General features: G+C 44.3%; 8 protein-coding genes, 2 non-coding genes and 7 pseudogenes across 16 annotated transcripts; 11 read left to right on the forward strand and 6 right to left on the reverse strand.

Moving 5' to 3' along the window:
• Window positions 1-1,073: 1,073 nt before the first annotated feature.
• Window positions 1,074-15,709, reverse strand: LOC138795588 (amine sulfotransferase-like). Of its 2 annotated transcripts, XM_069974882.1 has the most exons (7): window positions 15,602-15,709; window positions 15,339-15,514; window positions 7,623-7,831; window positions 6,999-7,125; window positions 4,792-4,886; window positions 2,722-2,902; window positions 1,074-1,383 (listed from the first exon to the last, which is right to left on the reverse strand). In XM_069974882.1, exons 2-7 carry the CDS (start codon window positions 15,496-15,498, stop codon window positions 1,265-1,267), a joined length of 891 nt encoding a protein of 296 aa, XP_069830983.1. In that variant the 5' UTR covers window positions 15,499-15,514; window positions 15,602-15,709; the 3' UTR covers window positions 1,074-1,264. The 2 variants fall into 2 exon arrangements, with proteins under 2 accessions (XP_069830983.1, XP_069830984.1); XM_069974883.1 differs by lacking the exons at window positions 15,339-15,514; window positions 15,602-15,709 and adding an exon at window positions 12,547-12,646.
• Window positions 15,710-22,332: 6,623 nt separating this feature from the next.
• On the reverse strand, window positions 22,333-35,247 carry LOC138795589 (amine sulfotransferase-like). The gene is made up of 7 exons (XM_069974884.1): window positions 35,145-35,247; window positions 34,893-35,068; window positions 31,743-31,951; window positions 28,757-28,883; window positions 26,231-26,325; window positions 24,445-24,625; window positions 22,333-23,346 (listed from the first exon to the last, which is right to left on the reverse strand). Exons 2-7 carry the CDS (start codon window positions 35,050-35,052, stop codon window positions 23,216-23,218), a joined length of 903 nt encoding a protein of 300 aa, XP_069830985.1. The 5' UTR covers window positions 35,053-35,068; window positions 35,145-35,247; the 3' UTR covers window positions 22,333-23,215.
• Window positions 35,248-40,778: 5,531 nt separating this feature from the next.
• On the reverse strand, window positions 40,779-54,068 carry ZUP1 (zinc finger containing ubiquitin peptidase 1). The gene is made up of 10 exons (XM_069973650.1): window positions 53,925-54,068; window positions 50,945-51,594; window positions 50,749-50,856; window positions 48,660-48,769; window positions 47,790-47,958; window positions 46,633-46,821; window positions 45,996-46,164; window positions 44,203-44,357; window positions 42,477-42,697; window positions 40,779-41,045 (listed from the first exon to the last, which is right to left on the reverse strand). The coding sequence occupies exons 2-10, from the start codon at window positions 51,528-51,530 to the stop codon at window positions 40,998-41,000; spliced, it is 1,755 nt and encodes a 584-aa protein (XP_069829751.1). The 5' UTR covers window positions 51,531-51,594; window positions 53,925-54,068; the 3' UTR covers window positions 40,779-40,997.
• Window positions 54,069-57,551: 3,483 nt separating this feature from the next.
• On the reverse strand, window positions 57,552-71,670 carry FAM162B (family with sequence similarity 162 member B). Its single transcript, XM_069974189.1, has 4 exons — window positions 71,421-71,670; window positions 69,567-69,675; window positions 58,937-59,045; window positions 57,552-57,635 (listed from the first exon to the last, which is right to left on the reverse strand). The coding sequence occupies exons 1-4, from the start codon at window positions 71,557-71,559 to the stop codon at window positions 57,552-57,554; spliced, it is 441 nt and encodes a 146-aa protein (XP_069830290.1). The 5' UTR covers window positions 71,560-71,670.
• A 24,368-nt stretch (window positions 71,671-96,038) lies between these two features.
• Window positions 96,039-108,918, reverse strand: LOC138794785 (G-protein coupled receptor family C group 6 member A-like). 2 transcript variants are annotated; one of them, XM_069973651.1, is made up of 6 exons: window positions 108,836-108,918; window positions 107,300-107,603; window positions 102,599-103,420; window positions 100,198-100,413; window positions 99,208-99,331; window positions 96,039-98,305 (listed from the first exon to the last, which is right to left on the reverse strand). In XM_069973651.1, the coding sequence occupies exons 1-6, from the start codon at window positions 108,889-108,891 to the stop codon at window positions 97,185-97,187; spliced, it is 2,643 nt and encodes an 880-aa protein (XP_069829752.1). In that variant the 5' UTR covers window positions 108,892-108,918; the 3' UTR covers window positions 96,039-97,184. The 2 variants fall into 2 exon arrangements, with proteins under 2 accessions (XP_069829752.1, XP_069829753.1); XM_069973652.1 differs by lacking the exons at window positions 107,300-107,603; window positions 108,836-108,918 and adding an exon at window positions 104,160-104,227.
• Window positions 108,919-113,598: 4,680 nt separating this feature from the next.
• Window positions 113,599-120,204, forward strand: LOC138795195 (G-protein coupled receptor family C group 6 member A-like). The gene is made up of 4 exons (XM_069974190.1): window positions 113,599-113,789; window positions 117,061-117,364; window positions 118,576-119,334; window positions 120,064-120,204. Exons 1-4 carry the CDS (start codon window positions 113,599-113,601, stop codon window positions 120,202-120,204), a joined length of 1,395 nt encoding a protein of 464 aa, XP_069830291.1.
• A 4,929-nt stretch (window positions 120,205-125,133) lies between these two features.
• On the forward strand, window positions 125,134-209,453 carry ECHDC1 (ethylmalonyl-CoA decarboxylase 1). 4 transcript variants are annotated; one of them, XM_069973656.1, is made up of 8 exons: window positions 125,134-125,344; window positions 126,908-127,025; window positions 129,260-129,385; window positions 200,630-200,845; window positions 203,270-203,412; window positions 203,680-203,732; window positions 206,213-206,293; window positions 208,797-209,453. In XM_069973656.1, the coding sequence occupies exons 1-8, from the start codon at window positions 125,321-125,323 to the stop codon at window positions 209,197-209,199; spliced, it is 1,164 nt and encodes a 387-aa protein (XP_069829757.1). In that variant the 5' UTR covers window positions 125,134-125,320; the 3' UTR covers window positions 209,200-209,453. The 4 variants fall into 4 exon arrangements, with proteins under 4 accessions (XP_069829757.1, XP_069829754.1, XP_069829756.1 ...); XM_069973653.1 differs by lacking the exon at window positions 129,260-129,385 and having other exon boundaries at window positions 125,150-125,344; XM_069973655.1 differs by lacking the exons at window positions 125,134-125,344; window positions 126,908-127,025; window positions 129,260-129,385 and adding an exon at window positions 156,130-156,311.
• On the forward strand, window positions 138,541-138,719 carry LOC138796172 (U2 spliceosomal RNA; annotated as a pseudogene).
• Window positions 143,503-143,687, forward strand: LOC138796174 (U2 spliceosomal RNA). Its single transcript, XR_011363765.1, has one exon. It is a non-coding gene; the product is annotated as a U2 spliceosomal RNA (small nuclear RNA).
• Window positions 149,976-150,149, forward strand: LOC138796077 (U2 spliceosomal RNA; annotated as a pseudogene).
• On the forward strand, window positions 161,324-161,442 carry LOC138796096 (U2 spliceosomal RNA; annotated as a pseudogene).
• LOC138796094 (U2 spliceosomal RNA) lies at window positions 164,403-164,500 on the forward strand (annotated as a pseudogene).
• On the forward strand, window positions 165,147-165,326 carry LOC138796162 (U2 spliceosomal RNA; annotated as a pseudogene).
• Window positions 166,418-166,600, forward strand: LOC138796165 (U2 spliceosomal RNA). The gene has a single exon (XR_011363763.1). It is a non-coding gene; the product is annotated as a U2 spliceosomal RNA (small nuclear RNA).
• Window positions 176,083-176,254, forward strand: LOC138796161 (U2 spliceosomal RNA; annotated as a pseudogene).
• LOC138796087 (U2 spliceosomal RNA) lies at window positions 176,485-176,665 on the forward strand (annotated as a pseudogene).
• Window positions 209,454-212,321: 2,868 nt separating the features above from the next.
• Window positions 212,322-226,166, reverse strand: RNF146 (ring finger protein 146). 2 transcript variants are annotated; one of them, XM_069974886.1, is made up of 3 exons: window positions 226,027-226,166; window positions 219,879-219,930; window positions 212,322-216,115 (listed from the first exon to the last, which is right to left on the reverse strand). In XM_069974886.1, the coding sequence occupies exon 3, from the start codon at window positions 216,112-216,114 to the stop codon at window positions 215,068-215,070; it is 1,047 nt and encodes a 348-aa protein (XP_069830987.1). In that variant the 5' UTR covers window position 216,115; window positions 219,879-219,930; window positions 226,027-226,166; the 3' UTR covers window positions 212,322-215,067. The 2 variants fall into 2 exon arrangements, with proteins under 2 accessions (XP_069830987.1, XP_069830986.1); XM_069974885.1 differs by lacking the exon at window positions 219,879-219,930 and having other exon boundaries at window positions 226,027-226,165.
• Between the last annotated feature and the right edge of the window lie 31,399 nt (window positions 226,167-257,565).

The following is a 257,565-nucleotide window of genomic DNA, read 5'->3' on the forward strand; positions in this document are numbered from 1 at the left end:
TCTGTTTGTGACTGCATCTTATTGAGGCTATGTTCACACTATCTATCGGACCGGCCATTCTGTGACCCGGCAGAGTCACGGCACGGCCGGTCTCTGCACAGATGATCTTTATGGCCGTAGTGTTCTGATGCGGGCGCGCATCAGAACTCCCCATAGCACACAATGAAGCAAGCGGCCGGAGCCGCTCGCTTCATTGTGTAAACTGACAGGGTTTCCTGCGGCCGCAGAAAACTGTTCCTTGCGGCCCGGTGTGAGATCCCGGCCGGAGCGTATACGATGTGTATACGCTCCGGCCTGGATCCCATAGAACAAAAGGCAATGTTCCACACTGCATAAAGTACGGCCATTGTTGCCGATGGCAACAACGGCCGTACTTTTGCGTTGTGTGAACATAGCCTGAAACTGTAACCTCCTGAATAGACTGCATTAGCACTCTGCAGACCTACTACTTAGTCGCTGTATGGAAGTATTTCTGGTTATATTGGTGGTAGTGTACAATTATGTATAAACAGCGTGTTGTGTGATATATTGGCAGTGTGTGAGCTGTGTGAGTATGGTATGTATCCTTTTAGTCTACCAGAATATGTGATTCTTCTAATCGGTGGGGGTCACATAAATGAGGGTTCTGCCCCTTCCATTTGAATAAGTCGCAGTTTTCAGGTATAACACTAAAGCACTTTCAGATATAACATACTGACGCTCCATTCACAGTCTCGAGACAAGAGTGACAGCCCACTCAGCCGATTACTGGCTGCTACGCTGTCCCTTCTCTGTTAGTCAGTGACTGGCTGAGCAGAGCAGTGAGTGACAGCCCATTCAGCCAATCACTGCCTGATAACGGACTGAGAATGGAGTTATTGGCCGAGTGGCAGCCCACTCAGTCAATCACTGGCCACGGTACTGTCCCTCAGCCAGTGAACAGGTACATGAAACTTTTTTTAATGCAAATTTTGTAAATGAATTTAGCAAAAATTTGCTTCGTCAATGTGGATTTGCTTCTCTCATCTCAAATCACCCCTAATCAGATGTGTGAATGCCGTATGAGCATGATAAAAATATATACGGAGGAGGAATTCAGTTTTTCTTTCTTTTATTAATGTGTGTATATCTGTATATATACTGTATATCTTTCTGTAGCCTTGTTGCTCTTGCAGGCAAGGAGAGATAAGGCACATTTCCTGTACAACGGCCCTTTTATTTGCCCAACCTTGGACATTTATTTTAAGGTTATTATAAAGAAGAAAAAAGAACTCTAGAATGCATTTTATTCATTAAGATCCCTCAAAAACTTGATTGGCAGATCTCTCATCTTCTCTTTGTAAACTTTATCAAACATCTCACTTTGTGCCACTGTCATGTGGTTTTTCCAGTCGCCAACAATCCCTGGTAAAGAATATAGAGATTGTATTGTATTGTATTTATGTTCACTGAACAGTGCGGTTAAGAATATGGAAAGAAAATCAGATTAGCATGTACATCATTGTCAACATTTCACAAAATTGTTTCCATTGTGCATTTACATTGCTATGCTATGGCATAGCAATGATCAGTATATTAAATTCAGTGTAAAAATGTTAAAGTCCCCTATAAGGACATAAAAAGTGTTTATTTAAATTTCTTTAAGGTTTTTAAAAACACACCATAGCCCCTCCCCCAATAAAAAATTACTCTCCTTTCCCACTTTATAAATAAAACACATAAAAATAAAAAAAATAAACAAACATATTATATACCGTAGACTGCGTAAGCATCCAATCATCATCAGGAAAAAAGCCACCAAGGTTGATGATTTTTATTACATTTTATTTAAGAAATTGTTTTATAAAAATTGATCAATATGTCTCATCTACACAAATATGGTGTTATTAAAAACTAGAGATCATGGCGCAAAAAAATGACACCCCATACAGCCCTGTAGGTGAAAAAATAAAAGCGCTATAAGAGTCACAATAGGGCCATTGTAATCACACCTATTTACAATAAAATGTTTTACTATTAATAAAAATAGTAAAACATTCGAAAAGCTATATAAACCTGCATATCACTGTACTCAGACTGACCTATAGAGTATATATATCATGTAAGTTTTACCGTAAAACACACTAAGTAAACACGGACCCCCCACACACACACACACACACACACACACACATTTACAGAATTTTTTTTCCCCCACTTTCACCCTATAAATAATATTTTAGGGTTCTGTCATACATTGATTGAATTGCAAAGTACACCTGTTCCTGAAAAAAACAAGCCTTGTAAATGGAAAAATAAAAAAGTTATAGCTATTAGAAGGTGAGGAGAAAAAAAAGAAAATGCGAAACTGAAAAATGGCCCGGTCCTTAAGGGGATTGAGAGGAGAAAAGGCAGCCCTGCAAAACACTACATCAGGTAATCTTCTCTCACCAAGATCCCAGACTAACAGTGACCTTTCTGACCTCTGAATCCAGCATTTTATGTTCTCAGAGAGTTTCCAAACTGTACAGCTGCTTGCCTGCTCTTCTTGCTCACTCATCCCCCTCGGCCCCTCCCCCCACCAAAGGTTATAATGAACTCAGCAGAACACACACTTTGCTTGTCTGCAATGAAGACAATTTTGCCTGATAATAAACAGAGAAGTCAGGGGGAGGCTGCAAAACAGCTTTTTGAGTACAGAAAGAACCTTCTTTAGCTTAATAAAACCTTTCACAGAGTTTCTTGTACTATTGATTACTTTACCTTTACGTAGGAAATTTCCTTTACTTTGATCTAAAACGTCATTTGAAATAAATTTATAATTAGCAACTGGATCGTGTTTCATGTTCTTAAAAGTTGCTTTTTCCACCACGGTGTCTATTGCTTCCTCATCCAGGTTTATGGCCACAAATTTACATATTTTCTTCACAGCAGATCGAAGGTCCTAAAACAGGAATAAAATAATAACAAGGCAAAAGGTAAAAGCTGATTGGCACCACTACAGACCCACAGCGGAGATGAATCCCGGTAAACCACCAACCACGATCAGTCCAGGTGGTGCTCAATCAGAAACCAGATACACACAAAGTCCAACTGTATAAGAAATACAATGGCACTCACCAGCTACATGCAAAATTAAAGTAATAACTACAAAACCCACAAGGATGGGAATAGGAAATGTGGTTTATTATTGTATAATAACGTACACCTTTCTTACGTCTCAGAAGTATCACATTTTTCGCTTTATAAGACACATTTGATGATATGACGCACTAAGGTTTTAGAGGGGGGGAAATGGGAAAAGTGATCATATTTAACTACAGCTCAGCTCCCATTCAGGAGTATAGGAGCTGAGCTGCAGTTACAGTTGTAGTGCTATGGACAAAATGTATCAGGTTTTTCTGAGAGAAGTGGGGCAAGGGAATTAATCCTCAATAACGCACAGATATGGGAGAAGACAAGTGTCATCGGAAGCAGCAGATGCTGACAGATCACCGCAGCTCCTACAAGACAGTCCTCAGCCACTGAGGAGATCTGTCCACGGCTGTGGTTTCAGCTGACACTTGTCTTCTCCCATATCTGTGCGCTGCTGTGCTCTCTTCTCTGACCTGCTGGAAGAGCCTGGTTCTCAGCCGTGCAGCAGGCGGGAGCTAAGGCTTTTCAAATGTGGCACTTGCTGCTGTTGGATTAGCAGGTGGCGGTGGTGGACAATGCAGGCCAATTAGTGGCCGCCTGTGGAAGGCTCCTAGGGGCTCTGGCAGGTCAGTGTCCTCATGTGGCAGGGACAAACAGGAGCGGCATCAGCTAAATCTTTGCACCGGTGGCTGCTGGATCAGCGGGCAGCGACAGCAGCTGGTGCTAGAGGCTGTGGCCTGGAGAAGGCACTCTGGAGCTCAGGCAGGCCGGTTGCAGTGTCCCTCATGGTGGGGAGAGGCAAGAGCGGCATACCAGTATTTGGTATTGGCTCGTTCACACTATAAGATGCACTTTGGAAGGAAAAAAAATGTGTCTTATAAAGCATAACTTAAAGCATAAAATACAGCATAACTTCTTAGATGGGGGGGGGGGGCAAGTGGAAGTCATGATCATTGTGTATGACATCTTGTGGCTATTGGACATTGCATTGGACCTGGTTTTGCCTACTCGCCATGAATTTAATAGACACCGACCCCTCTTGTTTTAGAGGGTATACTTCTCAGACATGCAGAGTAGGCCTAAGTTCACACAAGGTACATTTTCAATAAATAGCGGCCATTGCAAGACCGCTATTTATTGAAAATTAAAATAACTTTGTGTCCTATGGAGTATACACTCCGGCCTGGATACGGAGGCATAGAAAACCGACAGTGCAGACAATGTAAATAGCAGCTCCGGACGCATTTTACATTGTCTACTATAATGATTTGAAATGCGAGCACACCCAAATGCGCCTGCCGGCATGAACTTCACTGACAGCAGTCCTTATCATACACTGTGTGAACCTGGCCTTGAAGTGTGTGACAGGGAGCAGAATGGGTAAGACATGCTCTGCTCTCCAGTCAACCCCCCAGACAAGTGTGGGTGGATTCATGGAAAATGGGTGGACCCTACACAGGCCACCATAATTACTATAGCAGAAATCTAGATTTCTACATGTAGTGCAGAGTCTGCAGCTGCTCCGCCAGATTCAATAACAGCCATACGAATCTCAAGGAATCAGCAGAATCCAATGACTGTAAAAATTTTACTGAAAACTGGTCTTAGTAAATTCCCCCAATATGAAAATCTGTACAAATATATAAATTACAACTGGATGCCATACGTGTCAGCTACTACTACATTGTGCACAATTACCTTTATCATTTCCTCATATGTCACAAAAAGTATGTTGAAGTCTTCTTTGTGCGTGTCCCAGCCAATCACATGATCAAACCACGAGCCGCCCAGGACTGTCAAATATAATGAAATTTATCTTTGTACAATTTTTAAATATATAGATGTTATACAGTTGAAGTAGAAATTTTAATAAAATGATCAATGTAATTCTAACAATATCTTCAATCAGTAACACTTGGGAGCCATTCACACGTCCGCAATATAAGTTCTGTGCACACTGTGTCAGAAATCTCCTGGCAGCATAATGAATCATGATGTCGGGTATTCCGAGGTCCGGTCCGCAGTATAGAGTCCGGGCTCGGGCTGTAAAATGCGGATGTGTGAATGGCCCCTGACTCTGAGATTCCAATGGAGAAATACTAGCAGCCCTTTAGTTTATCATAAAGCCCTGTCGATTATGACAAATTCTGGAGACAACCACCCAATTAAATTCATTCTGCTCAGGCATTTGATTCACATAAAACAAAAGACATGAATCCATTTCATTCCTCATTCATACATCAGTATTTCTTTTAAGAAACCAGGATCAGTGATGTCCTGGAGAAGCCATCAGTGTGACATTAGTTATGCATTCATTTTGCATCTATAAAATATGCTGCAAAATGAGAAAATAAAATGGTGGATGGTGAAAAAAAGCTATTTTTTAAATTCCAGGGATTTGTCTTTACACCATATGGTAAAAATGACATGTTATCTATATATCCAGCACGATTTCAACGATACCCAATTTATATAACTTTTATTTTATTTTACTTCTTTAAAAAAAGTTAACTTGATAAATAAATAAAGGTGTTTAAAATTGATCTATTCTGATCCTTATAATGTCTTTATTTTTTGGTCTATGTGCTATTGGAGGCTCCAGTTTTTGCGCCATACAGTATCTTACTTGCGTATATGTTACATTTTAATTACTTTATATTCAATTTTTTATGGGTGTTAAGTGACTAAAAATCTTTTGTTGAGTTTAGTGATTTTTTTGTGATTACATTGATTACCGTGCGAGATCAGGAATGTGATAAATTAACAGTTCAGGCAATTCTAGATGCAGTGATATTATTATTATTAGTGGTTATTATTCTTTTTGTTTAAACTTTTTAATTAAAAAAAAAAAAAGGAAAAGGGGGTGATTATTTTATTATGGAATCTATTATATGTTGATAAATAGCCAGCAAGGATGGATCTGTCTGTGCTGGCTATGATCCACGGTGGCCCCCTACTGGTAGCAGCGGCAAGGTATGGAGAGGGGTCACTTCATGAGCCCTTTCTGTACCCTCTTAGCGCCACTATGATGTACTGGTAAGTTATGGGGCATCACAGCAGGCACTAAAAAGATTGCGCTGTACAGTGCACTAGTACAGAAGGCATGTGGAAAAAAGGGGTTACTGATGCACTGGCTTTGCACTGTGTTGTCTGAGTAAAAAAAATTCTCTGGGTCTTATGTAAAAAAAAAGAAAATCACAATCATCTTTTTAATACTTACCATCACCGTTTGTGGACCCCCGGTGAAAGCTTTCATATACCTTCATATATCTTTGAATACATTAGGTGACGACATCGACACAAAATGGTGCTGGCTAAAGAACCTGTGGTCACCAGTGATCAGGTAAGTAGAGATTTACAATACTTAGGGGAAGGGGTTAATAAGGAAGGGGGACAGAAAGGTAATTGAAACTTGCCCTTTAAACAAACAGCAGCAGTAAAGCAAGCAAATATTTATAAAATAAGCTATGTTGCTGGTGGGATGACAGGGAAGCCTTTACCTCGTATGGACAGTGCACATTGCCTGGGCACTCAGAGCTTTAAAGTACACAGCCAAAGCTCTCTGGCTTTCTCTCTTATGATCCCCCCTCTCCTGCACAGGGCATATGCATGCCCTACACCCACTGTTCCACTTTGCAGAGGTTCTTACTAGATACAAATTTTCCCTAACAGGGGACAGCAGCATGCAAGAGATACCTGGTGGACAAAATACTTTAGATCTGTTTTTCTGAGCTAAGAAGTAGTTTTCAGTAAATAACGTGATTTGTAAATATGTTAGGAATTAGAGATCACATGGAGGATGTTTGAAATCACAGTAAAGCGTTTAAAACTAAAAAAAAAAAAAACTATAGCTGTGTTGCTTATAGTCAGATCAAACAATCATTGTAAACTAATTACTATATTACCTTTCCCTGATAAGAAAAGCTCTATGAATGCTTCCCAACTTATTGTACATTTTATGTTTGGCTTTATCTTGTAGAAGTGGTAAAAGGATACCAAGACATCTTTAGGGTTTCGACTCACATATATCATCTGGAAGAAAAAAAAAGAAAATTAGCACTTTACCAAGGTCACTAGCAGCATAGCTAGACTAGGGACTTTTAAGTGAGATAGTCAGCCTCCTTATGGTAGTCAGCCTCCTTATGGTAGGGTGTTCATAGAAAAAGGGGGGTAGGTTCCGGTGAGGGACGGTTCTTTTAAGGATGTCTACTCTGCTTAGAGCATGATAGAGAAGGAAACCAGACATAGGGCATTTAGGTACGTCCACCTTAGCTGCCCAACCACCAGCCCCCACCTGTCTGCTCCCTCTTTCCCTTCCCCCACCCGTACCCTGATCCTTTAACTAAGTAAGGGACCCCCATTGATAGCGTCTCTGTGGTTATACCATCTTTGCACAGCGACTGGATTTTTAAGACCATATGGTCAATCACAGTGATTTGTTTATCAAAAATTACACACAGACCAATATTAAGCATACATTACAAAAAATTACACAAGAAACAGTGTAAGAAAATACTTATATGATTTACTTTTCCCGTCCTGAACCTCAGATCTCTCGGCATTAGATAATAAGGCAAGTGAGTTGTGAAGAGACGAGGAGATGGGCGGCTTTTGAAGTCCATATTGTTAATGTTATATTCAATCCATGGCACCCTATTTATATTCTCTATTTGTTCTGTTCCATTTCGATGGCCTTCATTGAATATTAGGCTTAGAATTTGCTGTGTCCAAATTGTGCCTGTAAAAGAGTTTATAAATTTTATTATCTGTATATTTTTATCGAGAAGTTGTACATGTTTTTAGTTAATGAATTTTAAGGCTATGTTCACACATTGTAAAATAAAGGTAAAATACTGCCATATTTTCAACACTGACTTGTCAATGTTGAAGTCAGTGGGAAATTGGCCAGCAGAGCACACACTATATAGAGTAATGGCCGTAATTGATCCCAACCACCCAAATAATGAACATGGTCATTATTTACGACCTGCTTTTGCAAAATACATTAGTTTCTTTTCTCATCTGTTCACACATTGTTTTAACTTTACTCAACAGTATGGCCATATTTAGCTTTTATTTTACTGTGTGAAGCCAGTATAAAGGCTTACGGAGGAGAGTTTGGGTATGTCCACACTAAGGAAAACCCGACACAACGGATTCCGCTGCTCGCCCCCGCTCGTGGGCGCACGCATCTCTTCTGGTCCCGTAGGCTTCAGTCTATGGCTTGGCAGATTCCGCAGTTTGCCCGAAGAATGAACCCGCTCATTCTTCAGGCGGACGGCAGAATCTGCCAAACCATAGACTGAAGCCTGTGGCACCAGCGGAGATGCATGTGACCGGAATCAGAGGCGGGTGATTTGCCGGTGTAGCAGGCCAGATTAACCTCTGTCCAGATTATACCCGGCTATAGTTTGACCTAGGATAGGGTATACCCCAGGGTATAAAATAGCCTAGGCCAGACTATACCTTGGAGTATAAAATGGCCTAGGCCAAACTATATCCCTCCATTCCAGAATATACTCTGAGGTATAAAATAGCCTAGGTCAGAATATACACCAGGGTATAAAATAGCTTAGGCCAAATTATTCCCGGTGTGTAAAATAGCCTAGACCAAACTATACCCTGGTGTTTAACCTAGGCGAGAGTATACCCATCCAGGCCAGAACATATCCATCTAATGTCAAACCAGGCCACAGTACACCCCGGGGGATAAACTATATACCTGGGGATGTAAAACAGCCTAGGACATGCTATAACCCTTCGGGCCATAATGTTATTACTTCACTGGTTTTCTCACCCCTGACCTAGGCCACAGTATACCCCAGGAGATATATTTTCATACCCAGGGGGGTAATATAGCCTTGGCCATGTTTTTGTGTGTATACACCTGGGTATAGTCTATCCCAGACCACAATATACCCTGGGGAATAAACTCTATATTTGGGGGTGTAAAAGAGTCTAGGCCAGACTATATCCCTCCAAGTTACCATGTCACTGTCTTTCTGTTCTACCCCAGGCTACAATATACCCCAGGGAATATATTCTATATTGGGGGGGTGTAAAATAGCCTAGGCCAGAATATATCTTCCCAGGTCATAAAGTTATCACTTCACTGGTTTTCTTACTTTATCTCTAATTTGTTATAAAGTGCGCACATCTTTTTTTTTTTTTTTTTTTTTTATCATACTCGGACACACAGCTGCTTTCTCTTGGTGGGACATACAGCACAGTGCTTACATAAAATTGACAGTAGGTGGCACTGTCCCATCAGTGCATCATCTGCACTATTCTTCTTCTGAGGAGGAGGTTTTTATAGGCAGCGCAAAGTTTTACGGTTGTTACGCAAAAATCATCATTAGACGCAAGTGTCTTGATACATCTTGCACAATTTATGGCTAAGGCTGGGTTTACACTGCATTTTTTGCAGTCGTGTTTTTTCATCCTTTTTTGCAAACAAAAAAACGCAGTCAACCATGTTTTTTGTATATGCTAAAAAACATACATTTTTATCAGTTTTTTGATCCGTTTTTTATTATGGAAGTTGATGGATAAACTGAACAAAATTTAGGCACACAAACGCTTCCTGATTTTCATCCAGTTTGCAAAAAACGGATGGAAAAAAAGAAAACAGACTGCAAAAACACAGTGTGAACCCAGCCTAAAACAGCTTGGCTACAAAGCTACGCTAGGGTAGGATTTTGCGCAAAACACGTAAACACGTAAGTGCTTGAGCACCGGCCAGTAACTCTGGAAAGAACGGCGCCGTACCGGCTTCCCTGTGACGGCGCTGTTCTTTCCCTGTGTCAGGTTAAAGAGGACGTTGTACATTGAAAAAAGAGAAAATGCCAGCTTACCGCCGTTCCTGTAGCCTCACTGCCCGGACTCTCACTTCAACCAGTGCGTCGTAACATAGTGAATAAGGAAAATGAGTCCAGCTCCCGGCCAGGATTCGATGAATTGAGCTTTATTAACACCCTAGCACCGTGCACACACTGCGGCAACCCCCCCCCCCCCCAAAGAAAAGCCTACGCGTTTCAATTGCAGACCGCCATAATTAAGATTGCGGTCTGCAATTGAAACGCGTAGGCTTTTCTTTGGGGGGGTTGCCGCAGTGTGTGCACGGTGCTAGGGTGTTAATAAAGCTCAATTCATCGAATCCTGGCCGGGAGCTGGACTCATTTTCCTTATTCACTATGTTAAAGAGGACGTACCTGGTGGTACATCCTCTTTAATTGCAAACCACACCTGAACTGGAGACAAGATTGGGGCAAAATTGGCCATGTTTTGTAGCGCTGGATAAGCCGTTTAAGGTCCCCAGACACCTTCAATAACTGACAGTTGAAAGTTCATCCGTTAGTTATCTCTCCCTTTCTCTGCATACAATGTTCAAAATGGCCATGGCCCACAGGACCAAGAGAAGCAGTGGTCTGAATTAGTGCTCCATTCCGGGAGATGTGCACCACCGGCGGACTAAGAGTTTACACAGACTAGCACAGTGAGACAGGACTAGGCGGCAAGCGTCACTTGTGACTTTCAACGCTGACAAGGGACAACCATCCTGGCACTTACTAGCAGTAGGAAGCTGGAGCGAGCTGCCGGAACTGCGCTCCAATGACTGGAGGTGACTGGAGCTGAGATGCGGCTAGAGCAGGGAGTGGGAGAGGGGGAGAGGAGGCCCCCATTCTGCAGACACCAGTCAGTGACTAAAGACACACCAGAGAACTACATAAAGAGTGTATTTATATACACTGTTTAAAGTGTATAGTAAGAACAGAGAATCCAATTTATCTGCACTATATAAACTCTCCAGCTATAGCAAATTCACTGAGGATTGAATATATATTACAAAATAAGTCTCCTCCAATCCTCCTAAATCCTTTACTTGTCAGGTAAATTCTCCATCCTCCTTTGTTATTACTTTACCTAGGATGTGTACGGCTGTCAACCACCACAAACTTTCAGGCACGGGACAAGGAGTTTTGGTGCCCTAGGCAGAGAAGGCAAATTGCGCCCCCCCCCCCCCCCCCCCGAACCCAGCGTTATCAGAATCGGCGGTCAGTTTCCCTAAAGGCCCTATTCCAAGGAACGATTGTCGGGCCATATTCGGCTGATATTCGTCCTGTGGAATAGTAGGCAACGATCAGCCGACATCGTTCATGTCGGCTGATCGTTGCGTCGTTTGTCTTTCAAGCATGTTGAAAAACAAACGACTGATTCTATCATTTTACTGCAACACATACTGTACATGCCTTCACCACTGCAGTGGGATCCGGTGCCTTGCTAAAAAACATTTTTATCACAGGTTGAGAATGTCAGGGAGGTGGGTCTGTGACAATGTCTGTGCACGCCCTGCTCTATGGCTGCTGCATCTTCAGGTCGTCTCCCCTCCTCCAGCTTTCACTTATTCTGGAGGACGTGGCAGCTTGAAGATACAGCAGTGGCCAGAGAGCAGGGCGTGCACAGACATCGTCACAGACCCACCTCCCTGGGATAAAAATGTTTTTTAGCAAGACACGGGATCACACAGCAGCGGGGAAGGTTTGAGACAGCAACTGTATTGCTTCCCACTGTGCCAGTGCTCCCCCTGTGCCCCCATGTAGTAGACAAGCCCCCAAAGCACCCCATATAAATTGGTTTGCCAAATATGTGCCCCCATACAGTATAGGAGATCTTCTTTGTGCCTCCATTTAGGTAGGGTTTAGTAGTGGAGGTATTGTGGATAAGGGGTGTAGTAGTACAGGTATAGATGAGAGGTGTAGTAGTGGAGGTATAGTGGATAAGGGGTGTAGTAGTTCAGGTACAGATAAGGGGTGTAGTAGTTCAGGTATAGATAAGGGGTGTAGTAGTGGAGGTAGAGTGGATAAGGGGTGTAGTAGTTCAGGTATAGATAAGGGGTGTAGTAGTGGAGGTAGAGTGGATAAGGGGTGTAGTAGTTCAGGTATAGATACGGGGTGTAGTAGTTCAGGTATAGATAAGGGGTGTAGTAGTACCGGTATGGATGAGTGTTGTGTCAGTACATGCAGGGAGTTGCAGTGTTGTCACAGGCTGACAGCTAACCTGTGACAACACTACAACTCCTTGCATGCACTGACAGCCTATGACATCACTACAACTCCCAGCATGTACTGGCAACCTGTGGCAACACTACAAACCTGTGGCAACACTACAAATCCCAGCATGCACTGGGATCCTGGGAGTCAGTACATGCTGGGAGTTGTAGTGTTGTCACAGGCTAGCTGTCAGTACATGCTGGGAGTTGTAGTGTTGTCACAGGCAAGCTGTCAGTACATGCTGGGAGTTGTAGTGTTGTCACAGGCTGACAGCTAACCTGTGACAACACTACAACTGCCAGCAAGTACTGGGAGGGATACACACACATACACTCACTCACTCACTCTCACACATACATGCATACATCCACTCTCACACACACATTCCCATGCAGGCACTTACATTTCATGAGGGATCTCCTTCTATCTTCCCAGCACCTGCAGCTCCTCTGTCGTCCTCCTCACCGGCACTATGCTCTCCCGCCCCTCCCCCTCCTGTCCTGCACAGACAGGAGACTGAAGCCATGAGGTGAGAGCCGGTGAGACCTACAGACTGCTGACAGGGGAGGGAGCACGACCCCAGACTGCATCCTAGTGAGAAGGACAGCTCTGTAAAAGTCTGTTCTTCTCACTAAGCAATGCAGTATACAGCCAGCAGCACCGTCCCCTCTCTGTGAGTCACCTGGCCCCTACAGCACTCCCGTCAATGCGGCCCTGGTTACAGTGCAGGGTGGGCTGGCGGGCGAGCGGGGGACAGGATGGATGGGTAAGAAAATTAATTACCCATCCAGACTGCGCCCCCTGTAGTTTTGTGCCCTAGGCCATCGCCTACCCCTGCCTACTCTTTGTCCCGGCCCTGCAAACTTTGTATATCATTCCCTCTCAGCTTGGCAGCTGAGTGTATTTATCTACTTATATGAGGTATATATTCTTTATTATTTAAATAAAAAAGTAGGATCACCTAACTCTTTCCTTAATATTTCTAACTGGCTTATTAATAAGACAAAAAAAGCTAAATAATAAAAAACAAACAAATAAAAACAACCTAGGCAAGATTCCCACATTGATTTCCCTACTAATAATATGTCCACTTTACAAAGGAAGAAAACAGGAGTATTGATTGCTTTCAAATTTCCTACAGCACTACAGACTCACAGAGAGATCATACAACAAGAAAGTAGATTTATTAATATAAACTGCATAATAAACAATAGTATACTATGGCTAACACATATGCTCTAAATTCCAACCAACAAGCCTTTCATAACAAACTCAAGGTCATTAATAAAAAATAATTTGGAAATCTTATATAATGTGATGACTTCAATATAATCAACGACCCTTCTTTATATACCTTTTCCACCTCCAATACAAGAAATGTTACCCTTAGTGAGCTCCTATGGCACAGTAATCTTTTTGAAGTATGGCTCATCCAGCGTGTGATAGGGACGCAATTATACCTTCTTTTCTCCAAGGCATAACTTGTATTCACACATAAATTATATGATCAGGGACCAACAATTAATTGGTAGAGGTTTAAAAACAACCATAAAAGACATCCACTGGCCTGACCACTTACCAATGACTGATTTTTAAAGAGTTATAGTATATACCCAGAGAACGAAATTGTATGGAAAGGCAACCCATTTATAATTTCACATGATACCCATACTAAAATGTAAGTAAACAACATTAAAGTCAAAGAGCACTTTGACTATGATAAATCAACCAATATAAACCCATTTGTTTTGCGGAACACCAATAACATTGTAATTAGAGTATCCTTTATCTGATAAAGACCTCTGCAAATTTTCAGCCGTCTGTCCCCTTCATTTGGCACAGAGATCCCTCCAAACTTGTGTCCTCTCTAACCCCATAGCATACTACTAGTCTTTCTACCATTCTCCACTCCTCATAAGAGAACCCCTTACATTCTAGGTTCTTTAGGCTAATCCGTGGTGTTTCCTTTAGACAGTGGAGCAACTTGGGGCAGCTTCTACTCTGAACTGCAGATTGCAAATCCTGTCTGTGGCAGCAGACAAACATCTAGCTTGGGGATGCCTCTCACAGCTGGAGAAGCTATTTTCTTTTTTCCCAAAAAATATTCATGGGGGATCACCACCAGATTTTACCAGGGGCCTCCACCAATCTTAATCCGCCCCTGGGTTGTGGACAGATAGGTGCACTCCTTCCCATTTTGAGGGAATGTCCATATCAGCTCTGACCTCAAAATTATAGAGACTGCCAGAGATTACATCAAGAGACAGTAGGACCATAAGACTGGAGAAAGCCGCGTACAAGCACTGAAGGTTTGGGGTTATTTCTCCAAGATGTTTGGAACAACTTCTGTGCTTAATATTCAAATGAGCCAAAATACTGATACAGTGATGCCTCAACTTACAATGGCCTCAAGATACAATATTTTCAACATACAATGGTCCCTTCTGGACCATTGTAACATGACACCAGACTCAACATACAATGCTACAGACAGTCAGGATCTGTGGCACATGTAATAAAACTAGCTGATCGACCAATGAAACTGGCCATTTTACTGGTATTAGTGAAATGCATGCACTGGTTGGCTGTCTAGTAGTGATTCTCTATTGTGTGATACTACATGTCCTATGCTGCTCTTTACCTGTGCATTATGAGCTGCTACTTTGGGCACCAGGTGAGGGCGGCTTCATTTCTGGCACCCTGTGTGATCTCTACAGGACCCTGAAGATGCTCCCATCTTCTGCTTAGAAAGTAATTGACAGTCTCCAGTAGCTCTTTCTGACTGTTGTATATAAGGATTTGCTTTACCTTTATTAGTTATCTGCTTATTTTCCTTTAAATCTTTTTTTTTTCTCATTTTGGGGGGACATTTTAGGGCATTCAGAACCAATTACCAGTTTTCCATAGAATTTTGGTCTCAACATACAATATACGATGGTCACCCAGGAACCAATTAAAATTGTATGTTGAGGGACCACAGTACTTAGCCACCTATCACATCTGCCAGTATATATATATATATATATATATATATATTTTACCAATAATTAAATTGGTTTACTTCAAAGAGCAAAAATGCAGTTATTTTCTATAATAATGTATATATTAATATTCATGTAATTCTTTTTTCTTTAATTACTCTTTGCTTTTATGAATATACAGCTATTTAATACAAATCGAAATCTATGTACTTACCTGATTTTGGGTAGGTGACAAGAAACACATCACTGTCCCTAATTTCCATGTGTTCTATAGCGTCTATGACTTCAGGTGATGTTAAGTCAGCCTCAAAGTGTATGCCTTTATGTTTGAAAAATATAGCATTTAAGTCTTTCTCAAATGTATCCTGTTCCATTATTGCTTCTTTAAACCTAAAAATGCATCATTTGTATATATTTGTTAGTAAAGGTCATAACAGGACTAGGAATAACAGCAATAAAAACATTGTTTTGTATTACCTTTTAGAGATAACGCAGTGTCTGTGATTGGATTAGGTGGGAATAATGAGCAGAAAAGTTCAGATCATGTGTGTTTATATGAAACTGATTTAACCTTTATACTTGCAGTTCTTGGAACAATGTGATGGTGTTCTGTTCTTGTCATATCAGTTTGCAGGTTTGTTAAGCAGAAGGAGAAATCTGTTAATTATTTATCACTTTTAAACTGAAATGGACTATTGTACTAAAAAAAAAAAAAAATTTAGAACCTTCTGATGTGGCAGAGAAGCCTTTATCCCCCATCAGATGGCAGGGCACAAGTACAATTACTACCAAAACTGACAGTGGCATTTAAATGGTGCTGGCAAACCTTCATTGGTGTTTAGTGGTGCAAATCGGCTCCCCGCAGCAAGATCACAAAGTTCCAATCTGTTCTTCAAGCAGCCCAGGGCCTTTGTAAAGTCTCCTGGGCTGCCTGATTTTAGTATTTCTTCAGCCTGTCTGCAGCAGGCTGAAGCAATAAAGTGCCAACACGATGAATCAATGCAGTACATATGTACTGCAATGATAGCTATAAGCAATCATGGTATTGCACATAGAAGTCCCCAAGGGGGACTACACACTTTTGTAAAAGAAAAAAAATACATTAATAAAAAATGCCATCCCAAAATAAAAGTTTTATTCATCTTTTTCCTGTGTTATAAATTAAGAAATAATAAATATATTTTCTATAGGAATTACCCAAACAATTAAATTATGACATTCCTGATCTTGGAAGCACAAAAAAAGCTATTGTATAAAATTGCAGATTTTTTTGTCGCATCACAACCAATGTGAATAAAAAGTGATCAAGTGCAGATCATGGTTCAAAATATGACAGCCCCATAGACCAAAAAATCAAAGCGTTATGAGGATCATTATACAGTAATATAAACACATTTAGTTTTTTTTTTTTTTTTAAATAAGATTTTAATTTTTTAAGAGCATTAAAATAAAATTAAAGTTATATAAGTTGCCATTGTAGTCGTACTGACTTAAGGAACATAGATAATGTAAATTTTATGACAGGGCGAATAATCAGTGCACAAATAGGGGGGATATTTATTAAACGTCCGCCCGAGGCGTACGCCAGGGAGAATGTGCAGATTCGCCCCTTCTCCCTGGCGTACGCCTGCCATATACCCCGCTCGCCTCATGGGCGGGCTGGGGGAGCTTGGGGGGTGTGACAAGGCGGTGAGGAGGCGTGGCCTCCTCCCTCGCAGGTGTAAAGCATGATCCAAATCTACACCTGTTGGAAGCAGGTGTAGATTTAGTATGCAGGCGCCCGGCCGGATTCACTAAGAGGCGTGCGGGGCCTAATATAAGACCGGCATACTTGTATGCTGGTCTTCTTAAATCCCCCCCCATAATTTTTTTTTCTGTTTTGCAGCATATTTTAATGGTAACTTAAATGTGGGCTGATTCATGCAATGTACCTGACTCATGTGAGCAACCTTAGGCTATGTTCACACTACATAAGTTCCGCAGAAATCACGGCTGTTGTAACAACTGCAGGCTGAGGGAATCCAGGCCAGAGTGTATACACACAGTACATGTGGTGCTCACCCCTGGTGTGGAGGTGCGGCCGGCCACTTGACGGATGGTTAGGTGTGACGCCAGTTCTATCTATGGTGGTTGGCCGAGATATAGCCCTGCCCAATGGTAATGTGTCGTGATGCCTGTGCTGATTGGGCACACAGGCACACCTGCTTTTTCTTTTAGTGGGCTGGCTATACCTTGTTTCCCTGTGTACAGTGACCTGCTGGGTTGTTGCGGGTCCCTTGGGTACTGATCATGGTGGTCCAGAGTGGAGTAAAGACCCACCCGGACTATTGACACTGCCACCCACAGAAAGGGGAGATGACCCAAGGAAGGTGTGTGTGCTGTGTCTGTACTGGACAAGGAATCACAGAGTCTCTTTAGCATAAATATAATCTTGTTTACTCTGAAGATACTTGAGGTAGGCAGCAGAGAATACAGCTTTGCCTTGATACAATATTTTACACTTGGTAAGTCACTTATTACTGTACAGTTCAGATCTTTACTCAGAGTAGAAGGAGTGATACAGTCATGCTGACTGGGTTGCATGAGAGGTGAAATAGAGCATCAGAAGAGTAGAGAGGGTGATGTCGAGAGAGTCCCAACCCAATGTAGCACTGTGCTCTGCCAGAACTTCAGCGGTAGAAATAGAAGAATACTTGAAAGTAGAGAGAATACTTGTGCCTGTGTTTTGACTCTTTGGTGTTTGCACCACCTATTGGCCACCAGTGTCGAGTGACGCATCCTAGAGGGTGACACAAGCCCCAGACCTTGTTACCTGTGATGAGCGGAATTCTGAGGGTTCCATGCTTACATGAGTTCATAGGCTTCTGCCTATCTGACAGGATACTGTATCTGACAGGATACTGTCCTGCACTGTGTTCCTCCTTGTCCACGGCGTGGGTTAGGATGATATCTGACTTGTCCTTTCTAGTGGAAGCTTAACACTGCATAGTGTGTCGTGAGGTTGCTTGAGAGAAAACTGTATCTAGCTGCATGTGCTCAGGTCTGCGTCTAGACTGCACACTGAACTGGGGACCAGGCAGAAGCCAGGGCCCAACTTGGCTGCTGCAGGAAGCGTTCTAGCTTGCGTCCTTCCCCTACAGAATCCAAAGGTAAAAGACCCTACACTTCCTCTACCCATGTGACTTCCTTCCTACAGCACATACAAGGTGAGGGTGAGGAGAAGAAAGAACTCTCATTGGTGTACAGACCCATGTGGTACATAAGCAAAACAATAACCCTTTGAGTACTACAGCTGTGCAATATCTAGGCATACTGTCACGGCCGCGGCGGCTTCCCGCGTTCCGGGTTGCCGCCGCGACCGCCTCCTGTCCCGTGCAGCCGCCGGGGTCCTTGTGTAGGGACCCGGCGCTGCTGCTGCTTCGGCCCCTGGGGCGCCTCACCTCTCCTCCGTGCATGTCGCGGTCTGTGCCGGCCGGCGCGCGCGTCGGCTGTCTCAGATTTAAAGGGGCAGTGCGCTCCTAATTGGTTAGTGTCACCAATCACTCCCCTATAAATCCCAGCATGCCCTGTCCTTAGTGTTGGAGCCTCTACATGCTTCCCATAGCGTTTGGCCCAGCTCCCTGTTGTTCCTGTGTCCTGTCCGTTACCTGGTCCCAAGTCCCCGTTCCTGGTTCCTGTTCCTCTGTCACACCACCTGTTCCCGTGTCCAGCCTGTCACGTGCTCTCTCATCTGCAGACTATTGCCTGTGCCATCTCCTGCCACGCCTCGCCTGCCGACACCAGCAACCAAGCCAGGGGTAGCGACCTGGGGGTCGCCTGCCGCAGCAAGTCCATCCCGCCTTGCGGCGGGCTCTGGTGAAAACCAGCGGCCCCTTAGACTCCGCTCCCTGGTGAGGTTTGTGCCATCGCTGGTGCCGGTCCAGTGGATCCACTACTCCGGGCGTTACACATACATACTTGCAATAACGACATCTTGTGGCAAAACTCTGGTTCTACTACATTACCACTTAATCTTAAAAGTACATGCTTTTACGAAGGGTGTAACCAACAGCAACACCCGTGGTGGGATACCACGTATACACTCCAGCCGGGATCCCTAGCTGCGCATAGCAAATCAAAAGTTTGCTATAGGGCCCAGTCATTTCTAGTTACGCATAGATATACTCACCCACACAGAAGTAGCAGTGGAGGATGTCTCTGCCCATGAGGACGAGAAGGAGGTGGAGCAGAGGATCACACTGCTCATCTGTCTCCGTCAGGAGGGGGGGGTTGGGGCATCTGTGGGCTGGGAGATACTGGGGGGGTGAGCATTCGGCCCTCCACATTTGGACCTGCTGTATGAGATCGGCAGTGATGGACTTCCTCATGGGCCATCATGTTTCACGCCACACTGCAACTTCCAAGTCAACCACTGGCAGATGATGCATGATGCCTACCAATTGCTCATTCCATTCAAGGATGCCAAATTGTTCAGCAGCAGACGGGTCTATGGTATATGAACAGTGTGTTTTGGCAGCTTTAAATCTCAAAGTGTCGTGGGACCAAAACCAGTGCTTATCTTTCTAATGTCAACCTAAGCTTAGAGATTGATGGATGGGTGGTGGAGGAGGAGGAGAATATAGGCACTGAGTCTTTTCAGACACCACCGGGTAGCTTTATAGATCCTCAACAGTGGGAGGAGATGGAGAAAGAGGTGGTCGATGAAGAGGAACCCAGCACCCCTTGGCAGTATACTGAGGACAGGGAGGAGAAGTGCCCATTGACCCTGGTGCACATGGCAACACAAACAGTCGCATTTCAGCCATTTGCAGGAGGGGTGAGTACTAGCTGGCCACCCTGGTGGACCCTTGGTTCATCACAAAATGCAAGATATTTTTCCACCAGCAGAGAGGGAGGGCAAAATGAGATACTTTTGCGAGTTACTGTGCAGTCACTTGGTCACGGCCTACCATCAAGACCAGCCTTTGTCTCTACTGACAACTCCTCAAGGGCACTCTATGCAGTCCACTCCCAAGACTGCTAGTGGAGATATGAGGTCCAACAGTAGCTGCTTCTGGCTGTAATAACTCATGAGCGACTTTATGAACCCACTGGCAGTACTTACAGCAGCTGAAACACCAGGTGGTGTCTCATTTGGATTCACCACAGACCCTAAATTGAAGCAACCTTTTGCAGTTCTGGGCAGAGAAGCTTGACACCAACAGTTGTTTTGCCTAAAAAAGATGTTTTGTGACCAAAGACAGGGAGGGAAACCCATTGGGACTTTTCCCTTCTCACTTCAAACCTGCTGGTGACAGATGGAAAACACCACAAGCCATACATGTTATAGGTTGGAGGCTACACTTGGTTAGAACATCAAACTAGTGGCCCTGTATATGCCATAGGCCCTGATTGAACAGGGTTCACACATGAATACGTCTGGCAATTATTAAGCTAAGCACCAGTAAAGTGGCAAATTCTTCTCTTAACTTGAAAAAACTGAAAAATCTGCCACTTTATAGATCAGAAAACAGTTTTTTTTAGGTAGTTCTATGCGCTACTGGGTCGCAAAGAGTGCTGCTACTGCTACTGCTTTCACCTTAAAACCTTTATCTTTCATATTGACTGGTGTCAGAAAGTGCCGGAGATTTTTAATTTACTACTATGAAAAAAATCTTAAGTCTTCTAGTACTTATTAGCTGCTGTATGCCCTGCGGGGAGTGGTATTTTTTCCAGTCTGGAGAGCAGGAAAGGTTTTCTATGGGGATTTGCTACTGCTATGGACAGTTCCTGACATGGACAGAGGTGGCAGCATTGTGCATTGTGAATTGTGTCTGACTAGAAAGAATACGACACTTTCTACAGGACATACAGCAGCTGAAAAGTACTGGAAGCCAATCACAGTTAGTTTTTTTTTTTTTAAAGTCCTGCCTATTCCTAGTGCCTGTCCCTACCCCCTGCATGTTTATTGACTGGAAAAAAGCGCAAGGGGATGTGGGAGCGACTCGAATTTTTACTGCGTTTTAGCACAAACATTCAACCGTGGTCAGATACCTCGAATAGCGTACTATTCGATGGAATAGCTGTTCGATCGAATAGTATTTGCTCATCTCTACCAAGCACCATCTGGGCATGAAGCAGTGGGGGCGGGCCGGCCGGGCCACAGTCTGATGAAACCCCCTCCCCTCTGTGACGCAGCTAAGTTAGAATCAATGGAACCGTATCACAGAGGGGATGGGAGATCGTCACACTGGCGAGCCTGACTCCAGTGCTTCATGCCCGGCTGGTGCTCGGTAATAGACTGGTGCAGCATGCGGGAACTGGGCAGTGGTTAAAAAAAAGGACTGCGGCACTGGTATCCGACATTCCCGCACCGGTGCCGGTCTATTCATATAGAAGACAAAAAAGCCATGTATGGTACATTCACTTTAAGGGTGCCTTCACACGTACCGTATCGCTGCGTTCTTAACGCTGCGTTTTTATGGCTGCGTTTTTGGTGCGATTTTTACATGCGCGTTTTGATTTTCACATGATTTTCATGTGAAAATCAAAACTCGCATGTAAAAATCGCTCCAAAAACGCAGCGATAAAAACGCAGCGATAAAAACGCAGCGATACGGTACGTGTGAAGCTACCCTAAAGCATTTTTAGTACATTTTTGTCGCAAAAGCAATTTTTAATGCTTGGAACAAGCAGAAACACACCAGCACATTGTACAATTGTGTATAAACAGCATGTTGTGTGATATATTGGCAGTGTGTGCCATGTATGCCATGTATCCTTGTAGGGCCAGTTCTCACGGAGTAAAACTGGTGGAATTCCACATCGGAACTTATGTCAGTTCTCCTGAGCAGGGAGAGGAGGCGTGCAAGTCCTCCCATAGACTGCCTGTATGACACGGAGGCTGGCGGAATTCCGCGGCGGAGCAATCTGTGTGAACTGGCCCTTAGTCTACCAGAATAGTTCATACTTATAAACAGTAGGGGTCACATAAGTAAGGGTCCTGCCCCCTTCAATTTGAATAAAGCAGTTTTCAAGTGTACACACTCCTGTTCCATTCGAAGTCTATGGACTGGCAAGGATAGGTGACTACAGTGCTCAGCTATCTCTAGCAGTTCAATTCAAACGGGGACACACGGGACCCCCCTTCTTGTAATAGTAGATGGATCATCACTAATCAGATATGTGAATGTTGTGTTAGCATGATAAAGATATATACAAAGGAGGAATTCATATTTTTTTCTTTTATTAATACGTGTATATGTCTGTATTTATACTGTATATATATCTTTTTATTGCAGGCAAGGAGGGATAAGGCACATTTCCTGTACAGGGGCCCTTTTGTGTCAGAGTCAGCCCAACCCTAGACATTTACTTTAAAGGGGTTTTCTGATTTAAAGCTGGGTTCACACTACGTATACTTCAGTCAGTATTGTGGTCCTCATATTGCAACCAAAACCAGGAGTGGATTGAAAACACAGAAAGGCTATGTTCACACAGTGTTGAATTTGAGTGGATGGCCGCCATATAACAGTAAATAACGGCCATTATTTCAATATAACAGCTGTTGTTCTACAATAACAGCAAATATTTGCCATTAAATGGCGGCCATCCACTCAATTTCACCATTGTGTGAACAGATCCTTTCTGTGTATTTAATCCACTCCTGGTTTTGGTTGCAATATGAGGACCACAATACTGACTGAAATATACGTAGTGTGAACCCAGCCTAAACCTACAAGCATACAATTGTGGGGGGCCCTACCTCTCTGTACCCTGAGAATCTTTAGATTGGCACCCTGGCTCTTCTGTTATGATTGGAGCCACAGGCTGGCACATGACCCACAGCTCCATTTATTCTCTGTGAAGCCGCTGGTAACAGCCGAGTACTTGGCTCTTTCCAAAGGCTCCGTAGAGAATAAATGGAGCTGTGAGCCATGTGCCGAACCCACAGCTCCATTCATAATAAAGGAACTAGGGTGCTGTTCTAGAGATCTCTAGGGGGCACAGAGATCGGACCCCCCCCCCACAATCTCATGCTTCTCCCCTATCTTGTTGATTTAAATTGGAAAAAACCCTTTTACAGATTTTTCTAAAGAAGATAACAGAACTCTAGGATGCATTTTCTTCATTGAGATCCCACAAAAACTTGATTGGCAGATCTCCCATTTTCTCTTGGTAAACTTTATCAAACATCTCACTTTGTGCCACTGTCATGTGGTTTTTCCAGTCACCGACAATCCCTGGTAAAGAATATAGAGAAAAGCTGAGCCATTATATTTAGCTTCACTGAAAATCACATTAGTGTATACATCATTGTCAACATTTTACTAAATGGTTTTCATTGTGCATTTACATCCATTTCTAATGGTTCCAAATAAAAGTTAATATAATATTCTATTTTTTAATTTAATGGGTGGCCGGGCGGTCATTTCACATAGTGCGGGCTCAGGAGCTGAACCCGCAATAACCTGGAGCAGACTTCAGTCTGCTCCTAGCAGTTTAACCCTCTGCATACTGCAATCGATATTGATAGCAGCATGCAGAGAGAGATAGATTCTGAATCTGTCAGGGCTCCTATTAGAACCCTGGTAGCAAAAAAATGGATTGCCATTGTTGATCCTGCATGGTGATCAGTGTAAACAAGAAATAATCTCAAATGCTAAAATTGCTGATTTTTGGTCTTATAATCTGATAATCAGGTGAAATTGCATACAAAGAAAACAAAAAGTCCCTTCCACCCAAATCTGATACTGATGAAAAAATAAAAAAAATGACAAGTTTATAAAGATCAAAATATGGCGATTCAAAACCATTCCCACCCCCAAACCCTAAAAAGTAATTATTTTTTCTACTTTGCAGTATATTTTATGATAAAATGATGGGTGTCTTTAAAAAGGTCTATTGGTCCCTCAAACATTAAAGAGGTATTCCAGGAATAATTGACTTTTAGGATAGAGAAGGAAAGAGATGAGTACAGTGCTCTTCCGGCGCACTCGGCTCTTTTCGAGCCGCGGGTCAAGTGCCGTACCCAGAGCTCTAGTCATAACAGAGCCTGAAGGCTCGATACGGAGAGCGGCGGGGAGTACAGAAGTTTGACCCCTGCATTGTCCTACTTTTTCTTATTCTGTGGATAGGGGAAAAGTAATTTTTTTTTCCCTTTAAGCTTTTTTTATGGCTCATTAAATGGACAAACATGAGTTATGACTCTGAATGTGAGGAGTTTGCTAAATTTGTCAGAAATCTTATATGGATGGAGGGGTTAAGAGGTAGGCACTACCTTTTAAGTATATGCTGCATACTCTGCTAACGTTCAGACAACCCCTCAAATTTTACCTTACCTTTACGTAGGGATTCTCCTTTACTATGATCTAAAACGTCATTTGACATAAATCTATAATTAGCAACAGGATCTTCTTTCATGTTCTTAAAAGTTGCTCTTTCCACCACGGTGTCTATTGCTTTCTCATCCAGGTTTTTGTCCACAAATTTGCATATTTTCTTTACGGCAGATCGAAGGTCCTGAGACAAGAAATAAAACAATAACTACAAAACCCACATGGATGGGAATAGAAAATGTGGTTTATAACAAAACGCATATTTTCGTAAAATCACTGCAGCTGTACAACGGCCATGATTATTACAAAAATATGCGTTGCATTGCTGTCTATGGGATCCCGGCCGGCGCGTATACACATAGTAATACCTAGCTGCTCCGCAAAAAAACTGACATGTCAGTTTTCTGTGGCCGCTATTCATTGAATAGCAGCCGCAGAAAACCCTGTCAGTGCACACTGTGGAGCGAGCGGATCCGGCCGCATGCGGGAGCGTATCACGGCCTGGGGAGCTGAAAAGGTCTTACCTGGTATGCTCTCTGACTCTCTTACATCTTCTGTATGTCTCAGATTTATATCTTCTTTGATAGGAGAGGGCAAATGGAAATTATGAATCCATGCCCTCACACTATAACCAATAGCTGGACAATGCTGTAATGATATCTTGCCGCTATATGACATTGCATTGGACCTGGTTTTGCCTGCAGATCATGATTACAACTAGCACCCACCCCTCTTATCTTGGTAGGTACTGTATACTCCTGAGACATGCAGAGTATGGCCATGTTTACATGGCGTAAAAGACTGCAGTACCGGACGGATGATCTTTCATGCCGCAGAGTTCTGATGCGGGCGCATCCGTGCACGCCCGCATCAGAACTCCCAACAGCACACTATGAAGCAAGCCAGTCGCTTTATAGTGTGCGCTGACATGGGTTTCTAAGGCCGCTATTTAGTGATTAGCGGCTGCAGAAAACTGACATGTCAGTTGTTTGCGGCGCCACTATACTATGTGTATACGCTCCGGCCGGGATCCCATAGAAGGCTAAGCAACGTATCTTTCTGTACAAAGTACGGCAACAACGGCTGTACTTTTACGAAAAGATATGTTGTGTGAATAAAGTGTGTGCTAGGCCGCAGAATGGGTAAGACATGTTCTGCTGTCCAGACAACACCTTGCTTTCTTTAGCAATTTGTATTCTGGGACTTGAGGTCCTCATACCATTGTATAGAATGATTTGATAAGGTAAAACGAAGGGCCTTATTACACAGGGCAATTATCTGCCTAGCAAAGCAGATTTGAGCAGATGAAGCCCCATGTCATAAAGACAATGATCAGCTAAGGAATTGATTATCGGCTGATCATTGTCTTTCAGAAGGTTTAAAAATCATTGGCCACTAACTGCACATTTCTCCATCTAAGAGAAAGTGCGTGGAAAGAGACAGAGACCCTTCAGGAGGAAGGACGTCCTCTGAGGATCACCTTGTCCACACCAGGGATTATCTGTACACAACACAGGGCAGCATACCTGAGCTAGGTATGGACCCTAGTAGGACATAGCTGCAGTAAAAGCCTATGTATCCTACTGTAACGCACAGCTATTCTGGGAAACCCAGGGAAGTCTGCACAAGCCAGCGCAGGGACCTGGGATACACAAGACTTCCTGTTTTCTAACTCCTTGAGAAAAAGAAAAAGCATCAGAAAACAGGAAGTGCTGTGTTTTCCATGATACCTGGAAAAAAAAAGAATGTAAATTGCAAACTTGCTTTATATTTAGTAAAATTAAATTACCTGTTTCATTTCCTCATATGTCACAAAAAGTATGTTGAAGTCCTCTTTGTGCGTGTACCAGCCCCTCAAATGATCAAACCATGAGCCGCCCAGGACTGTAAAATAAAATGACATTTATCATTGTACAATTTGGAATTATATAGAAAGTTCAAAAAATTGTGATTAACTCTGCATGGTTTTTAAGTCCTGATTCAGGTGCAGGTTCACAATGGACATTTTTTGTGATAAGTAACACTGCTAACCCCACTTTATCAGTAAATACTACTAATGACATGCTGACTGAAGTTTGTTGCTAAGGAGAAATCAATGACTGTGATCATGCAGTCTAAGGCCCATTCACACTGAACAAAACAGACGGAAATTCCGGACAAAACCTGCACCATGGACTTTGCTCAGAATCCCACTTGCCTCAATGTCTCAATGTGATGTCTCACGTACCTCCGTTCTCCGCTCAAAGAAATGATTCCGAGCGGAGTCCACGGCACGGGTTCGGCTTGGAATTTCCATCTGTTTTGCTCAGTGTGAACGGGCCCTTTGCCTTGATAAGAAACAGGGTGCCTGATCTATGTGTTTATAACAATAGCATCACCATAGCTATACCAATGTGACAGCTACAACACTACAACTATTTCTGCTCTTGATGTTATACAGTTGAAGTAGACATTTTAACAGAATGATCAATGTAATTGCAATAATACCTTGTATCAGTAACACCTAGGGTCCATTTACACGTCTGCAATATACGGTCAGTGCACTGACTGTATACTGTAGACCGGACCTTGAAACTCCTGACATCATGATTCATTACACTGTGCCAGAACAATAGTGTTTTTATAGAGCTATCTAAACAATCTGTCCATGCCAGCTATCAGCCGTGATTCCCAGCTGCTGATAGTAGCCAGGATCAACATAGCACAGAGAGGGGTCACTTCACCTTTCTGTACCCCCTTATGCTGAAATGACTTACCGGTAAGTCATGGTGCCTTAAGGGGTAAGATGTGCAATGTGAAATTAAATAAACAGCAGCAACATTACAGCAAGCACTGAAATAATTGTGCTGTGCTGGGGGATGATATATACAGTGCACTAATATAAATGGCATGTGGAGAAGGGGTTACTGATGCACTGGTTTGTACAGTGCTGTCTGATCAGAAATTAAACAAACAGCAGCAGCAAAGCAAGCAAATATTTATAAAATGACAGGGAGGCCTTCACCTTGTATGGACAGTGCAGATTGCCTCACAGCTTGAAAGTACACAGCCCAGCGTCTCAGGCTTTCTCTTTTATGATCCCCCTCTCCTGCACAGGTTACATGTATGCCCCATATCTACTGTTCCATTTTGCAGAGGGTGTTACCAATGTTCCCTCTAAGCTGTGCTCACTGGAAATGATAGCCTTAAAGTTTCACAATCATTTCAAAAAACATTTTACACGTCAGAGGGACATGTTAAAAGTTTTGAGTGGACCTGATCTGAGTATTTAGACCCTGACTGATCAGGACAAAGAGCCAGGAGAAGTCAGTACCCAGTGCATTCCTCTCCCGCCTCTGTGTCACGTGACTCATGTCAGTCTATGAGCCCGAACGTTTTCACTAACACAGAGCAGGGAGCGGACCACAGAGTTTACAGCTCAGAGGGAACACTGGTTGTTACTAGATACAAATTTCCCCTAACAGGGGACAGCAGCATGCAAGAGATATCTGGTGGACAAAATACTTTAGATCTGTTTTTCTAAGGTAAAGAGTCATTTTCGGAAAATTAAGTTATTTGCAAATATGTTAGGGATCACGGATGACATGGAGGGATGTTTGAAATCACAGTGAGTTTTAGGCTGGGTTCACACTACGTAAAAAACACGGCCGTATTTAATAACAATGTCCGTATTTGCGCAAACAACGGAAATTATTTGCAAAATAATGGACGTTGCTTGCGCAAATACGGCCATTGTTATGGAATACGGCCATGTTTTTTACGTAGTGTGAACCCAGCCTTAAAGTTTACCTGTCATTATAACTTTCAACATCTAAATCAACCGTAGATGTTATATAAAGCAAATTTGCAATATGTAATCATAATTTTTTTTGTTGGTATCATGCTGTAAAACAAAGCTGAACTTACCAGAAATCCAGGTCCAGGCTCCTGAAGGCAGATTTTTTTGACCTGTGCTGGTTGGTAAAAAACAGACTAAACACAGCAATTCCAGCCAGTACAGAGAGTCACGGCTCAATGCGTTCATCAGTCACATGACTGTCTTCTCTCTGTGAGCGCTCAGATGGCCTGGGATACACAGGACTTCCTGTTTTCTTACTCCTTGAGAAAAAAAATAGAGTCAGAAAACAGGAAGTGCCGGGTTCTCCATGATAACAAAAAAAAAAAAAAAAAGAATGTAAATTGCAAACTTGCTTTGTATCACAACTACTTTTGGTTTAGATTTTGAAAGTTATAACGACTGGTAGACTTTAAAAAACTGGAAGAACTATAGTTGAGTTGCTTATAATCAATAACTGTAAACTAATTACTATGTTACCTTTCCCTGATATGAAAATCTCTATGAATTTTTCCCAACTTATTGTACATTTTATATCTGGCTTTATTTTATAGAAGTGATAAAAGGACACCAGGTTGTCTTTTGGGTTTCGACTCACATATATCATCTGAAAAAAAGGAAAATTAGCACTGTATTACAATAAAGTTCTGGTTTAATTCAAGTGTTCCTCAATTGGCTAATGCATATTCAATAATAAATACAGTCATTATTTCTTAATCAATACATAACTATTAATTTAACATGGACAAGTGGTGGTGGTGATGATGATGATGATATTATTGATATTATTATTGTTATGCCAGATCAGCGCTCGTTTACTGAGCAATTAGGCAGGCCGACTATTGGACAGCAAGGGCTGCACGAACATCGTTAGCGATGTCCATGTAGCTCTTGCCTTTAGTATAAAATAATAAAGTATTAACTCACGTTCCCTGGTTTTCTTGGGCCTTCCCCGGTGTCCTTGGAGGTCTCGGACACCAGGAAACGTGGTAAGGTGAGTTAATTATTTATTATTATAGTTTATTATAGTTTATAATAGTTATTTTATACTAAAGGCAAGAGCTACATGGACATCGCTAACGATGTCCGTGCAGCCCTTGCTGCCGGATAGTAGGCCTCTCTAATTGCTCAGTAAACAAGCGCCAATCTAGCAGATCGGTGCTCATTTACAGTTTATGATCTGTGTAATAGGACTGTTAGGGACAGCTATGCAAATGTTCTTAACTTTCCTAGAAAGGGCCCTGAATTGAATGTCTCTGGAGGGATCTGAAAATGGTCAGTCAGTGCACAGAAGTCAGAGCTTCAGACACCAGGGAAGGCCTCGGAGGACACCGGAAAAGGCCTGAGGACACCAGGACACGTGGTAAGGTGAGTTAATATTTTATTATATCATACTACATACTACGCCCAAACACCTGATGATCAACCGATTATAGCTCTGTGTAATAGAGCCTTAAGACATTACAGTGTTGTCTTGGGTGTTTGCTTATGGTCACTGTCTTGTTAGAAGGTAAACCTTTGGTCCAGAGCTTTCTGAATGAGATCTTTATTTAAAGTGTCACTGTCGTTGTTTTTTTTTTTTTTTTTTTTTAGAAATCAGGCGATTTAAAAAAAAAAAATTGTAATTGGGTTTATTAGGCAAATATGGCATTATCTGCATTTAAAAAGACTTTCCCCAGGTCCCCCCTCCCTCCTCTCTCTCATTCACTGCTCATTATCAGGAAGTCACGTCTTGTTCCATCAGACATAACCCTGTCTGTTCTATGGAGAGGGGAGGGGGGATTAGTCGGCAGCAGAGAGCAGAGAACAAAGGATTACACAGTGGGACCTGTGTGAAAGCCGGTATTCAGAGGTCAGATGGGTCAGTGCTGACTTCAGAGGATGTAAAATCACAGAAAGGGGTGTAGGACATCTAAAATATAACTTTTAATTTATCTATGTTAAAAAGAACCCACATACACAGACCAACAAACCACAAAAAACACACATATATGTAGCCACTATAATATATACACTGCTACCAACCAATATACCTTATACAACCTATTGGGTATGCTGTTCAGGTGCTTTGGAAAGTAGGGTTAGTAGCATTGAAAATACTCATGTCAGGGTAGGGACCAACTCACCCTGTTTTGCCCTATTAGGATGTTAGAGTATGGCACTACCCCTGCTCGCACAGGGTGGAGCGGGGCACTCGCCCTAATAAGGGCGACACCTACCCAGGTTTATCTGTAGCCTTTGCTATAGGACACACCCTGTGCAAAGTGCACGGAGTGCAACGCGGCGTCCTGCCACTGCAGTAGCCGTTAAGCCCTTAAGCAATTGTCTCTGGTTGGTAGCAGTGTATATATTATAGTGGCTACATATATGTGTGTTTTTTTTTTGGTTTGTTGGGGTTTTTGGTGTATGTGGGGTTCTTTTTAACATAGATAAATTAAAAGTTATATTTTAGATGTCCTACACCCCTTTCTGTGATTTGGCTATTAATAATTGAGGTGTACTAGAAACACAGCCATAATATTGGATTTGTGTACTGTGCTTAACTTCAGAGGATGTAGCTGTAAATTAACTCTTTGCAGTCCTGTTTTGGTGCCTCATCTCCCTCCCCCACTCCCCTCTCCATAGAGAACAATGGAGACAGGGGGGAGAGCTTTAAACTGCTTTATCATGTTAAAAATTATCGTAAACCCAATTAAAAAGTTTCTTAAAATCATCTGTACTATTGATTTTTGCAAAAAAATTAAATAAAATAAACGACAGGTACACGTTAAGAATATCTTTGGACTTTGCTCTACTTAGCTTTCCTTCCTTCCTAAGCAGTCTCCCTGTTCCAGCTGCTGTAAAAAACACCCACAGCATGATGCTGCCACCAATATCCTTCACTTTATGGCCTTTTAAATTCCAGGCAGGCATTTTTAAGTTTTTTTTTTTTTTCTTATAACATGAGGTTTCTTTTTAGCCATTATGCCATGATTTCCAGATTGGTGGAGTGTAAGGGTTGACCTGGAAATTATCTTTCATCTACACACAGGATATTTAGAGCTCAGCCAGGGTGACCACTGGTTTCACCCGATTACTTAGTTTGTTGGAGCGACCAAATCTAAGAAGAATCCTGGTTGCTCCAAACATTTAAGAATCATGGAAGCCACTGTACTCTTGGGAAATTCCTTTTGTACACTTCTTCTGATCTATGTCCCCACCCCCCATTTGCCCTCTGTGGGTTCTTTTTTTTATTGTTGTTGTTAACATAACAAATGTGAATGTCTGAAGACTTTCCAGATGTATTGTATATTTCTTTTTCTGTTTGTCAAAAATTACACAAAGCAGATATTATGCACTGTAAAACAAAAAGCCACGCATATATGATACAAAGATACATATAAAATAATACATACTGTACATGCAAACTTTATAAAAAGATAAATTACCACAAGAAACAGTATAAGAAAATACTTATATGATTTACTTTTGGCATTTTCGACCTCAGATCTCTCGGCATTAGATAATAAGGCAGGTGAGTTGTGAAGAGACGAGGAGATGGACGGATGTTAAAGTCCATATTGTTAAGGTTATATTCAATCCATGGCATTCTATTTATATTGTCTATATGTTCTGTTCCATTTCGATGGCCTTCATTGAATATTAGGCTTAGAATTTGTTGTGTCCAAATTGTGCCTGCAAGAGAGTTTATAGCTTTTATTATCTGTATATTCTTACTGTACATGTTTTTAATCGATCGATTTAAAGGGGTAGTGCGGCGCTAAACAATTATTCACTAAATAACACACATTACAAAGTTATACAACTTTGTAATGTATGTTATGTTAGTGAATCGCCCCCTTCCCCGTGTTTCCCCGACCCCACACCAGACCCGGAAGTGTAGTGCTCTATACTCACCTGATTCGTGTCAACCCCCGTCCGCCGAAGATGATATCATTGGCACAAGATGGCGGATGGGGGTCGACACGAATCAGGTGAGTATAGAGCACTACACTTCCGGGTCTGGTGTGGGTGGGGGGAAACACGGGGAAGGGGGCGATTCACTAACATAACATACATTACAAAGTTGTATAACTTTGTAATGTGTGTTATTTAGTGAATAATTGTTTAGCGCCGCACTACCCCTTTAAAGGCTATGTTCAAACACTGTAAAATAATGGTGATATACAGCCATATTTTCAATTTAATGCTCTTCACTGAAGTCAATGGGAAATTAGCTGGCAGTGCAGAATAGAATAAAATAATGTCTGTCATTAAATCCGACCATCCAAAAAATTAACATGCCCATGATCTATGACCTGCTTTTGCAAAATACAGCTGTTTCTTTTTTCATCTGTTCACACATTGTTTTATTTTCACTCAAGATTATGGTCATATTTTGCTTTTATTTTATTGTGTGAACCCAGTCTTAAGGCTAAGGGAGGAGAGGTAAAACAAAATAAATTTTTTAGCGCCACACTACCCCTTTAAGGGTGCGTTCACACCTACAGGATCCGCAGGAGCACCCCGTGCCGGGGTGACAGGTTCCCGACCCCCCGCTACAGCCCCCTATACTCACCTGATCCCGCTTCTGAATCCAGTCGGGTCACGGAGATCTCAGCCGCTGCAGCCTGGCGCGCGCGCTGAGAGATGAGTCCAACGCTCATAGAGAATGACAGAGAGTCCAGCGCTCCATCAATCTCTATGAGCGTTGGACTCATCTCTCAGCATGTGCCGGGCTGCAGCGGCTGAGATCTCCGTGACCCGTGACTGTATGCTCTCAAACTGCTTTAACTCTTGGGGCACCAGAGAACTACAGAAAAAGTGTATTTATATACACTATATAAAGTGTATCATAAGCACATAAAATCCACTTTCTCTGCACTAACTGCATAAACTCTCCAGCAATAGCAAATTATGAGATGAAAATTTAATAAATTCTTAATTGTTGGGTTCATGGACAATTGGGCAGATTTATCAATAATACACCACTTGCTTTGTGCAAGAATCTTCATCTTTTCTCTGGCATACACCCAGCTCACATAATGGGTGGGCGGGACCCTCTTAGAGTACTGAAAGCCTATTGCTATTAACATGATCCAATGCAATTTCAGTTTCTGAGTGTCAGGGTCACCTAATGCCTGAACGGGCTACTGAGTGAATAGCCTATAAAATGTGATTTAGGGTATGTTCACACTTACCGGATCCGCAGCTGATTTTCTGCTGCGGATCCGCAGCGGATCCGTAGCAGATTTCATTTAAATAACTGAACACAGCATCAAATCTGCACCATCAAATCTGCTGCAGATCTGCTGCGGATACTGTGGGTGTGAACGCACTCTTAATCTACTAACAGGATTATTTGACCAAGCTACAATCTACACGTGCATCCTAGCTGGCCTGCTCCATTGATAATCTTTAGAAGGGACGGGATCCCAGCCGGGGCTCTAGGGGCGGTAGCTCTGCCCCCGTTGCTCTAAACAGCCTTACTGCACATTAGATTAAACTGCAAAGCGCACAGTAATCGTGCTAAGGATAAAGGTAAAAGACTTTCCTCAGCCCCCTGTGAGCAATAGGGACATATCAAAATGTTAGATTCATCTAACCATGTCTAGAGCATATGGGCATTAGATTCCTCTAACTTGCTGATAGTTTCCCTTTAAGTGACCTTGTTCACAATGCAGACCATGGGCAGGAATAGAACAGCTCAGCACATGATTAACAATCAAGCACTTCCTATTACCTGATCAACACAGACACAAGAATATGCTAAATCTTTTTCTCTTTAAAATACTTTATTACGTAAACCAATATTTACTAAAGCTACAAAAAAATATTAAATATGGCTATGATGACCTCGACATCATAGAGACTGCCTGGGATTACATTAAGAGTCAGAAGGACTTAAGGGAAAAATTTCTTTCAACTGGTGTCAGAAAGTGCAAGAGAATTGTAATTTACTCTGGTTAAAAAATCTCAAGTCTTCCAGTACTTATCAGCTGCTGCAGGACGCATGTTTATGTTTATGTCTATGACATACAGCATCTGATAAGTACTGGAAGACATGAGTTTTTTTTTAATAGAAGTAAATTACAAATCTCTGGCACTTTCTGACGACAGATAATTTGAAAGAAAAAAAATTAGATAGAATACCCCTTTAAGGATGCCACTGACAGTGTGGTTAGTTCTCCAAGAGGTTTGGAACAACTTAATATTCAAGGGTGCCAATAATGTTGATCACAACTTACTTATCTTATTTAACCTATTTTACTGAATAAGAATTGGGTAAAAAGCATTTAAAGGGGTGTAGAAATAATGACAACTGGCTACAAGTGAACACAGATGGAAATATTAGACTATTGATAAAACCAAACTTTCCAATAGTGTTTATCAGTCAGCTATTAACTGCAACTCTTACTAGTAGTATATAAGGTTTCCAAAAACAAACAGATACGTGGCCACCTATCACATCTGCAAGTTTATGGCCAACCAGTAAACTGGTTTACTTCTTACAGCAAAAGTTAATTTTTGTTTCGTATAATAATGTTTATATTAATATTGATGTTAAAAATATAATTTTATTTTATTACTCTTTTGTTTTATGAATATACAGCTATTTTATACACATTGTACTTACCAGATTTTGGGTAGGTGACAAGAAACACATCGCTTTCTCGAATTTCCATGTCTTCTATAGCGTCTATGGCTTCAAGTGATGTCAAACTAGTCTCAAAGTATATGCCTTTATGTTTGAAAAATGCATCATCCAGGGCTTTATCAACTGTATCCTGTTCCATTATTGCTTCTTCAAACCTAAAAATGCAAACAACTGTATATATTTGTTTGTAAAGGTCATAACAACAGGAATAAAAAACCTTTTTTGTTTTACCTTTTAGAAATGCAGTGTCTGTGCCTAAAAGAAGTAATAATGAGTAGAAAAGTTTAGATCATGCGTGTTAATATATAACTGATTTAACCTTTAAACCTGCAAATCTTGGAAAGACTTTATGGTACTTTATCTCTGTCATATAAATTTACAGGTTCATTATGGAGAAATCTATTAAAGAGGTTGTCCAGGGAAAATTAACTTGTCCCCTATCCACAGGCTAAGGGACTAGTAAAAGATCACAGGAGGGTCAGATCTCCGTACCCCCTGCCGATCTCCATATCAGGCCCAGGGCATCTTTGTTATGAATACAGCTGCAGGTACAGCATCTGATCCACAGCTCTATTCATTCCTATGGAGCTGCCGGAAAGAGCAGAGTAAGTACTTTCCGGCTTACTTGGCTCTTTCCGGTGGCTCTATAGGAAGGAATAGATCCGCCAGAAAGGGCAGAGTAAGTACTTTCCGGCTTACTTGGCTCTTTTCAGCAGCTCCACAGGAATGAATAAAAAGAAGCCGGTGGCCCGATATTGAGTTTGGTAGGGGTATGGAGGTCGGACCCCTCGCAATCTCTTACTTGTCCCCTGTAGAAAGGGAAAAGGGTAATTTTTCCTGGACAACCAAATTTTGAATCACCTTCTTTTTCATATTCAAGCTTTTATTGAAACAATTAAGGGCACAAAAGTGGAAATTGTGTGGGGGTTCAAAACGAATAACAAGAAGTATTGTATATATCGTGCTTTAAAGTCAGAAGGTATACATCAACATTCTTAAAAAGAACAATACCCTAAAACATGAACCATAAACACATATAACTTTTGTGTGATTCATTAAACAAAGTTATCTTGAAGACAAAGGCCTATACACATTGCATAGGTAACCCTCTTGGTAACATATAAAATAATAAAGCCTACATGGACCAAAGGGGTACAAACCAAAAATCCCACGTCTACAAAACACACAACCAAAAAAACAAAAAAGAGATGACGTGTAGGGAAATAGATCATTTTATTCAAGGTAAAAAAAAAAAATATAAAAAACACACATAATCCACAAGACAGACATAAATAGCAGTGGAGCCCTAATGACAAGAGAAAAAATACACTTAAAAAAATATTGTATCCAATACTAAACAGAGTAATGGCAGAGGAATAGGGTAATAACCCACAGTAATTGGCTGAGTGTCCTGTAACTTCAGACATTGTGGGGAGCGGGTCGGGGGTAGCAGGACTTTAAGGAGCACAGAAAAGTATGTATAACTCGTCGGCCATGCATCGCTATTACACTTAGCAATGTGCGACCGGCGGGCAATAATTTTGGGTCAGGACCTAAAGGCAAGATCGGCCTATGATCATTGTCATTGGCTGATCATTGTCTTTATTACACAGAGCGATGATCTTCCGAATCTGCCTGATTTGGGCACATTACCGCTCTGTGTTATAGGCCCCTAAGAGTGACACAAGAAGTGAAGTCTGGAAAGGTAATACAAATATACTCAGCAGTCTGGGATACAAGAAACTTGCTTCCAGTAGTGCCAGACATACAGTAAGTACAGAGGCACACTAGCCTTACATACGTTTCGCCTGCAAATGGCTTCTTATAGGGCTGAATGGACAGTAATGTGTTTTACTATTTATATGCAGTCCCACCAATAGCAGCTCCCATACTAATGCAACATGACATATGTGCTAGTAATAATCATCATCACCCCTCAGATATAGTTGTATCAATCATAAAAACATGAGACTATAACTCATAACTTACTTCCCTGGGCAGAGAGACTTCTGATGACGGTGGTGGGGGTTGTCCTGGGTGCGCTGCGCAATCTCAGGAATCTCCGCCCTGTTACATTACCAGGGCCTGGGCCCCTATCATCATCTGACCTGATCACAGCTGGATGGCAGAAAACAATTGGTCCAATTCTTTCTCCCTGAAGGAAAGGGGAAGGGGGGGGGGGGGGGGGGGGGGGGGGGGGGGGGGGGGAAGATTCTTGTGCTGACGCCTGTAGCTGAGTGTGTTAACCTCTACTTCACCACCATTCACCCTTCACTTACATATAAAGTGCTGTATTGTGCTGCACTAAGCATATATACATATAACTACATAATCATCTCACATAATGCATCATGTCGGCTTAATTAGTCCCCAGTCGTTTTTATTATTTACATTCATTCAGTATTATATGGTTGTTTTGTCCATGTATTCTTCCCATCCACTGTAATTGCCACTCAGCACTTTGTTTGCACTTTGCATGCTGCATGTCATGCTGCGCGCCACTGTTTGTTTTTTTATTTTTTCACTTGTCACCTGTTCACATGTCAGTGACACGTGCATTTTTTTAGGTGCATTTTAGGTCTTTTAGCCATTTATGTACTGATGGTAGTAGGTACACACACTTATATTGCTGCTACAAATGGACTGATGCATTATTTGAAATGTATTATGTAGTTATGTGTATATATGGTTAAGGTCCTGTTTGGGCGTACGTTTTACTAGGATAACTTCAGTTTCTTATTGGCTGCTACTTTCTGACTTTATATGTTTATTATTTAAAAAAAAAAAACATTAAATAAAGAATGTTGAAAAAAAAACAAAAAAACCTCCTTCTGAAGAAAAAGCGTAAAGGAGCACATATGCCTCAAATACAGACACCAAATGGGCTCCAGGTGAGTTTTATGGCCCGCTGTGCTCCAAACAGTGGCTACAATGCCAGGACATGTCCCCATCAAGCCAGCGATAAAGTAATGCAACCACCAGCAAAATGAGTAATCTGATCAGTGTTAAAGAAATGTAGATAAGACATCCAACAATATAACGGTGACAATAGTCCTATCATACAGGGGAATGCTGCTTCTCTGAATACGGGACAAATTAGAGACAAGAAAGGACATTTATGAAGTCTGGCGTTTTTTACACCGGGCTTACAAATGTCCCCGCAGCTCCGGAGATTTATGTAGAGGCGTATATTGCCTCTACATAAATCCTGATCGCACAGAGCTTGTCCGTGCAAAGATTTTGGTTTCAGTGTAATTTTTCCACCGGAAAAATTATAAATGCGGCGCACGCAGAGGCCGCACCCCCTCTGCATGCTGCAGCACCCCCCCTCTCTGCCCCACTGGCGAAGGTGGCGCAGATGCGAACAAAATATTCGCAAAAATCCCCTTTGCTAATATTTTGACGCAGATCTGCCCATTCTGCGCCAAAAAAGGCATATTCGCCTTTTCATACATGTCCCCCAAGGTATCCACAAAGGATATATCACTAGAAGCACACATAGGCTAGTATCACACCTGCAGAGAACAGTATCATCTGTATACCACTGAAGACATAATAACCTTTTATTTTTTGGGGGGTAAAAGATTGATGAACTATCCACAGGCTTCAGCCAACTATATAAAAGCTATAAATGCGAGCTGACCTTAGTATAAGCTGAATAGGTACCTTTGTTTCCCCTTTCTGTCCTCTAAACACATCTTTATTTTGTTTACTTTGCTATTTACATTTATATTTTAACTAGGTATGGCATATAATACACCCTTTTTTAATCTCAACCACAGTTGATCTATATATCTTTTACACTATTATGATTTCCCGATTGTTCCTAATTAGAGATGAGCGAACCTCAAGCATGCTCGAGTCCATCTGAACCCGAACGTTCGGCATTTGATTAGCGGTGGCTGCTGAACTTGGATAAAGCTCTAAGGTTGTCTGGAAAACATAGATACAGCCAATGACTATATCCATGTTTTCCACATAGCCTTAGGGCTTTATCCAACTTCAGCAGCCACCGCTAATCAAATGCCGAAAGTTTGGGTTCGGATGGACTCGAGCATGCTTGAGGTTCGCTCATCTCTAATTAGGAACAATCGGGAAATCATAATAGTGTAAAAGATATATAGCTGTGCTATTATCAACTACACTCTGTGTCATGTGAGGCATTTTGGCAGACTTTGCTACTAGCTTGACCTTGTGACTTACTGTTCCTTGACTTATGCTGAACATTTCATGAATAATTGACTGAAAAAAAATCATAGAAAACAGCCTGTATTTCTTCAGCCTTCTCATATTACTACACAAAAGCAATAATTTGGGTGGATTTTCCACTCGCTCCCCTCCTGTAAAACATCAGTAGTATGTGGTATTGTAAATAAAAAAAACATTTTGCTAGATAAGTTGTCCACTATGAAGTCTGTGTCTCTCAGAGAGTAGCATAAAGCATTGACAAAGCTGCGGATTTCAAGCTTCGCTGATTTGGCAATTTTCTCAAATACCATCACAGTTAAGCAGGAGTAGTTTATCCAAGTCTCATTGACACCAACTACTTTAATCTGTCCCTCCAAAACCAATGCTCCTGAGCCAGTTCTACTTTACACCAGTTAGCTAAAACTCCCCCTAAGAGTCTAAAGAGAAGAAACAACAGCAGATGAATAATGTTCACTCCATAGGCTATGTTCAAATTATGTCTTTCCCTTTTCAGTTATTCTTTTTTAAAATGAGGTCCGTCATTTTGAGTTTTAAACGGACTCTATTAAAAGATGAGAAGAGCTCTGGGAGTCAGGAAAAGATCAGGACCCCCACAGTGACACTCGATCACAGCGTTTAAGGGGTTTTTGGCAATTGCAGTGTCCCGTCACTTTCTATGAAGCAAGCTCAGCTCATCATGATGCATAAAGTAACTGCTTTTCATGACTAGCCAGCTTGTCATTTCTCAGGAAGGGGTTAATAGCATAAGGGTCCTCTACTTGAGAACCCCTGGTTCCTGACATCATATCAGCCTACAGAAACACAACTTCTAGCACTCTACATTACTCCTCTGCATTGATGCACACAGCAAATTAGTCGTGTGAGCCCAGGAACCTGCTGCACCTTCCTCAGGGACAAAAAACCCCACTGAGGCTGGTGAGAGAGGGAGGGGCATGGGGCTTTTCTTTTATTCTCCAGATTTTGGTCCATGGGGACATCCCTTTCTCGTAGGTGTCATGGTGATAGGCAAGATTTTTCTTCTTACCTGGACAACTGACAGCACTGATATATGCATATCTGTGCTGTCAGTTTCCCTTTATCAGCCACACACAAACCCTGTGTACATATAGATGTTCAGCCAATGGTGACATTTTGAAGCATGGTCAAAAGACCCGATGAGCCAAGGTAAGGGCTTTTCCCCGCCCTTCGATGAGCACAGTCACTTTTACACTTCTGATTATCAGCTGCAGTTTTTCCTGAGCTTGTAAAATGGGCCAAGCCTTGCTGCACACTCAGAAGCAGCATGGAGAAAACTATACAGCAGTGTAGCTGTGAGACAAAGAGGACACTGAAGATTTACTTCAGGCACAGTCGTTCTGTGCCTCTGTTTCTCTCCAGTCACTTCCACTTTCTTCCCTCCTCATAAACGTCTACAGGCAACATGTTACCTGATCATTCAGGAAATTCTCTCATGATATAAATTTAAAGTGGATTAAAAGTAAGGAGCAGGGGAAGAAATGGCTCCAAAGTAGATGGAGGAATTTATCTGTAATAAGACTGGACTACATGACAATAAAGTTCAAGACACACAAAGTATATTGAGTGCAGTGCAAGGTGGAAGCATCACCCACCACAGTACCAAGTCACTGGGCTAAATTGATTAAAAAAACAAACAGAATAATTTAACATTTTATTATACATGAGACAATAGAAAAAAAAGGTTATTATTGCATTAGATACTTTTTTTTCTTTTACAAACATACATATATAAAAGACAGAATAAAAAAAAAATACATATATCTAAAAGCTCATTTAAACAACTCCGAGGACCCATCAGAGGGGTTAAGTGACGTCTTTCTGTAAGGACTTTATTGCACAGATTAAAGATAGGTTCCTTTAAGGTATTCTTTCAGCTCGAAAGATTTTTGACATCTGTAAACGGACCTTTAAATAAAGGCAACAAGTTTTATTTGCAGTATATGAAATACAGGAACGATATCAGAGTACAGTGTTAGAGTTGAAAAAACAAAACATTATCCCCCCCCCCCCCCCCTTTCCACCTTCAACGCCTGTTGAGGACCCTGTAGATTGAGGGTGTGTTCACACACAGCAAATTTGCAGCAAACTGGCTGTGGTGGGACAGCTGAGTGATTGGCTGAGTGGGCCATCAGTGAGCCGGGACCTGGAGACTGAAGCAGGAGCTCGACAAGGGAGCGTGGGCAGGTAAGCATTTGCTGTTTATTATTTTTACCAGCAGCTCTTAATTAAATATGGCCGTCACCTAATTCTCACAGGAGAAAGTCGCGGGGGGGAGGAGGCATCGATCCCGTGCCCAGAGTAATTAAGGACGAGATTTGAAACATCTGTAAGTTACTATCACTGTATAAATTGTCTGTTTATTATTGTGTACTGTTGGCTTGAGAAAGGTGGCCGCTATGCCACTGAAACGCGTTGTCAAATAAACCTTATCCTATACACTCGGTGATTGCTTATGTGGCGTGGCATCGCATGGACTGGGATTGTTCCTCTTAATTGGCTTTCTTGGAGGGGGATGAGATACCGGTTATCTATCCCCCAAGCGAAGTAAGTGAATTCCGTAATCCTCTTGACATTTTGGTTTATCTTGAGCGCGGTCCTTCCCTTTTGTTCTTTCTCGTTTCACAGGAGAATGAAAATCCACTGCAGGAATGCAGGGCCATAGACTGTAAATGTTACTGATATTTCAGCGGATTTGCTGCAAAACTAGTAGCAGATGTCACGCTATGTGTGAACGCACCCTAATAATGAATCCAGAATCAATACCAGCTGCTGCAGAACATCTTTGAAAATTGGCTATGTAGAATTATTCAATAGAAATATATCAAGAGGGAACAGGATAGAAGTAAGACACTATGGGGTGATTTATCAAAGGGTGTAAAATTTACACTGGTGTAATCTGCCCACAGCAACCAATCACAGCTCAGCTTTCATTTTACCAGAGCTGAAAGCTGAGCTGTGATTGGTTGCTGTGGGCAGTTTGCACCAGTCTAAATTTTACACCTTCTAAAAAATATGGGCCTACATGCTAGATAATCATAGGATTAAAAATCAGAACTTATTCCATGTAAAATGGGGTGGAGGGGGGGGGTCTTACAAATAAAAAGATAATCGCTCAGCATAAATAGCGGCTGCTGTGGAACATCTTTTGAAGTTAATCTGTCAATCACTTGAGACACCACTAACATGCACCAACACACACTCCACAGACACATGCCTATACACACACACACACACACACACACACACACACACAAGAACGGTTTTATGGTGAATACTAACTTTTGCAGTAACCGACATGTCAGGAAAGCCAACCAGATTTCTTTCAGTAATACTTACTGCTTTCTCCTCTGGGGAGAGAATGCCCTCTACTGCCACAATCTGGTACTGCTTATGTTTTAGACCGCCTAGATATTTGCGCAAGTGCTTTAGATCAGCAGCATCTACATTGTGCCTAGTCAGTCTCTGCATTGCTCCTGGTGGACATCCAGGATCGAACAGTAATAGACAGTAGGATTTATTTTTTCTCTCTTCGATTCCCACAATGGTGCGACTGTGACCTGCATCAAGCCCACAAATATATTACTACTTACTTTCTTTATATGTAACACATGTCGGCAATGTCAAACTATAAATTGCTTTTACAGTCAGAACAAATAACAAAAGAAATCAAAAATCACCAAAAAGCAGTTTCTGGGTTGTGAAACAACAAGATAAATCAATGCTGCTCTGTGACTGTGATATTCTTTCTGTAACTTATACTACAGCTCTCCTTAATGTTCTCTCTTATTAAAATGGGAAAATTTCACAAGTTTTTATTGGTTGGGGTCTCACTGCTGGGAACAGGCCAGGAGAGGCACAGAGAAGCACATCTCGCAGTGAACTCTGTGCAGGCGGCTGTATTATACAGGGGCACGGTTAAAAAAAAAAAAAAAAAAAAAAAGTGATGTACTGGTGGTCTTACAGCCGAAAGAAGAGCGGTGCGCATTAAATGGCCATCACTGGGAAGAACCTCTCTAAGCATTCTCTCTCTTCCCTGCACATGAAGTCTTGTATACTTCATTAAAGAAGAAGTCCGGCGAAAGTTTTTATTAAAGTATTGTATTGCCCCCCAAAAGTTATACAAATCACCAATATACACTTATTACGGGAAATGCTCATAAAGTGCTTTTTTCCCTGCACTTACTACTGCATCAAGGCTTCACTTTCTGGATAAAATGGTGATGTCATGACCCGACTACCAGAGCTATGCGGGCTGTGGCTGCTGGAGAGGATAATGGTAGGGGGATGCAGAGTGTCCTTCCAGTGCCCTGTGTCCCTCAGCATCCCTCTGCCATCATCCTCTCCAGCAGCCACAGCCCGCACAGCTCTGGGAGTCGGGTCGTGACATCATCATGTTATCCAGGAAGTGACATCACCATGTTATCCAGGAAGTGAAGCCTTGATGCAGTAGTAAGTGCAGGGAAAAAAAGCACTTTATAAGCATTTCCCTTAAAAAGTGTATATTGGTGATTTGTATAACTTTTGGGGGGGCAATACAATACTGTATTAAAAACTTTTGACGGACTTCTCCTTTAAAGAAGGCTACTGGTGAGTGACGCATTTATTCTTTGTATGGACTTTGTTGTTGATATTCTTATATTGCTAAAAGAAGGGGAAGGGTGGGTATGATTGAAACCTTTAAATATGTTAAAGGACTGAATAAGGTTCTGGAGGGAAGTTTTTTCACAAAAAAAAAACTGAATTCAAGAATAAGAGGACACAGTGAGAGGTTAGTTGGAGGAAAGATCAGAAGCAACATGAGAAATATTACTGTACTGAAAGAGTAGTAGATGCCTGGAAAACTTCCCACAGATGTGGTTGGTAAACCTACAATAACAGAATGTAAACCTGCCTGGGATAAACATATCTATCCTAAGATAATAAGAAGGGAAATACTAAAAGGGCAAGCTAGACTGCTTATTTCTTTACATGTACTGTATGTAGGCAATATCACATGATTTAACTGTAGATTTAATATATAGCTCTATACAACTGAACAACAAGAAGAGAATGATGACAATACCTTGGTGCTGAAGGTAAATGGCTGGCTTGGAGGAGCACACTACCTTGCCTTCAGTTCCTCTAGTATTAGAAGCATAATAGTTTAAAACCCATTCAAACAGGAGGGGATGTGTTCCCGATGGACCACTAGGTGTGTGAAAGTCAAGAAGTCGACACCTGTGAAAGAGATTACACCAAGAAAACCAGCACGTTAATAATAAAAACTACAAATGTACATTGAAGTGAACTCATCCTCAGAGCCAACATTTTACTAGGTGTTCTATAGAACCAGGAACCATTGTTGTTTATTACACATGTAACACAAGAGGCAGGAGAAGAAATGAGGGATGAGGTGGATTAAGAAGTGTGGTTGAAAGGGGATTGTGGGGGGGGGGCAAGAATATTAGGGTCCTATTACACTGAGCGATTTTTAACGACTAACGATTAACGATCGCAAACGAGATTGTTCATCGTTAACCTGAAATCGTTCACCATATTACACAGAACAATAATCGTTAGATACGATTGTTACTATGATCGTTTATTCCTTCCGATCCCAGCAAAACAATGGACAATGTGCACTTACACTAAATGATTAGTGAAAAAAAGCGGAACTTGAGCGAACGAACGTGGAATTACAGCGAACGATTAACAATAATTTTAGATTCAGATCTAAATCAACGGCATACGAACGATTTTTCGGTCGTTGCCTGCAATTACACAGAACGATTATTGTTTAAATTTGAACAATTTAACAATTTTTCACACGATAATCTCTTCCGTGTAATAGGGCCCTTAGACTGATGGTCATGTTACACTTCTTTAAGGCTATGCTCACACGCTGTATAAAAAACGGCCGTTCCACATGAACCGCCATTGTTTAACGCTAACTGTGGCAGGATCATGATCATTAATTCCGCCCGTAGGTAAAGCTAAACAAAGGCCATTCAAGTGGAACGGCCATTGTTTATACAGCCTGCGAACATAACCTAAAGGAAATTTATAGCCATTAATAGGCAATATTTGGCAGAGGCACATTATGGGGGAGATTTATCAAACATGGTGTAAAGTGAAACTGGCTCAGTTGCCCCTAGCAACCAATCAGATTCCACTTTTCATTCCTCACAGACTCTTTGGAAAATGAAAGGTGGAATCTGATTGTTTGCTAGGGGCAACTGGGCCAGTTTCACTTTACACCATGCTTGATAAATCTCCCCCAATGTCTTTATTATGGCGCTCCGCTCAATCTGTCAGATAAATTTGTCAGTGTAAAAAAAACCCTAACAATTCATTCCAAGCTTGTCATTACCTTACAGTATATATCTCCTTTCCCCAGTTCTGAGCTGCTGCTTTCTTCTGAAGACACAGAAAACTATATGAGAGCTGCTCTTTCCCCCTCCCTTATGAGGCGATTCAGTGTCCCTGGCCGTCTGTCTCTGCAGTCTGTCAAGGCAGGAAGGTAAATCTAAGGTCAAGTTACTTCTGACCTTACTGTGATTAACCCTGGCCTCTCAGAGTGCAGAAACAGCTGGCTAGAGAGACATTAACTTGAGCCATCTCAGAAGGGAGGGGGAGGAGGAGGGGGAGATGGAGAAAGAAGCTCACACACAGTTTCCTGTGTCTTTAGGAAAGGCAGGCTCAGAACTGGGAAGGGAAGAGACAGTTACGGTGATAACATGCATGGAATGAGTTGCTAGTCTCCAGGAAGGGGGGGGGATTCTGAATGTATTATACCTAATCTGATAAGCCATTTAAGACAGTTTTTCCCACTTTTTGACCTGCATAAATAAAACCCCAAATGCATCTCCCACTTACTTTAACCTCAAGGATGTTAGAAGGCAATATATTTCACATGCGCCGATCCAAGCCCTGGTACCTTGCAATTTACCATTGAAATGAGAGGCACCCTGGGGATCAAAACCTTCCTTCCAAGCATCTTCAATCAAAGCTTGAATTTTAGGGATACAGGGAATGGCTCTATAACCTAGAAAAAAAAAATAATTATATATAATATATATTATATATATAACCTGAGGATAGGGGTTCAAGCAATCAAGTAGCCATGCTTTTTGTGCAACAATTGCTTCTCTCAAACTCCATACAGGCAGCTAAGCACAGTAAGGGTATGCTCACACTGAGTAAATGCGGCAGAATCCCGCCGGCCTCAGTGTGCCATAGCCTGTCTATGAGAGGGCTTGTGCGCCTCTGCTCCAAGAAGTGACATGTCATTCCTTTGAGTGGAGAGCGGAGGCGCGCGAGCCCTCTCGTAGACAGGCTATGGCACACTGAGGCCGGCAGGATTCCTCCGCATTTACTCAGTGTGAACATACCCAATGATTCTTAGGGTATCAATCCTCTTCTAGAGACATTCATGCACTACAGTAATGTAACTTTAAAACACTCAGTATGATAAATATAGTACATTATGCAATATATACAACTAATAAAATACCTTGTAAGAAGTCTTTGTATGTGTCGCTCAACAAGGTGGAGGAAAGTAGCATCTGAAAATTTCTAAAGCCACAGCCCCAACCTTTGTCTCCAGCAGAACAACTGAAGTGGTCCAGTGGAGAGCAAAGCCAGACATGATGTACTTCTGGGCCCGAACTCCTATAATAACTCTGTAAAGCTTCCAGAACGCCTTAATATGCAAGAGCAGAAAGAAACCATCAGCATCTCCATATAAATGGATTTTACATTATGCATGAAAATATATACAAATAATGTAATCTTACTTCTTGGAGGTAGGATTTTCACGTTGGTCATAATTTGTACTTTACTAGACAAATAATTCAACAAAACTAGATAAAGTGAACAGTAGACAGAGCAAAGCATTTGGTCCAAACCTAAAGAAGTCCTATCTGAAATTATGTCTAGCCACTAAAATAAAAGGCAATTTGGCTACCGATATTCACAATATTCCAAAAATCCGACAGTCCCATTTATTTGGGATAACATTGTGCCTTATAGCTATAATATTACAGATTTAGCAGCCACCAATTTAAAGGAGTTCTATGATTAAAAATGTATCTTGAGGATAGGGGACAAGTAAGAGATCACAGGGGTTTGACCTCTATACCCCCTGGCGATTGCCAGATCACCCTCCGACTCCTTTGTTTTGAATACAGCCCCCACCCGTGATCTGTTACTTGTCCCCTATCCTGTGAATAGGGGACAAGTTTTAATCGGAGAAACCTTTTATTATGGGTTCACAATACAGAATCCGCATGAAGTTCCAGGGGATTCCGTCGCTCGTACCCGCTCACGGCGGCGCACATATCCGTCCGTACCCTAGACACCATTTTATGACATGTCAATTCTTTTGGCGAAAGGCAGAATCTGTAAGGCCATAGAATGGAGTCTATGGCACGGACGGAGAGGCACGCCACCATAATAGGGAACGAACGTCGCAATCCGCCTGAACTTATTCGCACGGATTCCATAGTGTGACCCCACCCTTATTGTTGGTGCACTGCATTACAAAGAGTGTTATGCTACTATGTCGACCTCAGCTTGTGGTAGAATAGAAGGCTTATAAACAGAAGCTTTAGTGTACTTTATCAGCAAAAAAATTTAATTAAAAAAAAAAAAAATACTGAAAGTTCCAACCTGAAGTCTTTGTTCTACCATCATCCACACCAGTAGCTAAAGATTCCATCATTTTAGCTTTATGTAGGTGGAATTCCATGGGATGCATTCGTCCTCTTGCCACTGCCCGCTCTAGATTGTGCACAGACTGCTGTCGATATCCTCCTGAATTGTCCAAACCAAATTGTCTCTATATAAAAAGAAAAAAAAATATATAATATTATATTATAATATATATATATGTATATATAATTTCATAAATAAATCTTTAACCTTTTCCGACCACAAGGATCTTGTTTTTTGGCATAGGTTTTTTTTTGTAATATTTCCTATCCCCCCCCCCCCTTTTTTTTTTTACCATAGAATACATTACAACTGAAAAAAAATATTTACAGTGCAACAATAAAAACTATCATGGAAATTTGGGCGACAATTATATCTTGAGTTTACCACACAGTACAGTCTGATGATACCAAACTTGAGTAGTTTCTGTTTTTCTATAAAACATGAGCCCCGTGTGAGTTTTTGTTGGTACCCTATTTGCGAAGATGTGCCGTTGGGATCACTTTTTAATCTTTTTTTTTTTTTTTTTTTTTTGCTATGTGATTGGATCAAAAATCTAAAGTTTTGGATTTTTTATGGAATGCTAATTTTTTTTTTGCATTTATACCACTGACCAAGAAGGTGCTGTCTGCAGATAGCATCCGGCACCTGCCAAGTATGGCTCAGGCCCAGCTTCCTCTCTCACATTAAACTTCCTCACCCAACCCATGCCATAGCTGTTTTGTATGGTGCACAAAACAAAGTCTCCATGAGTCTTTATTACAATGTTGCTTACTTGCTTTTGCTCCCTGCATGAATTTACAGGGCTGATTCAGGAAGTCGGAGTACCTGTAATTTCTGGAATTCTACTTTTTCTCTCTCTGACTCCTCTACTCTTCTCCGTCTATCTTCTTCAGACTGTAGCCGTCTGGCTAATACCGAGTCACTTGCAGCCTTGGCTGTGAAAACAAAAGTAATTTATATTATATAGTCAGGATTATATTTTAATAATATTTTAGCAAGATGTGGCTGGCGTACAATTTACCTCCCAACTACACACAGGAGCTTCAATTTAGTTAGGCTAGTCCTAATAGCTTAAGGGTGCATGCACGTGGGTTGGCAATGGTATAGCAGAGTCAAGGAGGGCAGGAGGAGACCGGGAATGTGGACAGGTAATGTGTCAACAGTTTATTTGTTAGCAGTTGGCCGTGCATCACTATTACACGTAGTGATGAGCAGTCAGTGGCTGATGATTTTAGGTCTGGACGTAAATAAAAGATCAGCCGATGATCGTTTCATCGGCTAATCATCGTGTCTATTACATGGAGTAATAATTGGCAGATTACCTCTCCATGTAATAGCGCCCTTAGTGGTTCTAGCACAGCGAGTGACTATGGAAATCACTTCTCACTGTGCAGAGGTAGTTTTCCCCATCCCCCTACCCCCACCCCAAGTACAGTATATAAAAATACAGACCCTGCTCTGTATAGCGCAGTGCGGCAGCACTTGAGCAGAGAAAGGGGATTGGGAAGACCCTATACTAGAGATCAGAGCAAGCTGCAGTAGTCAGACCCCCCTGCAGTCACATACTAAGATTTTAGGGACTGGAAGAAAACTTTAAATTGTCACCTAAAACATTAACAGTCAGCGTAATAAATCAGTATGTACTCATCCCTATACATATATATCTATAGGTAGCCCACCGATCAGCTATTGATGGCCTATTAGAGGAATGGACAATCAGATTTGTCTGGAAAACCCTCTTAAAGTGAATATATACCCACCTCAAACTCCCCCACATTGCTGGTTTTGTTTGAAAGCCACATTTCAGGGCTGTGGAGTCAAGCAGTCGGAGCTAGTTTTGGCTGGAGTCGGAAAAAAATTTACCCAAGTTTTGCTCATCAATACATATCATGAGCAACATTCTAATAGGACACTGGCCCTATTACATAAGGGGGGGGTCGAGGAACAGTTGTCGGTCACTATTTGGCAGTTTGTTTCTCATCTGAATGCCTGTATATGAGCAGCAGTGTAACAAAGATATCCTGTGTAATATAGATCAGGAGGAGGAGTAGACATAAGTAGTGCAGCAGTAACCTCTGTCCTCAAGGGGGTGTTTCTCTTCAGTGTTCTATGGCTGCAGCTGTGTGTAGGTGTGTGGGTGCTATGGCCGCAGCAGGCCGCGTGCGCGCATGCGCGCCCTATGGCCGCGGCAGGCCCCGTGCGCGCATGCGCGCCCTATGGCCGCAGCAGGCCGTGTGCGCGCATGCGCGCCCTATGGCCGCAGCAGGCCGTGTGCGTATGCGCGCTATGCCCGCAGCAGGCCGTGTGCGTATGCGCGCTATGCCCGCAGCAGGCCGTGTGCGTAAGTGCTATGGTGTGCGCCTACACCCACAGTAACCGCTCTATATCACTATGTGTAACCCCTCTATGTCACTATGGCTGACCTCTATATTACAGGAATCTGGCATTGTTAGCAGTGTTTCTGTGTGTATGGTAAATATTTAGTTAGAAACATAGAAGATTGTCAGCAGGAAAAGACCACCTGCTCCATCTAGTCTAGTTGTGAGTAGTTCAGGATATGGAGGCTGGAGACTAGCTGCATCCACTGCACACACAGGAGAAGCTGCTTTATATCTTTGCCTTATTCCCTCAGAAGTCGCCCCAGGATCATGTAGGGAGATACTGCTGAGCCAGTGTGATAATAACTCCCCTGGTATATGACTGGCCATTTATAAAAGGAGCAGGATTTGGGAGTCGGAGTCGGTCCTGATAAAATTCAGGAGTCTGAGTCGGAGCCGGAGCTGCAGCTTACCGACTCTACAGCCCTGGCACATTTAATTGAATAAAGATTTGCTTTAGGCCCTATTCATACATTTAAGACAATCTGAGGCAGGAATTAGAGTGTCAGCAACGGTGGGGGGGAAAAAGTAAGTACCTGTATCATAGTTTTCCTCCAAATGCAGATTGACATGTTCTTGTAGAATATTCCCATTGGCACAAACCAGAGAACACATGGGACATTCATACCGCTGTATGCTATTGCCTAGAGGAGACACATAGGTTCAATCAAACAATAAATGGTAAATGAAAACAGTATATAAATAAAAATACACATAAATATGAAAACTAGCCTTTAGTGGGGGAGGCCAGGAGATCCGCATGTTCCATTTTTACATGGAGCTCAAGTTTTTCTATAGAATTTTTAGTTTCACAGCAAAAGGGGCACTCTACAACAAGGTCCTCGCTGTCAGCAATGTGAGCTGCAGATGCAGCTGGTGGGGTACTGGTATGACTGGCCACAGCACTGCCATCCCCACAATCCTCTGATGGTGTAATCTCACACACACTCTCAGTATTACTGGGCATCTCCTCTTTACGGTTGTTTTGCGCGTTATTGTTATCTAGAGAGTCCTTGCATCCTTCAGCAGTCATCCTGTGGTCTCCTGCACTAAGATCTGTGCCTGGTGCACTGTTGGGGTTGGTGGTGGAAGAGGTGGCATCTTCATGGACTTCCTCACACTGCTCTTCATCACTGCTCCATGGTTCCATGGTGTCTGCATGAGCCGTATCAATATGATAGCTCAGCTCATCGTATGTAAGACCAGCAACCGTGCAGAACGGGCAGTGACAGTCTTGTTCCATGTGTGCCAGGAGCAGATGGCTCTTCATGTCATCTTCACAGGACACTTCCTGCGTGCATATGTCACAAACCAGCATGCTTGGTGCAGTCTTTAGGTTCACAAGCCATGTAATAGCCACATATGGATAGAAGCTGATGAATCTGGCAAAAGACAAAAAGGTTAATAAAAAAAAACTACTTGATTTTCTGTGTAAGTATGCAGCACAGCTGACACGTCAGACCTGCTGTTTTGTGCTCAAAGGGAATCTGGCGGATGCAATTTATGTTCCAAAATGCTGACGTTGTTAGGTCAAGGAGACACGTGGTACCTTTCATCTATCTGTCTGTGCTTCCATATGGTAGAAAAAGGCTCTTATCCTACAGTGGCAGGTGTCAGAGATACTGTCCCAAGCTCCTGATCTACTGAATGTTGAGCAGATCTGTCAAACTGTTTGGCAACATTCTCCAAACCGGAACACTCTGCATTTGATTCCCCGTGGCTGCAGAAGTTAGATGCAAATCTAGGGCTGCCAGGAAAACATGGATAAAGCTTATAGCCGTATCCATGTTTTCCAAAACTCAATAGGGTTTTATCCAACTTTTGCAGCCACAGAAAATCAAAAGCAGAGCGTCAAGCCGAACAGTTTGACAGATCTGCTTAAAGGGATTGTCCAGCTAAAATCTTTTTCTTTCAAATGAACAAATATCAGAAAGTTACATAGATTTGTAATTTAATTATATTAAAAAACTCTTGAGTCTTCCCATACTTATTAGCTGCTGTATGTCCTGCAGGAAATGTTTTATTTTAAGTCTGACACAGTGCTCTCTGCTGACATTTCTGACCGAGACACGGACTGTCCAGAGCAGGAGTTCCTGTCTTGGCCAGAGATGTCAGCAGAGAGCACCGTGTCAGACTGAAAATTAAACATTTCCTGCAGGACATACAGCAGCTAATAAGTATGGAAAGCCTTGAGATTTTTTAATAGAAGTAAATTATAAATCTATATAATTTTCTGATATCAGTTGATTTGAAAGAAAAAGATTTTTGCTGGACAACCCCTTTAACAATACCTCTGCGGGTTGTAACATCCCCTCCCTCTCCCATTCCTTACCCTGGCATGGATCTCAGCTCGTAGAGGACTGTCAATCCAGCAGGGTCAGGTATGGGAGGGGTAGTTGGGCAGTTAGGAGGTATTACAGCTTGCAGCAGATCAGGAGCTTGGGAACGCTTCTCCACTTAGCAGCAGGGAATAAAAGCATTTTTATACACTATGGAAGCACAGCTGGATATATGAAAGGTGCCATGTGTCTTCTCGACCTCACAGCTGTCTAACAATATCATCAGTTTGGAACCAGAATTGCAGCCGACAGATTCCCTTCAGAAGCTGTCAGCCACAAATCAGGTTCCAAACTGCTGACACTGTTAGATAGCGGTTAGGTCAGGATTACTTTCATATATCTGCCTGTGCTGCCAGAACATAGTATTATCCCCTGGTGCAAAGTATCAAAGAGGCTTTTTTTAACCTCCTCAAGTGCTGGAACGTCTCCTTGCTCCTCCGTTCCTGATAGGATGACAGTAAGCGGAGCCCTGACTCACTCAGGCAGGAACAGGGATGGAGGGGGAGCGAGGAGACGTTACAGCCCTCAGCACTTTAAAAGGCTTCTCTGACACTTTACAACAAATAATAAAGCATTGCTGCCATATAGTAGTATATACTGTCCTGTCCTCTGATATTCTTATAATATGTCTTACACTCTGATATACTATATTACCCTCCTATATAGATGAATGTATGCACAGATACCCTTACCAAGCCCCTCACCATTCATCGTCAGCCACTATTCTTATTTATTATGATGACACTTCTTGGTATCAGTAAAAGAACACACACACACACACACACTGCTGCGGCATGGAGACTCCCAGCACAGGTGTGAACAGAGCCTTTATATTTCCCATCAGAACCCTCCCAAAAAACGTGCCTGTGTGACTGCAGCCTTATAGCAGTCACCTCCAGTAGTGAGCAGACCACCGCCATAGCTTATAGCAGTCACCTCCAGTAGTGAGCAGACCACCGCCATAGCTTATAGCAGTCACCTCTAGTAGTGAGCAGACCACCGCCATAGCTTATAGCAGTCACCTCCAGTAGTGAGCAGACCACCGCCATAGCTTATAGCAGTCACCTCCAGTAGTGAGCAGACCACCGCCATAGCTTATAGCAGTCACCTCCAGTAGTGAGCAGACCACCGCCATAGCTTATAGCAGTCACCTCCAGTAGTGAGCAGACCACCGCCATAGCTTATAGCAGTCACCTCCAGTAGTGAGCAGACCACCGCCATAGCTTATAGCAGTCACCTCCAGTAGTGAGCAGACCACCGCCATAGCTTATAGCAGTCACCTCCAGTAGTGAGCAGACCACCGCCATAGCAGGACAGAGCACCGGTCAGCACTGTATATATTACACTATATATCAGCCCTCCAGCCCCGTTACCTGCCGGTGCGCACAGCTGGAGCAGGGAGACAACAGACCCTCTCACTTTCCAGTTTCTATTTCCCTCTCCTAACCCAGTGACAGGAAAGCAGAAGGAAGCCCCGCCCACAAGTGACGTGAAATCCTGACGCCGCATACAAAACCTTCACTCCTTCCTCCCCTATACACTGAGAACCTATAATACTCACAAAGAAAGGCCCGCCCACACGTGACGTATAATCCCGAGTCAGCGTACGGAACTTCCCCGGGAATAGTGCTGAAGGAAGGCCCGCCCATAAGTGACGTCAGCGTACGGAAGCTTTCCTAGGCGGCCATAGTGTGGTTGGCACGTATATTGCCTGGACTGTAACGTCCTAGTGAGGAAGTTGTTAGCTGGTGACGCACATAACCATGCTGACGTCACTCTGGAGTTGCAGAGCTGATAGTGTAACAGTGTGGAGGCCCATTCACCCTTCAGACACCAGTCTCTAGCTCACTAATATTCAGCCTTTTACTCTACAGTCATCTTTATTTGGATTGTACTTTGGACCATATACTGTCCAAAAAAAACTCCTGACACTTGGAGGGTCACAAATCCTCTGCATTCACAGTTCACGCCATGGGATCAGGTTGCCTTGTGTGGAGATCACAAGGCAATGCATAGCAGCAATGACTAGAGGTGAATGTGACTTCTAGGACTCCCCGGAGACAACTTCTTCATCCACCGATAATCAAAGGCCGAAATGTCAGACTCGAGCATGCTTGCGTCGTGTTCATCTCTAGCAGTGACCCTTTAATTTTACCACCATAAAGTACTACTACAGATTTTTCACTCGGTGGACAATAACTCTGATTTGTCCATAGCAACCAATCACAGCTCAGCTTTTATTTTACCAACGATTGCGAGAAACCTAAGCTGAGCTGTGATTGGTTACGTTAAGTTTTTACTAAAACATCCTAATGTAAGGGCTTATTCCCACACCCATATTCCATGAATCAGCCCTGTAGTTGACTCTATCCTGGCATCATGTATCAGTATGATGCCGGGAGCTGGGAAAGTGTTTGAATCTTTGCGGCACTGTAATCACACAGCCGCGCAGCTGCTTCATTACAGTGCCATAAAGATGCATAGTTTCGCAGCTCTCGGCATCATAGTGATACACGATGCTGAGCAGGGAAAGAGTCCATTACTGAGCCTACCCATCTGTAGAATGCAATGAATAACGGATCACAGTTAAGCATACCATAGTTAACCTAATGCTAGGAATGCTTACCTTACCTTCTATAGGCCCTCCCCAGCACATTGTAGCAGAAGGGCACAGCATTCCAATTCTGTGCCATAAATATCCTCTAATACCTATCATAAAAAAACAACTTAAATCATCACTCATAACGCCAGGTAAGTTGGCATGGTGGCGGAGCTGTAATGGGATGTAGTTACGCTGGCAGCACCCTCCTCCCAGCCACCCAGGTTTTATTAACACTTTTATAGTCCAGCATCAGATTAAATTTATGGGCACAGCATCAAAATGCTTTGCTTTGCTGCTACAAGGTACTGGGGAGGACTTCTGTGGGATTCAGGTGTGGAGTGAAGTGCAGCCACTCAGTCCCCTAGTATCCATCAGCCATTCCTTAGTGATGCGACCTTGCTAAGCTGGAGCATTGTCATCAATGAAGATAAAATTAGGCGGCTGTATTGTTCTTGCAGAGGCACAGTGACTGGATTACTGATGTTATTCAGGTAATATGGGCTGTCACTGTACCATTCACAAAGTGTAGGGCAGTTCTGTATTGACTAGACACACCTGCCCACACTGGAACACCACCGCCTAACATCACCTAACCAGCTCCTTGCTGTGCAAAAAAAAAAATTGCACCTGCAAGCCAAATATCCCTAACTTTTTGTGAGTAGTGTAAATGTGCAATACATGATTAGTAGAGATGAGCGAACCGGGTTCGGGTTCGAGTCCATCCGAACCCGAACGTTCGGCCTTTGATTAGCGGTGGCTGCTGAACTTGGATAAAACTCTAAGGTTGTCTGGAAAACATGGATACAGCCAATGACTATATCCATGTTTACCAGATAGCCTTAGGCAGACTTCAGCAGCCACCGCCGAACGTTCGGGTTCAGATGGACTCGAGCATGCTCAAGGTTCACTCATCTCTAATGATTAGTAAAGGCTATTTATATATGACTGCCCTGTAATATCTAAATCTTTTAATAGACATATTGTAAAAATACTGTGTGTAAATTCTTTTGCTTATCTTTTATTTTCCGATTTAAAAGGCATGTTTGCTATCAATGCCCAGGAAGTCGTGTGAAGTTAAACGTTACTGTATAGGTTTATCCTGCTTGAGGTACTAATGTGTCTCTATATGATTGTTGTACTGTACCTGTATAGTGCCTGTCAATGCACTAAAAAAAAGTTTGTGGATGGAATCAACTAATTTACCGTTCTTGGTGTTTTAATATCCATTACTGATTGTATAATTTTCATTCAAAATCCAAAAACCAAAGCCAGAAGCAGATCCAGGAGGAATGAAGAAGTATAAGTATAAGTGAATCAATTTCATTCTCAAAAAGAATCTAAAACACAAAAAGGTCTGTGTGATACCTCCTTAAAGTTAAAGGGGTACTCCAGAGGCGGGTCCCGTATCTCAGTGCTCCGGTCCCCGGATCCCGGACGCTTCCTGGTGTCTGACGCACGCTCGAGCCGTGACGTCTTAAGTCCGCTCAGCCAGTCAGTGACAGAGGCGGGATCCGTTTCAAGTCCACTCAGATCCCGCTTCTGTCACTGACTGGCTGAGTGGACTTGAGACGTCACGCCTCGAGCCCGCGTCAAACACCGGGAAGTCGCCGGGGACCGGAGCGCCGCAATACTGGACCCGCCGCTGGATCCAGGGATGTGAGTGGACGTCTTTTCTCTCAGCCACCTCCTCCCCGGCCAGATCCCAAAATAGCCCCCCCCCCCCCCCCCGCTGGAGTACCCCTTTAATGTCACCCCCTCATTGCCATCCAAGCTTTCAGAACATACCTTTGTTGCCTGTGTTGGCATTTTTATTTTCCTAAAACAACACATTTATTCTGACCATGAATAGTGTCAGGAAGGCGGGGCCTAGGGTTCCCTGGACCCTAGTACTGTTACACCTCACTGTTCTGTATGCCCGCCCCTTTGTAGACTTTGCAGTGTGCACAGTGCATAAAGCACAGTAAGGCATAACAGTGCTTGGGCCCTGGGAAGCATAGGGCCCATTTCTTTGACATTATTCATGGTCCGAATAAAGACATTAGAGGAGATTTATCAAACTGGTGTAAAGTAGAATTGTCTCAGTTGCCCCTAGCAACCAATCAGATTCCACTTTTCATTTCTCAGATTCTTTGAAAAATTAAAAGTGGAATCTGATTGGTTGCTAGGGGCAACTGAGACAATTCTACTTTACACCAGTTTGATAAATCTCCCAATTATGCCAATTCGTGTAAGTAACCTAAATGAGCTTTGCAGAATACAAACACTCTAATCACTGACTGATAATATGCAGTAACAAGAATCCTTTTCATAACTTGTAATATTTGAATATGAATAGAAAAGCCGGGCTATTAGTGATACGCTTTATTCATATCTATGTATCAGGTTCTTTTACACTATTTCAGGGTTTGTTTCCTGTTTCTTTACGCCACTTCTCCTTCTTTGCTAGGTTCAGACTGGTTAGTGACTCATGACGTGCAGCAGCCTGTAGAATAAGAAATAGATTATTAGTTATTTAAAAAATAATAATAATAAGGTTTTCACTTATCAATGATCTATAACTGGTTGAGCGGGCAGGTCCTCCAGGGTTAATGCTATGCTGACACATGGTATCTTTCATATATACAGCTGTGCTTCCATAATGTAGGAAAATGCTTTTATTTCCTGGTGAGTCAAAGAGGTTTTCAGAGAACAGAGATCCAGAGACAAAAAAACACAGAGAAAAAAAAGGACCTAAAAAGCATTGTGGATAGAGCATTGGCTGTTATCTTTTAGAACCAAGAAAAGAGCAGAATGTGCACACACGGCTTCACATCAAAAAATAACTCTATTAGAAAATGACCTATACAAAAATGCTAATGGGGGAAGATGATGGAAGACGAGCCTCAAAAAATCCACCACAAATCATAAGAATCAAAATTTGAAAGATCAAAAATTAAAACATTTTGGTTTTGGCGACGTTCTCCAAACCTAAATGCCACCTTAGGAAGTCCTCAGAAACATGGATACAGCCTATGGTTATAGGGTGTAACCTCGTTTATCTAGCAGCCCTAGGGCTGCATCCAACGTCTTCAGCCACAGGGAATCAAATGCTGAGGATTCAGATTCAGAGAACATTGCTGAACCCAAACAGTTTGATAGATCCACTCAACACTATTCACCACCAGATAGCGCTTCATGTTATCACATTTTACAGATTCTGCTAAAGCAGTTTTATATCTTCTCATGGTTCCATGTGATGAATACATCCCTTAAAGGGGTTGTACAGCAAAAATCTTTTTCTTTAAAATCAACTGGTGTCAGAAAAATATAGATTTGTAAAAATGATATAGATTTACTTTTATTAAGTACTTATCAGCTGCAGTATGTCCTGCAGGAAATGTTTTATTTTCGGTATAAGACAGTGCTCTCTGCTGACATCTCTGGCCGAGACAGGAACTGTCCAGAACAGGAGAGGTTTTTCATGGGGATTCATTGAAAACCGAGACAGTGTTCCTGTTTCGGCCAGAGATGTCAGCAGAGAGCACTGTCTTATACTGAAAATAAAACATTTCCTGCATGACGTATAGTAGCTAATAAATATGGGAAGACTTGAGATTTTTTAATAGAAGTAAATTACAAATCTATATAACTTTCTGATATCAGTTGATTTGAAAGAAAAAGATTTTCACTGGAGTACCCCTTTAATATACACTTCTTTACTGTAAGCTTGTACAGTGGCTCACAACAGTTAGGTTGAGCTGATAAAATATGACAGAGAACTGAATGGCCTTTCAGCGTACTTACCTTTTTACCGGATGCAATCACAGCGAAGCAGGCTACCACAGTGATTGCAATCATAATGTAACATGCTTGAATGCGCGCCTTGTTACGAGCTTTGGCCAGCATTTCCAACCTGTGTATCAATTTAAAGCATAATAGTGAAGGGGGGGCATTTTCCTTACATAGTTATGTTTACCTCTATTTATTCAACACCTCTCTTCATTTAGGGCCACCAACCTGCTTTCAGACAGTTATATAGATTTGTAAATTCCTTCTATTTAAAAATCTCATGTCTTCTAGTGCTTTTCAGCTGCTGTATGTCCTGCAGAAAGTGTTGTATTCTTTCAAGTATGACACAGTGCTCTATGCTGATATCTCTGTCCGAGACAGGAACTGTTCACAGCAGCAGCAAATCTCCATAGAAAACCTCTCCTGTCTTGGACAGAGATGTCAGCAGAGAGTCAGACTAAAAAGAAAACAGCATCTCCTGTAGGACATACAGCAGCTCATAAGTACTGAAAGACCTAAGATTTTTACATAGTAAATGACAAATCTAAGTAAATGACACAAGTAAATGACAAATCTATATAACTTTCTGAAACCAGTTGATTTAAAAAAAGATTTTCTCTGGACAACCCTTTAAGGGTCCGTTCTCACGTACAGGATCTGCTGCAGATTTGATGCTGCACGTATCATTGTGACTCAATGACAATACAGAATCAAATGTGCACCATCGAATTTGCTGCAGATCCTGAACACGTGAATGGGCCAGTTCCACACATACAGGATTTGGAGCGAATTTCGCGTTGCAAATCCACTGTGAAATCTGCTGCAATCCTGTGTCCTATGATCTTCTATGGCTTTACATACCCGCAATGAATTTTTTATTCCTCTGTGAGTATGTAAAGCCCCGTCCCACTTAAGCCCGGCCCTAGTGGCGTAGCACTAGCGTAGCGTATGTATTTAACCATAAGGGCTCTTAATGGGCCCTTATAGTTAAATACAGTGGACTGACAGAGCGAGCAGCCATTGGCTCTCTGCTCTGCCAGTCACTGTTGTAGCTGCTTCTGCCTTTGGCCACATCACCGAGCCTTTATATATATATATATATATATATATATATATATATATATATATATGCATAGGGGAGGCCCCATACAGTTTTTTGCTATGGGGTCCCATGTATCCTAGCTACGCTCCTGTCCGGCCCTGCCCGGCGCCTGCCAACACTCCTGCTTGCTTCTCAGGCTCCCAGCTCCCTGACGTCCCACTCAGCCATAAACTTATAAAATGACCATCACATAAACTTTTGTAGTAATGGAGAGATGGTCCCAGCAGGTTTCAATACATGTGTCCTTAAGAGAGGGTACCGTGCATTATCAATCCTATAGAAATTGCAAAATAACACATAACTTGCAGAACACTTGCAAGGTCATGAACAATAATGCATCCCACAAATTTCCGACTCTCAAGAGGAGGAAGATTGGTGGAGCTGTTCCTGTGTCCTTATTTTGCCTTTGACTTATTTTGGCCTGCAGCAGATTCAGTCATCTAGGTGTACAGGACCATATAGAACAACCACTGACGGATGATATTGGTCGTGATAAGGGTCGTTCATGATGAAAAATCATGAATGACCCCTTAGTTCAGAGAGAGAGATGAGCTTCAGGGAGAGTGGTCTAACGGCTTACCCCTCCCCATAGAGAATACAGAAACGCTCAGCTGTACTGGATGTACCTGTGGAGGACGGGCGGTGGTTGGGAGACATAACTGAGGGCCAGACAAATGATAACCCATTGAAAATGTGTTGAATTTGCTGTGATCCTGTACTCTCTTCCAAACAAACCTTTTGGCTGAAGAGTTATACTACATTCTGTGATTCTGTAAATAGGTCATTTCCATTACTGAAAATTGAATTATTATTTTTGGCTTTAGAACAAGGAGAAAATTGGCCACTGGATGCTACGCTAAGATTAAACAAGCTTTCATGTTTAGATAAGAGGCAGATTTTGGCAAGATTGAAATACAGACACCCCTGGTAATTGTAACAGAAGGCATCATGTCGCTGTGATGGAGAAGATAGTCACAAGGAGCATCAGTGAAGGAAAGTTAGTAGGATTTATATATAAGTGAATGTAAGTGTACCAGAGATGTATTAATACCAATTCTCTAATATAAAAGCACCATCCTACTGGCACTGTATAGCTGGAGTCTGTTTCATGTTGCTGGACATAATGTTAAAAAGAGGCAATATTTACATAGCCTGGTTCCCTGCTGCTCTGACTACATGGACCTCAGGTTCCCTGCTGCTCTGACTACATGGACCTCAGGTTCCCTGCTGCTCTGACTACATGGACCTCAGGTTCCCTGCTGCTCTGACTACATGGACCTCAGGATCCCTGCTGCTCTGACTACATGGACCTCAGGTGTCCTGCTGCTCTGACTACATGGACCTCAGGTTCCCTGCTGCTCTGACTACATGGACCTCAGGTTCCCTGATGCTCTGACTACATGGACCTCAGGATCCCTGCTGCCCTGACTACATGGACCTCAGGTTCCCTGCTGCTCTGACTACATGGACCTCAGGTTCCCTGCTGCTCTGACTACATGGACCTCAGGTTCCCTTCTGCTCCGTTTTTTTACAATGGAAGTCAATGGAAAAACGCATTAAAACCAGGGCACACAAATGCTTCCGTTTTTTACATCCGTTTTTTGCAAAAAACTGATAAAAAAACGGATTGCAAAAACGCAGTGTGAACCTAGCCTTACATAGACCTCAGGTTCCCTACTGCTCTGATTACATGGACCTCTGGTTCCCTGCTGCTCTGACTACATGGACCTCAGGTTTCCTACTGCTTACTGCTTGTTTTTTTTTTTTTTTTAAATTCTTTATTTTCAAATATGCATCAAACAAAGCACAGCAGTGTCCAGCCACATATGCCGGAAGCAAAGAATAAAAAAAAAGGAAAAAGAAGGACAGAAAGAAATGATCGATAACAATGAATCATCGTTAACATACATAGGCATGTAGCAACAACCGGGTACCATTTAATTCCTGAGAGCTGTATAGCAAGGCTAGCAAAGTCCTGCACATATTGGGGAGGGCACGCGGCCCGTTCGACGCTTGTGTTTTCCACTTTTTTTTGTACAAGACAAAACAGGTAAAGGTTACATGAAACGGAGACATGACGTACAGGAAGGTAGACAGAGACATAGAGGGCAGAAGATAGGAGGGTGTGGGGACAAGAGAGGGGGGCGGAATGGGGGGGGAGAGGCAGGGGGGGGGGGGACTGGTGGCTACCGTCTGAAACGAGAACCTGCCCCGCCGTCAAATCACTTGGATGGACCCTACCTAGGGGGAGCGTAACAGGTCCCTGTAGGCATCGGTCTCCTGGAAACTGATCCACGGTAACCAAGTGGAGTGAAATTTTTTGTTAGTAGAATGTAGTTCTGCAGTGAGATCCTCCATCCACATCAGGTCATTCACTTTTGTGACCCACAGTGAAAGAGAAGGAGGAGAGCGCTGCTTCCAACAAAGCGGAATACACGCCCTGGCCGCCATCACCAGGTAACTTAGCAATGAGTGTTTGTATGCCTCCTGGGTGATCTCGCTGTGATGAATCAGGAATAGGGCCGGGCCCATGGGCATGGAAAGGCCGGTCACCGCTCTAATGGTCACTATCACTTTGGACCAAAAGCCACGTAATCGTGTGCAGTCCCAGAACACATGTAAGAATGTCCCCTCGGTCTCTTCGCACCTCCAGCATGCAGGGTCAACCTGAGGAATGATGGAGTGCAGAGTGGCTGGTACTCTGTACCAACGTGAAAGAAGTTTATAGTTTGCTTCCTGAAATTTGGAACTGATGGAGGACTTGTGCGTCAAGTGGAGGATTTTAGATCTCTGTGCATCTGTGCATCCGTCAGGGCAAGGCCCAAGTCGGTTTCCCACTTAAGGAGGAAGGGGTGTGGGGGCTCGTCGGGGGCAGTCTGAAGAAGTTTGTAGGTAATGGATAGGGTGTGCCGCAGCGGTTCCTGCTGGTTACATAACTGTTCAAAATCCGTAAGTGCTCGAGTAAATTGAGTCACCGGTGGCAAAGAAGACAGATAATGTCTTAGTTGCATCACCCTCCAGTGCCCTAGGGGGCAAGGGTCAGTCACTGCCACCAAGTCAGCCGCGGACACCCACGCATTGTCCTGTGTATAAGATTTGGCCCTAAAGGCTCCGTTCGCTATCCATTCCCGGAACACTTTGTCTGTCAGGCTTGGAGTAAACCCCGGATTTCCCAGGATGGGGGTCATACTGGAGCTGCATGGTAGAAACGTTCGTCTTATCACCTTGTCTGCGCACGCTGCCACAACAGGTCCAATGGTAGGGTGGTATTTCACATCAGTAAGATGGTCTCCCGACAGCCACGCCAACCCACCCAGAGGTATGCCTGTGTATGATTGTTCTATCGCCACCCATGGTTTCCTGCTGCTATTTCTACACCAGTCAACAATGTGTGTGAGCTGAGTGGCCAAGTAATAATTTTTCACGTCAGGGAGCCCGATTCCGCCGCGTTCTTTCGGACGGGTGAGTAGAGCTTTACGGATGCGTGCCGGTTTGTCCCCCCATATGAATTTCGTTTGGATAGATGCCATGGAGCGGAAGAATGCTGTCGGAATGCGGATGGGAAGGCATTGAAAGAGGAATAAAATCCTAGGCAAGATGTTCATTTTGTATATGGCGCACCGCCCAAACCAAGTATGGAGACCTTTAACCCAACGCGTGCAGTCTGCTTTCACTGCGTTCAGTAACGGCAAGTAGTTGCGCTGATATAGTGTGCTGAGATCGGACGCTATGTGAACACCCAGATATTTAATGGCCTCTGAGGCCCAAGTGAAACTGAAAGAGGAACGCAGCTGGTTGGCCAGAGCCGTGGGCAAGGAGATGTTCAAGGCCTCCGATTTCTTGAAGTTTATTTTGAAATTTGAGAGTCTGGCATAGGTAGTGAATTCGGTCATTAAATTAGGTAAAGCGATACCGGGATTAGTGAGGAAAAACAACAGATCGTCGGCGTAGGCCGCTATTTTGTACTGTGTACGCTGTGTCTTCATCCCTATGATATTTGGGTTCGCCCTGACGCGGCACAAGAACGGTTCCAGGGTCAAAATAAAAATAAGGGGGGACAGGGGACAGCCTTGTCTGGTGCCATTACGTATAGGGAAATGGTCCGATAGGATGCCATTCGCTTTAACTTGCGCACTGGGTGAGGAATATAAGGACGTAACCCAAGCCAGGAAAGAGGGGCCCATCCCCAGGTATTTCAGCGTTTCCACCATGAAGGACCAATTAACCCGATCGAAGGCTTTCTCCGCGTCCGTCGAAAGCAACATAAGGGGAGACTCAGACAGATTGGCCTTGTGGATCAGGTTAATGGCCTTCATGGTGTTGTCCCGGGCTTCCCTGCCGGGCATAAAGCCCACTTGATCTGGGTGGATGATTGGGTCCAATCGGGATACCAAACGTGAGGCCAATATCTTAGCGAACAGTTTTAAATCGACATTTAGCAAAGATATTGGTCTGTAATTAGCGCAAAGGGAGCTGTCCCCTCCCGGCTTGGGAATGACCGTAACATGTGCGCGAGTGGCATCAATCGGCAAGGCGGTCCCCTGTGAAATGGCATTATAAGCAGCCAAGAAATGAGGGGTAAGTTCTTCCCGACACGCCTTGTAATATGCCAGGCCAAACCCATCTGGGCCGGGGGATTTACCAGTCTGCGTATCCCTAATAGCCGCATTTAATTCTCCGGCTGAAATAGGTGCTTCTAGGGCCTCTACATCCTCGGCGGTGAGGGTGGGCATGCCTGATTGAGAGATGTAGTGTCGGATTTTGTCCGGGAATGTCGCATCTAGTGTCGCAGGATTGTCCCTATCCACCGCATACAGTTTGGCGTAGAACTGTTTGAAGGCTTCCGCAATTGCCCTAGGTGTAGTGGCCCGGGTGTTCGGGTTTAATTGCACGAAGGGAATATAAGACTGTTGTTGCTGAGCGCGGAGGGCCCTAGCCAGGGAGCGTCCGCATTTGTTGCCGTGTTCATAAAAGTGGCGCCGGCACTTGGCCAACTTAGACCGTGCGCACCTAGTAAGGTGGGCACTCAGGATATCACGGGCTTGCAATAGAGTCACCCGTGTATCTTCTGTGGGGTTCCTTTTGTGCAAGGTTTCCAGCTCTGACACCTTTCCTAAGAGCTGCAAGGTCTTAGAGGCATGGTCTTTTTTAAGTCTCGCGCCATGTTTTATCAGTAAGCCCCATGCAACGCATTTATGTGCCTCCCATAAGATCCCAGGGGAAATCTCCTTAGTAGCGTTGTCTGCGAAATAGTCAGCTAGGGATTTCTTGAGGTCTATCATGACTACCATGTCAGTAAGGAGTGAGGAGTTTAATCTCCACTGACACTGACGGGGCACGGGCTGAGGGAGAGTTAGCGTCATCGTAACCATGGCGTGGTCAGAAAAGGTGATAGACCCTATTCGTGCGTCTGTAAGCAGGTGTAGGTCCCGATGTTTGAGAAAGCAGTAATCAAGCCTCGAGTACATGTCCCTGACGGGGGAGTAAAATGTAAAGTCTTTGTCACGGGGATGGAGCGTCCTCCAAGTGTCTATGAGCTGATGATCTTTCAATAAAGCATTGACCCGTCTCACCACCGCAGACGGTAGGTGGGAGTAGCCCTTAGATGTGTCCGTCCTTGGATCCATAGCTACGTTAAAGTCGCCTCCCATGATGGTCACCCCCTCAGAGAAGTCCTCCATCAGTCCCAAAAAGCGTTGTAAGGATGCACCCTGACCTGTGTTGGGGAGGTACACTGCCACTAAGGTAAAGAGAGACGAGGCAATTTTACCTTTAACCATGAGGAACCTGCCTTCATCATCACAGCGAGAATCAACGAATTCCCAGGGTAAGGAGCGAGACACCAAAATACTCACGCCCCGTGCTTTAGAATCATCGGTGTGACTATGGTATGCATGTGGGTACCACCTGTTAGAGAGATTAAAGAGGGAGTTAGCTTTGATGTGGGTTTCCTGGAGAAAGGCGACCTGGACCTGCTGCGCCTTCAAGGAGCTAAGCAAAATCGACTGTTTACCTGGATCATTGAGACCTTTTACATTCAGGGTCCCTACGAGAAAGTCCGATTGTGACGTGACCGCCATGACTGGGTCCCGCCCTCTGGTCCACCAGTCCCTGTGGAGAGGGGGGGGGGACGGGGAGGAGATCGGGGAGAGAGAAAGGGGACCGGAAGAGAAAAGAAAAAGAAAAGAAAAAAAAAAAAAAAAAAGGGGGGGGGTAGAAGGGAGGAGACACAAGCAGGTAGCAAACGGCACAAAGAGAAACAAATATGAGTGAAAAAGAGCAAGACAAAAGAGTTAGACACTAAAAACACGACAATCACAAAACAAAAAGGGATGGGAGATGGCACCTAGGTGCGTGTGGGACAAGATGGCCCACGTCAGGAAGGGAGGGATAGAAAGCCATGGAGGGGAGGAGCCCCCCACGGCAGCGCAAGTCCATGTCGTCTGAGAAGGTTATGGTCTGACCCCAGTAGAAAAGGTAAAAAAAAAAAAAAAAGGGGGGGGGAGTGGGTTGGGAGGGGAGGAAGGGGAGGTGAGAGGGATGCCCGTAGGGAAGGATAAGGGGAAGGTGGGGGAGGAGGGGGAAGTTGGGATAAGGCTGAGAGGGTATAAGAGACCCCCTAACAATCGGTGAAGGTATGACACTTAATGAACTAAAGGCACCCTGGCCATGTTCCGGTATCACCTGGGGTGTCCCTGGAGATATAAAGCAGAACGGCACTGCCCTCATATAGGACCTCTTCAAGCCCAACACAAGGGATATATAACCCCAGCAAACCCCTAGTGCAAAACAAAATAACATAGTAATCAAACAGTAGTGCGGCCGCATGCCCTCTCATTCTGGGCACGCATTATCATGGCCACCTCAAGTCTCACAGACCAGGAGGCCCAAACTTGAGCATATAGGAAAGACAGCGTTCCATAGATCTGTGTCATGCACTCAGGGGTGTATGATCAGAATTCTTCAAGAGGCCCGGGAGATTGACAGTGATTCTGAAGGCCACTAAGCTTCCATTGGGAAGGGTTGGGATAAATCTGCCCGTGGCTGACCAGGCTCGGCTCGTGTTCTCCCCTCATTCTGGACTCTGCGAGAAGGCCTCCTTCTTCGCATCGGGGCAGATGGTAGATCTTGTCGACCCAGGGCTAGCCAGTCCGGGATGGGGACAGTCGGAATATTCAGGAAGCTAAATAATTCAGGCAAATCGTCCGGACGACGTAGAGTAAACGTGGAGGAGTCCTTCCTGACGATAACATGGAAGGGATGACCCCACCTGTAGGAAGCGCCGACCTCCCGGATTTTAGAAAGCAGTGGCTGGAGTAGTCTCCGCATGTATAGGGTCCGCGCCGAGACATCTGGGTACAAGTGGATCTCCGTCCCCTCGAAGTCGATCTGCGCCGAGTCTCTCACCGCTTGCAGGATCTGTTCTTTGTCTGTATAATAGTGAAGACGGCACAGCACATCCCGCGGCGCAGCATTCACATTTTGGAACATTCTAGAGACTCTATGCACTCTGTCTATCTTAAAGGTGGCCTCTGTCGGCCTGTTAGTCAGCATGTTGAATAGAGAGGTCACCCTCATCACAAGGTTATCAGCGGCAGGCAATTCAGGCAGTCCTTTTATGCGAATATTGTTTCTCCTGCCCCTGTTTTCCTGATCATCAAGATGTAGGGCTACCATTTGCAGGTGGCGGCGATTCTCTATGGCGTCCTGTTCTAGGATTGCCACTCTGGATTCTAAAGCTGAGGTTGCTGATTCAGTAGCCGACGTTCGGGTGGTCAGCTGCTCTATGTCCCCCTTTACAGAGTCTATTGCTTGCTGCTGTGCAGCCTCAATGCGGTGTATTATGTTACACATGTCCTCCTTGGTGGGTAGTGCCTGGAGGAGTTCTCTGAGGTTTTGCAGCTCTCCCTGCAGTGTGTGAGAGGGGTCAGGTCCTGGGGCACACATGGAGGCAGATTGTGCAGCAGCGCTGGTGTGGGTCAGGGAGTCTGCCGCGTCCATTCCCCTCTGGCATGGTGGTGTGGGGGAGGCCGCATGGTGCTGGGTGCCCAAGATGGCGGCCCCGCCTGAGGACCGGTACTGTGTGGCCGAGGGGGGCGTTTGTGCCGCGGGAATACCTGAGGCCTCATACCCGTCGTCCCATGGGAGTAACGGTGGGGAGACAGGGGCTCGGAGTGGGGAGGCTGATAGGCGCCGCTCACCTTGCTGCTTCTCTTGTGCTGCGTGTGGAGAGGGAGTGCGTGCGCCTTCTGCTTGCTGGGTCGGCGCCATGACGGAGGACAGGCCGTGCTGCAAGCCGGGGCTGGAGGATCTGCAGAAGCGGGCCAGGCTGCTCCGAAGGGAGAGAGGGCGCTGAGACCGTCCAGGTGCTTTGCGGGGGATTCGCTTGCGGGGTCCGGGCATCCCAGGAGAGGGTGAGGGGTCAGTAAGGGTGCCGGAATGCGCTGCTCTGGACGGAGCTCCTCAAAGCTGCTGCTTCACTCCGCCATCGCTAAGCCACGCCTCCTGCTTACTGCTTGTGAGTCCTTCTCCTACTCCCTAACTGGCAAAAGCAGTGACTAGCAGGGGGACTGGGGTAATAAATAAGCATGTGTTATTCTTATGTCATGCCCAGCAATATATAAAATAAATTATTTGTCAATAACCCCATTACCCACGCTCCATTGTGTGCAGTGGAGAGTTCTGATGCGGGCACACACTGATGCGCCTGCATCAGAATTTATTAGTAGTGAAGATCATTCCGGCCAGAACGGCCAGTGTTATGTGAACATGGCCTTAAAGTGTACCTGTCGTTATAACTTTTAAAATCTAAACCAAAAGTAGATGATGGATTGATGGACACATTGAGCCGTGACCCTCTATACTGGCTGGAATTCTTGTGTTTGGTCTGGTTTTTACAAAAAAATCTACCCTCCGTAGACTGGACCTGGATTTCTGGTAAGTTCAGAGTTTATACTTAAGTTGGTCAAGCCCGCTGCTCGTGCAAGGTTGAACCGTCGGTATAAGGTGTGTGGGGATCTCCTCCCCACAGACGATGGTTGTGCAGATAGGGGTTGGGCGTGATGGTAAATCACTTCTAGACCACTTTATTCTGGAAAAGATAAGATGCAGCCATAACTCTTTGTCTGTGGCTTAAGCCTCCCTGTGTATGGTGAGGAGGGGGAGAGGACTACAGAAATAACCGATGGCTGGATGATCATTTGGCTGTAAGTTATTGTAGGTGTATGGTGACCTTAAAGGTGGCCGTACACATTAGGTAAAAGTATTTAGCTGATTAACAAAACAATCCTCCGATCTTTTCATAGACATTGTAGTCCATATTGGCCAATTATGTTATTCAAACTGCCCATACATGATCAATAACATTGGACCAAAGATTAACGATCTTTCTGGTAACATTCTGAGAATATTCATTCCTGTCCAACTATCATCTGAAAATTTCTAACACATTTGACTTCTTTTAGGCTATAACAAGTTAGGCCTTTTAAATGCTCTGATAGCTCTGACATTACTTAACTTATTTAGGGAAAAGGTAATTCTTACGGAATTGTTGCTGGGATGTCGTCCGCTGATTTGTATCTTCCAGTCCATTTAAGTAAGTTCTTATCAAAACGATTTGGCTTGTAGCGAGGAATGTTGCTCTTTATTTCATCTATAAATGAGAAGACATCAGCAGTGGTAGTTGTTATGTCTGATAATTTTACATTGCCTTTGACCAACAAATGAAAGGTCATAACTGGAAACCCTTTGTAGTCAACGCGTGTCTATTACACAGATTGATCTTGCAGTCCTCCAGTGCTGGGCCACTGACCTTATTCCCAATAAAGGGATATTCCCATCTCATCTAACATAGTTACACTTGTAGGATAGGTCAAATTAAAAAGCTTTGCAAATACATTCATTTGCAAATACATTTTTGCAGTGGTCTGGCTGGTTTAAACACACATATATATATATATATATATATATATATATATATATATATATATATAAATATAGGGGGACATTTATGAAGCATACGCCCGAGGCGTACGCCAGGGAGAAGGTGCAGATTTGCCCCTTCTCCCTGGCGTACGCCTCCCGTACGCCCGGCTTGCCCGATGGGTGGACTGTCGGAGCTTGTGGGGGCGTGATAAGGTGGGGAGGAGGCGTGGCCTCCTCTCGCGCCTAATTTATCATGATTTATGCCTGCTCATAGACATAAATCATGATCAAAATCACCTGGAAGCAAGTGTAGATTTCGTATGCCGGGCGCACATTCGGGCGTGTGCCTCTTAGTAAATCCTGCCGGGGAAAAGAGGGCGGGGCCTGATATAAAACCGGCATTCTTGTACGCCGGTCTTCGTAAATCCCCCCCATAGGGTGTATGTGTGTGTGTGTGTGTATATATATATATATAGAGAGAGAGAGAGACAGAGACAGAGACAGAGAGAGGCAGATTTATCAAGCATTCTTTAAATATTTAAACACTGCTTTTAGAACAGAGTGGTGGTCTGTAACCAGCTGTTAACAATATAAGGGAAAGACCAGCACATCAGCAGGAGGTGGCAATTTTGGCAAATGAAGGTGCTAAAATATTTAACTTGACGAGCCCTACGAGTATAACTTATATACTTCTATATGGTTTCATGCACGTGGCGTCCCACATGATTATACTATGAATTTGTATGGGACATTGTGTGTGGTTGTTTGTGCAATGTTTTGTGCAGTCTGTGCACTGTTGTGCGAGGTGTAATACATGCAAAGCTTTTCTCTAGTAGAAGTATGCATGAAAATACAGTAATTCATGCACCATAAATAAGCGTCCCTGCACAAAACGCACAACTGTGTCTTTTACCTTGTATAGCATTTCAAGGCGAATTGACCCACACCACTTTTCCACTTTTCTTTGCATATTATGACTTTTTTTAGACAACAACTTGTCTACTGATACATATCGATGTATCACGGTACTATTTCAGTTTGTACCATCAGATATCTAGATTACGTTTTATTTTTATAGGGATCAATAGTATGTGACTAAGAATGTTAGAACATAAATGCTAAATTAGAAAGACTCAAAAACTCAACAACAACTCATCCATACAAAAAGTATGTGGTTTCCATATTGTTCTAAATAGCTACAGAATCAGGTTATGGTCAAATAGTATGAATATTACAGGTACACAGTTGGGATAACATCACCCAACCTAATCTACATAATACTGAGACAACATTTTTTCTGGAAGCAAATACATTTCTGCAATTTATAAACTTTTCTGCAGTAAAAGGATCACAAATTATCACTTGTTATGGGAACATAAATACAGGATTAAACAGTAACTGTACTGATGTGACAGAGTAGTATGTAAATGCATGTATACTGTATTGTATATATTGTCTGTTAGTGATCCTTACCTTTAGTATTGAAGTTTGTAGAATATAGAGCAGGAACAACCTCCAGGTGCCTTGCTGGTTTTAAGGTTTCCATATGATGAGCAACTGTATACGTGAACTTGGTCAGTAAGTATTTCTTCATTGACTCAATAGAGAACATAGTTCTGTTTGATGAACTGTTTGATTTGTCTTAATATTCCTAGATTGCAGCTAAATGGCATCATGGAAAAAGGCCAGATTTTTTTTTTAAATCTTCAAATACGTCACTGCTGTGTAACCCACCCCCTGCTCTCAAGACTGAAGTCCTGAGAACAGAAGAAATATATATGTTTATATAATGTATTTCAATGTACAACTACGCTCACATATAAAATTATAACAGTTATTTGCCAAATTCTAGGACTCTCTTTTTTAGCAATGTGAAAATCCATAAACCATGTTACACCTGGAAGGTGACAGGTAATATTGTCACAAGATAATGTTATAATACAAGGCGTGGGATATATTGGGCAGCAAGTGATTTTTTTTTCTTTTAAGCTTAAAAACTGGGACCTTTCTTTACTCAGTATGGTCATATGATTATTGTATACCCTTTTGGTCTGAAGAGATAAAGTTTATGCACACAGACTTTCATAGGAAACTTAGCACCTGTGCCTGTATTTTGGGTATAGTAAATGCCCCCAGCATTATGAAACAATATTCTATCATTTTCTTCTATACTGTGTGAGAAAAGTGATGATTATTAACGGGAAAGCCACTTGAAAATGATCTTGCTTGATTGAAATGGTTACCAAATATATCACTTTCTATAAAATACATTATCAAAATAGAAAATTTGGATACCATTTTATCACTTTATACCACACCTTCAGCAACTGTATCAGGCTTCCTCTTATCTCCCTTTACCATTTCCAGTGGCACTGGTCAGGGTTGTCGCCTTTCCCCACTCATCTTCACCCTGTACATAGAACCCTTTGCAGAAACCTACTTCCTCATAACATAATCTGTATGCTCCCAACTCTCATTTTGTCTTGGCTCCCTTTGGGATAACTTATCTAGGCAGGGGCGCCGCAATCATGAGGCGACTTGAATCGTCTGCCTCAGGCGGCGCCACCAGCTGTCTTCGTGGGGGCGGCATTCAGTGGCAGATTATAATATGGGCGGTTCGGGCGGCCGCCCACATTATAATCCGCCACTGACTGTACTGGAGCCCCCCCGCCCCCGGGCAGTATCTGTAATGAGATGCTGTGAGCGGCAGAGACTGTATTCATAAGCGCCGCCCTGTAATGAATCAGCCGCGCGGTGCTGATACTACAGCGCGGCGCTTATGAATACAGTCCCCCCCGCTCACAGCATCTCATTACAGATACTGCCCGGGGGCGGGGGGGCTCCAGTACATGCATTCCACGTCCGTGATCCGACAGGATCACGGAACGTGGAATGCAGCCTTAGTCCCCTGGCTGATGTGCGGCTGCCGGAGGTGTCCCATCCTGTCCCCGGCAGCGCGCGCATCAGAGAGATCCCCGTGCGCCGGAAGTCACAGGCACAGGCACACGGGGAGCTCTCTGATGCGCGCGCTGCCGGGGACAGGACGGGACACCTCCGGCAGCCGCACATCAGCCGGGACCAGACCAGAGAGGCTCGACGGGGGAACGGATGGCAGGTGAGTTATGTGCTGTTTCTTGTTTTATCTGCTGTGCAGGGGGGGGGGGACCATCTATAAGGGAGGGGGGAAAGAGGGGGACCATCTATAAGGTAGGGGGGGGGGAAGGGGACCATCTATAAGGTAGGGGGGGGGAAGGGGACCATCTATAAGGGGGGGGGAGAGGGGGACCATCTATAAGGGAGGGGGGGGGGAAGGGGACCATCTATAAGGGAGGGGGGAAAGAGGGGGACCATCTATAAGGGGGGGGGGAAAGAGGGGGACCATCTATAAGGGGGGGGGGAAAGAGGGGGACCATCTATAAGGGGGGGGACCATCTATAAGGGGGGGAGAGGGGGACCATCTATAAGGGGGGAGAGGGGGAACCATCTATAAGGGAGGGGGGGAGAGGGGGACCATCTATAAGGGGGGGGGGAGAGGGGGACCATCTATAAGGGAGGGGGGGGGGAAGGGGACCATCTATAAGGGAGGGGGGAAAGAGGGGGACGATCTATAAGGGAGGGGGGAAAGAGGGGGACCATCTATAAGGGGGGGACCATCTATAAGGGGGGGGGAGAGGGGGACCATCTATAAGGGGGGGGGGGAGAGGGGGACCATCTATAAGGGAGGGGGGGAGAGGGGGACCATCTATAAGGTAGGGGGGGGAAGGGGACCATCTATAAGGGGGGGGGAGAGGGGGACCATCTATAAGGGGGGGGAGAGGGGGACCATCTATAAGGGAGGGGGGGGGAAGGGGACCATCTATAAGGGAGGGGGGAAAGAGGGGGACGATCTATAAGGGAGGGGGGAAAGAGGGGGACGATCTATAAGGGAGGGGGGAAAGAGGGGGACCATCTATAAGGGGGGGGGACCATCTATAAGGGGGGGGACCATCTATAAGGGAGGGGGACCATCTATAGGGGGGGGAAGGGGACCATCTATAAGGGAGGGGGACCATCTATAGGGGGGGGAAGGGGACCATCTATAAGGGAGGGGGGAAAGAGGGGGACCATCTATAAGGGGGGGACCATCTATAAGGGAGGGGCGGGAGGGGGACCGTCTATAAGGGGGGGGGAAGAGGGGGACCATCTATAAGGGGGGGAAGAGGGGGACCATCTATAAGGGAGGGGGGAGAGGGGGACCATGTATAAGGGGGGGAGGGGGACCATCTATAAGGGAAAGGGGACCATCTATAAGGGAGGGGGAGAGGGGGACCATCTATAAGGGAGAGGGGGACCATCTATAAGGGAGAGGGGACCATCTATAAGGGAAGGGGACCATCTATAAGGGGGGGGAAGAGGGGGACCATCTATAAGGGGGGGGAAGAGGGGGACCATCTATAAGGGGGGGGAAAGAGGGGGACCATCTATAAGGGGGGGAGAGAGAGGGAAGAGGGGGACCATCTATAAGGGAGGGGAAAGAGGGGGACCATCTATAAGGGAGGGGAAAGAGGGGGACCATCTATAAGGGAGGGACCATCTATAAGGGAGGGGGGAGAGGGGGACCATCTATAAGGGAGAGGGGACCATCTATAAGGGGGGGAAGAGGGGGACCATCTATAAGGGGGGAAGAGGGGGACCATCTCCTAAAAGATCAGCACCCTCCTCTCCTGACATCCTCTGTGCTGCTGTGACCTCTCCTAAAAGATCAGCACCCTCCTCTCCTGACATCCTCTGTGCTGCTGGGACTTCTCCTATAGGATTAGCACCCTCCTCTCCTGACATCCTCTGTGCTGCTGGGACCTCTCCTATAGGATTAGCACCCTCCTCTCCTGACATCCTCTGTGCTGCTGGGACCTCTCCTATAGGATTAGCACCCTCATCTCCTGACATCCTCTGTGCTGCTGGGACCTCTCCTATAGGATTAGCACCCTCCTCTCCTGACATCCTCTGTGCTGCTGGGACCTCTCCTATAGGATTAGCCCCCTCCTCTCCTGACATCCTCTGTGCTGCTGGGACCTCTCCTATAAAGTCAGCCCCCTCCTCTCCTGACATCCTCTGTGCAGCAAGGGACGACCAAACATTATGTTTATTGGGGACAGCAGTGGGGGGGGGGGGGGGCAGTAGTGGATTATAATGTGGGGGGGGGCGTCATTCTATAGTTCGCCTCGGGCAGCAGAGAGGCTAGAATCACCCCTGTATCTAGGTAACCAATTAACCTCTTCCCCTTCATAAACCCTGCAAGTTAATTATAATATCCTTACCAACCACGTTCAAGAAGAATGTTCAAAACTGTCTAAATTCTCACTATCTTGGATAGCTAAAATTAATATAGTAAAAATGTTATTACTGTCTAAGTTCCCTTACCTCTGTTGAACCATTCCCTGTGTCTTACCGTAGCGTGCTCTTTCTCAATTGCAACATACCGTACTTTGCTAAAATTGCACACCACATCTCCGGCTTGTGATTTAAGTATTCAAGTGACAGGTATAGGATAGGACGAGGATAGGTAAGTTTTGTATTTTCCTGCACTACCTGCCTTTCTGTGTTTTTAAAATTTTCTGGGACTTCTCCTTTAATGACATAAGCCTAGATTTATCAAAGTGTGTAAAATAGAAATTGGTGTAAAATGGTGTCACAGCTTAGTCTACAGCTCTGATAAAATGAAAGCCGATCCTTGTTTGGCTGCCTTGGGTAGTTTACACCAATTTCTGTTTTACATACTTTGATAAATCTTGATTAATGTAATTTTAGCCATCAGTGTTGAAATATTCATACATTTTATAAATATACCTGTGTACAAACCCTGTGCCCATTGCCAATCACTCTTAGGATGACCAGTAGTTTTCCCAACACCCAGTCCGTGTATCCAAATATCTGTCATACACTCATTAATATGTTGGGTAGTTGGCCAGAAATAGTAATACTGGACAAATATCTTTGTAAAGGTCTAATTTATCACATTAAATGGAGGTATAGAGCCCAACAAGAGGGGCAAATTTTTATACACCTAGTCTGCAAAAAAAATAAAAAATTTCAACAAATTTTATTTAATTTTAAGAACATACAAAATCCACCTGTTTCATAGGAATCTAATACACATTTACAAATCATCACTAAAGAGAAGAAAACCCCAACACATCCATTTCCATATAACTGACAATATATATGTATATTCTTTGCTGTTGTACTGGAAAGGGTTAATGGCCACTGCAAAGAGCTCAGCTTATATTGCCCCCCAGTGTTCAAGTTTGGTATCATCCTCTGTATTCCTCATATTCTCCTATGTGTACTAATTTGCCTATTTTTTGTGTGCTTGTCACATGGTGTGGTGGTGCAAACGGCCTACTGTCACGTGACTTTTCCCGGCTGCCGTGGTAACCCCAATAGCCGTTGAGCTTTTGGCCGGGGTCAGTTAGTCACTTTCCCCTCTAGTGTGTGTTCTCCCTCTACCTTCAAAAGGGAAGGACGTGTTCTCTGCTGCTCCTCAGGGAGAAGGCCGCAACTCAGTGTGATCCACCTAACTACCTCTGAGACATATTCCAGTCCAGACCAGTCTCATCCTCAAGATCCTTACTTCACCTCAAGATCTGGGTACAGTTCTCAAGTCACTATCTTCATCTCATCGCTAACAGCAAGTATTCTCCTCAGTATCGTCATACCCAGCATGATTCTCAGGGAACTACTACTCCCATCCTCCGTTAAGATTCCTCTCAACTAAAGTGACACTACCACACTACGGCCTATTGCAACATCACCCATCTCCTCAGTTGTATTCAAGTTTGCTTATCACTCGTTGCATCCAGACTGTTGCTATTGACAAATTCCGTGTTAATAAACGTACAACTCCCATTGTTTCTGAACCCTGGCATTGGTCTAGTTATTGGTGCCTTGACTAAGGGCAACAAAGAATTGCTGGGGTCCCGCATGGTCAGGTTCTCGGTGGTTAGTCACCTCCCCTCGTGCTATAACATCTGGCAAGTGGCAACCCGGGTCCTACCTACCACTACCAACAACTACTACCCCCAGCGGGTCACCCCATCGCACAATCTTCATATGTTTCACATAGGCGAGCAGTACCAGGTGGCAGCAGGGAGCACTGTGTCAGACTGGAAACAATATACCACTTTCTACAACAGCTCATACGTACTGGAAGACTGGAGATTTTTAAATAGAAGTAAATTAATGTCTATAACTTTCTGACACCAATTGATTTGAAAGATTTTTTTTTTGCCACTGGAGTACCCCTTTAATAGAGGGACTGCTCAGGGCCACTACACGTCCACACATAGTATTGAGACACCCACCATGAAAATGATCAAGCCTCCCATTGGGGAAACCTATTCTACCCTACTGTGTGGCAACAAACTGGCAGATAAAGAATGTTTTTAAAGGACAACTCTAAATAAAATAAGCGGTCTGGCCCCCTTTCCGACCCCCGACCCCCACCCCCAGAAGTTAAATAAAGTATACATACCCAATTACAGTCGACCCCCGCCCTCTTCTCCCGATGCCGTCACAGCAGGGGCGGGCCAGGTCTTCATCCTTCTCGGCGTCTTCATGTAAAGTGAATGGGACATGAGAAGGCTGCTGGTGCATTTGCGCACTAGCAGCCTTTTCATTGGCTGGACCGCATCACATGGCTTCCAGCTTGCTCAGCCCTGATTGGCTGAGCTTTCTGAAAGCCATGTGATGCGCTCCAGCCAATGAAAAGGCTGCCGGTGCACATGCGCACCGGCAGCCTTTTCTCTCCCATTCACTTCACACAAACCCGGAAGTGAGGGAGTCCCAAAGACCCGGGCCGGATGTGACGGAGTCGCGGGTGGCGGCAGATTCAAGTGCCGATCATCACCGGAGGGATGGTGCGTATGATCTGTGTGTGTGTCTGTGTTTTTTATTTTTTTTAGGTCCTGATGGAGTTGCCCTTTAAACCCCTAGTCACAACACTATGCACTTCCATTCTGTTCCAGTCCTGGCTGAGTGTAACAGATAAGGTTGACCACCACGCATCTAAAATCTAAGATTATGTATACTGTATATTGTAAATCAACATTGTAAATTTGTATACTTAACATCTATTCCTAGATGTTAAAATATCAAATAATCTCAACATAAAATGGTGGGGATGAATGGGGTCAACACCCCTCATTATTGTCATATATTTTTGTGAACTTTATGACTTGCTCTGTTTACTGTTTTACCTGTCACATGTTATACCTGAGACTTCTTCGAGAGGGTATGTCCTCTCTGCCTGCTTTCCACTTTTGAAAATTTTGCTTAAATAAAAAATTTATTTAAAAAAATTATCTCATCATCACTTGGAAAATAACAATCAGTGCGAGATTTTGTAGCAGACGAATTGTAATCTCATCCTATATCAGATTGTCAGTGTTTCTGCTATACAAATCAGAGGAGATATGTTTTCACAACATTTCTTATCCTGAAAATGTGATGCCTACACATGTTCCTGTGTTTGACATGACAATTAGTTACAGTATACATTTTAATAGACCTGCTGTGTTCTGAGGCACCATGAAAAAAATATAAAAGGAGGAAGGATTAGAGCACAAGACTGCAGGTACATACTGCATAAGGATAGGTTCACACTACGGAATCCATGCGGATAAGTTCCGGTGGATTCTGTGGCTCGTACCCTTTCACGGCGGCACGCATATCCACAGGCTCCATAGACACCATTCTATGGCCAGGCCAATTCCGCATCTGCTGGAACTTATCTGTGCGTATTCCGTAGTGTGAACCTACCCTTAGTATGCACTTGTTCAGCTTGCATTATACCCAGTGAGTATCTGCTATTATCAGTGGCTAGCACTCATCATTAACCCTTTCATGACCAAAGGCCATTGATGCATGGATGTTCAGGTCACATTAAAGCAGCGCTCTTCTCCTCGCTTCTAAAAGACATAATGCTTTTATTTTTCCACCTACATGGTTGGTCAGGGATGGTTTGTATTGATATCATATTGGTGTAAGGGTACGTTCACACGTACCGAATCCACAGCTGATTTTCTGCTGCAGATCCGCAGCAGATTTCATCCAAATAACTGAACACAGCATCAAATTTGCGGATCTGCTGCGGATCCTGTACATGTGAACGCACCCTAAAACAAAACTGTTCATCACTTTTTATAAAAAATTTTATTGATATAGAATTAATTTTTTTTTTTTGTGTACACTGTTCACTGCGCGGGAACATAATTGATATATTTTAACCCCTCAATCAAGTTCAAGTTCATTCTTTAGATGAAAGAAGAAATCCGCCCATGCATAGAAGGAAGTCTATGACGCGAGCGGGCGCGAGCGACGGATTATGCGACTTAGTTTCCGTCTGTTTTAAGCAGTGTGCACATGCCCTAAGAGCTGTAACTCTTTTATTTTTCTATCTACAGGGCCATGTAAGGGCTTGTTTTTTGTTAGGAACAAGTGTACTTTGTAATGGCATCTTTTACTCTACCATATCATGTATGACAGAACCCCCAAAATATTATTTATGGGATGAAATTGGGAAAACCCCCCACAATTCTTCAAATTTTAGGGGGGGGGGGCATGTGTACGTAATGCACTTTACAGTAAAACTGACATGAAATATTTATTCTATAGGTCAGTCTGAGTACAGTTATATGCAATTTATTTAGCTTTTCTAATGTTTTACTATTTTTATTAACAGCAAAACTTTTTTGCAAGTGATTACCATGTCCCTATTGTGACTTATTGTTTGTGCCATGATCTCTAGTTTTTATTAGTACTAGTGTTTGTGTAAATTGGACATATGGATCATATGGAGGGGCATTGGTGTTTTTAAAAACTTTAAAAAAAAATTTTACTTTACACTCTTTATGTCCGCTTAGGGATTTTTAACATTTTTACATTGGATTTCTAACACTGATGACTGCTATTCCATAGCATAGCATTGATCAGTATTATCTGTGATCATTGCATAGAGCCTGCCTGTGCCAGAATTTATGCATTGATTGTGGATCTGACTGCCAGAAAGAAGATAAAGGGACCTTTGGCAGTCAGAACTATCGGAACCCCCGCATCACACTGCGGAGGTCCAGATTGGACAGTGGCAGGAGCTGCAGCTCCTGCAGCTACAGAATGGTTAGAGCACACTATTCCCTGTTTATAACCCAAAGGATGGTTGCATTCTGAGATAATTGGCAACATTTTGCGGCCATTGGCTAACATGTGGGCATGGTATTAGAGGTATGTGTTGGCAGCTCATGGCGGCACAGCCAAAATTTGGGCACAGGCTGATATCTAGAGAGAATGGCTATATACTCTGAAAATTATTCCGATTATTTTGGTTATTTTCCTCTTCCTCAGTCAGATGAACATTTATTGGAAGCAATTGTTCCATTCTAAAAGTACTTGAGATTTACTTTGTTGACAAAACAAAACTTTGTTTAATGTGACGATATTGAAGTTTATGAGCGATTTAGTGTGCATGAAGTTCATGTCAACATTCTAAGCTGTTTCCATAACAATCGTGCTCATTGTGAAATCACTGCTGTTTTTAATGCTTGGAAGCATTATAATATTAAAGTGTATTTCCCACTAAAATGACCATTTGGAACGTTATTAACATAGACTATGGGAGACCAGAACACAGAGATTTCTGATTTATTGATTAACTACCAATGTTTTTTAAATTTTAAAAAGTTTATTAGAACAATAGCCCAGATGTACTTAAATTTTAACTTACAATAGACATTCTTCAAATGTGACAGATTTTTCAGTGTGGTTCAGGCTGTTTGATAAATCTGGGCACATCTGAAGACTGTCTACTGTGAAGGCCCCCATACAGCTTGAATAACTGATGGCTGAACAATCATTTGGCCGTCAGTTATTTCTCCCACCCGCATCTCGTCCTCCCTATACACAGGAACGTTCCGCATGACGGAGTGTTCCTGTGTTGGCTATGGGGAGTGATAAACTGCAGCGAGAGCGCTCTCCGTGTGGTTTATCAGTGGTGGTTCTAGATGGTCCCATGCACCTTATATTGAGATCCGAATCCCCTGCAACCAGCGGGTCAGCCGATCAAAGTTCAAAGTATAAGGGGACCTTAAGTTTAGACCAACCATTAGTTTACTTAAAGCGTTACTGTCGTTTGTGATAACTATTAACATGTTATTAGCATGCGCCTCTTCCCGACTATCCATCACATCTGTCTCTTTTGCTTTATTGGATATTTATATGGGTAGCTTCACACACACTGTATTGCAGCAGATTTTATGCTGCAGATACGCAGTAGATTTGATCTAAATAACTGAACACAGCATCAAATCTGCACCATCTAATCTGCTGCAGATCTGCTACGGATCCTGTATGTGTGAATACACCCTGATGATAGTCTATAAAGTGAAAGAGTCAGATCTTTGGACGACCCGGGAGTGGATGACACTATCGTGCTCTCTCAAGCTGTATTTCAGGATCGCAGCGGATCTCAGGAGTGAGACCCACTGCGATCAATAACTTTTGGCATGTCTGATGTCATGTCAGAAGTATAAGCAATGACAGTAACGATGTAAAGTATGCAAGAAATCTGAGCACTTTAGGCCACAATGCTTTATACCAAGGTCAAACCCCCTGTTCAGAACCCAGTGGGAAATTGTCTAAAATATATAAGAAATGTTGAAAAGTCCTTTGCTCCACTTTTCTGACACAGATACGATAGTACATCTGGGCCAATATGTGCAAATACAAGCAGTACAGAACGTTACATTTTGTACATACCGTAAATGCTGAGGCAATAGATATCCACAGGGTGGAGGATAAATAAAACAGATGGTACAAGAACCAGAGGTACTTTGTCCGTGTGAGAGATACATATTAATATGCAGATCATAGATTGTGTGAGAGAATGATGCTTAGAGCTTCTGATGGATTGGTTCAAAAGGTCAAAATAGAGATCTAAATTGGTGGCAGATGTTGAATATAGGTGTCCATAGTGTGGAGCTCCCAATGGGAGGTTTCCATTATAGATGTACTGTACACTACACAGGAGCTTTGAGGACATCCCATTCTAAATCCATAGCCATTAACTGCTAGTAAATAATCAGATAGCCCATTGGCGTTATAAAAGCTTTCTACTTAATTTTGGGGTGTATGCCCATCCAGAAGAGGTCAAACACTGGGGCTGGATGAAACCGTGCAAATCACAATATCTATTGTAAATTACAGCAAAGATGCTTGATTTGGTTGAAGTCAGGACTGTTTGTGAGCGAGTCAAGGTCTTCCACACCAAACTCACCCCACCTTGCTTTGTGCAGTGGGAAGCAGCCATGCTGGAACAGGTAAGGGCCTTTCAGGGGCGTAGCTTGGGGTTCAGCCTAGGGGAGGCGAGTGAGTCTCAGTGGGCCCCCAACCGATTATGTTACCCATAGGGAACCTCCATGGGCCGTCTTGGCATTTCTGGGGCCCCAAGCGAAGTTATGTCTGGGGCCCCCCCTCGACACGCGTTCCAAAACAATAGACCGCTGTGTGTTGCCCCCAGTAGTATATACCCCTTGTGCGCTACCGCCAGTAATATATACTCCTTGTGTGCTGCCCCCAATAGTATATACCCCTTGTGTCCTGCCCCTAGTAGTATATACCCCTTGTTTGCTTCCCCCAGTAGTATATAGACCCCTGTGTGTTCCCCCAGTTATATATAGCCCCCCCGTGTGCTCCCCCAGAAGTATATAGACCTCCTGTGTGCTGCCCCAGTTGTATATAGACCCCCTGTGTGCTCCCCCACTAGTATATAGGCCCCCTGTGTGCTCCCTCAGGGGTATTTAGCCCCCTTGTGTGCTCCCCCCACTTGGATATAGACCTCCTGTGTGCTCCCCCACTTGGATATAGACCCCTGTGTGCTCCTCCAGTAGTATATAAACCCCCTGTTTGATTCCCCCAGTAGTATATAGACCCCCTGTGTGCCCCACCAGTATTATATAGACCCCTTGTGTGCTGCCCCAGTAGTATACAGACCCCTGTGTGCTCCCCCAGTTATATATAGACCACCTGTGTGCCTCACAAGTAGTATATAGACCCCCTGTAGGTTCCCCCAGTAATATATAGACCCCCTGTGTGCCCCACCAGTAGTAAATAGACCCCTGTGTGCTCCCCCAGTAGTATATAGCCCCCCTATGTGCTCCCCCACTTGGATATAGACCTCCTGTGTGCTCTCCAAGTTGTATATAGACCCCATTCTGCTGCCCCTAGTAGTATATAGACCCCCTGTGTGCTGCCCCCAGTAGTATATAGACCCCCCTGTGAAGCCCCAGTAGTCTATAGCCCCCTGTGTGCTCCCCCTGTTATATAGCCCCCCTGTGTGCTCCCCCCATTTATATAGACCCCCGATGTGCGCTCCCCCAGTTAACCCCTTAGGGACCAAGCCTGTTTGGTCTTTAATGACCAGGCTCATTTTTCAAAATCTGACCTGTTTTTTTTTTAATGCGCTTATAGCTCAGTGATGCTTTAACGTATGCTAGCGATTCTGAGATTGTTTTTTCGTAAAATATGGTACTTTATGTTAGTGGCAAAATGTTGTCACTGTCTTGTGTGTTTTTTGTGAAAAACCTCAAAATATAATGAAAAATTTGAAAATTTTGCACTTTACGAACTTTAAAATTCTTTGCTTCTAAAAAAAAAAGGCACATGACAAAAATTAGTTAGTAAGTCACAATATCAATATGTCCTCTTTATTGTGGCTTCATTTTGTAAACATATTTCACTTTTTTAGGGTGTTACGGGGCTTAGAAATGTATCAGCAAATTATCAAATTTTCATGAAATTTTTGCAAAACTGATTTTTTTTAGGGACCAGTTCTTTTTTTAAGTTGATTTAGGAGGCTTGTATACTGGAAACCCCCATAAGTGACCCCATTTTGGAAACTAGACACCTTAAAGAATTAATCTAGGGGTATAATGAGCATTTTAACCCTACAGAGGCTGGAGGAAAGTATTCACAATTGGGCCGGAAAAAAATGGAAAATAGAAATTTTCCAATAATATATTTGTTAAGATTAAAGTATCTCATTTTCATAATAAACATGAGAGAAAATGCACCCCAAATTTTGTAACGCAGGTTCTCCTGAGTATAATGGTACCCCATATGTGGGCGTAAACCAATATATGGGCACACAGCGGGGCTCAGAAGGGAAGGAGCGCCTATTAGCATTTCCAGTTCAGATTTTGCTGAAGAAGTTTCTGAGCGCCAGGTGAGTTTGCAGAGCCCCTGTAGTGTCAGCAGAATACAACCCCCCCAAAAGTCACCCCATTTTGGAAAGTACACCCCTGAAAGAATACATCTTGGGGTGTGGTGACCATTTTGACCCCACAGGTATTAGAGGAAAGTATTCAAAAGAAGACAGTAAAAATGAAAAAATAGAATTTTTTCAATAATATGTTTGTTTAGTTTGAAATTTCTCAATTTCACGAGGAACATGGGAGAAAAGGCACCCTAAAATTTGTAACGGAGGTTCTCCTGAGTACAATGGTACCCCATATGTGGGCATAAACCACTGTATGGGCACACAGCAGGGCTCAGAAGAGAAGAAGTGTCATTTTAGTTACAGGCAATATGTGGGTGTTTACTGGTTATCTGGGGTGGTAATGGACAATCTCGGGGTGTTTACTGGCTATCTGAGGTGGCAACAGGCAATCTGGTGGGGTTATGGGCAATCTGGGGTGGTTACGAGCAGTCTGTGCCAATCTGGGGTGGTTACGGTCAATCTGGGGTGGTTACGGGCAATCTGGGGGTGTATACTGGCTGTATGGGGTGGTTATGGGGTGTTTACTGGCTATATGGGGTGGTTATGGGCAATCTTGGGGTGTTTACTGGCTATCTAGGGGTGGTTACTGGCTATCTGGGGTGGTGATGGGCAATCTGGTGGTGTTCACTGACTATCTGGGGTTGCAACGGGCAATCTGGGGTGTTGACGGTAAATCTGGGGTGGTGACGGGCAATCTGGGCTGGTTGCGAGCAATCTGGGCTGGTTGCGAGCAATCTGGTGTGGTTGCGAGCAATCTGGGGTGGTTACAGGCAATTTGGGGTAGTTACAGACAGTCTGTGGCAATCTGGGGTGGTTACCTGCAATCTGTGGTGGTTACGGGCTGTCTGGAATGGTTATGGGCTATCTGGGGGGGATACCGGCAATCTGGGGAGATTGCCCGTAATCTGCCCAGATTGCCCGTAATCTGCCCAGATTGCCCGTAATCTGCCCAGATTGCCCGTAATCTGGGGAGATTACGGGCAATCTGGGGTGGTTACAAGTAATCCAGGGTGGTTACGGGTAATCCAGGGCACTTGACTTTGGTGACAGTCGTAAAAAAGTGCCGGCACCATTTGGAACAAGCGATCAGTGGTATATAGTGTATACTGCTGATCACTTGTACTGGGACCACATCGGGTGGTCACGGATCATTGCCCCATGCTCTCCGGTGGTGGAGAGAATGAAACTTTGATCATTTTTAGGAATCCATCACTGTGAACAGAGTCTGTTCACAGTGATGGCGGCGGCCATCTTGGATCAGATGGCCGCCCTGGGAGGGGAGGGTCAGTGACCAGGTCACTAGGGTTAATTCTGGGGACAGGGGGGGACATGTTCTCATCTCCTCTCACTGTGGATTCAAGGTGAGAAGAGATGAAAGCGCTCAGCTGCGCTGGCAATGTCTGTTACCGGTGGCCGCCGTTATACTGGTAATAACGGCGATCGCCGGTGAGGGGACTTGCCGGGACTGACCCCACACTCTGCCCCAACCCCTCAGCTACCTCCGGTAGCTGAGAGGAAGGGGCTGCGGGCATTACCGGCGCCTCTGCACCATCGCCATAAAGAGCTGATGGCAGCAGAATACAACCCATTAGTGATCGCCGTAAAAATCCGTATCGGCGGTCACTAATAACATAATACATGTATTCTCTGGGTCACTACGGTTACGGCAATACCACATTTGTATAGGTTTCTTTTAACTATTATCACTTTGGCGCAATAGAAACTATCTTCCTAGCAAAAACACACAAAAACTGTTGCCGCATTGCAAGATCCATAGCGTTCTCATCTTTTGCGCGACAGAGCTGGTTTTGGGCTTATTTTTTGCGGGAAGATCTGTAGTTTCTATTGTTACCAAGTTTTATATGTATATGACTTTTTGATCTCTTTTATGACGTATTTTCTAAAGTGGATTGATAAAATACAGCTATTCTGGTACTGTTTTTTTTTTTTTACAGCGTGTGTCGTGCGATATAATTATTGATATAGTTTTATAGATTGGGTCGTTACGGACGTGGCGATACCAAATATGTATAGGATTTGTGTTTTTGATCACTTGTATGTCACGTTTTATTGGGTATAGGGAATGTAATGCATCTTTATTATTGGGGGGGCTGGGTGGGGCTGTGTTGTGTTTGGTGCACACTTTTTTTCACTTTTACACTAGTGTACATTACTGTACACTAGTGTAAAATACTTTGATCACTGATACAATACATTGCAGTACCTGATGTACTGCAATGTATTGTATCATGCCTCATGCTGAAAGGCAATAGCCACGGCCACCCCTGTCAGCATGAGGCATCTTCATGGTGACCCCGGGGACCTTCATTACAACCCCGGGATCACCATGGAGACATCGGGACCCCGGACGGCGCCGCGGGACATCGCGATCGCGTAAGTGACCCACGGCGCCGTCCGGGATCCACCGAGACCCGTTAGATGCCGCTGTCCACACTGACGAGGGGCAAATTCCCCCGAAACGGCAGTCTGTGGATGGATGCCTACCCTGGCAAGCCCTTGTCACGATCGCAATACTCGTACCTTGAGTTAGACATTGACAAAAAGGGGCCACCCTGGTATTTCCCTATTTATGTTCCAATACTCGCAACCGAGTGGGACTTAAGGGGCTATTTATCAGGGTGGTGTGGTGCTCTCCCCATCATGGAGGCACCCCGTGGCAACAGGCTAGAGATATCTGGCTATTCCCGTGTTTTGAGACTCGCAACCGAGACTCCACGGACTCTTGTTTTGCATATTTACTAATTTATAGAAACAATACATTAAAATGTAGGAGAAATCAGCCGCGATAATCATGGTGTACAGGGTATATGAGAGCAGCCAATTTATGCCTCCATGTAGTATTTAGACCCAGTTTTAGCCCTCATACAGATGCTCTCATATAGTGAAAAGGCCACCATCTATACCCTAACATAGTAGATTATCCCCCCTTGTTTCTCCATATAAAAGATAGACCTTCCCTGTGCACCCCCATATAGTAGCCAGGCCCCTCTATACCTTCATATTGAAGTTCAGCTTCTCTGTGCATCCACATAGTAGTTAGGCCTTCTTTGCCCCAATATAGTTATTATTTCCCTCTGTTTTCATGTAGTAGTAGTAATTAGGGCCCTCTGTGCCCTCATATAGAAGTTAGACTCCCCTCCGTGCATCCATCTAGTATTTAGACCTGTCTGTGCAGGTGATTCGCCCCCCCCCCCCCCCCCCAAGGTAGTATCCTCCATGTAGGCATCCTCTCCAGCACCATCTCATGTAGGTAATCGTCTGGGATGTATTCCCCATGCAGCCACCCCCTTCCCCAGCAGTAATCTCCCTCGTAATCCTCCTGGTGGTTAGACACCACCACCACATAGAATAGACTGTACCTCCATATTAGGTACCCCCTTTTCAGTTAGCTAGCACATCCCGTACCCCAACCCTCATAGATAACATCCTTCCCAGGAGTTAGCCCCACCCACCCACATAGGTCTCCTCCTCTATAACTAAGGAAAAAAGCCATACTTACGTGCTGTGCTGTTGCAGTGCTGTAGTCTTCTCATGTCAACTCATGTCCTGCAGCCCTAAGGGAGGGAACGGCCTCTTGTGGCCACAACAGTGATTGGCAGGGTGGAGAGCCATAGCTCCCCTCGCCTTGTCAATCAAACTGCTGCATTCAACTGTAACTGTTCTCCTTGCATACAAACGCATACAGCTAAATTGCCAGACACAACATTCGGTAAATTCAAAAAGGAGAAAGACTCTTCAGCTCACCCTTATGCGGTTTTCATGTGCTTTCAACATGCAGTTCTCCTTTTGTTGGAGCGCGTGGAAAGGGTGCGGCCCGTATATCATGTAGAGATAGACATGGACTCCACAGCTCCTAAAATTTATAAACTTTGTTCATGGTACATTTTAAAATCTTCGCACTTGTTTAAAATAGCGCCGACGCGTTGTGGAGGCTCCCCTCCTTAATCATGGCAATAGTAAAGTATATTACAATCTGTTTTATTCTGTGCAATGTACCTCCCCTTGCTAGACACTCCCAAATGCGCAGCCTCAAGATGTCCTTTATGTCCATTTGTGAAAAAACAAAATACTTTTACCTCATTTGAAACAGGTCGCACCTATAGGCTATGTTCACACTACGTATATGTCCGGCCGCATATTTTCGCGGCCGGACATATACGTGTTAAACTCCGGCCGGGAATTTACGCAAGTTGCGGCCGGCTACGTACGGACCGCGAACTTACGCCCGAAGTCTACTTACGCTTCCCGAGCACCCTACGTAGCGATCTGACAGCGGTCTTGTACTTGGAAATCTTCGCCTAGCCCCGGACACCCCACAGAACCTTTTGGATCGGCACAAAAAGCAAAATGAAGAAATCACCACTACGTACGGGACCGCATGTTACTCTACGGGCGTAAGTTACGGCATTTTCGTCCTCAAACAATGGTCTGGTTCATTTTTTACGGTGCCGCGTACGATCCGAGCGTAAGTTCGTACGTAGTGTGAACTGTGCAGCCGTACATCGTATACTTTCCATTGTACGCAAACTACGTAAGTCTCCGGCCGCTTATTTACGGAACGTGCTATGTCCGGAGACTTACGTAGTGTGAACATAGCCTTAAAATGAGAAACTTTAGAAATTGCGATACCACTCAAAAAGTCTATCTAGCGGAGTGTACTATTTGTAAGGTACAATACGTAGGATGTACAATTAGAAAATTTAAAACCTGCTTTGCAGAACATCTTAGCGACATCCGTAAGCAAACTAAGATAGACACAAGATAGAAGTCCATGTCGGGACTTTCCAGGCATTTCCAAGAAATTCATGGCAGCCAGACAGAGACCTTACAAATGACTGCCATAGAAAAAGTACAAAAACCCAAAACAGGGGGGGATTGGACTTAGTAAGAAAGAGAGAGGCATATTGGATTTTAAATTTGGTTACAAGATCCCCAAAAGTAATGAATTTAAAAACGGATTTATTTTACATCTATTAAGCCATATGTGTCGACCCATGCCTGGTTTTATGTGTTACTTGTAATGTGAGTCATGTGGCTCCCGGACTAGCACAAGCCCACGGAGGTGGGAGTGTCTAGCAAGGGGAGGTACATTGCACAGAATAAAACAGATTGTAATATACTTCACTATTGCCATGATTATGGAGGGGAGCCTCCGCAACGCATCGGCGCTATTTTAAATAAGTGCGAAGATTTTAAAATGTACCATGAATAAAGTTTATAAATTTTAGGAGCTGTGGAGTCCATGCCTATCTCTACAACATTCGGTAGCCGTGTGGGCCCCCCAGGAGCACTGTTTGCTGGCCAGAGGCCACCCATAGCCAATAGACATTTATTAAGTCTGTCTGCAAAAACAATAGCTTTTGCAGACAGCATTAACTGGCGAAATCTTCAGTGGGCCCCCTGCCTGTGTAGGCCCAGGAGCGGCCGCTCCCTCGGCCCCCACCAAATTACGCCACTGGGGTCTTCTCCAAACTATTCCCACAAGATTGGTAGAATAGAGTTGTCCATAATGTCTTTGTATTCTGAAGCATTAAGGTATCCCTTCACTGGGGGGGGGGGGGGGGGAAGGGGGGGGGGGTGTCAAGACTAACCACAGAAAACAATTCCATTGGAATATACCTCCTCCACCAAACTATACAGTTGTCATAGTACAGTCAGGCAGGTGACACTCTCCTAGTATGTACCAAATCTAGACACACCTATAAGACAGATAGAGAAGTATGATTCTTCTCGCCACATACCACATTTCCAGTGCTCCCATGTTGTTGGTTATGTAAGGGTTAGCTGCAGCTGCTTAGCAGTGAAAACCCATGCCAATAAAGCTCCTGGACACAGTATTTAATAATTTTAATGTCAGATGAGGTTTGGAAGTTATTGAGTAAGCAGAACACTGATGGTGTTATATACTATATACTGTACCTGTGCGTTATGTGGTCTGCTCTGACTTTCATTTTTAATATTCCAAATTTACATTAGAAAATCTATTAATGTTTTTAAAGGCAGACTGCATTGATAGGTACAGAATTTTATAGACCTGTGGCAATAGGACTGAATACAATGCCTGGATAAAAGGCGGGGCCCAATACTTTCGTATATATATATATATATATATATATATATACATATACACACACATATATATACACACACATATACAGTGGTGCCTTGGATTACGAGCACAATTCGGATCATGCTTGCAATCCAAATTAATCTTAAATCAAAGCAAATTTTTCCATAACAAATCATATAAATGCAGACAATTGGTTCCCCCCCCCCCCTAAATAATGATTTTTTATTTAGAATAATGTGTAAAACAAATTCATAAAACATTCAGAAACAGCTGGATTTGTGATATTATAAGTTACTGTACAGTATAGCAATCAGCATGTGGTCTATAATGTATAGTAAGTGTGTAAACCTGCAAAAACTGCAGCAGTTTGAAGATACATGATGGAACTGCAGATCCCCATAATGCAGGAGCATAGTACAACAGGCTAAAATAGAGAAGCAGGGCTGCTGTCAGAGGTCTGTGTGGTCACATGACTGCAATACGAAAGGGGTGTGTTTTGCGCGTAGACCAATCAGGAAGTTAGAGTGTGAGTCCCAGCACATTATAGCAGCAGTGTGTATAGCTGAGTGTAAGTGCAGGCACATTATAGCAGCATTGTGTATAGCTGAATGTAAGTGCAGGCACATTATAACAGGAATGGAGAGGATGGGAAACACAAGGGCTGACAGAGACTGCAGGGAGCATGAAGGAATGAGCAGGGCAGATGTGGACACAGTATAGCACCGCTCTCTGTCCGGGGAGAGAGGGGTTACAGCTATGGAGAGATTACCTCCACAGTCCTGTCCCCCATACCTCCCAACTGCGAACTTTTGAAAAGTTCGGTTCGGTTCGATCCAGCGAACTTTCGTGAAGTTCGGATTGGTCCGAACCGAAAACGAACCTTGCTCTTACGGCTGAATAATTGCAGCTACAATAGTGGGAGTGTGATAGGGTATAGTTTCGTTTGGTTGCAGTTGATATTATAATGAAAAAGTGGGGAAAAAAAATTGCAAAAATAATGAGAAAAAAAATTATTATAGAAATAATAATAAAATATAGTAAATAAAAGTGCCAAAATAGTGACAAAAAATATTGAAAAAAAAAGTTTACAAGGAGGATGCGGCAGCACTTGATTGCACCCAGGCCAGTATTGTTGAGAAGAGACAAGTTGAGCAGCAGGAGGAGGCAGCGGTTGATTGCTCACCTCTCAGGCCAGTATTGTTGAGAAGAGACAAGTCGAGGAACAGGAGGAGACAGCAGTAGATTGCTCGCCTCTCAGGCCAGTATTGTTGAGAAGAGACAAGTTGATCAGCAGGAGGAGGCAGTAGTTGATTGATTCCAGTCCAGTATTATTGAGGAGAGGCTACTTGAGGAGGAGGCAGCAGTTGATCGATTCCAGGCTGGGAGGATATTGACCCAATGGGCAGTAACGGACATGTACTGCCCTTGCCCATAATTAGAGGACCAGACATCAGCACTCGGATGCACTGTCTTGGACACCGAGAGTCCCAATGAGTCGCCAACCTTTCTCTTCACATAACTGTGCAGTGATGGGACAGCTTTGCTAGAGAAGTAGTGGCGGCTGGGGACTCTCCATCTGAGGTGCGCACACGCCACGAAATCCCTGAAAGGCTAGGAGTCCACAAGATTAAATGGCAGGGACTGAAGCACCAGCAGCTTAACCAGGTGTCTGGTCAGTTTCTGTGCCATGGGATGGCTGCTGCAGTACACCTGAGGTTTGGCCATGGACTCGGTCAGGGATTGCTGCCTCATTAGGGGTGTACATGGAAGTGAGACTGTGCTGCTGCTGGCAACTGAGGCTGACGAGCCCTGAGTTCCAGTGAGAGGATGCTGCATGATGGGATCTGCAGTGTATGGTGCATCCTGACAGGAGGTGGTATTTGGGTCACGGTTTTTCCAGGCCTGTTGGTGTTGCCTTTCCATGTGCTTCCTCATGGATGTTGTCCCAAGATTATCACCCCTGCCACGACTGACCCTCTCATTGCACAGCAGGCACAGAGCGATGTGCTTATCTGTCCCCAGGAGAAAGAACTGCCAGACGACAGAGGACCGTGGTTTGCTGCCAGCCATGGGGGGTCTTGCTGGTTGTTCACTGCCACCGTTGCCTGGGGGTCCCCTCTCAGGACCAAGGCTTAAAGGTATTGATGAAGTCTGCCTGGTAGGTTGTCTTCTACCCCTCCCTCTTGTGCTTTGCTTCCTTGCACCAGTGGGATGTTGCTGCTTCGGTAGCACCTCACTTTCCTCCCCTTATGACGCCGAAGATAATGCTGCTTGAGGGCACCACGTCCGATCAGCGACATCATCATCACCACCACTGCTACTTTCCTCCACGGGCTGGGACAGGATCTCAGGTGTGGCACTGGATGCCCCGCCCGGCAGAGCACAAATGGACAGCTTTTGTGGGGCGCTGACGTAGCGTCACCTAGAACAGCTGATCACAAACAAACAAACAAACTTTTTTTTTTGAAGTTTTTTAAAACTTTTTTGCTTGTGGCTATACGCGGTTAACGGCACCCAGCAGAGCAGCAACGTCTAGCGTCTCCTCTCTGTCACGGAACAGTAGCTGGTTCAATGTTACGTGTCCTGAGTGACTCTTCTCACTTTTCTCTCCCTATTTCTTTTTTTTTATCTCCCTATCTCTCCCTAGATATCACGATTTTTGAGTTAGATGCCTATCTATCCCTCTCTCTACCTAACTCTTGATTTCTCAGCCTCTTTCACTATGTATGAGCTTATCAAGCTTTCCCTGGATCTTGCGATTTTTTTTTTTTTTTATCTTCCTCTCTCCTGCTTCTCTCGCAAACAATATATACTCCTTCTCTATCTCTCCCTGTACTTATCCAGTTGTTTGGATATGTAATCTATGCGTTTTCCCTCTCTGCCTAACGTACACCTCCTCTCTCTCTGCAGTCTAGACACACAATGAGAAAGAGCATGGACGCTCAGGCACTTCCTGTTCCTGTAGTGACGTCACACACCTTGATATTCACATAATAACAGGACAAAAGGGATTATAGGAGTAATAATTCCTTATATCCTCTTCCATTCTGTGAAAACAATACAGATTGTAACAAACTTTGTAATGAACTTTTGGAAACTTTTTGCAAAGTTCGTAACGAATCTGGTTCGTAACGGTTCGGTTCACTCATCCCTACCATTCACACATCAGTAACCTTGTCTGTAATTACAGAACTACTAACCGGATTACAAATGTGTTTCAGTTACTGTCTGCATTTGCAGGGACCCCTGTCATATAGGTGACATGGACGCACAATGGATTAATCATTTTTGCAGCACAGATCATGACCCCAAAACGGATCCATAACACCTACAGATGTGTGTATGGGGCCATATGAACTGTATGTATAAAATGATGTGTGAAAGGGGCCATAATGTCACATGATTCATCTGAATATAACAATTTTTAGGACCCAACTTTCAGCACAAGATGGAATAATATGCAATATGAATGTTTGGGTCTATTATACAGTAAGTAACCAGACACTTTCTAGAGCAACATAAAATATTTGTTAATGCTATCTAGTTCCTAGGTCAAAAAGAGGGACATGTAAGAGGCAAAGAGGGACAGAGGGACATCGGTCAAAAGTAGGGACTGTCCCTTCAAAAGAGGGACACTTGGGAGGTATGCTGTCCCCTGATGCAAGCCCCAGCCTGAAGTGGATCTGCTATGATTTGGAAGGTGAGGGAGACTTCCTAGGTCAGAGTACAAAGCTGTAGACCCCGCTATGCAGACCATGCCCCTCCCAAACTCCTGCTTCCACCCAGTACAGGAAGCTCTTAAACCAAGTTGCAATTTTGAAAAAAATGTGAGCTCTTCTTGCAAAGCGCTCTCAATCCAAGTTACTCTTAAATCAAGGTACCACTGTATATATAAAACATGCAATTTGTATTTGTATTTGCACTACATTAAAAAGGTATGTGTAAGAACTTTTCCAGTACTAATACATGCTTGTCACACAATGATCACAGATCACACTATACGCTGTGTTAGAAAATACTTGTTTAGCTCATTTAAATACATTTTGAACTTCTGATGTTCTGTGATATAAACAAATACATTTCAAAGCTCAGGAAGTAGCTGTGAATAAACAATTACAGAATTACAGAATGTCCCCCCTATGTACCACTTCATTTTCCCATCATTCTAGAACAGTAATAGTTTTCAGTTAAAGGGGTTTTCTAAGTTCAGTGTGTGTGCTTTTGACATGAAACACCCTACCAAGAGCCGATTACATTATGGTGTTCCCAGCTAAAAGCAATAAACAATTAGACATTAGGAAAATTAGCACTACCCCTATCCCTATAACAGGTAAAATATTACACTACATAACTAGAAATTTAAATGATGTCCCTAATAGACATCAAAAATTATATCTCAAATTTTAGCTTTTTATCTATTTGCATAGTCTGCCCCGAATCCCTTTAAATGGCCTTTTACTTTAAATGACCATTGGCCAAACCAGACTGATTATTCTACTGTCTGCACTATGTGTCTGTGGGGTCCCAAGTCAGTGGGAAGCGGGAAGGAGGGGGGATGGGACAAAAGGAGTACCTCTGTATACATATCTACAAGGTTGTTTGAGGATGCATTGAAGTAAATAGGCAACAATTTACACACATAAATATGGTGCTAAGGTGCATGTGTACACTTACAATGAATTCACACATGAAAAATTTGTTGCATACATTTCTGCAACTATCCCAGAAAAGCAATTGCTTGCTACCATAACAACCCCATCTAGATGGAATCAGGTGATTTATGGTTCCATAAATCTCTGCAATAAATCTGCCATTTAGACCATGTTCAAATAATGTATGAATATCGGCCGTTGTTTTACCTGGCCGGGTCAAATAATGTCCGGTGTCTGAGATATTTACCCAAAGACAATGTGTGAACGTGGCCATTGGCTGTTGTTTGACCCGGCCGGGTCAAACAACGGCCGATGTTTATACATTGTGTGAACATGGCCTTAGGGTCCATTTACATGTATAGAATCTGCAGCAGATTTCACTTCGTAGATTTGAAGCTGCAGACTTTATGCTATGGATAGTATTGTAACTAAATGATGGAACACAAGATCCTGTATGTGTGAATGGACCCTTAGAATCACCAAGAAATCTCTTGCTCTTAAAGGACCCTTAGGGCCCTATTCCACCGGACGATTATCGTTCGCATAATCGTTAACGATTAACGATCTCAAACGACCGCTATTGCGAAATACCTGAAAATGTTCACTCATTTCCATGGAACGATAATCGTTACTTATGATCGTATTTGCGATCGTTTTTTCTCTGAACCACATCTTATTCAATGCGAACGATTTGCGAACGTTTTGCGAACGAGCAACGATAAAAATAGGTCCAGGTCTTATAAAGCGATCAACGATTTCTCGTTCGGTCGTTAATCGTTAACTGCTATTCAAACAAACGATTATTGTTTAGATTTGAACGATTTAACGATAATCTGAACGATAATCGTCCGGTGGAATAGGGCCCTTACACTTCTTTGGACCTGGCACATACATGCTATTTACATGCCAGCCCAGGGGCCAGACCTGCATCAATCAGAATTAATCAACACTTTTTTGAACACTATTGTGATTGTAACCTGTCCTTTTGTCCTTTCTCACTCTTCTGTTATGTTTTATGATAGAGAGTTATTACTCAGACTGCGTATGCTTGAAAAAATTAATTTAATAGATACATTTTAGCACCAAAACAAGTAAACATCATAAAGAGTTCAGCTTTTTAAGCATTACTACCTGAGAATGATCCTTGTGATTTGGTATAATTCTGGAAACAACTACAGCTTATTTCTTCCAGATAGTTATTTATTACAGTCAATTCTTATCTACAAGGGTTTTTATCAATACCAACAAGTATACCAGAATACCAACAAAATGGGCTTAAATTAACACTTTCTCTATGGGTCCTTTGTGTATGGGTAAGAGGAGATGTACTGTGTTGTACATATTTTTATTTGCTATGAAGCAACCAAAATAATGGGACTTAGCATGGGCCATCAGCAGTATGTTCCAGCTCTAATATACAACTGACACCCTGAGGCAGGGACCAAGTTTGGTTCCCACTATAGCCAATTGGTGCTTCCAGGTTGCAATGCCAGAGGCCTAACAAAGTTACTCAGGTCTGCCATGCATGTGTGCCTATAATATTCTGCCAAAGGCAAGATATACAAGGCTGCTGCAGTGTATTATAGGGGAAATTAAATGATGTCCGTGCCTTGTGGACACCCTGTGGATGCGCTTTCATAGTGCTGTCCTAAGCTGCGGGTCCATGGCTGCCAATAGCCTACAGAACATGTGAATGTAGCCTAAGAGTGATGTTATGGTACTCCTTCATGAAGTCCCATTTTCCACGAATGCTATGGACTTGCTATGCCTTGTAGTGGACTCTTTCCCTGCCTGGCATGTATCAATATGATGCCGGAAAGTGTTTGAAAGCTCGCTGCACTGTAATCACACGGCTGCGCGGCTGCTTTATTACAGTGCTGCAAAGATTTAAACAGCTTCCCCGTATACTGATTCATGGTGCCAGCTGGGGAAAGAGTCCACTACAGTGCATCCCTATCTGTAGTTTTTTTGTTTATATAGTGCAAGGTCACTTTTACACAGCCCAATAGTAGAGGATCACTCTACGAGTGGGAAAATCTGGCTATTTAGCCTACGTAAAAGGGCCTTTACTCTTGCATATAGTCTTCTAATTCCTTGAAATTGTCTTCTATTGATAGATTTTTTTGGAGCATTATTAATTTAGTCATTGGGGTAATAGAATAATTTAGGTACATTTTATTATTGGACCATCATATACTTGACAGCCTTTTTCTTGTGAGGGTTCTATTTCTTGTTGGAGGTATATCTGTTGTCACAAGCATCTCATGAAAAGAGAAGCTATTACTGATACAACTTACAGATGATTGACCGGGTCTTCTTGGTATGTCCTGTGTAGAACCCTGCCCCTCAGGTAATGGGGCAGAACTGGATGAAACCTGACTTACTGTAAGAGTGCTAGCACTCTTGGAGGAATATTTATAAATCATCTTGAGGAAAGCAGTCTTTGTATTGGTGTCTTGTTTATATAAGATAATGTAGCACTTTGGTAAAAACGTACATGACAAAATTCCATAGTTTGATATGAGTATTACTATCATTTCAACAGCTGGTAAGTATATGCCAAATGTGGTAGCATATATAGGAATAAAAGTTATCCATGCAATGAAGTAAATCAACATTCCGAAGGTTATAAATTTGGCTTCATTGTAGTTTTCTGGCAATTTTCTGCCTCTAAATGCAAAAATAAAACAGGCAAATGCCAGGACAGCAATATATCCCAGCATTATACCAAATGCTACTGTGGAACCTTCATTACACTCCAATATGATTATTTTTGGAAGAGAGTAATTCTCTTTAAGATGGGGGGACCAAAATACCAGCCAAGTGGTGCAAATGATCACCTGAATTCCAGTACACACAAAAACCAAAGTAAATGGTTTGTAGAGGAACTTTAAAATGCTGTGAACCTTTGGCTCAAAGGTGAAAGCCAGCAATATCTTAATGGACTTAAGTAAAATACAGGCTACCACTACTGTAAAACTTATACCAAACATAGTTTGCCTTACTTTGCACTTAAACTGAACTGGTTCGCCAATAAAGAAGAGTGCACTCACAAAGCTTAAGAGGATAGAAAAGAGGATTACATAACAAAGAATGCCTCCAGATGCCTTAACCACGGGCGTCTCAAAGTTCTTAGCAAATAGGATGGCTATAGCAAAAATAGCGAAAATTCCAATACATGAAATGATAAGGAGGACAATTGCCAAACCATCATTCCAGCGAAGGAATTCAATTTTCTTTAGGAAACATACAGAACTGTTGACTGGAGACCATAGAGTCTTGTTATTACACTGTGTACAATAGCTCATATCTAGAAAGAATAGAAAATGAAAGATAATAAGTCATACAAAAATTATATTGCGATTAGGCTTAATTGTTATTATAATAGTGTTAAAAGCTTAAAGCTAAAATAACAGCAGGTTAAAAGAAAATTTGCTACTTTAATCTTTAGTTCTGTTTTTGCTAAATCTTCACTGTACTCAATTACTCAACTCAATATGTAAATTAGGTCGTTTGGTGCAGCCTGTTCGGCAAAAAATCCTAGTGTCAATGAAATGGCTCATTGACAAATGAGTGTGTGGTACACTATGCTAGTATCGCAATCCTGACATAAGACATATATAACGCACTACTGCACCCTGCACTATACCATCTTTCACAACCCCTAGTCGGCCACTGCATCTGTTTTTAGAATAGAATAGAATAGTTAGAACCTTGAACTCCATATTTATTATACACTGCTCTAGTATACCTGATTTTGGAAGATGCACATGTTAGAGGAGAAGTCCGAGATTTGAAAAAATGGACAGCCAGCAGGGGCAGGGGGGAACATAATAAGTAACCACTACTTACCTCTTCCCGCGCCCCCAAGTCACAGGCTCTGAAACCCCCATTGGAAGGCAATTTTCCCTTGAGTTCTGATTATGTCACAACACGGAGGAAAATACAGTGACTGGAGCAGCATCCTGCCCCAGTCACTGACTGGCTGAGCAGGCAGTCCATCGACTGATGTTCAAGAAGCAAGAGTTATATTTAAAGGGTTACTCCAGCTAGGACCCAGGCGGAGTACCCTTTAAAACTGCATTAAATAATCAAAAATCAAGTAATTGTGAGTAATGGGACTAAATCCTTGTTTGTGGTTGGTTTATATCCAGATATCTAGTATTTCATATATCACTTTATTATTTGTAGATCTGTGTGTTTGCACAGTACCTGAAAAACTGGTATAATGATTTTCAGGGCATGCAACGCACTCGTAACAACATGTATGCTGACTCCCTGATGTTTTCTTCATTTGTCCAGGCCTACATTCATCTGAACATTGGGATCGGATCTTCTGTAATATAAAAAATATAGTTAATAAATAATAATTTATGACTAATTGATCATTTAAAATCTTCATAAAAACAGGTTCAAGACTGAGGCTAGTTTTACACAGCATGGCTTGTGAAGGAATGAATACAAAAAAGAGTAGTGTATAAAACACATTAAAAATAAACTAAACTACCCTTGGGGAACTTTGTTCAAAGCTGACACTGTGGGGGCTACTGTACAAGTCTTCTGTCACCTACAAGGACTGTGATGTCTTAGAGTTTTTCTGTCCAATAGGTTTTCCCACCAGAGAGAAACACTACTATCACTATTTGGCCATGTTGACATTTTAATTTTTTTTACCAGTTTTTGGGGCTGTATGACATCTCTATAACAGCAGTTTTATAAGTAAGAAAACGGCATTCCTTTTAGGGCTATAATCTTTATGGCCGGGAAATGTGTTGACCTGCTATTTTTTGGCTATTTATAGCTGGAAAAACTGCTATTTTTTCGTTGGTATTGCCATCCATAAAACTTCTTTTCGTACACAGACGGTGTTCTGCGGACCAGACCTCAGAGCTCCTAGGATCATGATTATTTTTGATATTGAGAGCTCCTAAACTGTTCAGTGTGTGCTTTTGCGAAATCTAAACAGTTTAGAAGTTCCCGATATCCTAATTAATTATGATTTTGGGAGCTCCGAGGTCAGGTCCACAGAACACCGTCCGTGCATTGATAGAATTCTGCGGACATGTGAATGCCCTCTAAGGCTTTGTTCAAACACAATCAAAATGATGGCCGTTTTTATTGGATGGACGTCATCACAAATATAAACATTTTTTCAGCCAGAATTCATTGAAATTTAACTCAAACATTGAATTTCCTTGTTACCTTTAAACGTCTTAACTCATTCTCTTTATCCTTGCTAGTGAATATGAACATGTCTTTTTGAGTATCGTATTCAGCAAATATAGTAAAATTAATCTTTCCATCAGCGCCCGCTTTCCAGATCAGCACATCATATCCAGTATCTGCATCCCCTCTGGAGTCAAAACTAATTGTCCTTCCCATGTAGCTGAAGTTTATAGTTTTTAGTGACTGTAGAAGCTATATGGAGTGGAGGAATAGATAGAAATATATTCGAAAAAAAACAAAACAAAAAATGCGTCAATGTTAATATTAAAAAGTGCTCACGTAAATTTAAACATATAGGGGGAGATTTATCAAACATGGTGTAAAGTGAAACTGGCTCAGTTGCCCCTAGAAACCAATCAGATTCCTTTGATTCCTCACAGACTCATTGGAAAATGAAAGGTGGAATCTGATTGGTTGCTAGGGGCAACTAAGACAATTCTACTTTACACCAGTTTGATAAATTTCCGCCATAGTTCACTGTCCTGTTAAAGGGAATCTGTCACCATAAAAATGCTGCCTAATCTGTCAGCATGATGGTATAGAGCAGGAGGAGCTGAACTCATTGATATATATATATATTTTTTTTAATTTTCAGCATTTATTCTGTGCTTAGTCCATTTGGCGGTGTAAGGGCCATATTAGATGTAACAATATGTAGGAGGAAGCAAGCACCAACTTGTCAGATTAGCATTTGCCTCCTCCTTGTTCTCCGATCACGGTCTTTGCTATTTCTCGCACAGACAGCAAGTGGGAGGGGCTGTCCGAATGATCCTTAGGTCATCCAGATGGCCCATCAAACAAACCGGCGGTCTGCTGCTGCCGCTGCTATTACACAGCGGAACAGGCAGCTATAGTTTTCATAGGTCATGTTTAAAGATAACCATCAGCCAACATCGTGTATGTCAGCTGATCGTTGCCTTTTAACATGACCTATCACACCAAATGATTATCGGCGAGAACGGCCGATAATCAGCCAAGTACAGCAGATAATCGTTTGGTGTAATAGGGACTTTAGTATACCGAGAGAGTTGGCTGCCCACTTGACACCAAAGCCCAGAGAAGGCAAGCTATACTAAATCTTTCCATTCAACACTGTTCTATAACATTATGCTAGCAGATCAGACATGCTCAACATGACAGGTTCCCTTTAAGTATGGTAATGTTCTCTTTACTATAGTCCCTTAAAGCCCTATTCCACGGAACGATTATCGGCCCGTGGAATAGGGCCTTTACTGTTACATTCCCAGAGGGTATTATTTCTGGTTCTAACATATCTAACACTAATTAGGGTTTTTGTATATTAAATTAAATACTACTGAACTGCATACATACAAACCTTCTATTAGGAAGTACAAGAAGTAGTGCTAAAGATGTTTCATAGAGCTCCATATAAACTACACAGTGTATGGTGCTGTCTGCATACGGTTCTCGTCTGTATTTATACGCATCATAGTGATAATAAACAGATGATCCGTGGTCTGATCTGATATAGATAATCTATCCTAAGTCCATCAATGAAAAGGGGTATTCCCATCTCAACTAACTTGTATGGTTTGTCAAGTGAAATATTTTTGTAAATACGCTTATTTACCAAACTTGTTTCTCTTTCCTGATACGTATATATGCCAGACAGACTACTGCTTTTAGAGCAGAGCAGTGATCGGTAACCTAGATAACAAGCTGTTAATAACGGGAGGGAAAGGGTGCAGATTTACTAAATGACAGTATTTGCAAAAATATTCAACTTAACAAGTACTACAAGTTTAATTATGTTATTTGAGATAGAAATACCCCTTTAATGGTCACTCTTATTACAAGGGGGGAGACAGTGACAGGTCATGGTGTATCCCCATGTCTAGTTGAAAGTATAGCTAATAAGCTAGTAATAATTAGTGCAGTTGGCACAAACAACCACTGTTGTTTAGAAGAACCAGGCCCCCTTCTATCTGCCCTTAGTACCAATAGTGATCCAATCTGGACATCCAATTTATCCTAAAGGGATTGTCTGGGAAAAATGCATAATTAACAATGCTGCCGGAGCTGCAGTGGACATGTCAGTAATGTATACTTACCTGTCCCACTCTGCCGCAGCTGCCGGTTTTATGCTGACCAGTCATGTTTTATGGGAACAGAACATCATCGGATGTTTTTAGGCCACTCAAACAGAGCAGGTGGCCCGAAAGCCGGCAGCTGCAGTGAAGCAGGACAGGTAAGTATACATTACTAGTATGTCCACCACAGCCACGGCAACATAGAAAATTATACATTTTTTCCAGACAAGACCTTTAAAAAAAGCAGTTATCAGCCCCTCAAATATGAGATGTTAGGTTTGCTGAAAAATCTTACAATCATGGTTGCAATTTTTTATTTATTTTACCTCCCATGGTGCAAAAGCATTTATCTTTTTGCAGTTGCGATCCATACATAGCTTTCGAATTGCATGTGCTATAGCAGTCACTGCCAGCTGAGTACTGTAGACAAAGCCTGGATGAACTGTGGCCGAAAGGAAATCAACTCTGAGGGACTTGTTTTCCATAGTGCTTGTGCTGGCTTCTTTGGAATAATTGGTGACACAACCATACATTTCACTGTATTTCACCTTAGGGCAACCATATAAAAGTACTGAATACTGGTCCAGTAGTCGGTTCATCTCATATTTTTGTTGATTTAGATTTTTGATGTAATCCAGAAAAGATGCAGTATCTCCACTCTTAAATGTAAATCCGATGACTGGTCCAATACTCTGAATGTTTGGTATACTACTAATTCCATTGGCTAAAGACCAGCTGTCACTAGCTATCCATGTTTTTTGTATTTTCTTTTCCATTACCCTTTTAAAAAGTTTCAATACCAGGATAGGTTTCAAAAAAGTGACAATGACATTTACTCTAGTTTCGCTTAGTATTTTCCTAATGGCTTGATCTAGACTGGCTTCTACTGTGCTGTCAGATAAGTGAGCAGGGATGACTTCTTTGAATGCAATGCAGACATTGATTTCAACAGCTTGGATGCCGAAGCTCTCTAGAGCTGATCGCCCATAGTCATCATCCATAACTATCATTCCAATCCAGTTCCAGCCAGACAAATGAATGAGTTTTGCCATGGCCCTAGTTTGGTAAGAGTCATTTGGTATTGTCCGTAGAAAGGCAGGAAAACGAAATTTATCACTTAATATTTCAGCAGATGATGAATGGCTAATCTGTGGAAAGAGAGAGATGATTTTTTTCTATATTTCTTACATAACATTCTGTTCTATCTCTCCATACACAATTTTAATTTTTCCTAAATCATCAGCTCAAATTCAGCTTTGCCAAGTGCCACCCTCTTTGATATTAGGGCTATATTCACGCATTATCTGAGGCCAAAGAGCAGGTGTTATTTCTATAAATCACAGCTGTAATTTGGCCTCAGATTGACAGCCGCCCAGACAGACGGCCATCCAACGGCTTAAAAAAGATGGCGTGTAAACATAGCCTAGACATTTAGGGCCCTATTCCACCGGACGATTATCGTTTGCATAATCGTTAATGATTAACGATCTCAAACGACCTCTATTGCGAAAGACCTGAAAACGTTCACTCATTTCCATGGAACAATAATCGTTACTTATGATCATATTTGCGATTGTTTTTTCTTCGCTATTGCGTTCGTATCTACTGCGAACGACCAAACTACGTCTTATTCAATGCGAACGATTTGCGAACGAGCAACAATAAAAATAGGTCCTGGTCTTATAAAGCGATTAACGATTTCTTGTTGGGTCATTAATCGTTAACTGCATTTCAACTGAACAATTATCGTTTGGATTCAAACGATTTAACAATAATCTAAACGATAATCGTCCGGTGGAATAGGGCCCTTACTCTCAGCCCATTCTGAGCTGTGATTGGTTGCTATCTGGGCCAATGAAACAAAGCAGAAAGCAGTTGCCTTTGTACATTGTGTAGTGGTTATTCCGGGTTTCTGTAGCTCAGCTGTCAGCCTGGCCAGGTGCAGGGAGCACACCGATGGCGTCCCTGACGACCAGCCAAGCCAGTTGCTAGGGGCACAGCGGTGCTTCTTATTGTGTAGCCGCAGCTTCACCAACCCTGGCCAAACGGCATCAGGTGTTGTGAGTGATATTACACTGATTGGCGAACGGCTCAGTCAGTTAGCTATGAGATGTGTCCGGGGGCTAGAGTCTCAGCCCCAATCCTCCGCTGTCTACCACGCCTTACCTGAGAGAGAGCCTAGTTTACTAGTGTTTCTTGACCTAGTGTTTCTTTTTGCATTGTGTATTTGGTGCTTTGACTTATAGCTTCTGGACTCCGACTATTCTCCTGGATCACGTTTTATACTGTGCACCCCTCTTGTTGCTGACTTGGACCTCTGACTTTGCTATATTGTGTTGCGTTTGTTTAGTGTTCACACCTAGTAAGGGTTAGGGACCGCCAACCAGTTGTCCGCTGCCATTAGGGCCTTGAGGCAAGAATGCAGGGACAGCGGGACAGTGCAAGCTTCAGGGCTGCACCTGTCTTTTGTCTGCTTGGTCCCACATCCTGACAGAAATGCTTTTAAAAATATAAATTAATCTTCGCATAATAAAAATTGAAATCAACCTCCTTTTGCTATTTTTTAAATTAAAGAAAGAGTAAAAAACAAATAAACGTAAACATGCTTGATATTACTATGTGTGGATATGTTGGAACTCTTAACCCTTTCACGATCCAGCCCAAAATGGTGTAAATGAAATAAATAAAAAAAAATCCCTTGCCCTTTACCAAACTTGCACAATTGCATATTTGTTTTTAATGTCACCTCAAAAACATTTTTTTTTCCCCGTTTGGCAGTATTATTTATGGTAAAGTGAAGGACAAAGGACATTTAGTCTTGTAAAAAAAACAAGCTTTTATATGGCTCTGTAGATGGAATAATAAAGTATATACAGTAATAGTATAGTAAATAATAGAAGAGTTATGGCTCTTAGAAGGAAAAGGAAAATATTTAAGTGCAAACATTTCCTTAAAGAGATTTTGTCAACAGAGAATTACATATATATATATATATATATGTGTGTGTTTTTTCTGTTAAACATTTTTTAAGAATTTTTAAATCTTTCTTTAATTTTAAATTTTACAATAATCCTATAATCTTGAAGTTTTCATATTCACTAATAGGCATAAAACTAAGCTGGGACCTTCTGTTCTGTACAGATAATTTTCCAGCAGCCCCCTTCTTATCAACACAGACTGGAGTACAATGACAGGTAATACAATACAGGTAAATAGATGTTACTCTGTGTCTGTGACCATGTAAATTGACCACTATAAAGGTCACTGAGCATACCCAAAAGCCTTTCACATGTATTTATATTTGACCTTTCTATTGTGCACCTGCGGATCTGCTGCAGATCCGGTGTATGTGAAGGCACCCTTAGGGTACGTTCACACTTACCGGATCCGCAGCAGATTTCATTTAAATAACTGAACACAGCATCAAATCTGCACCATCAAATCTGCTGCGGATCTGCTGCAGATCTGCTGCGGATCCTGTAGGTTTGAACGCACCCTTAGGGTGCCTTCACACGTACCGTATCGCTGCGTATTTAACGCTGTGTATTTATGGCTGTGTTTTTATCGCTGCGTGTTTGGTGCGATTTTTGCATGCGAGTTTTGATTTTCACATGTAAAAATCTCGCATGTAAAAATTGCACCAAACACGCAGCGATAAAAACGCAGCCATAAATACGCAGTGGTAAATACGCAGCGATACGGTACGTGTGAAGCTACCCTTAGGGTAGCTTCACACCCATCTTATCGCTGCGGATTTGCAGCAGATCCGGAGCTGATTTAATCTAAATAACTGAACACAGCATCAAATCTTCACCATCAAATCTGCTGCAGATCTGGTGTGTGTGAAGGCACCCTAAAAGGGGTTGTAGCATGAATCTAAGTTGGAAAACTCAGATGTGTACCAAATACATTGTTGTCATCATTTAAAAGTTTTTCCCACAGACACTTTGGCTTTGATAATGAGGGGTATGCTTATTGAGGCTGTGTTTTGCTGGGTGTGGCCACAGAAGATAACTCTCTACCCATACGAAAAAGGCCCCCATCTGTGCCCTCATATAGTAAATAGGCCCTTCCCATGACCTCATATATTCCCCCGATGCCCTCATATATTCATAGAAGATAGCCCGCTATGTTCATCCATAAATTAGAACCCTCTGTGTCCCCATACAGCAGTTAGACTCTTCTGTGTCCCCATATATTATAGGCACTCTCTGTGCTCCCATATAGTAGTTAGGCCCCTCTGCACACCACCAGTAGGTAGTATACCCAATGTAGATAACCCTCCCCATAGTCTCCCTGGTAGGTAGGCATTCCCTGTAGATAACATTTTATCCTGTATGTTGTTATCTCCCTTTGGGTAATCTCCCCCTGGTAGTTAGCCCCCCCTCCCAGTAGGCATACCCCTGTAGATAACCCCCTTGGTATTTAGTCCCCTCCCCTATAGGCATTCCCTGTAGGTACTCTACTTTTTAGTGTGCTGCTCAACTATAAGCACTCCAAATGAGCTCTTACGGATAAAATTTAAAACTTGGGCCCGTACTCCCTGGTAACTATCTCCCCTGTCTCTGCTTCTTGTACCTGTGGATTTAGAGACGGAGCATGCTGGTCCATAGCACACTTCTCCAGTGTGAGACCCAGTATAACATGGTTCTACGACATTGGGTCCAGAACTAGAGATAGGTGCCATAGAGGCAGAGCATTAGCTTGCAAATGAAAAGTTAGAGCATGTGCCCTTGAATAGCTATTACCAACAATTTCCCCCTCTGGGCTGAGTAGGTGGTGGCCCATTGTGCCTATGCTATGTCCTGGCTAATTGTTCTCCCTTAGTGCCCCCACAAACACTAAATTTCCTCTTAATGCACTCCTAAAACTAATAGTGCCCTAATAATGCCATGACACAGAAAAAATATTGGCCTGCTGGCTACATCTGTGGTCTATGAAGTTAACATGAAGGTAATAATTTATTAATATCCTTGTGATAAAAAAAAAAATTAAATATATAAAATAATGTTCAATACGTTATCTACCTGTGGGATGAGTTGAGTATTCAGCAATCTGGCAACAGCGATAGAAACTTCTGAGTAACTATCCCCAATGACAGCTTTAACCTTGGGTGTATAATCGGAATAATTACATCTGAATGCCAGCAGTTCCATAGAAGTGTTGTATGTAGATAGGAAACGTAGTGCTGCTGAAACGGCCAGTGTGGCCTCAGAACAAGTGTCATAAATTTCATATCCAAGTTTTATACCAGGTATAAGTGATGAATTGTTTACCATCTCTATAGCGTGAACCATTGCCAGTAATTGTAGGAATCCTTGCATCTCAAATCTGTAAAAGTAGCAAATGATGATGTTGAACTTAATTGTATGTGATCATTTTATCATCAACAGGAGAGTTAAAGAGGTGGGTTACAGCTGATCAATACAGACTTTAAGAAATGCTGACATTGGGAGTACACATAGATTTTAGTCATCCTTGCCATTAGATTTAGATAAAAGGCTCTGTGAATAAAGGGAACCTGTCATGACATTCATGTTGCCTTAACCCTGAGTCTTCAGGATGGTCTCCTGCAGCTTCGCTTCACCATACCAGCTGATACATGTCTCCCTGGTTAGATATAGGGAAAGCTCTATCAATTAGTGTTGAGCAAGCACTAAAATGTTCAAGTGCTCCTTATTCGGGTTGAGCATTATTTAATGCTTGAGTGCTTGACTCTATCGAATCCCATTGAAATCAATGGGAGACACAAACATTTAACCTGGTGCCCCCTGCTCGGCAGAGCGGAGGGTGCCTGTTCATCTTTAAGAGATGCGTAAATAAAATGTACAAAAATTTGAACGAAAAAATGCAATAGGTTACTATAAGAAAGATTAAAACTCTGGCACTATGCTTATCAATTGACAGCAGACCGCCGGGGGTTCTAATATATCCAATATGTTACCCGTGCACCAAGAGGTTTTTAGGTTGAGCATAGTGCTTGTTCGAGCATCAGGGTGCTTGATTGCATGTCAGGGTCCTCAATTGAGCACTATGCCCCAGTCAGCCACTAATTCCGACAATGAAGCCTCTTAGACTTTAAATTTCAGAATAAGCCGTTACGAAATACAGCCGGGGAATGGATGGCATGGCTGCTGCAGTCTCTTCTCAGCCGTATCTCCGGATCACAGTGGGTCTTAGCAATGAGACTTGCTGTGATCAATTATTTTTGACAAGTACTCTTTAATCACTGCCTGCCTTCGGCCCGAATCATAATTTAGGGAGTAGTGTTCGAGACATGACATTAGCAATAATTCTACATTCTAGGAATCTAGTAGAATAATGAAACAACAGAAAATACAAAAATACAAATTAAATTATTGGATTTCTATTCCTGGAGTGGTATGCTCATAAAGTAATAAATATAGTTATGTTATTTCTACTCAAAGTTATAGAAGGTCAAGGAGATGCATAAAACCCTTACCATGTCCGTAGTTCCTCCAGCCTAATCTAATCTATTTGGTAGGTACCATTATGTTTTCCTTGGATACATGGATATATTTAGAGTTAATAACAACACTCACCCCTCACAGTTCTGGATGGCTGGTCTTTGGGGATATCCCTTAGCAGAGTTGACCATTTTACCGTGTACTGCAAAGAGACCACCAATAATAATATCACCATGAGCTCTAGCGCCTACAAAATCATCAGGTATCAGACAGCAGTGTAATCCGCCGATCAGTATGCCAATGATGATAGACAGTCCATACAGTGCCATGTCTGTAGTTCATGCTCCTGCTTCTGGATGTGACTACAGGTTAGTGGTAAGCCAACTGAAAGTTTCCCTAGTATGTCAGCTGCAAACAAGCAGCACCGGCCGGATGCACCTTGCGCAAGTTAATTCTCTTTGTTATGGGCACAGCTGCTTCTGTGTTTCTCTCCGGCCTCTAACGATTTTAGATAAAGATAACAGGAACATAAAAGGCTCTATTTACAAATAACAGGACTACAGAAACGTCATAATGGCTATTGAATATTTTGGCATCTGTTGCATCTCCCGTACATTGTATCCTCTCAACATTGCAGAAAAGAGAAAAAGAGAAAAGTTTATCATGTCTGTTATCTCTTTCACATTGATTTTTTTGGGGGGGAGGATTTGTGTGCATGCCATAAACGTAAGTATTAGGCAAATGTAGAGCTATAAAACTGAATCTGTTTAATCCATGGAGGCTAACACCATGTTAATAATTATCGATTAGTGACAGGTACAGAACCATTAAGTACTTATGTTTATGATCTCCTTACCTATAGGGTGCCACATTGTACCAGTTTGCAGGGAAAAAAAATCTTTTGCTACAGAAATGAGTTTGGAGATTAAGACTAGAAGATGAGCGAAGCGAATCTAGCGAATCAAGATCCGATGCGAATCGCTCTGTCTATTCGCTTTATTCTTTTAAACGAATTCCCACCGATTCGTTAAGGAAATTTGAAAATAAATAAATGACGGCCGCATATGTTGTCTGGAGCTTCACTAGGGGGGACAAAGGGATTAACCATAATCCCTAGCACTCGTACAATCAGCTGCAGGCCCCTCTGTGATGTCAGCACCTCCGCTCACCCTCTATAAAATTGTTATTTTCAGAATTTTTACACTTTTACACCAACATATTTTATCAAATTTGCCCCTTCTGTAATAGTCCCAGTATTGTAGCTACTATAGATTTGGCTGTTTTAATTAAATTCTTTAAGATCTAATTTGGGAATCTTAACGAGTTTGACCAAAAACTCGAATTTCCGGCTGCTTTGCTCATCTCTACTTATTATATTATATGCGGTAACATGAGGTAATATATAATATATAAGGCATATATCAAAGAAGTATTTTCATTATTTGGATGTTCATAATCAGTTATGGCCATTACTGACTTATTGACTGTAATGGCGTTCATTATTAAATTGAAAATACAGCCGCAATTTTACCTCAAAATTACAGACGTGTTCAACTGTACCTTTATTTTATGGTGTTAACATAGCATTTGTCCTTCCTTTATATTTAAAATTTCTCTTATCTGTGCCATGACTTGAAGGCTGCTGTACACATATGCAAACCATCTAACTTGTAGGAGTTAAAGCAGTTTTGCCTAGAAGAATAGGCATACCCCAGGTGTCCAGATGTTCTAAGCTGAGGGTATATGCACACTGAGCAATTTTTGAGGAATTGAAGCAGAAAGTTTTCTGCTTGAAATTCCTTGCATTTTCAGCTCTGGCATAATTTGAGCAGAATCCGAGTGGAAATCGAGCGGAATGCAAGCAGATTTCAAGTAGAATTTCAAGCAGAATTCAAGCCCCATTGACTTTTATAGGATTCCTCTAGCGGAATCCGCCTAAAGAATTGACATGTCAATTCCGCGGAATTCTGGACGGAAATTTCCTCTTTGTGCACGGGCAGTCGGAAATCCCATTTTCTCTATGGAAGGGAGCAATGTTGCATTTAAACGGGCAGAATTCTGTGCGGATTTCGCACGCCTTTTGCGGTGGAATATCGCGAGAAGACTGGCATTTGCAATTGCAGCAAAAGCTGCCTCTGCAAAGTATTGAATTTCAAGTTCCACATACCATGTCAATGAAGGACAGGATAGCTTCCTTCAGCGTAGATACTCCTGGAAGGTACTGATGCATACAGTAGGTAAAGATCTACCAACAATGCTAGTGCCAACTGATTTTGAGTATATTTATTAGAAGAATATAAGGGCAGGCTCTTGAAAAGCACACTTAGGGAGAATAAAGGCTATGGAAAACATTGATTTTTTTCTTGCATGTATTATGAGCAAAACCTGTTTTTCTAATTGTTTTTTTATTAAACATTTTGCCTTGGCGCTTTTAATGAATTTCCATACTAAGCAAGCTGATTCCATTCAGTGTCTATTGCATAAAACTGTATTTTTTTTTCTTGAAAAACAAATGCAAAACAGTTTTTAACCCTCAACACATGCAACTTAGTAATTAAACTTGGGTTTTGCGATCATATGCAGCTTCATCTGGGTTCACACACAGTAAACACACCAATTTTACTCCGTGTGAACTGGCCTTAATATTCTATATTCTATTCTATTCTATTCTATTCTAATATTCTATACTAATTTTGGCTGGGTTCACACACAGTGTATTTCAGGCAGTATTTGGTCCTCATGTCAGGTCCTCATTGCAACCAAAACCAGGAGTGGATTAAAAACACAGAAAGGCTCTGTTCACATAATGTTGCAATTGAGTGGATGGCCGCCATTTATTGGCAAATATTTGCTGTTATTTTAAAACAACGGCTGTTGTATTGAAATAATGGCCGTTATTTACTGTTATATAGCGGCCATCCACTCAATTTCACCATTGTGTGAACAGAGCCTTTCTGTGTTTTCAATCCACTCCTGGTTTTGGTTGCAATGAGGACCTGACATGAGGACCAAATACTGCCTGAAATATACTGTGTGTGAACCCAGCCAAAATTAGTATAAAATATTAGAATAGAATATAGAATATTAGGGCCAGTTCACACGGAGTAAAATTGGTGGAATTCCGCAGCGGAATTCTCTGCCCCAGAATTCTGCCTACCTCAGTGTGACACTATTTCTCTACGGGAGGACTCGCACGCCTCCCCTCTCCACGGCTGTCCACTCAAAGAATTGACATGTCAATTCATTGAGCATAGAGCGACTCAAGCAGAAGCTGGCGAGCCCTCCCGTAGAGAAATAGTGTCACACCGAGGCAGGCATGAATTCCGACGATTTACTCCGTGTAAACTCGCCCTTAGGGTAAATTCACACGGGCGGATCCGCCAGGAGTCTCACACGCGAAATCCGCAGCTAATCCGCAATACACGTATTATTCTTATTATTATTAATACGTGTATTGCGGATTAGCTGCGGATTTCGTGCGTGAGACTCCCGGCGGATCCCCCCGTGTGAATTTACCCTTATTGTACAACACTTTTGTATAGAAGAGCAGTCCACTACACATGATACTAATTTCCTTCGAGATACTGGTACTGTATGTCTAAGTGCCTGAGTTCAGCAGAGTATGGAGCCTGTACTAAGGTAACTCGGGTACATAGGCAGGTTACACTTTGCCTAAAGTTTGGTGCAGGAGGGATAATGCTATAGGTTTTTTTTGCTGGCGCTGGCCTGGGCCCCTTAGTTCCGGAGAAGGAAAATCTCAATTCTTCAGGGTATATTTGCACACGTAAGAGTTTCACTGCGTTAACAATGAAGGATTGCTGAGTGCCAATGATTACTGCAATGAAATGATGCAGCACTGCAATAAAAATGTTTAATTACTGCCATTAAATGATGCATTCACGTTGCATTTTCATTGTTATTGCATGTGTGAACACAGCTTAAGGCTATGTTCACACAATGTATGTTTTGCATAAATCACGGTCGTTGTTGCAATTTGCAACAATGGCTGTGATTTATACAAAACATACGTTGTATAGGAATGTATACGTAGTATACGCTCCGGCCAGGATTCCATCCGGCCTCACGAAAAATTGATTGAATAGCAGCCACACAAAACATGTCAGTTCACACAATGGAGCGTGAGGCTAATTGTGTGCAGCGGTGAATTGGGATGCCGGCGCACAACGGTGTGCCTGCTTCCGAATTCACCAGAAATTAGGATCATCTGGCCTACACTGCAGTACCAGCCGGGATGATCTTCAGAAACATCAGCCGGGTCACAGAACGGCAGGTGTTTCACACTATGTAAACATGGCCTAAGTGTGCGTTATTCAACAGATTACTAGTCCGAACAAACTGATGATCAAGTTTAACAAAGCTGAAGCCCGACCAACTTGTTCATAAATGGTAAAATATAGTTTACCTTGTAAGATTTTGTTACTGTCTTTTTATCATAAATTCAACGTTAAAGCAAATCTGTCATCCCCTGACTGTTTCGTAAACTGGCGGCACCACGGGATGGATATCAATCAAAGCATGCAGGAAATACCTGTTGTTGACTGTGTCGGCTGGGCCTTGGGTTCCCTGGGCCCCTAGAATATTTTTACCTTAGGGCCCTATTACACAGAGGACGTGAGAGGACGTGATATTATTTTATTTATCTTTATGCTTATTGCCAAATAATTAGAGAAATCCTAGATGAGTTAACAATGAATTACTCAATAGTTGTTTGATGTAACAATATTACATAAGTACCATAATATTTGCAATAACCTGTTGCCACAAGCAACACTCTTAACTCTTAACCACGCCTGAATCATTGTTACAAATTAGAAAAGTGTGTGGTAGGGATTAGGCGTTCTTCTTAAAAGGCTACTTCAAGGAGTAGAAGTAATAGAATGCCTAGGCTTCTGTGTATCCTTTTTGCTGTATTGGATCCGGAGCTGGTAACCATCAGCAGAAGCAATAATAATCTTGGAAATGTCGCCAGACTTCAAGGAGACATTATGATCGGTGGACTATTTCCCATTCATAATGCAATTTCCGTAGCAGAAAATGATACAATACCTCAAGATTTCACCTGTGAAGGGTAAGTTCTTTTTTTTAACTTTATTCTTGCAGGTTACTTTTGCAGTTATTTGTTATGTTCCTTGGGTTCTTTTTATTTATATACAGTATAAAGAATTATTAAAAAAAATATATATTAAATGAAATTTTCAGAATCTAACAAATTTACCAGGATTATTATTTTTTTTTATTTAGAAACCATTATGCCCCATCAATTCCATGTTACATATATGTGATTTTTGTGATGTATGTAATGTATGATTTTTTTTTATTATTTTAGATGATGGATATCAACATATATATTATTGAGATACATGCAATATTAATTGTGTAGTTGTCATTAAGACAAGGTTCTCACTGTTTTTCTACTTTTTATTTTTGCATAAACATTTTTTGTATACACTTACATTTGAATATCTATACCAATTACCTTTTTATAAGTAGAGTTGAGGAAGCTTTGAGCGTGTTTTGTCCACGCATGTAGCATATGATTAGCGGTGGCTGCTGAAGTTGAATTTTGCCCTAGGGAGTCCTGGGAAACATTGATACAGCCTATGGCCTAAGGCTGTATCCATGTTTTCCAGGACTCCCTAGCATGGAATCCAACTTCAGCAGCCACCGCTTATCAAGTGCTGCACACTCGGGTTCTGACGAAACACGCTCAAAGTTTCCTCAACAAAAGTGTAAAGGCCTGTACCATGTTAGCCAGTTTAAAAAGTTCCATTGCTCTTAATAACAGAACACTATAATAGCCTATAATAATATAATATATAATAGCCTTGCAAAAATATAGTATTTGCATATAAATAGAAATGGGAAGAAAACCATTAAACTGTGTTTTCTTCATTAAGCTATGTTCACACAACGTTTTTCCAGCTCCGTTTAAAATGAGATCCGTCATTTTGAATCTAAATGATGTCATTTAGCTGTCAGGCAATGACTGGTGTTTGTACATTATTCCAGTTTGGGTTACTGATTGCCCTTTGGGTGCGGCTTAATTGAAAAGTCCCTTGAATTTAATAGTAAAAACTGAGAAAAGAACAGTGAAAAAAGAAAAACTGTGCGTGAACAAGTAATAAAAAACGTCCGCTGTTTGCCAAAGATGTCCGAAATTAATGATCATGATCATTATTTTGACGTCCTGTAGCAGGGGAAGTGTATCCCCCAGATATTTATAAGGTGGTGCGCATATATATATATATATATATATATATATATATATATATATATATATATGATCTTTTATCCCTGAAGAGAGAGAGGGCCCAGAATGATACTCAAAAGCCCCCTCCCAGAGTAATGTATATGTCTGCTGAGGAGGACAATAAGGCCAACTGTTGATTACAGTGGCGTCTCCTGAATAACACAGGTATGTTTACGCAGGTATGTTTAGGGTGCAATTCACACTATCTATAGGACCATATCTCTCTCTGGGATCATTGATCTTTGTTACTACACCCTGTAATACAGGAAGACAGGGGTCTTTGATCCTTTGTCTCCTAGATAGCTGTATTCCTGTATATCATCTGTATCCCACCACAACCTTGGGCACAACTGTGCACGGGCACAAATACCGGTACGTGCATGAGCATGGTGACATCATCTCTCTGCGTCAATGCTCGGGCACGTAGCTTTGGGTACGCCCCCCCTGGGAAGTTTAAATAGACCACCAGAGGTAACCCTAGGCAGTTCCATCTTGCCCATCAAGACCAACAAGTGGGAGTTCCATCTTCCCCACTGAAACCAACAGACCATCTGCTCCACAGGATCATCCCTACACAAGAAGTGGTCTAAGTATCCTCCCTGCTTCCCAGCCTCTCTCTCTCTCTCTCTACCACAGAACCCCTTCATTCCTTATCCCTTTGTTAACCCCTTGCTTCCCCCCTTTTAGGGATAGTCTGGTCATAGGTCTGGGTGGGTTGGTACACTATTGTGTGTGTGTATTAGATACGTGGGTGGGAATATAGTTAGGTGTTGTAGATTATTATTATTGTTATTGTTTTAATTATACTGTATGTGATTTGTATAGAGTAGATTGAGTGTGTATAATAAATATTGGATTATTATTAACACGGTATTGTCTCAATCTGTTATACAAGCACAGGTATAGTAGTGTAGTAGCTGTATAGGAATAAGGGAAACGTTAGGTACGATTAAGGTGTGTCTCAATACAATACAGTCTAGCATTGCTGAGACTGTACTGTATTGTAATATTGATTGTTAACGGTCTGATTAGATGTTTAGGGTCAATATTGCACCTTAATGGAATCATAAACAGGAGTTATATTAATAATACCACATGCATAATCACAAGAGTGATTATCAGTGTTGTATTTATTAATAGGAAATATTAATATTCGCCTTAGGATATTAATATTCATTTATGAATATTAATTATTAATATTTAATAGGAATATTGATATTTTGATATTCATAATCCTGTAACACGTCCACAGTAAAAACGTCCGTTATTCAATGCGTTGTGTGCATTGGACGTTTGTCTTCCCATTGACTTCAATGCATTGCCATTGCAGTCAGTAAAATCGCAGCAAAAACTGACTTTTTTTAAATATCTTTTCTCTGTTTTTGACGTTGTGTGAACAAAGCCATAATTAATGAAAAAATATGGACTAATACAGCTCCTAAATACGGAAGTGTGAATGAGCCTGTTACTTTGTTTCTTCTACTGAACACTAGAAAGGGTTAATAGTGCTTTACACAAAAATCATGACAATCATACATAGATCAAAAAAAAAAACAGAAGGAAGGCAGCACTAGAATATCAGCACCTTGAATGTAGATGAATCCCCGACTCACTGGACTGGACCCACGTCTGACACCAATCCAAATAAATCCAAAGACAGCACTGCAGTAAAAAACATGTCTTTACTCCACACCGCAAATGCAATGTTTCGGCTTTACAGCCTTATTCCAGCTTGAGAATTTGTATCCATATACTGTCCCTAAATACGCATTTGTAATCATGCATTGTATAGAACCTATTGATTCCTATGGGGCAAAACACACACCATTTTTTCTTCAGGTTCTGTATATTTTCAGAAAGTCCTGTTGACATAAATATAGGACATGCACTTATATAGTCCCAAGGTTGTGATATCAGCCCAAGAATTTCATTTTTATCTAAGAATACTGTTGTAATACAGAGGTTTTTTGTGCATTCCGGTTGTGTAAAGGAGACCTAAGACAAATTCCATACTTTCTGGAAAATTTACTCTGCCGACGACTCTCTCCCCGTGCATCTCACCTTGTTTTATATCTTCAGTTTTTTTCAGCTTTCAGATGACAGGATTCCTGAAATCTCTCGGAATGATTTATGCAATTGATAGAATTAATGTTGCAGATTTCTTGAAAGGACTCACACTTGGATATGAAATTTATGACACGTGCTCAAATGCTGGAAAGGCCCTTCAAGAAACTATACGATTAACTAGCGAATGGAAAACAACAGAGGATTATGTTAGTGGAAGATGCAATATGACAAATGACAGACAATCAGTCAAAGCTGTGATAGGGGCTTCCTACTCTGAAGTATCCATTGCAATTGCAAGGCAACTGAGCTTCAAACTCATACCCCAAGTAAGTACTGCCAGTCAGTATATTGAGGTTAGCACAAGGGCACAATCCGAGGCAAAAGTGCAAGACGGTTTCTAGAGTAACTTTTGACTTGTTTGTGTTTGTATGTTGCTACAAACTGGAAATATTCTGCATATGTTAGCTACATTAAACATGTAGGTGTTCATTCAGATTATTTGTTTGTAATGACTATTCTTATAAAACTCAGCTCCTTTGAATTATTGCAGGATGCAAGAATTACTGGTCCAATGGAATTATTTTAAAGGGGTTAACCAGCCTTACTAAATTGATGGCCTATCCCATACCTTAGCTCCCAACCCTCCACTGATTAGCTGTTTATGGGAATAGGCCAATAGTTGTCTAAGGATGAATAACCTGTTTAAAATCCATCACCTTAAAGGAGAACTATCAGCAGGTTAGATGAATCTAACCTGTGATAGTTCCCTATTGTGTACTGGGCGCTGAGGAATAAGGTATGTTGTTTACCTTCATTCTCTGCACCGATCCTGTGTAATTTTTATGTAATCCTCTGTTTGGTAAGGTGATTTGGAGCACAGCCCCGCCCCCAGAGTGCCGATCCGGCCCTGGCTGCCCCACCCCTTCTAATGATTATTGGTGGAGCAGACTGTCTGTGGGCGAGCAGATTGGAGATCGGCACTCTGGGGGTGGAGCAGTGTTCTAAACGGCTTTACCAAACAGAGGACTACATTAAAACTGCATGGGAACTGTGCTGAGGATGAAGGTAAAAGACTTATCTTCATCCTCAGCGTCCCATACACAATAGGGAGCTATCAGCAGGTTAGATTCATCTGACCTGCAGCTAGTTCTCCTTTAATTGCACATTATTTAAAAGGTTTGTCTTGTTAGAGACAACCCCTTCAATATAAAGGCAACCTTTTCAGATTCCCAACAAATATATGATCAAGAGGAAGTGTATTGGTATGCAAGATATGTAGGGCTGGGTCTGTGAATGTAAAAGCCATGGATTGATAGCAGCTAGAGTTGAGCAAAACTACAGTAAGTCCAGTTTCCTGAAGCCCCCAACACTGGGCAATTGACTGCTGGTGGCTGCAGAAGGGTGCCTGAAAAGCATGGATACTATGGCTGTAGAGATATTTGTAAGGATTGCTACGTAGCAAGAGAGAATGAAAAAAATTCAAAAGAAATGAATTTGTGAATATCTTAAATTTAATGTCTTTTTCTTTATTATACAGATCAGTTATGGGTCATCAGCAGAAATACTGAGTGATAAACATAGGTTTCCCTCTTTTCTAAGGACTGTGCCAAGCGATATACACCTGACCAAAGCTCTCTCCATGCTTATTAACAAATTTAATTGGAGCTACGTGGGAATTGTTTCAAGCGACGACGATTATGGACGTTCTTTAATTGAGAATTTATCAGTGCAGTTAGACACGATGCAAATCTGCACAGCATTTAAGGACATGATACCTGCTGATATCAATAACCTAAGAGTCCCTAAAGCAATTCATAGCATCATTGAAAGAATAACCAATTCTTCGGCAAACGTCGTGATTATAGCATTGAAAGAGCCGCTTGTCGTGGAAATATTTAAAGAAGTTCTTAAACATAACATCTCCAGAATATGGATTGCCACTGATCATTGGTCCAGCTCTCAAGAAGTTGCTAAAATGATAGATATTGACAAGATTGGTTGCGTAATCGGCTTTTCTTTTAAACATGGAGAAATTCCAGGATTCAGAAAGTATCTACAGACTTTAGATTCAATAGATCATTCTGATAACCCTTTTATTAAAAAATACCAGCAAATCTATTGTGAATGCACAGAAAAACACAAGCACAGGCAGTGCTCGCAGATATCTTATAACTCTACCAATGCTAAATGGGTTGAGTCTCCTCTAAGTTGTTCTAAAGACAGTATCCCTGTGGGAGTGGATGACTACCTTGATAGAGACATCGAGCCTGATGGCGCTTACAGTGCATACTTAGCTGTTAGAGCAATAGCAGAAGCTTTAAAAAGCCTGTTGTGTGCTACTGGAGTCTGTATACACAACACATCATTTCCTCCATGGCAGGTAGAGTATCTGTATGAATATATTGTATGTATATTTTGTTTGCTTGGTCTTAAAGCATTGCTGTTACATGTATATGAAAATATGGCACATAGCAGGCACAGCATTGAAATTAAAGGGGTTGTATGGCAAGCCGAAAACAGCTCAAACCTTCTGCTTCTGGGCGCTGCAACTTTTTTCATTCATGGGAAGGTTGGGCGATATTGTGATCATCGAGTCTGGATGTAAGAAGCCAGCGCACAATGAGTGTGACTTAGCTCCATCCATCACATGTCTTGGAAGGCTTACTTCCAAGACGTGGGATTTAAGAAAGTGGGCGCCAGAGAACAGAAGGCTTCAGCCATTTTGTGCTCACCGGAACAACCCCATAAAATGGTGCTCCTATTAAAACTTACTTGTCCCCTATCCACAGAGAGATCATGTGGGGTCCAACCTCCATGCCTCCATGTGATCTCCAGATTGGTCTCCGGCTCCTTTGTTTTAAATACAGCCTCTATTCATTGTCTATGAGACTGCCAGAAATAAAGAATAGATAGAATCTGGAAAAACAAAGCATGGGACACTCCACAATTGGGCTATGGCTGTTTTGCTGTAAGGACCCTTCTTCTGGCCCACATAAGACATCATGACACTTGTGAAATCCAACAGCAAAAGACAAGTCAGTTCACCCTGCTAGTAGTGTATATCGTATTGCCTTCGGTGAAGCATGGATGTAAGCAGGACGAACCCCGTCCACTGAACAGTCCAATTGAAAGTGAAAAAGATATCCAGACACAGCAGGTGAATTAAAAAATATCAATTTATTCCAAAAAGTACAAGAGCATGTAATTTAAAAACACATGGGTATCCAGGGTAACACGTTTCTGTACTTTTTGGAATAAAGTTACATTATTTAATGCACCTGCTGGAGCCGGATATCCTTTTCATTTCCATCATGAAACTGCACATGGCTAAAGAGTATCCTTCACCCTGTGTTATAGAAATGAACATGTGCACATTCTCGGTCACATTGTGACAGCGCAGTAAGGACAACCATGTCATCACCTTGGAAACATGTAAACATCTGACAACAGACACATAATGAATACACCAATAAAATAATTCTTCCATAACAGAAAAAAAAATTCTGTCATTTAATTCTTGAAGGCCATGCACTTCAGTCCTGTCTAACTACCTTGCTTTTTTCTGGCAGGATTTAATGACAATCTCCCTTCCTCCCATAAGATTTAATATCTTCAAATGCAGCAAAACGTAATACTTCTGGGTTACCATTATATAACATTTTTATATGATGAATTATGTAAATAGATCATTTTCCTGTTTTATTAGATCTTTTTCCAGTATAAAAATATCCACAGGGGCAACAGCAAAGTTTGTCTTATTTGTAATTGACAGTTTCACTGTGTTCAGTATTGTCCAACCTTAGATTTTTAGTACAGGAATTCTATTTACACCAATTTAAAGGGGTAGTGCACTCAGCTAAAATACATGTTGAATTGTTATCAACAGTAAGATCACCAGCAACTTGAACTCAGATTAACCCTCCTGGCATCACAGAGTGCAGAGACAGCTGGCCAGGGAGATTGTTTACATGAGCTGTCTTAGATAAGAGGGAGGAAATTATATTTTTTTTACTAATTATACCAAAGCATTATTATTGCTTCTCACCTACGTTCCCCGCAGTGGCTTCCTTCCCCTGTCGGTGGTAGTGATCACCCAGCATGTGAAGGCTTAACTGGCAGGATGGGACTCCCCTCCAATCCCAACAGTAGTAGCAGGATCCTGGCTGTGGCTCCCACCGATTAATCGGACGGGGGGTGAGTTGGGGGGTTGGGGTTTTGGCAGTGCAGGGCCTCACATGATTAGCTTGAGTTCTATTTGGGATTTGTCATAATCCCTGGTGGACATGATGAAGGCTGAATCAAGGGGTAGGCAGATTAGCCATCTGCCTAAGGCAATATTAAATATGGTGAGGGAGGGCAGAAGTTAACACAAACTGTAAATTTATATTTTATCTGCAGCTGCTCTGAACGGCAGGTTATGCTCATAGTGTAGGTGGTGTGATAATGGTTCTAATAGGCATTACCTGTGACCTACAAGGAAGCACTCATTTCCTATGAATTTATACAGCTAATGTTGAGTTCTGTAACAGCTCTTAAAATGTGAATGCAGTGAGCTACCTCTAGTGGTAAATATGGGTTTATGGTGGAAGAAAATCTGAAGGTAAAAAAGCTGGATGTATCTTGTTGCCTGGGCTCTATTATTTTTCACCAACTGAATTTTTTTTTTTCAAATTCTTAGTCAAGATGTACAACTTACTGTATATATTAATAGTATAAATCTCTAGCAAAGTCACTGTACTGATTAAGGGCACACTTATCATTATGTGCCCCTGGCGTGTGCCACGGAGAAGGCATAGATTTTGGCCTTTTCAGTGGGGTATGCCGGGGTAAGGCCTGCTCCCCTGATGGGCGAGCAGAGGGCACAAGGAAGAGGCGTGGCCTCCTCTCGCATCTAAGTTATCATGCTTTATGTCTGGAATAAGGTGTAAATCATGCAGGAATCTATACCTGCTCCGGAGAGATTTCTGGGCAACAGGCGCAGGTCCCTTCGGCTTTTAGTAAATCTGGCTGGGTAAATGGGGATAGGCAGTGGCGTAGCTACCATGAAGGCAGGGAAGGCGACAGCTATGGGGCCCCTGCAGGAAGGGGGCCCGAGAAAGCCTGCTCTGCCTTCATGGTAGGTACTGTATGCCACTGACAGCCGACCACTGTACACCGCTCCCCCAGGCGCCCAGAGAGGGAGAGGGACCCACCACTGCACTGTTCAGCCCCCTCACTGTAGTGCCGGGTGAGCGCGCTGAACATCAAGAGGAGAGGAACAGAGGAGCAGGACCTGCCAGGTCCTGCACAGCACAGGAGAGGGATAAAGGACCTTACGATCACATGACCCAAAGGTCCTGAATACTTCTATGTGAAGATCAGCCCGGACTACAGGAGGAGGAGGGGGGAAGCCTGGGAGCTGTAAGTGCTGTGTATGTGTGCGAGTGAGTGTATGTATCTGTGGTTATATATGTATATGTCAGTGTGTGTATATATGTATCTGTGTATATATTTATATGTCAGTATGTGTATGTATCTGTGGTTATATGTGTGTGTGTGTGTGTGTGTATGTGTGTGTGTATGTCAGTAGTGTCTGTAACACAGGTGTATATGTGTGTGTTTGTGTATGTCAGTAGTGTCTCAAGTGATTGACAGGTTTGCTTCCAAAGATGTTCTGCAGCAGCTTCTATTAATGCTGGGCTCTAATAAAAGAACCCTCCATTAATATCTGCTGCATTTTCTTTTATTTCTGGTTGAGTATTTCTTATTACAATGATGATGATTTCCCTGTGTACAGTCTACTCATGGTGTATACATCAGCACTAGTGTAACCACATTACAGCGTATATATGTGTGTATGTCAGTGGCGTATCTGTATATCATTGTCTGTGTTTGGGGGGGGGGGGGGGGGGTAGGGGAGCGTACAAGATTCATGAGTCCCTGTACAGTTTTTTGCTATGGGGCCCCATGAATCCTAGCTACGCCCCTGTCTACCCATACTTATCAGCTGCTGTATGTCCTGCAGGAAATATTGCTTTTTGCTGACATCTCTCTCTGAGACAGGAACTGTTCAGATCAGTAGCAAATTCCCATAGAAAATTTCTCCTACTCTGGACAGTTTCTGTCTCGGACAGAGGTGGCAGCAGAGAGCACTGAGTCAGACTGAAAAGAAAACAACATTTCCTGCAGGACATACAGCAGCTAATAAGTATGAGAAGACTTGAGATTTTTAAATAGAAGTAAATTACAAATCTGTATAACTTTCTGAAACCAGTTGATTTGAAAGAAAAAGTTTTTTGCTGGATAACCACTTTAAGGCTATGTTCACACAACGTATTAATTTAATTAACAATGGATGTTTTTTCAGTGAAAAGAACGTCCATTGGTAATGATATCAATACGCTTGCGTTGATTACAATGCAACAACAGCCATAATGTATACACAGTATACAATATGGCCGTTGTTGAACTGCGGCTGTAGAAAATGATGAACATGTCTATTTTCCACGGCGAACATCGGTCATAGAAAATAGTTGTGCACACAATGTAAAGTACGGCTACATTGTGTTTAAAGCTAGATTGGATTGCACAGCCAAAGATACCCACAATCCAAATGGGAAAAATATAATTTCCCTTCAGCCGATTTGGCAGTGTCACCAGCAGGAACATGTAATACAGTGGCCGTAGTTTGCAGCTAAATACAGTAGCTGTAGTAAACTACGGTCGCTGTATTTCATTGTGTAAACCTAGCCTAGGGCTATGTTCACACACATAGTATTTCCATCAGTCTTTTGGTCAGTCTTTTTTCTAAACAAAAACTCCTGGTTTTGGTTGAAAAAGGACTGACCAAAAGACTGATGGAAATACTAGGTGTGAACATAGCCTTAGGGCTCATTCACACAATCCGTGTCGCGATCTGGAGTAGGATCGCGTCATGGATCCCCTAGCCGGAGCCCACCAGCCGCCCGGCATGCACCCCCCGGCAGCAGAGATGACAGGAGAGCATGATGTGCCACTTCTTGTGAACATGAAGCCGGTCAGCACAGGGAATAGATGAGTAGTAGATGCGATAATGCCCTCCTGTCATCTCTGCAATGGTGGTGGGGGGGGGGGGATGTGTGAATGCTGGCACTGCCTTAGGCTATGTTCACACAAAATATACTTTTGTATAGCTACGGACGTTGTTGCCGATTGCAACAACCACCGTGATTAGTGCGAAAATATACGTGCCATTGCCGCCTATGGAACCCCAGCCTAAGTGTATACACATAGTATACACTCTGGCCGGGATCCCTAGTGGCACCGCAAACAACTGACCTGTCAATTTTCTGCGGCCGCAGAAAACTCTGACAGTGCACACTATGAAGTGAGCGGCTCAGGCTGCTCGCTCCATAGTGTGCAGTGGAGAGTTCTGATGTGGGCGCGTACGGATGCGCCCGCATCAGAACTGTGCATCCCTAAACATCATCCGGCTCGTACGGCAGTACCGGCCGGGATCATCTATTCTGAGACTGGCCATTCCGCGAAACGGCCGGCTCACGGAACAGCCGGTCTCATACTATGTATGAACATAGCCTTAGGGTGCGTTTACACGTACAGGATCTGCAGCAGATTTGAAGTTGCAGATATGCCTTGAATCTTATCTGGGCCATCAAATCTGCTGCAGATCCTGTACGTGTGAACGCACCCTTCAAAGACAGAACCAGGAAGGACTTACTGTCATCAAACGGATGGTACCAGCGGTTTTGGGGTAGTGAATTGGTGGATACAGTATAGTTTTAAGACTGGTGTAACAGTATGCCAGAACTGCCCCCTCACAGAGTAGGAATAGACACCACATGAGTCCTCTGCACATATAGAGGGAGATTTATCAAACATGGTGTAAAGTGAAACTGGCTCAGTTGCCCGTAGCAACCAATCAGATTCCACCTTTCATTCCTCACAGACTTTTTGGAAAATGAAAGGTGGAATCTGATTGGTTGCTAGGGGCAACTGAGCCAGTCTCACTTTACACCATGTTTGATAAATTTCCCCCATAATTTATATTATTTATATAAAAGTGAATAGAAACATTCTATTGATGTATCATAAAGATGTGTAATTATTTTTTACAGCTGCTCCAGGAGTTAAAAAAGGTGAAGTTCTCCGATAACGATGAAACAGTTTATTTCGATGAATATGGAGCTTTCAATACTGGATTTGACCTGTTATCTTGGCAGAAAACAAATGAGTCTGTAGAATTTATTGTTGCTGGGATTTATGATATTGGAGACAATTATATTTTTTATAACAGCACTGAAATAATGTGGAACACGCCAAATAATGAGGTACAAAGCAACGTCATCTCTTGTTGATATGTCTGATCCCTAGGTTTTACTCCTTTTTCTTAACCCTGAAAGTGATTTGGCATATAGTTTAGAAGGTTTTTAAAAAGATAATATGCCCCTAGCAACCAATCAGATTCCACATTTCATTTTTCAAAGGTCTGTGAGGAATGAAAGGTGGAATCTGATTGGTTGCTAGGGGCAGCTGAGCCAGTTTCACTTTACACCATGTTTGATAAATCTCCCCCAATATGTCTGTTGTAAGCACTAGAGCATGCTCAAGTCTGATCGTTCGGCATTTGATTACCGGTGGCTGAAGAAGTTGGATACAGCTATAGTGGGTCCTGGAAAACATGGATATAGCCTACGAACATGCATGTTAATTTGCGGAATGAGGTTTAAGGGGTACACCATAGGAAAAAAAATTATATCAACTGGTGTCAGAAAGTTATACATACAGATTTGTAAATTACTTCTATTTAAAAATCTCTTTTCTTCCAGTACTTACCAGCTGCTGTATGTCCTACAGGAAGTAGTGTATTCTTTCTGGTCTGAGACACTGCTTTCTGCTGCCATCTCTGCCCATGTCAGAGCAAAAAATGGTTTTCTACGGGGATTTGCTAATGCTCTGGACATGGACAGAGGTGGCAGTAGAGAGTACATTGTCAGACTAGAAAGAATACACCACTTCCTGTAGAACATACAGCAGCTGATAAGTACTGGAAGACTAGAGATCTTTAAATAGAAGTAATTTACAAATCTATATAACTTCTTGACACCAGTTGATTTAAACATTTTTATTTCCTCCAGAGTACCCCTTTAAAAACATTACTATCATACGTCCACAACTTGTGTCTGTGTCTTTATTTCAGTAAAAAAAAAACATTTATCGTGGCCAGGATAGTGGGCTGTGGCTACCTCCTGTTGGCTTGCACTCCACCCATGTCCCAAGGGTGCTATAAAAAGAGATCATTTGGCTCCTATCTGCCCAGTTGTAGGCTTATTCAGCCCAGGAGAGGCCATTGCTAGTGTGAAAATGCTAGAGTAGGGACCGTGTCTCTGAGGACACCTTAACATGGTGACATGGAACACTCTGTTTGATCAAATAGTTTGATCCTCATTTTTTAATATCTATAGAGCAGGTTTTTATCGTGTGTACACCGGGGGGAGTATATACGGTAAGCGCTTGCACCTGCAGGTGTTTGTTTTTTTTTTGTCTGTACAACTTGCAGTGTGAACAGAGGCAGAGATGGCCCGCCAATTTTTCCTTTTTTTTGTGGCCAGGATAGTGTCACAGAGGTATGGCTTGGCTTAGGGTGCCCAAGATGTATACTGCAGTTTGTCCTGTTTAATATCAAGTTTTGGGGTGACAGATTCACTTTAAGGGGCTGAGTGGGCTATTTCCTCTGACTAAAGGCCTTTTATTTGCCATGAACTTTTAACTGAAATTATGTATTGACTCATCCTGACTGATATTATGGGATGAATTATAAGGAAGGGGTAATTGTTGGCAAGCTCAGTGGATTTTAATAGAAGACAACATATTGTTATATTCATTTTGAACAGATTCCAGAGTCAAGATGTTCAAAGTCTTGCAGTCCAGGACAATATAAAATTCATTCCAATGTGAATTGCTGCTATAATTGCAGTCTTTGTCCCGAGGGTTACTACACAGATGCTTTTGGTAAGTTTCTACCTAATAATATATGTTTGTATATTGGATGTTTGTCCAACAAAAAATGTTTGAATTATGTTATACTTTTTTTTTCGTGCTTAGTTTCAGCAAGTGAATGTAACCATCAGGGGCGTAGCTAGGATTCACGGGACCCCATAGAAATTTTTTTTAAGGGGCCCCCCTCTCCTACGCACAACACAAAGCACTGCGTGTGTGTGTGTGTGTATATATATATATATATATATATATATATATATATTCTGCTTTACTGCTGGTGCACTGATAACCCCTGACCTCTGCAGGAGCTTGCACATTTTCCTTTCCTACTTGATTGCCAGCTGGAGAACAGAGGTCAGGGGTTATCAGTGCAGTAAAGCAGAGACCTCTGTCTTCTGCTTGTTACACACACTGCAGTACATAAGGGGTTAAGCAGAAGGACACATGCTCTTACCTTCTCCCCAGGGCCCCCCTCCTGCACGGGCCCCATAGCAACTGCCTATCCTCACCCTCACCCCTCCCTACCCCTGCTTGATTTTTTGTCAGCTGGAACCTGAGCCCTGCTTTTGTAACTAACACTTATGCACAGTTTGTATGTGAAGTGCAGGAATTTGATTTGTAAGGAAGGCTGTGCACAGACAGATATATGAAGGATACCATGAGTCTCCTTGACCTAACAGCAATCTAATAGTGTCAGTAGGTTTAAACATAAATTGCAGCTGACTGATTCAGGCTTTTTATCCCCTTACTTTACCCTGGGAAATGAGATGACCAGGCCAAAAAAATCTAAATTGTGTCACTGTTAGGGAATTACGATTCTCTTTTTAGGACCATTGCCGTAATGCAAGGCAACTTCATAGAACGTTTCTCACCCAGGAGGACATTACATCTATAGAGCTGATTGTAATCATAACTGTGTAATGTATATGTGCAGCAGGGAAACTGATCACATGCTGGCAGGTCTAAACTGCAACTGCATGTTGTGGCACCGCTGAGTGACAGCGTCATACAACTCAGTGTATTGCTTTGGGCTTCAGCTGAGAGGTAAAAAACAATTAGTAGTTCTACACAAAGTTAAAGTATGGCATTGGACTTTTCTGCTCAAACATAACTTTGCATATGTTGCTGCCCTTGGTGAGACTAACAATTCCTTTCATAGTTGTTATTATCTATTCAACCTCCTTCCCCCAGTTCTGAGCTGTTGCTTTCTGCTGAAGACACAAAAATTGTGTGTGAGCTTTTCTCTCCATCTCCACCTAGCCCCTGGTAGGTTTTTTGTGTCTTCAGCCAAAAGCAGCAGCTCAGAACTGGGTGAAGGAGACTGAATAGATCATAAGGATATGTCCATACTAAGGAATTCTCGCAGAGAACTTCCCGCAGATTTCGCCACTCGTCAACCCGTGCTCCTGCTTTGTTCTCTGCCCATGCAATTGACTCTGCACAGGCAATAGATTCTATGCACAGGCAGATTCCACCATATGCCCAAAGAATGAACCTGTTCCTCCTTTGGGCGAATGGTAGAATCTGCCTGTGCATAAAATGGAGTCTGTGGCATGGGCGGAGATGCACAAAGGGGCGAGCAGCGGAATCCGTGGCGGGTTATCCGCCTGGATTCCTTAGTGTGAATGCACCCTAACAAGTATGCAAGGAATTGGTATTCTCACCATGGGCAGCTATATATGAAAAGTTATGTTTGAGTGGAATACCCCTTTCACCTATTACATTTATGGAGTTTGGGGAGAATTTAAAGTACCTATTTGAAGAAATTCTTGTAATTACGTGGAGGACATGCAAACTACTAACACAGGCGATTGTAAACGCAAGACCTCAATGCTACAAGGCAATAGTGATAGTTATGGAATGGAACCTTGTTAAAAAAGCATTGCGGAAAATCTTTTTATTTGTCCACTGCTGCCCGCTGTCGCGTATACGGCACAGCTTTGTTCCGGTCCTGCGACACCATTCAAATCCACTCACCGCTCTTCTGATCCGTCTTCTGTCTCCATGTCGATTGAAGGCTGGAAGTTACACTCTTTGTTGCATTCTCTATGGGAGAGTGTAACTTCGGGTCTTCAATCAACACGGAGACTTAAACGGTGCCACACAACCGGAACAAAGCCATGCCGTGGGACACCCATCATCCTTGGTCAGTATACGCGCCATCACGCAGCGGGGGGACAGGTAAAAAATTTTTCCCAGGATGCTTCTTTAATTGTAAATGTGATTTCTGCATTTTTGTCTTTCAGATGTGAGTGAATGCATGAAGTGTCTTCCTCATCAGTGGTCCTTTAAAGGGAGTTCTTATTGTCAAAATAAAATAGTTCTATATTTGAACTGGACTGATCCATTTGCAATCGTCCTACTGAGTTTTGGTGCGTTTGGTTTTCTGATGGTTCTAATCATTGGAATAGTATTCTTGAAATATCTGTCCACTCCGGCAGTAAGGGCTGCTGGTGGACTATATACCTGCATCCTGAACCTTTCATTGTTGTTCAGCTATGTCAGTAGTGGATTATTTATTGGGGAACCATCTGACATCTCTTGTATGGTAAGACAGCCATTATACGGGATCAGTTTTACCATATGTGTATCGTGCATTCTGATCAAGGCTCTTCGGATTGTGTTGGCCTTTGAGCTTGGTCAACGTATATGTTACCGTGTTAAACTAACTTACCAACCAGCCATTGTTATTACTATATTAACAAGTATACAGGCCGCCATATGCACTGTATGGCTTGTTTTCAAGCCGCCATCAGTTCAACAAATTCCCTTTATGACACAAAATGTTATTCAGCAGTGCCATAAAGGATCCACTGTGGCCTATAGCCTAATGTTGGCGTATACTGCTTTCCTTGCTTTTGTTTGTTTTGTTTTAGCATACAAAGAGAGGAAATTGCCTGATATCTACAATGAAGGCCGGTTCATTACTTTCAGCATGCTTATATATATTTTTGTATGGTTTGCTTTCATACCACTTTATGTCACCACCACAGGGAAATATCTTCCTGCAGTAGAGATGTTGGCAATATTGGCTTCCAACTATGGCATTGTTTGCTGTCACCTGTTACCAACACTGTATATATTATTTTTCAAGAGCAAGAGTAATAAAAGAGATATATACTTGAAAAGTTTTCAGCCAAGACTTGAAAGCAGATTTTTTGTAACAAATGTTAGTGAAATTGATTCACAGCCGAAAAAATGTCAGACGTGTTCGCTCTTGAGGTTTCGGAAACGAAGGACAAGCTTATAGATAGTTTTCTGTATGGATTCTTATATCATGAAGCCAATTCTGCTGCTGCCGGATTCTGCTGCTATTCTTATGAATAGGTGTTGTAAATACTTGGGTAAATCTAAAAGTGAGGTCGGACTGTAGAGCAGAATGCCTAGGGGGAAGCCAACGTAAAGGGGTAGGCTGGGACAGAAGCTTGGGAGAGGACAGTGATAGGCGGAGAATCAGTGAGGTGAAGTCTAGGCCAAGGAAGGAAGGGCAGGTCAGTGGAGGTGAGGTCAAGGAGGGTGAGGCTGGAGCTGATTGGGAATAAAAGAGGAGGGTATTGGTGGGGTAAAGGGGATATGGCAAGAGGGGGTTTGATACTTAAGGGCAGGAGTTTAGGGGTCTGAAGCCATTTTACTTGCAGAAAGCCAGTGTAAAGAATCTCCCACCATCCTGCCCTAGTTTGTTGGAGCTCGGGTGGTTTGGTTATGGGATGGCTGGGTTGGACATGCTGGTCTTAGCTTTCATGTTGCAGCAGTCGTGGAGGGTGGGGGTCTCAAATTGTGTCAATAATACTACTTCATTGGAGGTAGAGGGAGGGAGCCAATGGAGGCTCTGAACTCCATGCATAAAATAGTTTGTGGGTTGGCTGCAGGTAACCCGCTTGGGATTTGGGGCTTGGCCCTCTTTGGAACGGTAATCAGGGAACACACAGATGTTTAGTTCGGGTGCCTGTGAGCCAGTGGAATTTGGTTGTAGTCAAAACCTTTGTGTGAGGGGGATAGTATAGGAACTGCCTATGTTTGTAACTGGGGATTTATTGGTGAAGTTTGGGGACCTCGCTATGGGGCAAGGCCTGTAATTTTATATTTGTTGTCTATATCATAAACATGAAAGTCTGTCTGTCTGTCCTGTATAGACCTCTAAACGCCTGAACCGTTTGACCCCAAATTTGGCACACAGATACATTGGGTGCCCGGGCAGGTTATAGCGAAGGTCCCGTCCCCGCCAGATGTACAGGAGGGTAGGAGGAGGGGGAAGAGTGGCGCCCCATAGAGATGAATGATAAAATCTCCACACTGCACATACAGGTGCCCAGAGGAAACGGCAGTTGGGAGCCTTAACAACCAATAGGATTACTACTTTCATTTTCATAGGGAGCTGATATCTTAATGGTTGCTAGGGAAGCTGCCTCACAACAGATCCACAGAAATAACTGGTAGACCCCCTACTCCATCTATACAGTACATGTATACAGGGCAGTATTACCAGCTGCTGCTGCCCTAAGCACTAAACCTGAAGATGCCCCATCCTCATTCACTAATTAACATCAGGAAAGGTATATTGGTAGATAATAACTCCAGACGTCACATTTAACACCGCCACACCATACCTGACCAATACCGCCATACTGTGACTGGATAACACTGCCATACCAGACCTGATCAATACTGACACACTGTGACTGGATAACACCCCCACACCAGACCTGAGCAATACCACCATACTGTGACTGGATAACACCGCTATACCAGACCTGACCAATACCGCCATACTGTGACTGGATAACACCGCTACACCAGACCAATACCGCCATACTGTGACTGGATAACATCGCTACACCAGACCAATACCGCTACACTGTGACTGGATAACACCGCCATATCAGACCTGACCAATACCGCCATACTGTGACTGGATAACACCGCCATACTAGACCTGACCAATACTGACACACTGTGACTGGATAACACTGCCATACCAGACCTGAGCAATACTGCCATGCTGTGACTGGATAACACCACTATACCAGACCTGACCAATACTGCCATACCCCCACTCGAAAAGACACCAGATTTTCTGGCAAGTATGAACGGGAGGGTACTGCCCCTTTGCAAGGTGCTACCCTAGGCACCAGACCATGGATGCCTAATGGTAAATACGACCCTGCAGGTATACAGGATACTACAGGTATACAAGACCCCAAAACTATACACTACAGGTGCACAGGACCTCCACCAACTATATACTACAGGTATACAGGACCCCAAAGTTTACACTACAGGTATACAGGACCCCAAAACTATACACTACAGGTATACAAGACCTCCACCAACTATATACTTTAGGTATACAGGACCTCCACCAACTATATACTACAGGTATACAGGACCCCAAACTATACACTACAGGCATACAGGACCCCCAAACTTTACACTACAGGTATACAGGAACTCCACCAACTATATACTATAGGTATACAGGACCCCAAACTATACACTACAGGTTTACAGGAACCCAAAACTATACACTACAGGTATACAGGACCTCCAACAACTCTATACTACAGGTATACAGCACCCCCACCAACTCTATACTACAGGTATACAGGACCCCAAACTATACACTACAGGTATACAGGACCCCAAAACTATAAACTACAGGTATACAGGAACTCCACCAACTATATACTACAGGTATATAGGACCCCAAACTATACACTACAGGTATACAGGACTCCCGAACTATATACTACAAGTATACAAGACCTCCACCAACTATACACTAGAGGTATCCAGGAACCTCAAACTATAAACTACAGGTATACAAGACCTCCGCCAACTATACATTACAGGTATACAGCACCAACTAAATACTACAGGTATACAGGACCCCCGAACTATACAGTACAGGTATACAGGACCTTCACCAACTATACACTGCAGGTATACAGGACTTCCCAAACTATACAGTACAGGTATACAGCCCCCCCAACTATACAGTACTGGTATACAGGACCTCCCTCAACTATACACTACAGGTATATGGAAAAATAATGCTTGCCATTGCACAGTACAATTGGTTTTGCAAAAAATAAGGGCTCAAGCGCTATGGCCTTTTAAACATAAAGTGGAAAAAGCAAAAGTGCAAAAACGAAAATTGGCTTTGACCTTAAGGGGTTAAAGAGAGGATATATAGGGCCATGTATAGCGAGATTTTGGCTGACAACCTCCTTCCTTTTTTGCCAATAACCTCCTGCATTGAAGATGGGTCAACACTAGAGATGAGCGAACCGGGTTTGGGTTCGAGTCGATCCGAACCCAAACTTTCGGTATTTGATTAGCTGGGGCTGCTGAACTTGGATAAAGCTCTAAGGTTGTCTGGAAAACATGGATACAGCCAATGACTATCATCTCTAGTCAACACACATCCAGGGCAACTAATGGTGCATTTACATAGACAGATTTATTTGACAGATTTTTTAAGCCAAAGCCAGGAACAGATCATAAACAGGGAACGGGTCATAAAGGAAAGACTGAGATTTCTCCTCTTTTCAAATCCATTCCTGGTTTTGGCTTCCAAAATCTGTCAGATAAGTCTGCCTGTGTAAATGCACCATAAGGAGCCACTCCTTTAGAAGCATTTCAAGGTCCTAGAGTCTCCACACCTGAACCCAATAGAAAATGTTTGGAGGGAGATTTTTCATAATGTTGTCCAATGACAGCCCCAAAACCTAAAAGATCTGGAGAAAATCTGGAGAAGTGGTACAAAATGCTTTAGCGTCTGCAAACCTGGTCAAAAACTATACTTATTCATGTAGTAAAATGCAAAATAATTATTTAAAACCCAAACAAAGTGATTTTTCTGGATTCCCCCCCCCCCCCCTAGATTCTGTCTCTCACAGTTGAAGTGTACCTACCATAAAAATTACCTACCTCTCTATTCTTTGTAGGGGAAAAAAAAACTTTCAAAATTGGCAGTGTATTAAATTCTTATTTTCCCCACTGTATAATGTTCATATATGTTTTCTGTTCATTATGGTTCCTGTGCTTATTGATACAACACTGTGTAAGTTGCTAAGGTAATGTAATAAATCTTAACCTTTTTATAAGGAAGTGTTCTATAATTTTCTGATGTACTTTTACTGTTTCAGTTCCTCACTGTTTTCAATAATTCTAGTTATTAAATGGGGATATTCTTGTTTATATTTAGAGGCTGAAAATCACTGTAGAATGAGTCTTGCTGACGTCTGGGAGGTATGCTCAATTGGTATGAAAGTAGAGATAAAAAAAATATACTGTATTTTTCGCTTTATAAGATGCATTTTTTAGCAAGAAAATAACTTTCTAAAAAGTGAATTTGGAGTGAAACTGGCTCAGTTGCCCCTAGCAACCAATCAGATTCCACTTTTCATTTTCCATAGAGTCTGAAAGGAATGAAAGGTGGGATCTGATTGGTTGCTAGGGGCAACAGTCACTTTCACTTTACACCATGTTTGATAAAGCTCCCCAAATGTGTTTTAAAATGTGTGTGTGCCCCTGTGTGTCTGTTTGAGTTTGTATGTATGTAGCAGAGACTGTTTGTGTATGGTGATGTAGGTGTGTGTGTCTGTGGGTATGTTTATGTAGCAGAGCTGTGTAGCAGATATGTTTATGTAGAAGAGCTGTGTGTGTGACTGTCTGCATACTTGATGTAGTGTGTGTTGCTATGTGTGTTTTTATGTAAAAAGTACTATAAGAAACTCAATAATAGAACTCATTAGGCAAAAGAGCTGCTTCAATTACCAAGTCTTTTTTTTTTTTAACATAATTGTATTGTTTTCTCACAAATAGGTATACATAGTATATAAGTCTTCTGAGGAAGTGTGTATACATAGAATTTCACAATAGTTGAACAAGACATGGTCGAATATATCTCAAAACGGAGCAAGAAATGTCCATAACAATTTTGTCACAGCTAAGCATACTGTCTCACAAAAACAGCCAGGAAACTTGCCATAGGCGGCTCCTATTTTGTGAAAAGATCTGCAAATTAAAGGCACAGATCTCCTTATCATCAGGTTATAGACTAGCGCACTCCCCCAGAATTCCTGTATCGGGGCTTCACTAAAGAAGAAAAGAAGTAATACCAAACAACACTTATAAATCCCAACATCCCCCAATCCCATCCCTTCCTCAGCAGTCACCCAGAGTGCCTTTCAAGGCTTCTGTATTGTACCAACCAGTACTCCTAATGGTGTGTTTACACAGAGAGATTTATCTGACAGATTTTTGAAGCCAAAGCCAGGTACAGACTATAAACAGGGTGCAGGTCATAAAGGAAAGACTGAGATTCCCTGTCTTTTTAAGTCCATTCCTGACTTTGGCTTCCAAAATTGTTCAGATAAATCTGCCTGTGTAAACGCACCATAAAAGGGAACATTAGATCATCAATTTCAGTCCTGGAGAAATGATAAACAATAAACAGTTTCCATTTGGAAAATAAATTCTTTGCCTCTTTCTCCTTATTTTGCATTGTCTCCACTTTGTCATAGAGCAATAGCTTTCGTAGGGTATGAACCTACCAAGTCTTGTCATTCAGAGAATATATATGTTTTTTTTATTCCAATTGTAAAATACATCCTATACATGAACAAATCGAGCTGGAACTTAAAGGAGTATTCCACAAATTTCTTTTTACTAACTAGTGATGAGCGAATACTGTTTGATCAAATAGATATTTGATCGAATAGTAAGGTATTTGATCATATCGAATATTATCTAATAGTTCGCTGAATATTCGATAAATAGTTGATGAGCGTTCAAATCCCCCAGCTTCCCTGTTTTTTTAACCAATCAACATGCAGGGAGGCAGCCACAGCCTCTTGGTGTACGTAGCATCGCGAGAAACGAGAATAACAATGATTGGATGGCATAGTCGCATGACCCAATAACATATATATGTGTGTTCATCCAGTGCTACGTGCTGCTACATCATACATAAATACACAGGGTGGTACAAGCAGGCTGCTGTGCTACTATAAGGCACTCTGTTTACCAAGTGCTACATGCTACATAATACAGCCGTCCAGCTGTACCTATAAAATATTCATACACCCTTTAATAACCAGGTAATTCTCCTGTATAACATCGACCTGTGACTTTATTATGCTTCCCCTGCTGTCCCAATTGCATTCTAGTGGTGTTGGCACCATTTCCTGAGTTGTCATTGTGGACTTGGTGACCTCCTAGTGGTCGAATATATGTTTTTCAATAAACAAATACTTGTTCCCATAGACTTTAATGGGATATTTGATCAAATAGTCGAATATCGGGGAGATATTCGAGCGAATATCAAATATTCGAATATTTCACTATTCGCTCATCACTATTACTAACATTTCTATTCCTTTCCCCAACATATACATTACTCACATAGGAATGTTAAATCTGTTCTGCTGTTTTCAGACACTTTTCTGCTCTCAGCTGCTGCCCAGGAAGTTCTGTAGTTTCTATGTTTTCTATTACTGTTGACCCCCTCTTATCTCTAGCTGCCGCCATTTTGTGTCAGCCTGTCAGTGTGCAGCCATTTTGTGTCAGCCTGTCAGTGTGCAGTCACTGCAATTACACAGAACAATTATTGTTTAAATTTGAATGATATAACGATTTTTCACACGATAATCGTCCAGTGTAATAGGGCCCTATCTCCCTGTGTTCTTCTCACACACTCCAGTATCTATCTACCCTTGCTTGCTGCGCCTCAGTAGGATGATGGGTGGGATTGATGGATATGGTGAGAATTCAATGTCCTGTCTGTATCCCAGCAATGTACTGTGTGAAGATTACAGTAGAGAAGGACAGAATGACAAAGAGGACTAAGGTCCTCTCTACAACACTGTGCTCCCTCCAGCACCCCCTGCAGGGGGTCAGTGTGTATGATAAGGCACAGACAGGTAGGAGCTCTAGAAGGACAGGTGTTTTTTGCTTCCTAGCAGTAGACACTGGATCCTGTCACTGAAGCTGGGATTATATGAGGACTGTGCAGTCTATTATACTTATGCTCAGGCTCTGTGCACTCTGGCAAGGATAAAGTCAGTATCCCACCCACGGGCCTCACTGTGGGTGGGGCTTATCAACAGGGGGCGAGGCTTACCTGGACATAGCCGGACCATTAATGTGCAGGGACACTATTCTGAGGATCCACTTCTTCCATGTTATGGAGCGTATAATGGAAGCTGCCAGAAACAAACCCACTTTGCCTGAACGCTTCTCCACAGTATCCATTTTTGCTGACCTGTCAGCTGCCACGCTGACGCGAAGACGAGAATTTGGGCCGAGCACAAAGTTGTTACGAGACCACGCTATCCCATATAAGTGGGGTTTCCCTTTAAAATAATCACAAAAAATGGCACTTAAACGGCTAATACACCCGATGAAGCATATCTTCTCTGCAAGAAATGGGATCTTGTAACCAACACCGAAGATAACAACAATGGAAAACGGCCATCTCCAAGACCCATCTCTCCGGAGTGGATGGCAGTTTCTCAAAGCATGAGACGTTCTCGCTGACCCTGTGACTAGTGATGCTATCACTGGAAGGACTCTAGTCCCTTCAGATTTTTTTCTGCCTTGCAACAAATGTTAAACTTATTTTTCTCTTTTATGGCTGATGCGGCACGTACTTACCTGATCACACCTCGTATCAGGTACCTCCCACAGATAAGAATCTATGACCCATCACCTAATTTCTATCCTTTCACATCCTTTTTACTTGTTTGGTATGTTTTCTTGTTTTTATGTTGTTTCAGTTTGTACCCAACTCTGATTTTATTAAGGTACTGTTGTTGTTATTACTGTATAGTTGTTACTGCTTACACAGGAGTATTGATCGAGACTATATTGTGATGACTCTCAGACTACAACGAACAAGCACTCCCCTCTGCATACTTTATGTTGAATGATTGTTTCATTTCATATGATTGTTTGTTCATTTTCCTTATCGGCGAAGAATATTTGCCTTCCATCACACCCACTTGTCTATATTGCATTATATGTAATGTTTAAAACTTTAATTAAAAATTAGTTATATAAAATAAGTTTGTTTGGTAAACACTTGTTTGCCTCTGGCAGCCTGTTGCCATTACAACAAAGCTGTTTACAACTTGCCTGCTTGCCAGGGCAGGGCTGGTGATGTCATCAAGGCTGTGCTGACATATACAGCTGACAGAAGGGATAGCAGTTCAGTTGCAGGCAGGCAACCAAGCAGGTAGACTGGTTGGTTGCTTGCCAGCAAGGAAGATGCAGGTAGGTGCCGTTCAAACCATTAAATTTGAATTATTTGGTAGCCAGTGTATGCTTTTGCATACAGCTGCACTGGTGAGAATCCACCATAGTTTTTATTTAATAAATAGCTATCAATGTGTAGCTATCCATACATAGATTAGATACAGATAATCATATAGACTGATGGATGGATGGATGGAGAGGCAGACAGAAGCAGGCAGGCAGAGACAGGAAGACAGACACACAGGCATACATAGGCAGGCAGAGAAAGACTACTCTCAATATATAAAAAAAAAATCTGTTCTTATCAGTTTAATATCTAATACGTCCCCTATCTGGGGTCCATATATTGAATGGATTTTTAGAACAGGGTGATGGTAAAAGAGCTTGCTCTGCCCTCTCCAGGCATTGACTTGGTATTGCAGTGCTCCCAGGTTCAGTGCACCCCCCAAATGTGTTGCCTAAAAACAGAACCCCCCAAGGATGCGCAGCCGCCCCTCCAAATAAAGTCAGCTACACCCGAAACGGCATTGCAAGAAACACCCCCCAAGTGGGGTGCGCAGCTGAACCCCAAGATTTAAGGCTTGGCATTGCTAATAAAAGTTTGTTTGGTAAACACTTGTTTGTCTCTGGCAGCCTGTTGCCATGGCAACAAAGTTGTTGTTTACAACTGGCCTGCCAGGGCAGGGCTTGTGATGTCATCAGGGCTGTGCTGACATATACAGCTGACAGAAAGGCTAGCAGTTCATCTGCAGGCAAGCAACCAAGCAGGTAGGCTGGTTGCTTGCTTGCCAACAAGGTAAATGCAGGTAGGTGCTAATTAAACAGTTTAATCTGGATTCTTTGGGGGCAGTGTATACTTTCGTTAATACGGCTGCACCGATGAGAATTCACCATAGTTTTCCTTTAATAAATAGTTATCAATAGAGATAAGCAAACCGGTTCGCCTGGTATGGGATCCGGTTAGGATTTCCCCAAAAATCCGAGTCCGATCGGATTAGCATTTTTGGAAATCCGTTCCGATTTTTTTCCTTGCTTTCTAAAATGGCAGCCGCGATTCTAGAAAGCAGGAAGTGTTCTGGGCGGGAAACGCGCTTTCCCATGATGCCCAGAACACATCCAATCAGCAGGGATCTTGTACTAGCCCACCCCCTGTGTGACATCAGTATTGCTTTAAAAGGAGCGGTCACGTGACCGCACCACGCAGTGTGTAGAGGGAGACAGAGAGAGAGGAAGCAAGCTGCTGTTGTGTACTACAGACTACTGAGACGATATTGTGGGAAAGGAAAGATTAGGAAAGCAGAGAGGAGAAACATCTAGCGATTGAGAGAGAAATATAGAGAGGGCAAAAGATAGATAGATTAGGCATTGGTCAGAAAAGGGTGCACAGAACCAAAACGTGCAGTACAGATATACAAGTCCTATACTTCTGATAGTGTGTATATCACATCTGTCTTATCCTGAGAGACAAAAATACCTGGTTCAGGTGTATAGCATTGTATCTTAAAAAAAAGTTCTATATACCCAATTTCTATACTTGGACCCTTCTGATTGAAAGTGTGTATATCACATCCGTCTTATCCTGAGAGACTAAAATACCTGGTTCAGGTGTATAGCATTGTGTCTTTCAAAAAGTTTATATATACAGTATATACACTACCGTTCAAAAGTTTGGGGTCACATTGAAATGTCCTTATTTTTGAAGGAAAAGCACTGTACTTTTCAATGAAGATAACTTTAAACTAGTCCTAACTTTAAACAAATACACTCTATACATTGCTAATGTGGTAAATGACTATTCTAGCTGCAAATGTCTGGTTTTTGGTGCAATATCTACATAGGTGTATAGAGGCCCATTTCCAGCAACTATCACTCCAGTGTTCTAATGGTACAATGTGTTTGCTCATTGGCTCAGAAGGCTAATTGATGATTAGAAAACCCTTGTGCAATCATGTTCACACATCTGAAAACAGTCTAGCTCAACAGAAGCTACAAAACTGACCTTCCTTTGAGCAGATTGTGGGGTGCAATTTCTCCAGCTTACCTCAACAGATTAATAGCTAGAATGCCAAAGGTGTGCAATGCTGTATTTGCTGCAAAAGGTGGATTCTTTGACGAAAGCAAAGTTTGATGTAAAAACAATGTTATTTCAAATACAAATCATTATTTCTAACCTTGTCAATGTCTTGACTATTTTCTATTCATTTCACAACGTGTGGTGGTGAATAAGTGTGACTTTTCATGGAAAACACAAAATTGTTTAGGTGACCCCAAACTTTTGAACGGTAGTGTATATATATATATATATATATATATATATATATATATAGGTGTATAGCATTCTATCTTAAAAAATTGCTATATATATATAGACAATTTCTATAGTTGTCCTATATATTACAAGATATATATATATATATATATATATATATTATATATACACACACACAAGTCCTATATATTACAGAAAATACTGTTCTCATCTACCAAGTTCAGCAATCAGAATTTGAATATAAAGTCATGGCACAGCAGCAGCAGGAAACCTCACAAAGCGTTTCAGGCAGGGGGCAGGGCAGAGAGTCTGGCTCAAGGGGCATAAGAGGAAGTAGCGCAGGAAGAGGGTCCAGTTGCAGGCCTGAGCTTTTTTTTTGTCACACCAGGATTGTGTCCACACGTCTAATTCCAGCTGGAGTGGCTGGCTCACACTTCGACGTCCACAAGGATGAGTAGTGAGACAGCCAGCCAGGTATCTGTGGGTACCTCGGACACGACCCTGACTTGGCACGGGCACGCAGCAATTCCCCCACGTCCTCCATCTGACATCCTCAGCAACATCCCGCTAACTTTTGACCCGCCGCCTGCAAGGGAACTGTTGACGTCTATGAGCAGCGAACAGCTCTTTGATGAGGATGAGCACGTGGGGGAAGAGACAGGGGACAATCAAGTGCAGGGCATAGCTGTGTCGGAGGCGATATCAGAGCAGGCCCATGTTAGGCCTGGCAGCAGAGCAGTAGGCAGTAGACAAGAGCGGGCTGGGCAGGAGCCTGATGAGGATGATAGCATCATTCTGGAACAGGATGATGCTACATCGGATGTTACATGGGATCCACGGCGGGATTTGGCTTATTCAATGGATTCGTCAACCGGGAATCCGTCCACCAGCAGGCCCGCCACAACTAAAAAGCAGACAGGCAGCAGTAGTCAACTAACAAGTCGGAAGCGTAGCCGGGACAAGCAGATGACCACTGGGGAAACCTCCTCCACTGCAGGTCCTAGTATCGGCAGCGTCCGCCCATCCTCGCAGCCTGTCGGTACTAGACTCTACAGCTCGCCTGTGTGGCAGTTTTTTAAAAAGTGCCCGGCGGATACCTATGTGGTCATCTATCACCTGTGCGACAGGCGCATTAAAAGAGGCAAGAGTTGCCATCCTGGCACGAGAGCCATGGGTGCCCATATGAAACGCCACCACCTTTCCGCCCGGGAGAAACGGGGATCTGTGTAAATTTTCGATATGTCAGAAGCAAGTGCATGGCTGGAGAGCGATATATAAAAAGTACACCCAGGAATAGGACCACTTCTGTGCTCCTCCACTTGCATGGAAAAACATGGACTTTTATGAATTTGGTCTGATAGATAACTAACTTGATTCTTCATAAAATGTAGTTTTACAATTATTGCTCTTTGTTTTATAATATTTTGTGAATCAAGTAGCAACTGTAATTATATCAATATGGTTTTTGCATCCTACGTTGGCGTGGCTTTATGTATCATATATCATGTATTTTACCCTTGATTAGTTTTGGGGCACATGGACACATGGTGGTGGCTGAACACTAGATAAGATAAGAGACATCACACACACTTATTGTGTGAGTCAGGTCTAGATCACACACATGCGTTTTCCATTATGAAAACACATGTGTATTTTGACTCCTATGCGCTCTCTATTATGAGCACGCATATTACTATGGAGCCTATGTGTTCCTTATTCATTGCTTGGAATATTGGGAATTTTTGGGGTGTTTATTTATGAGTTCATTTATTTATTATCTATATGGTTTTTGCATTCAATACCTTGCTGCATTAGGATACTCCATCTCAACAATTGCAATACCGGTAGTGGCCACTACTAATACAACAATGCCATTGGCATCGTGTGTGTTAATTATTGCGCATGCGCGTAGGATCGTAGCTTGCGTCATCATCATGTGTTCCTTGTGCGATCACGTGACTACACACGTGATCAGGGTGTAATGGCGCAGCTGCCGCGCTGACGTGGGATGATTGACCTGAAGCCTTTTCCTCTGTGTGAGTAATCTTTTTGAGCGCCACACACTTGATCTTCATTACCAATCAATCGATAATATAAATACTTGCAATGAGGGACTTCAACCTCACCCTTGAGAAAGTCCTGGTGACGGACGCGTGGGGTGTTCTGGTCTGACCGTATCTGGGGTGGCAGCCATCACTTTATACTTTGTATTATTAATTTGTATTATTTGGTCATTTGTATTTAACACCTTATATTTCCTTTGGATTTTGGCGTATTCGTACTTATGGTTTGAGCTGTATTTCATTTCGATTATTTCCCTTTTTCACTTGTGCTGCTGCTCCTTGTATTTTGCTTATGATAGGTCAGTTTTTGCCATGTTGGATTGGAACCGGTGAACAGTATTTTTGCATGTTTTTTAATGGTTTTAAATGTCTGTCCCTTGCATATATGTGAACAAATAATAAAGATTGTATATAATTTTTCTACCATCAGGGGGTGCAGTTTACTTTTTCCAGCCGTTTTGTTGATATTTTTGCATGATTACATAATCGATGACATAATTGAGTAGTGATGATATCAAGGCTGTGCTGACATATACAGCTGACAAAAAGGCTAGCAGTTCATTTGCAGGCAGGCAACCAAGCAGGTAGGCTGGTTGGTTGCTTGCTTGGTCGCTTGCCAGCAAGGAAGACGCAGATAGGTGCCGTTTTAACCATTTAATTTGGATTCTTTGGGGGCCAGTGTATGCTTTCGTTAATATGGCTGCACCAATGAGAATTCACCATAGTTTTTCTTTAATAAATAGTTATCAATGTGTAGCTTTCCATACATAGATTAGATACATAGATAATCATATAGACCGATGGATGGATGGAGAGGCAGACAGATGCATGTAGACAGAACGAGGCAAGAAGACAGACAGGCAGACAGACAGGGACAGGCATACATAGGCAGGCAGAGACAGACTTCCAATAATAAAAAAAAAATAATAATCTTTTCCTATCAGTTTAATATCTGATACGTCCCCTATCTGGGGACCATATATTGAATGAATTTTTAGAACAGGGAGATAGTAAAATAGCTTGCTCTGCCCTCTCCAGGCATTGACCTGGTATTGCAGTGCTTCCAGGTTCAGTGCACCCCCCCAAATGTGTTGCCTAAAAACAGAACCCCTCAAGGGTGCGCAGCCGCACCTCCAAATAAAGTCAGCTGCACCCGAAATGGCATTGCAAAAAACAACCCCCAAGTGGGGTGCGCAGCTTTACCCCAAGATTTAACCCCTTAAGGACAGAGCCAATTTAGATTTTTGCGTTTTCGTTTTTTCCTCCTTGTGCTTAAAAGGCCATAGCACTTGCATTTTTCCACCTAGAAACCCACATGAGCCTTTATTTTTTGCGCCACTAATTGTACTTTGCAATGACAGGCTGAATTTTTTCATAAAGTACACTGGAAAACCAGAAAAAAAATAAATGTGTGATAAAATTGAAAAAAAAAACCCCTGCATTTAGTTTATTTGGGGGGTATTTGTTTTTACGCTGTTCGCCCTGGGGTAAAACGGACTTGTTATTATGTTCCTGAAGTTGTTCCGATTAAAACGATATGTAACATGTATAACTTTTCTTTTATCTAATGGCCGGTAAAAAATTCAACTATTGTTAACAAATATATGTTCCTTAAAATTGCTCCATTCCCAGGCTTATAGCGCTTTTATCCTTTAGTCTATGGAGCTGTATGAGGTGTCATTTTTTGCGCCATGTTGTTTACTTTCTATCGGTACCTTGATTGCGCATATGCGACTTTTTGATCACTTTTTATTACAATTTTTCTGGATTTGATGCGACCAAAAATGCGCAATTTTGCACTTTGGGATTTTTTAGCGCTTACGCCGTTTACCGTGTGAGATCAGGAATGTGATTAATTAATAGTATGGGTGATTAGGCACGCGTCCCGGGGGAGCGATCTCCGCCACTAGACACCAGGGAAGCTCTGGATCCGGTAATCGGAGGCAGCTGTCAGTTGTCAACTTTGACAGCTGCATCCGATTACCTGATTGGCGGGCACGGTGATCGGACTGTGCCTGCTAATAGCCGCACCCGGGATCGTTCAGAGCCCCTGAAGCCCCTTACCGGCAATAGGGTGTAAATATAAAGGGGCTAAGGCTTGGCATTGCTTAGAAAACTTTGTTTGGTAAACACTTGTTTGTCTCTGGCAGCCTGTTGCCATGGCAACAAATTGCAGTGCTTCCAGGTTCAGTGCACCCCGCCAAATATGTTGCCTAAAAACAGAACCCCCCAAGGGTGCGCAGCCGCACCTCCAAATAAAGTCAGCTACACCCGAAACGGCATTGCAAAAAACAACGCCCAAGTGGGGTGCGCAGCTGCACCCCAAGATTTAAGGCTTGGCATTGCTAATAAAAGTTTGTTTGGTAAACACTTGTTTGTCTCTGGCAGCCTGATGCTATGGCAACAAAGTTATTTACCACTAGCCTGCCAGGACAGGGCTGGTGATGTCATCAAGGCTGTGTTGACATATACAGCTGACAGAAAGGCTAGCATTTCATTTGCAGGCAGGCAACCAAGCAGGTAGACTGGTTGGTTGCTTGCTTGTTTGCTTGGTTGCTTGCCAGCAAGGAAGACGCAGGTAGGTGCCGTTTTAACCATTTAATTTGGATTCTTTGGGGGCTAGTGTATGCTTTCGTTAATACGGCTGCACCGATGAGAATTCACCATAGTTTTTCTTTAATAAATAGTAATCAATGTGTAGCTATCCATACATAGATTAGATACATAGATAATCATATTGACCAATGGATGGGTGGAGAGGCAGACAGATGCAGGTAGACAGAACGAGGCAAGAAGACCGGCATAAGAGTGCCATTCTAGCCTTGAGGGATGAGGAGGGGATAATTACCTCAACTTGCAAGATTAAGGAGAGCTTTGCCCAATATTATAAGGGATTATATACTTCCAAAGTGAGATACACTATAGAGGAGATCCCACTTAGACAATTAACAGTAGAACAGAAAGCTGAATTAGACGCGCCCCTCACGGTGGAAGAATTGGAGAAGGCTTTGGTTGAGATGAGTGATGGTAAGGCTTCGGGCTCTGATGGGCTTCCCATAGACATCTATAAAAAGACCCAAGAGATAACGCTAGGGGAATTACTAATTCATCACTTATTAAGTGCTGAATTATGCATATGAAGTTGGTGAGATGCCTCACTATATGAGCGAGGCGACTATAATAGTTATTTTGAATGAAGGTAAGGATCCTATGAGCCCGGAGTCTTACCGTCCCATCTCGCTAATAAATTTGGATATTAAAATAATAACTAAGGCCCTAGCAAGTAGATTATCAAGAATAATGGGTGACTTGATACATAGGGATCAGTCAGGCTTCATTCAGGGGAGAGGCGTATATTGTTACATTCGTGGAGCTTTCTTTAACATCTAGGAATGTGGAGATGAGCCCGTGGGTAGGGCCATTCTTACACTGGATGCTGTCAAGGCGTTTGACAGTGTTGAGTGTTCCTACCTATGGGCAGTTCTTAAGAAAATGGGGTTTCGTGAGACTTTTGTTGGATGAATTAAATTGTTTTATAAGTACCCCTTAGCCCGGGTCTTTGTAAATGGCCAAAGTTCTTAGACTTTTGAATTAACACGAGGAACAAGGCAGGGATGCCCCTTGTCTCCCTTGCTGTTTGCCATAGCGGGTGAACCTCTTGCACAGATAATAAGGGATGATATGTTGATTCAAGGATTTAGATATGGAGATAAAATAGAGAAGATATCCCTTTTTGCCGACGATATCATGCTGTTTTTGGCAGACGTGCATTCTTCGGTTAAAAGGGTTAGAGAGGTTATTGACAAATTTGGGAGATTTAGTGGGTTCCACATAAACTGGAGTAAATCATCTATTTTGTTTTTTAGCGATGATGATAAGAGGAGATATGAAGAGTCGCCCATTTTTGTTATACAGAATGAAATAAAATATTTGGGTATTGTAATCTCAAAACAGATAGAACAATACCCCAAGTTAAATATATTGCCGCTGATTGATAGGTTTATGAAGAAAGCAAAGATATGGAGTGGACTTCCCCTGAGCGTTGCCTTAAGTATTGGATTGGTTAAAATGATTATTCTACCACAAATATTAGCAAATAGCCCGGTTTGGCTAGGGAGAAAATATTGGTTATTAATAGGAAGGGTGTGTAACCAGATTATTTGGAAAAATAAGATTTCATATGAAACATGGTGTCTGCCTAAAGCCAAGGGAGGATTGAACCTACCTATCTTTGAGTATTATTTTTTGGCCTCACAAATGACATTTATCATAGGGGAAAAGGAATTTGACCCAATTGATTATTGGGCAGGTAAATGCTCTAAAGTACATCCGGATCTTCCCACTATTTTGGAATCAGGGATGTTTTGGGACAAAGCAAAACCTCTTAATTTTCTGGCCCATAAAACATGGAACATGGTTAAAGCTAAAATTACTAAATCCAGTAGCAATGAATTTACCCCCCTATAAGAGAATAAGTACCTTCCACATTTTGGTAGGATTCAGGATTATATTTTCTGGGTTAATAGAGGTATCACTAACATTTTTCAGTTATTTGATGTACAGGGGAATATTAGGTCTTTTGACAGACTTTCAGAAGAATACGGATCAAGACACGCTGATTATTTTAGATATTGGTGGACAGATGGTACACTCAACACACTGTACACAAAATAAAAAGGTGTTAAAGGTTTCAAATCACGAGGTGATGACATAATATTAGGAGGGTTAAGAGGGGTTTGACTGCAAAAATTTATAGGATAAATAAAGGTCATTTTGAAGTAAGGGAGAAAAAGTTTAGAGAGAAATGGAAGAATGATATGGGGGATGTAGAGATAGGTTGGGAGAATATTTTTAGAAATATTAATACAAATAGTACTAGACTCAATCACCAAATTACACAGTTCTTTATAATTCACCGAGCTTATACACCGCAGAGATTATTTAAAATGAAATTGAGAGACATGGATGAATGTGTAAAATGTAAGTTAGAGGGGGGGACTTGATTCACTTGCTATGGAGATGTCCAAAATTACATAGATATTGGACTACAGTGTTAGCTCGTTTGGAAGAACGTTTAGAGATAAAAATAAATTATGAGAGTAAAATGTGTATTGGGAGATGTGTCACAACTGCAAGGGAGTCAGGAAGTAAAGATGATCATATCCAAAGCACTGTTTGCAGCTAAAAACTGTATACTGAAAAGATGGACTGCAGAAGTACCGCCTAATATAAGAGAGTGGGAGAATGAAATGTTCAAAATAGTAGCAATGGAACACTATAAGGCTATGAGAAGAAATAAGTGTCGAAATTCTTTGAAATATGGGCTAGATGGCCAGGGTGGAAGGATATATTGTCGGTAGAGGGGTGATGGAGAGAGGGAGGGGAGTGGAGGGAGAGGAGGGGGGCTTAAGTTGGGTTTTTGTGTTTTTTTTTTTTGTTTTTGTTTTTTCTCGCAGGGTAGGAGGGAGGGAGAAAGCAGGAGGGATGGGTTAGGTGTAATAATACGAGGTTTAGAAATTGAAGTATATATTGAGGATCATATTCAGGTGAAGTGAAGAGTAAGCTCGATAAATTATATTGTGAATGTGATCTATGCGCTGCTAATTGTAACCGGAGGGTGTGATTTCTAAACGCCAAGGAGAAATAATATAAATGAGATAGGGCAGACTTGGCTGGTTTCTGGTCTCGGAGTGGGGGAGTTGTGGGGCTTGGACTTGTGTCCCCTGGCCTGGGGCTCTATGTCGGTTGGTCTTGGCTCCTAGCTCAACCGGAGAGAGGATTAGGGGTTATTTAGATAGAAGTTATAGGGGGGGTTTTGTTGTTTTGTTTTTTTTCTTCTTTGTTTATGTGGTCCGAGCTGTGGGCGATATGTTGAAAGGTGAAAATAAGCTGGGTCGGGAGAGATGGAATGATGGAGGCAACTTCGTTGATTTCCAGGTAACCGGTCCCAGGTAAACACCACGAGTCTATATCATATATGTGGGCTGTGATGTTAGGATGTTTGTGGTAAGCTTTTCGGGGAGTGCAGAGCCGAGGAGAGCTGCGCTTCCGGGAGGGTCTGAATTGTATGGATTTTGGAACGATTCCACTTAGTCTGGGATCTTAGTTAGATGATAATTTGCCTTTTTTTTTTTTCCTTTGAAATTTTTTCATTTTACTTTTTTTATTTTTTATTTTGTGTATGTATGTAGATTATATATATATATATATATATATATATATATATATATATATATTGTAGGGATCTTCCCGGGGGATGGTGTGTTTGGACACAGTTCAGACAGCAAACTTGGACTTATAAAAACAGCTGGGTGTTTATTAGCTGCATAAACAGTCCTCAACAGAAATGTAGCAATACCATGCTTTTCAGAACAAAACAAAACAAAAAGGTCCTTGCCCGTCTGGGCACTTACTAACACAAGTCTCCTATCTGACTCTTCAGTAGGCAGTATCACAGGGTATGAATAGGCCCCAGCGGCGGCAGTATTCGTTGCTCCCAGGAGATACAGCATGCAAGCTGTTCACCCCTGGCTGAGAGCAATCCCTTTCAGACTGACCAGAGCTTTTGCCTTCTCAGGCTGATTGGGATCAGAGCTCACCTGATCCCAAAACCCACACTGGATCGAGGGGGAGGGAATGGCAGGTCCCACTACCAACCTACCCACCATTCCAGTAAATCCGGCCCGGAAAATTTAAAGAACAACTCAGCAGCATATCACTGCTGAGTGACAGGTCTCTTCCGGATTTACCATCTCCCCATAAGCAGTAGTCTGGGTGAGATGTACCTCCCCTCGAGCACTTTTCCTGTGACATGTCCACAATATATATATATATATATTTGTATGTATATCGAATTGCTTTTGTTCTCAGTCCGGTCGGGTGGGGGGTTGGGAGCTGGGTGGAGCAGTTGGGTCAGGGGGATACAGGGATTGGTTCCCGTGACCCTCTGGTTTAGGAGGAGAGATCAGCCGAGGCATATATTATTAATTATAATGGAGAGGTGGAGAAGAGATAATGGCAGGGAGTCATTGTGGCGTATTTGGATGCACGCCCTTGGGAATGGGAAATAAGATGAGTGTTTTTTCTCCGATTGCAAAGATTAGTGGTGATAATCAAGATATATGTGTGTGCAAGTAATTTATCACTTCACTTTGATAGGGAATGATTTGGTTTTTCATGTTTATATGCTGAAAACTTTAAGAAATATATATAAGAAGAATGTAAAAAAATAAAAATCATATAGACCGATGGATGGATGGAGAGGCAGACAGATGCAGATAGACAGAACAAGGCAGGAAGACAGACAGGCAGGCAGGCAGACAGACAGACAGACACAGGCATACGTAGGCAGGCATACGTAGGCAGGCAGAGACAGACTCTCAAAAATAAAAATATGTTCTTATCAGTTTAATAGATGATACGTCCTCTATCTGGGGACCATATATTGAATGGATTTTTAGAACAGGGAGATGGTAAAGGAGCCTTCTCTGTCCTCTCCAGGCATTGACCTGGTATTGCAGTGCTTCCAGGATCAGTGCACCCCCCAAGTGTGTTGCCTAAAAACATAACCCCTCAAGGGTGCGCAGCCGCCCTTCCAAATAAAGTCAGCTGCACCCGAAACGGCATTGCAAGAAACACCCCTCAAGTGGGGTGCGCAGCTGCACCCCAAGATTTAAGGCTTGGCATTGCTAATAAAAGTTTGTTTGGTAAACATTTTTTTGTCTCTGGCAGCCTGTTGCCATGGCAACAAATTGCAGTGCTTCCAGGTTCAGTGCACCCCCCAAATGTGTTGCCTATAAACAGAACCCCTCAAGGGTGTGCAGCCGTCCCTCCAAATAAAGTCAGCTGCACCCGAAACGGCATTGCAAAAAACACCCCCCAAGTGGTTTGTGCAGCTGCACCCCAAAATTAAAGGCTTGGCATTGCTAATAAAACTTTGTTTGGTAATGTCAGGGCTGGGATAAACAGACAACAGAGGAACGTGAGCCCTGCGCTTACCCCAACCTCTGTCCCTGCCTATTGCCCCACCCACGCTAGACTGTGGGGCAACAACCACGAAGACTGCGTATACACTGACGAGTGTGCAGGGGATGGGAGACAGGAGACACAGACAAACACAGAAGAATTGTCAAACAGGCCGAGTCAAAACCAGGAAAGAGCGTCAGGACAAAATCAGGAGGCTAAGAAAGGTCAAAAACAAGCCAAAGTCAAAACCAACCGGTAGCAAGGTACAAAGGAGTCAGGCAAAAGATGGTCAGAACACAGAATCAGGTCAGAACTGCAGAGATCAGATCACCAACCTAGCTAGTGCAGAGATTATCAAACACTGGCAGTAAGCAGCCTCTTAGCAGAGCTTAAACCCTTAAGGACAGAGCCTGAAATGGCCTAAAAGCGACTCTGTACCCACAATCTGACCCCTCCAAACCACTTGTACCTTTGGATAGCTGCTTTTAATCCAAGATCTGTCCTGGGGTCCGTTCAGCAGGGGATGCAGTTATTGTCATAAAAATAACTTTTAGGCTATGTTCACACTACGTATGAGACCGGCCATTCCGTGACCTCGTCCGCAGAATTCACTGAATTCCGGCCGCAGAAAACTGACCTGTCAGTTATTTGCGGGACCGCCCAGATCCTGGCCGGAGCGTATACGATGTGTGTACGCTCCGGCCGGGATCCCATTGCTTAATAGGCTGTGTTCCGCTGCGCAAAAACTACGGCCGTTGTTTTACGTAGTGTGAACATAGCCTTAATCTAGCAGCGCTGTGTCTAACGACCGGGACTTACATTTGTATATGCATTAGGCTGGCACAACCTCTCTGTCCTTCCTCCCCACCCTCCTCAGCATTCGGAATGCTCCAGGCAGATTGCTTCCTATTCCCCACCTGTGTGCATAATGAACATGGGCTGGATCGTTAAGACACCTGTGCAAAGCTCAAACAGCAATAAATGTTGAGGAGGGTGAAAAGGAAGGACAGAGAGGGTGTGCCAGCCTAATGCACATACAAATGTAAGCCCCGGCCGTTAGACACAGTGCTGCTGGATTAAAAGTTATTTTTCTGACAAAAACTGCATCCCATGCTGAACGGACCCTAGGACAGATCTTGGATTAAAAGCAGCTATCTGAAGGTACAAGTGGTTTGGGGGGGTCAGATTGTGGGTACAGAGTCACTTTAAGGACAGAGACAAATTTTACGAATATGACCTGTGTCATTTTATTCATTAATAACTTCGGGATGCTTTTACCTATCCGGCTGATTCTAAGATTGTTTTCTCGTGACATATTGTACTTTACATTTCTGGTAAATTGGAGTCGATACTTAAAACAAATCTTTATGAAAAAAAAACAAAATAACGTGAAAAAATGCATTTTTCCAACTTTGGAACATTTCTGCTTATACAGAAAATGGTTATGCCACATAAATAAAAACCCATTGAACACAATGGGACTTTGCTCTGTACATATTTTACAGGAGGAATTTCAAGCTGAATTTCAAGCTGAATTCCTCGCCTTTTCCTCAGTGTGCACATACCCTTTCAGTAAAATTTCTAAATCAGATATTTTTAGGGACCTGTTCAGGTCTAAAGTGTATTTGAGGGGACTGTATGTTAGAAAGCCCCACAAAGCACCCCATTTCAGAAACTGCACCCCCAAAACTCAGCAAAAGCACATCCAGAATTTTTTTTAAACCCTTTAGGGGAGTCACAGAAATAAAAGCTAAGTGTGTAAGAAATTAGAAAATTTTAATTTTCTGTGCAGAGATTTTATTGTAATCCAATATTTTTCATAATTGTAAACCTATTACCAGAGAAATGCACCCCAATATTGATTGCCCCGTTTCTGCAGTTTACAGAAATACCCCATATGTGGCCCTATTGCGCTATTTGACGCAACCACAAGCCTCAGATATAAGGGAGCGCCTAGTGAATTTCAACGCCTTCGTTATATTTGGTCATTTTTGATTGTACCACTTGAGGTTGGCAGAGGCTCTGGGGTGCCAAAACATAAAAAACACCCCTAAAGGGAAAAACTACACCCTAGAAAACTACACCCCTCAAGGAATGTAACAAGGGGTGCGGTGAGCATCTGGACCCCACAGGTGCTTCACAGATTTTTAGAACAATGTGGTGTAAAAAAGGAAAAATTCTATTTTTTACACTTAAACATTGTTCTAGCCTTCATTTTTCATTTTTACAAGGGGATAAAAGAAAAAAAAAATACCAAACGTGTAGCGCAGTTTCTCCCGAGTACAGAAATACCCCACATGTGGACATAAAGTGCCTAGCGGGCGCAGGACAAGCCTCCAAAGGGAAGGAGCGCCAACTGGCTTTTGGAAGCTGGATTTCACTGGAATGGATTTCAAGGGCCATGTCGCATTTACAGAGCCCTCGTGCTGCCAAAACACTGGAAACCCCCCACAAGTGACCCCCATTCTGGAAAATACACACCTCAAGGAATCTAACAAGGGGGGCAGTGAGCATATGGACCCCACTGGTGATGGGCACAAATGTGGAACAATGTGACGTGAAAGGGAAAATTTTCATTTTTCACATTCACGATACAAATGTGCCCGTCATCAAAGGGTCCATATCCTCATTGCACCCCTTGTTAGATTCCCTGAGGGGTGTAGTTTCCAGAATGGGGTCACTTGTGGGGGGTTCTCACTGTCTTGGTAGCACGACGGCTCTGTAAATGCGACATGGCGTTCATCATCCATTCTGGCCAAATCCAGACTCCAAAATCCAAATGGCGCTCCTTCCCTTCGGAGGCTTGCCCTGCGCCCACATGGCGCTTTATGTCCACTTGTGGGGTATTTACAGACTCGGGGGAAAATGCTCTACACATTGTGTGTTTTTTTTATCTTTTAACCCCTTGTGAAAATGATAAATTCAAGGCTAAACCAACATTATAGTGTAAAAAATTTAATATTTCATTTTCACGCCACATTGTTCCACATTTATGGCCGTCACCAGTGGGGTCCATATGCTCACTACACCCTTTGTTACATTCCTTGAGGGGTGTAGTTTCCATAATGGGGTCACTTGTGGGGGGTTCAACTGTCTTGGCAACAAAGAGGCCTTTCAAATGCAACAAGGCCCACAAAATCCATTTCAGCCAAATCCAGCCTCCAAAAACCAAATGGCGCTCCTTCCCTTTTGAGGCTTACCCTGCACCCACATGCCGCTTTATGTCCACATGTGGGGTATTTCTGTACTCAGGGGAAATTGCTCTACACATTTAATGTTTTTTTTATCTTTAACCCCTTGTGAAAATGAAAAAAATCAAGACAAGATCAATGATTTAGTGTAAAAATTTAACATTTTTTACACTAAATGTTGGTCTAGCCTTGATTTTTTTCCATTTCTACAAGGGGTTAAAAAATAAAATGAACGCAAAATGTGTAGGGTAATTTCCCCTGAGTACGAAAATACCCCACATGTGGACATAATGTGCCATATGGGCATAGGGCAAGCCACCAAAGTGACAGAGCACCATTTAGAGGCTGGAATGGAGGATGGAGGCTATGTCACAATTACAAAGTTCCTGTGCCGCCAGAACAGTAGAACCCCCCCACAAATGACCCCATTCTGGAAACTACACCCTATAAGGAATCTAACAAGGGGTGCAGTGAGCATATGGACCCCACTGGTGACGGGCACATATGTAGAACATGTGCTGTGAAAATAAAAAATGCCATTTTTTTTATTTTCACGGCACAAATGTGCCCGTCACCAGGGGGCCATATCCCCGCTGACCTCCATGTTAGATTCCTTATGGGGTGTAGTTTACAGAATGGGGTCACTTGTGGGGGGTTTCTACTGTCCTGCCAGCACAGCGGCTTTGTAATTGCATCATGGCATTCTCTAATGGGAATGGAGGCCATACCTATTTAGCTGGGGACAAGGGACAATTCTAATTTATTTGGGGGTATTAGGCCAATTATTAGTTTATAAGGTTGAAAATGACAAGAGTCCATCAAATTCAACCTGTGTTGATCCAGAGGAAGGCAAAAAACCCTCCGTGAGGCAGACGACAGTAGCCTCATCACAGGGAAAAAATTCCTTCCTGACTCCATAATGGCAATCAGAATAATCCCTGGATCAACGTGACCCCTGAAATAGGAATAAGGGACAGAATTTAGAAAATGTAGAACTCCAATGACGTGTGGTACGCCTTGAAGTGATCCAGTATGCAGAGGCCGGGGTGATCAGGACAGGTGGCACACTGGAAAATGGTGTCCTTCCTGATCCCCCTGTTACACCACACTCTTGCACTTCTTCTGGGGTCTCCTGTTTTCCAGTGTGGGGGACGTCACCTGGAAAATGTGCGATACGGGATCCTTCATATCCAGAAGCGCTGGGTCCACTCAATGGCTGCTAAATATTAGGGCTCTTTTACTGCTTCTGATATTTCGGATTGTGCCGCAAGCTACAGTAGCTCGGGCAGCGAGTGACCGGAAGAGGGGGGTGCTGGTATAAAAGTTATCCCCGTACAGGTGGTAACCTTTATCCAGCAGTGGGAAGATCAGTTCCCGAAAGATCTTCCCACTAACTCTGAGCATGGGAGGGGGGCATCTGGGGGCTGGATTCGGGTGTCCCTTCCTTCATACACTCATACGTGCACACTGCGGAATGGTGAAGGATAACCCTTTGTGCATTCCGCAGCTGGCACCCGCCGGCGGACTGATGCGGGCGTGCGTCTCAGCTTGTGTCACACTCCATTCTATGCACGGGTGGATTCCGCCCTCTGTCCAAAGAATGAACGTGTTCATTCTTTGGACAGACGATGGAATCCGCATGTGCATAGGATGGAGTCTATGACACGGGTGGAGACACGCGCCCGCATCAGTCCGCTGGCGGGTTCCAGCTGCGGAATGCACAAAGGGTTATCCTTCGCCATTCCGCAGTGTGCATGTACCCTAAATCTGTAAGTGTACCCTGAGGTACTCTCACAGAGTTTGTAGAATTTTACGCCATACCGTCATCTCTTATTGGGACGGTACTGGCGGTAAAGACGTGTCTGGGGGGCAGTGTACGCTACGCTACCCCCAGACACATCACTGGATGATGAGGATGAATGGAGGAAAGAAGGATCCCCCATTCATCCTCACTGGCTGTTTCGGTGTCGAAGGCAATAATAACGTATGCGTCCAACACCAAAAACACCCTGGGGGCCATTTTTATATGGGGACTAGTATATGGGGTATGTAAATGTGTAGTGGTGTAGTGTAAAACTTTATTTCATGTAGTGTGGTGTAATGTAGTGTTTTTTACGTTTTTTTTACAGTAAGAAAAAATATACCTACGCCAAGAAAGGAGTTGCTGATAAATGCCGCACTTATGTGCGGCACTTATCAGCAGCCAGTGGCGGTAGGATATAGGGGGAAAAAATACCCCAACGCCAGAAAGGAGGAGTTGCTGATCAGCAGCAAACTTACGTGCGATACTGATTAGCACTCAGCGGCGTTAGGGCGCAAAAAAAGGAAAAAAAAATTTTAATTTTTTTTTAAATCTTTTTAATTCAAAGCAACTGCCCCACTAGGGGGCAGTAGAGCGAAGCTGCCGAAGACTTCCGAAGCCCGCCGAAGCCCGAAGAGCTGAAGATCTACGAAGATTTCCGAAGTTAGACGACGCTGCACCCGACGAAACCCGGAAGTTGCGCCGAGGACGTCGCGGACCGCCGATCGTCGCTCTGGACGCCGGGATCAGGCGAGTATGGTGCACCTACACCACACACATCTGTTCTACACCCCTCAGCTACCTACCGGGGACACTGTTTTTTTTACAGGCCGGTACTGGCCGGCCTATCATGGCGATCGTGGGGGTGGCATTGGCTCCATCTTTTCCCCGGACACTAATGGCGATTTGTCTCGGACAGCACCAATCGCCATTGCTCTCCGGGTCACCGATGACACGGAAAGCTGTTTTCAGCTGCTATCGGCTGATCTGTATTGATCAGCCGATAGCAGCGATCGTCATCTGGGGGGGGGGTTTAATAACCCCCCGTGCCGACGAGCAGAGATGGCCTGTGTAAGTGTACGCTCGTTTGCGTTAAAGCCCACCCTCCGGGGGCGTACACTTACGCCCGATGTTGTTAAGGGGTTAAATGCAGGCTGGAAACCCCACCCCCACAGGTGAGAGCAGGAGAATTCCAAAGAACAATTAACCCTGATGTAACCAGGTCAGTACAAGATGGCAATGAATAAATATTCACGTTCTCTTGCGTGCAGCTAATGATTGAGAACGTGAGCGAGCACCCACATCACTTGCAGTGTCAGAGACAGGAGCGATGGCATGGAGGCCATGAGCGCCAGTCCTGACAGGTAAACACTTGTTTGTCTCTGGCAGCCTGTTGCCATGGCAACAAAGTTGTTTACCACTAGCCTGCCAGGGCTGGTGATGTCATTAAGGCTGTGCTGACATATACAGCTGACAGAAAGGCTAGCAGATCATTTGCAGGCAGGCAACCAAGCAGGTAGGCTGGTTGGTTGGTTGCTTGCCAGCAAGGAAGACGCAGGTAGGTGCTGTTTTAACCATTTAATTTGGATTCTTTGGGGGCCAGTGTATGCTTTCGTTAATAGGGCTGCAACGATGAGAATTCACCATAGTTTTTTTTTTACTTTTAAAATACTTTATTTTCTTTCTCTTACCATACAATACTAAAAAGGATAAAGGAGCATACCAATATAACACACCAATATTCAATTATTCCTTATTTTCTTGCCTCCATTACCCTAGCTGTAACATTGGTAACTACAGTAGATATTCCAAATGCATAACATTTATACATTATTATCTTCCTTCAGAGGGGCGACCCCTCCGGCGCTCAAGCGACCAAAGGCACCTTAATACTCCACCCTAGTCCCATATCCCCCTTTCCAATCTACCAGCTAATTTATCTACCCTACCTATCTTAGGCTCGGGTACCGGGCGATCCCCCCAGCAGTGTCGCACGGAACCTATGCAACAGGAAAGTCCACCAATACACAGCCATGCTCTTCTTTTCATCTTTACTCCTGTTTTTCTTTCCAAGTAGGATCATACCTTATCGTAACATATTTAAGAAAACAGCCAGTTTTACACCACCATCTTATTTCAGTCATCACCCAACCCTCTCCAGGGAATCCAAGCCAACTCAATGGCCTTTTCCGCCCCAGAGATAAAGTTTTACACAACACACACACGTGTGGTTTGTCCCATATCTATAATATCGTTGCTGTTATTCCTTTCTATGAGGCTCTTTAACCCCTTAGCGACCCATGACGTGTCTTGATACGTCATGGTGCCGCTCGGGGTGTTCAGAGCGGGGTCCCGCCGGGACCCCGCTCTGAACGGCGCTGATCCCGGCTGACACGTGCAGCGCCTCTATTAGCCGGCGCGGGTCCCGTTGCCGCGCCGGCTAATTAAGCCTCTAAGTGCAGCTGTCAAACCTGACAGCTGCACTTAGAGGCTTAGGTAAACACATCCCTGGTGTCTAGTGGGACGGATCTTCCCCCCCCACGATGCGATCGCGGGGGGGAGATCCGTTCTTCTGCCCGTGCCGGGCCTCAGCGTCGGAATGACGCTGATCCCGGCTCGGCAATAGATTGCTATGGCCTGCAGCAGGCCATAGTAATCTATGACCGATCTAATCGATCTTTGCTGTGTATATACACAGCATTGATCTCTATGAGAGATCAGTGCTGTCTATATACAAGTCCCCCAGGGGGGCTTCTAGTTACAGTAAAAAAAAAAGTAAAAAAGTGTTTTTATTAATAAAAAATCCCCTCCCCTAATAAAAGTCCAAATCACCCCCCTTTTCCCATTTTATAAATATAAATTAATAAATAAATAAACATATTTAGTATCGCCGCGCGCGTAATCGCCCGAACTATTAATTAATCACATTCCTGATCTCGCACGGTAAACGGCGTCAGCGCAAAAAAATTCCAAAGTGCAAAATTGCGCATTTTTGGTCGCATCAAATCCAGAAAAAATGTAATAAAAAACGATCAAAAAGTCGTATATGCGCAATCAAGGTACCGATAGAAAGAACACATCATGGCGCAAAAACTGACACCTCACACAGCCCCATAGACCAAAGGATAAAAGCGCTATAAGCCTGGGAATGGAGCGATTTTAAGGAACGTATATTTGTTAACAATGGTTTGAATTTTTTACAGGCCATCCGATACAATATAAGTTATACATGTTATATATCATAGTAATCGTAACGACTTGAGGAACATGCATAACAAGTCAGTTTTACCATAGGACGGACGGCGTAAATGCAAAACTCCCCGAAATCAAAACAAATTCGTTTTTTTTTTTCAATTTGACAGCGCAAATGATTTTTTTCCGGTTTCGCAGCATATGTTATGGAAAAATAATGCCTGGCATTGCAAAGTACAATTGGTTTCGCAAAAAATAAGCGCTCATATACGTCTCTAGGTGAAAAAATGCAAGCGCTATGGACTTTTAAACTTAAAATGGAATAAGCAAAAGCGCAAAAACGAAAATAGGCTTTGACCTTAAGGGGTTAATTTACCGTATTACACTGCTGGCTGGTTACTCAATCCAGTCCAGCCAAATTTCTTGTGCTTCTCATTACTTCTCGATCCCTATCATATCTTCTTTTCCTGTTATCCTCCTAACCTTCTCCCATGTTTTTATCCGTGTGTCCACCACCAGGGGCATCCCCCCCCCCAGCCCTCCCACCCAACAAAACCTTACTCCCTTTTTAACTACCTATTATAGCGCTTGAGCCCCAGCGGGAGCTACCCCCCCCCCCCCCCCCCCCGTTACATATACAATTAATCTTCATTTTGTAACTTTTCTTTGAACAAACCTTTTACCATTTTTACCTGATTATTGTACCTCCCCCCCTCAGGCCGAAAGAAAAAAAAAAACCAAAAAACCAAAACCTCATCCTACATATTTCTTAAACAATGTAATTGCGTTCTCCCATTCCTGCGTTGTTGGAGGTAATGCTGACATGCATTTTTTAACTATTTGCAACCTTGCCACACAGAGACTCTCATTTATTTCTTTCCTTTTTTTCCCCCTATATATTGTGAATCTTCACCCAGCAGACATATGGCAGGAGAGAACGGACCCTTGATTCCTATATCATTCTCTATTTTATAACGCACATTCGCCCAGTAATCCTGTATGTGAGGACACGCCCACATCAGATGTAGCCATCCCGCCTGCTCCCTGCCACATCTCACGCGTGTCTCGCTTCATTATCTTAAACAAAAATTCCGGTGTGTAATACACTCTTCTAACAATATTGAATTGGATCATACGATGGTTAATATTTTTTGAAATCTTCTTTATATTTCCCATTATGATATTCCATTTACCCTCATCTAATCTCCTTTTCCCAGTGATTCTTACCTCTGCTCAAACTTTCTTTCTCCAATGCACATTCCCTCAATTTACCATAAATTTTGGATAACCCTCTCTTTCGCACCGTATCTTCTTTTATAATTTTTATAATGTCTGGCGTAGTTCCCACTTTATAAACTTCCATATTTTCTGTATGTTTCACTGCGTGCGAGAGACTTAGATATTTTAACCAAGCCCTCTCATCCAGCCCAAACTCTCTCTTCAAACTATTCCATGTCTTCAATTGACCCAAATGAAACGCATCAATCACTTTACTTATCCCTGCCTTTCCACACCATCTTAATATCTCCATTTTCCCTATCTCTGCTAGGTTCTTATTATACCATAGGGGGGTGATCTATAAAGATGTTATTATTCCACTGATGGTTTTAGGTTCCCTCCACGTCTTGGTTAGTATTTGTACTGATGGATATAACTCCCATTTTTTATCTTCCAGGAGACCAGTCTCTAATACCTCCAGCAAATTGTCCTGCTGTCCCTCTACCTCCCCCACCAACCATTGTAATAAATCAAAATTGCCCCTACACCTTAACAAATTTAACTGAGATGCCAAAAAATATAATCTAATACAAGGAAATGAAAAACCACCCTTATCTGATGATAAACAAAAATAATTAAGCGTAATCACAGCAATATAGACATACGGCACTACCGGAGGGAGGGGAGGGAAAAACCGCACTGTGTGGACACGTGCTTGGTCCCGATACAGCTGGTGGTGCTCGATCGATCCAAACAATCGTCACATAGTACTGTCCATAAGACCAGAATATCGAGGCACTCACCACAGCTTCTTGACAAGTAGGCTTGCTTTATTCACAAAAATACAGATACATGGATGCAGACAGGTGAACGGGCGACAGCCTGTTTCACGTGCTTAACTCGCACGCTTCCTCTCGGCCCTCATGGCAACAAAGTTATTTACCACTAGCCTGTCAGGGCAGGGCTGGTGATGTCATCAAGGCTGTGCTGACATATACAGCTGACGGAAAGGCTAGCAGTTCATTTGCAGGCAGGAAACCAAGCAGGTAGGCTGGTTGGTTGCTTGCCAGCAAGGAAGACGCAGGTAGGTGCCTTTTTAACCATTTAATTTGGATTCTTTGGGGGCCAGTGTATGCTTTCGTTAAAAGGGCTGCACCGATGAGAATTCACCATAGTTTTTCTTTCATAAATAGTTATCGATGTGTAGTTATCCATGCACAGATTAGATACATAGATAATCATATAGACCGATGGATGGATGGAGAGGCAGAGAGATGCAGGTAGACAGAACGAGGCAAGAAGACAGACAGGCAGACAGACAGAGACAGGCATACATAGGCAGGCAGGACCCCCTATCTGGGGTCCATATATTGAATGGATTTTTAGAACAGGGAGATGGTAAAAGAGCTTGTTCTGTCCTCTCCAGGCATTGACCTGGTATTGCAGTGCTTACAGGTTCAGTGCACCCCCCAAATGTGTTGCCTAAAAACAGAACCCCTCAAGGGTGCGCAGCCGCCCCTCCAAATAAAGTCAGCTGCACCCAAAACAGCATTGCAAAAAAAAAACCTCAAGTGGGGTGCGCAGCTGCACCCCAAGATTTAAGGCTTGGCATTGCTAATAAACGTTTGTTTGGTAAACACTTGTTTGTCTCTGGTAGCCTTCTGCCATGGTAACAAAGTTGCAGTGCTTCCAGGTTCAGGGCACCCCCCAAATGTGTTCCCTTAAAACAAAACCCCTCAAGGGTGCGAAGCCGCACCTCCAAATAAAGTCAGCTGCACCCAAAACAGCATTGCAAAAAACAACCCCCAAGTGGGTTGCGCAGCTGCACCCCAAGATATAAGGCTTGGCATTGCTAATAAAAGTTTGTTTGTCTCTGGCAGCCTGTTGCCATGGCAACAAAGTTGTTTACCACTAGCCTGCCAGGGCTGGTGATGTCATCAAGGCTGTGCTGACATATACAGCTGACAGAAGGGATAACAGTTCAGTTGCAGGCAGGCAACCAAGCAGGTAGGCTGGTTGGTTGCTTTCCAGCAAGGAAGACGCAGGTAGGTGCCGTTTTAACCATTTAATTTGGATTCTTTGGGGGCCAGTCAGGGGCGTAGCTAATGTCTCTTGGGCTCTGGTGCAAGAGGTGAACTTGGGCCCCCCCTTTCTTGATGCTATTGTTATATATACAGTATATCTCAAGACTAATATTACCAATAATACCAGTATACAGGGAATATTATCACCATACATATTACCGCCATACTGTTACTAACCAAATCCTGTTTACTGAGACCAATATTGCCAATATTACCAGTACACAAGGGGAAATATTAACACCATACCCACTACCATCACCACCATATTGTTACTGACCAAATCCAGTATACTAAATCCAATAAAACACAGTACCAGATAACAAGTAACAAATAATTCCACCACATGCTGACTAACACCACCGCTGCTACTGACTAACTCCACTGCTGCTCCTGACTAACACCCTGCTGCTACTGACTAACACTACCACATACTGACTAACACCACCGCTGCTACTGAATAAAATGCTCTGTACATAGACCAATATAACTTCATACAGTCATATAGAGGTGGATGCACTGTACACAGGATCTATATACATTACAATGCAGTTATATTAAGTGACTCACAGTGGACGTCTTCTCTGATCGGAGTTCTTCCCTTTTCATCTTCTCCATCTGCCCTGGGCCATTATGAGAACTTCTCCAAGCCACGAATCCACAGAATCTGCCAGACAGACATATTAGACTCCACACTTTGTCACCATCCTCATCTCTCTACAAACTGCACATCTGTATTGGCTCCTTTACACCCTCATTTTTAGGTAGCCCTGACACTATGTGACCCCCCTTCCAGTACATGCCCCCCTCTGTGCATGCCCTATTGTATACACACCCCGTGTAGTCCACCTTATAGATGGCCCCCCAATGTTTCCCCCTTATAGATGCCCCCCTGTGTTGGTCCTCTTATAGATGGCCCCCCTGTGTTGGTCCTCTTATAAATGGCCCCCCTGTGTTGGTCCTCTTATAGATGGCCCCCCTGTGTTGGTCCTCTTATAGATGGCCCCCCTGTGTTGTCCCTCTTATAGATGCCCCCCATGTTATCCCCCATATAGATGGCCCCCCATTTTATCCCTCTTACAGATGCCCCCCATGTTGTCCCCTCCTCCTGCCCCTTCATCACCATACTACTACCCCTTTCATCCTCCTGCCCTTTCATCATCATACCACTACACCCCCCATCATCATCTTGTTCCTTCATCATCATACCACTACACCCCTCACCACTCTCTTGTTCCTTCATCATCATACCACTACACCCCCATCACCCTCTGGTTCCTTAATCATCATACCACTACACCCCCCATCATCCTCTTGTTCCTTAATCATCATACCATTACACCCATCATCCTCTTGTTCCTTCATCATCATACCACTACACCCCCATCATCCTCTTGTTCCTTTATCATCATAGCACTACACCCCTCATCATCCACTTTTTCCTTTATCATCATACCACTACACCCCTCATCATCCTCTTGTTCCTTCATCATCATACCACTACACCCCCATCATCCTCTTGTTCCATCATCATACCACTACACCCCCTCCATCATCCTCTTGTTCCTTCATCATCATACCACTACACCCTCATCATCCTCTTGTTCCTTCATCATCATAAAACTACACCCCCATCATCCTCTTGTTCCATCATCATACCACTACACCCCCTCCATCATCCTCTTGTTCCTTCATCATCATACCACTACACCCGTCATCATCTTCTTGTTCCTTCATCATCATACCACTACACCCCTCATCATGACCTTTAAAACAAAAAAAATCTATACTCACCTGTATGGTTTCTCTAGTCTTCTAGTCACGCGCGCTGGCAGGCTTCCCGCGGCAGGGGGCGGGGCTACCACGGCGGGGCTTCCCGCGGGGCTTCCTACGCGATGCTCCAAGCCCGGGGCCCGTCCCAGCCTGCCTCTTGTGATCGCAAGCAAAACATTGCTTGTGGTCACAAGAGGGAGTGGGAGGAGAGCAGTACAGTGGCAAGGGGGGGCCTCGCGTGCCCCCCCTTGGTAGCGGCCGGTCGCAGCGGCGACTGTTGCGACGGCGGTAGCTACGTCACTGGGGCCAGTGTATGCTTTTGTTAATACGGCTGCACCGAGAATTCACCATAGTTTTTCTTTAATAAATAGTAATCAATGTGTAGCTATCCATACATAGATTAGATACATAGATAATCATATAGACCGATGGATGGATGGAGAGGCAGAGAGATGCAGGTAGAAAGAATGAGGCAAGAAGACAGACAGACAGACAGACAAAGGCATACGTAGGCAGGCAGAGACAGACTCTCAATAATAGAAAAAAAAAATCTGATACGTCCCCTATCTGGGGACCATATATTGAATAGATTTTTAGAACAGGGAGATGGTAAAAGAGCTTGCTCTGTCCTCTCCAGGCATTGACCTGGTATTGCAGTGCTTCCAGGTTCAGTGCACCCCCCAAATGTGTTGCCTAAAAACAGAACCCCTCAAGGGTGCGCAGCCGTCCCTCCAAATAACGTCAGCTGCACCCAAAACGGTATTGCAAAAAACACCCCCCAAGTGGGGTGCGCAGCTGCACCCCAAGATTTAAGGCTTGGCATTGCTAATAAAAGTTTGTTTGGTAAACAATTGTTTGTCTCTGGCAGCCTGTTGCCATGGCAACAAAGTTGTTTACCACTAGCCTGCCAGGGCAGGGCTGGTGATGTCATCAAGGCTGTGCTGACATATACGGCTGACGGAAAGGCTAGCAGTTCATTTGCAGGCAGGCAACCAAGCAGGTAGGCTGGTTGGTCGCTTGCCAGCAAGGAAGACGCAGGTAGGTGCCGTTTTAACCATTTAATTTGGATTCTTTGGGGGCCAGTGTATGCTTTCGTTAATACGGCTGCACCGATGAGAATTCACCATAGTTTTTCTTTCATAAATAGTTATCAATGTGTAGCTATCCATACATAGATTAGATACATAGATAATCATATAGATGGATGGATGGAGAGGCAGACAGATGCAGGTAGACAGAACGAGGCAAGAAGACAGACAGACAGACAGACAGAGACAGGCAGACAGACAGAGACAGGCATACATAGGCAGGCAGAGACAGACTCCCAATAAAAAAAAAATAAAAAAAATCTGTTCTTATCAGTTTTATATCTGATACGTCCCCTATCTGGGGTCCATATATTGAATGGATTTTTAGAACAGGGAGATGGTAAAAGAGCTTGCTCTGTCCTCTCCAGGCATTGACCTGGTATTGCAGTGCTTCCAGGTTCAGTGCACCCCCCAAATGTGTTGCCTAAAAAGAGAACCCCTCAAGGGTGCGCAGCCGCACCTCCAAATAAAGTCAGCTGCACCCGAAACGGCATTGCAAGAAACATCCCCCAAGTGGGGTGCGCAGCTACACCCAAGATTTAAGGCTTGGCATTGCTAATAAAAGTTTGTTTGGCAAAAAACTTGTTTGTCTCTGGCAGCCTGTTGCCATGGCAACAAAGTTGCAGTGCTTCCAGGTTCAGGGCACCCCCCAAATGGGTTTCTTAAAAACAGAACCCCTCAAGGGTGCTCAGCCGCACCTCCAAATAAAGTCAGCTACACCCGAATCGGCATTGCAAAAAACAACCCCCAAGTGGGGTGCGCAGCTGCACCCCAAGATTTAAGGCTTGGCATTGCTAATAAAAGTTTGTTTGGTAAACACTTGTTTGTCTCTGGTAGCCTGTTGCCATGGCAACAAAGTTGTTTACCACTAGCCTGCCAGGGCAGGGCTGGTGATGTCATCAAGGCTGTGCTGACATATACAGCTGACAAAAAGGCTAGCAGTTCATTTGCAGGCAGGCAACCAAGCAGGTAGGCTGGTTGGTTGCTTGGTTGCTTGCCAGCAAGGAAGACGCAGGTAGGTGCCGTTTTAACCATTTAATTTGGATTCTTTGGGGGCCAGTGTATGATTTCGTTAATACGGCTGCACCAATGAGAATTCACCATAGTTTTTCTTTAATAAATAGTAAAGATGAGCGAACCGGGTTCGGGTTCGAGTTGATCCGAACCCGAACGATCGGCATTTGATTAGTGGGGGCTGCTGAACTTGGATAAAGCTCTGAGGTTGTCTGGAAAACATGGATACAGCCAATGACTATATTCATGATTTCCACATAGCCTTAGGGCTTTATCCAACTTCAGCAGCCACCGCTAATCAAATGCCGAAAGTTTGGGTTCGGGTCGACTCGAGCATGCTAGAGGTTCGCTCTTCTCTAATAAATAGTAATCAATGTGTAGTTATCCATACATAGATTAGATACATAGATAATCATATAGACCGATGGATGGATGGATGGAGAGGCAGAAAGATGCAGGTAGACAGAACGAGGCAAGAAGACAGACAGAGACAGACTCTCAATAATAAAAAAAAAATAAATCTGTTCTTATCAGTTTTATAGCTGATACGTCCCCTATCTGGGGACCATATATTGAATGGATTTTTAGAAGAGGGAGATGGTAAAAGAGCTTGCTCTGTCCTCTCCCGGCATTGACCTGGTACTGCAGTGCTTCCAGGTTCATTGCACCCCCCAAATGTGTTGCCTAAAAACAGAACCCCTCAAGGGTGCACAGCCGCACCTCCATTAAAGTCAGCTGCACCCGATACGGCATTGCAAGAAACACCCCCCAAGTGGGGTGCGCAGCTTTACCCCAAGATGTAAGGCTTGGCATTGCTAATAAAAGTTTGTTTGGCAAAAAATTTGTTTGTCTCTGGCAGCCTGTTGCCATGGCAACAAAGTTGCAGTGCTTCCAGGTTCAGGGCACGCCCGAAATGTGTTAACTAAAAACAAAACCCCTCAAGGGTGCGCAGCCGCACCTCCAAATACAGTCAGCTGCACCTGAAACGTCATTGCAAGAAACACCCCCCAAGTGGGGTGCGCAGCTGCACCCTATGATTTAACTCCTTAAGGACCTGGGCTAAACTGGCCTTAAGGACCGAGGCAAATTTTATCAATATGACCTGTGTCACTTTATTCATTAATAACTTCGGGATGCTTTTACCTATCGGGCTGATTCTGAGATTGTTTTCTCGTGACATATGGTACTTTACATTTCTGGTACATTGGAGTCGATACTTATAACGAATCTTTATGAAAAAGTCCAAAATAACGTGAAAAATTGTGACAAATTGCATTTTTCCACCTTTGAAAATTTTCTGCTTATACAGAAAATGGTTATGCCACATAAATTATATATTAAATAGCATTAGCAACATGTCTACTTTCTTTCGTGACGTATCTCAACAGCTCACCAAATGGTCTAAATTACCTCTATCTCTCATAGGTAAAATCGCGTCAGTAAAAATGAATGTTTTGCCCCGTTTCCTTTATCTACTTGAAACGCTTCCAATCCCCATCACGAGCTCTGCCCTGCGGAAGTTCCAGGGCTCGCTTCTGCAATTCGTCTGGGGTGGAGGGCGACATCGGATCTCAAAACATGTACTATGTGCCGGGAAGTCCCGTGGAGGGCTATCCTTCCCTGACGTCCATAAATATTACTTGGCAGCCCACCTGCGGAGGATTCCTTCTTGGACTTCTCTTCAGGCCTATAATAAGTGGACTGAGATAGAGAAGTTATGGATGGCGCCTATCCACCCCAGTGAATTGATTTGGTCCCCCGAATACTCGGGCACAATATCCTGGCTCCTGGGGCCGATGAAACACACCAGGTCGGTGTGGATGGCGACTAACACTCTGTACTCCCTAAAGTCTAACCCCTCCCTCCTCACCCCATTCCTCTACACTGACCTGATTCAGGGGAGCTATGATCGGGATACCATGTGGCCCTGGCAATCCTCCCGCCTTTTTCACTTTGCTGACGTCACATGCCCATTCACAAGAAAAGTCCTACCGTTTCAGACCCTTCGGGACAGATTTAACCTACCACTCCGTGCGGCTGCTTTTCACGAGCAAATCTCTCTTTTTGCCTCTGTGATCACGACCCTCCGACCATTTCCCAAGCCTACCATGTTCGAACTTCTTTGCAAGAGCTCCTCGTCCACTAGAGGACTAATATCCTCTATCTACGCGATCCTCAACTCCTACCCCGAGGATCCTGCCCAAACCCACCCGTACATGGCTAAATGGGAAGCCTACCTCAACAGACCTATCTCTCGCCCCCTTTGGGAAATAATATGGTCTCAGGCAGCCAAATCCTCCTCATGTGTAACCTACCGTGAAAATCAATACAAAATTCTATTTCACTGGTATCACACTCCTGACCTTCTCCACCGGATGTTCCCCACCACCCCGTCGACCTGCTGGCGATGTAACTCAGCAGAAGGCACCTTGCCCCATATTTAGTTAAAGCCCCATATTAAGTTAAAGCCCTACTGGTCAGGGATCTGTGGTTTATTGGCCACGGTCCTCCACCGAGATATCCCCTTAGACCCCATGACCTACATCCTTAATGTTCCCCCCAAAGCTATGGGTAAGAGGTCGGCCAGGCTGCTGCTGCACATGTTGATGGCAGCAAAATGTTTACTAACTAAATACTGGAAGCAACCCCTCATCCCATCGGCGGTAGAACTGATCAATAGAATCCAAGATGTGCGCAGAAATGAGCGGTTGTCCGCCTCGGCGGAGGGGAAGATCGAACATTTCCAACAGATCTGGGACTTATGGGACTCTTACTATGAACAGTTCACTGCTTGAGGTCGGGCCCCCGTGATCTCTACCACTGCCCCCCCCCCTTCCCTTGATGTGTCTATGTAGCCTTGAGTCACGTCTTTTGTCTTGTCCTTTGTTTGATGTCTTAGTCTTTGTGATTGACATTTTTAGTTGCTTGATTGATCGGTTTATAAGTTCTTACTGGTTACAATGGATCAGATTGACCGTATAGTGCCCTCACATGGAATGTGTATAATTAGAGATTGCTTATGTAGCTCCTGTACTGTCCTTGAAGTATGGGTCGGAACTCGAAGGGCCCTCATGCCTTTGTTATTTCCTGTAATCTGAATCTACGACTGACCGATCTCTGTTATTACTGTATATCTGTCATTCTACTGTTGTATTGGAAAATCTATAAATAAACAATTTATTAAAAAAAAAAAAATTTCAAAATCAGATTTTTTTAGGGACCTGTTCAGGTTTAGGCTATGTTCACACTACGTAAGAGACCGGCCGTTCCGTGACCCCGGCTGGGTCACGGAACGGCCGGTCTCTGGCCAGATCATCTCGGCTGGTACTTAAGTACCGGCCAGATGATCCTTCTGGCCGCAGAGCTCTGATGCGGGCGCATCAGCGCGCGCCCGCATCAGAGCTTCCCATAGCCCACAGTGAAGCAAGCGGCCGGAGCCGCTCGCTTCACTGTGTGAACTGACAGGTCTTTCTGCTGTCTTTTCTGTCAGTTGTTTGCGGCGGCATATGGGATCCCGGCCAGAGCGCACACGATGTGTGTACGCTCCGGCCGGGATCCCATAGAACAACAGGCATTGTTCCACCGCGGTAAAAGTACGGCCGTTGTTGCCATCAGCACCAACGGCCGTACTTTTACGTAGTGTGAACATAGCCTTAAAGTGTATTTGAGGGGACTGTATGTTAGAAAGCCAAACAAAGCACCCTATTTCAGAAACTGCACCCCCTAAACTCTCAGAAAGTCACAGAAATAATTTGAAAATTTTAATTTTCTGTGCAGCGATTTTATTGTAATCCAATATTTTTCATAATTATAAACGTATTACCAGAGAAATGCACCCCAATATTGATTGCCCCGTTTCTGCAGTTTATAGAAATACCCTGTATGTGGCCATATTGCGCTATTTGACACAACCACAAGCCTCAGATAGAAAGGAGCGCCTAGTGAATTTCAATGCCTCTGTTATATTTGGTCATTTTTGACTGTACCACTTCAGGTTGGCAGAGGCTCTGGGGTGCCAAAACACAGAAAACACCCCTAAAGAGACACCATTTAGAAAACTACACCCCTGGAGGAATGTAACAAGGGGTGCGCTGACCATCTAGACCCCACAGGTGCTTCACAGATTTTCAGAACAATGTGGCATGAAAAAAGAAAAATTTTTTTTTTACACTAAAACGTTGTTCTAGCCTACAATTTTTCTTAAAAGGGATAAAAGGGAAAAAAAAACACAAAACGTGTAGTACAGTTTCTTCCGAGTACAGAAATACCCCACATGTAGACATAAAGGGCCAAGCGAGCACAGGACGAGCCTCCAAAGGGAAGGAGCGCCAACTGGCTTTTGGAAGCTGGATTTCACTGGAATGGATTTCAAGGGCCATGTCGCATTTACAGAGCCCTCGTGCTGCCAAAACACTGGAAACCCCCCACAAGTGACCCCATTCTGGAAACTACACCCCTCAAGGAATCTAACAAGGGGTGCAGTGAGCATATGGACTGATAAGTCTAAATTTAGATGTTGACCCGTCTCTATGGAGAAAAGTCAAAAACCCAGGTACAGGATGATTTTCAATATAGCACTAGAGCTGTAACCTGCAGTATTACCAACTCGTCAAAATTTAATATTTTATTTTCACGCCACATTGTTCCACATTTGTGTCACCAGTGGGGTCCATATGTTCACTACACCCCTTGTTACATTCCTTCTGGGGTGTAGTTTCCATAATGGGGTAACTTGTGGGGGGTTTCACTGGCTTGGCAACACAGGGAGTTTTTAAATGCAACATGGCCCCTCGAAATCCATTCCAGCCAAATCCAGCCCCAAAAAGCGAAATGGCGCTCCTTCCCTTCGGAGGCCCGTCTTGCGGCCGCATAGCACCTTAAGTCCACATGTGGGGTATTTCCGTACTCAGGGGAAATTTCTCTACATGTTTTGTTTTGTTTCTTCTCTTTTAACCCCTTGTGCAAATGAGAAATGTCAAGACTAGATCAATAATGTTGTGTAAAAATAAATTTTTTTACACTTAAACATTGGCCCAGCCGTGAATTTTTCAGTTTCACAAGGGTTTAAAAGAGAAAAAAACACAAAACGTGTAGAGCAGTTTGTCCAGAGTACGGAAATACCCCACATGTGGACATGAAGCGCCATGCGGCCGCAAGACGGGTCTCAGAAGGGGAGGAGCGCCATTTGGCTTTTGGAGGCTGGATTTGGCTGGAATGAATTTCGAGGGCCATGTTGTATTTACATAGCCGCCATACAACCAAGGCAGTGGAAAACCCCCACAAGTGACCATTCTGGGAACTACACCCCTCAAGGAATCTAACAAGGGGTGCAGTGAGCATATGGACCCCACTGGTGACGGGCACAAATGTGGAACAATGTGACTTGAAAGTGAAAAATTTCGTTTTTCCATTTTCACAGCACAAATATGCCTGTCATCAAGGGGTACATATCCTCACTGCACCCCTTATTAGATTCCTTGAGGGGTGCAGTTTCCAGAATGGGGTCACTTTTGGGGGGTTTCCAGTGTCTTGGCAACACAGGGCCTTTGTAAATGTGACATGGCATTCACCATCCATTCAAGCCAAATGGCACTCCTTCTCTTTGGAGGCTTACCCTGCACCCGCATGGCGCTTTATGTCCACATGTGGGGTATAGTCAAAAAACAAAAGGTGCAACAGCAACCAACAGGTGTAAGGGCTTACCGTATATACTCCTCCCAGCGTACACACGGTAAACATCTACTCTATAGATATTAAAAATTAAAATATAATTTATTTTTTTTTATAGAAAAGTGAGGATCTTAGCAAACTATTTGATCAAACAGAGTGTACCATGTCACCAACGTTAAGGCGTCCTCGAACATGGACCCTACTCTAGCATTTTCACACTAGCAATGGCCTCTCCTGGGCTGAATTAGCCTACAACTGGGCAGATAGGAGCCAAATGATCTCTTTTATAGCAGCCTTGGGACATGGGTGGAGTGCAGGCCAACAGAAGGTAGCCACCCCCCCCCCCAAAAAAAAATTATATTTTAATTTTTAATATCTACAGAGTAGGTGTTTACCGTGTGTACGCTGGGAGGAGTATATACGGTAAGCCCTTACACCTGTTGGTTGCTGTTGCACCTTTTGTTTTTTGACTGTACTTAAGCCACAAGCAGCGTGCAACCTGCAGTGTGAACAGAGTCATAGATGTGCTGCCAAAATTTCCCTTTTTTTCTGTCACATGTGGAGTATTTCTGTACTTGGGGGAAATGCGCTACACAATTCGTGTCTTTTTTTATCTTTTAACCCCTTGTAAAAATAAAAAAAATAAAGACTAGATCAATGATTTAGTGTAAATATTAAATTTTTATTTACACTAAATGTTGGTCTAGCCTTGATTTTTTTTTTCATTTCCACAAGGGGTTAAAAGAGAAAATATACACAAAACGTGTAGGGTAATTTCCGTTGAGTAAAGAAATACCCCACATGTGGATATTATGTGCCATATGGGCACAGGGCAAGCCACCAAAGGGACAGAGCGCCATTTAGAGACTGGAATGGAGGATGGAGGCCATGTCACATTAACAAAGCTCCTGTGCTGCCAGGACAGTGGGAACCCCCCACAAGTGACCCCATTCTGGAAACTACACCCCTCAAGGAATCTAACAAGGGGTGCAGTAAGCATATGGACCCCACTGGTGACGGGCACATATGTAGAACATGTGCTGTGAAGATGAAAAATACAATATCCCCGCTGCACCCCTTATTAGATTCCTTATGGGGTGTAGTTTCCAGAATGGGGTCACTTGTGGGGGGTCTCTACTGTCCTGGAAGCACAGAAGCTTTGTAAATGCAACATGGCAAGCCTCTAATGGGAATGGGGGCCATGCCTATTTAGTTGGGGAAAAGGGACAATTTTAATTTATTTGGGGTTATTAGGCCAATTATTAGTTTATAAGGTTGAAAAGGACAGGTGTCCATCAAATTCAACCTGTGTTGATCCAGAGGAAGACAACAGTAGCCTCATCACAGGGGGAAAATTCCTTCCTGACTCCATAATGGCAATCAGAATAATCCCTCGATCAACGTGACCCCTGAAATAGGAAAAAGGGACAGAATTTAGAAAATGTAGAACTCCGATGACGTGTGGTACGCCTTGAAGCAATCCTTTATGCAGAGGCCGGGGTGATCAGGACAGGTGTCACACTGGTAAATGGTGCCCTTCCTGATCCCCCTTTTGTGGCACACTCTGCACTTCTTTTGGGATCTCCCCTTTTTTCCAGTGTGCGGGACTTCACCTGGAAAACGCTGTCCCTGTACGATACGGGGTCCTTCATATCCAGAAGCGCTGGGGCCCTCTTCTTGGCTGCCGAATATCAGGGCTTTGATCACTGCTTCCTGGAATTCAAGGAATTTCCCCGGGTGTCCGGCACATCGGTACAGCACAAAAGCGTTGTACATCGCTGTCTGTACCAGATATACGGCCACCTTTTTATACCACGTTCTGGTTTTTCTCGTGGCGTTATATGGTTTGAGGACTTGATCTGAGAGATCAAGTCCTCCCATATACTGATTGTAGTCTAGAACACAATCAGGTTTGTTCACCACGTTTGTGGTACCACGTACAGTGACAGGGGCAGCGCTATTCCTGTGCATTGTGGTCAAAATAAGGACATCGCGTTTGTCCTTATATTTGACCAACAACATATTGTCACAGGCATAGGCCCTTGCTCTCACTCCTTGCCATCAATTGTCTTACCGGATGACTTGGGAGGCCTCTTTGATTTTTTCGGATCGTGCGGCAAGCTACAGTAGCTCGGGCAGCAAATGACCGAAACAGGGGGATGCTGTTATAAAAGTTATCAACGTACAGGAGATAACCTTTATCCAGCAGTGGGAACATCAGTTCCCAAACGATCTTCCCACTAACTTTGAGGATGGGGGGGCATTCTGGGGGCTGGATTTGGGTGTCCCTACCCTCATATACTCTAAATCTGTAAGTGTACCCTGAGGTACTCTCACAGAGTTTGTATAGTTTCACGCCATACCGCGATCTTTTATTGGGAAGGTACTGGCGGAAATGGAGTCTTCCTTTGAAGCTCAGGAGGGACTCATCTACTGAGATGTATTTCTCTGGGATATACATCTCAGTAAATTTGGCTGAGAAGTGCTCTATGACCATCTGTACTTTGTACAGACGGTCATATGAGGGATCATCTCGCGGGGGGCAACTTGCATTGTCGTTATAATGCAAGAATTTTAGGAGAGCTTCAAATCGAAACCGTGCCATAGTCATACTGTAAAGTGGGGTATTATATATAATATCCCCACTCCAGTAATGGCAAATTGTGTTGTTTTTTTTTACTAGGCCCATGTGCAGCAGGAGCCCCCAAATTTTTGTCATTTTGGCTGCATCAGTAGGGGTCCACGCCATGGGCCTAGCAAAAGAAGAGGAGGGGTTCTGGGCTATAAATTGATGCGCGTACAGATTTGTTTGCGCCACCATCAAATTTACAAGGTCATCAGAGAAATAGAGCTTGAAAAGACCTGAGACCTGTGGGGATAATTTGGATTCCCGCCGTTGCCAGGAATCCGGGGCTGATAATTTTGGGGGTCTGGGGTCCAGATGGGGTCACCTGTCTGGGGGGCAGGATGGGGTCACCTGTCTGGGGGGCAGGGGGCGGGATGGGGTCACCTGTCTGGGGGGCAGGGGGCGGGATTGGATGACGTGTCTGGGGAGCAGGGGGCGAGATGGGATGACGTGTCTGGGGAGCAGGGGGCGGGATGGGATGACGTGTCTGGCGGGCAGCCCGAGGCGTCCTCCTTGGACGCTTAGGTCGATAGTCATCATCACTGGATGATGATGATGATGATAATGATGATGAGGATGAATGGAGGAAAGAAGGATCCCCCCATTCATCCTCACTTGCTGTTTCGGTGTCGGAGGCAATAAGCTAGTATGCCTCCTCCGCCGAAAACACCCTCTGGGACATTTTTATTCAGTGATTGGTATATGGGGGGTATGTAAATGTAATGTAGTGTAGCCGCTAGGGGGCAGTACAAGGTACCTGGCCAAAGATCGACGAAGAAAACCGACGGGAGCCAACGGAGAACCCCGTGGACGCCACGGGACCGCAGATCTTCTGTCCAGACACCGGGATCCAGTGAGTATGGTGCCTGCACACCACACATACCTTCTCTGCACCTCTCAGCTACCTAGCTGAGGGGTGCAGAGAAAAGGAATAATATTTATTTTTACTGTGATCACCACTATTGGCCGCCCGGGGCTGGCCGGCCAATAGCGGCGATCTTGAGGATGGCAGCATGGCCTCCTCCACTGTACACACTGATGGTGATTGGTGCTGTCTCGGACAGCACCAATCACCATTGATTTTCGGGGCCCCGGGTCACCAATGACCCAGGAACCTGAAAATCGCTGTAGTTGGCTGATTTGAATAAATCAGCCAATTACAGTGATCGTCGGCACGGGGGGTTTCATCCACCCCCCGTGCCGACAAGCTACGATGGCCTGCTGTATGTTACAGCAGCCATCATTACCCGATCGCTGTGTGTTCACACACAGCGATCGGGTAAACCGCGGGTGTAAATGTACGCCCGTTTGCGTTAAGGCACAGGTTTGTGGGGGCGTACATTTACGCCTGCGGTCGTTAAGGGGTTAAGGCTTGGCATTGCTAATAAAAGTTTGTTTGGTAAACACTTGTTTGTCTCTGGCAGCCTGATGTTATGGCAACAAAGTTGTTTACCACTAGCCTGCCAGGGCAGGGCTGGTGATGTCATCAAGGCTGTGCTGACATATACAGCTGACGGAAAGGCTAGCAGTTCATCTGCAGACAGGCAACCAAGCAGGTAGGCTGGTTGGTTGCTTGCTTGGTCGCTTGCCAGCAAGGCAGATGCAGGTAGGTGCCGTTTTAACCATTTAATTTGGATTCTTTGGGGACCAGTGTATGCTTTTGTTAATAGGGCTGCACCGATGAGAATTCATTATAGTTTTTCTTTATTAAATAGTTATCAATGTGTAGCTATCCATACATAGATTAGATACATAGATAATCATATAGAGCGATGGATGGATGGATGGAGAGGCAGACAGATGCAGGCAGACAGAACGAGGCAAGACAACAGACAGGAAGGCAGGCAGACAGAGAAAGACTCTCAATAATAAAAAAAATCTGTTCTTATCAATTTAATATCTGATACGTCCCCTATCGGGGGACTATATATTGAATAGATTTTTAGAACAGGGAGATGGTAAAAGAGCTTGCTCTGTCCTCTCCAGGCATTGACCTGGTATCGCAGTGCTTCCAGGTTCAGTGCACCCCCCAAATGTGTTGCAGCCCCTTCAGATAAAGTCAGCTGTACCCGAAACGGTATTGCAAGAAACACCCCCCAAGTGGGGTGCGCAGCTGCACCCCATGATGTAAGGCTTGGCATTGCTAATAAAAGTTTGTTTGGTAAACACTTGTTTGTCTCTGGCAGCCTGTTGCCATGGCAACAAATTTGTTTACAACTAGGCTGGTGATGTCAGAGACAGACAGAGAGAGGCAGGCAGAGACAGACTCTCAATAATAATAAAATAAAATAAATCTGTTATCAGTTTAATAGCTGATACGTCCCCTATCTAGGGACCATATATTGAATGGATTTTAAAACAGGGAGATGGTAAAAGAGCTTGCTCTGTCCTCTCCAGGCATTGACCTGGTATTGCAGTGCTTCAAGGTTCGGTGCACCCCCCCAAATGTGTTGCCTAAAAACAGAACCCCTCAAGGGTGCGCAGCCGCACCTACAAATAAAGTCAGCTGCACCCGAAACGGCATTGCAAGAAACACCCCCCAAGTGGGGTGTGCAGCTGCACCCCAAGATTTAAGGCTTGGCATTGCTAATGACAAAGTGTGATTTGCTTTTCATCTCCCTTATTCCCAAGTGACTATCCCTGTCCAAATTAAGTAAGCTGAGTGCTAGCGACGAGGAGATGACACCAGGCAAAAACACTGTATAACCTCCTCACTCAGCTGAGTTTAGGAGTGCGCACTCGACCCTTTATTTGGTTTCACAAGGAATATATATAACTTTTAAAGGAGTATTCCCACCAAGAGCTAAATAAATTAAATGACCCAAACTAGCTAGTCTTACTCAGCAAGTCCCCCTGAGTATTTCGAGCCGTCTCCTATCTTTCTAGCTGCTGCTGTTCCCCAGAAAGTTTTTCTAAAAGTCACCTATATCCAAGATAGCGCCGGCCAGGAAACTACATTTCCCAGCATGCAGTGCTGCTTGTTGGGACTTGTAGTTCTATAGAAGCTCTGTGACCTGATATCTTATGATGTGAATCGATAGCAGCTTGCGGGGACCTGTAATTCTACACAATATATCAGGTCACAGAACTTCTTTAGAACTACAGGTCCCAGCAAGCTGCTATCCATCCAAATCTGATATATTATGATGTGGACAGATAGCAGCTTGTTGGGACCTGTAGTTCTACAGAAGTTCTGTGACCTGATTCATTGTGTAGAACTACAGGTCCCAGCAAGCTGCTATCCATCCTTATCACACTATATCAGGTCACAGAGCTTCTGATGCATATCAGGATCAGGGGAGTCGGTCGGGACAGGGCTGAGTTACCCGTGCCTTCCGCTCACACCAGGGGCGATCACCGGGAGGGTAAAGTATGTATGCCCCAGGGCGGGGGACTGGTGTGGGCGGGCGGCGGTGCTGTCAGATGGGGCAGGTGTTCGTGCTGGTAGTGCAGCATAACTGAGGAGACTGTCATCCCTCTCTTTAGTGGGCAGGGTATAATCGCTAACCTGGCCCATTGAAGAGACGGAGTACACGTGACGCCGACACGGAGGGTGGGGGCCAGGAGCAGGGAGCGGTGTCGGGTTGGACTGAGGTTTGATGATTTCATGCGACCAGAGAGAGTGAGTGTACCTAGATAACAGCAAAACTGTGCAGAATCCATAATTAATGTATATTGGAAAGATGTAAAGCTATGGGTGGGCAATTTATTAAAGCAAAAAAGATTTTGGGGGGAATACCCCTTTAATACAGGCGGGATTTCAAGTCACAAGACACATACATGTCACACTCTGATTGGTCAGTCCATAGATGGTCATTAGCTTCCTACCACTCTACTAACAAGGAATCTGAGATGGGAACGGGAGTAGGAGACTCCACCAGATTGAGATCGGTTTCCCCTTGTAGGTAACCCCCTTTGAAGCCATTAACATAAGCAGATGACCTTTATTGCTAGGTCAAAAGGCTAACAGTCTGTTTCACTGTGTGCATATGTGTGTGTGTGCGTGCTTGGGGACATCCCATCTCTAGCAGATAGGCTACATCTTAAGGGGCTTATACAAATAAGAGTCCAATTCTAATATGTCTAATATTGAGGATATGGGGGGTGGCCGCGTATCTTCTTTGTTCATTGGCTTCTTTGGAATCGTCTGAGACTGGGAACTCAGCATACATAGTTGGAGTTACTACTTCAACATCTGGATGTTCCTTGAAGATGCGTTGTTCTTTCTCCTGGAAAAATACCTATAAGCATCAAGTTAGTTTCAACCCCTGATTTACCTCCAGCCCTTGATACAGTTTTTATGATAAAGACTTTGTAGAGAAGTTAGTGAGAATTGGGCTTAATATCCAGTTGGCGTTAGTGGTTGGTTCATGGATAGATATCAGAGGGTTGTTGTGCCTGGAAGTGTCTGTAACATGGAGAATGGTTTAACTTTACTAGATAATTGTCCAAACAATGTGTCATCTCGGCAGTTCTGTGTCTAAAAGGATCTAACAGTCTTTGACAGTCTTAGAATGGGTCATCCCTGTAACCAGGTGGTAGATAAAGCTAGTTGTATGTATAACCAGTAGAAAGAGGGAAAGCGTGTTAATAAAAACTGAACACAAACAAGAGAGGTAAGTTAGGGAAAGGCCAGAAACAACACAAGGAAATACTTTTTTTTAAAAGAGAAGCAGATGCTTGTAACAACAGTTTTCTATGTTTCTACCTATTGGAAGGAATAGAATGTGTAAGACTAAAAAGAAGTGGATATGTGCACGTTGGGTGTACAGTATATATCAAAATACAGCTTAGTTACAACAAAACCAATCAAAGCTATTATCAATACCCAAACTAACATATATATGACAAATACCTCTCCGGATTTTATCAAAATAACCAAACCTTATTGTCTTATCACTCCTGTCCCTAGGCTTATCTCTAATCTTGGCTACAGATGTAGCCAACCTGCTCTAGGTCCCTTACCGTAGGACTGGCCTTAAAGGTAGAATAATCCTCCGTCTCTAACCTAACTAGTCTCCTGTCACTCCTACAGTCTCCCTGTGACATTGAGTGATCGGACAATAAGCTATCCACTGCATATAACAGACTTGACTCTATCACAAGGACTCTTCCACTTCGGCATCATGTGGGTATTGGAAAGTCACAACAACTAACTTTAAAAAGGTTTTGAAAAGGAAAAGTTTAGCAGTGAGCAAATCTTTATCTCATGGCAAAAGCAAAACAAAAAGTTGATTGACACATAAACCAAAAACAGCACAACAGATAAATGCAATAAAATCTCTACCATGTGACCTACAATGTAACCATTAGATTCAATTATCATAGGCAATCAGTGAAGCTTCATAATCTTTAGTATGGGATTCCCTTATAGTCCCATTACATATGTCCCATTATAAGTTACTGTACAGTATAGCAATCAGCATGTGGAGTATGATGTATAGTAAGTGCATAAACCTGAAAAACAGCAACAGTTTGTGGATACCAGGAAGTGAGAATCACAGAGCTGTGCAGGAGGACAGTGACAGAAACTGTTCTATACAGCAGTGTAAATGGCTGAGTGTAAGTGCAGGCAGATTATAGAAGGAATGGAGAGGATGAGAAAAAGGGCTGACAGAGACTGCAAGGAGCAGGGCAGATGTGGGCACAGATTCAATTGATATGAATTAAGTGGGTGCTTACTACTAATATAATATTTGGATCTTACTGAATTGTCTCTTGTTTCATCACATATTATACATAAAATAACCACCGTAGCTAAGTATAAACTATACATCATTCAAGGTTTTAAAACTTTCTTATAATGAAAATCATATATCACTTTATACTTTTGTAATGGTTAGTAACATAGGTATGGATCCCTAAACCTATCTTTAGACTGAAAGGTCTCTTTACAGACGCTTGGGCTCTTGGCCTCAGTTATAAAGCTTCTTTTAAGGCCACTAGTATCACCTCAGACATTGGCTTTGTTCTCTCCCATAGCTTTGGCTGACCTGTAAAGAAGACATCAGTACAGACAAGGACATACCTATATAGGCCACCTGTGGCAGTTGGATAAAGTCCACTTACATTCCCTGAAACAGGCAAGATGATCACAGACTATGCAGACAGGCACTTTACTGTGTTACTTACAGTAGCTTATGACAGGTGTAGATAATACAGCCCCACACAACCCTCTCTGCTATATTTGTTGACCCCTGGGCCGCCCAATGTGAGGATACTACACCACATTACACATGGCTTCCTTCTGCTGGTCTTGTCAGATAACTCACAAGTAAGATACAAGGCGGTTGGCAAAAACAGTTTCTTACTTACTGTCTGGATGCCATCTTTACCCTGTACCTTTTCTCCATCCGCTGGTCTCTCAGCTTCTCGCTGCTCGTCTCTGAAAAAGACTTAAAAACAAACAGATCCACCTCCCCATCCACCTGTACACTTTGTACGGTTACTTTGGGAAGAGCACAGAAACTACAGCATCAGCAGCCTCATCCATCATCCGTTTTTGGAGTTGACTGTGTGAACCTGAATGTTGCGTCAGCCACTCTATGGCAGCTTTTCTTCTTTGAACAGTTTTTTTTTTAGTCATTGGCCTGCCCAGGAACCCAACAAAATCTCTAATTTGCCAATTAACCCATAATCGTGGGTTCCATATAGACATCTGCAAAGTTACCTTCAACCATCCTACATGTCTCAGTGATTGTCCTCACCTCCAGCTTATAGCAGGAGTGGTTTCTGCAGTGGAACATCATGGTGCATGTCAGTCACCATATATCCTTGCGTCATCCATCTTTGTAAAATCTGGGATTATCTACAATGATCACTAAAAACTTTCATTAATATTTGGGCTTTTAATTACATTTTCATCTTTCACAATAAACATCTTTAGTTAACAATAAAGTTTGTGCGGTTTTTCAAATTCATTAATTCCTTCTTTCCCCCCTATTCTATACTTGGCCTATAGGTATATAATAACATAGCCAAGTATGAAACTACACACCTCTAGTAACAACATTAAAAACAGTAATAAAATCACTTCACAATATGAAGGTGTTTTAGGTAGACTACTTTATAACTTCTCAGTTTCTAAACTTAAAAGCATTGTCTCCTGCTCCTTCTGCTCTCCCACCTTAGGAGACAAATATTCCATGTCTCTGTCTCACATTGTGTGTGTTTGCTGATGATGCAGACAGGGCGTGATATCACAGGAGGCGAGGCTGGATAACCCCATCCCCTGAGTGATTCACCATCTCTGTCCGGCCAGAAGCAACTGCTGCACTAATTTTACTGATTGTAATGGGTGGGGGCTGTGATGATCATATAAGGGAAAGCATTGCATTCTGGGAAATGCTAAACCAGGAAAGACAAACACAAAACAGAGCAAAAAAAACCCCAAACAAATGGATTTTTGGTAGTTTCAAAACTGGGATAGACAGGTAAGTAATGCGTTATGCTTCTGCAGAAGTTTCATTTTTTAACCTCTACCTGGAGTTCCCCTTTAAAGAAAATCTGCTTACAATATATTGGGATAAATATCTCTGAAAAAGTTACAGTAATAAGTTACTCCGGGCTCTCATACTATCGGGTTCTTAATAAGTGTACAAAATTCTGCGTTTGATCTTTACCAGTTATCACTTACATAAACCTTCATCTAACTTTTCTTACCATCAGGTAATAACATACATTACCAGATATGAAAAAAAAAACAGTTGTTAATCTCTATGCCTATGTCCTATGCACCCCTCCTCAGTGACACTAAGCAGTATGGGCACGGGGGTGGGTGGGGTCTTGGGAAGGGCAGATGACAAAAATGCCAGGAGTTAAAATGGCCACCGGACCAGAAGTAATAACCGGATATCGGGGGCGTTGGCTTAGGGCGTGGTAATAGGTGGTGTTATCTCAGGGGCTGTTTCGGAAGACACCTTTTTTCTATAGGGGCGGGGGACAGGCGTACTGGAATGTGATCCACAATTGCAACATGTTTTTTTCCTTCTCTCCAGGCTACCAACTCGACTGGGCTTTCATGCCTTGTCAGACCAACTTTTGGGTTGAACAAGGACCGTAGGCTTTCCATCACACTACGGCTTTCCATCACACTTCTGCTTCCCATCTGGAGCAAATGTGACTGGTTTCCTTATCTGCATTCCTGAAATCAGGACGCTGCGCTGTTCCAGGTGTCAAGCCTCTCCTACGTGATTCAACCAGAGCTAATCTCCGGCTGTCTCACTATGAAACCTTTTTCAAGCAACACGTGTTGCTTGAAAAAGGTTTAATTGGGAAACTGATATTGCACATGATGGGTGAATAAATTCACTGCTTTATTTACTAAAACCTGGAGTGCCGCCTTATCTCTATTGAGATATATATATATTATATATACATACACTAAAGGTTCTTAGGACAGTACAGCGGAGACACCTACTGGCCATTCATTGACCTCCAGAGATCGACACATGCACCCCCAGTCTCAATCAGAACAGTCTGACACACGGATAAGCCGCAGATTCAAAGAATCAGTAGACTAAGGGTATATTCACACGGACGGGCTCGCAGCGAGATTCTCGCTGCGAGCTCGGCAGGTCCTGGCAGTTCCCATACACTACATACTTGCTGCGGTCTAAACGACCGCAGCGAGTATGTAATTATACCGCCCTTAACCCCTTCTGCTCCCCCGCTGTAAGCATACTTTACCTGTCCTTGCTGCACGGGTCCGGCGTCCTGCTCTCCCGCCCGGCCAATCAGTGGCTGCGGCTGGGCAACACACTGATTGGCCGGACAGGAGAGCAGGACGCCGGACCCGTGCAGCAAGGACAGGTAAAGTATGCTTACAGCGGGGGAGCAGAAGGGGTTAAGGGCGGTATAATTACATACTCGCTGCGGTCGTTTAGACCGCAGCAAGTATGTAGTGTATGGGAACTGCCAGGACCTGCCTGAGAATCTCGCTGCAAGCCCGCCCATGTGAATATACCCTTACAGTACCATGTTTCAGTGGAGGTGATCAGTCTCCCTTTCCTAATAAATAAGCCATCCCTCTGCACTTGTACTTACAGCAACAATCTACTACAACTGGGTTTAGAGGTCATCTAGAAAAAGTTTTAGACCATGGAGGTCTGGCTGCCAAAAGTCACTGCAACAATGGGGAGAAATGTGCGGGCTCAGCAATATTTCTCTATGTGCTCACTGAATGTGGCTTCCATATACTTTATTAGTTACAGACATAAATTACTAAACGGTAATGTTGTTTATTCAAGCCAAGACAGTACTCTTGCTTACTTGGGTGCTGCCATGACAGTACCTTGCTTACCTGGGTGGTGCCATGACGGTACTCTTGCTTACCTGGGTGTTGCCATGACTGTACTCTTACTTACCTGGGTGGTGCCATGAGGCTACCCTTAAACCGACACCAAGGAAAATTGTTGCCCCAATGTCCACTGGGAAAACTGTTTACATGTGAATTTCATTTTAAGTCCGTGTTGTACAAGGCGCCACTGAGCACTAATGGCCGACAAACATATAGCCTCTACACCTAGCATCAACCCTTTCCTTTTCTCACAGGTGTGGGCTCTGCTGCAAAACCCCCCAATAGAAGCATTGCCCAGCCCCATGTGACGTCAGACCAACCCCTGGCAGCTACATTCTAGCTTCACCTCACTCGCAGACCCCTAACCCTGCAAAAGATCACATAACAGTGCACCTGCAGCCAACTGACCCTGCAGAACATCATATAACAGTGAAACCACCCCCCCCCCAAATCTACAAAACATCATGTAACTGCTCCCACACACCCTGACCCTGCAGAACATCCCATAACAGTGCAACCACACACCACTAACCCTGCAGAACATCACATAACAGTGCACCCACACACCCCTGACCCTGCAGAACATCACATAACAGTGCATGCACACACCCCTGACCCTGCAGAACACATAGTGCACCCACACACCCCCTGACCCTACAGAACATCACATAACAGTGCACCCACACACCCTTCACCCTGCAGAACATGACACCCACACACACCCTCACCTTGCAGATCATATAAGAGTGCACTCACACACACCCTCACCTTGCAGAACATCACATAACAGTGCCCCCACACACACCCTCACCCTGCAGAACATCACATAACAGTACACACACACCTTCACTCTGCAGAACATCACATAACAGTGCGCGCACACACACCTCTCACTCTGCAGAACATCACATAACAGTGCACACACACCCTCACCCTGCAGAACATCACATAACAGTGCACACACACACCCTCACTATGCAGAACATCATATAACAGTGCACACACACCCCTCACCCTGCAGAACATCACATAACAGTGCCCCACACACACCCCTCACTCTGCAGAACATCACATAACAGTGCACACACCCCTCACCCTGCAGAACATCACATAACAGTGCCCCCACACACACACCCCTCACCCTGCAGAACATCATATAACAGTGCACACACACACCTCTCCCTGCAGAACATCACATAACAGTGCCCCCACACACACCCTCACCCTACAGAACATCACATAACAGTGCACACCCCCCCCCCTCACCCTGCAGAACATCACATAACAGTGCCCCCACACACACCCTCACCCTGCAGAACATCACATAACAGTGCACACACACACCCTCACTATGCAGAACATCATATAACAGTGCACACACACCACTCACCCTGCAGAACATCACATAACAGTGCCCCACACACACCCCTCACTCTGCAGAACATCACATAACAGTGCACACACACACACCCCTCTCCCTGCAGAACATCACATAACAGTGCCCCCACACACACCCTCACCCTGCAGAACATCACATAACAGTGCACACACACACACACCCCTCACCCTGCAGAACATCACATAACAGTGCCCCCACACACACCCTCACCCTGCAGAACATCACATAACAGTGCACACACACACCCTCACTATGCAGAACATCATATAACAGTGCACACACACCCCTCACTCTGCAGAACATCACATAACAGTGCACACACACACACCCTCACCCTGCAGAACATCACATAACAGTGCACACACACACACACACCTCTCCCTGCAGAACATCACATAACAGTGCCCCCACACACACCCCTCACCCTACAGAACATCACATAACAGTGCACACACACACACACACCTCTCCCTGCAGAACATCACATAACAGTGCCCCCACACACACCCCTCACTCTGCAGAACATCACATAACAGTGCATGCACACACACCCCTCACTCTGCAGAACATCACATAACAGTGCCCCCCCACACACACCCCTCACCCTGCAGAACATCATATAAAAGTGCACACACACACACCCCTCACCCTGCAGAACATCATATAACAGTGCACACACACACCCCTCACCCTGCAGAACATCACATAACACTGCACACACACACCCCTCACCCTGCAGAACATCACATAACACTGCACACACACACCCCTCACCCTGCAGAACATCACATAACAGTGCCCCCACACACACCCCTCACCCTGCAGAACATCATATAAAAGTGCACACACACACACCCCTCACCCTGCAGAACATCATATAACAGTGCACACACACCCCTCACCCTGCAGAACATCACATAACAGTGCCCCACACACACCCCTCACTCTGCAGAACATCACATAACAGTGCACACACACACACACCCCTCACTCTGCAGAACATCACATAACAGTGCACACACACACACCCCTCTCCCTGCAGAACATCACATAACAGTGCCCCCACACACACCCTCACCCTGCAGAACATCACATAACAGTGCACACACACACACACCCCTCACCCTGCAGAACATCACATAACAGTGCCCCCACACACACCCTCACCCTGCAGAACATCACATAACAGTGCACACACACACCCTCACTATGCAGAACATCATATAACAGTGCACACACACCCCTCACTCTGCAGAACATCACATAACAGTGCACACACACACACCCTCACCCTGCAGAACATCACATAACAGTGCACACACACACACACACACCTCTCCCTGCAGAACATCACATAACAGTGCCCCCACACACACCCCTCACCCTACAGAACATCACATAACAGTGCACACACACACACACACCTCTCCCTGCAGAACATCACATAACAGTGCCCCCACACACACCCCTCACTCTGCAGAACATCACATAACAGTGCATGCACACACACCCCTCACTCTGCAGAACATCACATAACAGTGCCCCCCCACACACACCCCTCACCCTGCAGAACATCATATAAAAGTGCACACACACACACCCCTCACCCTGCAGAACATCATATAACAGTGCACACACACACCCCTCACCCTGCAGAACATCACATAACACTGCACACACACACCCCTCACCCTGCAGAACATCACATAACAGTGCCCCCACACACACCCCTCACCCTGCAGAACATCATATAAAAGTGCACACACACACACCCCTCACCCTGCAGAACATCATATAACAGTGCACACACACCCCTCACCCTGCAGAACATCACATAACAGTGCCCCACACACACCCCTCACTCTGCAGAACATCACATAACAGTGCACACACCCCTCACCCTGCAGAACATCACATAACAGTGCCCCCACACACACACCCCTCACCCTGCAGAACATCATATAACAGTGCCCCCACACACACACCCCTCACCCTGCAGAACATCATATAACAGTGCACACACACACACACACACACACACACACACACACACCTCTCCCTGCAGAACATCACATAACAGTGCCCCCACACACACCCTCACCCTACAGAACATCACATAACAGTGCACACACCCCCCCCCCCTCACCCTGCAGAACATCACATAACAGTGCCCCCACACACACCCTCACCCTGCAGAACATCACATAACAGTGCACACACACCCTCACTATGCAGAACATCATATAACAGTGCACACACACCCCTCACTCTGCAGAACATCACATAACAGTGCACACACACACACCCTCACCCTGCAGAACATCACATAACAGTGCACACACACACACACACCTCTCCCTGCAGAACATCACATAACAGTGCCCCCACACACACCCCTCACCCTACAGAACATCACATAACAGTGCACACACACACACACACCTCTCCCTGCAGAACATCACATAACAGTGCATGCACACACACCCCTCACTCTGCAGAACATCACATAACAGTGCCCCCCCACACACACCCCTCACCCTGCAGAACATCATATAAAAGTGCACACACACACACCCCTCACCCTGCAGAACATCATATAACAGTGCACACACACACCCCTCACCCTGCAGAACATCACATAACACTGCACACACACACCCCTCACCCTGCAGAACATCACATAACAGTGCCCCCACACACACCCCTCACCCTGCAGAACATCATATAAAAGTGCACACACACACACCCCCCTCACCCTGCAGAACATCATATAACAGTGCACACACACCCCTCACCCTGCAGAACATCACATAACAGTGCCCCACACACACCCCTCACTCTGCAGAACATCACATAACAGTGCACACACCCCTCACCCTGCAGAACATCACATAACAGTGCCCCCACACACACACCCCTCAGCCTGCAGAACATCATATAACAGTGCCCCCACACACACACCCCTCACCCTGCAGAACATCATATAACAGTGCACACACACACACACACACACACACACACCTCTCCCTGCAGAACATCACATAACAGTGCCCCCACACACACCCTCACCCTACAGAACATCACATAACAGTGCACACACCCCCCCCTCACCCTGCAGAACATCACATAACAGTGCCCCCACACACACCCTCACCCTGCAGAACATCACATAACAGTGCACACACACCCCCTCACTATGCAGAACATCATATAACAGTGCACACACACCACTCACCCTGCAGAACATCACATAACAGTGCCCCACACACACCCCTCACTCTGCAGAACATCACATAACAGTGCACACACACACACACCCCTCTCCCTGCAGAACATCACATAACAGTGCCCCCACACACACCCTCACCCTGCAGAACATCACATAACAGTGCACACACACACACACCCCTCACCCTGCAGAACATCACATAACAGTGCCCCCACACACACCCTCACCCTACAAAACATCACATAACAGTGCACACACACACCCCCCTCACCCTGCAGAACATCACATAACAGTGCCCCCACACACACCCTCACCCTGCAGAACATCACATAACAGTGCACACACACACACCCTCACCCTGCAGAACATCACATAACAGTGCACACACACACACACCTCTCCCTGCAGAACATCACATAACAGTGCCCCCACACACACCCCTCACCCTACAGAACATCACATAACAGTGCACACACACACACACACACACACCTCTCCCTGCAGAACATCACATAACAGTGCCCCCACACACACCCCTCACTCTGCAGAACATCACATAACAGTGCATGCACACACACCCCTCACTCTGCAGAACATCACATAACAGTGCCCCCCCACACACACCCCTCACCCTGCAGAACATCATATAAAAGTGCACACACACACACCCCTCACCCTGCAGAACATCATATAACAGTGCACACACACACCCCTCACCCTGCAGAACATCACATAACACTGCACACACACACCCCTCACCCTGCAGAACATCACATAACAGTGCCCCCACACACACCCCTCACCCTGCAGAACATCATATAAAAGTGCACACACACACACCCCTCACCCTGCAGAACATCATATAACAGTGCACACACACCCCTCACCCTGCAGAACATCACATAACAGTGCACACACCCCTCACCCTGCAGAGCATCACATAACAGTGCCCCCACACACACACCCCTCACCCTGCAGAACATCATATAACAGTGCCCCCACACACACACCCCTCACCCTGCAGAACATCATATAACAGTGCACACACACACACACACACACACACACACACACCTCTCCCTGCAGAACATCACATAACAGTGCCCCCACACACACCCTCACCCTACAGAACATCACATAACAGTGCACACACCCCCCCCCTCACCCTGCAGAACATCACATAACAGTGCCCCCACACACACCCTCACCCTGCAGAACATCACATAACAGTGCACACACACACCCTCACTATGCAGAACATCATATAACAGTGCACACACACCACTCACCCTGCAGAACATCACATAACAGTGCCCCACACACACCCCTCACTCTGCAGAACATCACATAACAGTGCACACACACACACCCCTCTCCCTGCAGAACATCACATAACAGTGCCCCCACACACACCCTCACCCTGCAGAACATCACATAACAGTGCACACACACACACCCCTCACCCTGCAGAACATCACATAACAGTGCCCCCACACACACCCTCACCCTGCAGAACATCACATAACAGTGCACACACACCCCCCCTCACCCTGCAGAACATCACATAACAGTGCCCCCACACACACCCTCACCCTGCAGAACATCACATAACAGTGCACACACACACACCCTCACCCTGCAGAACATCACATAACAGTGCACACACACACACACACCTCTCCCTGCAGAACATCACATAACAGTGCCCCCACACACACCCCTCACCCTACAGAACATCACATAACAGTGCACACACACACACACACACACACACCTCTCCCTGCAGAACATCACATAACAGTGCCCCCACACACACCCCTCACTCTGCAGAACATCACATAACAGTGCATGCACACACACCCCTCACTCTGCAGAACATCACATAACAGTGCCCCCCCACACACACCCCTCACCCTGCAGAACATCATATAAAAGTGCACACACACACACCCCTCACCCTGCAGAACATCATATAACAGTGCACACACACACCCCTCACCCTGCAGAACATCACATAACACTGCACACACACACCCCTCACCCTGCAGAACATCACATAACAGTGCCCCCACACACACCCCTCACCCTGCAGAACATCATATAAAAGTGCACACACACACACCCCTCACCCTGCAGAACATCATATAACAGTGCACACACACCCCTCACCCTGCAGAACATCACATAACAGTGCCCCACACACACCCCTCACTCTGCAGAACATCACATAACAGTGCACACACCCCTCACCCTGCAGAACATCACATAACAGTGCCCCCACACACACACCCCTCACCCTGCAGAACATCATATAACAGTGCCCCCACACACACACCCCTCACCCTGCAGAACATCATATAACAGTGCACACACACACACACACACCTCTCCCTGCAGAACATCACATAACAGTGCCCCCACACACACCCTCACCCTACAGAACATCACATAACAGTGCACACACCCCCCCCTCACCCTGCAGAACATCACATAACAGTGCCCCCACACACACCCTCACCCTGCAGAACATCACATAACAGTGCACACACACACCCTCACTATGCAGAACATCATATAACAGTGCACACACACCACTCACCCTGCAGAACATCACATAACAGTGCCCCACACACACCCCTCACTCTGCAGAACATCACATAACAGTGCACACACACACACACACCTCTCCCTGCAGAACATCACATAACAGTGCCCCCACACACACCCTCACCCTGCAGAACATCACATAACAGTGCACACACACACACACACACACACCCCTCACTCTGCAGAACATCACATAACAGTGCCCCCACACACACCCTCACCCTACAAAACATCACATAACAGTGCACACACCCCCCCCCTCACCCTGCAGAACATCACATAACAGTGCCCCCACACACACCCTCACCCTGCAGAACATCACATAACAGTGCACACACACACACCCTCACCCTGCAGAACATCACATAACAGTGCACACACACACACCCCTCACCCTGCAGAACATCACATAACAGTGCCCCCCACACACACCCTCACCCTGCAGAACATCACATAACAGTGCACACACACACACACCCTCACCCTGCAGAACATCACATAACAGTGCCCCCACACACACCCCTCACTCTGCAGAACATCACATAACAGTGCCCCCACACACACCCTCACCCTGCAGAACATCACATAACAGTGCACACACACACCCTCACTATGCAGAACATCATATAACAGTGCACACACACCCCTCACTCTGCAGAACATCACATAACAGTGCACACACACACACCCTCACCCTGCAGAACATCACATAACAGTGCACACACACACACACACACCTCTCCCTGCAGAACATCACATAACAGTGCCCCCACACACACCCCTCACCCTACAGAACATCACATAACAGTGCACACACACACACACACCTCTCCCTGCAGAACATCACATAACAGTGCCCCCACACACACCCCTCACTCTGCAGAACATCACATAACAGTGCATGCACACACACCCCTCACTCTGCAGAACATCACATAACAGTGCCCCCCCACACACACCCCTCACCCTGCAGAACATCACATAACAGTGCACACACACACACCCCTCACCCTGCAGAACATCATATAACAGTGCACACACACACCCCTCACCCTGCAGAACATCACATAACACTGCACACACACACCCCTCACCCTGCAGAACATCACATAACAGTGCCCCCACACACACCCCTCACCCTGCAGAACATCATATAAAAGTGCACACACACACACCCCTCACCCTGCAGAACATCATATAACAGTGCACACACACCCCTCACCCTGCAGAACATCACATAACAGTGCCCCACACACACCCCTCACTCTGCAGAACATCACATAACAGTGCACACACCCCTCACCCTGCAGAACATCACATAACAGTGCCCCCACACACACACCCCTCACCCTGCAGAACATCATATAACAGTGCCCCCACACACACACCCCTCACCCTGCAGAACATCATATAACAGTGCACACACACACACACACACACACACACACACACACACACCTCTCCCTGCAGAACATCACATAACAGTGCCCCCACACACACCCTCACCCTACAGAACATCACATAACAGTGCACACACCCCCCCCCCTCACCCTGCAGAACATCACATAACAGTGCCCCCACACACACCCTCACCCTGCAGAACATCACATAACAGTGCACACACACCCTCACTATGCAGAACATCATATAACAGTGCACACACACCCCTCACTCTGCAGAACATCACATAACAGTGCACACACACACACCCTCACCCTGCAGAACATCACATAACAGTGCACACACACACACACACCTCTCCCTGCAGAACATCACATAACAGTGCCCCCACACACACCCCTCACCCTACAGAACATCACATAACAGTGCACACACACACACACACCTCTCCCTGCAGAACATCACATAACAGTGCATGCACACACACCCCTCACTCTGCAGAACATCACATAACAGTGCCCCCCCACACACACCCCTCACCCTGCAGAACATCATATAAAAGTGCACACACACACACCCCTCACCCTGCAGAACATCATATAACAGTGCACACACACACCCCTCACCCTGCAGAACATCACATAACACTGCACACACACACCCCTCACCCTGCAGAACATCACATAACAGTGCCCCCACACACACCCCTCACCCTGCAGAACATCATATAAAAGTGCACACACACACCCCCCCCCTCACCCTGCAGAACATCATATAACAGTGCACACACACCCCTCACCCTGCAGAACATCACATAACAGTGCCCCACACACACCCCTCACTCTGCAGAACATCACATAACAGTGCACACACCCCTCACCCTGCAGAACATCACATAACAGTGCCCCCACACACACACCCCTCAGCCTGCAGAACATCATATAACAGTGCCCCCACACACACACCCCTCACCCTGCAGAACATCATATAACAGTGCACACACACACACACACACACACACACACCTCTCCCTGCAGAACATCACATAACAGTGCCCCCACACACACCCTCACCCTACAGAACATCACATAACAGTGCACACACCCCCCCCTCACCCTGCAGAACATCACATAACAGTGCCCCCACACACACCCTCACCCTGCAGAACATCACATAACAGTGCACACACACACCCTCACTATGCAGAACATCATATAACAGTGCACACACACCACTCACCCTGCAGAACATCACATAACAGTGCCCCACACACACCCCTCACTCTGCAGAACATCACATAACAGTGCACACACACACACACCCCTCTCCCTGCAGAACATCACATAACAGTGCCCCCACACACACCCTCACCCTGCAGAACATCACATAACAGTGCACACACACACACACCCCTCACCCTGCAGAACATCACATAACAGTGCCCCCACACACACCCTCACCCTACAAAACATCACATAACAGTGCACACACACACCCCCCTCACCCTGCAGAACATCACATAACAGTGCCCCCACACACACCCTCACCCTGCAGAACATCACATAACAGTGCACACACACACACCCTCACCCTGCAGAACATCACATAACAGTGCACACACACACACACACCTCTCCCTGCAGAACATCACATAACAGTGCCCCCACACACACCCCTCACCCTACAGAACATCACATAACAGTGCACACACACACACACACCTCTCCCTGCAGAACATCACATAACAGTGCCCCCACACACACCCCTCACTCTGCAGAACATCACATAACAGTGCATGCACACACACCCCTCACTCTGCAGAACATCACATAACAGTGCCCCCCCACACACACCCCTCACCCTGCAGAACATCATATAAAAGTGCACACACACACACCCCTCACCCTGCAGAACATCACATAACAGTGCACACACACACCCCTCACCCTGCAGAACATCACATAACACTGCACACACACACCCCTCACCCTGCAGAACATCACATAACAGTGCCCCCACACACACCCCTCACCCTGCAGAACATCATATAAAAGTGCACACACACACACCCCTCACCCTGCAGAACATCATATAACAGTGCACACACACCCCTCACCCTGCAGAACATCACATAACAGTGCACACACCCCTCACCCTGCAGAGCATCACATAACAGTGCCCCCACACACACACCCCTCACCCTGCAGAACATCATATAACAGTGCCCCCACACACACACCCCTCACCCTGCAGAACATCATATAACAGTGCACACACACACACACACACACACACACCTCTCCCTGCAGAACATCACATAACAGTGCCCCCACACACACCCTCACCCTACAGAACATCACATAACAGTGCACACACCCCCCCCCTCACCCTGCAGAACATCACATAACAGTGCCCCCACACACACCCTCACCCTGCAGAACATCACATAACAGTGCACACACACACCCTCACTATGCAGAACATCATATAACAGTGCACACACACCACTCACCCTGCAGAACATCACATAACAGTGCCCCACACACACCCCTCACTCTGCAGAACATCACATAACAGTGCACACACACACACCCCTCTCCCTGCAGAACATCACATAACAGTGCCCCCACACACACCCTCACCCTGCAGAACATCACATAACAGTGCACACACACACACACACACCCCTCACCCTGCAGAACATCACATAACAGTGCCCCCACACACACCCTCACCCTACAAAACATCACATAACAGTGCACACACACCCCCCCTCACCCTGCAGAACATCACATAACAGTGCCCCCACACACACCCTCACCCTGCAGAACATCACATAACAGTGCACACACACACACCCTCACCCTGCAGAACATCACATAACAGTGCACACACACACACACACCTCTCCCTGCAGAACATCACATAACAGTGCCCCCACACACACCCCTCACCCTACAGAACATCACATAACAGTGCACACACACACACACACACACACACCTCTCCCTGCAGAACATCACATAACAGTGCCCCCACACACACCCCTCACTCTGCAGAACATCACATAACAGTGCATGCACACACACCCCTCACTCTGCAGAACATCACATAACAGTGCCCCCCCACACACACCCCTCACCCTGCAGAACATCATATAAAAGTGCACACACACACACCCCTCACCCTGCAGAACATCATATAACAGTGCACACACACACCCCTCACCCTGCAGAACATCACATAACACTGCACACACACACCCCTCACCCTGCAGAACATCACATAACAGTGCCCCCACACACACCCCTCACCCTGCAGAACATCATATAAAAGTGCACACACACACACCCCTCACCCTGCAGAACATCATATAACAGTGCACACACACCCCTCACCCTGCAGAACATCACATAACAGTGCCCCACACACACCCCTCACTCTGCAGAACATCACATAACAGTGCACACACCCCTCACCCTGCAGAACATCACATAACAGTGCCCCCACACACACACCCCTCACCCTGCAGAACATCATATAACAGTGCCCCCACACACACACCCCTCACCCTGCAGAACATCATATAACAGTGCACACACACACACACACACCTCTCCCTGCAGAACATCACATAACAGTGCCCCCACACACACCCTCACCCTACAGAACATCACATAACAGTGCACACACCCCCCCTCACCCTGCAGAACATCACATAACAGTGCCCCCACACACACCCTCACCCTGCAGAACATCACATAACAGTGCACACACACACCCTCACTATGCAGAACATCATATAACAGTGCACACACACCACTCACCCTGCAGAACATCACATAACAGTGCCCCACACACACCCCTCACTCTGCAGAACATCACATAACAGTGCACACACACACACACCTCTCCCTGCAGAACATCACATAACAGTGCCCCCACACACACCCTCACCCTGCAGAACATCACATAACAGTGCACACACACACACACACACACACCCCTCACTCTGCAGAACATCACATAACAGTGCCCCCACACACACCCTCACCCTACAAAACATCACATAACAGTGCACACACACCCCCCCCTCACCCTGCAGAACATCACATAACAGTGCCCCCACACACACCCTCACCCTGCAGAACATCACATAACAGTGCACACACACACACCCTCACCCTGCAGAACATCACATAACAGTGCACACACACACACCCCTCACCCTGCAGAACATCACATAACAGTGCCCCCACACACACCTCTCCCTGCAGAACATCACATAACAGTGCACACACACACACACCCTCACCCTGCAGAACATCACATAACAGTGCCCCCACACACACCCCTCACTCTGCAGAACATCACATAACAGTGCATGCACACACACCCCTCACTCTGCAGAACATCACATAACAGTGCCCCCCCCACACACACCCCTCACCCTGCAGAACATCATATAACAGTGCACACACACACCCCTCACCCTGCAGAACATCACATAACACTGCACACACACACCCCTCACCCTGCAGAACATCACATAACAGTGCACACACACACCCCTCACCCTGCAGAACATCACATAACAGTGCCCCCCCACACACACCCCTCACCCTGCAGAACATCATATAAAAGTGCACACACACACACCCCTCACCCTGCAGAACATCACATAACAGTGCACACACACACACACACACCCCTCACCCTGCAGAACATCACATAACACTGCACACACACACCCCTCACCCTGCAGAACATCACATAACAGTGCACACACACACACACCCCTCACCCTACAGAACTATGTGGTTTACCTCCCGCTTATTGTAAACAGTGCACTCACTATACTGCTGCCTCATAAAATCCCTGGCAAACCAGCTGCCTCATAGGAAGCCTAGCAGAGGGAAGATAGCTCCTCCCACACATGAGGCTGGTCACATGGGCATGACATCATCGAAGGTCCTTTACACCTATAGTACCTCTGACAACTACATTGGTCTCGTCTAAATCCAAGTGAATCTACCTACCCTGTCCTTCCCCTCACATGAGCGTGACGTCATCAAGGGTCCATAGCTTCACTTGGAAATAGCATCGACCCAACTACATTCTAGCCCCCACCATTAGGTGAGTGTCCTACTAGCTGGCTGGCTCTGTAACTATACAGATAAGCTTATAGCAGCTCATGTATACTGTACTGTACATTGTTTGCCATGTGCTGTCACTGTTTATGGCTTGGTGTACTCTGGGATATAGATCCTCAGCTGCTGCTCTGCTGGTCATAGCCACTGTAACATTATTGTGCACCAGATATAATATTATCAGTACAGATATAGAAGGTGTATTAGATACCACCACACCTGACGGAAGGTCACACACATATTGAAGCTATTAAGCCCTTAAAGGGGTTCTCCGATTAAAACTTACTTGTGCCCTGTCAACAGGATAGGGGACTAGTAAGAGATTGTGGGGGGCCCCCGGCTTCTTTGTTATGAATACAGCTGTGGGTTGGCGTGTGACCCACGGCTCTATTTAGTCTCTATGGAGCCGCCGGAGAGAGACAAGTACAGCACTCTGCTCTTCCAAGCGGCTTCCCAGAGACAAGTAAGTTTAAGGCTACAAACCCACTTGCCGGATCTGCAGCGAGTCCCCCCGCTGCGTATTAGCAGCGAGACTCGCTGCGGAGCCCAGCCCTATACTTTCAATGACAGACAAACACGCAGCAGGGATGTACATCACCACTCCCCCCCATAGGTGCTGACAGATTCCCTTTAAAGGGGTCCTCCAATTAAGGCTACAAACCCACTTGCCGGATCTGCAGCGAGTCCCCTCGCTGCGTATTTGCAGCGAGTCTCGCTGCGAATCCTGTCCCTATACTTTCAATGGCAGACAAACACGCAGTAGTGATGTACATCCCTACTGCGAGTTTGTCCGCAGCCCGCCCCATTAACTCCCTGGCCGATGGAGCTGATACTTTACCTGATCCCGGCTCCGGCTTGCTTCGGCGGTTCCCGGTGTCTTCAGCAAGCCGGAGCGGAGACCAGGTGAAGTATATGCTCCAGCCACCCGCCCGCAGCCCCTTAAACACCTCCCCCCGATCAGGGCTGCAGGGGAGTGATCGGTGCTGCGGGGGGCGGGGGGTTGGTGTTAAAGGGGCTGCGGGCGGCTGGCTGGAGCATATACTTCACCTGGTCCCCAGCTTCACCTGGAGTCGGGATCAGGTAAAGTATCAGCTCCGGCGGCCGGGGGATTAACAGGGTGGGCTGCGGACAAACTTGCAGCAAGGATGTACATCACTGCTGCCTGTTTATCTGCCATTGAAAGTATAGGGACAGGATTTGCAGCGAGACCCCTTTAAAGGGAATCTGTCAGCACCTATGGAGGGGGAGTGGTGATGGCTTTGTGCCGCACTTTGGCCCGCCTCACCACTACCTCCTCCCAGCTTGTATTGAATATTCATGGTGCCCGTCCCCCGGCCTCCTAGCGACGTCATCTGTAGCTTCCTGGTTCAGTGTAGAGCGCGCACACTCCTGCGGCTTAATTCGCATATGCGCCGTAGAGCGTCAAAGCGGCACTGAGCGAAGCCATTGAGGGCATAGTTTTTGGCCCTCAGTGCGCCTGTGCCACTCTGACACACTACGGCGCATACGCGAATCACGCCGCGGGAGCGTGCGCGCTCTACACTGAACCAGGAAGCTACAGATGCCGTCTCTAGGAGGCCGGGGGAAGGGCACCATGAATATTCAATACAAGCTGGGAGGAGGTAGTGGTGAGGCGGGCCAAAGTGCGGCACAAAGCCATCACCACTCCCCCTCCATAGGTGCTGACAGATTCCCTTTAATGACCTATGGCATACATGTATGACATGGATGCACTGTACATGTATGCATTTGTTTGCTATAGAACTATGAAGCTTCTTATGCTGTCAGGCAGTGACGGACAGCAGTGATTATGCAGCCTTCAGCCATCAACCCCTTGTAGGCAGGTTTCTTCCCAAGTAAAAAGGGCAGATTAAAGGTAGTAAGGGACCCTGTAGGTAGACCCCTCAGGTAGTATACACCATCCTCCCTGTAGATAGCATCCCCCTGCAGGGAGGCCCCCAAGTAGGTAGTATCCCTCATGTAGCTATTCCCCCTGTGAGTAGGCCTCCTTGTGGATATTATCTCCCATTTGGCCAAAAAACAAAACAAAACACTGATATTCGCCTTCTTTCCTCTTGCTTCTGTGCACAGTCCTTCAGCATCTCTTTCTTCCTCTTCTTCTTCAATGTTTGGTGCACACAGTGGAAAAGAGTGGCATCTTGTGACCACAAGCTTGATGTTGCCACAAGAGTGATTGACAGAGCATGAAGACACTGGCTCTTTGCTCTGTCAAGCTGAGCATCACATTTAAAGCGACTCTGTACCCACAATCTGCCCCCTAAAAAACGCTTGTACCTTCGCATAGCTACTTTTAATCCAAGATCTGTCTTGGGGTCCGTTCGGCAGGTGATGCAGTTATTGTCCTAAAAAACAACTTTTAAACTTGCAGTCCTGTGTTAAATTGGCGTGGCCTAGATTGTCTGTGCCCTAGGCTTGCAACGCCTCTCTGTCCCTCCTCCCCGCCACGTCCGTTACAGGCATTCCATGGACGTGGAATGCCTGTAACGGACTCTCCCCTGCTCGGGCAGCATCTGTAATTAGATGCTGAGAGCAGGGGAACTGTACAGATATGCACTGCGCTGTAATGACAGTGCCGCATGACTGATTCATTACAGCGTGGCGCATATCTGTACAGTTCCCCCACTCTCAGCATCTGATTACAGATGTTGCCCGGGCGGGGAAGAGTCCATTACAGGCATTCCACGTCCTTGTTCCGTGAGGAACGCGGAACGTGGGCATGTAGGTTTAGGAATGCCCCAGACAGGATTTCGCCTGTTCACCTTTGTGAACACTGCACATGTGTTGGATCATTGAGGCACCTGTACAGTGTTCAGACAGGTGAAGAATAGGAGAAATGCTGCCCAGTGGGTGAAGAGGGCGGGGAGACAGGAAGCAAGCCTAATGCACAGACACTCTAGGCCACGCCAATTTGACACAGGGCTGCAAGTTTAAAAGTTGTTTTTTAGGACAATAACTGCATCACCTGCCGAATGGACCCCAGGACAGATCTTGGATTAAAAGCAGCTATCCAAAGGGACAAGCAGCTTGGCAAGGTCAGATTGTGGGTACAAAGTCACTTTAAGTGTAAGCGTATTATTACGATGCCAAAAGAGGCTAATATGCCTGAGCTATGCCGGCTGCTGGTGCCAGCCCTGTACAAGTGCTAATGCGACTTCTGGAAGGTTTAGAAAGTTTCTGTAATGTAGATGGAACCTATATTCTCTATATTTACCTGGCCAAATATTTCCAATGTGAGGTCTATATAGTGTTCAGTGCCAAAACAAAAACTAAAAATCATAAATGCATTTCCATTTCTTTTTAGACATGGCACTTACTATATGGAGATGTGCGATGAAGAGAGCAGAGGCAAGATGGTGTCTATACAGAAGTCTATATAATAGTAGCCATGGATTAAATGAAACGGAAGTGAAGAGAAAACTGTCGCCGTTCTCTGGAGGGTCCATTAATCTCTATAAAGGAGAAGGTGGAATAGCAGAGCTGTGTATAAATAACCCATCCCGGAAGAATGCATTTTCAGGTTACTTTATCCATGTGTGACGTATTCACTTGCTATACGTTCAATACCTTTTATATTATTGTAGCTGTCAGTGATGGAAACTAAGGGTACTATTACACGGAACGATAATCGGCCCGATTCGGCCGATTATCGCTCCATGTAATAAATACAACGATCAGCCGATGACAACGATCATCGGCTGATCGTTGATATAGGTTTGGACCTATTTTTGTCGGGCGCCGACCGCGCATCGCTGCGTGTAATAGCGGTGCGCGGCCGGCGACTGACTATATACATTACCTATCCACGTTCCAGGGCTGCTGCTGCGGTCTTCTTCTCCCTGGGTCCTGCGCGCTCTAGCTTCAGAGTGGCCTGTCAGCTGACAGGCTGCCCGGCCAATCACAGGCCGCGGCGGTCCCAGCCTGTGATTGGCTGAGCGGCCTGTCAGCTGACAGACCACTCTGAAGTTAGAGCGGGCAGGACCCGTGGAGAAGACCGCAGCAGCAGCCCTGGAACGTGGATAGGTAATGTATATAGTTAAGCAAGGGTTGCAATGACATCGGTAATGATGTCCCTGCAGCCCTTGTTTGACGATTATCGGGCCGTGTAATGGGTCCAGTAAACGAGCGACGATCTAGCAGATCGCTGCTCGTTTACAGGTATTATTGGGCCCCCATCGGACCATGTAATACCACCCTTAGTTGATGGCTTAACCACTCTTTACAGATATGTATGTTTATGTATTGTATATCCTATGGCTGGGTTCACACTACGTATATTTCAGTCAGTATTGTGGTCCTCATATTGCAACCAAAACCAGGAGTGGATTAAAAACACAGAAAGGGTCTGTTCACACAATGTTGAAATTGAGTGGATGGCCGCCATATAACAGTAAATAACTGCCATTATTTCAATATAACAGCCGTTGTTCTAAAATAACAGCAAATATTTGCCATTATATGGCAGCCATACACTCAATTTCAACATTGTGTGAACAGAGCCTTTCTGTGTTTTTAATCCACTCCTGGTTTTGGTTGCAATATGAGGACCACAATACTGACTGAAATATATGTAGTGTGAACCCAGCCTTAATGTGTACTAATATATGTCGGCAGAAAAAGACCACCTGGTCCATCTAGTCTGCCCTTATTATTTCCTTTCTTAGGGTAGCTTCACATGTACCGGGTCTGCAGCAGATTTCACGCTGCGAGTTTGCAGCGAAATCCGCTGCGTATCCTGGTAGTGTGAAGTTGAATGGGTCACATACCCACAGTGGAATTTTAATTCCGCTGCCAGTATGTGACCTGGCCCGTTTAACCCACCCCCACCCCCACCCCCCCCACCGCATCCTGTCGCCTGCAGCCCCCAGCCTGGAGCATACATTACCTGCTCGGCGCCGAGGCTCCTGGCTCCCCATCAGCCAATCAGTGCACTGCATAATTTACATATTTTTACAGGATCAATTTTCTCAAAACAGCATCACTTATAAAAGTTATACAAATCACCAATATACACTTATTACAGGAAATGCCTATAAAGTGCTTTTTTCCCTGCACTTACTACTGCAGCAAGGCTTCACTTCCTGGATAACATGGTGATGTCACTTCCTGGATAACATGGTGATGTCACGCCCGACTCCCAGAGCTGTGCGGGCTGTGGCTGCTGGACAGGATGATGGCAGAGGGATGCTCAGTGTTGGCTCAGTCTCCCCCTGTTCTCCCCACCGCAGCTCTACCCCAGCTCGGAGACACCTCCCCCAGTGTGCTCACTCCCCACCCCAGGGACATCTCCCCGCCAGGATTCCCCCAGCTTGTGGACACCTCCCCCAGCTGCTCCCCACGCCGCCCAGCGGGGAGATGTCCCTGGGGTGGAGAGCGAGCACACTGGAGGAGGTGTCCCCATGTTGGGGGAGAGCTGTGGCAGGGAGACAAGGGGGGGGGGTACAGAGCCGACACTGAGCATCCCTCTGCCATCATCCTCTCCAGCAGCCACAGCCTGCACAGCTCTGGAGTCGGATCGTGACATCACCATGTTATCCAGGAAGTGACATCACCATGTTATCCAGGAAGTGACATCACCATGTTATCCAGGAAGTGACATCACCATGTTATCCAGGAAGTAACAGCACCATGTTATCCAGGAAGTGAAGCCTTGATGCAGTAGTAAGTGCAGGGAAAAAGGCACTTTATAAGCATTTCCCGTAATAAGTGTATATTGGTGATTTGCATAACTTTTGGGTGGGCAATAGAATACTTTAATAAAAAATGTTGCCGGCCTTCTCCTTTAATACAGGGACAGTAAGAAGAGGCTGGTGTGAATACTGTGGGAATACAGACTGCATGGCAAAACTAGCAATTTCTCCTAGCAAATTCAGATTTTTGCTCTTTTTTATAGTGCTGACAGATGGATTAGAATAATCTCGCAAACTTTGAATTTGTATTTCAGGAACAATGATGTTAGAATTAGAGGAACGGATTGTCGATTTAGAAAACTGGAGTGAAGGGAAAGGTCTCATCGTGTATGGTGCAGAGAACACATTCTGTTCCGGTGGAGACTTGAGTACAATGAAAAGTATCTCCAATCCAAAGGTAATATTCTGCACTACTGACATGCTTCTGGACATTTATGGTTAGTCTCACAAGAGTATTACTAAAATCAAATTAGTACAAACTTATGAGTAAGTGGGAGTGGGAAACTGGAAACTTTATATTATATGGGATTGTAACAAAACAATCAGTAAATACAAAATTAACCTAACTATTGCATGATTATCTGCTGCTTGGCATATTTAAGCTCTAATTAGTAAAGTGCATGTACATTCATAACAAAATATACTCTTTTTGTTGTGTCCACAGGATGGGCTGATGATGTGTATGTTTATGCAGAACACATTGACAAGACTGCATAGGTACTTTCCTCGTATTATTGTGATAATAGTAAAAGGGTTCTAAAGATCCACCATTAGAGATGAGCGAACCTCGAGCATGCTCGAGTCGATCCGAACCCGAACTTTTGGCATTTGATTAGCGGTGGCTGCTGAAGTTGGATAAAGCCCTAAGGCTATGTGGAAATCATGGATATAGTCATTGGCTGTATCCATGTTTTCCAGACAACCTCAGAGCTTTATCCAAGTTCAGCAGCCACAGTTAATCAAATACCGAACGTTGAGGTTCGGATCGACTCGAACCCGGTTCGCTCATCTCTATCCACCATTATGCATATTTTCATGATAAAGAGAATACAGACATAGCTTTTTGCTGAACCTGAAATGAACTACAGATGTAGCAAACCTTAAAGGGGTACTCCAGTGAAAATATTTTTCTTTAAAAAGAAACTGGTTACAGAAAGTTATGCAGATTTGTAATATACTTCGATTTGAAAATCTCAAGTCTTCCAATCGTTATCAGCTACTATATGTGTGGTATTTTTGAAATGGTGTTTTTTTTCAGTCTGACACAGTGCTCTCTGCTGCTACCTCTGTCTGAGACAGGAACTGTCCAGAGCAGGAGAGGTTTTCTATGGCAGTGCTTCTCAATTCCAGTCCTCAGGCCTCACCAACAGGTCATGTTTTGAGGATTTCCTTAGTATTTCACAGGTGATATAATTATACTCAGTGCATCAGGTGTTATCACTGGTGTTCTTTGTATGGGATAGCCTCAAAACATGACCTGTTGGTGAGGCCCGAGGACTGGATTTGAGAAGCACTGTTCTATGGGGATTTGCCACTGCTCTGGACAGTTTCTGTCTCGGACAGAGATCCCAGCATAGAGCACTGTGTCAGACTGAAAAGAATACACTACTTCTGCAGGATATATAAGAGCTGATAAATATGGGAAGACTTGAGATTTTTTTTTTAACTAGAAGTAAACCACAAATCTATATAACTTTCTGAAAACAGTTGATTTGAAAGAAAAAGATTTTTGCTGGTGTTCCCTTTTAAAGGGGTTGTCTGGGGTAAAAGACAGGTGACACCTTCTGCTCCCGGGCACTCACCTCTGACAACTACAAGTAAGCCTTCTGAGACATAGAGGTGTGGGTGAAACCACGCCTGCACAAAATGTCTGATAGCTGCATGATACTATTGATAGCCTATCTTGTGGATAGGCTGTGAATTGTTTTTCCTAGACAACCAATGTACACAAACATGTCACTTTAGAAACCATGTCAGATAGTAAAGTCAAGGATTAGCCCCTTTAAGGGGGATATATATGAGTGCACCTCCCTGAGCGTACCAACTACATCGGGCTGATTTAAAAAAGAAGTCCGGCCTCTCTGCTTTTTTAAAATTTTTTAAAGGCAGCGGCACAGGGGCAAGTAACAAGGAGTATAAACTCACCTCTCCCTGTGCCTCCTCATCTACAATTGCCGCTCTGTCAAAGCAGAATCAGATCAAGCCAGGTACTAGGTAGATGAGCGCGCGCTGTATGCTAATTACCTGAGATGAGTCCGATGCCCATAGAGAATGACTGGAGTAGTCATTCTCTATGGGCATCAGGCTCATCTCTGCTGAGCGCGCGCACAGCTGCCGACGGCGATATCTCTGGGTCCAGGAGCGGGGCTTGCAGAAAAGGGTAAGTATCAGCGGCTCAACCGTGGGTCAGGCTCTGCGCTGTCATCCCAGCTGACAGGTTCCCTTTAAATCTTAGGCCAGGAGCAGCGTAGAGAAGTAGGAAAGGTGTCAAAAATCAGGGGGGGGATCGGTAAGTGCACCTATAAGTTTTTGTGCATTTATTTTTTTTTAGGGGGATCGCTGGAGATTCCCTTTAATATGTTTTTCAATTACACTATATAGAAGGGACAGGTGTACATCCCATTCATTGTGTGCGGGTGGAACTATGCATGCACACAATGTCTGATAGCTGCATGATGCTGCAGTAACATACTGTTGTTGCACCTCTTTTAGGGCCTGTTCAGAGATAAATCCACCACTTACTAATGTGTATTTTATTTCTTTTCATGGCAAGATAGTTTGTTAGGACTTTTTGCAGAATCCGCAAAGCAATGTGAACTGACCCTTATAGTTTACAATTTTAGGCTATGTTCCCACACAGTATTTTTGCAACCAAAACCAGGAGTATATTGGAAACACAGAAAGGCTGTTGAAATTTAGTGGGTGGTTGGCAAATAATTGACGTTATTTAAAAAAATCCACTCAATTTCAACAGTGTCTCAACATATTTTGTTGAAAAATACTGTGTGGGAACACAGCCTTAAATGAATTCTGTGGTATAGAATGTCCAATATCCATTTTGATATACAGAAGCAAATGTATATATTTTATTAATGACATGAACTCACATGGGATATAATGGTCACGTAATGCTTATGTTTATGTATTACTGAGGTATCATGGTCTGTGTGTTTATATCTATAAATATTTTATTATAGATTACCGCTCATCAGTGTGGCCCTGGTTGAAGGGAAAGCAATCGGGGGAGGAGCAGAGCTGTGCACAGCGTGTGATTTCAGGTATGCTCATTCTGATTGTTAATTGCTGGATTTGCTATGCTAATGCTGCGTTTACACGGAGCGATAATTCGCCCGATCGTACAATTAACTATTTCGAAGTAGCGTTTTTTGTTTTTTTTATAACAATCAGCGTTTAGACGGAACGATGTATCGTACGGAAAAATCATTTTGCGATCGCTTAAGCCTATCTGGAACATAGGTTAAATCGGTGAACGACTGTTTACACGGAACGATCTGCGATGTTTTTGCGAACGACCAACGAAGATTTGAGAACATGTTCAAAGATCAAAATGAACGATTTTTCTCTCGTTGCTTGATCGTTCGCTGCGTTTACACGTACGATTATCATTCGAATTCAATCGTTATCGTGCAAATTTGCACGATAATCGTTCCGTGTAAACGCAGAATAAGTGTACAAACACACGCAGCAGATACGAAGTAGATTTGATACTGTGTTCAGTTATTTAGATCTAATCTGCTGCGTATCGCAGCAGTAAATACGCAGCGTATAAGCCGTGTGTGTTTGTACCCTTAGGGTCCATTTACACAAAGATTATCTGCCAAAGAGCTGAAGCCAAAACCAGGAATGGATTTGAAAAGAGGAGAAATCTCAGGCTTTCCTTTATGACCTGATCTCTGTTTATAGTCTGTTTCTGGCTTTGGCTTCAAATCTTTGGCAGATAATCTTTCTGTGTAAATGTACCCTTAGAAAGACCTGTAAAACCTGGGGTATGTTACTACATGAGATTTCTTAAAAAAAAAAAAAAGAAAATCAGCCATGTGCAAATTAACCCTTTTGAGCACAACATGGTAGGACATACAGATTCTTAAATCGCTCATCTCAGATGCCTCTTTTGGCAGGATACCAAGTGAAAAATAATCCATATTAAAAAAAAATATATATGTATCAGCTTAAAGGGAACCTGTCACCCCCCGTGCCGGGGTGACAGGCTCCCGACCCCCCGCTACAGCCCCCTATACTCACCTGATCCCGCCGGGTCCCGCTTCTGGATCCGGTCGGGTCACGGAGATCTCAGCCGCTGCAGCCCGATGCGCGCACCGAGATATGAGTCCAACGCTCATAGAGAATGACGAAGCGCTGGACTCTCCTGTCATTCTCTATGAATGTTGGACTCATCTCTCAGTGGCTGATATCTCCGTGACCTGACCGGATCCAGAGGCGGGATCAGGTGAGTATAGGGGGCTGTAGCGGGAGGTCGGGAGCCTGTCACCCCGCCACGGGGGTGACATGTTCTTTTTAACAGTGCATGGAGATCCGTTGTGGGTGCATGGCCAAGCCCAGAGTGCAATTCTCAAGCAGGGACAAAGGAAATAGTCCAGAGCTCCAGGGTCCATTCAAGAGCAGTATTGAAGAATCTTTAAAATTCTTCCAAAACAGCAGACACATACAGTCCAGTACTCGATTAGTCGAGCCGCGTAAAGGCACTGCAAACAAGCGCTGATCTCGCTGTTTGCTGACCCTTGGTGATGACCAGATAAGGTGTGTGTGTGTGTGGGGAGGGGGACTTATAAGTGCAAAAGAAAGCACAGATCTCCGGCAGGATGCATTAATTTCTTATATTCACTTGTACTATTGATTTATGCAGAGTTGTTTGAAAAGACAGTTACACTTCAAATAGTATTTTTTTTCTCCATCGAAAGTGATACGTGGGCAATATTCTGCACGCATTTCTTAGATTGTTCAAGTAGTGTTATAGTTGGAGATTTGAGCAATGTGGTAGCAAGTGACTCTTAGGCCTTATTCACACTTCCCGTAATTTATGGATCCGTATTTGAGTGCATATTGATGTCTATTGGGCTCTTCACACGATTGGTAGATTACAAGGATGCAAACCAATGCTGAAAAAAAGGACATGTCCTAGTGCGGACCCAGATTTTATTTTATTTTTACAGATCCTCTCATAGAAACCAATGATATCCGTTATTTTTTTACAGATTGTAACCTGTTTGGCATCTATTTCCGCATTTCCGTAAAAAATACAGAGGACTCATAGGTCATAAGGTTGTGTTTCTAAGCAACCAAAGCCAGGAAGAAGGAGCTGCAGAATAAATTAACAGAACTGTCTTACAGTAAAGCAAACCAGAAATGGCAAAGTAAAATGGCTGACAAGCGATTATGCCACTTTTTTTTTTAGGTTTTGGGCATACTGGTGCTATTTTTTTTTTAACCTACTTAACTTTATTAACTAGTATTGTGCAGTCAGTAAAAAAACGTATTTACGGAAATCCTGATGCAATGCAGATGCCCAAGCCGTAATTTTTTTGCGGATTGTGTGGGAGGACTCTACGGACTTGAAAACAATACTAAACGTGTGAATAAGGCCTTACAAGGAGTGTCCCTGTAACCTTCAGTAAAGTAACCAGACCTCCGTTTCTTATTGAGATAATCATGCTCCCTCTCTACCATTATGATTTGTGGTATATAGTATGTTGTGCTCAGTACTATGGTAAGCCATTACAGATTTTTTTTCTTTTTCTGCAGGTTGATGACTAAAGAAAGTGAGATAAGATTTGTCCACAAACATATGGGTCTAGTTCCAGGCTGGGGAGGAGCATCAAGATTAACTCAGCTGGTTGGAAGTAGACAAGCTCTTAAATTATTGAGTGGCGCTCTCAGGATTCACCCTGAGTTTGCTTTAAGCATAGGACTGACTGACGACATTTTATCTTTAGCTGGAGCCAGAGCACTGGAAGAAGCCCGGACGTGGATAGCGCCATATACTAAAGGACCAGCCGAAATAACAAGAGCAATTAAAAAACTAGTTGTCTCTGAAAGAGAACACTTATTTGAAGATGCACTGAGGAAGGAAAAGGACATATTTGAAACTGTGTGGGGTGGACCTGCCAATTTACAGGCCTTGTCGAAAGGAGCCAAACACAACTAGCACACAGTTCAGCATTAGAAGCAGTTAAAAGATTTATGCTGAAGTAAACCTGACGTGTAGCCAACGGCCCCGTTGACATGAATGGGCAGGACGTAGCCATTTCCTGGATGTATACTTTTGTGTAGGACTCAAAAGTGTAGTTTTCCGTGATTTTGATCAAGATGTATCAAAATGAATTATACACAGAGGTGTATTCAGTTTCTAATAAACTATGACTGGTGGTATTTATAAAAATAAAAAATTTACTTTTAATAAAACCCGTTAACCAAAGGTGTATATTTTTTTTTTTCGTATGTGTATTATCGCTTAGGAACGTACAGCTATGTCCTCAGACCGAACGGGTGCAGCTTCTGTCTGTTTCATCCAAGGACATAACTGTACATTTCTTGGTGGTAATGCACCACAAAAATGGACGTACAGTTATGAGTTGAGATAGCAGCAGTTAACCTTATAGAAGCTGCGATCAGTGCGACTGCAGCATCTGTAGGGCAGAACAGAGGGACGGTCTGCGTGCGGGCCGGACTGCAGGCGCGCAATCGCAAAACGATCACAAAACGATTTTTCCGTACAATATATCGTACCTTCTAAACGCTGATCATTAAACGCTGATCATTATTAAAAAAAAAAAAAATAGTTACTTCGAAATCGTTAATCGTGGGATCAAGCCAATTATCGCTCCGTGTAAACTTAGCATAAGGGTCCGTTTGCACACACAGATTATCTGCCAGATTTTTGCAGTCAAAAACAGAACTGGATTTGAAAAAAATAAAAATCTCAGTTTTTCCGTAATGACCTGTTCCCTGTTCATTCCTGGCTTTGGCTGCAAAAATCTGTCAGATAATCTGTGTGTGTGTAAACCGACCCTTAGCAAGGTGTACAGACTCAACAAAGCTCAGCTGTTTGAACAATGCAAATAAAGGGGCATGTCCAGTTAAAGCTGAAGTTCAGTGATTGGGCCTGGCTGGGACAACACAAAAGTCAGGGCTTCAACCTATTCCCTCCCGGGCTAATTTTCCTTTTTTATCCCTAATGTTTAACCTCTTAAGGTCAATGGCAATTTTCATTTTTTGCGCTTTTGCTTTTCCACCCTGCTTTTCCACAACACCAATTGTACTTTGCAATGACAGACTTTATTTTCCCATAAAATATGCTGCGAAACCGGAAAAAAAAAATCATCTGCGCTGTCAAATTGAAAAAAAAAAATTGTTTTCATTTCAAGGAGTTTCGTATTTATTCCGTTTGCCCTGTGGTAAAACTGACATGTTATCTATGTTCCCCACATCAGTACGATTACAACGATATGTAACTTGCATAACTTTTATATTTCTTGGCTTTTAAAAAATGAAAACCTTTTTATATAAACTAAATATGTTTAAAATCGCTCTATTCCCAGGCTTATAGCGCTTTTATCCTTTGGTCTATGGGGCTGTGTGAGGTGTCAGTTTTTGCGCCATGATGTTTACTTTCTATCGGTACCTTGATTGCGCATATACGACTTTTTGATCACTTTTTATTACATTTTTTCTGGATTTGATGCGACCAAAAATGCGCAATTTTGCACTTCGGAAATTTTGGCGCTTACGCCATTTACCGTGCGAGAACTTAATGGTTCACGTGATTACGCACATGCCGATACCAAATATGTTTGTATTTTTTTTATTTATAAAATGGGGTGATTTGGACTTTTATTATGGGAGGGAATTTTTTATTACTAAAAACCCTTTTTAATTTTTTTTTTACATTAACAAGAAGTCCCCCTGGTATATACACAGCAATGATCATTGTAATCAGTGATACATTGCTTTGGCCTGCTGCAAGCCATAGCATTGTATTGCCGAGCTGGGATAAGCGTCAGTGCGACGCTAAGGCCCGGCCCGAAGAACAGATCTCCCCCCCCCCCCCCCATTTAGCCAGCGCGGCAACGGGACCTGCGCCGGCTAAGAGGCACTCCCCGGGTGCAGATAGCAGACGGGAGTTGTGCCGTTCAGAGCGGGGTCCCGGCGGGACACCTCTATAAACTCCCCCTGCGTCACTATGACGTACCAGGTACGTCATGGGATGCTAAGGGGTTAAAAGGCCATAGCACTTGCATTTTTTTCAACTACAGACCCACATGAGCCCTTAATTTTTGCAACACCAATTGTACTTTGCTATCAGTATCTTTCTGGTGTATATGCAATTTTTTGATCACTTTTTATTACATTTTTTTCTGGCTTTGATGAATGTGTTATAAATATGGCCAGTAAGTGTCTCCCTTCCTTTCAAACTGTCATCCATGCTCCCTCCGTGCTGATTTTGGTCTTGTCTTTGTCGATAAACATAGGAAGTCCCAGACCTTTGCATGCTTACAGACATGGCCTAGTATTGATTGACAGCCATTCCTGAGGAGCGGGGGCAAGTCTTCACTGTGCATCTGTACAGCTGCTGCACGTCCACATTCAGCAGCAGAGAATTCTGGGGGTACTTGCATTTTATGGTCAGCTCTCCTGTCACACGGCACCAAAACCTCTGTAACCACAATGTCAGCAGGGGAGGTTGTTGCCCTCACAACCTGCTGCCTTTTGACAAAGCCATGTACATTTTTGACAAGCCATGTTGAGGGAGGTTGCGTGGAGATTTTAAAAGTGGGTTATCCTGTGTTAGAAAAACATGGCCACTTTCTTCCAGAGACAGCACCACTCTTGTCTCCAGTTTGGGTGGGGGTTTACAACTTCAGTCCATTGAAATAAATGCAGCTTAATTTCAAAACACAGCTGAACTGGAGACAAGAGTGGTGATTTTGTGGCCATATTTTTCTAACGCGGATAACCCCTTTAAATATAACAGTGAGAGACAGTGTGCAGTATTTACTGCAGGCATACTGCCCATATACAATTTACCCACTTAGTTTGCATGGAAGATAAGGTTTAGCAAGCATATTTTTGTTTTACACAACTCTACAGCAGTTACAGAAATAGCCAGGCAATCCGATCCTTTTCTGTATCTACCATAGAGCTATATGCTCCAGCAATGCATGCAGGCTCCATACACACTTTAGTCTCATATATTCCAGTGGAATATATGAGGTTTTTTTTTTTTTTTTTTGCAGCAATGAGTAGAAGGCGGAGGTCACATATTGTTGCTGATAAAATGTAATCTTTATTAAATTACAAATCTTGTAACAAAAACAAGACAATTTGAGAGGGGTAAAATTCTAAATACAGACTTGACAGTAAAGTCTAAAGAGAAAGGTAAAAATTGTCAACAAAACAATATTCGCTCTTTATACATAGGTGGCTGGAAGGTTGTTCTAAAATAAAAAGCCATTTGTTTATTAAACCACGGTACTTCAGACTTACAACTACATCAGTATTAAATAGGCTTTTACTCCTGGCCTCTTACATTTAGTTCCTCACATTCTTTCAGAGTTAAATGAAATATAATGGGGCTTCAACTCACACAGTAACAAGTCAGGGGTTATGACAAGCTACAAAAGACAAAGTGAGCAACTACAGTGTCTGTAGGGCAATGGTTTCACATTAATAAAACACTCAGATTACTTGGGATGACAGCTTGGTGTGGCCAATTCTTATTAAGATGCCTTGAAGTGAGTGTAGTTGTAGCTTGTTGGGAAAGAACCAGACACACATTTAGAACATCTATGAAATACAAGTAAAGACAGTATAGCGAGAGAAAAGCTCCCTTCTGCTGAAAAGGCCTGGACTACATGATCCCTACAGACTAGAGTCTGTACATTGTCATGGGCTCATCAGTAGGGATGATCGAACATTGGGATTTTTTCAAGTTTGTTCGAACTCAAACCATCGGCATCCTATTCACATTGAATGTGAAGCCAATGGTTCGAGTTCGAACGAACTTGAAAAATCTGATGTTCAATCATCTCTACTCATCACAGGGAATAAGGTGGAAGTAGACCAGGGCTGGACAAATTCCAGGAGTGAGGTAGCTTCTAGAGTTGAGCAAACTTCCAGCACACAGCATTGGATTAGCGGTAGCTGCTGAACTCGGATGCAGCCGCAGACTGTCCAGGAAAACAGGTTGTAGCCATGTTTTTCTGGACTCCCTAGGTCTGCACCTAACGCTAATCAAATGGCATATGCTCGGGTCTGGACTAACCAGTCAGGCTCAAAGTTTGCTCAACTCTAGTAGCCATCACATCTAAACAAAATCTATAGGTGTTCTTACGGATACTGGGCCCTGACAGCAATGTGTCCGTAGCTGGTGTACACAGAAATACAGACGTACACAGCAGAAAGAAAGACTAAAGGCAATTTTATACAAACTCATAGTCTATTTTCCAGTCCATTCATTTTCTTTTTTGACAAACTGGATTCTGTCAGAGGGAATGGAGAACAGACTAAGGGCCCTATTCCACAGGACGATTATCGTTCTCATAATCGTTAACGATAAACGATCCAAACAACCGCTATTGCGAAAGACCCGAAATAGTTCACCCATTTACATGGAAAGATAATAGTTACTTATGATCGTTCTTGCGGTCGTCTTGTCGTCGCTATTGCGTTCTTACTGCGAACGATGTCTTATTCAATGCGAACGATTTACGAACGAGCAACGATAAAAATAGGTCCAGGTCTTATTAAATGATCAACGATTTCTCATTTGGTCATTAGTCGTTAACTGCAATTCAACCAAATGATTATAGTTTAGATTCAAATAATTTAACGATAATCGTCCTGTGGAATAGGGCCCTAAGGGTCCTATTACACAGAGCAATTTTTAAACATTAACGACAAACGATTGCAAACGAGATTGTTTATCGTTAACCTGAAATCGTTCACCATATTACACAGAACGATAATCGTTAGATACTATCGCTTACTCCTTCTGATCCCAGCAAAACAATGAACAATGTGCTATTACACTGAACGATTAATGAAAAAATGCGGAACTTGAGCGAACGAATGTGGATTTACAGCAAACGATAATTTTAGGTTCAGATCTAAATCAATGATCAACGACACACGAACGATTTTTCGATCATTGCCTGCAATTACACAGAACGATCATCATTTAAATTCGAACAATTTAACTATGTTCCGCACGATAATTGTCCCGTGTAATAGGGCCCTTAAAGACTTTCCTTCTATTCCTTCTTTAAAAAACAAAAAAACAACTGTATATATGACTGTGAAACGATCACTTAGGCTGGGCTTCGAAATTGTCCAAGATTAGAAAGCGTATTTTTCCCCCAAAGTCAGTGCGTCATATTCATGCGCAGTTTCTGGAAGAACCACAAATACTTTTTCCTTTAAAGCTACAAATAAATATACGTTTGTTGGGTAAATATTTAGGCAAAAGAGATTCTTACAATCATATATACTTACATGTTATGAATCCAGGTAATAACTGCTACATGTAAACCCAGCGTAATGATATTTATTACATGGAAAGCACATTTATAACAGACAAACACAGAGGAAAATGGTGTACACTACAAAAGAAAAAAAAAAACACACATTTATGGATATCATATAAAATATACTTCAACACCTCCACTTTACTGCCATGTTTCCTTACTTCACCCCTTCCCCAGGTATCTTGTGCTGTATTTCGGAGAAAGCAATAAACAAGAAGGGGTACTTCAATTCACTTATTTAAATGATCCATACCTTCTGGTTTAGCTCCACTTCCAAAACACAGTGTAGAAAGTAGCAGGCCAATTCAGCACTCACATTACGCCAATTCTTCAGTTATCTACTTATAAATAGCCCTTCCAGCCTAAAACTGAAATAAATCAAGATGAATGTCATGTTAGGGGTCTGTATTTTCTTTGCTATCTGGTCTAAGCTCCGTTCTAAAGCAATGACATCTCACGTTGCTTATGAGAAGCCCAGAACTGTTGCTCACTTAGACCTCAGTCACCGTGCACTGTCCATCAGGTCTTCTAGACCTTACAATGGTATTCTGCCCGCCATTAGCTGCTGCGGCTGGGCGATCTGGTGGTGGCAGGGAAGCCCCTATTACTGTGTGTCTCTGCTGAAGAAATACATTCTGTTGAACTGAAAGAATCCCTTGGCTATTGGAGTCATCTGATTCAGGGTCATCTACAACGGCATCGGTGGGTGGCACTCTATTTGCAGGTTGCGGCAGTCCTTCCTCGCCTTCCCCAATGTTATTTCTACCTGCTGCATTGTCTGCTATCTGAAGTTGGGAGAATGCATTATCAAGGGAAGTACTCCCATCACTATGTGCAAGGGCAGGATTAGTAGTCTGGCTACCAAGAACTGTGTGAGGTCTGACCGGTAAAAGAGAAGTAGTTTGGGCAGATGATGCTCCGAGTGTTGCAATGTTGTCCGCACCATCTGCTGAACTCTCCCTTGCAGGACTTACATTAGCTGCTTCACAGTCCAGCCTTAAGCCAGCCACACCTTTTTTAGGGATATCTACAATATCCCTTTTCATCTTCCTGCGTCGTCCGTGCTCATTTCGTCTGTACTGCACCATGTTCTCCAAGTCAGCTACATAGAGAAAGCCTGCGATGAGCATCTCTGTGTTCTTTTTGCCTTTCGTAAAGGCATCTTCAAGCTCTCTGCTCGTCCTCTCGTCATACTGCCACCAGCCATTTCTTCCTTCATAGTACCAGGCGTACTCCCCGTTCCCTCTGCTTGCGGACTTTAGTTCTTCGGGAGAAAGTAAAGTTGGTTTGTCTAGGAAGTCCTCAGGGATCTCTTGTCTACAAAGTGCACATCGCCTTCCAAGCCATGAAGCTCCTTTCACACACAGGTAACAGAAGATGTGTTTGCAGGGAAGACTGACTGGGTGGACACAGGTTTGGAGGCATATAGCACATTCAGGGACCGCAAGGTTTGGAGCTCCATTGGCGCAGGCTTCACCAAGCTTCTTATTTGAGGGCAACATATTTGTAGTGTGGGTGATCTCACCACAACCAGCCATCCTATTGCAGGAAATGAAATCACTGTAAACAGTTGCTTCAATTAAACAAATCCACTTACAATGACTATAATGAACCAAGACCCTAGTGTTCAGAAAATGTCATGAAAGCATGTTGGTTCGGCAGCTTCTCCAAACCGGAATTGGCATTTAACGCACTGCGTATAGAAAAGTTGGAGGCCGCTCTATGAAGTCCTAAAAACCTGGATACAACCATTGGCTGTATCCATGTTTTACCTTTTCCAAACACAGGGAATTAAATTCTTAAGTTTGCTCAATACCAGTGATAACAGTAGGGCTGAGTTTACACTGCAGTCACTTTATAATGCAATAGGTGTGGATATAAGTAAATTTATTTCTCAGCATTCCGCTGGCATCTCCATACCGAAACGTATATTCAGCTTGCTGGGAGCGCAGCGTGCCTGGGCGTACGCACGCTGCATCATTGTGAGTAATGAAACTTTCTAATGGAGGAAGACGACCCTATCAGTGATTACTCGCCTGGTGTGTATATGGGGCAAGCCAAAGATAGGTTTCTGTACGGAGATGCCTGCAGAATGGTGAGAAATTGATTTACTTATATCCACACCTATCACATTATAAATATGCTTTACAGCAAGCCCCATGGACATTAATACAATGAACTATTCTCCTATTCTTTGTATGATACACATTTGCATGCATGCTCTGTGACTTGTAAAGGGGTCATTCTACAGGGCAGGGGGGCTTCTTTGGACTTATCTATCTGCTGCTGTCACCTTTCACTGCAATTCTGTACCTGCCAGATCCACCGCTGGGTTTGGCTCAGAAGAACTGTAGTTGTCAGCTGTGGTATGTCTATGCTGCCTGCCAAGTGGCCTGTGCCAGTACTGGTTGGCTATCATGGGCAGCAGATGATTCGACTATTGCTTAGTGGAGGACAGTACGCAATTTCTAAAATGTGGCATTAAGGTATATAAAATTATGGGGAGATTTAAAGCATCATAGTACTGACTAAAAGCTTAAAAGGTATCTGTCCCTAGGTTTATGCTAGGTTTGTGAGGACAACATAAACAAGCAATAGAAATGCTCAACAGAATGGTGAATCCTCTTCATCCTTTCTAAAGAGTCTGCAGCACATAGTCTGCATTTATAGACCGTGCACAGAACACGTGAATGCCCCCTTACTAGCATTAAAAACAGGTTTAGGGTAGCTTCACACCTACCGACTCGCAGCGTAAATCTCGCTGCAAGTCTAGCGGTCTGAAAATGTCATTCTGCTGCCCCCTTAACCCCTTTGGCTCCCGCTCCGCCCTTACCTGTCTCTGTGCTGCACGGGGTCCCGGAGTACTGCTCTCCCGCCCAGCCAATCAGTGTATTGCGCAGCCGCAGCCACTGATTGGGAGAGCAGTACGCCGGGACCCCGTGCAGCACAGAGACAGGTAATGTATACAGACATAGAGAAGCGGAAGATAAAGGGGTTAAGGGCGCGGCAGAATTACATACTCGCAGCGGTCTTTCAGAGCGCTGTGAGTATGTAGTGACAGGGAACTGCCAGGACCTGCCAGACTCTCAGCGAGATTTACGCTGCGAGTCGGTAGGAGTGAAGCTATACTTAAAAAGTTTTCAACAGTTGGGATCTGGGTGCTGAGACCCCTACTGATTGACATCAAGCATTTTAGGTACCGGTAGAAGTCTCAGCACCCAGATCCTGAGTGATCCGGACGTTTGACATGTCATAAGGGAATCAACCAAACATATATGCACATGTAAGTGCTGACAGTTACCAGTTAATGATTGAACATGCAGTCTATTACCTTTATAAATGTTACAGTGAAATGATAGAATCCAGGGATTTGATCAAATGCCCAATACCTTTAAGGGAAATGATGGAATGAACGATCGAGGAGTCACCCGGCTCTATGTTAAGCGGCAGAGGAGGACGGGGGAGCAGAGCGGCACAACTCCCGGCAGGCATATGGTGCTGGAGGCGGACAGGGGAGCAGAGCGGACAGGCCAGGGGAGCAGGAGGCATGTCGCAGGGCGGGGCGGACGGGACTGGAGGAAGACGGGGAGCAGAGCGGCACACCTCCCGGCAGGCATACAGTGTTGGGATGGACGGGGAGCAGACAGGCCGGGGGAGCAGGAGGCCTGTCGCAGGGCGGGGCGGACGGGACCGGAGGCAGACGGGGAGTGGAGCGGCACACCTCCCGGCAGGCGGGGATCGGAGTGGACAGGCCGGGGGAGCAGGAGGCGTGTAGCAAGGCAAATGAGCGGAACAAGGAGCAGAGAGGCGGTGTAGGCGGATGGGGAGCAGAGCGGACAGGCTTGGGGAGCAGAGAGGCGATACGGTAAGAAAATTCTATGTCGCAGAGGGAAATAATAGAGGTCACTCCATCATTTCCCTGAATGTGGTCAGTGATTTGATCAAATCCCTAGGGAAATGATGGAACTGCGTAGTCATTTCCCGGAATTTGATCAAATCCCTTAGTGATTTCATCAATTCTCTGATTCTATCATTTCACTGCAACATATACATTGTTCATTTCATTATCTCTGCAAAAACGTCTGGTATTTTCCGGTAACACTAACAGAGGCATGTTGGCGACACTCCTAGCGCCTGCCCCCCCTCCAACCACAACTCTGTTACCCGGCCACTTTAAAGAGGACAGGCTCCCGACCCCTGTTAGATTCCCCTATACTCACGTGATCCCACCGGGTCCCGCTCCCTGAGCCGGTCGGGTCACGGAGATTTCAGCGCCCGAAGCCCGGCGCGCGCGCTGAGAGATGAGTCCGATGCCCATAGAGAATGACGGAGCATCGGACTCCCCATTCATTCTCTATGGGCATCTGACTCTGCTGTCAGCGCGCGCCGGGCTTCGGGTGCTGATATCTCCGTGACCCGACCGGCTCAGGAAGCGGGACCCGGCGGGATCACGTGAGTATAGGGGGATCTAACGGGGGGTCGGGAGCCTGTCACCCAGGCACGGGGGGTGACAGGTGTCCTTTAACGTCCTCACAGAAATATTGACACCAGCTCATCTTTGGCTGCATTTAACTCCCACATAGCCGAAGATTAAACAGCTGTCAATCATTCTGTGAGGAGGCTGTGGCGGCCTAGAGATGGATGGGTGGTCAGAGAGCAGGGCAGGCGCACACAGTCACGTCTCTGTACCAGAATATAAAAGAAGAAGTTTTTACAAAGTTGATGGAACAGAGGATCTGTATAAAGGTAATAACAGACTGCTTGTTTAATAGGTAACCCATAGCTGTCATCTCTTACATAGGCATATACCTGCTGTCAGAGGAAAGTGACACTTTATTTAGTTTTTTGCTCTTAAAGAGGTAATTCACAAAAAATATTTTCACTTTAAATCAACTGGTGCCAGAGATTTGTAATTTACTTGTAATTAGTCCTGCAGGAAGTGGTGTATTATTTCCAGTCTGGAGAGCAGGAGAGGTTTTCTACAGGGATTTTCTACTGCTCTATATAGTTCCTGATATGGACAGAGGAGGCAGCAGAGAACACTGTCAAGACTGGAGAGAATACACCACTTCGTTCAGAACATACAGCAGCTGATAAGTACCGGAAAACAAGATTTTTTTTTTTTTTTTTATTACAAATCTCTGGCAATTTCTGGAACCAGTTAATTTAAAAGAAACTTTTTATTTTTTGTGATCTACCCCTTTAATTTCACTTTATTTTGGATTGCACAAAGGCATTTTAACCTCCAAATCAAACATGAATCAATAAAACATTTATTAAAAGAAAGTGTCTTTACACTCACTATATGCAGCATAGCTCAATCCTTATTTTGAACTGGAAACAAACAGGAAAACCTGAGAGGGTAAGGTCACCCATTAGAAATCATGCAGGTATTAAAAGGTTGTGCAATACAATACTGAGAAAACGATGGTTATTTTTCATATATTCTCGGTGAAAGGAGGGTCCTTCGTTTAGGAAGACTCCCGCCATCCAGACTTCTGACTAGTGGGCGAGATTACCGAATGAAAACACAGACAGCAGATGGAAGGGGTAGGAGTTGTCTGGCACACACTGAGCAGAGACCCATTAACTAAAGTCATGTCTCACAACAGGTTTGTGTACAGTGTTCCCCTAGGTTACAATATTTTCTATATACAATGGTCTTTCCTGGACCACTGCAAACCACATACAACATACAATGCTACATGGCTACATCACTGGCTACATCACTGGCTACATCACTGGCTACATCACTGGCTACATCACTGGCTACATCACTGGCTACATCACTGGCTACATCACTGGCTACATCACTGGCTACATCACTGGCTACATCACTGGCTACATCACTGGCTACATCACTGGCTACATCACTGGCTACATCACTGGCTACATCACTGGCTACATCACTGGCTACATCACTGGCTACATCACTGGCTACATCACTTCCCCCTTCCTTGCCTGCACTTGGTGTCCATGAATAAATAGAAGACCCCACTACTTTTGAGTGCCATATGTCTCTTTCTTTTTACTATTATAGACTGCCTTACCTCAGTGTGTGCACCACCCTAGGAGTCTGTTCAGACACGATCTTTTTGCTGATTGCTCATTTATTATGCTGCTATAGCAGTGGTGCCGTCCTCTCTCTCTCCTGGACATTTATAAATTGATGACAGCTACTGAATGGTACCAGTGGTTTTAGGAGTTGGGTACAGATTTGCTTTAACACCATAGAACTTTATGGTGTATATAGCCCTTATATCAGCACTTGATGCTTGGAAATGGCACCCATGTGCAATAGAGATATATCTCCTTTAGGCTATGTTCACACAACGTGAACATCCGGCCGTTCCGTGACCCCGGTTGGGTCACGAACGTCCGGTCTCTGCCCGGACCATCGTGGCTGGTACTTAAGTACCGGCCGGATGATCTGTCCGCCCGCAGAGCTCTGATGCGGGTGCATCACCACGCGCCCGCATCAGACCTTCCCCCTGCACACTATGGAGCGAACGGCCCGAGCCGCACGCTTTATAGTGTGAATTGACAGGGTTTCCTACGGCCGCAATTCAATGAATAGCCTTACAGTGCATTCACACGTACAGGATCCGCAGCAGATTTGATGCGGTGTTCAGTTACTTAGACCAAATCTGCTGCGGATCTGCAGCATAAAATCCGTTGCGATATGGTGTGTGTGAAGCTACCCTTAGGGTGGGTTCACACATACTGGAGAGTTCCGTAGCGATTCCCGGCACTGTAATTTTGTGTGGTTTTTAATACTCACTGCAGATTCTACATTCCATCCACTGAGAGTATGTAAAGCCCCTTAACCCACCGCTGCCTTGCTAGTACAGCTAAAGGTGGATTCACACTGCGTTTTTGCAATCAGTTTAACGGATCCGCTTTTTTTTAACGGACAAAAAAAATAGCATCAGCAACGTTTTTGTGTCCGTCAAAAAAAACTGATCCGTTTTGATCCTTTTTTTTTTATTATTATTATAATGGAAGTCAATGCAAAAACAAATCAAAATGGATGCACAAACTGCAACCGTTTTTGCAATCCGTTTTTTTTTTTTTAAATGGATTGCAAAATCGCAGTGTGAACCCAGCCTTACCATAACATATCTGAGGAGTCATGAAGAGCTGTCGGTCACACTCGCCTGTATTGCAGTAATATACAGGGCCTACACAGCAGGATAGGGGGCAGCACCCTCCATATACTAACTATACAGCCTGTAGGAGATCACTGCTGCTCTGATTATATAATAAATCACCAGATCTCCCCCTTCAGGGATGTTATTATTGTGGCTCTACAGTTATTGTGTATTGTTTAGCAGCTCTGGGAAGCCTGACATGGCAGGAGGTCATAGAAATACAGCCATGAATAATGAAAAGGAGCAGCTCCAGCAGCAGCACATCACACAGGGACGCATCCAGCAGCAGCACATCGCACACAGGGACACATCCAGCAGCAGCACATCGCACACAGGGACGCATCGCACACAGGGACGCATCGCACACAGGGACGCATCACACACATCACACACAGGGACACATCACTCACAGGGACACATCCAGCAGCAGCACATCACACACAGGGACACATCCAGCAGCAGCACATCACACACAGGGACACATCCAGCAGCAGCACATCACACACAGGGACACATCCAGCAGCAGCACATCACACACAGGGACACATCACACATAGGGACACATCCAGCAGCAGCACATCACACACAGGGACACATCACACATAGGGACACATCACACACAGGGACACACCACACACAGGGACACATCACACACAGGGACACCTCCAGCAGCAGCAGCACATCACACACAGGGACACATCACACATCACACACAGGGACACATCACTCACAGGGACACATCCAGCAGCAGCACATCACACACAGGGACACATCACACACAGGGACACATCACACACACCGCACACAGGGACACATCGCACACAGGGACACATCCAGCAGCATCACATCACACACAGGGACACATCCAGCAGCAGCACATCACACATCACACACAGGGACACATCGCACATCACACACAGGGACACATCCAGCAGCAGCAGCACATCACACACAGGGACACATCACACATCACACACAGGGACACATCCAGCAGCAGCACATCACACACAGGGACACATCACACACAGGGACACATCACACACAGGGACACCTCCAGCAGCAGCAGCACATCACACATCATACACAGGGACACATCCAGCAGCAGCACATCACACATCACACACAGGGACACATCACACACAGGGACACATCCAGCAGCAGCGTATCGCACACAGGGACGCATCGCACACATCACACACAGGGACACATCACTCACAGGGACACATCCAGCAGCAGCACATCACACACAGGGACACATCCAGCAGCAGCACATCACACACAGGGACACATCCAGCAGCAGCACATCACACACAGGGACACATCCAGCAGCAGCACATCACACACAGGGACACATCCAGCAGCAGCACATCACACACAGGGACACATCCAGCAGCAGCACATCACACACAGGGACACATCCAGCAGCAGCACATCACACACAGGGACACATCCAGCAGCAGCACATCACACACAGGGACACATCACACACAGGGACACATCCAGCAGCAGCACATCACACACAGGGACACATCACACACAGGGACACATCACACACAGGGACACATCACACACAGGGACACATCACACACAGGGACACCTCCAGCAGCAGCAGCACATCACACACAGGGACACATCACACATCACACACAGGGACACATCACTCACAGGGACACATCCAGCAGCAGCACATCACACACAGGGACACATCACACACACCGCACACAGGGACACATCGCACACAGGGACACATCCAGCAGCATCACATCACACACAGGGACACATCCAGCAGCAGCACATCACACATCACACACAGGGACACATCGCACATCACACACAGGGACACATCCAGCAGCAGCAGCACATCACACACAGGGACACATCACACATCACACACAGGGACACATCCAGCAGCAGCACATCACACATCACACACAGGGACACATCGCACATCACACACAGGGACACCTCCAGCAGCAGCAGCACATCACACATCACACACAGGGACACATCCAGCAGCAGCACATCACACATCACACACAGGGACACATCACACACAGGGACACCTCCAGCAGCAGCAGCACATCACACATCACACACAGGGGCACATCGCACACAGGGACGCATCGCACACAGGGGCACATCACACACAGGGACACATCACTCACAGGGACACATCACTCACAGGGACACATCACTCACAGGGACACATCACTCACAGGGACACATCACTCACAGGGACACATCACTCACAGGGACACATCACTCACAGGGACACATCACTCACAGGGACACATCACTCACAGGGACACATCACTCACAGGGACACATCACTCACAGGGACACATCACTCACAGGGACACATCACTCACAGGGACACATCCAGCAGCAGCACATCACACACAGGGACACATCCAGCAGCAGCACATCACACACAGGGACACATCCAGCAGCAGCACATCACACACAGGGACACATCACACACAGGGACACATCACACACAGGGACACATCCAGCAGCAGCACATCACACACAGGGACACATCCAGCAGCAGCACATGACACACAGGGACACATCACACATAGGGACACATCACACACAGGGACACATCACACACAGGGACACATCACACACAGGGACACCTCCAGCAGCAGCAGCACATCACACACAGGGACACATCACTCACAGGGACACATCCAGCAGCAGCACATCACACACAGGGACACATCACACACAGGGACACATCACACACAGGGACACATCACACACAGGGACACATCACACACACCGCACACAGGGACACATCGCACACAGGGACACATCCAGCAGCATCACATCACACACAGGGACACATCCAGCAGCAGCACATCACACATCACACTCAGGGACACATCGCACATCACACACAGGGACACATCCAGCAGCAGCAGCACATCACACACAGGGACACATCACACATCACACACAGGGACACATCCAGCAGCAGCACATCACACATCACACACAGGGACACATCGCACACAGGGACACATCGCACATCACACACAGGGACACATCACACACAGGGACACCTCCAGCAGCAGCAGCACATCACACATCATACACAGGGACACATCCAGCAGCAGCACATCACACATCACACACAGGGACACATCACACACAGGGACACATCCAGCAGCAGCACATCACACATCACACACAGGGACACATCACACACAGGGACACATCCAGCAGCAGCACATCGCACACAGGGATGCATCCCACACAGGGACGCATCGCACACAGGGACGCATCGCACACATCACACACAGGGACACATCACTCACAGGGACACATCCAGCAGCAGCACATCACACACAGGGACACATCCAGCAGCAGCACATCACACACAGGGACACATCCAGCAGCAGCACATCACACACAGGGACACATCCAGCAGCAGCACATCACACACAGGGACACATCACACATAGGGACACATCACACACAGGGACACATCCAGCAGCAGCACATCACACACAGGGACACATCCAGCAGCGACACATCACACACAGGGACACATCACACACAGGGACACATCACACACAGGGACACATCACACACAGGGACACATCACACACAGGGACACATCACACACAGGGACACCTCCAGCAGCAGCAGCACATCACACACAGGGACACATCACACATCACACACAGGGACACATCACTCACAGGGACACATCCAGCAGCAGCACATCACACACAGGGACACATCACACACACCGCACACAGGGACACATCGCACACAGGGACACATCCAGCAGCAGCACATCACACACAGGGACACATCGCACATCACACGCAGGGACACATCCAGCAGCAGCAGCACATCACACACAGGGACACATCACACATCACACACAGGGACACATCCAGCAGAAGCACATCACACACAGGGACACATCGCACACAGGGACACATCACACATCACACACAGGGACACATCCAGCAGCAGCACATCACACATCACACACAGGGACACATCACACACAGGGACACATCACACACAGGGACACATCACACACAGGGACACATCACACACAGGGACACATCACACATCACACACAGGGACACATCCAGCCGCCCCCACACACGTACAGCGCCCGCAGGCAGCGCCCTGGCCCCGGCTGTCACTGGACACTGGCTGCTGCCTGCAACAATGACGCAAACACGGGCTTTACACTGGCACAGATGCAAAGACAACACAGCACAGGCACGAATCAACACGGCGGTGGAATGGATACAGGATGACGTCACGTACCTTCCCGGTGTACCGTGTGACCCGGTACTACCCGTTGTGAATCGTTGTGACGGATCAGCGCCCCGGAAGTGGAGAGATGAACTAAAGCTAATGACATCATTTCCTCTCAGCGCCTGTCCCCGCCCAGCAGCCACTCCTATCCAATCAGCGGCGTCAAGGCTATTATGCCAATAGCAGCTGAGGCTTCTTTGTACTCGGTGTGAAACAATGGCTGTGATTGGTTGCGACGTCACTGGCCCTCAAGAAGGAAGTAGGAGAATGCGCTAGTTGTGGGCGGGGCTGAGGGATGTCTGCCGGTGGATCGGTTACTAGGCAGACTATGGTACCTGACCCCGGCGTTACGTGTTCCCTTTGTGTGAGGGTGTAAGACAAGAGGCCATTACACCCGTCACATTTTGTTAACCCTTTCGGGTTATTATTTTGCTTACGTTTCCTGTATTATTTAGTTTTTGCAGGTAATTTTGTAGTTAGTGTTCCGCTTTAGTTGTGGCGGTGTTGCTAACATTTGGAGTTTTACAGTATCCATCAAGTACTATAATGCGCCCTATATCAGCTAGGAGAATGGACCTGGAGGAGCACTTTAACCCTTCCAGATACTGTTTCACCCCATCTTTTAAACACTGAAAAGTCACTGTCAGATTTTTTTATAATTTTTTTTTTTTTTTTCAGAAATCAATAGTCCAGGCGACTTTAAGAAACTTTGTAATTGGGTTTATTAGCCAAATCTGCCATTATCTGCATTCGAAAAGCCTTTTCCCAGGTTCCCCCTCCCTCCTTTTTTCCATTCACTGCAAAATATCAGGAAATTGTGTCTTGTTGCATCAGACACAACCCTGTCTGTTCTATAGAGAGGGGAGCGGGGAGATTAGTGGCAGTAGGGATTGTCCGAAACTGCCGAGGTTCAGGTTCGTATGAACCCGAACGCTCGGCATCAGATTCCCGCTGTCTGCCCGCTCCGTGCAGCGGGTGGATACAACGGGAGGACAGCCTGGAAAACTGGAATACAGCCTATGGCTATGGTTGTATCCCAGTTTTTCAGGCGGTCCTCCCGCTGTATCCACCTTCTCCACAGAGCGGCCAGACAGTGGGAATCATTGCCGAGAGTTCGGGTTCGTACGAACCCGAATCGAACTCGGTTCGGACCATCCCTAGTCGGCAGCAGAGAACAAAGGATTACACAGTGGGAGCTGTGTGAGCGCCGCTATTCAGAGGTCAGTGCTGACTTCAGAGGAGAAAGCCCAGTGATGTAGCTGTAAATTAACCTCTTAAGCACGCATGATGTACCGGTACGTCATGCGCCCGTAAGAGGTGTTCAGAGCTCTGAACCACCGCGGTCCCGGGTGCCGCTTGTAGCTTGTCCGATCGCCGTGCCCGATAATACAGTAATCAGATGCAGCTGTCAAACATGACAGCTGCATCCGATTACCGGATTCAGACGTTCCCTGGTGTCTAGTGGAGCGATCTCCGTTACTGCTGCCGGCTGGGGACCGCTCCAAGATGGCGCCATCCCCGACTCGGCACTCGTTTGTTTTCGACCACAGCAGCTGAAAGCAAACGAGTGCCGATCTCATTGATCTTTGCTGTATAACCCAGCAAAGCCCAGGAGGGCTTCTAGTATATGTGTAAAAAAAAAAAAAAAAAGTATTGTTATAAGTAAAAAGCCCACTCCCCTAATAAAAGTTTGAATCACCCCCCTTTTCCAAGGTTTTAAATAAAAGTAAATAAATAAACATGTTTGGTATTGCCGTGTGTGTACTTTGCGACAATAGGAAGCTTAAAACGTTAGCAGCAATTTTCCAAATTTTCAGCAAAATTTCAAAATCAGTTTTTTTTAGGGACCTGTTGGGGTTTAAAGTGTATTTGAGGGGACTGTATGTTAGAAAGCCCCACAAAGCACCCCATTTCAGAAACTGCACCCCCCAAACTCTGCAAAAGCAGATCCAGAAAGTTTTTTAACCCTTTAGGTGAGTCACAGAAATAAAAGCTAAGTGTGTAAGAAATTTGAAATTTTCTGTGCAGAGATTTTATTGTAATCCAATATTTTTCATAATTATAAACCTATTACCAGAGAAATGCACCCCAATAATTATTGCCCCGTTTCTGCAGTTTATAGAAATACCCCATATGTGACCCTATTGCGCTATTTGACGCAACCACAAGCCTCAGATACAAAGGAGCGCCTAGTGAATTTCAACGCCTCCGTTATATTTGGTCATTTCTGACTGTACCACTTCAGATTGGCAGAGGCTCTGGGGTGCTAAAATACTGGAAACCCCCCACAAGTGACCCCATTCTAGAAACTACACCCCTCAGGGAATGTAACAAGGGGTGCGGTGAGCATTTGGACCCCACAGGTGTTTCACAGATTTTCAGAACAATGTGGCGTGAAAAAAAAAAATTTTTTACACTGAAAAAACATGTTTTTCACAAAGGGATACAAGGGAAAAAAAACAAAAAATGCGTAGCGCAGTTTCTCCCGAGTACAGAAATACCCCACATGTGGATATAAAGTGCCAAGCGGGCGCAGGACGAGCCTCCAAAGGGAAGGAGCGCCAATTGGCTTTTGGAAGCTGGATTTCACTGGAATGGATTTCATGAGCCATGTCGCATTTACAGAGCCCTCGTGCTGCCAAAACACTGGAAACCCCCCCACAAGTGACCCCATTCTGGAAACTACACCCCTCAAGGAATCTAACAAGGGGTGCAGTGAGCATATGGACCACACTGGTGATGGGCACAAATGGGGAACAATGTGACGTGAAAGTGAAAAAATTCATTTTTTCACTTTCAAAGCACAAATGTGCCTGTTATCAAGGGGTCCATATCCTCACTGCACCCCTTGTTAGATTCCTTGAGGGGTGTAGTTTCCAGAATGGGGTCACTTGTGGGGGGTTTCCAGTGTTTTGGCAGCACGAGGGCTCTGTAAATGCGACATGGCCCATGAAATCCATTCCAGTGAAATCCAGCTTCCAAAAGCCAATTGGCGCTCCTTTCCTTTGGAGGCTCGTCCTGCGCCCGCTTAGCACTTTATGTCCACATGTGGGGTATTTCTGTACTCGGGAGAAACTGTGCTACACGGTTTTTGTGTTTTTTTTTCTCTTTTAACCCCTTGTGAAAATGAAAAATTCAAGGCTAAACCAACACTATAGTATAAAAAATGTAATATTTCATTTTCACGCCACATTGTTCCACATTTGTGCCCGTCACCAGTGGGGTCCATATGCTCACTACACCCCTTGTTACATTCCCTGAGGGGTGTAGTTTCCATAATGGGGCCACTTGTGGGGGGGTTTCACTGCTTTGGCAACACAGGGAGTTTTTAAATGTAACATGGCCCTCGAAATCCATTCCAGCTAAATCCAGCCCCAAAAAGCTAAATGGCGCTCCTTCCCATTGGAGGCTTACCCTGCACCTGCATAGCGCCTTAAGTCCACATTTGGGGTATTTCCGTACTCTGGGGAAATTTCTCTACATGTTTTGTTCTGTTTCTTCTCTTTTAACCCCTTGTGCAAATGAGAAATTTCAAGACTAGATCAATGATGTTGTGTAAAAATAAAAAATTTTTATACTTCAATTTTTCATTTTCACAAGGGTTTAAAAGAGAAAAAAAACACAAAACGTGTAGAGCAGTTTGTCCTGAGTACGAAAATACCCCACATGTGGACATAAAGCGCCATGCGGCCGCAAGCCAAGCCTCTAAAGGGAAGGAGCGCCATTTGGCTTTTGGATGCTGGATTTGGCTGGAATGGATTTCAAGGGCCATGTTGCATTTACAAAGCCCCTATGCTACCAGTACAGTGGTAAACCCCCACAAGTGACCCCATTCTGGAAACTACACCCCTCAAGGAATCTAACAAGGGGTGCAGTGAGCATATGGACCCCACTGGTGACGGGCACAAATAGGGAACAATGTGACGTGAAAGTGAAAAATTTTGTTTTTTCATTTTCACAGCACAAATGTGCCCGTCATCAAGCGGTCCATATCCTCATTGCACCCCTTGTTAGATTCCTTGAGGGGTGCAGTTTCCAGAATGGGGTAACTTTTGGGGGGCCTCCACTGTCTTGGCAACACAGGGCCTTTGTAAATGCGACATGGCGTTCACCATCCATTCTAGCCAAATGGCGCTCCCTCCCTGCGGAGGCTTACCCTGCACCCGCATGGCGTTTTATGTCCACATGTGGGGTATTTTCATACTTGGGGGAAGTTGCGCTACACATTTAGTGTTTTTTTTATCTTTTAACCCCTTGTGAAAAAGAAAAAATAAAGAATTTTTTTTTTTACACTAAATGTTGGTCTAGCCTTAATTTTTTTAATTTCCACAAGGGGTTAAAAGAGAAAATAAATGCAAAACGTGTAGGGTAATTTCCCCTGAGTACGAAAATACCTCACATGTGGACATAATATGCCATATGGGCACAGAACAAGCCACCAAAGGGACAGAGAGCCATTTAGAGGCTGGAATGGAGGATGGAGGCCATGTCACAATTACAAAGCTCCTGTGCTGCCAGGACAGTAGAAACCCCCCACAAGTGACCCCTTTTTGGAAACTACACCCCATAAGGAATGCAGGGTGCAGTGAGCATATGGACCACACTGGTAACAGGCACATATGTAGAACATGTGCTGTGAAGATGAAAAATACAAATTTTTTCATTTTCACAGCACAAATGCGCCCATCACCAGGGGGCCATATCCCCGCTGCCCCCCTTGTTAGATTTCTTATGGGGTGTAGTTTCCAGAATGGGGTCACTTGGGGGGGTTCTACTGTCCTGGCCGCACAGAGGCTTTGTAATTGCATCATGGCATCCTCTAATGGGAATGGCGGCCATACCTACTTAGCTGGGAAAAAGGGACAATTCTAATTTATTTGGGGGTATTAGGCCAATTATTAGTTTATAAGGTTAAAATGACAGAAGTCCATCAAATTCAACCTGTGTTGATCCAGAGGAAGGCAAAAAACCCTTGTGAGGCAGACGACAGTAGCCTCATCACAGGGGAAAAATTCCTTCCCGACTCTAAAATGGCGATCAGAATATTCCCTGGATCAACGTGACCCCTGAAATAGGAATAAGGGAAAGAATATAGAAAATGTAGAACTCTAATGACGTGTGGTGCGCCTTGGAGCGATCCTGTATGCAGAGGCCGGGGGGATGAGGACAGGTGGCACACTGGAAAATGGTGTCCTTCCTGATCCCCCTGTTACGCCACACTCTGCACTTCTTTTGGGGTCTCCTGTTTTCCAGTGTGGGGGACGTCACCTGGAGAATGTTGTCCTGGTGCGATACGGGGTCCTTCATATCCAGAAGTGCTGGGTCCGCTCCATGGCTGCTAAATATTAGGGCTCTATTACTGCTTCTGATATTTTCGGATCGTGCCGCAAGCTACAGTAGCTCGGGCAGCGAGGGACCGGAAGAGGGGGTGCTGGTATAAAAGTTATCCCCGTACAGGTGGTAACCTTTATCCAGCAGTGGGAAGATCAGTTCCCAAACGATCTTCCCATTAACTCCGAGGATGGGGGGGGCATCTGGGGGCTGGATTCGGGTGTCCCTTCCTTCATACACTCTAAGGGTACGTGCACACTGCGGAATGACGACGGACAACCCTTTGTGCATTCCGCAGCTCGCACCCGCCGGCGGACTGGTGCAGGGGCGCGTCTCCGCCCGTGTCACAGACTCCATTCTATGCACGGGCAGATTCCTCCCTCTGTCCAAAGAATGAACGTGTTCATTCTTTGGACGGACGACGGAATCCGCCCGTGCATAGAATGGAGTCTATGACACGGGTGGAGACACACGCGTCTGCATCAGTCCGCTGGCGGGTGCCAGCTGCGGAATGCCCAAAGTGTTATCTTCGCCATTCCGCAGTGTGCACGTACCCTAAATCTGAAAGTGTACCCTGAGGTACTCTCACAGAGTTTGTAGAATTTCACCTTATTGGGAAGGTACTGGTGGAAAAGACGTGTCTGGGGAGCAGCATACGCTACGCTACCCCCAGACACGTCACTGGATGGTGAGGATGATGAGGATGAATGGAGGCAAAAAGGATCCCCCATTCATCCTTACTGGCTGTTTCGGTGTCGGAGGCAATAATAGCGCATGCCTCCTCAGCCGAAAACACTGTGGAGGCCATTTTTATATGGGGATTGGTATATGGGGTATGTAAATGTGTAGTGGTGTAGTGTAAAACTTTATTTCATGTAGTGTAGTGTAATGTAGTGTTTTTTTAGGTGTTTATTTGACAGTAAGAAAGAAAAACCTACGTCAAGAAAGGAGTTGCTGATAAATGCCGCACTTATCATCAGACAGTGGTGGTAGGATATAGGGGAAAAAAGGGGGGGAAAACCCATACGCCAAAAAGGAGGAGTTCCTGATCAGCAGCACACTTAAGTGCGATGCTGATAAGCACTCAGCGGCGTTAGGGCGCATAAAAGAAAAAAAAAACTGGGAAAAAAAACCTTTTTTTTTTTACCCCAAAGCAACTGATCAGTGTCAGTCCCATCACGGTGATCGTGGGGGTGGCATCGGCGCCATCTTTTCCCAGGACACTGATGGCGATTGGTGCTTTTCGGGTCACCGATGACCCGGAAAGCTGTTTTCAGCTGCTATCGGCTGATCTGAATTGATTGGCGGTTAACCACCCCCCGTGCTGACGAGCAGAGATGGCCTGCTATATATTATAGCAGGCCATCTTCCCCCATCGCTGTGTGTACATCTTCCCTGATTGCTGTGGGTAAACATCGCGCGTAAATGTATGCCGGGCTTCGGGGGCGTACATTTACGCCCGCTATTGTTAAGGGGTTAAAGGGTTGGCACCAAAGTCGTTATTAAAGGAACAGTACCAAAGTCGCTCTTAAAGGGATGATACTGAACCCGCTTTTAAAGGGCCAGTATAACATTTGCTCTTTAAGGGTCAGGGTCGATTTTTCTCTTAAAGGGCTGGCTCCAAAGTCTGTCTTAAAGGGCAAGTACTGAATCTGCTTATATAGGGCCAGTACCTTATTTTCTCTTTAAGGGAAACTATCAGCAGGTTAGCTACCTAGTGGGAATGGGGCGCTGGGGATGAAGGTATGTCTATTACCTTCATCCTCTGCACTGTTCCCGTATTGTTAGCTGTGAAATCTTCTGCCTGGAAAGCGGCTATGAGCACCTATCCGGCCCATCCCCTCCATTGTTAATCATCAGAAGGGGAGCTATCAGCAGGTTAGATTTTCTAACCTGCTGATAGTTCCCCTTTTAAGGGCCGGTACTGAATTAGCTCTTAAAGGGCTGGTAGCGATTTTGCTTTTGAGGGGCCAGCTTGAAAAAGTTGCTCTTAAAGGGTGGATAACAAAGAACCCGCCATATATACATGCGCATTAGGAAAATAAATTGTGTCATTAAAGGGTTGAAGTTTCTCTCAAAGGGGTACTCTTGTTTAAGGGGCACTGTTTTCAATCACTATGTATTCTCTCCTGGAAATGCACCTCTAGTTGTAAATGTTTTCGCTAAATGTATGTGAACACTTGTTGGAAGGTTCCAGTGTAAGGAATATACAAATTCATACATGACTGTTACTACAAATAGATGCTGGCTCATCCAACACTTAGGAACCTTCTGACTTTGTGTACAATGGCACCCATTTGGGTGTGTCAAACTGAGGAGAGGGATCAGTACATACATAGCCCAGATGTGGTGCTGTTCATATAAGGGAAGCGGAGGCTATATCTAGTGTTCACATACTATAGAACAACATTCTCCATCAGTTAAGAAATTACAACTCCCAGCATCCCCATAAGCCCATGCTGGGAGTTGTAGCATCACAGCTACTGGAGAACCACACATTGGGGGACACTGCTATACTGTATATATAGACAAGTAATGTCACGAGAGAGGTGATACAGTACTTACACGATCTATACTATAAAATGATTATGTTATTTATCCCTCACGGTGAACACTATGTAAAAAAAAGAGACCCAATAAACCAAACCAGAATCTGCATGGTCTCCTCAGTGTGGGCTACTTATGAAATGCTGTCGTCATGTGGAACATGCAGCCAGAATGGAGCAGTTTTCTTTCTTGACGGACCTCCTGCTCTCTCTCGGAGAAACGGGCGTCAATCCAAATGGCCAGATGTATCAGGTCATTCAAGTAGGATGGGAGGTCCCGGCTGGAAAGCATGTCCTTCATTCAACTAAAAAGGCCCTTCTTGAAGTTAGCACTAGGGCCGCATTATTCCAGTCGAATTCAGCAACCAGCATGTTGAATTGTACTGCATAGTCCCCAACAGAGGAGTTGCCCTGTCACATATTGAGGAGGGCAGTCTTTGCAGAAAATACTTAATCTGGCTCCTCCAACACATACCGGAATTTTGATAGGAAGGCCTGGAGATTAAGGGTGACCAGATCATTTCGATCCCACTGTGGTGTTGCCCAGGCCAAGGCCTTCTCCTCAAGGAGACTGACGACAAATGCCACCTTGGACCGCTCTGTGGTGAACTGGTTGGCCATTAACTAGATGTGCAAGGTACACTGGGAGAGGAAACCTCTGCACATCTTAGGATCTCCACCATACATGGTGAGCAGTGCCAGGCGAAGATTTGGTCCCAGGGGAAATGCTACTGGCAACTGAGGAGATGGAGGTGCTGGTGGGGCCTGTTGAGCCGAGAGAAGCTGCTGCCACATGGCAGACAACTGTTGTGTGATCTGCTGGTTATGCTGGGCGACCACTCTGGAGATATGGCGGATGTCTGACAACTTGCTGGGATCCATGGTTTGAGCCTACTGTAACAGCAGGAGTTGTGGATCCGCTGACCACCAGTAGTAATGGTAAAGCTGCACCAGGGAGTGGAGTCTAAAGGGCCACAGCATGGTGGCAACCGCCCAGGTCACTACCCCTGGCGTGACTTGCTAGCGGAGGCAGGCAAGGTACAGCTGGGGACATGTAGGCGAGCAGGCAAGACTGCAGCAGGACTCATGGATGGGACCATGGGCAGGAATCACAGGCAGGAAAGCTGATACCTCAAGGCTAAGAGGCTCCAACGGGAAGGTGATTAAGTTTAACCAATTAAGGACGCACTGGTCCTTTAAATCTCAAGAGGCTGCCGCACGCGCACCCTAGCAGGTGGGACGTGCGTTACTGGCAGTGGAGAAGCAGCTAAGATTGGGGACTGGTAAGGCACCCGGGGGGAAGGGGCAGCGAGGTGCATCTGCACGACACTGACCGAGGGGGAAAGGAGTGCGGCAGCTGCCTGGAGCATGGGAAGCTGCCACAGCCATGGCACTCGAAATGCCATTTGTACTCCAAAATTGTGCCAATACAAAATGTAGCTCATTCTGGAAAAGAAAACAAGCCCCCACACACTTACGTCAAACCAAAAATAAAGCTCTGGTTGGCAGAATATGGCAGCAAAAGAACACAATTTTTTCTTGGGTTATCCCGAAATTACAATTCATGGACATATTCAGAAGATTGAGTTTAGGCAATTAGTGGGGTGTTTGACCTGAAAGTCCCTCAGTGAATGAAGTGTGATCCACACTGGACCATGGCTTCATACACACACTGTGGGATTGCTTAGGTTATCATGGGATGTGTGTGTGTGTGTGTGTGTTAATTATACACTTTCATAGTCTATTAGCAATAACTTGGTCCCCCCAAATAATCGAAACTAAAAACATATTTGGTGTGCAGTATGCAGAACTGTCAGTGCTACTGTTACAGGCATCTAAATTCTTATACTGGACTATTGATTACTTTCACAACTATACTATAGCTGCTTTCTGGCCCGGTACCAGTGGATAGAACGGCGCTGTACACGGGAACCGGGCCGCGGATTGAAAAACGGACCGCGGCACCAGCTTCCCCGTGACGGCGCCGTTCTATCCCTGTGTCAGATTAAAGAGGATGTACCTAATGGTACATCCTCTTTTTAAAAAAAATCCCTTCACCATTTTAATAATAATTCTAGCTTTGCAGTACATTATGTGATAAAATGAAATGTCAGGATACCAGAAGGAGGAAGGGGTAGAGAAGTAGCACGTGAAAATACGCAGTGCTGTTGATGAGCAAAGTTGCCGAATTTTCAGGCTCAGCAACATTCGTCCAAGCCTGAACATTTGACAAGTTCGCTTATCACTAGCTTGTGACACCAGCACCTGCCGGCATTCGGATACTGAGCAAAGTTTGAGTTCTGAACCTAACTTTTTAGTAAATTTTTGTTCAAATACCGAACCATTCGGATGTTGTAAAACAGAGGTACCACTGTACACTACATATAATCTGTGGTGTTAATTTGCCACCAGGGTGCAGTGTTGTACTTTTTTTCTAAACAGCTTTGAGTGAACTACAGTTAAATTTGTTGCAGTAATACTGTGGAATTCAAGTTAATATGGCATATTCTACATCTTGTAAAACCATACTGATATCCTTACAGCATCCATGTACTGTACGCAGATGTCTGTAGAAGGGAAATAATGATGAAGTCAAAGATTTTCCGTGCTCCAACAATCATCATTTTCCTTTTACAGATGTCTATGATATACCAATCCAAGAGAAAGCTTCCGGAGGTAAGGAGCTGTGGCCCACCTATGAAATGATTCAATTCATGCTTGTGCTGGGGTTGTGCCCTTTGTGCGGCTCACTCAGGTGAGTGAGTTTCTAGCCTAGTGCATATATGATCACACCTACAGGTAGTACTTATTTTTCTCTTTTGGGTATTCAATGTAGTGCATGCATGCAGTTAAAGGGAAACTAACTGCAGGTTTATATTTATTAAAAAATAAAGAAATAAGTTTTTCCAGCCGAAGTCCTGAAGAAGAGGACAGTGGCAGACACTGGGCAGCATGGTAACTGGCAGCTGCAGTGGGGGGGCGTTAGGTAAATATGCAGCTTTTTATGTCCATGACAGCATCATATAGTAGAAATTTACACCATACAACCCCTTTAACCCCTTCCCTGCGGTGGGTGGGGAGGTGCAGAGAGGGGCCGCGCCACAACCCCGCTCTGAACCACCGCAATCCTGCTTTCTGCAGCCTGGGACCGCGGCTATTAGCAGGTGTGGCCGATCACATGACATGACAACTGCATGCATGCACTACATTGAATACCCAAAAGAGAAAAAAAAGTAAATGGTGTAGGCACCAAAAAGTTCCAAAGCGCAAAATTGCACAGTCCAGAAAAAATGTGATAAAAAGTGATCTAAAAGTTGTATATACACAAGTAAGCTACTGATAGAAAGTACACATCATGGCGCAAAATATGACACCTCACACAGCCTCATAGACCAAAGGATAAAAGGGTTTTTATTTTTTTATATATTTTTTTTTTAAATAGGGGCTCATGTGGGTCTGTAGATGAAAAAATGCAAGCGCGGTGGCCTTTTAAACACGAGGAGGAAACTACGAAAATGCAAAAATGAAAATTGGCCCAGGAGGGAAGAGGTTAATCTCTTTACTGGAAACATTGCTTATATAGGAAAATACAGTGCCTCACAGGCTCCAAATAAGCACCCTACACAGTGCGGTAAAATTAGCAGAGCCCTTATCACTTCGGATCAAATGTGCAGTCAGATTTAGCTCTCATTTCCTATTGTGCAATGTTTGAAAAGTTTGTGAAAATTCTGTAGAATCCATTACACTATTGCAAATAATGACTAGCAGGATAAGAAGTAATATAAAGTAATATTACGTAATAAGCAATGGGTTCTAGTGGAATTACCCTGTAAGGCTATGTTCACACAATGTATATTTTCGTAAATGTACGGCCGTTGTTGCAATCGGCAACAACGGCGTACTTTTTATGAAAATATATGTTGCCTTGTCTTCTATGGAATCTCGGCCGGAGTGTATACACATAGTATACGCTCCGGCGGGATGTCTCGCAGTGCTGTAGAAAACTGACATGTTAGTTTTCTGTGGCCGCTATTTATTGAATAGCGGCTGCAGAAAACTTTGTCAGTCCACAATGTGGAGCAAGTGGCTCTGGCCGATCGTTCCATAGTGGGGAGTGGGGAGTTCAGATGGGTGCACGGATGCGCCTGCATCAGAACTCTGCGGCTGCAAAGATCATCCGGTGGTACTGCAGTACTGGCCGGTATGATCTTTTCAGAGACCGGACGGTCTCTTACGCAGTCTGCACATAGTCTAACATTTCATCTTCATTTTTAGACCTGCTCCACTGTCCCCTCTCTTTCTTTAAAGGAGAAGTCCGGCCAAAATTATTTTTTTTATATGTTATTACTTATGGAAAGTTATACAATTTTCTAATGTACATTAATTATGGGAAATGCTCATATACTGCTATTTCCCTTAATTTAGTGTATCAGGAAGTGTTAGAATTCTCTCAGAACCAGTGACGTCATGACGAAGGGTGTAATTCCTATGGAGTGTCCAGCAGGGGGCGCTCTCTATATAGAAGTCAATGAGTACCATTGACTTCTATATATAGTGCGCCCCTGCTGGACACTCCATAGGAATTACAGTGTACTGTATGTGAATGTAATGTTATGCACTGTACTTTTGGGGACTTCATGAATACATTTATGGAATACTTTGGGGAGCAAGTGTCCTTGCTCCCCAAAGTATCCCATAAATGTATTCAATGAATACATTTGCTGGGCACTGAGCAGGGAGGGAGAGAGGTGCCATCTACCTCCCCCCTCCCTGCTCGGTGCTGGGAACACATACAAAGTACTACTCCCCCATTATCTGCAGATAATGGGGGAGTAGTACCTGTGCTATCCCTATCACCGCCCGCTCCGCCGCCGCTCACACAGGGGCTGCTTTTCATGCCCCCCGCCGCTTCAAACTTACTATCGCGCCGCGTCAGCCCGCCGGGAGCACGACGCTTCTTGGTGTCCCCGGGTGGGGGCGGGCTGACGCGGCCGGCATGCAAGAGCAGAGAGCGGAGGCCAGATAGTGTGAGGAACGGGGCGTGCGAGCGGGCGTGCGGGAGTCAGCTGCCGGCCGGATAGTGAGAAGCGGCGCGGCGGCGGGGAGTCAGTGGCGCGATGAAAAGCATCCCCTGTGTGAGCGGCGGCGGAGCGGGCGGTGATAGGGATAGCAAAAGGTACTACTCCCCCATTATCTGCAGATAATGGGGGAGTAGTACTTTGTATATGTGCCCAGCAACGAGCAGGGAGGGGGAGGTAGATGGCACCTCTCTCCCTCCCTGCTCGGTGCCCTGCAAATGTATTCATTGAATACATTTATGGGATACTTTGGGGAGCAAGGACACTTGCTCCCCAAAGTATTCCATAAATGTATTCATGAAGTCCCCAAAAGTACAGTGCATAACATTACATTTACATACACTGTAATTCCTATGGAGTGTCCAGCAGGGGCGCACTATATATAGAAGTCAATGGTACTCATTGACTTCTATATAGAGAGCGCCCCCTGCTGGACACTCCATAGGAATTACACCCTTCGTCGTGACGTCACTGGTTCTGAGAGAATTCTAACACTTCCTGATACACTAAATTAAGGGAAATAGCCCTATATGAGCATTTCCCATAAATAATGTACATTAGAAAATTGTATAACTTTCCATAAGTAATAACATATAAAAAAATAATTTTGGCCGGACTTCTCCTTTAATGGGAAGACAAGTGATATCTTTCTCATGACCTCTCTGGTATGTTAATAATAACACCTCAAGGGTTAGTATCTGGCTGGCTACAGTACATAACAATTGTATCCGATAGGTAATGGCTTCTTCCCTAAGGGCCCGTTCACACAGAGCTAGAACGGCAGAATTCCGCTGCGGAATTGTCCACTGCGAAATGCTGCCAGCCTCCCTGTCATAATGACGCTCTAAGGGGGGCATGCGCACTGCATCTCTCAGCACTGAAGAATGAACATGTTCATTCTTCAGCGCGGAGAGACCCTGAGATATGCGGCGCGCATTCCTCCCATAGAGTGTCATTGTGACAGGGAGGCTGGCAGCATTTCGCGGCAGACAATTCCGCAGCGGAATTCTGCCGTTCTTTCTCTGTGTGAATGGGCCCTAACGTAATAAGTGCCCCAGGCTCACCTGAGCTCCTTTGCTCAAGAACATAGTATTGATAGCCACAGTCTGCTTCTTAAAGGGGTACTCCAGCGGGGGCGGGGGCAATTTTTCGCTGGGACCGGGGACGAGGTGGCTGAGGGAAAAGACGCTTGTGCACAGAGCTGTATGACAGCTTATTTTTTGCGGAATCATTTGTACTCTGCAATGCAATGAAGTCAATGGAAAGACGGACGTCCAATGCACACAATGCATTGAATAACAGATGTCGTTACTGCGGACGTCAAAATAATGACAACGGACGTTTTTAATTAGTTGTTCACACACAGTTTTTCTTTTGTCACCATTCTTTCTTCGTTTTTACTAGGGGAGGCCAGACAGCTAAATGACGCCCGTTATTTTAGACTCAAAATGACAGACGTCATTTTAAACGGAGCTGTGAACATAGCCAAAAAGCGTAAATGTAGATTTTTTCTGCTATTTGTGCCTTGTGAGTCCTCCTTCTGGCCATAAGAGCAGCAGCGGGTGATGTATACTACGAGCTGCTGTCAGTGATGTCACTATTTATTGACACATTTGTCACTTGCCTTTTTAAGATTTACATTCATAGTAATATAAAACTCAACAAAACACAACTGTTTAACAAGTCTAAAAATAGGTACAAAGATAAATAAATAATTTCCACCAATATACACAATGTGACAGCATGATTTACCAAGCATGAAGAATAGTAAACAAATGCATAGATGTGCTCTCTGCAATTACTTATTATTTATTTATTGTGTGGTAAATATTTTCGACAGCGTGCCACGCTTATTTAATGGACATATGTTACAAAAATCAGGAAATTATAGTTTAGATATTTGTTAAGAAGATCAAAGAAATGTCCCACAAGCTTATTGTTTATTTTTTACTAAACTGTTAATTGCAAATGGATAAACGTTAAACAAGAGAACTATAGAAGCGGTTATGTGTCACACCGTATAGATGGTGCCGGATTCACATCACATTTATGGCGTCTTTTTAACACACAGTGCACTCAGAAAGTTTTCAGAACCTTTCACTTTTTTTTCATATTTTGTTAGGTTGTGGCTTTCAGCTAAAACACGAAAAAGAAATTACTGTTTTCTACCATCATTCTGGACTCAGAAGTGAAAACAAAATGTAAGAAATCTTTGCTAATTTAAAAAGATGAGCGAATTTACAGTAATAACTGTCTCCTAGTAAACTGCATAGTTGATGATATAGCAAGGAAAAGTTAATAATATAATTAACCTAAGTTAATTGCCCTCAGCTGATATTCATCCTGCATGATGAACAGGTGTCTTTCTTTGTGTAAGCGTGCAAAGGACTTATGGTGGTTTTACACGGAACGATTTATCGTTCGAATTTGCACGATAACGGTCGAATTCGAACGATAATCGCACGTGTAAACGCAGCGAACGATCAAGCGACGAGCGAGAAATCGTTCATTTTTATCTTTCAACAACTTCTCGAATCGTCGTTGATCGTTCGCAAAAAATTCGCAGATCGTTCCATGTAAATAGTCTTTCAACGATTTCACCTATGTGTGAGATAGGCTTAAGCGATTGCAAAACGATTTTTCCGTACGATGTATCGTTCCGTCTAAACGCTGATCGTTATTAAAAAAAAAATCGTTCATTCAAAATCGTTAATTGTGCAATCGGGCGAATTATCGCTCCGTGTAAAACCACCATTAGGGCCCTATTCCACTGGACGATTATCGTTTGCATAATCGTTAACAATTAACGATCTCAAACGACCGCTATTGTGAAAGACCTGAAAACGTTCACTCATTTCCATGGAACGATAATCGTTACTTATGATCGTAATTGCGATCGTATTTATTCGCTATTCGTATCTATTGCGAACGACTGAACGACGTCTTATTCAATGCGAGCGATTTGCGAACGTTTTGCGAACGAGCAATGATAAAAATAGGTCCAGGTCTTATAAAGCGTTCAAAGATTTCTGGTTCGGTCGTTAATCGTTGACTACATTTCAACCGAACGATTATCGTTTAGATTCGAACGATTTAACGATAAACTGAACCATAATCGTCCGGTGGAATAGGGCCCTTAGACTTCCTTTTTTTGGTCTCTTTTTTGAAAGGAAAAAACTAAAATCTTGCATTGGCATAAGTATTTAGACTCTACTGGCTATGTTGGCTAGCATCTTTGGCAGCGATTACAGCCTCCAGTCTTATTGGATATGATTCCACAAGGTTTGCTCTCGTTTGTGGATTCTCTGCCTTTCTCTGGGAATCTTCTTAAGTTCTTTCAGGTTGAATGTGGACCGTGAGTAGACAGCCATGTTCAGGTCCCATCAAATGCATGTACCATAGTAGACCCCAATTAAGATGAAGAAATGTCTCAAATATGTCCCCCAGAAATGGGAGGCTGCCAGAGACACATTTATTATGGGGTGTTGAGTGAAGAATTATAGGGGGAAAGGTTCTTTTATTTTTTATTTATTTATTATCATTTTAGCAAAAGGCACCAATGTAAAAAAAATTAAAAGTAATCGGGTCTTAAGACCTTCTGAATGAATTGTACCATATGCATTGTTATTTTATGTTTGTTAACTGTTTTGACATTTGTTTTGCTAGCCTTACTACAGAACAGTGATTGCAGGAGGAACAGGAGTATTTCAGATAGGAGACTAGTCTTACCAAGAATATATTAATATAGGTTATGTTCACACACAGTATAATAACGGCTGTTGTTATACTGTCTGAACACCGGCAGGTGTTTGAATGTTCCTGTGGCCGTCAGAGCTGACAGTCACAGAAACATTTATTTCCACACGGCCCGTTTGGGGTGTTTATGGAAGTCAATTAAGCATTGATTTCCATACACAACACAGATGCACAGACTGCATCCGTGTGTGCACGAAAGATTAATAATTTACATTAAGGGCGTGGCCTGGACATGGCGCTGTGCGGACGTGTGGTGTGAGAGCTCCGTCCTGCAGCCAGCCCTCACCGCCTGCTAACAGCGTCTTATCGCCTCAGACCGGAGCCTACATGCCGGGGAAGCCTCGGCGGAGACCCTCCCCGCCTCCCACCGTTACTCACGGCCGTACCCGTAGCGGAATTAGGCGATTTTTCTCCACCACCGCTGTGCCTGACTCTCGCGCGGGTCCATCCAAGATGGCCGCCCGCATTGCTACCTCCGCGGCTGCTGCCGCCGCCGCCGGGCGGGCCGGGACCGCACACGAGGAGGCGCCTGCATTGTCCCAGGACTTTCCTGCCCTGCTACAGGACCAGCTCACGCCAGATATATCCTCCGCCTCCACCTCCAGCCTACCCGGGCCCACCGGTAAGGAGCTCTATGCCCTGCAATCACAAATGGCCGCCATGCCCACTAAAGCAGACATGGAGGGTTATATTAAACGCATGGAGGCCGTCTGTAAAACAGAGATCAGAGCCCTCAGAGATGATTTGATCTCCCTGTCCACCACGGTCCAATCTCTGGAACATACCACTGGGGATTTACAAGATGAACTGCAGACACACAGGTCCCAATTAGATCTCCACACACAGCAGATCCAGATGCTCTATGACATGGCGGACGACGCGGAAAACCGCAACCGCCGTAATAACATTCGGGTGCGGGGGATCCCTGAGTCTGTCAAGCCCCAAGATCTCATGCATACACTCCAGGGCATTTTTAACCCACTGCTGGGAAAGCCTCCATCGGCACCCCTGGAAATGGACCGTGCGCATAGGACTCTCGGCCCCCCCAGCAATGATCCTGCTAGACCCCGGGATGTGGTGTGCAGGATACACTATTTCCAGATCAAGGAAGCTATAATGCGCAAGGCAAGAGATCGGGGGCCTATAGACTTCAATGGGGCAGCTGTCCAGTTACTCACAGATCTATCCCGCACGACTTTGGCTAAGAGAAGAGCGCTCCGCCCACTGCTTGCTGTGCTTCGGGATCGAAATGTCTCCTACTCGTGGGGGTACCCTTTTCAGCTGCAGATCCGGCACCCGGCGGGCAACGTCCACCTCCGTACACCATCTGATCTCCCAGCGGTGCTAGAGACTTTGGACCTTCCCCGAGTTAGTATCTCAGAGTGGCCATTCCATCCGCCACTTCCCCAAGGAGCTGGGCCAGATCGTCCTGGTCCCCGAAGGCCTCCACCGGAAAGGAGGCGCAGGCGGCGATCTCCAGAACCACCTCCGGCTGACCTGTGAAGACAGGCCTCGTGCTGCCTCCTGAAACTGGCCGTGGATTGACCTACCCCGGGCTTGCCGGCCACTAATTTGTGATTGCCTGTGGGGTGACCTGATGCCTACTTCCCCTGCGAGCTCCTAACCCCCCTATCCCATTCCCTTCTTCGCCCTTCCTGGTCCTCTCCTCCCTTCCTTCCCTCCCTAATTCCTCCCCGTCCCTTTCCTTCCCTAATTTCCCTTACCTCTAGGCACCCCACGACGCTGGATGGGACTCTGTGCATACTGCAGCATGGGACCTTGTCTCGGGGGGCTGATGTGCCCTGGCCTCCCTATAATATTGGGGGTGGGTTGGGGGACGCCATGGCTTCCTTTTGTTATCTGTTGGGGAGTTTAGGGGATCTCGATTCCTCTTATAGGATCATAAGGGGGTTGCTGTGCGTGCGGGCCGCGCGCCGGCGTCGCCACCGCTGGTCTTCACCTCGCTATCCCTCATGCTGGTGGCGTCGCCTGCGCTCGGCGCCTGCGAGCGCAGCGTTTTCATTAGTGTTTTGTCTCCCTGTTCATGTCCTGGTTTATGCATTGTCTCCCACAACTTAGTCCAACTCTGCTCTTGTAGAAAATTAGTTTCTTGTTATTACTGTTTCTGAATTCTCAATGTTCGGGCGGTGAGGTGCTGGAGACGTACGGTATATTTTTATCTGCCTCTCCAGTCACTTCCCACATAGTTCACCTGAAGTGTTTGAGATAAACACAGTTACACGTTAGTGTATTTCTTTTCCTCCGTCCTTAGTGGATTGAGGCGGACAGATTGCCTACTTTTCTGTCCTTATCCTTCCCTCTTTCCTCCTTACTCTTCTTTCTTCCGGGTAATTGAGGACCCCTCCCTTCGGGCCTCCCTGGTTGCCTCCTCTATCACCTCCTCTTCTTCCTCTCTCTCTTATCCTCTTTTTCCCTCCCCCCTCCCAGCTTACCCCCCCACCATGAATTCCCTCCAGATCACTACACTGAATGTCAGGGGCTTTAACAAACCTGAGAAGCGTTCGCAGATACTTTACCATATGCACAAAAAGAGGGCGCACATCTTGTTGCTCCAGGAAACCCACTTCAAAACGGGACATGTCCCGTCTATACCTAATCGATACTACAGTCAGTGGTTTCACAGTACTAATGCAAATGCCAGAACGAATGGAGTGAGCATAGCTCTACATAAATCGTTACCTGTATCCGTACTAGATACTTGCATTGACCCGGAGGGACGGTACCTTTTCCTAAAGCTCCAACTGGCTGAGAGAGTGTTCACCATTGCTAATTTTTATCTCCCCAACCAGAACCAGGTCCGGATGGGACGGCGATATCTCAGGGAGCTAACTCGTTTTGCTGATGGCCTCCTGATTACTGCAGGAGACTTTAATCTGGTGTTGGACCGCCGGGTGGACTCCTCCTTGGGCAGATCCTCCATCTCTCCTACCCAGCTACGTGCTCTCAAACGGTTGCTTTTTGACAATAGGCTGGTGGACGTGTGGCGGATACTTCATCCCGGGGTAAGAGACTATACGTACTATTCCTCGGTTCACAACTCTTATAGTCGGATAGATTTCTTCCTTATCGATCATCACCTGCTTTCCTGGCGCCCTTCGACATCCATAGACCCGATACTGTGGGCGGATCACTCCTCGGTATCCTTGTCCCTTCCCTCCCCAATCAGACACCACGGGAGGGGTCCTGGCGCCTCAACCCTAACCTCCTGAAAGATGTAGTGTGCCAGGCTAATATCAAGACCGCCATAACTGACTTCCTGAATAATCACAGGGCAGATGAGACACCTTTACCCACCCAGTGGGAGGCACTCAAGTGTGTGCTTCGGGGGGTCCTTATTCAAAATGGTGCCAGACTAAAACGCGCCCATAGTGCTAAAATTCAAGCCCTGCTCGCCAAGATACAGCAGGACGAGTTAGCCCATAAGCAATCCCTGAACCCTGAGGTCTTAGCGTCATTGCTGGAGGCTAGAACTCAATTGAAGGCCCTGATTGATCAAAAATACGCCCGCTTCCGGGAACGACTACGTCGTTTCTACTATGAACACTCCAACAAATGCGGCGCGCCCTTAGCCAGATTTCTCCACCCCAAAACGGGCAACTCTTTTGTACCCTCTATTGCCGCGAGACATGGCACTACGCACGACCCCACAGACATTGTCGCAGTCTTTCGGGAGTACTACCAGACCTTATATAACCTTAAAGGGCCACTGCATGATATGGATGATGACACCTTCCGAGCAAAAGTGGACTCATATGTCACTTCCACGGCACTACCTACTCTCTCCGGGGAGGAAGCGGTCGCATTGGATTCCCCATTCTCTGAGGCCGAATTGGCATTAGTCATTAAGAATATGCCCAATGGGAAGAGCCCGGGACCGGACGGGTTTACTGCCCCATTTTACAAATTGTTTTCTTCCTTGCTCACCCCTTTTCTAACCCGGGTCTTTAACTCTATCTCCCCTTCCTGCTCTTTCCCCTCCCAATCCCTGATGGCCACTATTGTAGTACTCCCGAAACCCGGCAAGGACACGTCCTTGTGCGCTAGTTATCGTCCAATATCATTGATAAATTCTGATATAAAATTTTTCTCTAAAATGATCGCGAGTAGACTGGCACCATTGCTCCCTGCTGTTATTCATACTGATCAAGTGGGCTTTGTCCCCCGCCGTGAAGCGCGGGACAATCTCAACAAGACTCTACTGTTGATGTCACATGCCCAGGGGACGCGTCCACTGGGTATTCCTACGGGCAACGCTGAGGCAGGTTGGCCTGGGGGAGGAGATGCTAGGCAAAATTATGGCTCTGTATAATGGCCCCACAGCTAGGGTTAAAGTCAATGGCCTTTTCTCGACTCCTCTGTCGATCGCAAACGGGACACGACAGGGCTGCCCGCTGTCCCCGCTGCTCTATGTTTTAGCTATGGAACACTTGGCGGTGGCTTTGCGGGCATCCCCTGACATTTCGGGTATCCGTCTGGGGGGCTTCCATTATAAGGCAGCGCTCTACGCGGATGACCTGTTACTCTACGTATCCGACCCAGCTGTGTCCATTCCTGCGATCCTCAGAGAATTTGACCTGTATGGCCAAGTTAGCAACTTCAAGGTGAATTACTCAAAGACTGAAGCCTTAAATGTCTCCCTCCCGGCCACCCTGGTGCGGCAACTCCGCGACTCAGTTTCCTTTAAGTGGCAACCTCGAGCCCTCAAGTACTTAGGGGAGTGGGTCCCCACGGACCTGACTTCCCTATTCTCCCTTAACTTCCCCCCCCTGTTGGCCCGTACGAAAACGGACTTATCGAACTATAACCGTGCCTGCCTCTCCTGGTTTGGTAGGATTAATGTCCTTAAGATGGATGTCCTCCCTAGATTCCTGTATTTTTTTCAGGCCCTACCGGTTTGCATCCCGAGCATTTTTCTGAAACAATTACAAACCCTTTTCCGCAGGTTTGTCTGGGGCTCAGTGCGCCCGCGCATTAAGTACAAAACGCTTACGCGGACTAAACAGAACGGCGGCGCCGGCCTTCCCGATTTTTCCCTGTACAGCAAGGCCTGTATATTGCTGCGCCTGGTTGACTGGTTTCATAGAGCCTCTGATAAACAGTGGGTTGCGGTTGAGGGGGCGCTGTCCCCTATACCTCTTAGGTCCTTGCCCTGGATATTCCCTGTACATCGCCCTCCGTTGGCTTCCTTCCCCCCACTCACTAGATACTTTTTACAGGCTTGGGACAGGCTCCTCCCACTTTACAATCTCTCACGCCGCCCGGGGCTCATGAGCCCCCTATTTGGGGACCCGGCTTTCCCACCAGCCTGTGACCGACCCACCTTTTTACTCTGGTCGGCCTTGGAGGGCGCCAGGATCAGCCAGGTTCTGGGGTCAGCAGCTGTGATCCAGCCATTGCAGGAGTTACAGGATCTCTGCACGGGGAGGAGGCTGTCCTGGTTGGAGTATGAACAATTAAAGGCATACCTGGCCCGACACTTTCCGGGGGGTATTCGTATCGCTGAGCAAACTGAGCTGGAATCTTTGCTCCTGCAACCGTCACCTCCGGAGAAAGCCATCTCCCAACTATATTGCCTCCTACTGGCTAAGGATGCGGACCAGATCCTGCCTTATATCTCGGCCTGGGAACGGGAACTCGGTGTTACAATCTCTGAGCCAGACCTGGTGAAAATATTCACTCTCACGCATAAATGGCCTTTGGCCTGCCATGCTCAGGAGAAGAATTTTAAAATTCTAACGCGATGGTACCGATGCCCCTCTCTGCTCCACAAGGTATATCCAAACGTCCCTGATACGTGCTGGCGCTGCATGACTGCTGTGGGATCTATGCTTCATATTTGGTGGGATTGCCCCACGCTGCGACCCTTTTGGGAGGCAGTCTTCGAGATCTATAATGTAGTTACAGATAAAGATGTGGCCCCCTCTCCTGCCTTGGCCTTGCTTTCTCTGGTTCCCGGCCCCTCCTCTGCTGCCAAGAAGGGTCTGCTGCGCCACTTTTTGACGGCAGCTAGAACTGTCATCCCTAGACATTGGAAGTCCACAGTAGCACCTTCCTTTGCTGAGTGGGTTCTCGAGATGGACTTTATTTACCGAATGGAGTCCTTGACAGCGGAGAAGCAGGGCCGCAGCAAAAAGGTGGAGCTTACCTGGCTCCCGTGGCTCACTTTTAAAGCAGGCGCCTCTCTGGCACGATGGCTGGCATAGCAGCCCTCTTTTGGCAATCTATATGTACTCCTGACGCTCTGGGGTGACTTCAGGTGGGTGTTCCTCCCCGCTCCTCCCCTCCTTTCCCCATCCCCCTCCCGTCCTTCCCCCTCTCCCCTCTTTTCTTTCTCTTTTCTTTCCTTCTTGTTTCTTCTTCACTTCCTACATCTTTTCTCTCACTCTGTTCTTGCAAGTATATTTGCTTGTTATTGTTGTAGCTTACGTATCGCCATTAGGTCACTAGGTGACCCTTTACACTAGCATCTGTTTCGCTATGTTTAGGCGACATTTCTTTGCCTATGCTGTTTGTTAGAGGACTCGTTACCTCCTGACTGCCTCTTTATGGAGATCGCACAAGCCTAGCTACCTGGCTTTTCATTGCATTTTTGTCTATTTCACTTATTTGTTTATTCTTTCCTTACTTATTTTTATGCTGATATCTACGTTGTTCAGGATTATTCTATTTCCTCTTTGCTTGCTCTGTTGTGAAAAACTGTTAATAAATCTTGATTTACAAAAAAATAATTTACATTAAAGGAGAAGTCCAGCGGAAATTTTTATTAAAGTATTGTATTCCCCCCCATAAGTTATACAAATCCCCAATATACACTTATTACAGAAAATGCTTATAAAGTGCTTTTTCCCTGCATCAAGGCTTCACTTCCTGGATAACATGGTGATGTCACACCCAGAGCTGTGCGGGCTGTGGCTGCTGGAGAGGATGATGGCAGAGGGATGCTCAGTGTCACTCCAGTGCCCTGTGTCCCTCAGTGTCCCCCTGCCATCTTCCTCTCCAGCAGCCACAGCCCGCACAGCTCTGGGAGTCGGGTCGTGACATCACCATTTTATCCAGGAAGTGAAGCCTTGATGCAGTAGTAAGTGCAGGGAAAAAAGCACTTTATGTGCATTTCCCGCAATAAGTGTATATTGGTGATTTGTATAACTTTTGGGGGGGCAATACAATGCTTTAATAAAAAATTTCACCCGACTTCTCCTTCAATTATTAATTAATATGATCATTCTTTTGCACAGCCGCACCAAACAACAGCATGGAACGGATTTGCAATGATATCCAGGCTAAAAAGGCTGCTGTTTTCATTGATTCATTCATGCTTTTTTTTTTAAAATGTATTGTGTGAACATACCCTAAGGCTATGTTCACACACAGTTTTTTTGCTCAGTACTTTGGTCAGTATTTTTCAACCAAAACCAGCAGTGGATTGAAAACATAAAAGGGCTATGTTCACACACTATTGAAATTGAGTGGATGGCCGCCATTTAATGGCAAATAATGACTGTAATTTCCAAACAATGGCAATTGTTTTAAAATAACGGTATTTAATTGCCATTAAATGGCAGCCATCCACTCAATTTCAACAGTGTGTGAACATAGCCCTTTTATGTTTTCAATCCACTGCTGGTTTTGGTTGAAAAATACTGACCAAAATACTGTGTGGGAACATGGCCTTAAGGTGTATTCCCAAATCCCAAAGTCTCCTCATAGGATAAAGGATAACAAGGTTACCCATTGGAGTCTGACCGTAGGGGAAAAAATGAATGAAAACTGGCAATGTTCAGAAGGGCCATATGCTATAAAGGGAGTGCTGGCCCTCTTTATATGCTGGGAATATCCCTTTAAATAATGAATTTTATATTATTTCTGGGAATGTAATCACAGGGCCCCATAGCAATTATAGAGTGGACTGCATCTCAAATTGTGTAACAGATCTTACTTTTTATTATTAAGTTAATGGTCACTGTAATTTTATTTAGATTATAGGGAACCTGTTACCCCCCGTGCCGGGGTGAAGGCCATCCGACCCCCCACTAGAGCCCCGGATACTTACCCCATCTCGCCAAGTCCCGCTCCTGGAGCCGGTCCCGGGACGGAGATATCCTTGTCGGAAGCCCAGCGCGCGCTGCTTAGTTGGGTCCGATGCCCATAGAATGGAGCCATCATTCTCTATGGGCGTCGGACCCATTTCTGCAGCGCGCACGCAGGGCTTTCGACAAGGATATCTCTGTCCCGGGACCGGCTCCAGGAGCGGGACTTGGCGAGATGGGGTAAGTATCCGGGGCTCTAGCGGGGGGTCGGGCAGCTTTCACCCCGGCATGGGGGGGACAGGTTCCCTTTAAAGGGATATTCTTATCTCAACTAATATAGTTATACTTGTAGGACTCATACCAAGTTAAATAGTTTTGCAAATAAATTCATTCAGCAAACTTGTCTCCTCCTGATATGCCTGCTCTTTCCATTGTTACCAACCACCACTCTACTCTAAAAGCAGTGGTCTGGCTGATATAAACTACTCACAAAAAGTTAGGGATATTTGGCTTAAGGGTGAAATTTGTGAAAAACGTTAAAAGTTCATGCTACAGTGATATTATATCATGACAATAGGAAGCACACAATGGTGGTATCCTAAATTAACAATTTATCGAAACAATACCCCACAGTAGTGTTGGATATACCCCAACAAAAAACTATATGTTTCTATAACTTGCAACGTCTCTTTGAGCATTAGTTACAGATGATTATTTACTGAGGCATGGCATCCCACTCTTTTTGAAGGGTGGCCTTTAAGTCATTGAAGTTCTGTTGCAAAGAGTTAGGAGCCTCTACACAGCTGTTGCCTTTAGCGGCGGTGGTGTTACAGTGTGGGCAGGTGTGTTTATTCATTGCAGAACTGCCCTACACTTTGTGATTGGTACAGTGACAATCCAATACTACCTAAATAACATCAGTAATCCAGCATAAACAACACAGGCCTAATGTCATCTTCATGGAGGTTACATCATTAGGGAACAGCTGCTGGAGACTGGGGGACCTCAAATGGTGACTTGAATCCCATAGAAAACCTATGGGATCAGTGACTTTGTAGAGGCTCGTAACTTTGTACAACAGAACCTCAATGACTAATGACTCTCCTCCAAGATGAGTGGGATGCCATGCCTCAGCAGAGACCAAGCCGACTTGTGAACAGCATGAGACATCGTTGTCAAGCTGTAATTGATGCTCAAGGGAACATGACTAGAGCACCAAACTTCCTGAACCCAGATTCCTTATGAACTTTGCAAAAACTTTGGAATTAGAAAAAGAAAAACCTGATGAGGTACCATTGGGCCAAGTAGCCAAAATACCAAGAGGAGGACTTGTGTGTGCCACTGGATTTCTTTACCTTTGTGATCAGTTTGACGTATGCAGATGGTATTGAATAAATTGGCAGATCATAATGAGCCTGGGAAAGCTTACATACAGTTGGAGATAGATATCTAAGAACATTGAGTTAATAGTTGGACATAATATGATGCTATCCAGAGCCATGGATGACATCAGATAGCCAGCGTGAGAGAAAGAACTGTTAAATAGGCAGAGCAGTTCAAGTCTCTTGGACCATGTGTCACTGATAAGAACAAGGCCAGCACTAAGATCAAAGAACAGTTTGCAAGCAGAAACTGCTACTATGCAAACCTCGACTTGTTGAAATCCTGCAGATAAACTAGAAAGCCTGTCAATCTTCAATAAAAAAAATAACACAAGAAGTCACATACAATATCAAGTAGAGACATGGACTAAATGTCATTATGTTGTGGCCTTTCTACCATCATTCTGCAATCAATACCCCATATTTACAATTACTTCTAATTTACATTTTTGCAAATTTATGGAAAAAAATAAAAAAAAATTAGCTTGGCTACAAGTATTCAGACCCTTAGCTATGAAACTTAACATTTAGCTCTGCCATTTCCTTGCTCATCTTTGATGATGTTTATGGAACTTGGTTCTTCACCAATGGTAAATTCAGTTGATTTAGACCTGATCAGGAGAGACACAGCCCTGTCTGGGATCCATATGTCCTGTGGGCAGATGGGAGAAAGCTCTCTGGTATAAAGAAACCAAGATCTACCTTTTTTTTGTCTCAATTCTATGTGTCTTGTCTGGCGGGATCAGGTACTGCTCATCACCTGCCCAATACCATCCCTACAGTGAAGCATGGTGGTGGCAGCATTATGCTGTCGGGGTGTTGTTCATTGGCTGGACAACGAGACTGGTAAGGGTTGAGGGTAAGCTGAATAAAGCAAAGTACAGAGTAGGGATGGTCCGAACTTGCCGAGGTTCGGGTTCGTACAAACCCGGACTGTCGGCAATGATTCCTGCTGTCTTAAACCTCCGTGCAAAGGATGAATACAGCAGGAGGACCGCCTGGAAAACCAGGATACAGCCACAGCCATAGGCTTCCCGCTTTATCCACCCTCTCCACAGAGGTTTAGGACAGCGGGAATCATTGCCGAGAGTCCGGGTTCGTACGAACCCCAAACCTCGGCAGGTTCGGACCATCCGTAGTACAGAGATATTCTTAATGAAAACCTGACCCAGAATGCTCTGGATCTCAGATGGGTCCACTATCTAAAAAGAAAATGACTTTAACACAGCCAAGACAACACAGGAGTAGCTCTGTGAAGGTCCTTGAGTGGCCCAGACCTGACTTGAACCCAATAGTACCTCTCCAGAGAGATATGAAAATGGCTCCACTAACAGACCACATCTGCAGAGTAGAATCCAGGAAAGCAAACATTGTGGCATCATACCCAGGAAGACTGGAGGCTGGAATCACTGCCATAGGTGCTTCTACTAAGTACAGGGTAAAGGGTCTGAAAACAAATGTCTGTGTAATGTTTTAGTTTTTCATTACTTATAATCTTTTTTAAATTCTGTTTTCACTTTGTCATTAAGGGGTGATGAATGCAGAAAGATGGGGGGGGGGGGGAAACTTGATATTTTTAACATTGTATTTTAGCACTAGGCCACAGCATAACTTAATGTGAAAAAAAAGTTGTTAAAACTTTCCGATCCATTCGCTCATCTAAATGAAGCAAATCGCTTTGTTTAATCAGCACTCTGCTCTTCAAGTGGGCTGGCTGTCAGCGCTGCTCCGCTCTCTGCCACTCCTCCCAGGATCCCGGGAAAAGCTCGATCCTATCCTGGGAAACTTCTCCCAGTTTCCCAGGATTGGATCCAACCCAGGTTAGAGCGGCAGGGAATGGAGCAGCGCTGACAGCCAGCCGACTTGATAAGCGGAGTGCTGATCAAACAAAGCACTTTGCTTCATTTAGATAAGCGATTTGTTCATCTCTAATTAGGACGTATAACAGTAGTAAAAAATGAAACTATGTATATAGCAGTGGAATATGTCCGAGTCAAGATATATACTAGCCAGGCGTAGTAAGAGGACTTAGCTTGGGTGATAATAACATAGATAAAAACAGGTTCATCAATAAGATCTAAGGTTGGATTGAAGTTAAATGAGAGAGTAAGCCAATACCCCACAAAACCTTTCAATATGGGATAGGATGAGAAATACAACATATAGGAATGAATTGTCTATGAGGCCAGGTCCAGCTGAGTAGTATGGCAATGCAGCCCCATCCAAACTCAAACTGATGAGACCTTTTAATAGTCGGTATGTAATATAAGGACTTTTTGAATAATGAGGTTCACTTTATTGGCAGGTTTGAAGACACTTGAATCAGACAGCAGTAATGGCAGGCCAGTTTGGCTCTGTGCTGGCGTTATGAGGATACCAGCTTACAACAGGCAGCGGCTGGCCTCAGACACCTGTGCTTTGCCCCCATTGCCTCACACACGTTGGATTTTATTGCTGTTCTTGCATGGGACCTGAATTGCCTTTTGCCTTGTGATTTGGACTTAGAAGTTCTTTCTTGACGTTAAACCTCAAATTGGCTTTTCACCATTCCTCTGGATATTGATGTGGACCTTGATGTGACAACCTGATGCTGACTTTCTTTGACTGACCTTGAGCCCTTTGTCTTCTATGTTCTTCTTCCTTGCACTTAGGGGCCTATTCCACGGGGTGATAATTGGCCGAATAGCGATTCGTGGTCGGTGCCCGATGATTTCAAAATCACTGCCCAGGACCGCCATGGCCAGTGATTGGCTGAGCAGTCTGTCAGCTTAGATAGGCCACTCCGAAGCTGCTGCTGCGCGGGACCAGGAGGAAGAAGGAGCGCAGGAGAAGCCCTGCAACATGTTTAGGTCAGTATGGTGTTTAAAAAAAGGGCTGCAAGGACATCGGTAGCGATGTCCTGCAACCCTCGCTAAACAATTATCGGGCCGTGAAATAGGACCAGTAAGCGAGCACCGATTTAGCAGATTGGCGCTCATTTACATTACTGATCAGGCCCCCATCGGCCCGTGAAATAGGACCCTTAGATTGCAAGGGACTGCCGCTCAATCTAAAGCAGATTGTCCATATAGGCAAGGACAGGAGTGCAGGTGATGTATTTGTGGATGATGCTGTGCCTAGTAAAACAATAGTAGGGCTTTGGAGCTCCACCAAACATCATGGCCCTTTTGCAGTGTTAATTACACACATTAGTGCCCCAGGCCAACAAGGGAGTATGAATGTAAATTCTAGAGAAAAATATTTTCCGCCATTTGTGCCGTACATAAAAACTTTAATTTAACTTTTAATTTAAACTTTAATTTAAATTAACTTTAATTTAACATCCTTATATAGTATAATAAGCAAAGCAATGGCCTAACTTCTTGCCCCCCACTATGGCCACTGGAAGTCTTGTAGTTCAGATTGCTACTTTATCACAACCCATGGTCCATTCATCTGTGCCATCATGGGTCATGAGGTTCCTCCATTCCATCACAGATCTATGCTTTCCTTATTCAGACCTCCCTCCGATCTCCCAGCTAGCTATGTTCTTGCAGTTAGCGGGAACAGAGCTGTATTCTGAATACAACAGCCTGTCCACGCAGATGACATATGACAGGCAGCATGATCTTACAGGCAGCGCCAGTAATATATGCTAGAATGCTCGTCTCTTGTAAAAAACATGTGACCGCCTCTAGACCTATACCAACTATTTACTATTATGGTGGGCTAGAAGGGGACATCATTACACAGGGGGAGGAACACATGATGCTAGAAATTATGACTCAGGGAGGGACAGAGGACGCTATGGATGTGTAGGCTCACTGTCTAGACCGGAAGGAGAGCCAGCTGCTGGAATGTGAAAACGGGGTGTGCGGGTCACGTAGAGCGTCAATTTCTGGGTCTAACAGTTCAAAGGGATAAGGTAAGCAAGATCTCTTGCTAAAACAGCATTTTATCTGCCGGACTTCTTCTTTTAAAACAAATAAATTAAATGGAATTGTTGAAAAAAAGAATTTGATTTCAATAACTATACTACTAAAAAGTTCTAATAAGTGGGGTGTGTTTTATCAGGGATGAATACACAGAGAAAGAAACCAGAATATTCCGTTATTAACTATAAATCACACATTTCTTGAAGAAATATATTTATTGTAGTGGAATTCCTTTCAACAGATACACACAACGTTATGGAAGTTGTGGCCCTTCATCTTCCATGCTGATTGATAAGCAGATTATAAAATAATAATTAGCTTTTCCAGAAGGTAACATAACTGGAAAATGTACAAAGCTTCCATGACATATTGCTTCTATGTTTCTGCCCCTTACGACCAAACTTCTCCGCTGCATGAAGGGTCTCGACTGGCAAATCAGTTTTTTCAAAGACCCTTCCAGCAACCGAAGGATTAAAGGTCTTGGTCACTAGAAGTTTTTTTTTAACATGCAGACAGATGCATGATAGATATAGCAGTAAAATAAAAGTAAAGGATAGAACATGCTGCCCTGCACAAAAAGCAATTATGTCTGGGACACCACGTCCATCTGGAAACCATTCTGATGTTCAATACATTAAACAGCATTTCTAGCAAAGCGTGATAATATTCCCTTCAAGCATTTCTTCCAAGATTGTACAGAAACAACCACTACAGACTTTTAGAACTGCCAACTGCTCCGCTAATATGTATGAGTGTATCGTATTTCATTTGATTAGTTCACCATAAGGCGGTAGGCAAGGCCAAGTGTTATTTTTGAACATATTAATGTCCATGTAAAAATTAACTCCATTCTTGTTCACATATATCCATGTAGTAAATCTAGATAAGATACCTAAACATATTGACCATTGACTGCGAGCAACAGTTTACTATACCTTTCCTATCATAGATGCCTCTTCTGTCATTGACTCAATGTGTTAGTCAATTCAGGCAGACATCTTTGTAATAAAGAAAAAGATCAGCCAACTAGCCAATCATCGGCTGATTGTCGTCTTTCAACATTTAAAAAAATCATCAGCCACCAACCATGCATTGCTACGAGTATAGTGATGCGTGGCTGACAACTTATGACAGTTTAAAGAAAATAATCCACATTATACTTACCTGTCCAAGCTACCCTCGTGTTCTCCTAGATTTTCCCCATTCACCGGATCCACCGCTGAAGCTTCTAAAGCCATATCTGAAGTGACAGCCCGCTCAGCCAATCACTGGCCCATGGCACTGTGCCATCTGTGCCAGTGAGTGGCTGAGCAGGCTGTTACCGCAGGGACATGTCAGCTGCAGCTGCGGTGAGGAAGCCAGGAGGACCGGGGAGCCTGGAAAGGTAAGTATAACTTAATTTTCCATATACATAAGTAAGGGCTGCAAATCTTCACAATGTAAACTAAGGGGCAATCTGATCACAATGTACAAATATATGAATGGACAGTACA

Source organism: Dendropsophus ebraccatus, chromosome 6 (genome assembly GCF_027789765.1).
Source record: "Dendropsophus ebraccatus isolate aDenEbr1 chromosome 6, aDenEbr1.pat, whole genome shotgun sequence".
Lineage (NCBI taxonomy): Eukaryota > Metazoa > Chordata > Amphibia > Anura > Hylidae > Dendropsophus > Dendropsophus ebraccatus.

Excerpts from the sequence above, each read along its gene's own strand:
- LOC138795588 (XM_069974882.1), bottom strand. The coding sequence starts at position 15,498 with ATGGAACAGGATACATTTGAGAAAGACTTAAATGCTATATTTTTCAAA. Across the intron at positions 7,832-15,338 it reads TGTCACCTACCCAAAATCAG|GCACAATTTGGACACAGCAA; the intron begins GTAAGTACATAG and ends ACTCTTTTACAG. Across the intron at positions 4,887-6,998 it reads GCTTTTCTTATCAGGGAAAG|TCCTGGGCGGCTCGTGGTTT; the intron begins GTAATATAGTAA and ends TATATTTGACAG.
- LOC138795589 (XM_069974884.1), bottom strand. The coding sequence starts at position 35,052 with ATGGAACAGGATACAGTTGATAAAGCCCTGGATGATGCATTTTTCAAA. Across the intron at positions 28,884-31,742 it reads TGAGGTCGAAAATGCCAAAA|ATGATATATGTGAGTCGAAA; the intron begins GTAAATCATATA and ends CCTTTTTTTCAG. Across the intron at positions 24,626-26,230 it reads CATATGAGGAAATGAAACAG|GACCTTCGATCTGCCGTAAA; the intron begins GTAATTTAATTT and ends TTCTTGTCTCAG.
- ZUP1 (XM_069973650.1), bottom strand. The coding sequence starts at position 51,530 with ATGCTGGTTTGTGACATATGCACGCAGGAAGTGTCCTGTGAAGATGAC. Across the intron at positions 50,857-50,944 it reads CCTGGCCTCCCCCACTAAAG|GCAATAGCATACAGCGGTAT; the intron begins GCTAGTTTTCAT and ends TGTCTCCTCTAG. Across the intron at positions 46,822-47,789 it reads TGGTAGAACAAAGACTTCAG|GCGTTCTGGAAGCTTTACAG; the intron begins GTTGGAACTTTC and ends TTGCATATTAAG.
- FAM162B (XM_069974189.1), bottom strand. The coding sequence starts at position 71,559 with ATGTTCTCTATTGAGTCAATGAAGAAATACTTACTGACCAAGTTCACG. Across the intron at positions 69,676-71,420 it reads TACAAACTTCAATACTAAAG|ATGAAATAAAGAGCAACATT; the intron begins GTAAGGATCACT and ends TCTCATTTATAG. Across the intron at positions 57,636-58,936 it reads TGATTGCATCCGGTAAAAAG|GCTGCTGCACGTCATGAGTC; the intron begins GTAAGTACGCTG and ends CTTATTCTACAG.
- LOC138794785 (XM_069973651.1), bottom strand. The coding sequence starts at position 108,891 with ATGGTCAACTCTGCTAAGGGATATCCCCAAAGACCAGCCATCCAGAAC. Across the intron at positions 100,414-102,598 it reads ATGCTTTTGCACCATGGGAG|CTTCTACAGTCACTAAAAAC; the intron begins GTAAAATAAATA and ends CACTCCATATAG. Across the intron at positions 99,332-100,197 it reads ATGAGTTAAGACGTTTAAAG|AAGATCCGATCCCAATGTTC; the intron begins GTAACAAGGAAA and ends TTTATATTACAG.
- LOC138795195 (XM_069974190.1), top strand. The coding sequence starts at position 113,599 with ATGCCTAGGCTTCTGTGTATCCTTTTTGCTGTATTGGATCCGGAGCTG. Across the intron at positions 113,790-117,060 it reads CAAGATTTCACCTGTGAAGG|CTTTCAGATGACAGGATTCC; the intron begins GTAAGTTCTTTT and ends AGTTTTTTTCAG. Across the intron at positions 117,365-118,575 it reads GCTTCAAACTCATACCCCAA|ATCAGTTATGGGTCATCAGC; the intron begins GTAAGTACTGCC and ends TTTATTATACAG.
- ECHDC1 (XM_069973656.1), top strand. The coding sequence starts at position 125,321 with ATGTGGAACACGCCAAATAATGAG. Across the intron at positions 129,386-200,629 it reads AATCGTCCTACTGAGTTTTG|ACATGGCACTTACTATATGG; the intron begins GTGCGTTTGGTT and ends ATTTCTTTTTAG. Across the intron at positions 200,846-203,269 it reads CCGGAAGAATGCATTTTCAG|GAACAATGATGTTAGAATTA; the intron begins GTTACTTTATCC and ends TTTGTATTTCAG.
- RNF146 (XM_069974886.1), bottom strand. The coding sequence starts at position 216,114 with ATGGCTGGTTGTGGTGAGATCACCCACACTACAAATATGTTGCCCTCA.